The sequence below is a fragment of the Oncorhynchus clarkii genome, chromosome 3 (assembly GCF_045791955.1).
Source record: "Oncorhynchus clarkii lewisi isolate Uvic-CL-2024 chromosome 3, UVic_Ocla_1.0, whole genome shotgun sequence".
In the NCBI taxonomy this organism is placed as follows: domain Eukaryota; kingdom Metazoa; phylum Chordata; class Actinopteri; order Salmoniformes; family Salmonidae; genus Oncorhynchus; species Oncorhynchus clarkii.
The window spans coordinates 30,278,011-30,566,368 of NC_092149.1; the positions used below are offsets into that span (position 1 = coordinate 30,278,011).

At 42.3% G+C, this 288,358-nt stretch overlaps 13 protein-coding genes and 1 pseudogene across 24 annotated transcripts in view; 8 read left to right on the top strand and 6 right to left on the bottom strand.

Moving 5' to 3' along the window:
• Positions 1–1,462: 1,462 nt before the first annotated feature.
• Positions 1,463–32,724, top strand: LOC139405892 (ubiquitin-conjugating enzyme E2 E2-like). Its single transcript, XM_071148335.1, has 6 exons — positions 1,463–1,632; positions 3,625–3,810; positions 5,408–5,458; positions 29,879–30,011; positions 31,355–31,502; positions 31,967–32,724. The coding sequence occupies exons 2-6, from the start codon at positions 3,632–3,634 to the stop codon at positions 32,062–32,064; spliced, it is 609 nt and encodes a 202-aa protein (XP_071004436.1). The 5' UTR covers positions 1,463–1,632; positions 3,625–3,631; the 3' UTR covers positions 32,065–32,724.
• Positions 32,725–33,177: 453 nt separating this feature from the next.
• Positions 33,178–42,550, top strand: LOC139392813 (ubiquitin-conjugating enzyme E2 E1). Of its 2 annotated transcripts, none has more exons than XM_071141094.1 (6): positions 33,178–33,241; positions 34,620–34,794; positions 35,021–35,071; positions 39,034–39,166; positions 41,751–41,898; positions 42,320–42,550. In XM_071141094.1, exons 2-6 carry the CDS (start codon positions 34,649–34,651, stop codon positions 42,415–42,417), a joined length of 576 nt encoding a protein of 191 aa, XP_070997195.1. In that variant the 5' UTR covers positions 33,178–33,241; positions 34,620–34,648; the 3' UTR covers positions 42,418–42,550. The 2 variants fall into 2 exon arrangements, with proteins under 2 accessions (XP_070997195.1, XP_070997203.1); XM_071141102.1 differs by having other exon boundaries at positions 33,189–33,241; positions 34,661–34,794.
• Positions 42,551–45,812: 3,262 nt separating this feature from the next.
• On the top strand, positions 45,813–57,439 carry LOC139392827 (nuclear receptor subfamily 1 group D member 2-like). 2 transcript variants are annotated; one of them, XM_071141122.1, is made up of 8 exons: positions 45,813–46,297; positions 51,109–51,446; positions 51,559–51,647; positions 51,791–51,935; positions 52,120–52,844; positions 53,099–53,275; positions 53,567–53,768; positions 56,082–57,439. In XM_071141122.1, exons 2-8 carry the CDS (start codon positions 51,416–51,418, stop codon positions 56,276–56,278), a joined length of 1,566 nt encoding a protein of 521 aa, XP_070997223.1. In that variant the 5' UTR covers positions 45,813–46,297; positions 51,109–51,415; the 3' UTR covers positions 56,279–57,439. The 2 variants fall into 2 exon arrangements, with proteins under 2 accessions (XP_070997223.1, XP_070997214.1); XM_071141113.1 differs by having other exon boundaries at positions 45,853–46,297; positions 51,109–51,336.
• Positions 57,440–68,089: 10,650 nt separating this feature from the next.
• Positions 68,090–87,606, top strand: LOC139392838 (retinoic acid receptor beta-like). 2 transcript variants are annotated; one of them, XM_071141136.1, is made up of 9 exons: positions 68,396–68,685; positions 72,239–72,387; positions 77,834–77,975; positions 79,594–79,623; positions 79,732–79,898; positions 82,778–82,954; positions 84,900–85,104; positions 86,870–87,028; positions 87,387–87,606. In XM_071141136.1, exons 1-9 carry the CDS (start codon positions 68,535–68,537, stop codon positions 87,563–87,565), a joined length of 1,359 nt encoding a protein of 452 aa, XP_070997237.1. In that variant the 5' UTR covers positions 68,396–68,534; the 3' UTR covers positions 87,566–87,606. The 2 variants fall into 2 exon arrangements, with proteins under 2 accessions (XP_070997246.1, XP_070997237.1); XM_071141145.1 differs by lacking the exon at positions 79,594–79,623 and having other exon boundaries at positions 68,090–68,685.
• A 1,693-nt stretch (positions 87,607–89,299) lies between these two features.
• On the bottom strand, positions 89,300–98,933 carry LOC139385445 (serine/threonine-protein kinase Nek10-like; annotated as a pseudogene).
• A 2,704-nt stretch (positions 98,934–101,637) lies between these two features.
• On the top strand, positions 101,638–111,136 carry LOC139392848 (septin-7-like). Of its 2 annotated transcripts, XM_071141158.1 has the most exons (13): positions 101,638–101,734; positions 103,790–103,896; positions 105,814–105,914; positions 106,084–106,218; positions 106,374–106,491; positions 106,756–106,848; positions 107,332–107,428; positions 107,509–107,560; positions 107,704–107,832; positions 108,717–108,737; positions 109,354–109,489; positions 109,789–109,931; positions 110,157–111,136. In XM_071141158.1, the coding sequence occupies exons 1-13, from the start codon at positions 101,725–101,727 to the stop codon at positions 110,194–110,196; spliced, it is 1,182 nt and encodes a 393-aa protein (XP_070997259.1). In that variant the 5' UTR covers positions 101,638–101,724; the 3' UTR covers positions 110,197–111,136. The 2 variants fall into 2 exon arrangements, with proteins under 2 accessions (XP_070997259.1, XP_070997266.1); XM_071141165.1 differs by lacking the exon at positions 108,717–108,737.
• A 411-nt stretch (positions 111,137–111,547) lies between these two features.
• Positions 111,548–112,632, bottom strand: LOC139405893 (protachykinin-like). Its single transcript, XM_071148336.1, has 5 exons — positions 112,489–112,632; positions 112,167–112,269; positions 112,037–112,060; positions 111,700–111,756; positions 111,548–111,609 (listed from the first exon to the last, which is right to left on the bottom strand). The coding sequence occupies exons 1-5, from the start codon at positions 112,630–112,632 to the stop codon at positions 111,599–111,601; spliced, it is 339 nt and encodes a 112-aa protein (XP_071004437.1). The 3' UTR covers positions 111,548–111,598.
• Positions 112,633–113,211: 579 nt separating this feature from the next.
• LOC139392869 (uncharacterized) lies at positions 113,212–125,053 on the top strand. Of its 2 annotated transcripts, XM_071141187.1 has the most exons (12): positions 113,212–113,907; positions 114,010–114,149; positions 114,420–114,595; positions 114,772–114,932; positions 115,222–115,362; positions 115,561–115,682; positions 116,305–116,473; positions 119,357–119,502; positions 120,733–120,857; positions 121,055–121,181; positions 121,820–121,953; positions 124,420–125,053. In XM_071141187.1, the coding sequence occupies exons 1-12, from the start codon at positions 113,423–113,425 to the stop codon at positions 124,543–124,545; spliced, it is 2,052 nt and encodes a 683-aa protein (XP_070997288.1). In that variant the 5' UTR covers positions 113,212–113,422; the 3' UTR covers positions 124,546–125,053. The 2 variants fall into 2 exon arrangements, with proteins under 2 accessions (XP_070997288.1, XP_070997295.1); XM_071141194.1 differs by lacking the exon at positions 124,420–125,053 and having other exon boundaries at positions 113,235–113,907; positions 120,733–120,856; positions 121,053–121,181.
• Positions 125,054–125,401: 348 nt separating this feature from the next.
• Positions 125,402–139,988, bottom strand: LOC139392884 (collagen alpha-1(XXVIII) chain-like). The gene is made up of 36 exons (XM_071141205.1): positions 139,886–139,988; positions 139,341–139,474; positions 134,868–135,436; positions 134,195–134,215; positions 134,044–134,103; positions 133,819–133,872; positions 133,674–133,718; positions 133,507–133,533; positions 133,370–133,414; positions 133,230–133,274; positions 132,271–132,324; positions 131,645–131,713; positions 131,486–131,554; positions 131,208–131,276; positions 130,976–131,044; positions 130,760–130,828; positions 130,564–130,632; positions 130,359–130,427; positions 130,204–130,275; positions 130,018–130,086; positions 129,859–129,930; positions 129,705–129,773; positions 129,510–129,578; positions 129,334–129,402; positions 129,162–129,230; positions 128,953–129,021; positions 128,734–128,802; positions 128,551–128,619; positions 128,296–128,376; positions 128,176–128,211; positions 128,052–128,088; positions 127,736–127,956; positions 127,157–127,490; positions 126,726–126,910; positions 126,023–126,296; positions 125,402–125,894 (listed from the first exon to the last, which is right to left on the bottom strand). The coding sequence occupies exons 2-36, from the start codon at positions 139,465–139,467 to the stop codon at positions 125,722–125,724; spliced, it is 3,567 nt and encodes a 1,188-aa protein (XP_070997306.1). The 5' UTR covers positions 139,468–139,474; positions 139,886–139,988; the 3' UTR covers positions 125,402–125,721.
• Positions 139,989–140,952: 964 nt separating this feature from the next.
• On the top strand, positions 140,953–151,094 carry LOC139392861 (GATOR2 complex protein MIOS-like). Its single transcript, XM_071141176.1, has 12 exons — positions 140,953–141,220; positions 141,841–142,700; positions 142,884–143,373; positions 144,130–144,228; positions 144,442–144,696; positions 145,111–145,280; positions 145,588–145,653; positions 145,766–145,924; positions 146,302–146,454; positions 146,829–147,033; positions 147,529–147,658; positions 149,765–151,094. Exons 2-12 carry the CDS (start codon positions 141,882–141,884, stop codon positions 149,853–149,855), a joined length of 2,637 nt encoding a protein of 878 aa, XP_070997277.1. The 5' UTR covers positions 140,953–141,220; positions 141,841–141,881; the 3' UTR covers positions 149,856–151,094.
• A 646-nt stretch (positions 151,095–151,740) lies between these two features.
• LOC139392892 (glucocorticoid-induced transcript 1 protein-like) lies at positions 151,741–170,768 on the top strand. 2 transcript variants are annotated; one of them, XM_071141217.1, is made up of 9 exons: positions 151,751–151,899; positions 152,019–152,411; positions 155,342–155,490; positions 158,227–158,319; positions 164,574–164,684; positions 165,512–165,649; positions 166,137–166,320; positions 167,804–167,924; positions 168,201–170,768. In XM_071141217.1, the coding sequence occupies exons 2-9, from the start codon at positions 152,069–152,071 to the stop codon at positions 168,610–168,612; spliced, it is 1,551 nt and encodes a 516-aa protein (XP_070997318.1). In that variant the 5' UTR covers positions 151,751–151,899; positions 152,019–152,068; the 3' UTR covers positions 168,613–170,768. The 2 variants fall into 2 exon arrangements, with proteins under 2 accessions (XP_070997326.1, XP_070997318.1); XM_071141225.1 differs by having other exon boundaries at positions 151,741–152,411; positions 164,577–164,684.
• A 554-nt stretch (positions 170,769–171,322) lies between these two features.
• On the bottom strand, positions 171,323–182,087 carry LOC139392908 (islet cell autoantigen 1-like). 5 transcript variants are annotated; one of them, XM_071141243.1, is made up of 16 exons: positions 181,509–181,652; positions 180,140–180,424; positions 179,780–179,822; positions 179,363–179,392; positions 179,074–179,248; positions 178,773–178,845; positions 178,504–178,627; positions 176,478–176,676; positions 175,985–176,110; positions 175,775–175,873; positions 175,218–175,321; positions 175,065–175,105; positions 174,753–174,815; positions 174,304–174,582; positions 172,771–172,863; positions 171,328–172,546 (listed from the first exon to the last, which is right to left on the bottom strand). In XM_071141243.1, the coding sequence occupies exons 4-16, from the start codon at positions 179,377–179,379 to the stop codon at positions 172,425–172,427; spliced, it is 1,515 nt and encodes a 504-aa protein (XP_070997344.1). In that variant the 5' UTR covers positions 179,380–179,392; positions 179,780–179,822; positions 180,140–180,424; positions 181,509–181,652; the 3' UTR covers positions 171,328–172,424. The 5 variants fall into 5 exon arrangements, with proteins under 5 accessions (XP_070997350.1, XP_070997344.1, XP_070997352.1 ...); XM_071141249.1 differs by lacking the exon at positions 179,780–179,822 and having other exon boundaries at positions 171,323–172,546; positions 181,509–181,639; XM_071141251.1 differs by having other exon boundaries at positions 179,780–180,424; positions 181,509–181,635.
• Positions 182,088–204,096: 22,009 nt separating this feature from the next.
• Positions 204,097–209,736, bottom strand: LOC139392943 (neurexophilin-1-like). 2 transcript variants are annotated; one of them, XM_071141257.1, is made up of 2 exons: positions 209,662–209,736; positions 204,097–204,858 (listed from the first exon to the last, which is right to left on the bottom strand). In XM_071141257.1, exons 1-2 carry the CDS (start codon positions 209,734–209,736, stop codon positions 204,097–204,099), a joined length of 837 nt encoding a protein of 278 aa, XP_070997358.1. The 2 variants fall into 2 exon arrangements, with proteins under 2 accessions (XP_070997358.1, XP_070997364.1); XM_071141263.1 differs by having other exon boundaries at positions 204,097–204,886; positions 209,678–209,709.
• Positions 209,737–210,425: 689 nt separating this feature from the next.
• LOC139392960 (thrombospondin type-1 domain-containing protein 7A-like) overlaps positions 210,426–288,358 on the bottom strand; it is a 95,898-nt gene continuing 17,965 nt past the window's right edge. The window contains exons 2-29 of the mRNA XM_071141273.1: positions 273,444–274,275; positions 269,733–269,987; positions 268,586–268,767; positions 264,802–264,870; positions 262,458–262,613; positions 261,555–261,758; positions 256,449–256,643; positions 249,438–249,696; positions 245,070–245,185; positions 242,706–242,841; positions 242,347–242,450; positions 240,749–240,943; positions 240,066–240,332; positions 233,746–233,924; positions 233,140–233,145; positions 232,723–232,856; positions 232,335–232,488; positions 230,765–230,906; positions 226,705–226,820; positions 225,923–226,040; positions 223,332–223,477; positions 217,852–218,026; positions 217,233–217,406; positions 215,712–215,807; positions 215,492–215,577; positions 214,920–215,133; positions 214,201–214,288; positions 210,426–212,526 (exon numbers count right to left, since the gene is read on the bottom strand). Of these exons, the coding sequence (XP_070997374.1) occupies positions 212,436–212,526; positions 214,201–214,288; positions 214,920–215,133; positions 215,492–215,577; positions 215,712–215,807; positions 217,233–217,406; positions 217,852–218,026; positions 223,332–223,477; positions 225,923–226,040; positions 226,705–226,820; positions 230,765–230,906; positions 232,335–232,488; positions 232,723–232,856; positions 233,140–233,145; positions 233,746–233,924; positions 240,066–240,332; positions 240,749–240,943; positions 242,347–242,450; positions 242,706–242,841; positions 245,070–245,185; positions 249,438–249,696; positions 256,449–256,643; positions 261,555–261,758; positions 262,458–262,613; positions 264,802–264,870; positions 268,586–268,767; positions 269,733–269,987; positions 273,444–274,275 (4,889 nt within the window). The 3' untranslated portion in view covers positions 210,426–212,435. The remainder of the gene's footprint in view (positions 212,527–214,200; positions 214,289–214,919; positions 215,134–215,491; positions 215,578–215,711; positions 215,808–217,232; positions 217,407–217,851; positions 218,027–223,331; positions 223,478–225,922; positions 226,041–226,704; positions 226,821–230,764; positions 230,907–232,334; positions 232,489–232,722; positions 232,857–233,139; positions 233,146–233,745; positions 233,925–240,065; positions 240,333–240,748; positions 240,944–242,346; positions 242,451–242,705; positions 242,842–245,069; positions 245,186–249,437; positions 249,697–256,448; positions 256,644–261,554; positions 261,759–262,457; positions 262,614–264,801; positions 264,871–268,585; positions 268,768–269,732; positions 269,988–273,443; positions 274,276–288,358) is intronic.

Below are 288,358 nucleotides of genomic sequence, written 5' to 3' on the forward strand. Positions count from 1 at the left end.
TATTCGGAAGATAACAGCTCTATAAATATATAAATCAGGTAATATTAATTACGGAGAAATTATTTTATAGAATAGCATGTCATATCACTTAATCCGGCATAGCTAAAGACACGACACCGGATAAGATAGGAGAAGTACTCCAGATATAACAGACTGACCCTAGCCCCCCGACACATAAACTACTCCAGCATAAATACTGGAGGCTGAGACAGGATGGGTCAGGAGACACTGTGGCCCCATCCGATGATACCCCTAGACAGGGTCAAACAGGCAGGATATAACGATCATGCAGTACAGTGTACAGTCAGCAGCAAGCAGTTTAGCAGTTCCCCGGCGGGCCCTGGTGGCAATACATTTATAAAACCAAGAGCTTACCTTGACTTGGAAGAGTTCCAATGTTGGATAGCCATAGCTAACATAGGATCCCTTTCTGTTGGAGTCGGGTGTTTGAGTAGGCTAAACTAGTGAAAGTGATATACCACAAAATATAGTTAGCTCACTCTCTCTCTCTCTCTCTCTCTCTCTCTCTCTCTCTCTCTCTCTTGCTTTTGGAAGAAATGTATTTGTTCAAAACTGTTAAACTATTGTGATTTCTCTCTTTGAGTCAACTACTCAGCACATTTTTTGCACTGCAGTGCTAGCTAGCTGTAGCTTATGCTTTCAGCACTAGATTCATTCTCTGATCCTTTGATTAAGTGGAGAACATGTCAGTTCATGCTGCAGAAGCTCTGATAGGTTTGAGGACATTCTCCGGAAGTTGTCATAATTACTATGTAAATCTATGGAAGGGGGTGAGAACCATGAGCCTCCTAGGTTTTGTATTGTAGTCAATGCACCCAGAGGAGGATGGAAACTAGCTGTCCTCCGGTTACACAATGGTGCTACCCTACAGAGTGCTGCTGAAGCCACTGTAGACCATTGCAAAACAGTGTTTTAATAAATTATTTGGTGATGTGAATATATTTAGTATAGTTGTACTATTTATTTATTTTGAAATTCAATGAGGAGGATGGTCCTGCCCTTCCTCCCCTGAGTAGCCTCCACTGATATGCACATACACTATTCATCCCAATTACACTTAAGTTATGTTGCCCATGGACAACTATGTGTGGACAAAGTCTGGGTCTCCCAAAAGCATTATAGCACTAAGATCATCTTTCGTCCATTTAGTTTCAATAGAATTAAGATGATCTTAGTGCTAAGATGCTTTTGGGAAACCCAACCCAGGGTGTTATGCCATGCTTTGTTGAGTTTCTTGATGTACAAGCACGTTGTCATATCCTACCTTGCTCATTTGACCTACAGTGTCCATCATTTTCAGATCCAACATTGAGTAGTTTGACTTGTTAAATTCTATCTTTGCTGTTTTGAATATTACAACTGTTTTGTGATAAAGCATACAGATTTGTTTCATCTCCGGCCACTGGGACCATCACACGTGCACGAGCTGCGCGCGCAATATGAGAGCGCGCGTGGAGGCGGTCCGGCTTCTTCAGTTTTCTGTAATCGCTTTTCGGTTGCTACCTTCAGTTAAATAGCAAGGACACGAGTGCGAGTAGACGGCCGTGTGTGTGGATATACTTTTCACCTGGGATTGTAATACTAAGTACAGCATCGACAGTCAACTGCCAGGTAATATTTATGCACGCATGTTACTGTCCTTGGTATGTGTACAGAAAGTAAGTAAATGTCCCGTGAAAGTGGCATTTTCCGATGAGGGGGTGTGGGACGTGCCTCCCTTTGTGCCTGAGCAGCTCAACGCTTTTTGTGGACACTTGAGAAACGTTGGATTCACACATTTCCAAGCCGTTCATTTGGCCCTCGCGTCGACTGGCCTTGACGAGCCCTTGATGCCTTGTCGAAGAATCTCTAAAACGTGAGGTTCTCTGCATATTTTCCCGAGTTTTAAGCGCTCAGGCCTCTTCATTTTAAATTCCCCATAGCAGGACATAGCACAGCGGGTGCAACTTTTTCCCTGCAGTGTTATTGATGTTTGTTATGCATTGGGGTTTTTTGACAGCTCTATTTGTGTCGCGGGCACATGTTATTTGTTTTGTTTTTTTTCGAAAGGGGGAGGCTTTGAAATTGTGTTGACCTATTGCTCAGCTGGGTCCGAAACAACGACAGAAGAAAGTGATACATTGTTGTGTCCTATTTATTGAGGCCCCTATAGTCAACATGCGCGTCGTCTTTGAGAAATGTAACTAACAATTTTCAGAATTAATATAATTTCCCCAACTTTGCCCTCACTCACATGTTTCGCTAGTTGATACATGTCTGGCGAGTGGATACACAAGTAGCGTTGATGTCCTTATCATAACACCCCCGGGAAAGATAGTGGTTAAGCACTACTGACGGTTTGTATCTTTCACCGTGACGTTAGTCCTATTCCCCAGGCTTTTATTCGAAACAATATAAACGGATATCACTGACCGTGATAGATAAAAATGACCTCACCTCATTATTATGATCAAAGCCTAAGGCGATATCTCAGTCATCTGATGCCCTTTGTAGAGGCACATGCCTACTGTTCTAGGGTCTCTTTAGCCTACTGAACTCAACACCCTGATTAGTTGAGTTTAATCGGCTAGTGTCTCTTTCGATCTATGTTCCATCAATCGATGTGGTTAACTATTTAAAAGGTTCGTGAGTGGTGATATTGAATTCATTGTTTTAGATAAGACTATATTGTCAGTAGGCCTGTGACAAGTTGACTCTTCAAGTCCATGCTAGTCAAGACATCTTGACAGCATTGTTCTTTCATACTAGGCTATATTCCATTACATCTCACCGGGCATGTTTCTAATGCATTCCAAAAAATGTGTAGGTGGTTTGTTAACATGGTAATGTTGAATCTTCTTGAATGAGTTTGAGATCTTAGTAGTTTGTCATAATACTGTTGAACCGCTCGCAGCCTTTTATTTTACAACACACAAAATAGCTTCACCACCTTGCCTTCAACACATTAACCAGCAAAGTGAAACAGATGTACATAATTACCCTGTTGTGAAAATAATTTCATCCTGCTAGGACAATCAAGTATTCTGTTCTACTCAACCATGCAGTGGAGGCAGGTAGCCGTTGTTGTGTGGTTAGAGAGACGAGCCAGCAACACGAGGGTTGCCAGTTTGTGTCTGGGGTCCAGCGGGAAGTGAGCTGGCAACCAGAGTGTTGCTGGTATAAAATCCTAGATGCCATTGCCTGCTGTTGTGCCCTTGAGGTAGGTACTTAACCCCCCACAACAACAGCTCCCCCGGCGCCTAGTGTGGCAGCCCCACGCACCTCTCCCCCCAAAAACTGTATTTGTGTCTTTCGGAGGGGTTGGGTTAAAAGCGGAAGTCAAATTTCAGTTGGACCGTGTGTGCAATTGACCAATACAGTCAATTGACCAAAGTGCCTTGCTCAAGGGCAGAATGGCAGGTAATGGCATCTTAATCTTAACCTGCCAAACAGCACAATGACAAGTAAAATGATAGAATGTGCAACTTTGGAACCCCGGCAGTCCACACAAAGTCATTTTTTGAAAAGGCCTGGGAAGGCTAACATACCATTACACCACTCATTTATTTTGTATAGAAAACATAATGAAAGATTAAGCTGTGCTGTTTGGTGTCTGTTTGTCAGGGCCAGGATGTCCAGTGAGGTGCAGAGACCAGACGACAGCCCCAGCACCAGTGGGGGGAGCTCGGATATCGAACAAAGAGAATCATCAGTACCCCCAGAACAGGAGCGGGAACAAGCACAGCCCAAAAAGAAGGAGACCAAGATCTCCAGTAAAACAGCTGCCAAACTCTCAACCAGTGCCAAGAGGTAAACCTTGAATCTGTCTCAGTTTAGTGGTATTTAAGTGGGGCAGGTTTGAGCACCTTCCTATCCTCAGGGTGATGAGTTGCACTGAGTGTACAAAACATTAGGAACACCTTCCTAATACTGAGTTGCACCCCCAGAACAGCTGCAATTCAGAAGGGCATTGGCTGTACAAGGTGTCGAAAGCATTCTACAGGGATGCTGGCCCATGTTGACGCCAGTGCTTCCCACAGTTGTCAGGTTGGCTGCATGTCCTTTGGGTGATGGACCGTTCGTGATACACCTGGGAAACTGTTGCGTGTGGAAAAACCCAGCAATGTTGCAGTTCTTGATACACTCAAACCGGTGTGCCTGGCACCTACTACCATACCCCTTTGAAGGCACTTCAAATATTTTGTATTGCACATTCACCGTCTGAATGGCACACGTACACAAGGCTTAAAAATCCTTCTTTAACCTGTCTCCTCCCCTTCATCTACACCGATTTGAAGTGGATTTAACAAGTGACATCAATAAGGGATCATAGCTTTCACCTGGATTTACCTGTTCAGTCTATGTCATGGACAGAGCTAGTGTTCCTAATGTTTTGTACACTTAATGTATATAACGCTAACCGGTCCTATGGACATCATTATTTTAGTCACACTCATGCTATTAATATATCCATTAGATTTAATCCATACAAGATATGTAATGAAAGGTAACCTTGATCTATCCCATCATGACACTGTAATGCCCGTCATTCATCTGACAGGCAGATTACTATGATGACTATGCTCCCCGAGTCTTTCCTGGAGCTGACCAGAGCTGACCAGGAAACACTGGACCCGGCCTGGTTAACCTTGGTTCTAGCATTTTCATAGAGCTTTCGTTAGTTAGGTCCGGTGGCCTGAGCCCTAATGATGATGACCATACTTTCATTCATATCACATCTGTGTGGTTAGTGTTGTCACGAACAGCATTCCCACTGTCGCCCACCTAGCCTTGCCAGTGGAAACACAGATTGATGCGGGGTGATGATAGAATTATGCAACCAGCTGAGCCAGGGATTGGCTGAGGCTACAGTGCTTTTTATAACTACCCTCTGATATTTGGAACATCTTCCTGATGTGTAACGCACTTATAAGACAGTCCACTGTGCTCAAACCCAGGGTTTTAGTATTACGACCGCAACACTGGACACCACAGCTCTCTGTTGATTAAAGTGGTGCAGTTAGTGATGGTACAATGTGTTTCCATGCTGTTTTCCCCATGCCTGGTTCAACACAGATGGTTGTGACATAACATTATGACTGTTATGTCACAAGATACATTGCACTGTTGCGCGTTTAATCATTGCATGTCATTGTGATTTGTCATCCTTTTTATACAAAGATGTTTATATGATGTTATTAACCCTTCCCTCGCAGGTGACTGCTGCGTGGGTGAATTTGAAAGAGTTATTGAAAGATGTTGACATTTGTGCAGTTCTATTGTAGTAACACACACACTCTGAAAAATCATGACACTGGGGTCAAATGCATTCTGGGAGCTTTTTCAGTTATGTGATTAGAGATATTCATTGCCACAAAGATTAAAAGAGAGTATCATTGTTTTTCAGGATTCAGAAAGAACTTGCAGAAATTACACTCGACCCACCTCCAAACTGCAGGTAAGGAAAGATTGCTCTCTACCAGCATTTATGTTTATTCACCTTGCTCATGTTATGGGCTTGGGATTTCAGGATATACTGTATTTCTGTTCGGGATTCTTGGTTCTAAGAATGAAGGTTGGACTTCAGTCTTTCTGGTTTTACATAGGCGGTCAGGTATTACAGTGGTATTTATTGCCTTACCTCCCTAATCTTACTACATTTCCACACACTGTATATAGATTTTTCTATTGTGTTATTGACTGTACGTTTTGTTTATCCCATGCGTAACTCTGTTGTTTGTGTCGCACTGCCTTGCTTTATCTTGGCCAGGTCGCAGTTGTAAATGAGAACTTGTTCTCAAATTTGCCTTCCTGGTTAAATAAAGGTGAAAAAAAAAATATATATATATATATATATCCATATCCTTGTTATGATAAAGATGTTTATCATGCGCGTAAGAGTTATTACGCCAGCACTTTTCACAACATTTCTGTAGTTTGTTCTTCTACCTAACACAAGATGTAGGCATACTTATCTAACCGTATAGGAAACGTACCATTTTAGATCCTAGAATTTCAGTTGAAAGCCCATCTAAAAAGGGAAAAGAGAACGTGTGATTTAAGAAATAAGTTTCGATTCTCATGTGGTTCTGCTGGGGATTTTCCATAGACAGACAATGGTTATTGTGTTCTGCTGCCTGTCCTTTGAAGAAGATATATGGTGTTCAGTTAGCGAGTGGTAGACCGACCAAATGTGCATCAGCCGCTGAATGACAAAAGGCATCCCAGGGGGACGTTGTGCAGAGGCCTTATTAACTTAAAGAACACAAAGTGACGTTGTCATTGATTATCCCCCTGTTTATAACAGCACAGTAATTACCTCAGTCTCAGCATTCAAAGGCAAATTACCAGGGAAAATGGAGGCCAGGCACAAGGCAAGTTTAGGCATTTATCTGCAGGAGATGGAGTGCAATAGCAGATGCTGTTGCTTTTTGGACATTTTAGATTGGTTGTGTTAATTTTATATGCACCTGTTAAAACAACAAAGAGAAAAGGCCCCGAGTGACTCATCCAGCTCTGTGTGTAGTGCTGTGCAGGAACTCATCACTTTAACTGAGTTTCATGTAACACCCTTGCTGGAAGGGTATATATATATATATATATATATTAGGTAACCTTTTCATTCTAATTCAAAATGTAGTTACTGAAGGGTAAATTAGATATTGAGTATTGGCTCTTTACTCAAGGACTTCAAATACTCTGTTTCAATGGACTCTGAAAAATGAGGTTGTCGCGTTGGAAATAATTTCGCTTGAGGCTACACAGGCAGGGGGATTAAAGGCAGCATCATTTTTAAGTAAAATAATCACTAACAGAAATATACGCAGCCATAAAAATAACTAGTTGCCTGGAAAACAATTAGGTGTTTTAAAGATAATCCTCTCTGTGTATTCCCAGGCTGCATATTCATGCTAATCCCATAACAACTAGGGCTGGGACGATACCAGTATCGCAATATTTTTTTCTGTACACAAAAATGAAAACACGAAGCAGATCAGACTCTTTGGTCCTTTCTAAAAAAAAATCAGCTTTATGTAAAACAGTGTGTGCTATAGCTTGAAAATAAATACATGTGACTGGATGACAACGTAATGTTTGTTTCCAACAACAGGGCTATTTTCCTAAAGAAGTTAAATCCAATTTGTGTTTTGTTTCCTTCCCACGATACTGGTATCGTCTCGGCCTCAATAACAACTGAAATAATATGGATTTTATAACACATTCCAATTAATGTTCTTCCATTGTTATAATGGTCTGATTAGGATTATAGAATATGTATAACGGACAATTTCATTTATCCTTAAGAGTCTATTGATGCACCCGTGCGTCAATATAAGTAACAAAATACAAAAATCTGTCACTTTAAGCTAGAGAGATCTGCATTCGCCTATGTCGGTCTCTCGCATCTGCGGTAGAAGGTGGCCGAACTATAGCGTTGTTTGTCAGACCATGAGGCATCCTGAAAATCGGTCTTCTCACTAAGTGGTTTGGTTCTATCATGGAACATTTCTGAAGGTAACACATACAAATGAATAGAGGTAGTTTTGTGCCAACAAAAATAAGGAGTTAAATATGTGTCCAAAACTCAAATATTTCCTGAGCATTCTTATATCCTAGGACATATAGGACAGACACTAAAACCTTTTTCCATATAATTTTTTTTTACTGTCTTTTTTGCCATTTAAGAATGTGTTATACAATGTTATTTCTATGGTTTATAGTAGTTGAGGCCAAATTCAATATTTTATCAATTGTTTTGTATTTTTGATGCCTACAGGGTTCCTAAAATTCTAAATCCAATTGCTAAATGATCCATGGTAAGACCATCTTAAAACAATTCCATATGTTAGCTTAGTAGAATCCCCCCCCCCCCCCACACACACACACACACACACACACTTTAAAAAAAAAAGTGAATGTCAATAAGGGCAAAAACAATTATTTGCTTTGCATGAAAAATAGGCTTGTCAAAGTCGTCATTTATGCCTTACACACCGCTCACTACCGACCAGGTTAGTCCCAAAGGTTATTCATTTTTATTTCACACTGCAAATGGTGTCACTGTCTGTTGGCCCCTTCAGGAGACAGTGTGTGTTGTGTTGAAAAGATCACCTCGCTCGGCATATTACACACAGAGCCGGGGTGGCTGATTTATTTCCTCTCGTCGCTCACCCCACTGAGAGGCCTGCAGTCAGACATCCCCTTTGTTCAAGCAGGGGAGAGTCTCCCAGCCTTATCATCCTGTAATAAAACATCTCTGGAGATTCGGAGACTGGCCAGCAAATTTAATCATGAGGTGATTGTGGAAGGTTGAAAGTAATGGTTGATGTGTAGTTGGCTACTGTCTAATCACTTTATAGTACTCTGCTTTATAACAGTCCTAAGCATACATGATCTGACATTGTCTTTCATCAGCACTGTTATTAAATATTTGTTAGAAATTGTGTTTGTTTCAAGCAGTTTAGAGCCGGTTGGTGCTTTTTCAGCATGTGAACACGAGGGCAATAAGATGACATTTCCAGCACCAGTTTACTAACATTATTGTGACAGCTCTCACCTTGTCATATTCACTCATCAAATGAGTGAAACCAAATAGGCTTTGGGAATTGTGATTTTGCTAACTATCAGATATTTCAAGTATTGCTGTACAAGCAGCAATGTTTGTCATGAAACAATGAAAAGAGTCTGGAGCAGAGTAGCATTTATTCTGACTGAATGTTGCCATTGACGTATAGCCTACTGTAGCACTGGACACGTCTCTCATGAGACCAGATGCACTCTAATTAGGATGATTTACACTGTCAGTCTTCAGCACAAATAGCTTCTGCTGGCCTCTGAATCCAAATGGCATGATGTAATGCCCTTAAAGATGACCAAACCGTGTCACTTTCTGACAATGCCAGGCCCAATGGGAAATGTCCGCACTCAGCAGGATTTATAACATGACATTGTGTGTTGTTGACCGGTTGCTTGTTGCCATACTTATTGTCTACATGCATTCTCTGAGCCATGAGGCAAATAACCAATAATACCCACACAGATCTCCATCCCCCTTTACACGATGGAATCATGACTGAGTGACTGCTGCTTATTAGTGTTCTCTAGGGTTCTGTGGGAGTGATAAACTCGGAGCCATTTTTCACAGGCTTTACCAGGGGACTTCACATCTAAGAGGCCACAGCAGGGGAGTTATCAATATTCATGAGGGGGGGAGGAGATGTGCGCCACAGTTGCCTCTGGGAAATATACTTGATCATTGTCATTTGCAGCTCAACTTTCAAGAATTTCAGCACATATCTCCAAGATTCGTGAGATTAGGGTTTAATAACGGGAACCAGGTTACCAGGATATCCCGTCCAAACCCACTCCTGTTTCCCAGGATAAATATCTGCGAGAAACTGCTATATTATAATAAAATGTTTATATGAACAGTATGACGTGAAATGGAACTGTTCAATTATACAGAGTGGCTACGGATACCGAATTTCTGTATCCCAATTTGCCCAGGCTAAAAATACAGATATTTCTGTGCATGTGCCAGATTCTTTTTTCTACGTAACCGAGTGCCCACTCCGCTTCCTAGTAGCTACTGTGCTGAGTGCTCCGCTGCCGCTCCCCTTCCTTGATCGCCTTTGTCTGGTCAATGGTGTAGCTTACAAACTTCATGTTGTACACCACTGTTCGAACTATTGCCTTCCATGCATCAGTAAGAAAAAGCACGAGTTCATGTTATTTTTTTTCAGGAGTGGAGTAGGCTACATTCAGCTATTTATGTGTTTTATACATAATTGACATGTTTGTACAAACTTTGTCAGTATGGCAAACATAAGCACAACACAAACAGGCAGGCTAGCGAGTTACATGCAGCTAGTTAGTCTCGTCACGATATCAGTGTAAACAAACCCGCCCATTGTCAGACTATTTTCACTGGTCAGGATACATGCTCGGCTGCCTAGAATGTTCGGCTGCCCAAAGGTGGAACGCAGCAAGACACCAACATGCAGTCTAATTAGCAATTGAATGTTTGTTGTTTTCCATCATCATTGCGAATATTGGCTAAGCTGCAGTGTTTCCTCTGCAAGAATGTGTAGTGGGGGGGGAAAGGTCGCTGGGCGGTGTCCAAACTATCAGGTATGCTATTAGCAAAAAGCTATTAGCAAAATTAGCATCACCATTACAGCACTTAAGTCCCTCCCAAAACATTATTTTGAGGTAGGGTGTCGTTTTACCCCAAGTTACCCTACAATTGAGCCCAGTTACATTTAACTTTCATGTTTTGAAACCGTTTTAAATGGTGCAATTCCCGCATATTTAAAAGTTGAGAAATAAAGTAGGAATGGAAAGCTGGAATCCCCCTCTTTTTAACGAAGGCCATTAAAAGCTGCTTTTTTCCCCCAGCGATTGCAATAATTTTTGTGCATTGACTGCTTGTCAGAATGCATGTTTTGCCATGTTCCCCATAACTTGAATGTGTTTTGAGAGGAATATGTATTTTGCATAGAACACACAACTACAAGCTGACCTTGGTAAATAGAAACCATTCTACTATGGGGTTGTCGGCTGATTATTTTTTTTTCTTTATTCATTATTTTTTTTGTTTGCAGAGGACTGTTCTAGCATCTTCAAAGTGCACCTCGGTGCACATCTTTTTTCCCATGTTCCATATTTTTTTGCCGTGGGCTCAGCACCACAGCTTGCAGTAGAAAACAATGCTAAGCTCACCGAGAGGCAAACAGGAACTACAATATGGCAGCAGTTAAAGATTAGCCATCACACACAACGCTGATCATTTTTTCCCCAAGGTGTAGGGACTGCTTCCTGCTTGTGCAACTGCAATATCTGTTCTGACAGACAGAAGGTTGTAGCCTTCATAATATATATTTTCAAATGTTTGTTCAAATCGCTGTAGGGTTTTTATTTCAACTGTTCAGAAATAAGAGGTAGAGACGGGAGGGAGGGAGGGGTAGTGTGAGCAGCAGCTACGTTAGGAAAAACGAATGTCTGCGTAAAATAACACATGCGCAGGACATGATCGGGATCTTTAGCTTTGAGAAAGAGGATTTCCTGGTGCGGGGCATGGGCGAAAACTCACGCGTGATCTGAAAATGTGGTCGGAGGCGCCATATGGATGGTGTGACGCAATTGAATGGTGTGACGCAAGGCATGCAGAGGCCAAATTGAGCTCCTTACTGCATCGCCGTGCACCGCCCAATGCGGAGGGCTCCGTATAGCTCTGCATTGACATGGTTGGTTGGTTGGTTGGTTGGTTGGCGGGAGGTGGGGCTGGAAGGTCCTGTATTAACACAAACTAACTTCCTTGACTACTTCCTTCATAACAGGTCTATCCTGCTCCGCGAAGCGCAAAAAAGTATGATTGCCCTGACTTCTGCATAGGCCGTATCACCCTAAATGCTGCACGGCCAATGCAGACGTCAGATTGACCATGCAGCGCCTCTGTATTCTCTACAGCTTTCTCTGTTCTGCTATCTGCATGATCAATCATCAACACTCAGGGTAGGGGCAGGCAAGTGAGTGAGGTAGAGTTGCTGCAGCATAGCTTGTTCTACAGTAATGATTGGTAGAGTGCTGCAGAGATGGTTGTCCTTCTAGGAGGTTCTCTTATCCCCTACAGAGGAAGTCTGGAGCTCTGTCGGAGTGACTATTGGGTTCTTGGTCACCTCTCTGACAAAGGCCCTTCTCCCCCAATTGCTCAGGTTGGCCTGGCGGCCAGCTCTAGGAAGAGTCTTGGTGGTTCCAAACTTTTTCCATTTAAGAATGGTAGGGGCCACTGTGTTCTGAGGACCTTCAGTGCTGCAGACCTCTTTTGGTACCCTTCTCCAGATCTGTGCCTCGACACAATCCTGTCTCGGACCTCTACGGACAATTCCTTCGACCTCATGGCTTGGTTTTTGCTCTGACATGCACTATCAACTGTGGGACGTTATATAGATAGGTGTTTGCCTTTCCAAATCATGTCCAATCAATAGTATTTACCACAAGTGGACTCCAAGTTGTAGAAACATCTCAAGAATGATCAATGGAAACAGGATGCACCTGAGCTCAATTTCAAGTGTCATAGCAAAGGGTCTGAATACTAATGTAAATAAGGTATTTCTGTTTTTCATTTGTAATAAATGTACAAAAATGTCTAAACCCGTTTTCGCTTTGTCACTATAGGGTATTGTGTGCAGATTGAGGGGAAAACATTTTTTTCATCCATTTTAGTTTAAGGTGGTAACTTAACAATGTGGAAAAAGTGAAGGGGTCTGAATAGTTTCCGAATGCACTGTATAGCCTACATGGTGAGATTATTATGGACAAAGGGGCGAGATTATTTTGATTTGTCAAACTGCAGACAAGCATTGATCATCATGTCACCAGAATAAGACCCTAGATATTTATTGGAAAGGATCATCAAGCTCATCACTTTACACTTTCACCACCCTGTGAAGTTCATAACTTATTTCATCAAGCATCACTAGCCTAATAAATGACATGCTTTCCCAACGAGTCGTAATGGGAGGACCACACGTCATCGCGTTGCTCCAAGTTTACGTCGATATGATGGTTATTGTATCAATATTTGAGCATAAAAGCGTTTCCAATTACATTTGCCGCATAATTCATTTTACAGGCATAAAAAGATCTCACCTTGTCTAGCGTATTTGGTTTTTCTCTTAATGCCATGACATTTTTTTTCGGCATACAAAAAGTGCTGTAATTTCTAAATTGTTCACCCGATATGAATTAAAATACCCTCAAATTAAAGCTGACAGCGCACTTCATAGTCATTGTATAATTGTAATTCCAAATCGAAAGTGCTGGAGTAATGAGCCAAAGCAAAACAAAAATGTCACTGTTCCAATACTTTTTGAGGTCACTGTATATACAGCCCTGGAAAAAATTAAGATACCACTGCAAATTCTTCTTAAATCACCATCTCTACATGTGTGGCTTCCATTCCAGTGTCTGTTTAATTCCAACACAGGTCAAGCAGAAGACATCGGGGATAACAAAGCTACAAACCGGCAGAGTGCAAAACGACTCTCCGCTGACCGGGATGCCCGCCAACTCATTCGAATGTCACTCAACAACCATAGGAGGACATCAAGTGACCTACAAAATGAATGACAAACGGCAGCTGGAGTGAAGTGCACGGCGAGGGCGGTTCGAAACAGGCTCCTAGGGGCAGGGCTGAAGTCGTGCAAAGATAGAAAAAAGCCCTTCATCAATGAGAAGCAAAGAAGAGCCAGGGTGAGGTTTGCAAAAGACCATTAGGATTGGACCATAGAGGACTGGAGTACGGTCATCTTCTCTGATGAGTCCAATTTTCAGCTTTGCCCAACACCTGGTCGTCAACTGGTTAGACAGAGACCGGGACCTACAAGCCACAGTGTCCCACTGAAATTTGGTGGAGGATCGGTGATGATCTGGGGGTGCCTCAGCAAAGCTGGAATTGGCAGATTGGTGTGTGTGTGAAGGACGCATGAATCAAGCCACGTACAAGGTTGTCCTGGAAGAATACTTGCTTCTTTCTGCTCTTACAATGTTCCCCAACTCTGAGGATTGTTTTTTTCCAGCAGGACAATGCTCCATGCCAATGCTCCTTTGGAATGTGATCAAGAGGAAGATGGATGGTCACAAGCAATCAAACAAAGCCGAGCTGCTTGAATGTTTGTGCCAGGAGTGACATAAAGTCACCCAACATCTATGTGAAAGACTGGTGGAGAGCATGCCAAGACGCATGAAAGCTGTTATTGAAAATCAGGGTTATTCAACCAAATATTGATTTCTGAACTCTTCCTAAGTTAAAACATTAGTATTTTGTTTTAAAATTAATATTTTAAAACAACATTTTCTGCAAATAAATGCTCTAAATGACAATATTTTTACTTGGAATTTGGGAGAAATGTTGTCAGTAGTTTTTATAGAATAAAACAAAAATGTTAATTTTACCTAAACACATACCTATAAATAGCAAAACCAGTGAAACTGATAATTTTGCAGTGGTCACTTAATTTTTTCGTGGGCTGTATATGGATGTCCTAGCCAACTTCTTTTAGGTAATACATTCAATGCAGTATTAGCTCTCCAATGGCCTCCCTCCTTAGCTCTTATGCAGCCCCAGGAAAAGCTAGACTAGAATTGCTTGTTGGACATTTTTTTTGTGCAGTTCTTATACTAATAGACTATTCGAAGAGGGATGCAGCCTTGCTCTTTTTGGATGCAGCCTTGCTGAATGTTAAATACAGCAGCCAAAATAACTTGTGGGGAGTTTGAAAGGAGAATGGGAACTCGTTATGGCGATAGGCTATAGCAGTTATTTCTTCAGACCATAACCATTCTATGTTTGTGAAGAGAAGCGAACTCCGTCTGCATTTTAGACATTATTCAAGCATGTCTTTACAATGATGAAGATGAAAACAAAGCGCATTTCATTTAACTTTTGAGTGCGAGGAAGGAATAAAGCAACAGTTGAGAGCGAAAGAGAAAGTAATACGCACGTCTCACAACATTAGGAAATATTGAAAGGTAGGCAATGCGTCAGCCTACTAATTATCAGTGCTTGACTTGGGCTGTCCGTAGCGCCGCACCGGCACCTAGCATTTTTAGGGAATTACATACCAGCTCCTCTATAAAACAAAGTATCCTATCGCTGGCCCAGATTCACACATCGAGGCAAAAAAAGTTAATCAAAGTGGAATGAAGACAGGGTCTGCATTGAATAGCAATGGAGAGTGGGCATTCATTTCTGATTCTGCTTTGTTCAAGTTTATTTGCTGTTAGTCTGTGAATCTCTACGTGACAGTAGGCTATTTGAGATTGTGCAGATTGAAAATGCACATGCGCTGCTCCAAGTTGCCAAATGAGGTCATAAAATTTTGTTTAATAATTTTTGTTCATGTAATTCATCAAGGCACGCTTTTAAATTGTATCAATCACTCACTTAAACTACATATCAACAATCATCGGAATGACCCGTCAGTGCATGTGTGCGAGTGGGCCGTTGCCCAAGGGGGGAGAGTATGACATTTCAGCAGCAGGAATAAAATGACAGGCAACAGACTGACTAGATAACTTGTAGTCGTTATGTTCTGAATTGGCCATCTCGCTAGTTAACTAAGCTTTAATGTCATTGTTGCCTTTCCACCGGCACTTTGGAAAGCCTAAAATAAATATGCTGGAATTCCCCTCGATTAAATAAGATGATATTCCCCTCTATTAAACAATAGCCATGTAATTGCACAAATAATGTGCATCGATCTCCCATGAAACATGAATATTTTAGCTTTAAAGTAGCCTACCAAATCCATTTGATTAATTGAATTAGGGAATAATTTTATAAAGACAGGTATTGGTTTGCAATGTTGCAATTATGGCAACCATCCTCCAGGATAGCTACTGGGTGTGCAGGCTTTTGTTCAAGCCCTGTCCTAACCACGTTGTAGCTTAAACATCGACTGCTCAACATGATCTTGATAAGCAGACTTGGGTGTTGCAGGGCTGAATCAAAAGCCAAGCCTGCACACCTAGAAGCTCTCCAGATGAAAGGTTGACCACGTTGACAACGTGACTGACAGGTACCTTGATCAAGGGCACTATTGCAGGAGATGGTAGGTCTACATGGGATCAGACACAGCAGCCTTCCAGTCAATAATGCTTACTTTTCATGTAGGCTATAATAATGGACATTTGGTTAAAAGTGTATTAACCCTCAACAGAGAATAATCGGAGGTCTCAATAGCATAATGTCATTTGTGAAAATGGTCTAATGGACCGACTTGGGAAAAGACCGCTCCTTGCATTCTTTCATCCCAAGTCAAGCACGGCTAATTATACAAATTGTAAATGGACCCTAATTATATTTCAAAATCAAATTGGTGTTAGTGGTGGCGGAGTTGGTGTTAGTGGTGGTGACCAACCCTCCACCTGAACAGAGCGCTACTGGGTCTGGGTGTGCAGGGTTTTGATTGACATCTGATTCAACTAGGTTTTAGTGTAAAACTGGGATGTCCTGATGGCCAAACATCCATAGGATTACAACATAAACATCCATGATCAATTTCCCTATCATAATGTCTGGGATTGGTATTTACAATGTGGGTGGGTGGGTGTGTTTTGGGTGGTTTAGTGATCAACTGATGGCAAACATCCATGGCATTACAACAGAAACATATCGCTGATCAGTTTTACTATCGTAATCTATGTCTGGGATGGGATTTGTTTTATTTTGGGGTTTCTGCATGCATGTTTTCCACCAGCATTGCGTGTTCTCTCCCAGCTTCATGGTTTGAACGGGGTGTGTAATTCCAGTCCATATAGTACAGTAATACAATCCACACTCAAAAAGATTACTGGCGCTTGTTTAATTTATTTACCCAAGAGAGCATACATATATGGGCTTTTAGGTTTTTCTGTCGTGCGTAATGTGCGATAGCCTATCATATGTACTATTGGATAACGGCACAATCATTGGTGCTTTTTGGTGTTTGGGCTCCTAAAATGTGTTTAATGTAGTGCTCATAATCTGGCTCAGGTAGCATCAGGCTTGAATTTTCATCCCGATCAAAGCTTTAATCAAATCCAGACATATTTATATGCTTTAGAATGACACTTACAGTTTTGGCGAGAAATACCAGGTTACTCTGGAGGAAAGCGATTTATTATTGGGATGGAACATTTTGTAAAACACAGGGAAAATATTAAACCCTAGTACAAATACAGGATCTTAATTTTATCAGTCTTTTGTTGCTGAGAATTGATTTACATAAACAAACACATGGCTATATTAACAGTATTGCACTTTTCATGTAGCCTACTTTTGGCCAGTTAATAGCCTACCGCTGATCAAGCAACATTATGGACTAAATGTTCAAATCCTGTTGCAGCATTATTATTTTGCTGTGGCAATGTAGGTCAAACTGAGATCCTACACCTGTACAAGATTTCAAATGTTTCACCTCAAATGCTTTTGATAAAACTGAGCAAGTGTAGCATCTGTTGAACTAAGCATGTTCTAATGAACAGTCTGTCAGTTGTTTTGCAGAGTAAGTTGAGTGGAAAAGAAATTAGCTGTGAGTGACTGAAGTTAACATGCTTTGTTCCAGACCTCAGACATCATCTCACTTTAATTTATCCTTATTGCCCTCCACCAAGGCACTTGTTTGAAAGCTAACACAGCCTGTCTTGATTCATGCGTGTCATTGGATTCTCAATGTCCTCGTTTGTGCAGCACTTCCCATAAACATTTGTCCCAGATGTTAATGTGTTCTATGGGAATTCAAGTGTGACGCATCACGTGGCCACTTTATGGTGAAGTCTAGCCATTATACAATTGGTTTACAGAAGCTGTTTAGGTCATTGAGACTGACAGGATGGTAATCCACAGCTAACGTGTAAGCAAACAGTCAAATCTTGACAAAGGAACAAATAACTCCAAAGTAAACAGTTGCTCTTGATCGCATTACCATTTTGGCAGGGATACCATCTCAAAGCTTAATGGGTTTCTCCTAGTTACAAATAATAGACCGTCCCAAGAGGATTAGGTTTAATTTTACCATCTCAGTTATTTCTATTGTACAGACAAAAATGTACAATTTGTTCATCAAAATCAACTGAGATTTCTCGTGGTGACAACTTGTAAATGACGTGTCATTATCAGATGAGTAATAACCTGAGAGCCTATATGAATGAATAATAGCTTTTTTTTCTGCGATGTCGGCACAGATGTGGCCTAGGCCTAAAATATTTAATCAGCTGGACAAACTTTTTTTTATTTTTTATGAGGCAATACAGGATACCGATAGGGCTGTGACTGATGGACTTTTGGTTACCGGTAATTGGCCAGCCAAATGACTGCAATCTCCGTAATAACCGTTTGAATAGCAAAACAAATTAAATGTATATATTTGTTTTTTTGGTAGGGGGGGGCACATTTTCTGCTTTCCTCCATTTCGGACAGCATGTGCTGCCATAGAAATAGAATGTCAATGATCGCATAATGGGTGGACTGGCGGCCATTGCAAGTGTACCCATAGAGTAAAAGCAGGAAGTGTACACATTAGGGATATTAGTCGGTTAGTTGCCGAAAATACATTTGACCCGTCATGCTTATTGCGCTATAGGGTAATTTGCATAATTTTGTTGAATCCAATTGGTGCGTGTGTGTTTTCGTTAGTTGTCATGCATTTTGTTTATCACACGCGCACAGCATACAGAGCCTAGTTTGAGGAGCGGAATAGCCCACCACCTGTAAGACAGCGGGAGAGTTGCTCCTCAAAACGCCTGTAGGCTACTGGAGTGAAACCTGCTTTTGTAAGCTTAGTCATTGCGCAAAAAAATAACAATTCTAAATGAAATCGTGTGATAACTTTGGTGGCCACGATTTATTAAAAATAAGCTATTTTTTATTTGTCAATCTCAAATCGTAAAGCGCGTCCTCCCATTCGCCATTCTTATGCATAGGCTATAGCCTACCTATCAGAGCGCCACCCACCACTTTGCCGTGTGAGCTTGAAGCGGTATAATTGTTTGAATACTGAACGTTTTACTTTACGTCAAATAATGAGGCATGTCTTACCTTGCTTCAAAGTAGCTCTGCGAAAATCAAGCCATAGAAACGTGGAAGCAATTATGTTATAGACTTCCTCATGCCATTAACTAGCATTTATCTCTTGTTCTATTGGTTTTCATATCAACTCTATCGTTGTCTAGAAGCCAAAGGCACAATCTTAGTCATTTTAGCAACCCATCATAGTGGCTATTAGATTCCCCCTCTAAATTTCTAACTGCGATTTTAATCTCGGTCACATATGGAACTGCTCGCATTAGATGCACAGTTTTCTGCAAATGTTTGAAAATGTGTTTTATTAACTGCTTCATTACATGAGTTGCATGTTCAATAATAGTCTATAGCCTTTTGACTGTAGGACGATAGGCTTGCTATTGTTTCATTTTTCCATTCGCTTAATAAAAAATGTCCGGTCCTTGTATGTATACATAGTATCAGAGAGGAATAGGCGAAGTGAGAGGTTTTACTCTCACCCAGATCTGTCCAAAATAAATCCAATGCGTTTCTATGGGTTTATTTCTATGGGGCCTACATTTGTCGCCTGCCTTCCCGCCTTGGGACGACGGCCATCGTTAGTGCGGAAAGATAAGCATCTCGTCATTGTATACAGATCTCTGATAATATTTTCTGTTGGTCAAGTCATTTTACTGTTTATGAAAAAATGTACCCGTTTGTTGACCGGTTTAGGGTCAGTTAGTCGGCCGAAATTTGAATCCCAAGTACCCATCAATATGGGCTGTGATTTACTGATTTAACTCAGCTGAGAGAACAAAACACATTTATTTGCATGAGCCTCATCAGTTAACATAATTTGAATGAACATTCTACTTCACTATGTAAATTATTGCATCACAATACCAGACAGCCATTGCGATTGTACCCATGAGTTTACCAGTCAAATTGCCAGCCCATTCTATTCATGTTTGTATAGAACACGGTTTGATACACATCAAATAACACTATCTGACGTGTCAAATAAGCTTGTTGACCAATCGGGACCCGAATGAATATGACTGCACGTTTAACACGTTCATTCATTTGACGTAGTTATATTACACACTCATATTTCATATGTCACGTCACATCGATTCACCGATACGTATGCTATGATGCTGGTAAAGTTTTGTCTGGCGGCGTTGGTAAGAGCACAGAAACGCTTCCCCAAGCTCTGGACAGTGCTGGTCGTAAAAAGGCTAGCAATCTAATGGATGCAAACAATGGTCTTCCCCAAAAACATAGCAAAACGACATCTGTTTCAGTAGCTATAGTTAGCTAGCGTACTATTTAGCTAAGTGTCATCATCTAAAATACCCCTAATTTATAAGACAGTTCTTATTTGATTAATGGTGGTCGGACCCAGCTATGTGAAGCCAGCCACAATAGTGGAATTTGCAGTTAGCCTTCAAAATAAGTCTCAATGAAAGTCATGCAAATAATACAAATAGTGGAATCATGCCATAAATAGTGGAATCATGCCACTGAGTAGGCTGATGCCTAACAGTTGGGGATCAATTAAATGGGGTAAGATGGGGTTCGGCTGTACAATGCAATATGAATGTCAATACACACAATAGGCAGACTAGGGAGGTGATTTTCCATAGTCAAAGTCCCACAATAAGGGGGCCTCCCGGGTGGCGCAGTGGTTAAGGGCGCTGTACTGCAGCGCCAGCTGTGCCATCAGAGTCCTGGGTTCGCGCCCAGGCTCTGTCGTAACCGGCTGCGACCGGGAGGTCCGTGGGGCGACGCACAATTGGCCTAGCATCGCCCGGGTTAGGGAGGGCTTGGTCGGTAGGGGTGTCCTTGTCTCATCGCGCACCAGCGACTCCTGTGGCGGGCTGGGCGCAGTGTACGCTGTGTTAAAGAAGCAGCGGCTTGGTTGGTTGTGTATCGGAGGACGCATGACTTTCAACCTTCGTCTCTCCCGAGCCCGTACGGGAGTTGTAGCGATGAGACAAGATAGTAGCTACTACAACAATTGGATACTACGAAATTGGGGAGAAAGAAAGGGGTAAAATTCAAAAAAAATAAAAATAAATAATCAGTCCCACAATAAGAGCTACGACGCTAATATTCCCGTAAACTCTTCACAGTTGTGTTCTCTGGGTGTACGTTCAATACGTTCAACTGTGGAATCAGTGTAGTAAAATAATGTCAAACCTAGAAATTTCAATGGTTGTATGCAATTTGAGGCCAAGATATAGTCAGTCCAGAACACTTCACTATATAAACAATGACAGAATAAGTGTTCAATAGATTCAGTTTCTAGTTCACAAAAACTGCATTCACTGATAACATCAGGTATATATTTAGAAATCATTTAGAAATCCATCATTACATGGATAGAATCTATGGATAATCTGAAAGGAGATCTCCTTTACTTTATTGGTCAACATAAATTTGTGTGGAGTGAGCCAAGCACGGCGCCAGTTTACATCAAACGATGAAGCCCAACAAAATATCGCAGAGGGAATAGACTTCCTGTAGAAAATATCCCTTAATAAACGATTGTTGAATTTCGTATCGAGTAGACCTATGCCGTTTACCTGGATATCGCTTACAATCGTGGATATTCCAAAATATACATTATTCTGAAGTATAGTTTTTATCCCACTAGGTATAGCTTTAATAACAGTGTCATATTCCTTACTTGAAACCTCAAAGTAAATAGATTATCACTAATATTAACTAATTGGCTGACAAGGACAATGTTTTTCGAGAACCATTTATGGTAGAATAACATAATGTTTCTATGTAATATCGACCCATTGTTCCATATTAAACATTTATGAGGTGAAAAGTTGTGTTTATACAACAAAGCCCATCTTTACACCGAGGTAGGCTACAGTATCTTTTTCAGAGATGTTACAATCTGCTGGATTGTAACATCTGGATTGTCCCTACTTGCACGTGCAAATTCAGCACACACAACATTCTATAATAGAATTGTGTTATTTGACGTGTCAAATGAAAAGCTTATTTGATGCGTCAAATAGTGTTTTGACGTGTATATTTTTTGACACGCAAAGACCCAAACAGCATTCCATATGTTTGAGCAAAGGGCAACAAAGTTTTGTCACGTTGCCTAAATTCACTATAATAGGCAAGGCCTAATATGTAGACTAGCATTCGAATGGTGGATTAATGACCATTAGTGTAAAGTACTTAAGTAAAAATACTTTAAAGTACCCCAAAAAGTTACTTAAGTAGTATCTGTACTTTGCTTTATGATTTAAGTTTCTGTCAACTTTAACATTTACTTCATTGCATTCTTAAAGAAAATAATGTACTTTTTACTCCATACATTTTCCCTGACACCCAAATGCACTCGTTACATTTTTGAATGCTTAGCAGGACAGGGAAATTGTCAAATTCATGCACTTATCAAGAGAACATCCCTAGTCATCACTACTGCCTCTGATCTGACGGACGCACTGCACACACATGCTTTGTTTGTAAATGATGTCTGAGTGTTGAAGTGTGGCCCGACAACCAGTAAATAAAAAACAGAAAACGGTGGCGTCTGGTTTGCTTAAAATAAGGAATTTAAAATTATTAATACTTTTAATTTGGATACTTAAGTATATTTAACACCAAATACTTTTAGATTTGTACTCATGTAGTGTTTTACTTTGTGACTTTCACTTGAGTAATTTTCTATTACGGTATCTTTACTTTTACTCAAGTATGACAATTGGGTACTTTTTCCACCACTGTTAATCCCCCAGCCTATGAATTAACTTCTCTCTTCTCTGTCTTCACTGTTCACTTTTTGCGCAATTCATGCATCGCCACTGGCCTCTCTCTTCCATCCTCTCTGTATGTCTCTTATAACTCTTGAACCAGTAGCCTAGTCCAATGCGTGTCCCAGAAGTAGCAATATATTTTTGTGACATATTTTGAGCAATTAAAAAATATACTTCGCAAAAATACAAACGCAAGATGTAAAGTGTTGGTTTCATGAGCTGAAATGGTCCCAGAAATGTTCCATGCGCACAAAAAACATGTTTCTCCCAAATTTTGTGCACAAATTTGTTTACATCCCTGTTAGTGAGCATTTCTCCTTGCCAAGATAATCCATTGACCTGGCAGGTGTGGCATATCAAGAAGCTGATTAAACAAAGTTATCATTACACAGGTCCACCTTGTGCTGGGGACAATAAAAGGCCACTCTAAAATGTGCAGTTTTGTCACACAACACAATGCCACAGATGTCTCAAGTTTTGAAGGAGCGTGCAATTGGTATGCTGACTGCAGGAATGTCAACCAGAGCTGTTGCCAGATAATTGAATGTTCATTTATCTACCATAAAGTTGCCTCAATGTCATTTTCAAGAATTTGGCAGTATGTTAAACTGGCCTCACATCAACTGCAGATCACGTGTAACCACGCCAACCCAGGACCACCATATTCAGCTTCTTTACCTGCGGGATGGTCTGAGTCTAGCTACCCGGACAAACTGTAGGTTTGCACAAGCAAACAATTTCTGCACTAACTGTCAGAAACCTCCTCAGGGAAGCTCATCCGTGTGCTCGTCATCCTCACCAGGATCTCGACCTGACTGCAGTTTGGCATCGCAACCGACTTCAGTGGGCAAATGCTCACCTTCAATGGCCACTGGCACACTGAAAAAAGTGTGCTCTTCATGGATGAATCCCGGTTTCAACTGTACCGGGCAGATGTCGTGTGGCTGAGTGGTTTGTTGATGTCAACATTGTGAACAGAGTGCCTCATGGTGGCTGTGGGGTTATGATATAGACAGGCATAAGCTACCGACAACGAACACAATTGCATTTTATCGATGGCAATTTGAATGCGTAGAGATAGTGACGAGATCCTTTGAGCCCATTGTCGTGCCATTCATCCGCCTCCGTCACCTCATGTTTCAGCATAATAATGTATGACTCTATGTCACAAGGATCTGTACACAAATCCTGGAAGCTGAAAATGACCCAGTTCTTCCATAGCCTGCATACTCACCAGACATGGTGCCCGTTGAGCATGTTTGGGATGCTCTGGATCGACGTGTACGACAGCGTGTTCCAGTTACTGCAAAAATCCAGCAACTTCGCACAGCCATTGAAGAGGACTGGGACAACATTCCACAGACCACAATCAACAGCATGATCAAGTCTATGCGAAGGAGATGTCAAGCTGCATATGGGAAATGGTGGTCACACCAGATACTGACTGGTTTTCTGATCCACGCCCCTACCCTTTTAAAAGAAATTAAGGTATCTGTGATCAACATATGCAGATCTGTATTCCCAGTCATGTGAAATCCATAGGTTAGGGCCTAATGAATGTATTTCAATTTTCTGATTTCCTTATATGAACTGTAACTCAGTAAAATATTTGAAATTGTTGCATGTTGTGTTTTATATTGTGGTTCAGCTGCTCTGATCACATTGGCTGGTGGTAAAAATGCATTCAATGGGGAAACATCTGTTCTTCCAACACCAAATGTTTGTTTACAATGAAATGTATTACATCAGAATTCCCAATGTTTGAATATTTCCAATCAAATTTATGAAGTAAATTAGAACGTTTTGCTCTGTCTCATTTGCATAAACATTGTGATTGGATGATAGCTGTGCGGGTTATTGATTTGGGATCAAATCCTTTGATCTCCTCGAGCTCATTAATGATAGAATTGCCGAAAGGAGTGGAAGGTAATAGCTGAGTAGAGACGGAAACCAGGCTATAAATCATGTGCTTCACCAAAGAATAACACCACACCACTCATCTCTGCCAGTAACCTTCTGGTAACGAGTCCATTTCCTTGGCCACAAGGCCAAGCAACTGCCCCGGGAGCTGCAGCTTTGTGGGGGGGTTATGTGTACTGAAAAAACCTCTGGTCATGGCTGAATGGTTAAGGGTTTGGAGTGAGAGCAGCGTTGCTTTTCTGATGTAGCTACTTAAAGTATGGCCTCCTTTGTTTGTAACATAGTTCAGTTCAGTACACACAAACTTTGTGGGTTAAGTAATTTATTTTTTAATGACTCATCATTTTGAGTCATTCATGTATGCGAAGCCTGTGTATTATGATATATGCTATACATTATTTATGGAGAGTCCTGAGACACATTTGCAATGCATAAGAAAGCTTGCTTCAGGCACCAGCAATGCTGTGAGGAGAGCGATGTTTACCCACCAAAGTCCCTGTTTTTCAGAAACATCTTAGTAAATTAAAATGGAGGAATGGGAATAGAAAATATTTTATTACCTATTGATGTCATAAAAGTATCTGAAGTACCTTCCAAAGTACACATTCTCATCAATACCAAATGGAAGGTAGTTTAAATGGATTGAACCAGCATGTGAAATGGCCTGTTAGGGGTAAGTATTGGTATGTGGTTCACTTGGACTCGAAGAAACCGTGCACATATTCAACCATTTCTGCCAGAAATGCTTGTTTCAGGATAAATCACAGGCAAATAATTACAGTATTCATAGTAAGGATGAACAATAAAACGCTTGATTTAAAAACAAACCATGTCATTTGTGCAAATAAAGACGAAAGGCCGGGGAGGGAGGTGTCACCTCTGCTGCTGAGCTACATGGTAATTGGTCGTCGGCGCTTTGCTTTCACGGTCAGGGGAAACGAAGATTGCGTCATTAAGTTCCCTTTCTGATAACCGCCACAGCCGCCACGCCAATGGAACAGAAGATCTTAACTGAATGACTATGCCATTAGTAAAGAAAAGTGCCTAAGGGAAATTAACTGGAATGGTGCATAATTAAGATAATAGCTCTATTTGCACATGGCAGCATTAAAAAGCGCCAAAACCGACTGAATCACATTCAATTATGGGTTCCGTTACTCTTTTATACAACACCTTTTGCTGTGGCGGTCAATTGAGACCTTTTTATACAGCAACATACTGAACAGCTTGAGGTATAAAAGGTTATTGCTCAATTATTTTAAGGAACTGTGGTCCTGGAGGATTGGGCCACTTGCACCAAGCACATGTTCAGTTGGTACTGCAAAAGAAGGTACTTTCTCTAGTCTCCACATCCATACGGTTCCCTGGCCTTGTACGTTAACAATTCAACACATGAACGTACCCAAATGCCTTTTTAATTTGTTGATTTAGTATGGTTGTTGCTACTATGCCTTCTGGCAGCATATATGAATTATTATTATTTTGTACGCTTTGACAGCTTTTGACCTTGAACTGAACTACAAATTCTGGCATAGAACCAAGCTCACAGACAGAAACTGTCTGTCTTCTGCAGTTATTAGCTTGTTGTGTTAACAAGCTAATAAGTTGAAGAATAAATTGCACTGTCTTAACCTTTTTGTGCTCTCTTGTCTCTGGCTGCACAGCAGATGTCAAAGGTGGAATAGAGAGAACATTTTAGACATTATGCCGAACAGACACACTCCTACACACAGTGAGTGCTTGCCAGAAAATAACCCACAAAATTGAATAAATACTGTAAGTGAACAGCATGGGCCCTCCTAGAATGGTCTGAGTTGTGGATTTTTGTCTGTCTCATGCGCAATCAAGCAATGTTCCCTGTAACTGAGGTCAGCAGCGGTAGAACACTGTCATCGGCTTGTCTCTGTCATCATGAGTAGGATAAATGACACAGGCTGATCACCTGTCTGCATCTGCTCGTCAACTCAACTGCTTCCCTGATGTCAGGGAGAATTACCAGAGCTGGCGATAGCCCGGGGAGGGAAGGTCACCGATTTGCCAGAGATTACTGTAATCGCCATACAACAAGATAAAGGTTTTGGCATGTTGGCACAATCTCTAGATTGTCTGGAATCATGTAATATAAACCATGTTAAATGGGACACGGGGTGCACTAGTCTCTCATAGCCACTGCAAGGAAAGGTCATTCAATATATATGGAAATTATGTCTGGTCTCCGTTACTTATGGTTCACAGCTTGTTACATGGATAGTTTCCAGTAATGTTGGTGTGAAGTGGAACGGTGTATGAATGGAGAAGGCCTGCAGTACACCGCCTCCATAAAAACAACATTTTGTAAGGGTTCCTTTGTGTCAGCCAGCCTAGTATATTTTATATTGAAATGGTGTTATTTGTATTTATTATAGAGACCTCTTTCTGAGGTCCGGCAAAATGAAGGCAGTAATGAGATGTATTTCAGAATAGATTCTTTGTCCACTGTCTATGGGCATGTAAGAGCATGCATGAAATGAACATGGTTCATTATGATATGTATGTGGTTTGTCCATGTCGTCGTTCAACATCATGTAGACAATCTAGTCAGTGGTTTTGTGTCTGTGGTCATATGAATAGCCATCTTCCGTTAATTGAAAATGTCTATATGTATGCCAGATTTACCAGTGTATTATTCCATTTAGAATATGGCATGATAAAAGATGAGATACAACTTGTATCATGTTAAAAAGGAATCAACCATGCCTAGCTAACTGACAAGCATAACATGTTTTAACTTGGCATTCTGTTTTTTAACATTTGGATTCGAACAAGATGATAAGTGGTTTGAAAGCAGAGTAAATCGGGCCTGAGGGGTTTTATTTGGGGATTCTGTTGGGTTGCATTCTGTTGCGGAGGCAGCACTCCAGCTGTCGGAGCCATTCCCACATGAGTGTAATCGCAGAGGATGGCTAGTGGTAGATTCTCACGGACACCCGCACACTAATGCATCCCAGATTCTTGGAAGAAATGACCCAAATACTCTGTGACTCAAAGAAATCTACTGACGTCCTGTAGATTTATTATAACTCTCGAGTCGCACAGAGGATATTATTGTAAACCGTAGCGATTTCATGTTTTAATGTCATGTGTATTGAACTCATATGTCTGCATTAAAGGATGAGTGTTCCCATAGTAGAGCGAGGAGAGCTCTATTACTGTTGCGAAATCGCAATATTCGGCTATAGGCCTATATGCAGTCAAATTAGTCTCGGGTTAGATCTGGGGTTAAAGTCTAGCGACTTGACGTAAGATTTTGAGCAGGCACATTCATTCCCTATGAATGTTAAGCATCCAAAATTGCAATCCTTTGACTAGCATTAAAAATCATTGTGCATTTTTAAAGTGGTTTAGTAATGATTACTTATACCCCTTGCACAGTTTTGGGCTTGGTGAATAGGATCTGCTATAAAACATCTCTATTCATCCCATGACCAAAGCAGGATGTAAGGGTGTGCAGAATCTCCCTTGACACCTAAACCTGGCCATTCAGGATGCTGATTCAGTCGATATCCTTAACCTAGACAGCCTCTCTCTGTCTCAGTCCGATGCTGTGGCCTCGGCCCTGCTTTCCCATTCCACTGTTCTAATGAGACACTGTCAGTCAGGTCCTGAATGCTTAGGCAGCCTCCACAAAGCACCGCAATCCCTGCTGCTGGGGTGGGGTGGGGGGGGTGGTTGCCGGGCAACCTACAGTCGTGGCATGTACTTTAAACCATTGACTTAGCCTTTACCCAGAGGTCCGTGTGTTGTCAGATCTACACAGAGGTGGTGTAGAGTGGATCCTCTGCCATGCTGTCTCATCTATATCATCTGGGCTGGAAAGTGATCGGCCTCAAAGGACATGAAAGAGTCCCTGTATCTGTGCTGCTTTGAAAAGGATCACACATCTGGCACAGTGGGAGGTATTTATTTTTTATTATTGCATCAAGCTACAATGAGTTTTTCACCTTGAATCATGTTTTATGTAGGCGCTTGATTTAAATTTGATTTTTTTTCCGTGAGTATTGAAAAGGAAATTGCCTACAGCTAAAGTGTGCGTTCAAAATGGCACACTGTAACAAAACCCTTTACAACGGAAAATGAAAACCAGTAGTTCTCGTTGTATAATTTCACATACAACCTTCCCATTTTACTCATCTTTCTTCCGTTTCGGGCCTTGTGAATATGACCCATTAAATTTGCAGATTACCTTTGGTGCAGGGATGTGTAGATGAGTAAATAACTTCTTCCCCCACCCACATAAAAACAGTTCTCCCTGTGTCTGGTTGCAACTCATTTTCTCCATGAACAGTGCAGTGGTTACCTCACCCACCTAAGCAACATCAGAACATTTCTTCATTACAGATTCATTACAGCTAGCAATTAATAGGCCACATCTGCCCTGTTGCAATGCACTGACAATGAATATTTCCCAATATGGTCTCCAGATGATATGCTTAAGTCATTTCCAAATCATACCAGTATAAAACAGATTTCCTTTGTGCCTCATCAAGATAAGTCCATATTTGCATTGCTCTTATGGGCACAAAACAGCTTGTGAAAAATATTCAAGTCCCTTAACTAATTAAAGAAGGCTTCGAATAGTTGCTTTAGAAAAATAAATAGTATAAGATGAAATCTGAATGTGTTGACACTACAGGAAAGAGGAAGTGTCTCGTCCTTTCATTCTATTTGTGGAGACTTATCCATTCTCATGGGCATGCACTGAGTCAGACACTTGTTTGATACTCAAGTCGCGCTATTTGAGGTTATTATGTTGTGGAGAAAGCATAACTTGCTAGTCATTTCATTCTGACATGGCCACCTGGAAACGTCAGTCACAGATTATTGGTGCTTGTCAAGATGAACAAAGCGATTGGTGACTTTGCTAGTCATGCGTTTTCTGTGCTGCTGCAATCCTGCTCCCAATCTCTGTCTAAGTATGTGTGAGCATCTGTGTGAGCAGTCGTCGTCGTGTGTGTGTGTGCTCTTGTGTACCTGTGGGTTTGGTCGATGTTAAAGTTCATGTACAGTAATGACATGAAATCTGAGGAATTGCTCATTTGTCCTGGGATTTTTGATCTGGTCGGTGTTCAAGACAGTCTTCTGTTGGGGGAGGGTGGAGACTTAATATGGAAATCACATTAATTACCAGACTATCCAACAGATGTGACCCTCACCCCACTCAACATAACTACTCATCTAATAAAGGACCTTCAAGATACAATTACATTTTTGTGTATATATTGTATGAATTGACATAGCTAAATTGTTCTCTATTTGTGAAATGATAATCCTCAATCCAACTAACAAACTGTTTATTTCAATGGATGGATGATCATATTAGCCTTTGAATGTTGCACATTTTGGGGGGTTTAAGAATGTTTCAGATTTTCTTTGGTAGCACAACCTAGATAGCTTGAGTGATAATCATTGAACAGAACTAGAACTCAGGCTAAAAGTACAAACTGAGAATCTCAAATCTCTGCTTCATTAACTCGTCAGAAACTAGCATTTCCTCCTCTCTTGCTCACTTGGACTCAGACTGCCTACTCTAGGCTACTCTGTCAGTAGCCGGTTGTCAATCCCAATGCCCTGAGTTGCTTAACATATTGACATGTTTCTGTTTCAGCGCCGGCCCCAAAGGAGACAACATCTATGAGTGGAGGTCAACCATCCTGGGACCACCGGGCTCTGTTTACGAGGGAGGGGTCTTTTTCCTGGACATCGCCTTCACACCTGACTACCCCTTCAAACCACCCAAGGTCAGCACCCACCACCACACTGTGACCACAAATGGTTTATAGCTTTAGTGTCATTGTGCTGCTCTCTTCCTGTGTGGAAAACTCTTGCTTTAATGTCATTTCAACAGCTAACATGATTTTCTGGAAATCTGGTGTGCTCCGCCAAGCCTTTACCAGTTCACTGTTCATATTTTCAATTCATTCTTTATTAGTCTTTTCATGAAACGTACCCTGTGGAGTATTTTCGGTTGTTGAGTGGATGTCATTATCATTGTATGAAATGTGCTGTTGGATATCTCTTTGCTTCTTATAACCCAATTTCCCTCTCACTGGCTTTCATTTTGAGTTCTGACTCTCTCTGTTTCCTCCCCCTTCTTTCATTCTCTCTTTTTGTCTCTGTTTCTCTCTGAGCTGTGTAAGAACCGGCTCTGCTGTTTGACAGCAGACTCAAACAAATCCACAGGCTCTGCTCAGTGTAGCCAGAGGGCTCAAGTGTTTTGTCCCACTGTGATCTGTAGCCAGTCCTTCCGTCACTATAGCACATGATACATGCTCTGTTGGAGTTTTGCTGTATACTATAGACTCTTACCATAGCTTTTCTCAAGCCCCTAACTGAAACTCCAGTTTGACAAGCTTGTTGGACAAATTGAAAGTATAAGATTCAGTTGTTAGGGTTAGTGGGGCAGAGTGCACCATTGTGGGGTTATTTATAATGAATGTCCTGTTCTCTGTGTGTTCAGAATGCCAAGGCTCATTAGAAGTTTCCTCTGCAAGGTCAGGGTCAGTCTGTCCAGATGTTGGTGATTGGAGGACTGGGCTGGTGTCAGGTGTCAGGCCTAAACAGATGTCAAACTCACGGTCAATCAGAAACATGATAGTAAACTTAACAGGGATGTTTGTGTGGATGTTTCTTGTACAAAGGTTTGACGTCAGCACATTTGAAACCAAATAAAGTAATTTTGACCCCTCATTTGAATCCCTGTTAAAGTCTTATGGGAATTATTGTTTTCCTCTAAAACTAATATATGTAATGGTTATAGTGAGATTAGAGATGGGCATGGGTTTTTTCCTGGGGCATTTCATGACAATTATACATCTTTTCTGCATATTGGTAAATGCACCATGCTGCCCCCTGTTGGCTATATTAAAGCCTAAGGAAATTAGAAGGCATATGAAAATTCTGGTATTTTGTTATGGTATATCGAAGGTCTGCAGCCGTGTTATAAGGGTTGTCACCATCTGCTCAATGAAGAAATTACACATACTGCTACTTTATTTTGTCCAATTCAGACTATTCTACTGTCAGTATTGCTGCTGAACCAGGGTTCTAAACTATAAATGTTGTCTTTTCCTGTACTTACCAGGTAACGTTTCGGACAAGGATCTACCACTGTAACATCAACAGTCAGGGGGTGATCTGTCTGGACATCCTGAAGGACAACTGGAGCCCCGCCCTCACCATCTCCAAGGTGCTGCTGTCCATCTGCTCTCTGCTCACAGACTGTAACCCAGGTAAGAGACCCGTCAATGTCCACATCAGGATCTGCAGTGTTCTCATTTCAGCTGGTGATTCATGACTGATTTTAAATGACATTTGAGTTTACACTATCTACACACAGAGATAGCGATAGTGTAAACTCACTGCATGAAGCATTATCACCATCTCTGTGTGTAGATAATGTAAACTCACAGCATGAAACATCTATACACAGAGATGGTGATAATGTTTCATTTATAACTGTCTGCAGCTCTACTAGCAGAGTTCTAGCGTTCCCTTCCCCAGGGACAGTAGCTCTGTTGCTGTTGAACCTGTTGATGGATTTAAAATTATCTTTAAAAAAAAAGTCCTTATTCATATTTTAATACAATGTAATAATATGCTCTAAACTCTCTCTGGGTCCAAAAACCATACACCTGTGAAATGCTATTCATTAATGCATGCTCTGATCTGCATCCTTTTCCTTTTGTCATTGCAGCGGACCCTCTGGTGGGGAGCATTGCCACACAATACCTGACCAACAGAACGGAACATGACAGAATAGCCAAGCAGTGGACGAAGAGATACGCCACATAGATCCCCGTCTGACTTTTCCACTGCCCCCCCCACACACACCCCCTCCCCCCCACTGTACCTCTCTACCTCTCCCCCCAGCCTTTCAAAGCACACTCACTAAGTGCAACGGTATACCTGTAATCCTCCCCCCTAAACTTTGTATCTACCTTTTATTTGTAAAGAACTGTCCTTTGTTCCTTGTTGACTTGAAAGCTTCTTCTTTTTTTATACAAAGAGTAGATTGGGATTTTATTTTCCAATATCTGAATGTTGGAATTGTATTGAAAAAATACTATTATTCTGATGAGTATTGTCCCTCAACAATACAGTAGGTATCTTTGTTTTCATAGTGGCTCCAGGAACAAAATGCAGATTATATACTCTTTTTACTGTACCCTAGGTTCTTTTGTGTTTTTTAATTTCCTATTCCAGTCATCAATGTTATCTGCATGGAACAGGAGGAAGATTTGCATCAAATGACATGTCATGCTCTTCAGTGCTCTTTGGTTTTGTTTGTACTGTATGTATTTTTTCAAACGCTTTTGAGGCAGACCACAGAAATATAGGTCTGCTTGTGAAAGAAGCAGGACTTGTACATTTACTGGCTACTTTGGCATGGCAGGGTGGTTTGTTATGACTTGTATTAATGAAGCACCCAATAAAACACTGGTTGGCTTGTGACTATACTCTCTGTTCTGTAACTGTGAACCCTCTGTGGTCTGTGACAGGTGTTAAAATGATCATCTCTGGACCTATCAGTCTTCTACCTCATGACTGACTGACACACATTGCCACTGCCTGTGCATATAATGAACTCTGGGGAATCCAGGGAATCAGTGAAACCAGGGTAAAATAGACTACAGCAGAACAAACTGCATTACAGGTCTAGGTTAGAGGTGGGCATGAACCATAGATTAACCTCTCTCTCACCCTGACTTGGTAACACCATATTCAGTGATACTCCACATTTTATATTGGCCCTCATCCGACAAGTGCTTTTTCGTGCATATTTTTTAAATGTATGATATCAAAATGTCATATCAGTCTACCATGACCTAATATTGAATGATCCCTATGCGCCGATATACTGTCATCATAGTGAGTGCGCGATATGATTCCACTGCACCCGCGGCACTTCCGTTCCACAGAAGGCGATACGCACGAGCTCAGGCAGTGGGGAGATCCAGACACAAAGGAGGTAATTTGCTACTTGGCTAACGTTACTTTTAATATTGAATAGGTCTCATGATTTATAAAATACATTGACGTTCAATGAGTGTATTCAACTAGTTTTGTATTGGAAAAGACGGCTAGTTAACGACTCGACAGACACATTTGTGGTGACACTGCCTGGCTCAGGAAATAAATCTAACGTTAGCTAGCTCAAGCTAGTAATGTTAGTAGCTAAGCTAGCTTCACTGTATGGTGTAACGTTGTTTGCCGTATAGCTAGATAGCCAACTAACGTTTGCTAAGTTAAATATCTCAGAACGTTGAAAGGTTGAGGTGGGCGTCAACTTTCATGTAACTACAATATTTTGCGAACTTTGGCTACGGTCTGGGCAGTCAAACGGTCGGCTAATGGGGGGGGGGGGGGGGGGGGGGGGGGGGGCGAGGAAATCAGGTCGGAGGTTTGTGACTAGCGTTAACTAGCTAGCTAGATGGTTATGCTAGCCAGCTGTTAATGTCCACATAGTTAACCAAACCTAGTCCAACCAGCTTGACTTGGCACAAGCAGTTGCAAACATAAACTCCATTTGTTCCTCTGGGCGCTTGTATTATTAGCTGACGGTAAATTAGCCACATTTTTACACATCATCCATGATCTATTACATTTGGGGAATAATGGAGGCTTGCCATATCAGGGCTGGCCAACATTGTTTGCGCAACCATCCATAATCACAATATTATTGCCAGGGGGTGGCAGCTAGCCAGTTACTTCTATTTCAACGGAGCACTAGCCAAGCAGCAAGCAGTATGGGACTCCCTAACCCAGTGGTTCCCAACCAGGGGTACTTTGCCTATCCACAGAGGGTACTTGAAGACTCATGAGACCATAGGCCTGCTGGTAAAATGCACATGAGGGGGTACTCTGGGCAGAGCAAAATTCTGTTGGTGGTACAGTGACCGAAAAAGGTTGGAAACCACTGCCGTAACCTAACGTAGCAGGTGTAAAAGCTAAGTTGAATAAACTGTATCCCTGAAAAGCAGATGCATCAGGTTGTCCCTAAAAACATGCCACCTCAATACAGCTATGACCGGAAGTGACTTTTCCTAGCAGGTTAGGAAAGCATTTTCACAAAACCTTTTCCTAACCTTAACCTAATTCTCCTAACCTGCTGCGTACATTCTCCTAACCTGCTATGAAAAAGTCACTGGTCGTAGCTGTGTTGAAGTGGCTTGTTTTTAGGTAATCTCAGCAAGCTATTTTGAGGTAGCTGTTTTTTCCTAGAATGTCTAAGGTACTCTGTCAAAACTGTAACGTAACTTCATTTTGCAAATAGCTTGAAAGCAATTTCATTTGTCAAAGCTACTGCTTTTTTGTTCTTCAACTGCTGCATCACAATCGCATTGTAGGTTCCTGCTAATTTCTTGTCCAAACCGGTATGTCGGATGAGGAGTCGCGTGTCAGCACCAGCTCTTCATCTTCTTCCTCCAATCAAAACAAACCGAAGGACACACCTTGCAAGAAACGGGAGAGCAAAGCCAGTATGAGCAAGACCTCCAAGCTGCTATCCACCAGCGCGAAGAGGTAACACCCAATCCTCATGAAATATTGTCTGGTTGTCACACACAACACCAACAAAGGGACATTTAGTCAGAGGGGTGGGTTAATCTCCTAGATGATATTCTCTGTACTTTATTTGTGTTTCAAAATATTCTAGCCTTACTGTATTCGACCATCTTTACACACAAAGGTGTGTAAAGATACGGCTGGGCAATCAATGATTGATCTGAAGGCATGTTTGTTTCTGCAGGATTCAGAAAGAGCTGGCAGATATCACGCTGGACCCTCCGCCAAACTGCAGGTTGGTTTTATTTGAGCTCATCTTCTCTGTTCTAATCCGTCCACAGTCTTTCGTATTGCCATGGTCAATACCTACATACGACTCTCCAAACAATAATGATTTGACCACTTATTCATAAAGGCTTGCATTACTTTCAGATTTTTCTCATGTTGTCCCATATGCTGATAAAATAAAGCTGCACCTTCTATTTTGATCAAAATGTTTAGACTTGAAATGCAAGGCTGGATTAAGATGGTGGGAAAAAAGGTGTTTAGAAATCAACCGAGTATGATTTTTCGATACCGATTTATTGGAGGACCAAAAAAAGCTGATACCGATTAATCGGACAAATTTTCTATATATATTTGTAATAATGACAATTATACAATACTGAAAGGACAATAATTTAATATAATACATACAATCTATTTTATTAGTCTCAAATAAATAATGAAACATTCTCAATTTGGTTTAAATAATACAAAAACACAGTGTTGGAGAAGAAAGTAAAAGTGCAATGTAAAAAAGTAAAAATAAACATTGAAGTTTCTTGCTCAGAACATAAAACGTTTTTTATTTTTTACTTCAACTTCTTATGGCTGCAGGGGCAGTATTGAGTAGCTTGGATGAAACATGCCCAGAGGAAACTGCCTGCTCCTCAGTCCCAGTGGCTAATATATGCATAGTATTATTAGTATTGGATATAAAACACTGAAGTTTCTAAAACTGTTTGAATGATGTCTGTGAGTATAACAGAACTCAAATGGCAGGCAAAAACCTGAGAAGAAATCCAAACAGGAAGTGGGAAATCTGAGGTTGGTCAATTTTCAACCCAGCCCCTATTGAATACACAGTGGGATATTGGTTATTTTGCACTTCCTAAGGCTAGATGTCAACCATCTTTAGAAACTTGTTTGAGGATTCTACTGTGAAGTGGTACCGAATGAGAGAGGAATGAGTCAGAGGTCTGCCAGCAGTCACGCGCTGGTCACGCGCATTTCACATGAGAGGTAGCTGCGTTCCTTTGCTTTTCTGAAGACACAGGAATTCTCCGGTTGGAATATTATTGACGTTTTATGTTAAAAACATCCTAAAGATTGATTCCATACATCGTCTGACATGTTTCTACGGACAGTAACGGAACGTTTTGACATTTCGTCTGCAACTAGGGAATGCACTTCATGACTTTGGATTTGTTTACCAAACGTGCTAACAAAAGTAGCTCTTTGGACAAAAATGATGGACATTATCGAACAAATCAAACATTTAACGTTGAACTGGGATTCCTGGGAATGCATTCTGATGAAGATCATCAAAGGTAAGTGAATATTTATAATGCTATTTATGACTAATGTTGACTACCCAATATGGCGGATATCTTTTTGGCTGCTTTGTAGTCTGAAAGCTGTACTCAGATTATTGAATGGTTTGCTTTTTCTGTAAAGATTTTTTGAAATCTGACACAGCGGTTGCATTAAGGAGAAGTGTATCTATATTTCCATGTCTAACAATTGTATTTTCATCGACATTTATAATGAGTATTTCTGTAAAATTATGTGGCTCTCTGTAATATCACCGGATGTTTTTGGAACTAGTGAACATAACGCACCAATGTATACTGAGATTTTTTAAATATAAAAATGCACTTTATCGAACAAAACATACATGTATTGTGTAACATGAAGTCCTATGAGTGTCATCTGATGAAGATCATCAAAGGTTAGTGATTCATTTTTATCTCTTTTTGTGTGGCTTGCCTCTGACCTAACACAATAGTTTGTGGTGCTTTCGCTGTAAAGCCTATTTGAAATCTGACACTTTGGTGGGATTAACAGCAAGATTACCTTTAAAATGGTATAAGATGTATGTTTGAGGAATTTTAATTATGAGATTTCTGTTTGAATTTGGCGCTCTGCACTTTCACTGGCTGTTGTCATATCAATCCCGTTAACGGGATTGCAGCCCTAAGAAGTTTTAAGTTCCTTGCTCAGAACATATGAAAGCTGGTGGTTCAATACTCCCAGTTAAGAAGTTTTAGGTTGTAGTTATAGGAATTATGCCGTGTCGACTATTTCTCTCTATACCATTTTGTATTTCATATACCTTGGACTATTGAATGTTCTAATAAGCACTTTAGTATTGCCAGCCTAATCTCAGGAGTTGATAGGCTTGAAGTCATAAACAGCGCTATGAATCAAGCATTGCTAAGAGCTGTTGGCAAACGCAGTAAAGTTTGAATGAATGCTTACGAGCCTGTTGCTGCCTACCACCGCCCAGTCAGACTGCTCTATCAAATCATAGACTTAATTATAATATAATAAACACAGAAAGACAAGCTGTTTGTCATTAATATGGTCAAATCCAGAAACTATAATTTCGAAAACAAAAAGTTTATTCTTTCAGTGAAATACGGAATCGTTCCGTATTTTAATGAATGGGTGGCATCCATAAGTCTAAATATTGCTGTTACATTGCACAACCTTCAATGTTATGTCATACTTACTGGCAAATTAGTTCGCAACGAGCCAAGCGGCCCAAGCTGTTGCATATACCCTGACTCTGCATGCAATGAACGCAAGAGAAGTGACACAATTTCCCTAGTTAAAATTGCCTGCTAACATTAATTTATTTTAACTAAATATGCAGGTTAAAAAAATATATACTTCTGTGTGTTGATTTTAAGAAAGGCATTGATGTTAGGTTAAGTACATTCGTGCAACGATTGTGCTTTTTCATCGAATGCGCTTTTGTTAAATCACCCATTTGGCAAAGTAGGCTGCGATTCGATGATAAATTAACAGGCACCGCATTGATTATATGCAACGCAGGACAAGCTAGTTAACCTAGTAATATCATAAACCATGTGTAGTTAACTAGTGATTATGTGAAGATTGTTTTTTTTATAAGATAAGTTAGCAACTTACCGTGGCTGCTTGCTGCACTCACGTAACAAGTGGTCAGCCTGCCTCGCTGTCTCCTCGTGGAATGCAATGTAATCGGCCATAATTGGCGTCCAAAAATGCTGATTTACTGATTTGTTATGAAAAATTGAAATCGGCCATGCCAATTAATCGGTCGACCTCTATTATAAATCTACATGAAGCTGAATTTTTACATCTTCCACGTTATATTGGATCAGCCTTGTAGTCATCACTCCCTAGATAATTCCCACTACATGTTCAGCATGTACCAAGGATAAAGGCTGATCTGCTCTGAGGAAATCAATATGGGCCATGATACAGAGGCACGTCATCAGGGATTGGTTGTGAATGGAGGCTTCTTTGACGCTTGAGAGAAAATGTACTGTTCTCTCAAGCAATATAAAGCTGTGTGGTCACCAAGCGAGTGTAACCCCAAGGGATAATAGGCTCTAAACAGTTTGACACAGACGTTTTTTTGCAGGTGCAGTAGTTTAAAGGGACAATCGATTCATCCATTTTGGGACTTCTGAATTAATTACATGTACCCATAACTTATTCTATAACCTTATCAGCTTAGTTCAACTGTTGTACCCCATCAGAACCCAAAATATATACGTTTTTTTCACTCCAATGGTTGTAAACAAAGTAAATGTTAACAATGTTTTGAGGCTATATAGTGATTGTTAAAACTATCATTTTGAAATCTTGTATGGTCAGTCTCAGCATCCATTGCTCTGTCTATGAATTTGAGTGGTTACATTTCTCTAGCCCTTTTAGCTTTTTACATAAACGGGTGTGTAGAATGCTTTGTCATTTTTGCAACTGCTGATTTGCAGCTTTAAATGATCTGTCCCTTGTGGCAATGAGACAAAGTACACACACACATAAGTGACCTGAGCCATAACAATAACAAAGAACGTTGTCTGGTTTACACCAATTAGGGAGACTGTTCTCCTTTGGTTTACTTGGTGGGTAATAACAAAGGAGTGGGCTATAGCACTTACAGATCTGTGACCAGGCTAATAGTTTAAAATAATCTGTAACTTTCTCATTTAATACCAGCGCTGGTCCCAAAGGAGACAACATCTATGAGTGGAGGTCAACCATCCTGGGACCACCGGGCTCTGTTTACGAGGGAGGGGTCTTTTTCCTGGACATCGCCTTCACACCCGACTATCCCTTCAAACCACCCAAGGTACTAGGCAATCGTCAGCTTCCAGTCACTACTTATTCTCTACAAAACAGTCATCTTGGTTTAGTCCCGCGCAATGAATGGGACAGATTTACTTAGTATTAATTTGCTTGTTCTTCAGGGTATACACAGCAAAAAATGCGACCGGCGATGACGACAGTGTTTCTGTTATATTACGCTGCTGCTAAATTGTTGCCGCCACAGCAAAAAAAAGAAAACAAAAAACGAGACTCACTTTTCAGATGCTAGAGAGCTATTTACACGTGTGCCTCTGTTTGTGCGTATTGTGTGTGTGCGAGTCGGGTCATTTCCCGAGAAGGAGGAGGGACAGGTAGCCTATGCAATTTGATACACAACAGCAACACAAACTAAATAGACAATTTGAAACATAGCTTGTAGCTTGGCTAGTTAGCTCACTAGTTAACTTTTCCGTTCTAAGTTTAATTCCATGTGCTAAAAACAAATCCAAACGTTTCATAAAAATTTGCTGAAATTCTATTATATTTGGATTGTTTTGTCACATTTGATCATTTCATTACAATATGGAATTTCTCTTTAAGAATGGTGAAATGACTGAATTTCCTCCTGTTTCTAGAACACAGCAGGTAGCATATCTACAGTACTTACCATCCCTGCGGTTTGACAGGTTTTCCCTGTTAACATGTGGAAGTGCTCTCATTAACCAACAGAGAGCATTTGACACCTCCACTTGGGTGCCAGAACAGTCTATGGATGTGATTTTCTTTCACAGTTAGATATTTTCTGCCTTGTGTGTTTAAATGATTCTGTGAATATTGGTTAGTCCCATATTGCTCCTCAGTAGTTGACGCTTGAATTAAGTCCATGACGATACCAGTATCACAATTTTGAAAAAATGGCAAAAATGAAAACACGAAGTAGACCAAACTCTTTGGTCCTTTAAAGCCTGTTATATAGAGCCTCCCGAGTGGCGCAGCGGTCTAAGGCACTGCATCTCAGTGTTTGGTTCCCAGGCTGTGTCACAACTGGCCAGGACCAGGAGTCCCATAGGGCGGCGCACAATTGGCCCATCGTTGTCCGGGTTGGGGAGGGATTGGCAAGGGGGGGTTTTACTTGGCTCATCGTGCTCTAGTGACTCCTTGTGGTGGGCAGTGCGCCTCCAGGCTGACTTCGTTCGTAAGTTGAACTGTGTTTCCTTCCGACACATTGGTGCAGCTGGCTTCCCGGTTACGTAGGCGGGTGAAGCAAGGTTTGGTTGGTCATGTTTTGGAGGACGCATGATTTGACCTTCGCCTCTCCTGAGCCCGTTGGGGAGTAGCAGCGATGAGACAAGATCGTAATATCACGATTACAAACAAAAAAATTACGAATAAACCTGCTGTATGTAAAAAAATTGTGATGTAGCTTGGAAAATAAATGTGACTGGATAACAACGAAATTATGTTTGTTTCCAACATTAGAGCTGTTTTGCTAAAGAAGTAAGATCTGCTTTGTTTTGTGTCTTTGCCACAATACTAACAAGTATTGCGATACTGGTATCATTCCGGCTCTACATGTATTGTCTTTTGCCCCAATAAATGTTGATCCACTTTAATAAGTAACTATACTGAACAAAAATATAAACGCAGCATGCAACCACTTCAATGATTTTATTGAGTTACAGTTCATATAAGGAAATCAGTCAATTGAAATAAAATCATTAGGCCTTCATCTATGAATTTCACATGACTGGGCAGGGGCGCAGCCAATCAGAATAGGTTTTTCCCCACAAAGGGCTTTATTAGAGACAGAAATTATTCTGTTTCATCAGCTGTTCTGGTGGCTGGTCTCAAACAATCCCGCAGGGCTCCCGAGTGGCGCAGCGGTCTAAGGCACTGCGTCTCAGTGCTAGAGGCGTCCCTATAGACAGCCTGGTTCGAATCCGGGCTGTATCACAACCGGCCGTGATTGGGAGTCCCATAGGGTGGCGCACAATTGGCCCAGCGTCGTCTGGGTTTGGCCGGTGTAGGCTGTCATTGTAAATAAGAATTTGTTCTTAACTGACTTGCCTAGTTAAAAAAAATAAGAATTTAAGAGGCAGGATGTGGAGGCCCTGGGCTGGCATGGGCCTCTGTGGTCTGCGGTTGTGAGGCCAGTTGGACATACTGCCAAATTCTCTAAAATGACATTGGAGGCAGTTTATGGTAGAAAAATGAACATTTAATGCTCTGGTGGATATTCCTGCAGTCAGCAGGCTAATTGCACACTCCCTCAAAATGTATTTGTGGTGTTGTGTGACAAAACTGCACATTTTAGAGTGGTCCTTTAATGATCATGCTGTTCAATCAGCTTCTTGATATGCCACACCTGTCAGGTGGATTGATTATCTTGACAGGAGTAATGCTCACTAACAGGGATGAAATGCAATTTGTGCACAAAATAAGCTTTTTGCCCATATGGAAAAATGTGTGGGATATTTTATTTCACCTCATGAAACATGGGACCAACACTTTACATGTTGCGTTTTATATTTTTGTTCTGTATAGATTTTGATCTGGAGTCTCTAGCCTTGTTATTATGTTTAATATGCACATGGCATGTATGTTTTCTACTTTTGTTTTTCCTCAAGGTAACGTTTCGGACAAGGATCTACCACTGTAACATCAACAGTCAGGGGGTGATCTGTCTGGACATCCTGAAGGACAACTGGAGCCCCGCCCTCACCATTTCCAAGGTGCTGCTGTCCATCTGCTCTCTGCTCACAGACTGTAACCCAGGTAAGATATCCATCGGGGAGCCTAATTGGCTTCCTTGTCCCCTTTTACTTGTTTCTCTTCAGATCTGCATCTGTCCCAGGCTGGAAATATGATACCAGAACAAATATGAGTATTCCTGACTCTCGAGAAGGGTCAAATTTGAATCTGCAGGTAACATGGTAAATGGCAAATACCTGTCCATTTCTTTGGTGTCATTTTGTGCTCAGATATGGATTACTTTAAAAAAGGTTATGGGTATCACTTTGAGGCCCACACATAATGCCTTATATTGCATGTATGATTCCTTATGATGCCACTACAAGCTGGCATAACTCATAAGTAGTTATAAAATGCTTATAATTCATCACTTGGAGCATAGTAATTGTTTCAAAATTCACCACCCTCTAACTGTTATTTCCCTAATGTTGTTTTTCACTTTCAGCTGATCCCCTGGTTGGAAGCATAGCCACCCAGTACACGACAAACAGAGCCGAGCATGACAGAACAGCCAAACAGTGGACGAAGCGGTACGCCACATAGGCCCATAGAGCACAGCCGTGTGGGGGGGGATTTCTATTTCAGATTTTTAGTACTTTATTGTCTGGTATATTTTTTGGTTCCTGATTAAGTTATCTGTGCAGATATGGAAATAAAGAAAAACAATGAAACTATATGTAATGTCATATATTGTATTACTCTCCGTAGGATACTCCACTGCTTAGCCTATTGCTAATCTGAAATATAGTAGGCTGTCCCTCAAATGAAATGCAGAAACAGTGCCATTAAAAGCATGGATTTCACCTTTTAATATGGAACTACAGTACAGTTGTAACACAATAGCCACAAAATCTAAGTACTCCTTTACACAGTTCTGTTGTCCATGTCTTACTTTTAATAGTATTTAGTTATTGCAAAATAACATGGTAATCTCTCACTTGAAAAGCCAATGGAATTTGGTGCTAAAGGAACAGTGCAAGTTTATATACATACCGAGTGTGCTTGGTTATGGTCGGATGAAGGAATAGTGATAAATTGCCTCTACTGCAGTGTATTCAAGAAGTATTCAGACCCCTTAACTTTTCCCACATTTTTTTTACGTTACAGCCTTATTCTAAAAGGGATTACATTGTCCCCCCCCCCCCCCCCCCCCGTCAATCTACACGTAATACCCCATATTGTCAAAGCAAAAACTGTTTTATATAAAAAAATATTTAAACCTTATTAAAAAAAATAACTCACATTTATATCAGTATTCAGACCCTTTACTAGGTACTTTGTTGAAGCACCTTTGACAGTAATTACAGCCTTGAATCTTGGGTATGACGCTACAAGCTTGGCACATGTTTTGGGGGAGTTTCTCCCATCCTTCACTGCAGATCCTCTCAAGCTCTATCAGGTTGGATGGGGATCATCGCTACACAGCTATTTTCAGGTCTCTCTAGAGATGTTCTATCAGGTTCAAGTCCGGGCTCTGGCTAGGCAACTCAATGACATTCGGAGACTTGTCCAAAAGCCACTCCTGCATTGTCTTGACTGTTTGCTTAGGGTCGTTGTCCTGTTAGGGGAACCTTCACCCCAGTCTGAGGACCTGAGCAGGTTTTCATCAAGGATCTCTGTACTTTGCGCCGCTCATCTTTCCCTCATCCTGACTAGTCTCCCAGTTCTTGCCACTGAAAAACATCCCCACAGCATGATGCTACCACCACCATGCTTCACTGTAGGGATAGTGCCAGGTGTCCTCCAGACGTGACGCTTGGCATTCAGGCCAAAGAGTTAAATCTTGGTTTCATCAGACCAGAGAATCTTGTTTGTCATGGTCTGAGAGTCCTTTAGGGGCATTTTGGCATACTCCATGCGGGCTCCCATGTGCCTTTTACTGAGGAGTGGTTTCTGTCTGGCCACTCTACCACAAAGGCCTTATTGGTGGAATGCTGCAGAGATGGTTGTTCTTTTGGAAGGTTCTCCCATCTCCACAGAGGAACTCTGGAGCTCTGCCAGTGACCATCGGGTTATTGGTCACCTCCCTGACCAAGGCCCTTCTCCCCAGATTGCTCAGTTTGACTGGACGGACAGTTCTAGGAAGAGTCTTGGGGGTTCCAAACTTCTTCCATTTAAGAATGATGGAGGCCACTGTGTTCTTGGGGACCTTCAATGCTGCAGGCATTATTTGGTACCCTTCCCCAGATCTGTGCCTTGACACAATCGAGTCTCGGAGCTCTGCAGACAATTCCTTCGACCTCATGGCTTGGTTTTTGTTCTGACATGCACCATCATCTGTGGGACCTTTTATATAGACCGGTATGTGCCTTTCCAAATCATGTCCAATCAATTGAATTTACCACAGGTGGACTCCCAGGTTGTAGAAATATCTCAAGGATGATCAATGGAAACAGGATGCATTTTCTTTTGTATAAATTTGCAAAAATTTCAAACAACCTGCTTTCGCTTTGTCATTATGGGGTATTGTGTGTAGATGCATAAGGATAATAAGGCTTTAACGTAACATAATTTGGAAAAAGTGAAGGGGTCTGAATACTTTCCGAATGCACTGTATGTACAACATGCCAATGTGGCTTTGCAGCAGTCCAATAAGTGGCTGTTTTACCCTTCCTAAAGAACAGCTGTTCTATGGACGTGAAATGGACGTGAAATGATTTGAATGAAACTACAGTAACTTTGGGCCCTGAGGTTTAAACCATGAAATGAATAACCGGTATGGCAATATCTCTTGGTTTTGTATTTATTATTTTTGTTGAAAATGGACGTAAGCATTTTAGAAGCGCACTCTGTTGGACAATGTTTTAGATGCTCGGTTGAACAATGATTTTAAGCTGCATAAATATACATAAAAACAATACTTTTACCAAAATATTTACCACTTATGTAGGTCATACCAATAATAACAACAAATATCTATTTCCATCTCACATGGACCCTAGACAGTCATTTATAGTCCAAGTACACTCACTCGTCAGTAGTATTAGCCAGATGACTTTTAATCAAACTAACTCTTGCCTGTCAAAATACATCTGGCATTTGATGTTGACAGACTTTTACCTGCACTGTGTGACTTTACTAGAGCAGTAGGTACATGATAGGAATGATACAGGCTTTTGAATGTTGATGACATCAGTGCTCAAATTTGTACACACACAGATTGTGTAACTTTCCAGTAGGGAGACACAGCTTTCTAGCATATTCTTTATTATTGACATTAATAATAGTAGAACCCCTATGTACCATTAGGAGCTTGTAGTTTTTGAGTTCTATTTCTGAACTATACATATGTTGCATTCCTTCTGTACCACCTCGATGTTATCCAATGGAGGATGGATCATCACAATGCGCTGCCTATGGATTCACGTTACGTGAGGCAGTCAACGTGAGAGCAGTCCAGAGATTGGCTTGGAGCAGTCCCGATTATGTTTATCATTGTGTTAAAGGTCCAATGCAGCCATTATTTGGTTCTCTATCAAATCATTTCTTGGTAACAATTAAGTATCTTAGTGTGATTGTTTTTCCATTTTAATGGAAAAAACAACAATTAACTTCTCAGAAAACAGCAATTTCTCAAGCAGTAAATTTGCTAGGACTGTTTGGGAGTGGTCTGAGTGGGGAGATGAAAACGAGTTATTGGCAGAGAGGTTTGGAACTCTTATTTGTATATTAACTAATTTGCCGCCTGGTGTTGTCACCAGGCAGGCCAAAACTCCATCCCACCAAAACAGGCTGAAATGTCAGGTGGTCTTTTCAAACAGCTCTTACACTAAAGGGCATTTTTATAGTATTATTCTAAGCTCATAGTGTGGATATGTAGTGTTTGTGTATAACACAAGGAATTCACGTTTTTGTGTGCACTGAGCCTTTAACTCTGCCTCTGGTCTGTAAAAGTGTGTCACTGGGTTAAAGTGACTCTCAAGCGCCCAGGCAAGTGGGAGTGGCTGACAACTGGGTCACATGGTTAACGCACTATTTAGAACATTGAGTACAGAAGAATCGTTCAACAAGGGAGTTCGTCCAGCGTTTTTCATCTTGTTACATATCTTTAAATGTACAAAAACTATTCAGGTTGTATTAGATGCCGCATAAAAGTCTCGGGAATTTTGACTGAAAGAAGACCGGAACTTGTTTTGTTCAGGATACTGACATGAGAGTGCAGATAATTATATTCATTCTACCAATATTTACTACAGAAATGTAGTTGAGACTGAAATAAGATACAGTGTTGAGCTTTAGATGATCGACGCGTTTAATTTGAGTTTGTTACAGTGTAACCACTGTGCTATTAAGGGCAATAGAACTTTGCAATCCTTAAAGTCAAACTGGCGAGTTATTGACAAGACATTTAGTCAGCATAGGTTGCTTTCTCCAAATATTCACGGAATCGAGGCGCCTGCAGACATGGGATCAATCAAGACTGGTAAGACCGGCTTTATTATCTGTGCTATTACAATGTTACATATAATTGAAAGTGTCCACCTCTCGCTACATTGATCAGTTACTTTTTTGCAAATGTGTTACTTTGTTACAAATATAGTGTTACTGTTGCTGTCTAGAATCAATGTGTCGTACTAAGAATCTGTTCTAGAAAAAAGCTTGTGCAATCTGATTTATCTGTCCACATTTTATTTAGTTGTGTGCTTTGTATACGTTATATGTGGACCACAATTAGAAACCTTCTAATGGATTATTTAGCTTTTGTGGTCTGCTTATTGTCAAGCCATGTATATGGGTTAGGAATGCCACTGTGCTACGTTTTTTGTTTTGACACTACAATGTTCTACTTTGCTTCACCTCACATGGACCAAGCTGCCTAGCCATGTGCCGATGCTTCTCGACTCTCACTGCTCATTGGTCGAGAAGAGGCTGTGACGCAATCAGTGCATAAATCTTTCACTGAGTCCAAGCTTGCGGGCGGCATGCAGGTCCACGTGAGGCTAAAGGAGGCTGTTTTGGTGACCTAGATTTAATCTTTTAGACATGACAGCTTCACATGTGGGTGGGTTTTGGAAGAGAATAGTCGTAGCTGGTTAGGTAATCATGGCCAGGTCTTCGAGACCATTAACTACATTTAGGGCTACATATTATATAGTATAATATATATGTTGATTTTGTGACAGTACACCAAGCAACATGTGTATTATTTTCCTAGTTTGTCTTATTTAGCCCATATTTAAGCTTTTGGTTTAATGTCTACATTCTTATGTAATAATGTTATTTAACACCAATGACTACAAGAATAACTTTTATTTTGCCAGAAACTAAATACATATATTTTTGTGCCCTGTCAAGCAAAAGAGCAGTAACTGCTCATAAATGGAAACTTAGAAAAATTACTTCAGTGTTTTTTAATTGTGGAGCCAAATGAATTGTAGTCAGATCATTGGAGATGTTAACTGTTGTCTTTTTTTCCAGTTTATTTTGTATCCATATTGACCCTGACCTCTGGCATTATCTGGCAGTTACTGCCTTCTGGCATGGTACTTATTCACAATGCAAACTTGTGTTCATACATGTATTTGTATGTGGTTGTCAGTGTCATATGGTTTGATACTTGTTTCAACAAACAACAATAAATTGGTAAACCATAGTAACTACAGCCCAAAGCTTAGTGATTCAAGGTTAAAAAAGTAACTGAGGTGAGCGATTGCATTTACTGCTTTTTTCTTTGGTTTCACTAACTTTTACCAGCCACTGCAAACATGACATCCCATTTTATCTGAAACACATTTTGTCCACATGATAAATCATGTATTTAATGTATCATAAATGTCAACACATGTTTGACCGAATGTCCAGTTACTGCTCTTTTGCTTTGTAGAGGGCAGTGTTATTCAATATAATATTTTATAGAAGAACTGGGAAACCCAACCCCCAAATAAATGTTACAAATGATTACATTTGTAACATAAGTGCATACAAATCTTTACAGAAACGCATTCGTTTTCACATTACACTGTAGTGTCATGTTTTGATGGTACACCATTAACCCTCTATGGCATGGTGTTGCCCTAAGGCAACAAACTACCTTTTTGGGCCTCACACCACACTTTTTTGATAAAACAAATATTTATAATATCACCTGACATGTCTGTGTCCAATGAAATGAGGGACTGAAGTGAGTGTGGCCTTTTGTCTGGGGGTGTAGCAGTCTTTTCAGGAAGCAAAGCCGCATGGAACGCAGTGGCAACAATTGGTAAGATAAAGTCACTTTTTAACATGTTTAAATTGAAATAACTTTATATAAAAAAAATATGTGCATGAGTATGTAAAGAAGTATGTTTGATTGTTTAAATACTTATTTTGTTTTTATTTATATACTAAAACAGTTTTTTGGTTTGTTGCCTCAGGGCAACGTTGTGCAGTTAGACCACCTTTGTTGAGGCAATAACATGCTAAAGTGTGGAGATGTGCTCAGATGCATAATTATGACCATAGCCAATGTTTTTACTTTACTATCTACTGATATTTCCAGGAAATGGACACAGCAACATTTTATGGGTGGAAGGAACATCATCGAGAAGTTAGTCATTCCCTCCCACAGTGAGCTTGAGAGTCAGGAAGAGTGGACCCCCGAGACAGTTAGGAGGTCAGGGATCAGTTAGGGGTCAGTCAGCAAAGTAATGTGTGTGTGTGTGTGTGTTTGCATGTGTGTCAGTGGATGAAGAAGGGTATATGACACATTCAAATGTGTGCTTCCTGTTTTCTTTTTTAAAGGAGAATGCGGATGAAGAGTCTGAGGATGAAGATGTAGCAGAGGTTGATGTTCCACGCCTACCCCGGTGGAGAACACCCCACAATGCATACTTCAATGCTTACCCAGAATGGCAGGGCCTGCTTTCAAGATCTGATGATATCATGTAGTCATCCAGTACTTCATGCAGGTTTTCTCTGAAGACATTCTGGAAGTTATTGTAGGGCAATCAAATCTATATACGGTACAATGTAACGCAAACAAGCCCCTTAACCTCACAACAAAATAATTGGAGCAGTTCCTGGGTATTATGGTGTACATGTCGCTGTTTGGTTTACCAGGCACCCGCATGTTTTGGAACATAGCCTGCCGAGTGTCCCAAGTAGCTGACACCATGATACTGAATAGATGGGAGGCCATCAAAAAATCCCTGAGGTTGACAGGTGGGATCTCAAGCGAAGGATGATCACCTAAGTCCCCTGAATATGGGTGGGGTGGGATGGATCTGCTTGACTCACTGATTGCACTGTACCGGAACAAAATCAGATCAAGGAGGTGGTACGACAGGCTGGTGTTCCACTTCCTGGATATGATCATCGTGACCACCTGGCTGCTCTACTGAAGAGATTGTAAGGGCACTGGCATGAGAAAGAAGGAACAAATAAAGCTGTATACTTTCAAGTTATACATCGCTGAAGGCCTATGCAAAAGTGAAAATAGTCTGGAGCGCAAGAAAGGTCGTCCCAGTTCCACAATTGCTGGTGAGTAAGAGGAGAAGAGGAGAAAAGGGCCCGCTGCTCCAATTCCAGTCCCTGATGTGCACCTGGATGCCACGGCCCACTAGATGATTATGGCTGAAAAGAAGGGGAGACGCAAGGTACCAGGGTACACAGGTACACCAAAATCCAAGTGCCAGAATTGTGATGTCCACCTCTGTTTCACATCCACCAGCAACTGCTTCCTGAGGTTCCACACAGAATTGGAAATCAGAGTGTGCTTTGTCAAAAAGAGAAACACTGACTCAAACATTAACCCACACAAACACACATTCAGAAACACTCAAACACACACACACTCGCACATATAGGCTATACCCTCCAAACACACACATATACACCACACACACACAGTCATTTGGATATTGGTTTATATGTTTATATGAAATGTGAGAAACATTTATACGTGAGGTGTTAGTTGTAGTTTGTTTATTTGATTCTTGATGTTTTGACTTTAAAGCTTCTAATTGTGATTGGTTGGAACTATTTGTGGTTGATTTTTGTCTAAATAAAACCCGTTCCAATTCATATATTGCTTCTTTTCCTTATTCCGCTTATCATATGTGCTATAGAAAACTAGACACATTTTATGATGGATATGTTAATAGGGACCTCCAAGCTCCCAAAGAAATTGGGTGAAATATTTTTTCCCCCACAAAATAATTAAGGGTTAAGTAATTTAGGTCAAATGGAAGATATTTGCGATTTTGATTAGGTTTCTGTGTGTCATGTAACACACTTTGTCACCCTGTGCCCAAACATCTTTAAATAAAGTATTTTTGTGATTATTTGTGTTTTTGTTAAAAAAAAACTTAAATAATGGTGACATGCATGACCCTGGCTGGAACTGCAGGCTTTGCTGTACTATTTAGGATAAACACCCATAGAGCCAGCTTGTTATGTAACAGTGGTGTTATTGTATCGCCAGGCATGAGGTAGTAAAAAAAGGTCAAGCCTCCCGGGTGGCGCAGTGGTTAAGGGCGCTGTACTGCAGCGCCAGCTGTGCCACCAGAGACTCTGGGTTCGCGCCCAGGCTCTGTCGTAACCGGCCGCGACCGGGAGGTCCGTGGGGCGACGCACAATTGGCCTAGCATTGTCCGGGTTAGGGGGGGTTTGGCCGGTAGGGATATCCTTGTCTCATCGCGCACCAGCGACTCCTGTGGCGGGCCGGGCGCAGTGCATGCTGACCAGGTCGCTAGGTGTATGGTGTTTCCTCCGACACATTGGTGCGGCTGGCTTCTGGGTTGGATGCGCGCTGTGTTAAGAAGCAGTGCGGCTTGGTTGGGTTGTGCATCGGAGGACGCATGACTTTCAACCTTCGTCTCTCCCGAGCCCGTACGTACGGGAGTTGTAGCGATGAGACAAGATAGTAGCTACTAAACAATTGGATACCACGAAATTGGGGAGAAAAAGTTTTTTTTAAACACAACAACAAAAAAACAGGTCAAACAACAGGACGAATAATCGAAGGGGGGAAACGGTCTGACATAAGTCCTGCTCTATATTGGGAGTGGCAAAGGTAATCAGGCAGATGTTTTATGGTTTATATATGGTTTATTATTTACCTTTTGAAATAGTTGGTCGATTTCCATCACTATTATAACCTTACTCTGACATACAATGGGGTCAAAACTTAGAATAATAATTTGTGTCTCTCTTAGTTGTTACAAAATATTTTGACTTCAATATTATGTTTTTGATATGACATATATTTGATTTATATTCCAATAACCTTTTGTGTTTTTTTCCTTCTCCCCTCAGGTTGTGTAATAACTTACATCTCTTCTGGCTCCGCCTCCAGCCCAGAGTCCTGTTTGAGTGACAGCTGCAGCAGCAGCTACCGGTGCTCCTCTCCGCCTCATCCCTCACTGCCAAGCCGGGCAGTAGGAATCATGGTGGACATCGCCCGCACTACAACAGCCAAGCACCCACGTAGCCACGGCACAGAGAAGACTGGGCGATCTACCTCCGCCAAGAGCAGCATCACCAGTGAGTGTATTTCAGTCCTGGAAATACATTCAGTATGGCAAAGGATACTAGATATGTTCAGAATGGCAAAGGATAGGAAATGCATTGTATGAGTTGCCACACTAATCCAGGTAATAGGTGCATTTCGTATTCTCAAGTCTACATGAGTCATTATCATGTACAGGTGGATTTGTTAGAGAGGTGTGAATTAGTAGTAACATTGCTGTGTGCTTCTCCTTACAGAGATCAACGGCATGGTGTTGTTGTGTAAGGTGTGCGGTGACGTGGCCTCAGGGTTCCACTATGGCGTCCACGCCTGCGAGGGCTGCAAGGTAAGACTAGTCCTGACTGCTTCTCATGGAATGCCACACGGCCAGTCCAAGGTCTCATTCATGTTATTCAATGGCTCTGTGTCGTTCGTGTTTTAACTAGGTAATAACCGCGCACAAACAATGTTTTCTGTGATTGTTCTCAGGGTTTCTTCAGGAGGAGCATCCAGCATAGCATCCGGTATAAGAAGTGCCTGAAGATGGAGAACTGCACCGTCATAAGGATCAACAGGAACCGCTGTCAGCAGTGCCGCTTCAAGAAGTGTCTGGCTGTGGGCATGTCTAGAGACTGTGAGTCTCCACTTTTAAATGTACATGTAAATAATAACTGAGTTTTTCCCAAACGGAAATACAATGGTTCATGGGGGTGAGGGGTTTCCTTTTACAAGTTTGATGGATTGACTGACTGTAGGGATATTTCAGCCCTTATTAGTGATTTATGTACTAATGTGTGTTATTTGATTTCCTTCTCCAGCTGTTAGGTTTGGCCGCATCCCAAAGAGAGAGAAGCAGCGCATGCTGCTGGAGATGCAGAACGCCATGAACAACATGATGATGAACAACAACAGCCAGCTCCGCAGTATGCTCCATGGCACCCAGAGTCCACCCTGCCCCATGGAAGGGCTCCCCAATGACGGCAGCTCCTCTTCCTCTGCCTCTTCTTCCTCATCTATCTCGTCTTCATCAGGCTCCAACCCTTCCTCACCCCGTTCCGTTCAAGACTCCATGGAGACCAGCTCTAGCTCCGCCTCTTCCTGTTCGTCGGATAGCGGTGATGACGAGGTTCCTCCTTCCAGGGTGTGTCACCAGGGCACATTCACGTACCGCCGTGAGCAGCAACAGTCCATCAAAGAGGAAGCGGAGGAGTCACCTTCGCCGGTCGCCGGGGAAACTGTAAAAGACAGGAGAGACAGCCGCATGGAGGAACTGCAGGAGAGCTGGAACCGCTGCAACGACGATGCCAGGGGTTACCAGCCTAGTTGCAACAGCCATCAACACGTCACCAACGTTTCCTACCGGGAAGAGAGAGTTGTTTACCAGCAGCAGCCTGCGCAGCTAAACGGCGCCCCCAGTGGTGGCATGCCAGAAGACTCCTGCAGCCTCCATCACCGGAGCCACAACACAATGCACAACGTACAGACTGTCTCCAATGGTTACAGTGGACCATCATACAGCCTACAGGACCACAAGACAAACTTGGTGTGTGTCCTTTTATCATTTAATTAGCCGTTGAAACATTGAGGAGATTGAATGTCTCTTTACAAAATGTTACAGTAGAAATGCATTGAATACTGCACACCTGAAATGACCCCATAACCATGCCTAAAGCACACATGGAAAATACCTAAAAAGGCCTATCCTCTAAATCCCCCCATTTAGTTTCTTCTGCGTTATTGCTCCTGTGTCCTGCTTTCCACAACTGAGGGCCCTGTTCTCGATTCTTGTCACCCCAGGTCATTCCTAGTCTCTATGTGGACCCCAGCCAGCGCAGCCAGGAGATCTGGGAGGAGTTCTCCCTGAGTTTCATCCCGGCCGTGCGCGAGGTTGTGGGGTTTGCCAAGAGGATCCCGGGCTTCCGAGACCTCCCCGAGTACGACCAAGTCAGCCTGCTCAAAAACGGAACGTTTGAGGTAAGAATCCCTGGACTCTCTGACACCAAAAATAGATCTTTCCCAACTCTGGCTGTCGTGTTCCAACTGAACATTGCACTCTTATTAACTCTAAGTGTTGAATTGGCTAAATACATTACAGTCTGTAGATATGTTATGGTAGAGTATCAGTGTATTTTAACTCAACATTGAACTCTCTCTAACCGAGTTAGGTGGGCATTATCACTGTTAAATTCTGCCAGTATGTTGCCTAGTGCTAGTCACCATAAGCCCCATTCTAACACACCCTCTCTCCCACCTCTCTCTCTCCAGGTGCTTATGGTGCGCTTTGCTTCATTGTTCGATGTGTCCGAGCGCACCGTGACCTTCCTGACGGGGAAGTGTTACAGCTTGGAGCTGCTGCGGGCCGGGGAGCTGCTCACCTCCATGTGTGACTTCAGCGAGAAGCTGGCCGCTCTGCAGCTGGACAAGGATGAGATGAGCCTCTTCATTGCCGTCGTCCTCGTTTCCGCCGGTAAATAACACTGTCCCTGTAAACAGTGTCCTTGTAAACAGTGTCCTTGTAAAACACAGTGTCCCTGTAAACGGTGTCCTTGTAAACAGTGTCCTTGTAAAACACAGTGTCCCTGTAAACAGTGTCCTTGTAAAACACAGTGTCCCTGTAAACGGTGTCCTTGTAAACAGTGTCCTTGTAAACAGTGTCCTTGTAAAACACAGTGTCCCTGTAAAACACAGTGTCCCTGTAAAACACAGTGTCCCTGTAAAATACAGTGTCCCTGTAAAACACAGTGTCCCTGTAAACGGTGTCCTTGTAAACCGTGTCCTTGTAAAACACAGTGTCCCTGTAAACAGTGTCCCTGTAAACAGTGTCCTTGTAAAACACAGTGTCCCTGTAAACAGTGTCCTTGTAAAACACAGTGTCCCTGTAAACAGTGTCCTTGTAAACAGTGTCCCTGTAAACAGTGTCCTTGTAAACAGTGTCCTTGTAAACAGTGTCCCTGTAAACTGTCCCTGTAAACAGTGTGTAAAACACAGTGTCCTTTTATACACTGTAATTGTAAACACACTGTCCTCATATCACTGTACTCTGGCTGTACTCTGGCTGTATTCTGGCTGTACTCTGGCTGGCTGTACTCTGGTTGGCTGGCTGTCCTCTGGTTAGCTGGATGGCTGTTCTCTGACTGACTGGTTGGCTGGCTGTCCTCTGGCTGACTGGTTGTCTGGCTGTCCTCTAACTGGTTGGCTGGCTGTCCTCTAACTGGTTGGCTGGCTGTCCTCCGGCTGGCTGACTGTATTATTTACCTGTTTAAAATGACACCCTATTCCCTATATAGTGCACTACTTTGGTCAAAAGTGCCATTTAAAACGCAGTCCTGTACATACCATTCAGCCACTGGTGATAACACAAAATACTTACAGTGCCTTGCGAAAGTATTCGGCCCCCTTGAACTTTGCGACCTTTTGCCACATTTCAGGCTTCAAACATAAAGATATAAAACTGTATTTTTTTTGTGAAGAATCAACAACAAGTGGGACACAATCATGAAGTAGAACAACATTTATTGGATATTTCAAACTTTTTTAACAAATCAAAAACTGAAAAATTGGGCGTGCAAAATTATTCAGCTCCCTTAAGTTAATACTTTGTAGCGCCACCTTTTGCTGCGATTACAGCTGTAAGTCGCTTGGGGTATGTCTCTATATGTTTTGCACATCGAGAGACTGACATTTTTTCCCATTCCTCCTTGCAAAACAGCTCGAGCTCAGTGAGGTTGGATGGAGAGCATTTGTGAACAGCAGTTTTCAGTTCTTTCCACAGATTCTCGATTGGATTCAGGTCTGGACTTTGACTTGGCCATTCTAACACCTGGATATGTTTATTTTTGAACTATTCCATTGTAGATTTTGCTTTATGTTTTGGATCATTGTCTTGTTGGAAGACAAATCTCCGTCCCAGTCTCAGGTCTTTTGCAGACTCCATCAGGTTTTCTTCCAGAATGGTCCTGTATTTGGCTCCATCCATCTTCCCATCAATAAAGGCCAGATTTGTGCAATATACGACTGATTGTTGTCCTATGGACAGAGTCTCCCACCTCAGCTGTAGATCTCTGCAGTTCATCCAGAGTGATCATGGGCCTCTTGGTTGCATCTCTGATCAGTCTTCTCCTTGTATGAGCTGAAAGTTTAGAGGGACGGCCAGGTCTTGGTAGATTTGCAGTGGTCTGATACTCCTTCCATTTCAATATTATCGCTTGCACAGTGCTCCTTGGGATGTTTAAAGCTTGGGAAATCTTTTTGTATCCAAATCCGGCTTTAAACTTCTTCACAACAGTATCTCGGACCTGCCTGGTGTGTTCCTTGTTCTTCATGATGCTCTCTGCGCTTTTAACGGACCTCTGAGACTATCACAGTGCAGGTGCATTTATACGGAGACTTGATTACACACAGGTGGATTGTATTTATCATCATTAGTCATTTAGGTCAACATTGGATCATTCAGAGATCCTTACTGAACTTCTGGAGAGAGTTTGCTGCACTGAAAGTAAAGGGGCTGAATAATTTTGCACGCCCAATTTTTCAGTTTTTGATTTGTTAAAAAAGTTTGAAATATCCAATAAATGTCGTTCCACTTCATGATTGTGTCCCACTTGTTGTTGATTCTTCACAAAAAAATACAGTTTTATATCTTTATGTTTGAAGCCTGAAATGTGGCAAAAGGTCGCAAAGTTCAAGGGGGCCGAATACTTTTGCAAGGCACTGTATGTGTACGATGAAACCTAAAGCCTTGTTTGATACAGACTGTTCTTATGCTCTGTTCTGTGATCAGATCGTTCAGGGATCCAGGACTTAAAGTCAGTGGAGGCGCTGCAGGACACGCTGATCCGAGCGCTGCAGAGTCTGATCATGAAGAACCACGCCAACGAGACTACCACCTTCACCAAGCTGCTGCTGAAGCTGCCCGAGCTGCGCTCCCTCAACAACATACACTCTGAAGAACTGCTGGCCTTCAAAGTGCACTTGTAATGGGAAACTCAAAATAGGGCTCATCTGACTCCTAATACCCTCCTTCCTCACTTTGAAACCAGGCCTCGTCTGCCATTCCTATACCAGGGCCTAGGGGAGAACTACCGTTTGCAGTCAACCAACTCAGTGTATTTTTCCAGAATGTATTGAGAAGTTCTTCTTTTGAACTATGTTGATAGGGACAAAGGTCAAAGAAGAGAAGATACTGTACTCTAGTCATAGGAAAAGGCTTAAGAACTGAGCTATTGCTCGTGTGTGTGTGTGTGTGTGTGCGGGGCTTGTGGTTTTACCAAGTTAGAGGCACCTTTCTATTTTTAAAGAAAAAGATGAAGAAATGCTATACCGGCTTTTTGAAATGATGAAGTGCAGAACTACTTGGTTTGTTTGTTAAATCCATTTAACTCCAAAGTGTATTGCTCACGAGCAATGTGAATGTGATGATTATGCTACCTATTGGATGTTTCATTCAAAGCGCAATATCAAATGGTCACTGTTTTCGACCCAATATGTTTGATAAAAGCCCTCAAGACTCAATGTAAACATCTGTCTTTCAAAAAGAATGCTTGATGAATCTGATAATTGCCGCAATTGCATGGCTATCCTTAAGTGAACAACTTGACATTTTGCTCCCAACCCTCCGAGGAAGGAGTCATTTATTTATTTTTGAATTGTTCAACTGTATTGTTATGTTTACTGTCCTTTGTGTAGGGTATTTCATTTGTCTGAATATTTCATTTTTGCATGTCTTTGTTAGCTGCTACTGCCACGCCTCCTTCTGGGGAGTTGTTGATAGTACACTTTTTCAGCAACACAACTTTGCACATTGTGTTGTGGACCGTCAACCTCCAAAATCACACATGTCAGCACAGACCCACATCATGTGTGCATGATGTGAACACGATGACACTGAAGTGTTCCTTAACTGATTCCCCACCTTCCTCACAGTGAGGAGTTACTGGGTGGTTTTGACTTTGCCTCCTGACATTTCAGCACAGCACTGACTTTAAAACTGATATTGTTTCCCATCTGTTGTTGTTGTTGTTGTTGAACAGTCTGTATTTGTCTCCATTTACTGACAAGATTGCCGTTTGTGATGAATAGTTATGCTATGTCTATCATATAAATATATATAAATAGTATAAATAAATACAAGTGAAGTTATTCACGGTGTTGAGTTTTTTGTGTGCAATATGTTTGAACTGGTTTGGTGATCTAAGATGAGCATCTATGAGGGGTAAAGCATTAAGAACTGTAGGTATGTGGTTAGTTACGTTGTGATATCATTTGTAGAGGTACTGTTATTGTATAGTGATTTTCCATATTACAAACCAGGTTCAATTTATTGGCCTAAAGCACAGGTGTCAAACTCATTCCAAGGAAAGCCGAGTGTCTGCGGGTTTTCGCTCCTCCCTTGTACTTAAAGAAAAAGTACCTTCATTTAACTAGGCAAGTCAGTTAAGAACAAATTCTTATTTACAATGACAGCCAAACCCAGATGACACTGGGCCAAATGTGCACCCAATCAATTGTGCTCCAAATCACAGCCAGATGTGTTTCAGCCTCGATTCAAACCAGGGACTGTAGTGATGCCTCTTGCACTGAGATGCAGTGCCACTTGGGAGCCCTTGGTTGATGAATTAAGGTCACTAATTAGTAAGGAACTCCACACATCTGGTTGTCTAGGGCTTAATTGAAAGGAAGAACCAAAAACCTGCAGACACTAGGCCCTCCATAGAATGAGTTTCACAACCCTCACTTAAAGTGACCACCCAACTCTGAAACCACAATGTGGACCTGGAATGCAGTGACTAGGTTCCTCCACAAGGGCTCGCTGTCCACATTTATATGTCGTACCACTATTTCCATGTTGGAAACTGATATCAATACAGTAGCATAGAAATGTACAAATGTTTATTTCAGAAGAAGAATTTTGATATTTTTTTTGTAGTACAAAGTACAATGTCCAAAAACAACAGCAGAGGAACTGCCCAGAGACTGACAGAAGTGGAGTCTTTGTAGCCGGTTTATACAGGTAGTCTAGTGGTTAGAGCAACTAGTAACTGAAAGGTTGCAAGATTGAATCCCCGAGCTGACAAGGTAAAAATCTCTCATTCTGCCCCTGAACAAGGCAGTTAACCCACTGTTCCTAGGCTGTCATTGAAAATAAGAATTTGTTCTTAACTGACTTGCCTACTTAAATAAAGGTAAAATAAAAATCACACCAGCCAGTGTAACGGATGCTGCGTGAGTGTAAGGTACGTAGTGCAAAGTACACTCAATTCAACAAAATTCTGACTTATGAATAAGTTATAGCTTGTATTTGAATGGATGTAAGACTGCATTAAAATGCCCTGAAGAAGCAATAATGAGCATCAATTAGTTTTAAATATTGAATATTTGTATAGTTGCATGGACAGTGATAGTTAGAATGTATTAGCGAGACAGGAAGGGCTGAGATGGGATTCATACACACGTCGCCAGGGGTATATGTGGTCTAGGGGGCCAGACTGGCACAATGAGCATCAATTCTGTCCTAGAATAACACATTTCATTTCAGCGTGCTCAGATAATTGTTTTACACATAGTATTATCAGGGATTGTGCCCACCCCACACACACACACCGTCATTCAGGCTGTCATTGTAAGTATGAATGTGTACTTAATTGACCCGCCTAATAAAATAAAGATTAAACAAACACTGTCTGATCAAACAAAAGGCAAATGCTGAAGGACGCCATATCATTTTTAGGGTAAAAGTTTGAGTGTGAAGGTCTACCAAATTCTAGACCACTATTGGTTGACTTTTGTTTTTCATTTGTTTGGTGTCCTGAATAGTTGACCAGCACCAGCTAGGTAGATCATGGACATACAGGCTTTCCTAGAGTTTCCCATCACCACTGTTGAATTAAAGGGATACTTAAATCTAAAAAACAATACTAGCATTAGCATTATTGGTCTTAAACAATGTATGTTACAACCTCAAAGTATCTGGAAACATTGTAGTTGTATGGTCAAGTGCCCCAAAGAAGGACAAAGCTACATACAATTAGCCTAGAAAAGAGCAGCCCGGCTGGCCCTTAAATGTACACGGAGGGATAAATAACAGTAACATGCATGTCAGTCTCTCCTGGCTCAAAGTAGAGGAGAGATTGACTGCATCACTACTTGTCTTTGTGAGAGGCATGTTGAAGGCACATGTTCAAACAGCTAACACACAGCTCAGACACCCATACATACCCCACAAGACATGCCACCAGGGGTCTCTTCACAGCCCCCCAAGTCCAGAATAGACTCTGGGAAACACACAGTACTACATAATGCCGTGACTACATGGAACTCTCTTCCACATCAAGCAATTCAAGTGAGCAGTAAAAACAGATAAAACAACACCTCACGGCACAACGCGGACTGTGAAGAGACACACGCACTCACACTCTAACACACATTATTTTGTGGTATTATGGGTTTTATATTGTAAATGTATAATAATAGAGTAATAATGTGTGTAATGTATTGTTTTATTTATGGCGGTTGTTGTGTTTTGTGTTTTGTTAGCTGTTTTGACCCTGTTGGGACCTCAGGAAGGGTAGCTGCTGCCTTGGCGCCGGCTAATGGAGATCCTACTAAGTACTAAATGACCAAAGTTCTTCATAGAACCTTTAAAAAAAAAAGGTTATACATAGCACAAATAAGGGATCTGCTATGGTTGCAAGCCAAAAAAAACTTATTTGGCACTATATAGAATTCCAACTCTTCTAAGAACTTTGCGAAGAACTCTTCGAAGAACGCTTTTCCATAATATACCCCACCCACCCATCCTCATTCCTCACCTCACCTGACCGGTACCCAAACCGAAAACAGATTTAATGCCTCGCTCAGTTAAGTATAGAGTCATGTCATCATGGAATGCTCTGCAACCAGAGGCTACTGCAAAACATCTGATTAAAAAAAAAATATTGTATGACAGAAGCTCTCCTCTTTTTAAAGATCTAATTGAACTGTATTGTATATAAGAATATAAATATGTGTTTATATGAATAGTGTGTAAATAGTATTTTTGTTGTCTCTTGGTGTCTTAAAAAAAGTTATATCTTATGCTGTTCTTGTCTATAACAGTTCTGTACTTTTTCATGTATTTGTACATTTTATGTGGACCCCAGGAAATGTAGCTACTGCATGTCCGAATAACTAAACCAGGCTATTTTCTAGAGCTGGCTGGTGGACAGGACTACCCCTGACCTGATGTGACCTGCAATAACCTCACCTCACCTTCTACACACTAAAAACAAATGGTTCTATAATGTGCCTAAGAAGAGTTCTTTGGCTTGTAACCACAGCGGAACACTTTTTGGTTCTATATGGATTTTTAAAAAGGTTTTATAAAGTACCATGCTCATCAGATCTTCAATGGAACCTGTATGGTGCTATAAAGAACCCTTTCCTATGGTTCAATAAAGAAACATAAAAAATGTTCTATATATATAGCACCAAAAAAGGGTTCCGCTATGGTTCTAACCCATTTTGGGGCTATATAGAACCCTTTTTTTATGGTTATTTACATAACCTTTTTGGAGAATGGTTCTTTATAGAACCCATCTCAAATTCAAAGGTTCTTTGTAGAACCATATAGGGTTTTTTATTCTAGGTTAATAGTCATATTATATTGTAAAACATTCTGTAGGTTTTAATATTTGGTTAATTAACAAGTTGAGCCAGGTGTGCAAGCTCTGGAAAGGCTGCGGGTCCCTGAGGAGAGAATTGAGAACTACTGGCTTAGTCAATCGTTCTCAATTGACACAAGGCCATACGTGAGTCTTTCACAGGACACCGTCACTGGACATAGCCATAAATAACACATAACACATAATACAAAATAACACATAATACATAAGTACTAGCATAAAACAACAGATTGGATCAACTGGAATGACGCTCACTCACGATTGCACAAAAAGAGCTGTGAACAAACCACGCCCCAAAATATTTGAATGAGACACTTCTACATTTTAATTATCACTAAAAGAGGAAATGACCCTTTTCTGAAAAGCAAATAACCATTGAAGGGCTCAAAGAGTTATTTGAGTCAGTATGGTTCCACACAGAACCATCAACTGTTCCCAAAAACCCTTGAAGAACCCTAATTTATTGCTACACAGGAGGTTAATAATGGCTGGAATGGAATTTATGGAATGGTATCAACTCATCAAACAAATGGTTTCCATGTGTTTGATACCATTCCATTCACTCCATTCCAGTCATTGTAATGAGCTGTCCTCCCTCCTGTGGTTTGCAGCTTTCCTACAGGAAAACATACATCACAAACAAGTTCTCCCTTTTCAGGATTCATCCCAGCGCATGCCTTCCCTATGACTATTACTATGTGAACTTGCCCATGACCTGGGCCTAAGCACAGAGCTACTGCAGAGAGAAGTATATTGACCTGGCCACCATAGTCAAACATGGAGGATATGACTCCACTGAATGACATTACGGCTGATTATACTGACTTGGCCTGGATAGGACTGTATGATAACATTACCAACTGGACATGGTCATTGGCTAATAGCACTGATGAGGGTTTCAAAACGGATGGACCGGTCAGCCGAATAATAAGCATAGCGATCAGCACTGTGTAACGACAGAGAGGAAAATGGGGATGGCAGAGACTGGAATGATGTGGCCTGTAGTGATCGAAAATCCGTTGTCTGCTATGATGGTCAGAGCCATACACAAACGGTTCCATCAAATCAACAGCAACTGTGGAATGGTTTCCACTATGGAAATGATACATTGTATTGGGACAAAATGGGATTGTGGTTGGGATTGAATGTCCTAGTGTGTCATTCAAGTCATTTCATTTTATTGTTCATTTTACAGTAAGAGTATAATGTTTATCTCATTGTATGCATAAAACAAGCAAAATGTGTGCGGAGGTTTGGTAACAAAATCGAAATATTAAATTGATGTGCGCAGTGGTTTCTCAGTGTAATCTGCAAATTGTTGTTAACTTGTGTTCTGTTGCATTTAATCATTTGTTTATGTAATTATGTAGCTTGTACAGCTGCTTTGAAGATACTCAGTATTTTGAGTTATTTTTATATATATTTTTTTAATGTTTTTGGTTCATTACAATGTTGGACAATGATAATACAATTTAGCAATTTTCAATGAAACAATTGTGCCAGACACACTTTGTAAACATCCTTAGAATACTCTGCTCTGTGTCACATGACCCATGCTATAATCCATGCAACTCATCTATGTACTGGTGTAGGATCTTCATTTGATCACTCTTTTTCTTGGGCTTCATGATTTACATAAATTCACTGAAAACCTGCACTACCACACTGTTATATTAACAGTATTGCACTTTTCAGGTAGCTAATAGCCTAACCACCCTATCAACCAACATTATGGACTAAATGTTTAAATCCTGTTGCTGCAGGATTGTTTTACTGTGGCAATACTGGTCAAATTTAGATCCTACATCTGAATGAATTTTACTGTGTCTTTTTCAAATATGGGACAAGTGCAGATGAATGTCCTCTTCCAGTCTTAATTCCATATAGATTAGGGTTATGATCCCAAAACAGAGACCGTGTGGATGTCCTCAATCCCCATTGGCCACATATGCCCCATTTTGAATAACCATGGCAACCATACATCAATCAAGAAGATGGTTTTCCTTTGTTCGCTTCTTAATAGGCCTGACACTATCCCTTTAGAAAATCAAACACCCCTTTAAAAAGGGTTTGATTGAACGTCGGCAGCTTTAAAGCCACTTTGTCCCTCTCATCCTGTTTCTGCTTGTGTAACAGCCCATATAAAAGATATATGACTCCAATAAATAACTCTTTAAAGATGTGATGAGCTGAGTGAGGGCTAACAACAGGCTGTAAACAGCTAAAAAGCAACGCTAATATTAAAGAAAATGTTGCCTTTACTCATAGTATCTCTTTTCCAATTCTTGCCTTTTTAAGGGTGGGGAGAAGAGTGTCATTCCTTCCAGAACTAAACTATAAGGATATTCCCCAGGGTTTGGAATGGGATGGGTGTAATGTAGTCTGATGTTGAACAGCAATAACATGCCAATATTTAGTCAATCATACTAAACTCAGCAAAAAAATAAATGTCCCCTTTTCAGGACACTGTCTTTCAAAGATAATTCGTAAAAATCAAAATAACTTTGCAGATCTTCATTGTAAAGGGTTTAAAGACAGTTTCCCATGCTTGTTCAATGAACCATAAACAATTAATGAACATGCACCTGTGGAACAGTCGTTAAGACACTAACAGCTTACAGACGGTAGGCAATTAAGGTCACAGTTATGAAAACTTCGGACACTAAAGAGTCCTTTCTACTGACTCTGAAAAACATTTAAAAAAGATGCCCAGGGTCCCTGCTCATCTGCGTGAACGTGCCTTAGGCATGCTGCAAGGGGGCATGAGTAATGTAGATGTGGCCAGGGCAATAAATTGCAATGTCCATACTGTGAGATGTCTAAGACAGCACTACAGGGAGACAGGATGGGCAGCTGATCGTCCTCGCAGTGGCAGACCACGTGTAACAGCACCTGCACAGGATCGGTACATCCGAACATCACACCTGTGGGACAGTTACAGGATGGCAACAACAACTGCACGAGTTGCACCAGGAATGCACAATCCCCCCCATCAGTGCTCAGACTGTCCTCAATAGGCTGAGAGAGGCTGGACTGAAGGTTTGTAGGCCTGTTGTAAGACATCACTGGCAACAATGTCGCCTATGGGCACAAATCCACCATCGCTGGACCAGACAATACAGTCAAAAAGTGCTCTTCACTGACAAGTCGCGGTTTTGAGGTGGTGATGGTCGGATTCGCGTTTATCATCGAAGGAATGAGCTTTACACCAAGGCCTGTACTCTGGAGCGGGATACATTTGGAGGTGGAGGATCCGTCATGGCCTGGGGCGGTGTGTCACAGCATCATTGGACTGAGCTTGTTGTCATTGCAGGCGATCTCAACGCTGTGCGTTACAGGGAAGACATCCTCCTCCCTCATGTGGTACCCTTCCTGCAGGCTCATCCTGACATGACCCTCCAGCATGACAATGCCACCAACCATACTGCATGTTCTGTGCGTGATTTCATGCATGACAGGAATGTCAGTGTTCTACCATGGCCAGCGAAGAGCCCGAATCTCAATCCCATTGAGCACGTCTGGGACCTGTTGGATCGGAGGGTGAGAACTAGGGCCATTCTCCCCAGAAATGTCCGGGAACTTGCCTTGGTGGAAGAGTGGGGTAACATCTCACAGCAAGAATTGGCAAATCTGGTGCAGTCCATGAGGAGGAGATGCACTGCAGTACTTAATGCAGCTGGTGGCCACACCAGATACTGACTGTTACTTTTGATTTTGACCCCCCTTTTGTTCAGGGACACATTATTCCCATTTCTGTTAGTCACATGTCTGTGGAACTTGTTCAATTTATGTCTCAGTTGTTGAATCTTGTTATGTTCATACAAATATTTACACATGTTAAGTTTGCTGAAAATAAACGCAGTTGACAGTGAGAGGACGTTTCTTTTTTTGCTGAGTTGAGTTCACTGATGATGTAGTTTATGTGGATAATTGGAACAGATGTATTGGATAATGTGGGAAGAGAAAGAGGACAGGCACAGTTCATTTACAGGACCATATTTATTCACTAATAATAAATGATTCATCACAAATAAATCTACTGTGTTATCAACGTTTCACTGGGATCTGAGTAGCAATGGGGGAGGGTGCATTGTGACAATCTAACTATGGTCTTAAAGTTGGGAAAGCTGCTTCCCATATTAGGGCATCCTTATCTAATCAGTGCAGATTTGCTAGTAATTGGCACTACTGCACTCCTTTGAGATGAAATTTCACAGCTATTTCACATGCGTGGGAAGAGAGTGCTTATCTTGGTAGAAAGGAATGTTTTTTTTTTTTACGCTCATCCATTGGAAGGTAACATGCCACAGAAACATATGGCATTTTAATATATAAAGTGATGAACAGACAGGCAGACAGGCAGACGCAGACACAGACCGACAGGTAGACTGAATGACCACCAGACCAACAGACAGACAGCAGGTCCTGTACCATGTCCGTGGTACGGTGGCGCTGAAACATTTTTACAGAGGAAGAGAGTGAACGGGGATGTATCATGGAAATGTACCCATGGAAAGCGAGGGAGTACAGACCAGCAGCATACCAGCCTGCATCCCACTGCTGGTCTCTGAAGCTAAGCAGGTTCAGGCCTGAGTCTGTCTCTGGATGAGAGACGCTGCTGGACGTGGTGTTGGAGGTCCAGTAGGGGGGCCCTCTTACTTCTGGTCTAAGTAGATAATAAAAATGATCAATGTTTTCTGCCCTACAAAGCAAAAAGGCAGTAACTGCTCATTGCGTGGAACTGAGAAAAATGGCTTTTATTTACCTTGGTTAAACAGTAACCATTTTCTCCAAAACAGAATACAATATAGGCAGGATACTTGTCCACATGATTAAGCATGTAGCAAATGTAGAACGGGTGTCCCGACTCTCTGTTGTCACTACAGATCCCATGGCACTTATTGTAAGAATTGTGGTGTTAACCCCGGTGTCCTGGCTAAATTCCCAATCTGGTCCTCATACCAACATGGCCACTCAACCATCCCCAGCTTCCAATTAGCTAATTCATCCCCTCTCCTCCCACTGTAACTCTTCTCCAGCTTTTTTTTCTCTTTTCAATTGAACCTTTATTTAACTAGGCAAGTCAGTTAAGAACAAATTCTTATTTACAACGATGGCCTACCCCGGCCAAACCCGGATGACGCTATGCCAATTGTGCGCCGCCCTATGTGAATCCCAATCACAGCCGGATGTCTTACAGCCTGGATTCAAACCAGGGACTGTAGTGACACCATTTGCACTGAGATGCAGTGCCTTAGACTGCTGCGCCACTCGGGAGCCCAGTTGTTGCTGTAAAAGACAATATGTTCTCAGTCAATTTACCTGGTAAAATAAGGGGAAACTTGAAACTTCGAGAGAGAAAGAGAGAAAGGGAGATACTGTAAAGGGAGAGGGAGTGAGGCTGCCTGGGCTGGGTGGTGGGGGCCAGCAGGCTGCAGGAATGCTCTGCATGCCTGTCCTCTGAATGACCCCTCCTCCCTGGAGTGTGGGAGATACTGGGTAATTAGCCTCCTTTAACATTGAAGCTATGGTCCCGTGGCATTGAGGGAAACTATTAAGTGTATTTACAATGTAAAAAACCCACATTCTAATATTTTTTATATTTGTTCTCTCAGTTAACCCCCATCCTGTTTATATGAATTTCCAGTTGATATTTCTGAGTTAATCCCCCACTCCTATTTTCTTTGGTTTCGTTTCCAGTTGATGTACGCTGCAGTTGGTGCTGTTATGATGAAACTGCGCAGATTTTTTTCTCCCTTTTTCCCCCATCTTGATGGCCTACTTTATCTCTCCTGCACTAGATTTAATTATGATGCTCTCTCTCAGTGAATTTGTCTTCCTTATGGCAGGAATTAGAAATGGAAGAAGACATGGATTAAGAAAAATGGAAGCTAAAGAGTATTGATTTTCCAGAGACATGGTAGTTTAGATAACAAAATGCCAATACTGTGACATCCTCCATATTAGTTTTATTTTCGACTCTTGTCATTTTATTGAATTCTGAGTGTCCCTTCAAAAGAGACAACTGAGGTGTCCTTTTCTGACAGGTACAGGTTCTGAATTTGCCTTAACCACCTTTTCGCTTACAAAACCACACATTCTCAGGGAAAATATATTATTAAAATCAACAACACAAATCAGCTTTAAAGTCACACACTGTGAGATGCATAATATTGTAAAGGTGTGCCAAATGTGTGTAGTCTTTTTGCTAGGAAAGGCAGTTGTACTACTCATTGAAGTATTTAAATTGTCATATCTGTTCTTTAAAATCAAGGGGTATACTTCTTCAGTTAAAATTACCGTAAATCTTACAGACTGGGGCTTTAAGGTTCCTTATCTGAGATTGCCTTGTTATTTTAGGTTCAACTTAAAGACGAGGAATATGACATATTTCAAGTTAGAATCTACATACCTCTACTGACCTTTCCTTTCTATTTCATTCCATCGCTATCTTTAGCTCAAAGCTCTATCATTTTCTTATCATGTTTTCTGCTGATGTGAGAGCATAGAGAATAGCCTTTGAAATCTTTGTTATAACACGGTTCAATCTTTGAACTGCTTATCTATCTCACCCACCCAAGATGTACACTTACAGAAACATTTAGTTCAATTTTTAAGTATAGATTACGCAATTGGCTTTACTGTGGAACAAAAGAGTAGGGCCTAGTTCATTACTATTAGGCCTACTTTCCAGATATGAAAGACAGCCTAGCTTCCACTTACTCACAGGGTGAGACTTAGATGATTGCACATGGTTGCTAGATAGCCTACATTTTGAAAAGTGTGTTTTTCCAAGTATCTATTTTATATTATTCTGTTCAGTTGTATTTCATTATATTCTATCGTGTCAGACTTCCCAAAGACATGCCATTTCAATAATCAGTAAAACGTGTGAAATCAATGAAGAAAGTCAGAATCATACAACTTGCTCGCACACTGTATTTCTACTACCATTTACCTAACATTCTACCCAAGCGCACACAAAATATTGTCGTCTATCTCGTCTGGTGAGGGAATCGTTGTACTTGGTGATGTCAGACAGTGTTTGGGTCATTTGCAGGTTAGCGGCCGCCAAAAAGGTTCATGGAAAGTTCACCCGCATATATTAGGCAATTCAATCGGTCCCTGTGACATAACTAGTATGAAGTGGTTGTGTAGAGACAACATAACCCATTCGTCAATAAATGGGAGCTAAGAACTCCAAAACAAACTTTGTTATGTAAAATAGCCTACTATTCTGTTTTTGTCAGGTTTTCACAGGGACGGACTATTTTGCTGAGCCCCCTGCGCGCGATGGACGCAAATATTTTTTGAATGAATCCATCGATGGAAATCTTCTCTCGGCGCCCGCATACAACTGTAGATATTTTTGCATCGACTCAAATTAATAAAATATAATTTTGGTCAATTACAAACTTTGAACAAAAATGTCCATCATACGCTTGACTGAGAGGGAAAACAGAATCCTACTTGGGCGTGCGAATTAAGGACAGTTGCATTCCATTTGTTCCATTTCTTTAGATCCTGACGCATCTTGATAAGGACTCGGCCTTACACTAATGTTATAGAAAACCATGTTTGACTATATGGATTTTCTCGCAGTTGGTCCAGGGGAAACGCTGGACTTCTATACTGCAAGTCCTTGTATGCTCCAGGAACCATCTCAAACCGCATGCTTCACTGGACTAACAGAAACGGATTGGCAAATTCATCGGGTCGCGCAATGTAGGTGAAGCTTTATTTTTATTTAGTCTATTTAAGGGTTTAAGTAATAATCCCTCAGTTGCCAACTGTTTTACTCTTTACTAAATCGAAGTATTTGTTTGAAAGACTGAACGTGAGACTTGACATGATATATCCAGTTGTATCTTCTTCTCACACCTTTGATGCACTGTTTATAATATAGCCTATTCCTTGCGTCAATTGTTCGTACATTGTAGCCTAAACTGTTCCCTGTGCAGTCCTGTATCATTGCGTCTTTAATCCAAAAACAATGTAACATATTTATTTAGGTCATGTTGTATGCAGGCTACCATCTTTTTTTCCAGAGGCTGTAGTTCGATGGCATTTATTCATATATCTTTCTGAATATGTCATTGATGTCATATCTAGTTCAAATCAACACAAATGATACAATTATTTCAGATATAGGGCCTACATCAAATTCAATACAGAAGCCTGCACAGTAAAATCAAGCTTAAACAAAAAATAACACACAACAGCATTTATGTAGGCCTACACGTGAAAGTTAAAGGTGCGGTCTGCAATATTTACTGATTTTTATGGTCAGTTCAATTAATGATACCCATTGAATCTTGAAGAATAATTTATAAATGCCTAATGCGTTCAGTGCAAGTGTATTACTCTATAACCCAAAATATAAGGTTGCTTTTTTTTTTTACTCCATTTGTAAATAACGCCTTTGTAAACAATGTATAGTTCAAAATATGTTTCAAACTATAATGTTGATATAACTGTCAGTCCTTGCATCCATAGCTTCATTGATAATCAGAGAGTGGTTACATTTCTCCAGGCCAATCCCTCAGTTTTATAGCAAACCAAGTGACAGGGCTGCTATTTGGCTGGGGGGGAAGACAGATTGTGCCTTTATAGCAAAGGAATATGGTCGATATTGTTGTTATTTTACATATGCATATTGTTTGCTTTGTTGCAACTGATGATTGCATTAGTTTAATATTGGTAAGCCTACCTCCTAGTTTATGGAATGAATTCACCGTTGTGCAATCAATCAGTATACTTACTTGTTATCCTAAATCAATAATACATGGATTATTACAGTGAACCCATTGATAATGAATTGGCCATAAAATCTGCACTCTTATAAGACTTGTCACGCCTCTGTTGTCGCCTACTACATTCACTGTCCCTCTTTATTAAATGTTGTATTTAACCTTTATTTACCTAGGCAAGTCAGTTAAGAACAAATTCTTATTTACAATGACGGCCAACCCCCGCCAAACCCAAACCCGGACGACGCTGGGCCAATTGTGCGCCGCCCTATGGGACTCCCAATCACAGCCGGTTGTGATACAGCCTGGAATCAAACCAGGGTCTGTAGTGACTCCTCTAGCACTGAGAAGCAGTGCCTTAGACCGCTGCGCCACTCGGGAGACCATTTCCTCAACTAGTTGTTGATATTTACAGACCAGATTAGGAAGTCAAATTCCAATCAGATACCTTTGGTTTCCTCTATCTGATGGTTGATCTAGCTAGCTGTCTCTTCTGAGATTTTCATTTATCCAACACCGGTGTGCTTCTGACAGTCAGTCTCAAGGGCTTCCCACGACATTATGGTCCTTATATTTTCTGCGATATCAAAAGCATTTCGAAGGCAGCACCAAAGCCAGTTACAACATTAGACCTTCTCTGGCAGCGCTCAGTGTTTGCAGATGGAGGAGCATCTCAACCGAAGCACAGCCAATGTGGTCAGTGGTCAGGACGGTCACTGGAGGTCACCGAGGGTTCAGTGGACGGTCACCAACAGGAGGTCAGACGAGACCCAGACTGCTTGGCTTGTCTCACCCACAGCAAAGTAGTTGTTGGAAAACAATCATATATTTACCTCGTTCATCACTTTGGCTATTCTGCGAGTACATTCATGTTGTATGGCCAGTGCTGATATCCTAATGCCCATAATTATTGTTCCTGTTTACAAATGTAATGTTAAGGGTGTTTGGATTTCACTGAGGAATTGACCTACTCACAACACACAGACATTCCCTCACTACAGATTGCCTTTACTTTCAGCATCCAGCCCTAAAAGTCCCCCAAAAGACCTCAGTGAGAGTGTGATAGCATTGGGATAGCATTGTGATAGCATTGGGATAGCATTGGGATAGCACTGGGATAGCATTGGGATAGCATTGGGATAGCACTGGGATAGCATTGGGATAGCGCGCAGAGAAAGTGACTTTCCTTTGACATAGTGGAAGCAGATCGTGGCACACATCTTCAAACTTTACGCGTTACCAGTTTCTCTCTTAATAAATGTGGATGAGCACCCCCCTCCCCCTCCAAACCACTTAGTCTAGCTTAATATTCCACTGCTTCATCATCAGTCAGTTGATCTTGTGGCATGCGCCTCCATTGTTTCGCAGTGGAGAGAATACTTGCTAATGGGTGTGTTCTCTTGTTTGACCCGGCGAGGGTAGGTTCAACTGGAGGCCACGGGTTCAAGGGGATGGATATAAGGACATGTTCTATTTTTGTCCCCTCAATTTGCCTTTTTTTAGTGATCTGTCACTGATCTGGACACTATGTGCTTTTATGGCAGAGGTGATAAGAAGCCAGCAGGGATGCTTGCCCTGTCACAGTGGGGGCCCTCTATAAAACTGAAGAGATGTCTTAAGAGTGTCTGCTGTCGTCATTTTCCCACAAAGTATGGCATTGGAATAGTATGACTGTATCTGGCCTCTTCTTCACCCTTTTGCACTCTCTGTGAAAAGGACGACACAGAAGTCTGAAAAGAAAACCTGAACATTATCTCGGTCAGATATGCCTATCAACACAAGGCCTCAACATGTCCTCGGGAACACAAGTGGACTTGGCACTGTGGGCTGACATGATCTGTGTTATCAGCTCAGCTACAGTAAATTCGGGATTCGTTTTCCATAGAGATAGTTCTGTGGCTGAGTTCCTCAGTACAATGTTTACCGGCCGTAGAAATTAGTATTTGTATACTAATAAAAGATAAAAGATGCCTAAGCACTTTTCTGTTATTTGTTTGGTTGAAAAAACAAAAAAATGGCTTGAATGCTATGTTGCGTAGTCACTTTGCAGAATGTTTACTGACCATAGAAATAACTGTTGGTCCTCGAATATATAAGAGGAGGCCCAAAGACATAATCCAATTTATTTGATATTTCAACAGTTTTTAGGGATTAAATACTGTTTTACTTCAACGCGTTACTGTTTGAAGAACATTAAGCTACATAAATTCGATGTATGACCGCATTTTCAGCAGCTGCATTGGAATTTTCTCCTTCTCCCAGCTTTGTCCGAATATTACTCTTCTCTCCTCCTTGTCTCCACGGTAGAGATTTTTGTGAATTAAAGTGACAGAAAAATGATGAAAACTCAGTCACAGCTTATGATAGAAAGGCGACAAGGAAAGGAGGCCATTTTAGAGTTTATGCAGTGGCAGCCCTCATCTCACTCCCAACACTCAGTGCCTGTCATTCTTCCCAGCGCCTCATCATCCCTCTCTCCCTCTCTTCCTTTCTACCTCTCTCCCTCTATCCCTCCTGTGTGTCAGCAGCTGTGGAAACCCAGAGCTCCAGCTCAGAGGACCTGTTCGCCAGTCCTCTCTCACCTCTGCCCCCTCCTCGCACCTACAAACCCTGCTTCGTGTGCCAAGACAAGTCCTCAGGCTACCACTATGGCGTCAGTGCTTGTGAGGGCTGCAAGGTAAGGGACCAGACTGGCCATGTACATATCGTGAAAACCATCTGACTGCTCAAATGATGAATAAATTCCACTTTTATTTCTTCAGCGGTTTCAACGTATTCAGCATGTTCATTTCTACTTTGGAGTTCAATCCCAGACCTAATTCACCTGGGATGTGGATATGTAGTGCGAGAAACTGCAACAAACACCACACACACACACACGATTCCCACTATTCTCTGGGGTTCTCAAATGTCCCCCCCTCTATCACCCTTTGATGGTCCATGGCAGTGAGCTATAGTGAGTAGGTGTTAACACAATTGTTCATGAAAGCTAGGCCGATTGGCCCTCCGCGCGAGCTGAACGCTCGGGCAACAGAAGGCTCCACAGAGAGAAGGTAAATAATTGATGGGCAGCACTGTGAACAATACCAAGAGCATGGAGGAGACCATGACTACAGATGACATTCTCTCCTCAGTGTCTTTCAGAACAAGACGAAAGGCAATTATCCTAATTATAGATTAAGTGTGAGATCACATCTGTGTTAGAGATGAGAAGTGGCGTTAGTTACAGAGTTTTCCCGCTGACAGTTTAGTGGAGAAAGTGAGAATGGAGCTTATCTCTCCTGCCCTGGAGGGGGACCTCGTAGAAGGAGCTGCATGAAAGAGATTTGTCGATTGTTCGTTTTCTCAACTGTAGCAGGTCGAAAGTGGAAATGGCATGCTTTAGAAATATCAGTTGGTGTCTGTTGATACACGTATTGGTCTGACCTGGCAGATCTATTTAGGTGTTCAAATTAAAAATCAGATATTTTTTTACTCCAAAATAAATATAGCATATAGAGATGTATTTACATTTTTTTATTTAACCTTTATTAACTAGGCAAGTCAGTTTAGAACAAATTCTTATTTACAATGACGGCCTACCAAAAGGCAAAAGGCCTCCTGCGGGGACGGGGGCTTACAAATAAAAAATAAAGCTTCTGTTGCCCAGAAGTATCCCAACTTACAATACTACTATGTAACGTTACTCAACCTACTGTTTTAACCCTAAAGAGTAGACTCAAGGCCACTAGGGACTGTTTGACTGCCGTGTTGACCCAGAGCAAATACTAGTATCACTAAAGGGCCTGAATCTTGGCCCTGATAAACTGCTCATGTGCCGGGATACTATTGACTGACTATGAACAGGACAGTGCGTCAGACACAACACGTGTGGTGTTACCCTGCTACACCCTATACTATTGACGTGTTTCACAACATGTGTGGTGTTACCCTGCTACACCCTATACTATTGACGTGTTTCACAACATGTGTGGTGTTACCCTGCTACACCCTATACTATTGACGTGTTTCACAACATGTGTGGTGTTACCCTGCTACACCCTATACTATTGACGTGTTTCACAACATGTGTGGTGTTACCCTGCTACACCCTATACTATTGACGTGTTTCACAACATGTGTGGTGTTACCCCGCTACACCCTATACTATTGACGTGTTTCACAACATGTGTGGTGTTACCCCGCTACACCCTATACTATTGACGTGTTTCACAACATGTGTGGTGTTACCCTGCTACACCCTATACTATTGACGTGTGACGTGTTTCACAACATGTGTGGTGTTACCCCGCTACACCCTATACTATTGACGTGTTTCACAACATGTGTGGTGTTACCCTGCTACACCCTATACTATTGACGTGTTTCACAACATGTGTGGTGTTACCCTGCTACACCCTATACTATTGACGTGTTTCACAACATGTGTGGTGTTACCCTGCTACACCCTATACTATTGACGTGTTTCACAACATGTGTGGTGTTACCCTGCTACACCCTATACTATTGACGTGTTTCACAACATGTGTGGTGTTACCCTGCTACACCCTATACTATTGACGTGTTTCACAACATGTGTGGTGTTACCCTGCTACACCCTATACTATTGACGTGTTTCACAACATGTGTTGTGTTACCCTGCTACACCTTAAACTATTGACGTGTTTCACAACATGTGTGGTGTTACCCTGCTACGCCCTATACTATTGACGTGTTTCACAACACGTGTGGTGTTACCCTGCTACACCCTATACTATTGACGTGTTTCACAACATGTGTTGTGTTACCCTGCTACACCCTATACTATTGACGTGTTTCACAACATGTGTGGTGTTACCCTGCTACACCCTATACTATTGACGTGTTTCACAACATGTGTGGTGTTACCCTGCTACACCCTATACTATTGACGTGTTTCACAACATGTGTGGTGTTACCCTGCTACACCCTATACTATTGACGTGTTTCACAACATGTGTTGTGTTACCCTGCTACACCTTAAACTATTGACGTGTTTCACAACATGTGTTGTGTTACCCTGCTACACCTTAAACTATTGACGTGTTTCACAACATGTGTGGTGTTACCCCGCTACACCCTATACTATTGACGTGTTTCACAACATGTGTTGTGTTACCCTGCTACACCTTAAACTATTGACGTGTTTCACAACATGTGTGGTGTTACCCTGCTACACCCTATACTATTGACGTGTTTCACAACATGTGTGGTGTTACCCTGCTACACCCTATACTATTGACGTGTTTCACAACATGTGTGGTGTTACCCTGCTACACCCTATACTATTGACGTGTTTCACAACATGTGTGGTGTTACCCTGCTACACCCTATACTATTGACGTGTTTCACAACATGTGTTGTGTTACCCTGCTACACCTTAAACTATTGACGTGTTTCACAACATGTGTGGTGTTACCCTGCTACGCCCTATACTATTGACGTGTTTCACAACACGTGTGGTGTTACCCTGCTACACCCTATACTATTGACGTGTTTCACAACATGTGTTGTGTTACCCTGCTACACCCTATACTATTGACGTGTTTCACAACATGTGTTGTGTTACCCTGCTACACCTTAAACTATTGACGTGTTTCACAACATGTGTGGTGTTACCCTGCTACGCCCTATACTATTGACGTGTTTCACAACACGTGTGGTGTTACCCTGCTACACCCTATACTATTGACGTGTTTCACAACATGTGTTGTGTTACCCTGCTACACCCTATACTATTGACGTGTTTCACAACATGTGTGGTGTTACCCTGCTACACCCTATACTATTGACGTGTTTCACAACATGTGTGGTGTTACCCTGCTACACCCTATACTATTGACGTGTTTCACAACATGTGTGGTGTTACCCTGCTACACCCTATACTATTGACGTGTTTCACAACATGTGTTGTGTTACCCTGCTACACCTTAAACTATTGACGTGTTTCACAACATGTGTTGTGTTACCCTGCTACACCTTAAACTATTGACGTGTTTCACAACATGTGTGGTGTTACCCCGCTACACCCTATACTATTGACGTGTTTCACAACATGTGTTGTGTTACCCTGCTACACCTTAAACTATTGACGTGTTTCACAACATGTGTGGTGTTACCCTGCTACGCCCTATACTATTGACGTGTTTCACAACACGTGTGGTGTTACCCTGCTACACCCTATACTATTGACGTGTTTCACAACATGTGTTGTGTTACCCTGCTACACCCTATACTATTGACGTGTTTCACAACATGTGTGGTGTTACCCTGCTACACCCTATACTATTGACGTGTTTCACAACATGTGTGGTGTTACCCTGCTACACCCTATACTATTGACGTGTTTCACAACATGTGTGGTGTTACCCTGCTACACCCTATACTATTGACGTGTTTCACAACATGTGTTGTGTTACCCTGCTACACCTTAAACTATTGACGTGTTTCACAACATGTGTGGTGTTACCCTGCTACGCCCTATACTATTGACGTGTTTCACAACACGTGTGGTGTTACCCTGCTACACCCTATACTATTGACGTGTTTCACAACATGTGTTGTGTTACCCTGCTACACCCTATACTATTGACGTGTTTCACAACATGTGTGGTGTTACCCTGCTACACCCTATACTATTGACGTGTTTCACAACATGTGTGGTGTTACCCTGCTACACCCTATACTATTGACGTGTTTCACAACATGTGTGGTGTTACCCTGCTACACCCTATACTATTGACGTGTTTCACAACATGTGTTGTGTTACCCTGCTACACCTTAAACTATTGACGTGTTTCACAACATGTGTTGTGTTACCCTGCTACACCTTAAACTATTGACGTGTTTCACAACATGTGTGGTGTTACCCTGCTACACCCTATACTATTGACGTGTTTCACAACATGTGTGGTGTTACCCCGCTACACCCTATACTATTGACGTGTTTCACAACATGTGTGGTGTTACCCCGCTACACCCTATACTATTGACGTGTTTCACAACATGTGTGGTGTTACCCTGCTACACCCTATACTATTGACGTGTTTCACAACACGTGTGGTGTTACCCCGCTACACCCTATACTATTGACGTGTTTCACAACATGTGTGGTGTTACCCCGCTACACCCTATACTATTGACGTGTTTCACAACATGTGTGGTGTTACCCTGCTACACCCTATACTATTGACGTGTTTCACAACATGTGTGGTGTTACCCCGCTACACCCTATACTATTGACGTGTTTCACAACACGTGTGGTGTTACCCTGCTACACCCTATACTATTGACGTGTTTCACAACATGTGTGGTGTTACCCCGCTACACCCTATACTATTGACGTGTTTCACAACATGTGTTGTGTTACCCTGCTACACCTTAAACTATTGACATGTTTCACAACATGTGTTGTGTTACCCTGCTACACCCTATACTATTGACGTGTTTCACAACATGTGTGGTGTTACCCTGCTACACCCTATACTATTGACATGTTTCACAACATGTGTTGTGTTACCCTGCTACACCCTATACTATTGACATGTTTCACAACATGTGTTGTGTTACCCTGCTACACCCTATACTATTGACATGTTTCACAACATGTGTTGTGTTACCCTGCTACACCCTATACTATTGACGTGTTTCACAACATGTGTGGTGTTACCCTGCTACACCCTATACTATTGACGTGTTTCACAACATGATTCTGGTTGCATTTGGCCTGTTGTTTCATTGTGATTGTTTGATAACAGTCATTCATTATATATGAAGTATTTAAAAGTCGTTTTTTTCTTCTTTGCATATGGAAAGCACATGTTGATGTTGAAGGAATACTTGGGGATTTTGGCAATGAGGCCCTTTATCTACATCCCTGGAGTCAGATGAAATCGTAGATACCAAAATTCCCGAAGTGTGCCTTTAAGGTCCTCATTTTAGAAGGATACATGTATTCAGAGGGTGATGTAATAACACTACTACATCACCTACAAAGACATTCGAGCTCCTTTCAGACTGATAACTGCTGATAACTGCTGGAAGCTGAAAGTACAAGATGTCTTCTCTATTGAAAGCATATTATTCTTTCCGTTGGTGGCTCCCAGGGTTTCTTCCGTAGAAGTGTCCAGAAGAACATGGTTTACACGTGCCACCGGGACAGTAACTGCATCATCAATAAGATCACCAGGAACCGCTGTCAGTACTGCCGGCTACAGAGGTGCTTCGCCGCGGGCATGTCCAGGGAGTGTAAGTGTCAATAATATTTCAGAGTGTCTCCATTCAACCACTGAAGAGCAGCATTTCTAAACAACGCCCAACTCCTCTGTAATATACCCCAAAACTGCTAAACACTGCTATGCAATATTCCCAAACTTTTTCCTAAAACTCTTACCCAAAATACTCCTTCAGAACGTATTCACACCCCTTAATTTCCCCCCACATTTTGGTGTGTTACAAAGTGGAATTAAAATGGATTGTGACCATATGTAACTTTCTGCATAGTGCAACTTTAATTGTCATTTTTTTGTCAAGGATCTACACAAAATAATGTGAAATGTCAAAGTGTAAGAGAAATTATACGTTTTTTTTTACTTAATGGAAAATAAAATGCTCATATTTTTTGATTAGATAAGTATTCAACCCCCTGAGTAAATACATTTTAGAATCACCTTTGGCGGAGATTACAGTCTTTCTGGGTAATTTGACTTAAATCGTCTTGAAAATCTATGGCAAGACTTGAAAATGTCTGTCTTGCAATGATCAACATCCAATTTGACAGAACTTGAAGAATTTTTTAAAGAATAATGTGCAAATATTGTACAATCCAGGTTTGCAAAGCCCTTAGAGACTGTTTTGGAATATTTTTTATTCTGTACAGGTTTCCTTCTATTCACTCCGTCATTTAGGTTAGTAGTTTGGAGTAACTACAATGTTGTTGATCCATCCTCAGTTTTCTCCGATCACAGCCATTAAACTCTGTAACTGGTCTCAAATCCCCATTAGCCTCATGGTGAAATCCCTGAGCGGTTTCCATCCTCTCCATCAGCGCTGTCAAGGACGCCTGTATCTTGGCAGTGACTGGGTGTATTGATTCATCCAAAGTGTAATGATTATTGCACGCAGAGTTAGTTTTAACTCAACAAAATGTGGAAAACGTCAAAGGGTGTGAAAAGTTTCTGAAGGCCCCGTACCTAAAAACCTGTCTAATCATGTCAATGCTTCTGCTGTCCCAACGTTTTCCAAGAAAACTAATTCCACCTCCGCTGTCCAAACACATGACAGCACTTCAAACACCATTTCCCAGAAGGCGCACTGACCCAGATACAATCTCTGTTGTGGGTAGGGGGATGGTGTCATGGTGATGGATGCCTGCTATTCTGAATGTCATTCATCTCTTCTACCCAGCATGTCAGCAATACATAAATCCATCAGCACACGCATCAGCCTTGTGGCCTTGTGGCTGGAATGTAACGGCTACTAATATTACTGTGCCATTGTCTGCCGTTGTCACTGACTCGTATGTAATGCAGCCCAGAGGGAAGGTTTTACACAATGATTGCAGGAAGTAGGGCAGACTAGAGTACACTATCCATTTACTGAACAGATCTGTCTGAGGCATGTGCCTGTCTGAGGAGACCAGGTGCATAAGATGGATCTCTCCCTGAGATCCGGCTCAGTGAAACGAGTGGCCTGTGTTGAAAACCAATGGTTGAAATGTTGACGTGATTTATAGATCAGGTGGAAGGTATAACATGACTATTTTACATTACTTAAGACACTCATTGGTAAATGTGCATGGCTTGTTGAGAAAAATATGGTCTTTTAACAGACTCTTTACTGTTAACACCTACTATATATTCTGCAGGTGTTGCCCACAAGGGAAATCACACCAGAGGTATTGTGTTACAAGCACCATGATCCAACCAACTTAGCTATTGCAACAAATTCAATTTCAAATTTTTTCGGGAGTTATCTCCGTTCATATTTCAACCTCTCTTCCCAGCTGTCAGGAATGACCGGAGTAAGAGGAAGGAGAAGAAGGAGACTCCCAAGATGACCATCATCGAGACATATGAGCTGACAGCAGAACTGGGCTGTATAGTGGAGAAAATCTGTAGGGCTCATAGAGAGACCTTCCCTTCCCTCTGCCAGTTGGGCAAATACACTACAGTGAGTAACAGCCACTGCCATGTTGGCACCATATATACAGTTGAAGTCAGAAGTTTACATACAATTAGGTTGGAGTCATTCCAAACTCATTTTTCAACCACTCTACAAATTTCTTGTTAACAAACTATAGTTTTGGCAATTCGGTTATGACATCTACTTTGTACATGACACAAGTCATTTTTCCAACAATTGTTAACAGACAGATTATTTCACTTATAATTCACTGTATCACAATTCCAGTGGATTAGAAGTATACATACACTAAGTTGACTGTGCCTTTAAACGGCTTGGAAAATTCCAGAAAATAATGTCATGGCTTTTGAAGCTTCTGATAGGCTAATTGACATCATTTGAGTCAATTGGAGGTGTACCTGTGGATGTATTTCAATGCCCACCTTCAAACTCAGTGCCTCTTTGCTTGACATCATGGGAAAATCAAAAGAAATCAGCCAAGACCTCAGAAAAAATATTCTAGACCTCCACAAGTCTGGTTCATCCTTGGGAGCAATTTCCAAACACCTGAAGGTACCACGTTCATTTGTACAAACAATAGTACGCAAGTATAAACACCATGGGACCACGCAGCCATCATACCGCTCAGGAAGGAGACGCATTCTGTCTCCTAGAGATGAACGTACTTTGGTGCGAAAAGTGCAAATCAATCCCAAAACAACAGCAAAGGACCTTGGGAAGATGCTGGAGGAAACAGGTACAAAATTATCTATATCCACAGTAAAACGAGGCCTATATCGACATAACCTGAAAGGCCGCTCAGCAAGGAAGAAGCCACTGCTCCAAAACCGCCATAAAAAAAGCCAGACTATAGTTTGCAACTGCACATGGGGACAAAGATCGTACTTTTTGGAGAAATGTCCTCTGGTCTGATGAAACAAAAACATAACTGTTTGGTCATAATGACCATTGTTATGTTTGGAGGAAAAAGGGGGAGGCTTGCAAGCCGAAGGACACCAGCAGCATCATGTTGTGGGGGTGGTTTGCTGCAGGAGGTACTGGTGCACTTCACAAAATAGATGGCATCATGAGGAAGGAATATGTTGTGGATATATTGTACCAACATCTCAAGACATCAGTCAGGAAGTTAAAGCTTGGTCGCAAATGGGTCTTCCAAATGGACAATGACCTCAAGCATACTTCCAAAGTTGTGGCAAAATGGCTTAAGGACAACAATGTCAAGGTATTGGAGTGGCCACCACAAAGCCCTGACCTCAATCCTATAGAGAATTTGTAGGCAGAACTGAAGTGTGTGAGCGAGCAAGGAGGCCTACAAACCTGACTCAGTTACACCAGCTCTGTCAGGAAGAATGGGCCAAAATTCACCCAACTTATTGTGGGAAGCTTGTGGAAGGCTACCCAAAACGTTTGACCAAAGTTAAACAATTTAAAGCCAATGCTACCAAATACTAATTGAGTGTATGTAAACGTCTGACCCACTGGGAATGTGATGAAATAAATAAAATCTGAAATAAATCATTCTCTCTACTATTATCCTTTCATTTCACATTCTTAAAATAAAGTGGTGATCCTAACTGACCTAAAACAGGGAATTTTTACTTGGATCAAATGTCAGGAATTATGAAAATCTGAGTTTAAATGTATTTGGCTAAGGGATATGTAAACTTCAGACTTCAACTGTATATATTACATGTATCATGGATAGAACTCCATTTAATTCTGTGGGTAGGTCTGTCTCTGTTGAGGCTCAGAAGCACTATCCCTGTACCATAATCCAGTCATCTAAATGGATCATACTGGTTGTAATGTTGAGAATATACTTAGAACTAATTGCTCTCTCTCTCTCTCTCTCTCTCTCTGTCTCTCTACATCTCTCTCTCGCTCTCTCTCACTCTCTCTCTCTCTCTCTCTCTCTGTCTCTCTCTCTACATCTCTCTCTCTCTCGCTGTCTCTCTACCTCTCTCTCTCTCTCTCTCTCACTCTCTCTCTCTACATCTCTCTCCCTCTCTCTCTGTCTCCCTCTCTCTCTTTCTCACTATTTTTCTTTTCCTTGCTTTCTTTTCAATTAAATGTATTGGTTATGGGAAACATATGTTTACATTGCCAAAGCAAGTGAAATAGATAATAAACAAAAGTGAAATAAACAATTAAACAGTAATAGTAAACATTACATTCACAAAAGTTCCAAAATAATAACAACATTTCAAATGTCACATTATGTCTATATGCCATGATGTAATGATGTGCAAATAGTTTCCCGAAAGGGGAAATAAATAAACATAAATATAGGTTGTATTTACAATGGTGTTTGTTCTTCACTGGTTGCCCTTTTCTTGTGGCAACAGGTCACAAATGTTGCTGCTGTGATGGCACACTGTGGAATTTCACCCAGTGGATATGGGAGTTTATCAAAATTGGATTTGTTTTTGATTTATTTGTGGGTCTGTGTAATCTGAGGTAAATATGTGTCTCTAATATGTTCATACATTTGGCAGGAGGTTAGGAAGTGCAGCTCGGTTTCCACCTCATTTTGAGGGCAGTGAGCACATAGCCTGTCTTCTCTTGAGAGCCGGGTCTGCCTTTGGCAGCCTTTTTCAATAGCAAGGCTATGCTCACTGAGTCTGTACATAGTGAAAGATTTCCTTAATTTTTGGTCAGTCACAGTGGTCAGGTATTCTGCCACTGTGTACTCTCTGTTTAGGGCCAAATAGCATTCTAGTTTGCTCAGTTTTTTTGTAAATTTTTTCCAATTGTGTCAAGTAATTATCTTTTTTGTTTTCTCATGATTTTCTCTCTCTTCATCCCCATCCCTCTCGGTCTTCCTGCCCCTCTCTCTCCCTCCCTCTATCTCCCCTATTCTCTAATCTCTCCTTTACCCTCCCCGTCCCCCGTCCATGCATCTATAGAACTCAAGCTCAGACACTAGGATCCAGTTGGACCTGGGGCTGTGGGATAAGTTCAGTGAGCTGGCCACCAAATGTATCATCAGGGTTGTGGAGTTTGCCAAACGGGTTCCTGGTTTCACCGGCCTGACTATAACTGACCAGATCACCCTCCTCAAAGCGGCCTGTCTGGACATTCTGGTGAGTGGTGTGTGTGTGTGTACTGTACGTTTGTGTGTGTATACTGTATGCGTGAGGGGATGTATATGTGTGTGTACGGCCACATCATCATCTCCAAAGCACATCTGGCACCTCATCAACTGGCCTGTGTGGAGTTCAGGAACGTTTCAGGCACTATAGACCTGCTGTTACATTGTCTATCAGCCACAGTGTGCTGTTTGGGGCAGACACTATGGATCTGCTGTCACATTGTCTCAGCATACGTTTGTGCTGAAGACAGACACAGTGGTGGTGGGTTGTAACAGAGTGTTACCGCTGAAGGCATGTTTAATTCTCTTTCATCTCCCCATATCTTCTGGTTTTCATTGTCAACTCTGTGCTTCTCCAGCACCATCAAAGGTTAGAAGATTCTCACTAGCTGCACCATGGTGATTCACTCACGGCTCTATTTTCTCGACGGGAAATCTTTCATCTGAAATCAAAGCGTTATCATGTTTATTTGACATTACTGAGGTGGTTTCTAATGAGGCGTGCAGGGATAATTACTGTGCAGATTGATGGTGATTTAGGCCGTTTGTGAAACTTGACTCAGTGCCTTGCTATGATGTAGCGTTATTTAAGCTACAAATGTTTTTTTAAGGAGTTTTGGAGGAGTTTTTAAGGAGTCTTTCTCTATCTCTCTCTACCTGATCTATCTATCTATTTCTACCTGATCTATCTTTCTCTATCTCTCTCTACCTGATCTATCTATCTCTTTCTACCTGATCTATCTTTCTCTATCTCTCTCTACCTGATCTGTCTATCTCTCTCTCTACCTGATCTATCTATCTCTTTCTACCTGATCTATCTTTCTCTATCTCTCTCTACCTGATCTGTCTATCTCTTTCCCTATCTCTCTCTACCTGATCTGTCTATCTCTTTCTACCTGATCTATCTTTCTCTACCTCTCTCGACCTGATCTGTCTATCTCTTTCTACCTGATCTATCTTTCTCTATCTATCTCAACCTCATCTGTCTATCTCTTTTGACCTGATCTATCTATCTTTCTCTATCTCTCTCTACCTGATCTATCTCTTTCTCTCTTGTCCTGATCTATATATCTTTCTATATCTCTCTCTACCTGATCTGTCTATCTCTTTATCTACCTGATCTGTCTATCTCTATCTCTATCTCTCTCGACCTGATCTAACTATATTTCTCTATCTCTCTCTACCTGATCTGTCTATCGCTTTCTCTATCTCTCTCTACCTGATCTGTCTATCTCTTTCTCTATCTCTCTCGACCTGATCTATATATCTTTCTCTATCTCTCTCTACCTGATATGTCTATCGCTTTCTCTATCTCCCTCTCTACCTGATCTGTCTCTCTTTCTCTATCTCTCTACCTGATCTGTCTTTCTCTATCTCTCTCTACCTGGTATGTTTATCTCTCTCTACCTGATCTGTCTTTCTCTATCTCTCTCTACCTGATCTGTCTTTCTCTATCTCTCTCTACCTGATATGTTTATCTCGCTCTACCTGATCTGTCTTTCTCTATCTCTCTCTACCTGATATGTTTATCTCTCTCTACCTGATCTGTCGTTCTCTATCTCTCTCTACCTGATATGTTTATCTCTCTCTACCTGATCTGTCGTTCTCTATCTCTCTCTACCTGATATGTTTATCTCTCTCTACCTGATCTGTCTTTCTCTATCTCTCTCTACCTGATATGTTTATCTCTCTCTACCTGATCTGTCTTTCTCTATCTCTCGACGTGATCCCTCCATCTCTTTTTTCTTATGCAGACTCCATGTAGGTTTGTGTTTTACCTCTATACTTCTCTCGCTTTTTTTGCCTGAACTGTCTTTCATGTCTTTGTATTTTAATTTCCATCCCCCTCTTCTTGAACATGCATCCCACCATTACCCTTTCCTATACTGACTATACTGTCCCTTTCTGTACTCTCTATACCCTTATGTCTCCTGTAGATTCTGCGGATCTGTACAAGGTACACTCCTGACCAGGACACTATGACCTTCTCAGACGGGCTGACCTTGACCCGTACACAGATCCACAACGCTGGCTTTGGCCCGCTCACAGACCAGGTGTTCACCTTCGCTGGCCAGCTGCTGCCCTTGGAGATGGATGACACAGAAAGTGGCCTCCTCAGTGCCATCTGCCTGGTGTCTGGAGGTACTGCAACTATCCATAGCTTCAGTACAGTCAGAAAGTTTTAATAAAACAATATTTTTTTTGGTTTTATGAATGGATGTACTTTTAGTACATTTATTTGAAACTATTTACTCTAATAAATTAACCTCACTCTCGTTTTTGTGTATAGAAGTTTCTGTGGGTGTAGTTAAATTATACATATATCAAATCAAATCAACTTTTAATGGTCACATACACATGGTTAGCAGATGTTAATGTGAGTGTAGCGAAATGCTTGTGCTTCTAGTTCTGACTATGTAGTAATATCGAACAAGTAATCTAACAAATTCACAACCACTACCTAATACACACAAGTGTAAAGGAATGAATAAGAATATGTACATAAAAATATATGGATGAGCGATGGCCGTGCGGCATAGGCAAGATGCAGTAGATGGTATAGAGTACAGTATATACATATGAGATGAGTAATGTAGGGTATGTAAACATTATATAAAGTGGCATTGTTTAAAGTGACTAGTGATACCTTTATTAAATCCATTTATTTCAGTGGCCAGAGATTTCAGTCTGTATGTTGTCAGCAGCCACTCAATGTTAGTGATGGCTGTTTAACAGTCTGATGGCCTTGAGATAGAAGTTGTTTTTCAGTCTCTCGGTCCCTGCTTTGATGCACCTGTACTGACCTCGCCTTCTGGATGATAGCGGGGTGAACAGGCAGTGCCTCGGGTGGTGGTTGTCCTTGATGATCTTTATGGCCTTCCTGTGACATTGGGTGGTGTAGGTGTCCTGGAGGGCAGGCCCCCGGTGATGCGTTGTGCAGACCGCACTACCCTCTGGAGAGCCTTGCAGTTGAAGGCGGTGCAGTTGCCGTACCAGGCGGTGATGCAGCCCGACAGGATGCTCTCAATTGTGCATCTGTAAAAGTTTGTGAGTGTTTTAGGTGACAGGCCAAATTTCTTCTGCCTCCTGAGGTTGAAGAGGCACTGTTGTTCTGTGTGGTTGGACCATTTCAGTTTCAGCTTCACTACTGTGCCGTCAATGTGGATGGGGGGGGGGGCTCTGCTGTTTCCTGAAATCCATGATCTCCTTTGTTTTTTTGACGTTGAGTGAGAGGTTATTTTCCTGACACCACACTCTCCGAGCCCGCACCTCCTCCCTGTAGGTCGTCTTGTCGTTGTTGGTAATCAAGCCTACCACTGTAATGTTGTCTGCAAACTTGATGATTGAGTTGGAAGCGTGCATGGCCACACAGTCATGGGTGAACAGGGAGTACAGGAGGGGTCTGAGAATGCACCCTTGTGGGGCCCCAGTGTTGAGGATCAGCGGGATGGAGATGTTGTTACCTACCCTCACCACCTGGGGGCGCCACGTCAGATGTCCAGGTCCCAGTTGCACAGGGCGGGGTCGAGACCCAGGGGCTCAAGCTTAATGACAAGTTTGGATGGTACTATGGCGTTAAATTCTGAGCTATAGTCAATGAACAGCATTCTTACATAGGTATTCCTCTAGATGGGATAGGGCAGTGTGATGGCGATTGCATCGTCAATGGACCTATTGGGGAGGTAAGCAAATTGGAGTAGGTCTAGGGTATCAAGTAGGGTGGAGGTGATATGATCCTTGACTAGTCTCTCAAAGCGCTTCACGATGACAGAAGTGAGTGCAACGTCAATAGTCATTTAGTTCAGTTACCTTAGATTTCTTGTGTTGTCACACAAACTAGATATGAGCTGAATTAGCAGATGAATGATGTGTCGGTGTCACACTGACAATGTCTCTCCTGTGTCAGACCGCCAGGACCTGGAGGAGCCGTCTAAGGTGGAGGTCCTGCAAGAGCCCTTACTGGAGGCCTTGAAGATCTACTCCCGTAAACGGCGGCCCAGCATGCCCCTCATGTTCCCCAAGGTCCTCATGAAGATAACCGACCTGCGCAGCATCAGCGCCAAAGGTTAGAGGTCAACTCCCTATCGACCATGACACTTACTTTGACCTTAGTCTGTTGGCTTGGCTTCATGACTGTTATAACCAGGTGTTATGGCATATTGTGATTTTACAACACCAGTGCACATCCAACGCTAATTTAAGGATGTAGTGTAAAGAGAGAAGTAGAAAATCAGGGGTGACCTGTGGATGTCGGTGTGGGCAACAAGCCTAGTCTGTGTAAAAACCCTTTCAGACATGCTGGGTGGAGGTGGGTTAAATAGGAACAAATAAAGGAAATGCCCCTCTCATGAGAGTGAAAGAGTTAAGAAACACTTCTACTACTCTATAAAGTGTCATTTACATTTTCCATTCTAATTACACAGGAGCTGAGCGAGTGGTGACGTTGAAGATGGAGATCCCAGGTTCCATGCCTCCTCTTATCCAGGAGATGCTGGAGGAGATGGAGAACCTGGAGAAGCAGAAGCATTCTGAGGAGGAGCAGAGAGCAGACAAGAACATCACACCCACACACACACACTCTTCATGTCCACACAGTACATAGACACCAGCCTGTTTGCTTGAAAACCTTACTAAAATGAAAAATATACCTCCAATGGGATGTCCCGGAAAGGAAATGATGAGGATGGTGAAATGTGAACAATACCAGTGAAAACAGTGTATTCAGAGTTATATAAAGGGAATTGTAAATAGAATCATGCCACAGTACTTAGTTGTGACGTACATACAGAGAGCAAAGAGAATACTCATAACTGGACGTGACTGGAGATATAACAGGACCAGCCTGTGTGTTGGTCAGTATCATAAGGTGCTTAGAAGATGGTTTAAATATATACAGTGCATTGCAGTACTAGAGAGTAGCTTAACATATTAACCTCACACAGAGAGCCTTTCTATACGGATGAGAGTGGAATTCATGTGAATTGTGAATACATTCCATTGTGGTGCGACACAGGGGCAAGGCATGACAATATGCATGATATGGATTCAGTTTAACTCTCAAAAAGGGATGCATTTTTCGGAGGTTATTACTGGGTGTGTGTAGGTCACAAATGTATGAGAGATTTTAAAACAGGTACCTACTCTAAAGTAAAGGGGGTTCACGTTTCCATTATTTAAAGTCTTGCATGATTGGCTTTGTTAAGTAAGTGCTATTACTCTCACCATGGTAACATGTATTCTACATACCGTTGTATGGTTATGTTTATCTCTATGATGAACGGCATGGTGCTTTTTTGTGATATTGATTATAATCATATTTCAGATAGTTATTGGTCTATTAAAGTCTTGGAACTATATATACCCTGGGTGTGTCCGACTCATTTTGTTTTTAAAAATCTTGACAGGAGCCAATACTCCATACAAAGGTTGATACTGCCCCTTGTGGTCTTTGTAGAGAATTACACTCATTACTGTATAAACACAATAACGATATGAAATATTCAAGAGTGGCTCAATAATCTAAAGCCAGACATACAAAACAGGGTTCTCCACAGCAATCGATTTATTTCCCATGTAATAGAAATACATGCAAGAGTTTCTATTAACACACAGACCTGAGTACACGAATACCGGTCTGTTCAAAGTTAAACGTAGGTAGAAAGTGCATCGATCTTCATCTGAGATTTCCTCAAAGCATAGCTGTTGAGAAACAAATTAAAAATGTACAATTAATAACATTTAACATAGAATATCATCTGGAAGTAGACTACTTAACTGTGCAAAAGTCCTCAACAACAACAAACAAGTCATTGTATAGAGACATTAGGAACTGATGTGTGATTCTGCAATTTAATACTAGAAATAAAGCAGTAAAATCCTTATCCTGAGTCTACTTAGAGTTAAAGAAAGTGTAACCTGAGCGAGAGAGAGATCACAAAATAATCACACAACAGCACCCCACTGAGAAAGACCCTAGAAACGGTATAGATTTGTACATATGATCAATGCATGAGTACATTAGCTCAGTGCAAACACAAAGAGGAAAAACTCCAAGTAACCATACAGTTTCAACGTCTTAGGCCATAAATAGTCTAATATGCTTTCTTTGGCCCGAAATCAGTACTCTGACCCTATTTGTCTCTGTTTGAGCCTGTCGTGAAACACTTCCCCTTTATGCAGACTGTGTATCCAGGTTATCAGCCTCTCAAAGAAATGTAGTGCTAGCCCATTTCCACAGTGTGACTGGAAAACACTAGCATGCTAATAAAGATATGATATATAAGGATGGAGGTCACTTGTTTGTCCCCGTTGCACCCTGGTCATTCCTCATTGCGTTCTATCCATTCTCCTCCAGAACCTCCTCTATAATGGCCTGAAAGGAATTATCACTTATACCATCCATATTTCCAGTTTCTCCGTTTCAGCCAGACCTAGACATCCACATGTCCAGAAATATGTCAACTTCAACAGGCTAACTTACTGTATTTATTTCTATACATAAAAAAAAATCTCAGACACTAACCTGCATCTGCTCATAGCTGATTCCCATTTTCCATACCACCTGTAGCACAAAGCTAGACTTGTTAGCAGATAAATTTTAGGCTTGTAAACACATAGACAGAGTTATAGCAACCCCCATGGGAGACAATGTGAGCACACAACAATCATGTAGCAGTGGCTCTTGCCTCAGTACTGTTAGATTGCTATGTTAACCAGTTTGCACTAGCACTGAGGTTAGCGTACCTTGTTTGGCAGCACAAAAGACTGGACCAGAGACCACCAGTCTGAGCTGGCAGAGCCCGACTCCATTAGCTCTGGAGAACCCTGGAGTAGCTGGAAACAAAATGGAGATCAACACATACGGATTTAACCCGTTAGATGAACAAGACTGGTATATAGGCTTTACAATGCCACTCTAACTACCGCAGTGCAACTCCATAGTTGACGCAGACCGCTCTAACGTTGTTGTAAGTTTCTGGTGTCTTGTACTTTGTTAAGCTTGTTAACCTTGTTAAGCTCCACCTTGAGACTGTAGGGACTGCTTCCGTAGTGGAACAGGGACTTTTTGAATCTCTCAATCGCCCGACACTGAACATAAAATGGTCAAAAACAGTATGATTTTAAATATAATGGTTCAAATGTCTAGACATACTGTATACACCAACTAACTGGTACATAGTTCTCATTATATTACCAGAACTCTAAATCCAATGAAAATCTAAAGTACATATAGACTTACCTGAGTGATACCGGGGGTTTTGGATGGGATCACCGGTCTGCCGAACCTTCCTCTGAGATACACAGATTCCTGCTGACGCTATGAAACCCACATGTTTATCAGTTGAGTTGAAGCCATTTAACTAAAGAGTTAAAGGAGGAAAGCAGAACATCCTTCAAAATGACCCAATTTAGCTGGTCGAGGTCTTGGCTTCGGAACAGCAAACTCACCACTGAGGAAAACAGGATGGTTATTTTATCACTTGACTGACAACCTGTTGTCATGGCACAAACAGTATAGACACTCTTCAGATGAAATGATGATATGGGTCATATTCAACAACATATAATATATCAGAGTATGATCATCAGACTCACACAGCTAAGATTTGTTCATCTGCCACAGAAGCACTGATGCTGCTCTTTACAGGCCCTTTAACAATAACAAAGATCAATTGATTCCAATCCAAACAGTACACTTGGGAATACTCCTGGTAGTTGAAAGATCTAAATTCAAGTGAGCATTTTGAATTCAAGTGCTCACCAGCGTGTTTATACCCCGAGGCAGTGGAGATGTTGGTATGAGAGGGATCTAGAGCTCCATCGGAGCCACTATCTATATAAACACATGGATCATAATCAACATGGTAGAACATGTTTTATGAGAAACATCAATTATGGCCATATAATCCAGGGAAGATTTACCTTGGCGGTGTATTTTTTTCTTTGGTTTGAGCTGTGGCCTAAAAATAATTATGGTACCATGGACTCATCAGTCCTACTAGTGGTTTTCTCCTGGTCTTTAGAGGAGTGGCGGCAGTTGCCCCTGCCCCGATGGCTCTCCAGGAAGTACTTCTGTGCTGGCTTCCTGTCTCGCTCCGGCCCTCCTCTCCAAAGCATTCTGGGAGGTGTACAAGCTGTCCATGAACCTCATCATGATGTCAGAGATCTTGGAGCTGACTTCCACGATGTCTGGATGCAAGTCTGTGTCAGTTGTCAGGCACCTGAGGGGTATTATGGGAGTTATTTAGGAAGTAATCAGATAATGTACAGTGAGGGAAAAAAATATTTGATCCCCTGCTATAAAGTGATTAGCATTTTAATGAGGGAAATAAGTATTTGACCCCCTCTCAATCAGAAATATTTCTGGCTCCTAGGTGTATTTTATACAGGTAACGAGCTGAGATTAGGAGCACACTCTTAAAGGGAGTGCTCCTAATCTCAGCTTGTTACCTGTATAAAAGACACCTGTCCACAGAAGCAATCAATCAATCAGATTCCAAACTCTCCACCATGGCCAAGACCAAAGACCTCTCCAAGGATGTCAGGGACAAGATTGTAGACCTACACAAGGCTGGAATGGGCTAAAAGACCATCGCCAAGCAGCTTGGTGACAACAGTTGGTGCGATTATTCGCAAATGGAAAAAACACAAAAGAACTGTCAATCTCCCTCGGCCTGTGGCTCCATGCAAGATCTCACCTGTGCTCAAGAAAGCACATATACATGCCTGTCTGAGGTTTGCCAATGAACATCTGAATGATTCAGAGGACAACTGGGTGAAAGTGTTGTGGTCAGATGAGACCAAAATGGAGCTCTTTGGCATCAACTCAACTCGCTGTGTTTGGAGGAGGAGGAATGCTGCCTATGACCCCAAGAACACCATCCCCACAGTCAAACATGGAGGTGGAAACATTATGCTTTGGGGTTGTTTTTCTGCTAAGGGGACAGGACATCGTCACCGCATCAAAAGGACGATGGACGGGGCCATGTACCGTCAAATCTTGGGTGAGAACCTCCTTCATGGATGGGTATTACAGCATGACAATGACCCAAAACACAAAATCAGCAGGGGATCAAATACTTTTTTCCCTCACTGTAGCGTCTTTAAAAAAACGTGTCAATAATCAACTGACTGCCTCCCGGGTGGCGCAGTGGACAAGGGCGCTGTACTGCAGCGCCAGCTGTGCCATCAGAGTCCCTGGGTTCGCGCCCAGGCTCTGTCGTAACCGGCCGCGACCGGGAGGTCCGTGGGGCGACGCACAATTGGCCTAGCGTCGCCCGGGTTAGGGAGGGCTTGGTCGGTAGGGGTGTCCTTGTCTCATCGCGCACCAGCGACTCCTATGGCGGGCTGGGCGCAGTGTGCGCTAACCAAGGTGGCCAGGTGCACAGTGTTTCCTCCGACGCATTGGTGCGGCTGGCTTCCGGGTTGGATGCGCTCTGTGTTAAGAAGCAGTGCGGCTTGGTTGGGTTGTGTATCGGAGGACGCATGACTTTCAACCTTCGTCTCTCCCGAGCCCGTACGGGAGTTGTAGCGATGAGACAAGATAGTAGCTACTACAACAATTGGATACCACGAAATTGGGGAGAAAAAGGGGTAAAAAAAATGTATTAAAAAAAAGAATAATCAACTGACTGGCTTTCTTGATGTTTATAGTATTCTCTCTGGTATGCAATCTGGTTTCAGCTCAATGCAACCTTAAAGGTCCTCAATGATGTCACCACTGCTCTTGATTCTAAGCAATTGCTGCTATTTTTATTGACTTGGCCAAATCTTTTGATACGGAAGACCATTCCATTCTTGTGGGCCGGCTAAGGAGTATTGGAGCTAAGGAGTATTGGTGTCTCTGTGAGGTCTTTGGGCGGGTTTGCTAACTACCTCTCTCAAAGAGTGCAGTGTATAAAGTCAGACAATCTGCTGTCTCAGCCACCGCCTGTCACTAAGGAGTACCCCAAGGCTTGATCCTAGGCCCCACGCTCTTCTCAATTTACATCAACAATATAGCTTAGGCAGTAGGAAGCTCTCTCATCCATTTATATACAGATGATACAGTCTTATACTCAGCTGGCCCCTCCCTGGATTTTGTGTTAATTGCTCTACAACAAAGCTTTCTTGGTGTCCAACAAGCTTTCTCTACCCTTAACCTTGTTCTGTACACCTCCAAAACAAAGGTAATGTGGTTTGGTAGGAAGAATGCCAAACCTCCCACATGTGTTCTTACTAACTCTGAGGGTTTAGTGCTTGAGGTAGTCACCTCATACAAGTACTTGGGAGTATGGCTAGACAGTGCACTGTCCTTCTCTCAGCACATATCAAAGCTGCAGGCTAAAGTTAAATCTAGACTTGGTTTCCTCTATCGTAATTGCTCCTCTTTCACCCCACCTGTCAAACTAACCCTGATTCAGATGACCATCCTACCCATGCTAGATTACGAAGACATAATTTATAGATAGACAGGTAAGGGTGCTCACGAGCGGCTAGATGTTCTTTACCATTTGGCCATCAGATTTGCCACCAATGCTCCTTACAGGACACATCACTGCACTCTATACTCCTCTGTAAAATGGTCATCTCTGTACACCTGTCGCAAGACCCACTGGTTGATGCTTATTTATAAAACCCTCTTAGGCCTCATTCCCCCCTATCTGAGATATCTACTGCAGCCCTCATCCTCCACATATAACACCCGCTTTGCCAGTTACATTCTGTTAAAGGTCCCCAAAGCACACACATCCCTGAGTCGCTCCAATTTTCAGTTCGCTGCAGCTAGCGACTGGAACGAGCTGCAACAAACACTTAAACTGGACAGTTTTATCTCAATCTCTTCATTCAAAGACTCAATCAGACACTCTTACTGACAGTTGTGGCTGCTTTGTGTGATGTATTGTTGCCTCTACCTTCTTGCCATTTGTGCTGTTGTCTGTGCCCAATAATATTTGTACCATTGTTTTGTGTTGCTACCATGCTGTGTAGTCATGTGTTTCTGCCTTGCTATGTTGTTGTCTTAGGTTTCTCTTCAGGTAGTTTTGTGTTGTCTATCTTGCTGTGATGTGTGTTTTGTCCTACATTTATATTTTTAATCCCAGGCCCCCGTCCCCACAGGAGGCCTTTTGCCTTTTGGTAGGCCGTCCTTGTATATAATAATTTGTTCTTAACTGACTTGCCTAGTTAAATAAAGGTTAAACAAAAAAATCTGAAATAAAAATATATTAGTGCCAAAATACATTTCAGATTAAATTTCTTTGGGCACTAAAATCACTCCATAGTCATGCCAAATTGTACAAATTCAAACTCAAGCATGCAGAGGTAGCTAAATTCTAGTGATTGCAATTCATGATCATGAGTCCTTGAAATCCAAGCACAATCAGACATGCCACATCAATCACAACCACATTGTAATGGCTGTCATGTGTCCACTCTTACAGGCACGTTAAGGTTGGCACTGATAAATGGCTCAGTGGGAGGCTCTACCTTGAACACACTGCCGAAGGCCCCAGTGCCTAGAAGGTCCAGTATGGAGTAACCATTGATCACTCTCAGAGGAGGGCGGTTCTGGTCGAAAGTCTCAATACTCTCCCTCAGACTGTCTAATTCCTCCTGCTAAAGGCAAGCCAACACAAACCAGTAAACAATCCTCACAGAGTGGAGTAGGGTAGTAATGGCTGCAGAGAACAAGTAATGAAAATAGTAAATGTATCATTATTATACAGGGCTTTACATTACAATCTAAATGTATTTAACAGGTAAAAGGAGACAGGAGAGGGCCCTTGGATGTACAGCTAACTGCTAAAATAATGAAAAAGTAAATGAGGGATAAAAGTATATTGAAAGCAGGTGCTTCCACAATATTGTTCCAGACACTTGTAAAAATCTATGCCAAGACGCATTGAAGCGGTTTTGGTTTGTGGTGGCCCAACAACCTTTTAAGACACTATATGTTGGTGTTTACCTGTATGTTACGTATAGTCGTTTTTACAGTATAGTAGTTGTGTCACCGTGTGGAGAGAAACTTTTGCTTGAAGTGCATCATAGACAGGGATGTCTCTCACATAATGTCCAACATCAATGAACAGCTCAAATAAATCTGTAGGATAGAGCCTGAAACAGAAAATTATTTTCATACATTTTCTGAAAGGAAAGAATATGTACATTGACTTTAAGAAACAATGTCATATGTCATCACCTTAAAAACAGATGTCGGTTACATTCCATGCTGAAGAGGAAAGGTAGGTTCAGAAATGCATAGCACTGTCAACATCAACAATAACATAATTACTATCACTGCAGTATAAGGACAAACATGACATGATAATTGTAGTTACACCATTATCTAATGCGTGTTTAATACCTGTAGGGATATTGCTTTTGGTCCACTGAGAAAGCGTCGTGGCAGAATCAATTTCGCAATTACATAGACCCCATTCTCCTGACGAAGCAAAGAGAACGCATTTCAAAAATGTCCTTTACACTAACACTATTCTGAATTAATATCATAGTCCTAAATACTGCCCAGTTCATTGACCATTCTAATGGCAGCCAACACTCGGTTTCTTTTTGTGGGTAGGTGCCCTTACCTGAACCACCTGATGTGCAGTGGTGTCATCCAAAACGAGCTCAGTCAGAGCCACACAGCATGCAGCAATAAAGACAGACATTTACATAAGTTTATGTTCGACGTAGATCAATCTGTATGAGCTATAGTCAACATATCCAGTGTGTGTTCCTACCTGACTGTAGAGATATGGTGTCGTCCACATCCTCCTGTGGACTGAGCTCCTCACTGATGTGCTGTCTCTGGAATGCGTCCCGCTGCATTGGGCCTCGATAGAGGGGCGGTCCGAAACGTATGCCCGTTCACTAGAACAGACAACATACAGTACATTACATTACAGAAGTCTACTGATCTGGGTTGCATACTGCTTTCTTATCAACTGAATTTTCTCATGGTTATAATATGCACTAACCAATGTTTCAACTACTGTCTTTGACCTACTAAACTCTTAAGTAACTCTTGATTAATATATGTTCTAAAGTTTGAAATACTATTTTTATCAAGGCACAAGGCGAGACCCAGATGCAGACACAGGAGGCAAATGGTTGGAGTCTTACAATGTTTATTAATCCAAAGGGGTGGGCAAGAGAATGGTTGTGGACAGGCAAAAAGGTCAAAACTAGATCAGAGTCCAGGAGGTACAGAGTGGCAGACAGGCTCGTGGTCAAGGCAGGCAGAATGATCAGGCAGGCGGGTACAGAGTCCAGAAACAGGCAAGGGTCAAAACCAGGACTAGAAAAAGGAGAATAGCAAAAGGAGTATGGGAAAAACACGCTGGTTGACTTGACTAAACATAAAAGACAAACTGGCACAGAAAGACAGGAAACACAGAGATAAATACACTTGGGAAAATAAGCGACACCTGGAGGGGGTGGAGACAATCACAGGAATAGGTGAAACAGAGACATGGCGTGACATTTTTAGCCTAACCAGAGGTTGCATACAATTTTCTCATAATCACAATTTTCTCAGGGTCATTAAATGCACTAACCTAGGCCTCACCCAATATACTGCATTTGACCCAGTGAACTCCTGAGTAGTCTATGCTCTCCATGAACTTTTATGATACTTCTTTAGTCTATCCAGGGGTAGCCTCTCACCTGTCGAGAATGTGGAGCAGTTGTTGCACCCCTCCCCAGGTGAATGCAGAGTTGCTGGTGCTGGTGTCTGGCTCCTCACACAGCTGGACCAGGACCCACACTACGCTCCACATCAGCTTCAGGCTGAGCAGCACCGGCAGGCCCTCACACTCCCTCCCCTGCTCCCGCACCTGCCGCACCGGGGAAAGTAGCCGCAGCAACTCTGCATTCATCCTGAAAGGGACACAAAGAAAAATGGATATGCAAAACACACATCAAAGCAAGACATTGGAAGGTGCATGTTATTGCCAGTGATATAGTCATGCTGTTGATGGGGGGTGTAAGGCGAACTGTTTATTTTGAAGCAACTTTATTGCGCAAAGATGAACGCATAGTGTGTGACTGATTAGGGAGGTAGGCACTGTACCTTATGGACAGTAAGTCATAATCTTGTAGTATAACAAGAAGATTCTCCACGATTGACAACTCTCCTATCTTTTCCTTGCATTCTGAACAAGGAGATAGATCAAGTGATGTATTTAAGTATTAGTTACAGTGTATACTCTTACTAAAAGGTATGCATGATGTCCCAAGGTCCCTTTATAAGAGCAGTTACCTCTCAGCCAATGAGGTGAGTGCTAGGAGGGAACCTAGTAACACACTGCTGTCACGTGTTCATAGGAGCTTAACCAACCAGGGTCTGAGCATGAGCATGAAATCTTATGTCATTCATTATATGCTCATTAGTTACTACTTTCCCAGACAGAAAAAAACCTATCCACAGGTAATGGGGATAAGACATCGGACTAACAGTCGGTTAGGAGTACAGTTCTTTATTTAACACAATCCTACAGTATATTGTATGAGGCAGTGCAATTGTTACACTTGTTTACCTTATGAGCTCCACTCTCAATAACCCACTGCCTTTGGTCCTCCACTGCAAACAGTTTCTGAAACATATCTATTCAGGAATGAAGAGACAAGGAATGATAAGGAAGGACATTGAGGGAAATACAGGCTACTTTTTGGGGGGATATGATAACTCACATGTCATAGTGACCAACTTCTCCATGGCAAATGTCTGCTTTCCACACTCCAGGTAACTGCTGCACATCAACTCCATGTACTGGAGAGGGAGTGAACGGGACAGAAAGCGGCAACTGTAAAAAGCAATGCAAGCTGTCAGACTTTAAGGTTTTTTAAATAGATTTTAAGTAAATGTACCCTTGCAAGAAGATCAACAGCTTGGAGTTGATGAAAAACTCTCTGAAAAGAGAGGGTATAAAGAGAATAAAAAATACACCTGAATTCAGAGTGTTGAATTGTCCGGTTCTCTTGTCAGGTTTTTGTCAACAAGTCATAAAATAAAGGCAGCACAAGTCATATCTATTTTACATCATATAAAGTTGAAGGAAGAAAAGTACCATCATTCGTTTTACATGATAAAGGGGTTCTCTTATAAGCAATTGTAGACACGTGAGCACTCTAAGGACAGACTCAGGTGGTGCATGGTCGACCCAGTCACTACAAAGGAAGTGCACACACAACTGAGCAAGTTTCAAGACCTTCATCAACAACATCAGCTGCACAAAAATTGTTGAACGTGTATGAGACTACCTGCACAGTCTGTTCTTGACCAAAGAGGTAAGGATCTCCAAAAAGAGCGTATGTTGAGGATGACTGTTGAAACAATGTTGATTTCTGTATGTTGCACTGTTAGAAGGAAAGATGTGTAAGAAAAGTTAATTATGTGATCAATAATATTTAAGGAATCCTAAATGCATTATTTAGGGATATACCTGAATTTCCCCAGCTCAGGATCTTCAGAGATTATGTGAATCTGACTCCTATTTTTGCGTGCATTATTTAGCTGGAGAGTGGTCTGGGATGTTCCTCCACTGTTGCGGACCTTACATGACTGTCTCAATGCTGCCACCTGGAATGTCAGGCAGCAGCTGGAATATCAGGCAGACAAACCTGATCACATCATATTGTACACAAAATAGAGGGTTTGACATTCATTTGAATTGACATGTCCTTACCTGGTGTCTGTGAGCATTAGTTTCAAGCAGGGACAGACGTTTCCTGAGATTATGTGATTCCCTAAAAATGTTACCTTTTGGTGAATCATTTTATTCCAGTCACAACAGGATATCAGTTGTGTGTGAATATTTTAGTTGAAAATGTCCTTAAAAAAGTAGGCCTATTTTGACATTATGCATGTGCAGTATCTGAATTGACTGAAACTGAAATTACTTCAATACGACTTACTTGTTGTCTGGTCCTTTTACCTTCTGGAGTAGTTTGTCTGCTCTTCTCACCTTTTTAAATGGGTTGGGCATTACACAAACTCCCTTCTGCTTCAATGGGTCATACCTGAGGCTCAACTTCCGATAATTGACACAATATTATAATGCAATCAATATCATGGCATTTGGTACATTGCAACTGCTCTCAATATACAAATAAAAATGGTCTGTTTTAGAAACATTAGCTTAGCGGTAGCTAGTAACTGAACAACAACATGTGCGACATAGTTCGGGAATAATGCAGCCATCCACTACAAGGGAACACAAGACCCTCCTTCACCATGGCAAATATGTAGGATACACCTGTTATTTTATTATTATTTTTGAAGCTTGTTTTCTCTTTCAAGGATGCAGTTTATTCATGAGCATATTATGGGAAAGTATGTGCCCGAATTGGAAAAGGTCATACTGAATTTGATGATAGTTTTAATCAATAGGAGGAAGCAACATTATTATGTGGTAGTTTCTATGGATACAACTGACGCCTTTTCACATTCCGTCACCAGATAATTTTGTCTTTGGAATGTAGTTGTTAGTTGTTCCCCTGTTATTATAGCTCAGTTGTTGTTCCAGTTTCACCAAGTACATAAATAAACATATTAATACTAAATAACTGTATTTAACAAGTAGGTTTATAGCTCTTATTTTGATTAATATGTATTTTTCATAAACTACTAACCCGTGTGCATCTATCTATATGCAAAATAAACTTCCGATTTTGGAAAGTTAAGTAGATGCAGAGTTTCTGTCAGGTTTCTGTTGATAGAAAATAAATAAAATCAAAACAGAGATTCTCTTTAGCAAAAATGTAATATTGTTGTCGCGATAGCATGTGGATAACTCAGGAAATGAAAAACTACCGCGAGATGTTTGGTCCTTAATTTTGGTCCTATTCATAATCGCAGTACGCATTGTATCTGGCGTACTCTCCGTCGTTCAGGTGTGAAATTACGTCGGCCATAGTACGTAGGTATGCGCTAGTGGTAAAGAAGCGGAATGTCGGGTTGTGAATGATCGGTTTCTGAGCGGCAGCGAACGTCAACATTATGGGTGAGCCTACTTACTGTATCAAAAATGTCCTAAAACTGCTTTGGAAATTACATATATAGCTTGTTGTATCAGAATAGCTATTTTAAAGTAATGGTTGTTCGTGGCTTTCTAGTTGTCTGAGTAACCAACGCCCAGTCGTCCCCCCACCAGTTGTTGGATGAGTTGCTAGTTTAGCTAGCAGGTTAGCGTTAGCTAAGGCATTTCCTGTGTAGTTATTTTCTACCTCATCACTAATTCCTTTCCTAAATGTTTACCTACCTAGTGGTTCATTCCAAAAGCGAATGTCTAATTTTATGTATTTGGTGTTCGTTAAGGAAACTCCATCGAAGTAACGCTAGCTAGCTTTTTTTCCCCCTGTGTGTGGCGATAACGTCATGTTCACCACCTAACGTTAGCCAGCTGGCTTGTTAGCCTACGATTCAGAAAATGCTAACACCAAGTCCTTACCCTTAAATTATTGTCCCAGTATTCACCAAGCAAGCCATTGTTAATGGTTAGCTAGCAAAACAACGTCAAGCAATGTATTTACTTTCAGCTATTTCAAACACTTAATTTCCCCACGAGTTCGACACTGAAAAATAGATTGAAGTGTGTGTGACACCCTATAGTGTTAAACAGCAAACCAGCGTATGTTCTGATAATCTGAGGGAAGGGGACAGATGATGATAAACACTCGCTCAAGCCAACACAGTTAGATTCTCAGACCATGGATAGATCTAAGGACAAGTCAAGTGTGAAGATGGGGTATCTTTGGGTGTCTGCCTTTTCAAATTGGTTTGGGGTAGGACCAAGTGAAAGTGAGTCAGGTTTTTATTAAAGAAGGGCTATTTAAATTGTGATAAAGATACACATTTTTGTCATGCAGTCATGAGTGTACACCTCTCACCACTTCCTTCAGTTGACCCGCAAACTGAAACGGAAACCACACTAGCTAGCATGATCGTGAAGAAGGATTTGTTACATTTTCCATGTAGCTGTGGGAGGACGGGCTCATTGTGATGGCTGGAATGGAATATTTGGAACAGTATCAAACACATGAAAACAAGGTTTGACAGTTTATTTTATTCTATCCATTACAATGAGCCCGTCCTCCTATAGCTCCTCCCACCAGCCTCCACTGGTGTACAGATAGTGATCTCACTCATATGACGCATTGAACGTTTCTTGCATGGACATAAAGAAGACATACAATTTGAACGATAATTTCGCACCGACATAGGCTTTTAATTGAAAACATTTGAACAACAGTCCAAGGCTAAGGGAATCAACAGAGATTGGACTCTGTTATACCCCATGGTGAAGCCAACAACAGTGAATAACATTATCATAGTATCCAACTCTGTGATGTTATGCTTGCTAGCCTAAGCACATGTTATTTATCCCCAGATTTTCCAGTTTGTGAAATTTATTCTGTAAAAATAATTATTTGTTAGGATTATTGCTGATATTGACTGTTGTCGCATGTGTTCTCTCCTTTGGCTCTTACCTCACGTTGGACCACATCACATGATTATTTCCATAAAACAGCTGTAAGTATGGATGGATTGGTCAGTTAGGCTGATGTTGATTTGCCTGATTATCAGAATTACTTTATCCTAATTTTAAAGTAAACCTAGGCCTGTTACATAACATTGCAAAAGCTGTGGTGGTGATGATGTTGTGCTGGTATGTTACTTTCCAGCAACAAAAGAATCTGGAGGGGTATGTGGGCTTTGCTAGCCTTCCCAATCAAGTGTACAGAAAATCAGTGAAGAGAGGCTTTGAATTCACCCTGATGGTTGTGGGTAAGAAAATGCTATTCATATATTGAGGTCATGGTTCAACCGAGTCATGTTTTCAGTCATTTCAGTTTACACAATACAGTTGACCAGGTAAGGCTGTATATGGTAAGTTAAATTTGTAGACAGGAATGTGTGTGTGACCACAGTTATGTGCAAGCAAAGTGCGTGTGTGTGGTTAACCTCCTCTCAGTCAACCTCTCTCATTTGACTTTTTTTCACATCTGCCTGCCTATTAAAATAGCATTGATTTATTAAACATTGCGCAGTATTATCAAAAATACAAGAGTGCCGTTGAAGTACTTAGATGCGGTCGTTGAACTCGCCCAGGACCTTAATTTGCTAATCAGTCACTGTTTGGAGGGAAAATGTTTCTTTGGGTCAAACCATTTCCTGTGGTCGGCATAGCAGAATTTCTCCCTCACTGCTAAGAATAGTTCGTCTCGCATTTCAACAGCCTCTTTCTGAGCCATTCATGGGTTTATCATTGATCAATTTAAAGAAGTTAGGCTACACTTGTCATTCTATCTAAACATGCCTGCCTTGCCAGGCACTCACATGCAACGGGGTTCCTCTTAAACAAGTCACCATGATTTACCCTGCTGTATAAAATGTCCTTTAAAGGCAATGTGTTGGATGGTGCCCAAGTTGGCTGTTGGGGCCCAAAAATGCCTTGAAGATTTCGCCAGCCTGATTGCTGCAATGAGAATAATAATATGATTTTTAAAGTCCTATTTCTGTGAATGCGAACGCATCACAAACGATGCATACTTTGCATATGTGAAGCAGGCTAATTTTAATCAACACACCAGTGTTTTCCAGGTAATGGAACAGGTTGGCGTGCTGCGTTCAGCGAGGCATAGTGTGCTGTGCCAGTCACTGCTGATAACGCCAGCCCTTTCTCACACTACCAGTGACATGGGCTCAAAGCTCCTCAGGACTGGGTAGAGGAGCTAGCTCTGCCTACTGCTGAGGCAAAGTGTTTGTAACAGTATACAAGACTGATATTGCTGAATTAGCAAACAAACTATTAACCATTTCATTTTTTGCTGTGGATTTTGTATACATTTTTGTACATTTAATACAAAATCTATAGCAAAAAATAATGGTTGATAGTTTGACCGTTTGCAAATTCAGCAATATCAGTCTTGTATACTGTTACAAACACTCTGCCTCAGCAGTAGGCAGAGCTAGCTCCTCTACCCAGTCCTGAGGAGCTTTGAGCCCATGTCACTGATAGTGTGAGAAAGGGCTGGCGTTATCAGCAGTGACTGGCACAGCACACTATGCCTCGCTGAACGCAGCACGCCAACCTGTTCCGTTACCTGGGAAACACTGGTGTGTTGATATAAACTAGCCGTTCATACTCACAGGAGTATGAAGATGGGCATTGAAATGCACGTTGTCAAGTGCAATCACTCAACACAGAAATGGTAGCGCTCAACTCCCAATACTGTAGCCTGTAAACAGCAGCTCGTTGACGATTGAGGTCAGTGCCAGTGGTCATTTCCACTGCGTTAATGATTTCATTCACCAGGAGCATGGAAACCAGGCACACAATGGCTAGCCAAACTAGATAAACAAGACCACGCAGCCGGCATGATAAGGCATTCTCTAGCCATGTTCAGAATAGGAGCTGTTGTCCTAGCCCTACACAATCATTCAGATGGATGGTCGTCTTGGACAAATGTCAATAGCCCAATCAATGACCTTTGGGATTTATTGGCTGGGCTTTATTCGTTGCTTCTATAGTACCATTGGATGCCTCTAAAGTCTCATGAATAGCTATCACACAGTGGGATGTACCTGCTTTCAACATGTATGGTTAGATGTTTTATAATGTCAGTGTTCCCTTATATCTTTAAATGGTGTGTTCTTGCTGGTATAGATAGCTATGTGTTATACTGTGCACACTAGGCCAGTATGTTGATTTGAGTTGCATTGATTCTCTCATTTTAAAATGACACTGACCCTAATGTAGCAACACTGTCATTAGGCTTTACGATCAAAAATAAATAGATTCTGTTTTACTGCAACTGTTTTTATTCTCTTTTTTTCTAGGTGAATCGGGATTGGGCAAGTCCACGTTGATCAATTCTCTCTTCCTAACAGATTTGTACTCGTCAGAATACCCTGGGCCTTCGCACAGAGTCAAAAAGACTGTACAGGTAGTTTAAAACACTTCTGCTTAACAGTCCTGTATTCTCTTGTTGAATATTCTTCTTCCACTGATGACCATGTTAGTTTGCCTCCGTGTTGATGCCTTGGAATTTGAAACACATTCTGCGATAAAGAGCAGACTAAAGTATTCATACCCCTTGACTTATTCCACATTTTGTGTTACAGCCTGAATTCAAAATGAATGAAAGCAAAAACAATTCGCACACATCTACACACAATACCCCATAATGATGTTTTTTTTTTTGTTGTACATTTTTGCACGTGTATTGAAAATGAAATGCATGTTCATAAGTTTTCACACCCCTGTGTCTCAGTCGATACTTTGTAGAAGCACATTTGGCAGCGATTACAGCTGTGAGTCTTTCTGGGTAAGTCTCCAAGAGCTTTCCATACATGGATGGTGCAAAATTTGACTTTTTAAAATTATTTTAAATGTTTTTTTCAAGCTCTGTCAAATTGGTTGCTGATCATTACTAGACAACCATTTTCAGGTCTCGCCATAGATTTTCAGTAGATTTAACTCGGCCACTCGGGAACATTCACTGTCTTCTTGGTAAGCAACTCCAGTGTAGATTTGACCTTGTTTTAGGTTACTGCCCTGCTGAAAGATGAATTCATCTGTCTGGTGGAAAGCAGACTGAACCAGGTTTGCCTCTAGGATTTTGCCTTTGCTTAGCTTTATTCCGTTTCTTTTTTATCCTGAAACTTCCCAGTCCTTTAATTAATGATTACAAGCATACCCATAACATGATTCAGCCACCACTATGCTTAAAATATGGAGCGTGGAATTCAGTAATGTGTTTGGGGCAAATCCAACAACACTTTGTATTCAGGACAAAAAGTTAATTGCTTTGCCACATTTTTTTTAGCAATATTACTTTAGTGCCTTGTTGCAAACAGGATGCATGTTTTTGGATATTTGTATTCTGTACATGCTTCCTCTGTCATTTAGGTTAGTGTTGTGTAGTAACTACAATGTTGTTGATCCATCCTCCGTTTTCTCCGATCACAGCCATTTTAAATGCTGCAACTGTTTTAAGTCACCTCTCCGGCAACGGAGTTAGGTGTATCATTTTAGTGACTGGGTGTCATGATACAACATTCAAAGTGTAATTAACAACTTCACGATGCTCCAAGGGCTATTGAATGGCTGCTTTTTATTCTACCCATCTACCAATAGGTACCCTTTACTAGGCATTGGAAAACATCCCTGGTCTTTGTGGTTGAATCTGTATTTGAAATTCACTGCACGTTTCAAGACGTTTCAGCTTTTCGTTTTATTTAATCAGTTTGTTAAAAAAATGTGAATAACAATATTCAACTTTGAAGTTATGGGGTATTGTGTGTAGGCTTGTGACAAAAAAATCTCAATAATTAATTGTAACACAACAAAATGTGGAAAATGGCAAGGGGAAGGCACTGGATGTCATTTAGTAGAGAAACTTGGTCTCCAAAACCCAACGTTATCTCCACACAGAACCTCGTCTGTTTTTCTGGTTCCTCTGCATAGTTAGGTAATAACACAGTGTTAGACTGCATGTTGATACATGCAGCTAGAATGATAGTCACCCACTGTCCTCGATGTGTGCTACGCAATTGGGGACAAGGTGTCTTCCTGAGAGGATGTTTTGGTCCTCTTCTTTCCCTTCATTGGGATTGGCAGTATGCTCATTTCTTCTGTGTTGTTGCAAACACCCTCTTGTGGAGACAGCGTTTTGCTGAACGCATTGGGTCCTGCATTGTTAAACAGCCAGAGGTGTAGTGAGTGCTTTATATTCTTACGACAGTTCTTAGGAAAGTTGTATTGTTCACTATCTCACTGTCATACACCAAATATGAACAGTAACCAGTATGCATTTAGACAAGACAGCTATTGAATGCTAATATAACTCTGTATTTCCCAGGTGGAGCAATCCAAAGTGTTAGTAAAGGAAGGTGGTGTCCAGCTCCTGCTCACAATAGTCGACACCCCAGGATTCGGCGACGCTGTGGACAATAGCAACTGGTACGCAAAGTTTGACAACTCCATTTTGGCTCCAATCAATGCATTGATCTTGACCCATTTGACAGCCATTTCAGCTCATAGCTTGCGAACAGGTTTCCAGGAAGTTGTGACCGTTTTGGCTCAATGTGTGTGGGTTTATTTCCTCCCTGTGGCTGTATGTACCACGCAGCTGGCAGCCGGTCATCGACCACATAGACAGCAAGTTTGAGGATTTCCTCAACTGTGAGTCGCGGGTGAACAGACGACTGATGCCCGACAGCAGAGTGCAGTGCTGCCTCTACTTCATCGCCCCCTCGGGACACGGGTGAGTCTAGGTGGTAGGGAGAGAGGTCAGACAGTGTGAATGAAGGGGGAGGGCTTAAGATTTACTAAGATTTCAGAAGTGTAAAGTGCACTCTGTCCATCAGTACCCATACCCCACCATTTATGGTATTAATGTTATGTCATGTCTCCCTCCAGACTGAAGCCTCTGGATATTGAGTTTATGAAACGGTTGCATGAGAAGGTGAATGTCATCCCACTGATCGCAAAAGCAGACACTCTCACCCCAGAGGAGTGCCAACGGTTCAAGAAGCAGGTCAGTGGGCTCTGTCTGGGGGTGGGGCATCAAGGGTCCACACAGACGAAGACTTGATTGTTGCAGATAGAAATAGACTGTTTGGGCAGAATGGGCCTTTTCCTATTCCACATACTGCTCTGATGATGCCTTCGGAATTTCCTCTGGGTAGTACATTCATACAGTCTGAATGGAGTTGATACCACATGATAAAGAACTGTCCCACATGTCTTTTGGATTGTCATTGGGGTCCTTGTTAATAAAACATACTGAACGTTCCCTCAGATCATGCAGGAAATCCTGGAGCACAAAATCCAGATCTATGAGTTCCCAGAGACGGATGATGAGGAGGAGAACAAACTGGTGAAGAAGATCAAGGTATGACACACATGTACTGCGAGTAGATTTAAACACCATGCATGCACCAATAAACTTCAACTATTTATGAACCAATGAACTTAAGCCATTTAAACTGTGAGGCACTTAGCTACATCAGTCCCGCCTGGATATTGGAATGGGTGTCGCAATTCGTTTTTGCAAAATCAACAATTCCCCGCTTATTGTGCGAGGGCGTGCAAATTCCCAGTCACCGCACTATTACCACCTAAAACAGTAAAACACACAAAATAAAAGACTGCTGGACATTTTAACCAATAACTCACTTTTACAGCATAAAATGGTTAAATCAAGCAGCATGTCAAGCTTTTTTCCAAAATCATCACAAATTGCTGTGTAAAATATCTGAATTCCTGCAGCAAAACCAAATATTTTGGCCCACAATTAGCCTATCACAAAATTCTGGAAGGGCTGTTGCATATACACACACACGTCTCACACGTCATTGTGTTATTTTGCTTGCAGGACCGTCTGCCCCTGGCCGTGGTGGGCAGTAACACCATCATCGAGGTGAACGGGAAGAGGACCAGAGGACGACAGTACCCATGGGGAGTGGCAGAAGGTACCAGGCATGATGGGAGATTAGTAAGAGGCTCCTTCTGGAGAGCGGTTTGAATATGTGTTGATTGTCTTTCCTTGCAGTTGAGAACGGAGACCACTGTGATTTCACCATCCTACGAGACATGCTCATCAGGTACAGACTCGAAACATGAAGTTACAACAATTGATAGAAAATGGGGGAAATGACAATGCTGTTTTTTGTCAACCACATTGACCATAGTATCAACTTGCTAGGTTTCTAAGACTTGTTTTGTCTGTCTTTCTGTGTGCATACAGAACCCACATGCAGGACCTGAAGGACGTGACCAATAACGTCCACTATGAGAACTACCGCAGCAGGAAGCTGGCGGCTGTCACCTACAACGGACAGGACAACAACAGGGTCAAGGGTCAACAGTCGACCAAGTGAGTCCAACAGCTACCAACGGTTCTCTATTAGGCATAGCCTAACTCTCTTTGTCAATGATCAATGGCATATTTTACCTGACAGATAATCTACTAGACATCTGAAATGTTTTATCATATTGATGTGATATTTAGGCTGTATATAAATGGATGTTATTGTTGTAGTGTTCTTGGAGGTATTTTTTTCCAATATAGGGCCATTATTCCAAATGCAGGTATTACAGCCTAAATGGATACTTCAGAATTTTGGCAATGAGGCCCTTTATCTACTTCCTCAGAGTCAGATGAACTCTGGGGTACCATTTTTATGTCTCTTTGTGCAGTTTAAAGGAAGTTGCTATCTAGCGCAATGCTAACTAGCGTAAGCGCAATGGCTGGTAGTCTATACTTATAATCTTCCAGTCATTGCACTTACGCTAGTTAGCATTGCGCTAGATAGCAACTTCCTTCATACTGGACACAGATATATAAAAATGGTATCCACAAATTCATCTGACTCTGGGGAAGTAGAAAAGGGCATGATTGCCAAAATCCATAACTATCCCTTTTTAAATTCCACACTGTTGCTCTCACACCTAAGACCCTTTTATGTACACCAACCACCCTCAGCATCTTAGCTCTTTACTGAGAGACCCTCACACACTGCGATTCCTAACGCACAGCTACGCACCAAACACATGCTACTACTGCACACACCGTTTCATGCCTCTTGAAAAGTAGTTTTGTTTCTTTGAACTTTTCCTTGTTTACCGTGAGAAAGGAGATGTTTCGTTCTTAGTCCATGTTTTTTGTTAGTGCGGTCAGTCCGTTACTTTTTTTTCCGTTGTCGTAGTGCATGATTTCATCACAGCATGCTAAGTGTGTGTGTGTTTCTGTTTTTTTAGACATGACACAGGTGAAGGCATGTAAGTGGTCAATTTATGTTTCCTTAGATCATAAAAAAAAACAATTATATATTTTTCCTCCCCTGTTCGTGTTCCTTAGTCTGGGTTCTCTTTTTCCCAGTTCAGTTTTCTCTCCTTTCTTCCCCCTTATGTCGGACAATGTCTCAAGGAACTCTGTCGATGCCAACATTGAGAAGTCAACTGGGAATTGATAAATATGCCATTGCAAATACTTCAAATGTAATTAGCGTAGTTGGACTGGTGGCTTCTTCTCACATTCAATTGCGTTTACTAACATTTAGCTAAGCTAACATCTCAAAGCACCACTATTTCACTACAGTTACTCACTAGCCTATGCTAACAGCTTAGCTAACTCAGCTCCATGATTGCTTGGTGCTGGTCTTTGAGTCCCCTGCTCCAGAGCAAATTGGGTTTCTTCTTCCCTCTGCTTTTCCACACTTCAGTCGCCATATTGTTGGGTCCTACCGTTCCTTTCATGCATAGATCCTTGTATGTACCAATTCCCTGCAGGAAAATGGGGGTGGCATTACTGTGCGGATTATTCCAGTGTGATGGAGGGGGTCGGTGCACTGTAGGACTGGTCTGACTGTTTGCATGCGTGTGTGTGACCCTGCAGGAGCCCCCTGGCCCAGATGGAGGAGGAGCGGCGGGAGCACGTGGCCAAGATGAAGAAGATGGAGATGGAAATGGAACAGGTGTTTGAGATGAAGGTCAAGGAGAAGATCCAGAAGCTGAAAGATTCCGAGGCTGAGGTAACATCAGTCACATTGCCTTACTACACTACTGACCTCTACCGTATGGTTTGACTTCTTACTTCCTGATGCATGAACACTGTCACTTTTTGGTGGGTGTTGATGCACTGAAAGTCTTAGTGAGACAGTGAGTGTTTAATGACGTGTGTGGAACTTCACTGCCCCTCTCTCTGAAGTGCTACATTTCTAAATGCACACTTATTTAACCAGGATAGTCTTAGCAACAATTCACTTTTTCAGTGAGTCATACAGTTGTGATCATGCCTTTTCAATTTGTTTTCAAAATGTCTCTTCTGCAGCTCTCGAGGCGTCATGAGCAGATGAAGAAGAATCTGGAGGCCCAGCACAAGGAGCTGGAGGAGAAGAGACGCCAGTTTGAGGATGACCGGGCCAACTGGGAGACCAATCAGCGCCTGGAGCAACAGAGACTGGATGCCTCCAGGTAACACTGTCACGCACCTGAACTGTAGTGGTGACTTTGGTTGTTACTAAAGTAGCTCTATTTAGTGTTGTCTGTTGGATAGAGAAAACAACTAAACTAGACACAATGGTCTGTGCAGAACGTAATACCAGCGTATCCCACTAGATGTCACTGTATAGTCACCTCAACCACTGTTTGTAAATGTTTGCGTCATTTTATTGCCTTAAATACTATTCTCCTCTACAGGACTCTCGAAAAGAACAAAAAGAAGGGGAAGATATTTTAGAGACAGTCTGCAGAAACACCAAGTTGTACTTGTTGCCAATGTTGCCAGCTCGGACATCTGTGTGTGGCACCAAACCAACACCAAAGCTCATGTACAGCCCAGCTGGGTCTGCATGTACTGTCACAATGACCGGAAGAGAGCTGCCTGTGGACTTCTCCAAGGAATGTGTTTACCTTCATGAAACTTACTGTCTTAGACAGGCCAAACCCATATATAACTGAATACTGCCCCCCCCCCCCCTTCCCCCCCAAGGTTGCATTGTCTATTTAACAACTGATGTCTACTGTTTAATGCAGAGCAACAACAAAAAAATGAACTGTTATACAATCATGTTTCAGTGGTTTTATTTGTTTACATGCACAAAAGATCTTCAATGATGTGGAAAAGGAAATGGCATTTACGAAATCATTTTTGTTTAGTAAAGTGTAACAGATAAACCTCATACTGAACAGCTCCCCATGCAATGTAGCCTAACACGAAACGACTGTCTCAGTCTCTCAACAGGAGTAATGGGAAATCTGGAGGGTAAAATGCACCTTGGGTTTTGTTATGGCTGAAGCTTTTTCCAAAATGTAATGCTTTCTTCTGTTTTTAGCAAATTTCACTAGCCTTGGACCACCATTAACTTCATAAATGTTATATTTCAGTTAGTTTATTTTTTATATATACCGAGCCAGCTAAAGTAATGTTTATTTTTTTGTATGGAGAATTTTTCTGAAGCTTTGACCAGTTTCTGAAGAGGATTGACTGTTCAAAATACATTCAGTAGTCGTACAAAGAGCAAAAATAAATGAAAGGAATATTTCTGTAACTCCACGTGTCATCAGATTATGTGGGAAAGGAAAGTCAACACCATATTTTGCTTTGGCTATGTACTCATCTGTATTTTTTTTATTTGTATTGTACAAAGTCACTTAATAAACATGTAATAGACTTGTAATGTAATGAATTCTGATAAGAGATGCATGTTGATACTGCATTACTACGTTCAGTAGGCCTACTGAAATTTAAACAGTTTAATTGTGATACTCATTTTGCTCTGTAGTTTATTCATCTGCTTTGTCTGCACCATGTCTCCACCTTCATACAGCGTTTCTCAGTTTAGTGGTTTTACTTTTGATGTAAGTATTCTGCCACATTACATGCACAATATGTATGAATGTTTTCAGAGCACTAACAGGTTATTTGCCTGAAAAGATTTGACATTTCACACCACAGTAATATGCATCTTCCTTAATTGTCTAAAGCAATTTTTGCAAGTACTGTTTAATTTGATGCAAAATGTTTTCAAAATATTGGACATCACACGTGACTGAAACAATCATGCAAACACGTTCAGTGCATCCTGGTTCACACTTGATTCTTTTGATTCAAAGTTGTATGTAGCTGCTTTGAAGATCCATTAGAAGGAACCTGCAGGAATAACAGTAATCAACAGTATGTCCTAAGAGAAAGAAAAAATCATTCAGAATGAGTCAGATACACTAAATGCTGGTATTTTACCTTGTTCCTCTGAGCTCCTTTTACCCATCAGTCCAACAAAAGACTCAAATTTCTGCCCTGGAAAAGAGGTGAGAGTAGGGCTATTTCAGACTGAAAAAAGTATATCTCCCACAGTAATCCCATTTTGACATTACACACCAGAGAGTCTCTTGCAGGAATTGTATATGGCATGAGAACAGTTACACTTTAGTGGTGTTCATACCTTTATCATATATAATTATATCATTTAATAGGATATCTATGCCTTGTATCCCATTGATATCTTCATACTAGTAGCCTCAGTTAAATGCTATTGAAATTGTCATTGCCAACCATGTCTAATGCATGCAACACTTACTTCTTCTTGTTACCTGGGATTTTGCTGCAAAGAGTGGAAGGGAAAAAGCAAAAATACAGATGAGCTTTTATAGAAATAGAATACATGTCCTTTAAAATATTGAATTATAATTAGGAAGTAGTTAGCATACCAGAGCCTCTTTTCCCCATAAGACCAAAGAATTTGCGTGACTCAGGTTTTCGAGTCATTCTTTTCAGGATTTCTTTGTATTGCTCAGATTGTGGCCATTTGCTCTGAATAAATAAAATACACAATTTAGCTTATTCATTTGAATGTAGCCTAGGCTAATCATGAGAAGCAAATTATGAAGCCTATCACTGCCCGTGGCTGCTTCCTAAATAGTCCACATTTCCAAATGTAAGGGACAGTGCTGAAACATTTTTTTAAATCTTAATTTCGACAATGACACTATAGGCAAACATATTTTTGACAATTTGAGAGAAATGTCCTACCGTTTCATTGTCTTCTCTCCAACTGTCGTCAAAATAGATTTTTTGGCTGAGGACAGTTGCCAAAACGAGGGAAAATACCATGAGTAGAAGAATTATCTTCATTGTGTTAGCAGGTGTGCTGTGCGTAAAGTTGTTCCTCTTCATGCGTTTATTTTATTTGATGAGAGTAACTTCACTGATAAAACCAGACTAATGGCCTGAATAAATACAGAATACCTATAATATCAATAGTTCAAAGATGCAGCCTGCTGGAATACCCCATGGAGCAAATTTTAACAGAGAGAAAGAAGTGCGTCTATCCATTGGCGTGACATTACAATCGGCGCGCCGGCGTTTTTATGCAGAGACAGAGCTTAAGTGGATGTCAATGTCAAGCCGTTTTGTTGTAACATAATTAGGTCATATTATGAGTCAGTAGGTTTGTCTTTGTGTTTTATTTCTGAAGGGGTAAACCACTGTTGCCTCTGTTCAACTGAGAAAGAGTGCGATGTGTCAGAGTGAGCGAGAAAGCAGGTATGTGTGTGTGTGAGAGTCTGTTCAACTGAGAAAGAGTGCGATGTGTCAGAGTGAGCGAGAAAGCAGGTATGTGTGTGTGTGAGAGAGAGAGCAAGAAAGAGACAGAGCGTGCGTGTACAGTGAAATCCTTGAAACAAGCACACATACAGTAATAATCCTTGCGTCTAAGACTTTTTAGCATTTATGGGCCACCGTACAAGTAAACGCGCCCACTTCATACATCCCTTGGAATAAACAAGGAAGTACTCGTTATTGTACAATCTGTCAACTCCTGGCTTAATGCTATCAGTTTAATTAAAAAAAATAATAATAATAATAATACAGATTTTGCATTTAAACAGCAATGACCCAAGATACTGCTGTGTGCAAATTGATTTAGAAAATTATCGACATACCGCCACAGTTGTGGGAGGAACAAATGGCTTGGTTATCATCAACTTTGGTGCTGTGCTGCTTAACAGTAACGTTAGGCCTACATGTAATTCAAATTGATGCAACAGCGAAAATCAGAGAGATGAAGTCAACTCATAATTTAGACTACGACGAGCGTGAATTCTTACCATCTACATTTGCGCATAGCACCATCAACTTCAGATCCAAAATAACTCTTCAACAAGTCACGGTATTGGAGCCAGGTAACACAGCTCCAGCTTTCAAAGTGGTAACCCTTGATGGAGAATTCGTTTACCCGCCACTTGCAGGGTTGAAAGGGCCATTGATAATTCATGCTTTTACCAACAAGTCTGCCTTTTTGGAGTGCCTGTGGAACTCCGAGTCGTCATTAACCGACTTGGTCCAGAACCTACCCGATAGCACACAAGTCCTCTTCGTGTCTCTTGATGACAGCTCTGTCAACGATGCCTTATGGATGAGAGATCAAGTCCTTCGGGTAACATCGCATAGGTAGCAACACAAATGTTTACTGTTGCTTGTTAATATAGAGGAGACCGGTCATTGAACTGAACTGACATATTACAACTTTCCCTTTGTGTTTCTGTTCAACAGAAAGAAAGAGGTTTTGTCCAGATTGCACTTCTCCCCTGTTCCTGTATTTTGTTTGGGAAACTGGATTCCCAGTGTGCTGTACTCTTGGGGTTGTTCCGGACACAACTGTGGCCTTTCTCAGGCAGTTTTTACATCTACAGGTAGGGAATAGTCTCTATGCACTGTAGGACTGGTGCACTCATCAAAGCACCAGTGGAAGTTTCATTGTCCCTTGCATTTAGATCCCAACTGTTTGTGGTCCATTTAACTTTTGTTTTTGACTATTATTATTCTATCCTAGATAAACATATTATAGTTCAGAGTTCTCAGGGTGTCATCAGTTATTTAATGACAGATGGGCCATGCATTTATTGTTTTCTATGTCCATCTTCTGGAAGTGATGTATTTATTGAAATGTTAATTACATACAGGGTGGAATATGCCGGTGATTGTCAAGAGACTTGATGCGCGATACGATTGGCTGATGGGCTCCTGGAGCCAGATGAAACACCAGTTGATTGATGCAGGCAATGGATGTGAGCTCGCCCCCTCCGCTGCAGGTGCTGTTGCCTGGGTTTCCGAGGGCAACTGCTCCTTTTTCACCAAGGTCAGTTATGAGACAGGGAGAGGGATAGGTGGAGAGATGCGTGGAAACATTTAACTGCCATTTTCCAGGTTTAACAGAAGAGTTGTTATACAGTTGCCCATAGAGTTTGAGAGGCTTTCTATGTGCTTGAACTCGACATGAAGGAACACATTGACATTGTTTGTTTCCGTCCCCAGGTGAAGAACATGGCCAAGTCCAATGCCACGGGTGTCCTTGTCCATGCAGGTCCTGGAAACCCGATCCAGGATATGAACTGTGTGGGAGACGAATGTTCTACGCCACTAGGCATACCTGCTGCCATGGTGCATTGCGAGCCCTCGGTAGCCCAGGCCCTTAGGTAACTAACACTGACTGACTCATACAGTGTTAGGTCAAGTTGCTTTCCTCACTTAACTCACTGGAAGCCATGCTTCCTCTACGGATAATTTTGTTCTCTCAGTAGTCTTAGACAGATTACTCATGGAAATGATCTATCGACTCCTGACCTGATTAGATATGCGTGCAATGGTCAATAGAACGTACTGTGTATGTTATTTTACACTTGTTGATTGTCAAATTCTCAGCCATTAATGAATATTGGACCAAATAAAGTGAATAAATGTATGTTTATATTCTATGTTTTGTAGATATGGGCACATGGTGAACGTGTCCTTTCAGAGTACCCCCTCTCCAAACTTCTTCATTGGCATTGACCAGCAGGGGGCACTGTCTGAGATGGGCTGGTTTCTCTACCCCTCCTTTAAGTTTATCAACTGGCAGGCCCAGTGGTAAGCAGTAAGCACACTATGGATTCCCCAGTTTATTACAGCAAACTGAAGACATCCGGAATTCATATGTCAGTATACTGAATACATCAGGAATTCATATGTCAGTATACTGAAGACATCAGGAATTCATATGTCAGGAGTATGTGAAGAAGGATAAATATTTTAATCTATTTGGTAACTGTATCCGTTCCCTCCTAGGTTTGATTTCTATGAAGGGCTTCAGACTAGACTCCATGACCCAGCCTGGGTGGTCCCTGTGTTTGAGAAGGTCCAGATGCAAGGACAGAGTGGAGCAGTAGCCACTGTGAACCTGCCTTCTGGTAAAGAGACCTCATTGTATCTCCACCAGGTCATTTGCACATACACTGAGTGTACAAAACATTAGGAACACCTGCTCTTTCCATGACAAACTGACCATGTTAATCCAAGGGAAAGCAATGGTCTCTTATTGATGTCACTTTTTAAATTTGGATTGTGTATGTGTGCCATTGAGACGGTGAATGGGCAAGACAAAAGATTTAAGTGCCTTTGAGCAGGGTATGGTAGGTGCCAAGCACACCGGTTTGAGTGTGTCAAGAACTGCAACGCTGCTGGGTTTTTCACGCTCAACATTTTCCTGTGTTTATCAAAATGGTCCACCACCCAAAGGACATCCAGCCAACTTGACACAACTATGGGAAGCATTGTAGTCGACATGAGCCAGAACCCCTGTGGAACGCGTTCGATACTTTGTAGAGTCCAAGCCCCAACAAATTCAGGCTGTTCTGATGGCAAAAGGGGTGCAACTCAATATTAGGAAGGTGTTCTTAATGTTTTGTACACTCAGCATTTATGGTCGAGCCATACACTAAGTCAACAATAAATGCATCAGCCTTGAATATAATTTGATAGGTATTTAAAGGGGATCGGAATATTGACTTTTCCATTTCACTGTGTTGGTAGACATGTTGGATTTTGACATGCTGGAGCTGGACGCGTCTCTGTCCTGTCCCAGCGAGAGGGATGACTCCTGCGCCCACTGGGACCACACTGTGCAGCTGTTTGTGTGCTGTGACCATTTCAGTCCCCACTGCAACATGGAGATGGGGCGCTGGATAACAGCCTTCCGCAGGTATAGTCTGTGCATTTGTTGTCACTTGACATGGATACCATGTGACATGAGTCCCCAAAATGCATTTTGACATTTGTTAAGATCACTCAAGAAGGACAAAGCTGTTCCACTTCCATTGATGCAGACATTTAAAAAAAGAAATATCTCCATATCAAATCATTTATGGGTAACAATGAAGTATCTTACTGTGATTATTTTCAATTAAAATGGTCAAAAAGAAACACAAATAGCTTCTTATCAAGAGCATTTCTCCAAAAATAATTTTGCTAAAAGTGGTCTAAGTGAGGGGCCTAATTGGAGGAACCTAATGGGAGGGATATGTAACCTGAAAACTAGCTGTTATTGTCAGAGAGGTTTGAAACTCTTTATTGGTCTTAAAAACCATTTGTGACTAGGGGGCAGTATTTTCATCTTTGGAAAAATAACGTTCCGGTAGTAAACGGGATATTTTGTCAGGACAAGATGCTAGAATATGCATATAATTGACAGCTTAGGATAGAAAACACTCTAAAGTTTCCAAAACTGTAAAAATATTGTCTGTGAGTATAACAGAACTGATGTTGCAGGCGAAAGCCTGAGAGAAATCCAATCCGGAAGTGCCTCATGTTTTGAAAGCGCTGCGTTCCAATGCATCCCTATTGAGCAGTGAATGGGCTATCAACCAGATTACTTTTTCTCTGTATTCCCCAAGGTATCTACAGCATTGTGACGTAGTTTTACGCATTTATGTTGAAGAATACCCGTAAGCGGCTACATTGCGCAAGTGGTCACCTGATGCTCCCAGAGTGATTCTCGCGTAAAATACAGAGGTAGCCATTATTCCAATCGGTCCTACTGAAAAACTAATTGTCCCGGTGGATATATTATCGAATAGATATTTGAAAAACACCTTGAGGATTGATTATAAACAACGTTTGCAATGTTTCTGTCGATATTATGGAGCTAATTTGGAATATTTTTCGGCGTTTTTGTGACTGCAATTTCCGGGCGATTTCTCAGCCAAACGTGAAGAACAAACTGAGCTATTTCGCCTACAAAAATAATATTTTTGGAAAAAAGGAACATTGGCTATCTAACTGGGAGTCTCGTGAGTGAAAACATCCGAAGCTCATCAAAGGTAAACTATTTAATTTGATTGCTTTTCTGATATCCGTGACCAAGTTACCTGCTGCTAGCTGGACAAAATGCTATGCTAGGCTATCAATAAACTTACACAAATGCTTGTCTAGCTTTTGCTGTAAAGCATATTTTGAAAATCTGAGATGACAGGGTGATTAACAAAAGGCTAAGCTGTGTCTCAATATATTTCACTTGTGATTTTCATGAATAGGAATATTTTCTAGGAATATTTATGTCCGTTGCGTTACGCTAATTAGTGTCAGTCGATTATTACGCTCCCTCATGCGGGATGGGGAGTCACTAGAGGTTTTTAACTTACACCGCCTGGTGATGTCACCAGGCAGTATTTTCAAACAGCTCTCACACTAAAATGATATTATCATAATTTTCACAATTTTACAGTATTATTCCAACTTCATAGTGTGGAGGTATACAGTGGCAAGAAAAAGTATGTGAACCCTGGATTTCTGCATACAATTTGATCTTCATCTAGGTCACAACAATAGACTAACACAGTCTGCTTAAACTAATAACACACCAAAAATTATACATTTTCATGTCTTTATTGAAAACATAGTGTAAACCTTCACAGTGCAGGGTGGGAAAAGTATGTGAACCCTTGGATTTAATAACTGGTTGACCCTTCTTTGTCAGCAATAACCTCAATCAAACGTTTTCTGTAGATGCGGATCAGACCTGCACAACGGTCAGGAGGAATTCTGGACCATTCCTCTTTACAAAACTGTTCCAGTTCAGCAATATTCTTGGGATGTCTGGTGTGAACTGCTCTCTTGAGGTCATGCCACAGGATCTCAATCAAACTGAGGTCAGGACTCTGACTGGGCCACTCCAGAAGTCGTATTTTCTTCTGTTGAAGCCATTCTGTTGTTTTGGGTCATTGTCCTGTCCTCAACCTTCTGTTGAGCTTCAATTGGCAGACAGATAGCCTAACATTCTCCTACAAAATGTCTTGATAAACTTGGGGATTCGTTTTTCCGTCGATGATAGCAAGCTGTCCATGCCCTGATGCAGCAAAGCAGCCCCAAACCATGGTGCTCCCTCCACCATGATGAGGTTTTGATGTTGGTGTGCTGTGCCTTTTTTTCTCCACACATGGTGTTGTGTGTTCCTTCCAAACAACTCAACTTTAGTTTAATCTGTCCACAGAATATTTTGCAAGTAGCGCTGTGGAACATCCAGGTGCACTTTTGCAAACTTGCAGCAAGGTTTTTTTGGACAGCAGTGGCTTCTTCCGTGTTGTCCGTCCATGAACAACATTCTTGTTTAGTGTTTTATGTATCGTAGACTCGTTAGCAGAGGTGTTAGCATGCTCCAGAGATTTCTGTCTTTAGCTCACACTCTAGGATTCTTCTTAACCTCATTGAGCATTCTGCGCTGTGCTCTTGCAGTCATCCTTTTATTATTCCCAGCACAAGGTTATTGATATGCCACACCAGTCAGGTGGATGGATTATCTTGGCAAAGGAGAAATGTAAACAAATTTGTGAACAAAACTTTAGAGAAATACATTTTTGTGCGTATAGAACAATTCTGGGATCTTTTTATTTGAGCTCATGAAACATGGGACCAACACTGTTGCGTTTATATTTTTGTTTAGTATAAATAAAACAGGAAAATCCCGTTTTTGACTCCACTGGGCCTTTTACCTCTGTGCCTATGGCCTTTACCACTTCAAAGCGATCCCCTTTGGCTTAAAGAAACGTTCCTGCAAATTCTTTTAACAATGTTAATGTTCCTCCTCCAGAGGCATTGGGCGCTGGCTCACTGATGTTTCTCCTCTGGTGCCTCTGTTGGATAATGGGAGATGTACCTTCACCATGAAGACTGTGCCTTGGGCCATGCCCTGGGTGGTGTCTCTGAGTCTGAGATTCAGCCACACAAATCACTCAAGTAAGTTATAATGCCTTCATAACACGGTCACAGGTGTTAGACCGCTGCGCCACTCGGGAATCCTAAGGCATCTCAGTGCTAGAGGCGTCACTATAGACCCTGGTTTGATTCCAGGCTGTATCACAACCGGCTGTGATTGGGAGTCCCATAGGGCAGCGCACAATTGGCCCAGCGTCGTCTTTGTTAGGGTTTGGCCGGGGTAGGTCGTCATTGTAAATAACAATTTGTTCCTAACTGACTTGCCTAGTTAAAAAAATGTTTAAATACAAATAATAGCGCCTACATAACACTGTCATAAGACATTCATTCATACTTTTTTAATTTGTATTTTACTGTTCATTGTGTATCAGAATTCTTATCTGTATATTCTTTTACAGTATAAAAAAAATGCTAAGTGATGTTTAGGCAATAGGACTGACTCTTTTGCTTAAAAACCCCCAACATTAAACAGGTTTCCAATAGGTGGGTATGCCATCCTGTTGTGTACAGTTCTACTAGTGACAAAGCAATGGACAGAAATCACTCTTCTTGAGCAATTTAGACCATTTCATCCCTCTTTCATCATGTGTAGAACAAGATGTGCACTTCCATCCTAAGCAAAGTGGAGTGTTATAGAAAATAACAGGATGTTTGCAAATTGTTGCTGGAAAGTTGTCCTGGCAAAGGACAACCCCCCTATGAGTCTCGGTCACAACAGAGTAGTCATGGAAAAAAAGTACTCCAGTATCAGATTTTTCTCACTGCACGAATGCAATACTAAAGACAGTATCATTACAGTATCATGCTGTATTTGTAACGGCTTTCTTCCGTCGAAGGAGAGGAGGACCAAAATGCAGCGTGGTTAGAGTTCATGTTTTTTTAATAAGAAAACATGAACACAATAACAAAATGTGGCAAAACCGAAACAGTCCTATCTGGTGCAGAGAACACAAAGACGGGAAACAACCACCCACAAAACCCAACACAAAACAGGCTACCTAAATATGGTTCCCAATCAGAGACAATGACTAACACCTGCCTCTGATTGAGAATCATATCAAGCCAAACATAGAAATAGACAAACTAGACTCACAACATAGAATGCCCACCCAGCTCACGTCCTGACCAACACTAAAACAAGGAAAACACACAATAACTATGGTCAGAACGTGACAGTATTCTTATATGGTAATAAGTAACAGAATGAACTCTTCAAACAGATGTTAAACCTAGATTTTGCTCTTGTTACAGCCAATCACTCAGACAAGCTTTACCCCTTTAAGCTGATGTCATTGTACAGTGGAGGCACCTTTGACAAGGAATACAACAAGAGATACCAACCAATCAAATTCACTGTCCCAGACTCAACAAAAAAGGTATGATGCAGAATTGATATTACTTCTGTTTACATTCACTCATAATAAAGGGTAATTGTCATATACTGCATGTTCTTATTTTTTTTTAATATGCCTTTGTTTTAGTTAGTGCTTTGGCCATAATGTGGGTAGACAGCTGCTTTACAAATCATGTTATTATTGTAATCAGTCATCTTATGTACCATATTGTGTCTTAGGTGGAGTTGTATGCCGTAATCACAGGCCACGGGAGCGACGAGAACGGCTGCTGCGAGTTCTGTGTGACATCACACCACTTCCTCGTCAACGGAGCATTCAATAACACCCGTATTTTTGACTCGGCAGGTGCGAAAGGACTAACGTTAGAGTTTGGTCATGCAGATTCATATAATCTTCCCTTAGTCTGGGCCATAGTTACATTAGCATGAGGTTGTATTCCTCTGAGGGCAATTAAATTGAACCGTGGGATGATTTTTCTTCTAATTGGATGGGCTGGGGGAGGTGGAACATTATTGTTTTTACACCGTAAGTAAGCCCAAGTAGATACTGTATTTCACAATAGCATAATCATTTCATACCTTGATTACATTGAGACACGGTCACATAGGTCTCTATGTATTCGCAGGAATACTTGGGAACAGATTTCCTAAATTAAAGGAATTAGCTAAATTCCTGGAAATGTGTGTTTTTTGCCCAAGAACAAAAATTATAATTTGTACAAAAATTATTAGTAAAATTGTATTTTTGGGGGCCAAATTAAATCCCTTTCAGCTGAATTTTGCCTGCAAGCTGCCTGTTGCTGACCCCTGTCCAAGGGCATTTACCTGCTTGTGTCCCTATTCTTGTTTGAGTGATTCAAGTGTGGGTCTTTTGTCATGCATTCCGTTCCAAATGAATTATACTGCATTTACCATGTTTTTAATGCAGCGTTCTTTAACCATCCCATTGTCCTGACTGTTTTCTGGTGTGGTTTTACTCTCCAGGTTCAGCCCTGGGGTGTGCCATGCGGGTGGGAGAGGGGGCGGTGCCCAACGAGCATGGCACTTGGCTGTACGGCCGTGGAGGCTGGTGTGATGGGCTACAGGTCAACCCCTGGAGGTTTGACATCACCACACAGGTATAGAACTATCACCAGACCGCGTCATGAGTAATTGCCCTTGTGGTTCGTTATCAGAAACCTGTTTAGCTAGCGGTGGATACGATCGCATGCAACTTCAAATGCAGCTCATACAAGTTAACAAACACGTAATCGGATGGTTATCGTCTGCAACATCACAGATGTCATCAGAGGATTGATTAAATCACAAATAGAGCTAGTTAAAGCCGGACGAATAATGCACTTGTTGAACATAGCTATAGCCATCAGTCTTGCACGGTCATCACTCAGTTACTGTTAAGTTTGTCTGGGTCCTGACTAGAGGTCGACCGATTATGATTTTTCAACGCCGATACCTATTGGAGGACCAAAAAAAGCCAATACCGATTAATCAGACGATTTTTATATATATATTTGTAATAATTACAACAATACTGAAGGAACACTTTTATTTTAACTTAATATAATACATCAATAAAATCTATTTACTCTCAAATAAATAATGAAACATGTTCAATTTGGTTTAAATAATGCAAAAACAAAGTGTTGGAGAAGAAAGTAAAAGTGCAATATGTGCCATGTAAAAAAGCTAACGTTTAAGTTCCTTGCTCAGAACATAAGAACATATGAAAGCTGGTGGTTCCTTTTAACACGAGTCTTCAATATTCCCAGGCAAGAAGTTTTAGGTTGTAGTTATTATAGGAAATAGATGACTACATCTCTCTATACCATTTGTATTTAATTTACCTTTGACTATTGGATATTCTTATAGGCACTGTATTGCCAGCCTAATCTCGGGAGTTGATAGGCTTGAAGTCATAAACAGCGCAATGCTTGAAGCACAGCGAAGAGCTGCTGGAAAATGCAGGAAAGTTCTGTTTGAATGAATGCTTACGAGCCAGCTGCTGCCTACCACCACTCAGTCAGACTGCTCTATCAAATCATAGACTTAATTATAATATAATAACACACAGAAATACGTACCTTAGGTCATTAATATGGTCAAATCCGGAAACTATCATTTCGAAAACAAAATGTTTATTCTTTCAGTGAAATACGGAACCGTTCCGTATTTTATCTAACGGGTGGCATCCATAAGTCTAAATATTGCTGTTACATTGCACAACCTTCAATGTTATGTCATAATTATGTACAATTCTGGCAAATTAATTATGGTCTTTGTTAGGAAGAAATGGTCTTCACACAGTTCGCAATGAGCCAGGCCGCCCAAACTGCTGCATATACCCTGACTCTGCTTGCACAGAACGCAAGAGAAGTGACACAATTTCCCTAGATAAAATAAATTCATGTTAGCAGGCAATATTAATTAAATATGCAGATTTAAAAATATATACTTGTGTATTGATTTCAAGAAAGGCGTTGATGTTTATGGTTAGGTACACATTCGTGCAACGACAGTGCTTTTTTCGAGAATGCGCTTGTTAAATCATCACCCGTTTGGCGAAGTAGGCTGTGATTCGATGATAAATTTACAGCCTCCGCATTGATTATATGCAACGCAGGACAAGCTAGATAAACTAGTAATATCATCAACCATGTGTAGTTAACTAGTGATTATGTAAAGATAGGTTTAATGCTAGCTAGCAACTTACCTTGGCTCCTTGCTGCAGTCACGTAACAGGTAGTCAGCCTGCCACGCTGTCTCCTCGTGGAGTGCAATGTAATCGGCCATTGTAATTACCAATTGTTATGAACTTGAAATCGGCCCTAATTAATCGGCCATTCCTAATCGGTTGACCTCTAGTCCTGATTTTAGCGTTGGCTATCCTGCTACAGAGCTTTTTGGTGTGGGGATGCGTGTGCATCCCTCGAAGGCTTGTAAACGAAAAATGGCTTTATACGTCCTCATTAGATCTATCTAATTTAATCATTCTATTTCTATGGTTCTTTCATCCTCACCTCATACTGGAATGATATTGAACTATGAAATGATGATGTAACAATGTACAATGTTGCCACCTTCAAATTCATACTACAGAGGCATTCCTTCACCACGTAAACAAGACCATAACACATAGTCTTTGTAAATTTGCAAGCCTTTTTTTGGTGTTTTAGCTGCTATTTCTGACATTGAAAGAGATTCAAGACAACAGTTTTGCTCATCTTCTATCACATAAACTGCAGGGTTTTTGACAGAAAGGTTAAGCATTCAAATTATATATATTTTTGCTTACAGTAGGCATTTGTGTCCATTAGTTTGCAGTGAAGCACCCTTCATGAAACTAGCCTATTAGATGAGTACAGCACTTGGTCACTCATGAGTCCTTGGAAAGGCACACATGACCCTCTCTTTCCAAAGCTTCAGTTCCATTTTATTAATTTGATACACACACATCATGTTCATGACCACTTCATTTAATTACCACAGGCTTCATTTGTAATCCATAGATATTACAGTATTGGGGCTGTTTGATTTACTAGTGTTTCTCCTGAGGCCTTGAATTGTTATTTATTTGTCTTTCTCAGCTGGACATGAGTGGGATTGAAGCCAATACTCTGCTCTACTTTGGCCTTTACAGTGGTCAGGACCCCAATCCGTCTCACGACCCTGGCTACATTGTCATGTTCTCTTATCTGGTGTTCTACAAGTAGTCTCCCTGACAACCAGGTTGTCTTGAATGTGAATTGTAATGACTGTGATTAATGCGAATGAGAACCAATCATGCTAAAATATAAATATTTATCCAGTAATATTGTAGCCTATTCTATGTTTGGGTGTGTCACCAACTTGCACTGTTTTCCCACTCAAGAGTTTTCACTCAAGTTCGATACAAAGAAGACGTCATCTTGAATAGCTCATTTTGCTCTTCAGAAAAGTTGAAGGAGTTATTGCTATCTTGCTACTTAACCTGGTCAAGTATGTGTAATTACACAAACTTAGCTTTTAGTGTCAAACTTAAACTTTCAGGTGACGACAAGACGCTTTTCCCGACGCAAGATCAACCACTCTCTGATCCTTCAATTATTCAAGTATCTCTTTTTGAACGGTTTACCTGCAAAGGTTAGAGGAGTGGGGGTTGGTTTGCCACCACAGACACGTATGCATTAAACAGTGTAATATTTCTTAAAATGTGAAAATATATCTGGATGTTCAAATTAACAACATTCTCTTGGTTCATTTAATTAACTTTAATGAAGGTGTGCAGTATTATAAACTAGTATCCAGCAGTCAGTTTTCATACAAATGAGTTACTTATAGAAAAGTTAATCAGGGATAAAGGTTAGTGTAAAGACCTTCTGCCACGTTTGTAACATTACTATTTAGTGTTCAACAGTGTTTCTGGAAACCAATACGGTTCGCACTGCCCTTATTGCTCCATCTTGAAGATTAATAAATGGAATGGTTCCCTCACTGTATACTTCTTCCAAAAGCCCTAAGTCTCATTCACTTACAGTTAAGCTCCCTCATTTCTTGGAGGTATGTTAAACCAAGGACACACATATATACAGAGTTATGTGAATAGCTTATTTCCCCTGAGGGGATTCATTCGATTTAATTCAAGTTAAATTGAAATGGTGTCATGTTACCACCAACAGTTCCAAGACGAGAGAATACGAATCCAAAATAATTGTGATTGAACATTTGGTCCTAAAATGACCTAGTCCTCCTCTCTTTGACAAGTTTTCTATCCCCATGTCAAAGTATTGGTGAAGAGATAAGGCACTGATATTGAAATTGACCCACCTTTGACACAAATATATCATCTGTCTCATCAATACAATCAAGTAGATTTGTAAGCATTCAAAACAAGTCAACAAACGTGTTTGTTAGACCTTCACACAGGTTTTTTTGCAGCTCTTCTCCGACTCAAACTGGTTTTGGTTTCCCTGACAACCTCCAAACCAGAACTGGGCACAGGCGTTAGCCGTAGTGTCATAGTACCACTTCACAACATAATTCCTGCAAGGCCCGGGGTCCAGAATCTGTCCACAACTCTCATCTGGGAAAAGGGAAGAGAAATAGAGGATATTGATTTTACTTGTACTGTAGGAAATGGGGAAATATCAGTAAGGTGCTACACAGTAGTTTGAGCTTTGGAAAAGTGCTATATCCAATAAATCAAATTACCTGGTATTAAAGCATCCTGGGGCAGAGGTGGAGAGGTTGGGGGGAGCCTGGGTAGCTTTACTACGGGAAGGGGCATCTGGGTGGGGGCCTGAGGGCCAGTCATGACCACACCGTGGGTGGGGTTCTTCACCTCTGACGGAAGAAGGAACTCTGGTAGGCGCTTGAAGGGTTCCCTGTCAAAGGATGGGACCCTGTAGGTCTCCGAGTTATCTCGGTCCCCGGTCTCGGGGCCCGTTGGGGTAAAGACTCTGTCTGACTCTCCTGGTGGACCTGGCTGTTTAAACCAGGGTAAAGAAATGGTTAAATGGATAGATGTACTCTGTACATCTGCTATAGTATGTGATTGTACCTGCATAGGCTTGAAGTTATTGTCTATAATATGTGATTGCAATCAAAATCTTGACACACAGGTCCATGTATGAACACAGGTCCATGTATGAACGCATGCAAATGAACATGTGCACGTACACACACTCAATTCATGGCTGATTTTAGCGGAAATACAATTTTGGGCCTAAGTTCAGACACTATCCTTATGTGGGCCCTTTTTTAGCAATATTTTGGTTATGGTGAGTTCTCCTAATTTTCTTCACAATATTATATTTTACAATGACATGATATATTGTACTGCAAAGCTTAGTGAGCTCAGTAAAACTCAGTAAATGTGCAGCCCTATTCTGAGTGGGAGTGTTGTCATTCTCACCACCATCTGTGTTTTCTTGAAGTCTCCATTGAAAGTGGGCGTGTCGGTATCAGTCCTCTCTGGGGTTTCCCTGACAATCCCAGCTTGTCCAGGGGTTCCGGGGGAGTATCTGGAGCTGGGGATGGAGCTGAACTGGGCCCCACCATCACTCTCACAGATCCGACTCAGCAGCTTGCTCTCAAGGGCTGGATGATCCAAGACAAGACAGTACCCTGATATTATTGGGACTAGGCAATGAGACACAGCTATGTAAAACGTACAGATATTTAGGACTGTATTTTCTTTGGCTAGTTTTAACAGCACAGGTGTTTCTCTGGCTTTAGAAGTATTTAGTTAACTCTTCAGATATAACTGGCTTTACAAGATCTTCCTTTACAAGGAACATAAACTTCAGTAAGGATGGATATCAGTGAAAGGTACTTCCTGCTTACCAGGAAGTGTCCTGAAGTCATCAATCAGATACACGTGTTCCCTGTCTGGGTCAGAGGCCATGAGGTGGAGCTCTTTCTTAAACTCCTCGTACAGCGGATCACTCTGGTTCACCACCCCGATGACAAACGTCTCAATGTTACTGCCATTGGCCTCTTTCACCGCCTCCTCCAGCCTCACAGTGTCCCTCTCGTCCGCCTGTCCATCTGTGATCACTATGGCCACTTTCCTCACCCCGGGCCTGGCCGCCCGGAACACCTGGTTGGCCTGATGGATGGCGCTGCCCGTAAAGGTGCCTTCGCCCAGGTAGGTCATAGTGCGGACCGCCGCCTTCACCTGGTGGTGATAAATATTTATAAAATCTCTGATGTAGCCTGGTTGTGACAATGACCATAAGAGTTGGCAAGACAGCACAAACAGATCTGGGACCAGACTACTGTATTAGAGAGTAAAACTTTTCATTTTGGACACTTGAGAGAAAATCACCTTGCATTGAACAGTTACATGTATGTCATATGAATTGAATGTTATCATTACAGAGGCCTCAAAGTTTTGAGAAATGTAAAACTGAGAGTCTTGACCTGGTCCCGGCTGGCCTGCTGGTGCAGACTGACCACCACCATGTTGATGTGGCTGTAGAGGACCACCCCGACGTGAGTGGCCTCCCGGCTCACGGAGGCGCGGTCGACCAGAGCGTTCACAAAGTCCTTGACCACGTTGAAGTTGTCGGGGCCAACGCTTTCTGAGCTGTCAATCACAAAGACCACCTCCAGTGGGCTCTCACGGCACTTCACCCCACAACCTGGGGAAAGAGAAAAAATCATTGAAAGTCTGCAAACAGCCATTACAGGTATGGTATTGTACCTGATGTGTGAATTACCACAGTACCACACTAACCACATATAGATCTGACCAGTTTGATGACCTCCTCTCTCTGTAAAAGATGGTAAAACACTTTAGTGCCTAGTCATTGTAATACTACAGTACGGAGGTTACAGTGTACAAAACAGACTATACTCACTGTTAGGCCAGGTTCCCCTTTTTCTCCCAGTCTGCCCTGTAATTCAGGAGGTCACTCAATAACAAATATATACATCTGATAATGTCCATGCTTTTTCCAGATTTATAGTAAGACTAGTACCAAAGGTCCAGCAGCTCCTCTCTCTCCAGTCTCTCCCCTGTCCCCCTTTCTGCCTCGTTCACCCACGAACCCCCTGTCTCCCTGTAGGAACGGCAAAACTGCAGAACTTTTCTAGAACTTGGAAAGCATTAAAACTTTGTCAAGTTCAAGACCATTTATGAGACTTGATTTGGTTCTGGGTCCCGAGATTATAGATTGGATAACATTATGTATTTATTAAGCTACATTTTATGTTGCTTGTGTGGAGGTTCTTACCTTATCCCCTTGAATACCCTGTCCTGGGGGCCCCCTGGGGCCCGTGATCCCCTGGAATCCTGACTCCCCCTATCAGACAAAATCAATTCAGAAATTTGACCTGTGGAAACACAGCATTAGTATACTGTATGCCTGGCTGTACAATGACCTAACATGGCATACTAAATGGTCCTTTAACTGTACCTTTGGTCCTTGAATGCCCTCTCCAGGCACTCCCTGGGGACCCGGTGCTCCAATCTGACCTGCTGACCCCTGCAGAGAGAATCATGTCATCTTGATGCTCCGCCAGTCATACGGTTCCTATCAATCTTTCTCAATCCTGTGTACTCCAATCACGATGGCTCATTTCTCCTCCTACACATTGATAAAATGATTATTATTGGTCCGAATAGGATTCATGACCTTGGGACCCATTAGCCCGACTCCAGGTGCTCCAACTGGTCCTGTGGGGCCTGGAGTTCCCCGGTCTCCCTGAACAGAAAGATCCTCAGGTTAAATACTTATATATATATAGATCACAAAAACAAACACATTAAGTTGCCCCTATAATTGGGTTAAGGTTATTTTGTGTCCTAAATAGAGTTTATGCAATCATTATACTGGAAACTCACCTTAGGACCAGGTAAACCTTTTCCTTCTGGTCCAGTCTCACCTGTCAGTCCTGGTACTCCAGGGGCTCCCTAATAAACATGACAGAACATCCATTCATACAGTATTCAAACTGAATAGTCAGCATAGATCAATAAATATGATCATAATACTAGAGAAAATGGGGATAGTTACTGGAGTTCCAGGGAGGCCTTCCCCTTCAAGCCCAGGTGGACCAATGGGCCCTGGTAGCCCTCTCTCACCCTAAAAAGTGAGAGTGGTTTCACACCAATGGTCTTATGTGGTTCATTGGACATCTGAGAAATACTTGCACCTCTCAAATCAAACTGAAAGAAGCTGAATCAAATGACCTTCGGTCCAGTGATTCCTATTCCTGGTTCGCCAACATGTCCGGGTGGGCCGACCGCACCAGGGTCCCCCTGGAAACAAAACAACCCAACATAAAATAGAACACTGACATCATCCTTAAGATATGGTAACACTTTAATATCCTAATAAAGTGGTAACCAACAGTGTTGTTAATGTTCCTTCTCACCAGAACATACCTTGATACCGGGTAATCCCCGCCCAGGTGGTCCATTTGTACCTGCTCGTCCAGCACTTCCGGGTTCACCCTGAAACAGGAAACATTTTATAATAGCAGAACCAACCATGCTTTGGGTCAGTAGTGTTGAGCATGACTGTTGTGCATGTGCTTACCTTGGCCCCCATTGGCCCCACAGGCCCTACTGCCCCTAGCTGGCCCCTGGAGCCCCGCTCCCCTCGGTCCCCCTGAGAGAATAGTCACAGATTGATTTCAAACACTCTTCCATACATCCTTTGAAATAGTGAAAATGCTTTAAGACTGCTGATTTGTACCTTTTCTCCAGGGACACCTTTTCCGGGTGCCCCATCAGGTCCCCTGGGCCCCTGTAACCCAATGTCACCCTGATACCATGTGAAATAAATACACAATACTGTAAACAATAAACACTGAGTTGACAGACTGGCATTAATGTACTGTCCTAGTGATAATGACATTGCATCACAGCACACTGTGCCCACCTTCTGTCCTATGTCTCCATCCTCTCCAGAGAGGCCCGGAATACCAGGCAACCCCTCCGATCCTGGGTTTCCCTAGAGGAGCATTTACAAATCTCTATTAACACAGTTTTACTTGATCTGGTTTAAATACTGTCTTACTGAACCATCAGACTTACTTTAGATCCTGGCTCCCCGACTCCTCTCTCCCCTGGGATTCCAGGCTCACCTGAGAAGCCTTGGCTTCCCTGCAGAACAAACAGTATATGTGGCATCATATTTACTAAATGAATATACTGTACGTTTGAGTCTTGCATTCAGATCCAAGACTTTAGTTTTTGCCTGACATTAGACTCCCTTTGATCATGTGACATTCAACCTTACCTTTTGGCCCATAAGTCCCACACCTGGATTCCCTCTGGGGCCTGGAGGGCCAACTGGCCCTTGGCTCCCCTGGAAAGAAGGGGACATTTGAAGAAAAGGAATATGAGTATAAATATGTGTGAGTATACAGTATGTTTGAGAATAGACAAATGTACATTATACAAAAGGATCTGACTGCAGTTTAATCAGAATGTACCTTTTCTCCTTGAATTCCTGCCCCTGGCATTCCCACCGGTCCTTGTGATCCAAGCTGTCCAGGATTTCCCTGAAAAAAACACAAGACCTCTCGTCAAATGTCATTTCACTGAAGGAATATGGGATCATTCTCAATGGATCATTGATCATTTATCCTCATACGGAACAACATAAGACCTCAACATAGTAATGTCCAATAGTCTTAAACTTGCTTTACCTTATCACCTTTGACCCCAACACCAGTGAGACCACGCTCACCTCTGGGGCCCTCGTAGCCTCGATCCCCCTGAAAAATAGATACTTGAGTCCACATTGATATTTCTTAAAATGACATATTAATGGCCCATTGTACTTACACCAGACTTCATTCAGACTTAAGGATGTGCACAGTTATACCTAACGGTATACATGAAACAGGATAATGCTCGGACACTCAAATATTTGCCCACCTTTGGGCCAGGGAGCCCCTCCCCAACAGCTCCCTGGTTACCCTGTGCTCCAGCAAGTCCTGGGGGTCCCTGAAATAAACAAACAGTCTCATCATTTTTGACCCTCAAACAGTTTTCTAATTTTCTGTCCAGTAAATAGCAACATTTATTTTTATTTTTAGATTACCATTGTCCAATCTGCTCATATGGATCAGAGGTAGAAGGATAGGGTCATGTATAATGTTCCCATAGCGATCACTGTTTAGGTATCCAAAGCTGGCATCTACAGTAATACTTACTGGCTGTCCTGGCTCTCCAATTCCAATGGGACCAAGGGTTCCTGGTCTTCCCTGAATTCCTTTGGCCCCCTGAGAACAATGACACATTTCAGCATTTATGTTATTTACATAAACTGTAAATGTATAGCATAATCTCTGTTATGGTTATTATTAGGTTACCTTTGGACCTGGGAACCCAATGCCAATGTCACCTGCTGGTCCAGATGCACCGATGGGTCCTTGGTCCCCCTGTGTTAGAGGTGTACGATCACAGTGTGAATTTGTCAAAACGCCTACTACTTGAAACCCACACCACCAACAAGTTAGTCATAAAACACTTCTATTCCAAGCTCATACTATAAGAGAAAACCCTTCCCCAGTGCTTCTCCACAGAGGAACTCTATCCATTCCAACAGAAGTGTACGAGGATGGAAAAAAAAGACAGGATCTTCATGGGATTCAACAACGCATCTGTCACTTGTTCCTGCTATACTTTGTTCTTGATTACATCAGAACTTGAATTAAAAAAAATCTAAATAGCTAAATGGCTATAAATTACTTGATTCCAAGGCCTTCCTTGTTTGAGAGGTCTGGTCAATGTGTGAGAGAAAGTGAAGGATCAGTATTTAAATAGACATGGACAGAAAGATCAACTCAGCTCTCATGGCTTCTCTGGCCAAGCAACACACTTTGACAATAGAGATGCTGTGTGAAAATGTGTTTGCATGTAAGTAGCACCCATGAATGTAATTGGCTGATTTCCTAGCACCCCATGAATGTCATTGGCTGAGAATCAGCGTGCCTACTTTAGGTCCTGTTTGGCCCTCCGGACCCTGGTCCCCGGGTGGTCCGTTAACACCCTGTGGAAGAAACCAAAAAAAATCTCAAAATTACCTTCATGAATAAAAGCACAATGAAGTTGATTCATATAATGCACTGGTTCCATTGCAGTATCCTAACAGGTCCATGTGAAATGGTTTTGAAATGGCGTGTACAACAGCCTTTTTTTCTCACTGTACAGTATGTAGCTATTGTTAGTATAGAATTGATAGCCCAGAAAATCTAACTCATCCCTGATATCTGCCAAATCTATATTGTGAGGAGTATTTTACATTGTACCAGTTAGTAGTCAATTCTTACAGTTGAACTAATGCAATACAAATGCACAGAACTATAGAGATCAGAGCAGTAGTTTTGTTCCATTCTCAGGGCCTGGTGTCAAAACAACACAATTACTGATACCATGCCAGACGAGGGGCTGGTAGTGAGGAGGAACAGTGCCACTGCACTGGCAACCCTGTCCTAGCAGCTAATCCTACGACACAAAGTCTGCTCCTGGAAAAGAATAATATCCTGCAAGCCTGGATTCACTGCTTTAGATACTCACATTAGCATTGGGATTAGGCGTAATCCAAAATTCACATTCCATAAGTGCATGGGTGGGAAAATGACAAAACTCAACTTCCATTATCCATGTTTGAGAATGAAAGGGAATAAGGGATGTCTCTGACTGACTTATATGCAGTCTGTTCTCAATGTCTGTAATCAGGACTCAGGTATTTTCACCCTGTCATCAAACAACATCTTAGTGAAAAAAGTACTCAGCCCTTGCTCTAAAGTGCATCATTAATTGAGAATCAATTAACCTATTTCAGATGAACATACTGTATCATATGCAATCATGATTAGAACAAGGTCCTAAAAAGGTAGCGAAATATACCTGTTCATATATTGAAGGAGTAAAAACAACAATGATACATTGTACCTGGTCTCCTCTGGGTCCCCGTGGGCCAGGAGGTCCTCCAGGGCCCTGTAATATGACATCATGCTTCAGTTGGCACACATACTGTAGAATAGATCACAATGTTGATTGAACCAAAATGGCACATTAATCATTGTACTTACTTCATCTCCTTTTTCCCCAGGGGTGCCACAGTCTCCTATCTCCCCCTGAAATACAGCACAAGTTCAACCAATCATTGGCAAAACACTTTTAAGCAAGACAGTTGTATTCTGAAATGTCTTGAAAGCAGATGTCCCACCTTGTCACCTTTATAACCAGGACTGCCCTGTGAAGTAAGAACAACCGTGTTCAACACCCAGTGCTGAAGGTATCTCAGTCAACTATGGGAATATGGCGGTTAGATGGAAGTTAATTAGAATAGAATGCCTCAGAAAATAGTTACAGAATAAAGAAATATAAATATACCTCAAGACCGTCACTTCCTGGTCGGCCACTGACTCCAGGTTCTCCCTTGTAGAATTGAGACAGTGTTATAAATGTGAGATCAGGATTGTATGTAGATCACTGAGGTCATTAAAATAGTGAAAATCTCTATCGTTTTACGACTTACCCTTGATCCTTTTGAACCAGATGGTCCTTCATATCCTGGATCTCCTTTTTTACCCTTGACGAAACACAATACGTTAGTATATGGAGTCACTGTTGAATGAGAGTATTTGGTATTTCTTATAATGCTTTTATTTTGTTTTGTGTGATGTGTCAGTCATACTGGGTTACTGCATAATCCTCACTGTAGACCTAACATGTTCTGTTGAAAAACGTCTAGTGTACTCACTGGGTTTCCAGGAGGGCCTCTCTCCCCTCTTTCACACAAACACACTTTAGCCTGTGGACACTGATACAATGAAAAAAATACAAAATCAATCTTATCACTCCACCTGCTACTTCCTGTGCCAATGTAGTGTTTATTGTTTTGAAGTACTTACCACCTCAAGCGCTATTGCACCCTGGATGGAAACAAATACAAGATTGTGTGAGATTTTTACCTAGAAACAATTCCAACAGTACCACTATTGACTGAACATTGTATTGTACCTGAGCAAGCCTTGCTGTACATGAACAATGGTACAGATGGTCAAGACATTGTTCTAAGGAAGAATAAAACAACAGAGGGGACAGGCGATAGAAGGCTAGGTCACTTCATGTCGGTTTTGCTTAATAAAGCTGTTCTCTTTTAAACCTCTGCTAATGATGAATATGAATTAGAAAAACAATGATGGATTTTTGGTAAATGTATAATTCATGCTATTGTCTGTCCATAGACAGGTCTTGACCTCATTTAGACTATAGACAAATCTCTGTGCTTATGGAAAATGCATATTAGGGAATTCCCCACACAAGTTTATCTGAGGAGCTCAGAACTGTTGGACAGGGATGTTGTGTGCCAACTAACTTAGTTTCCCTCACTTTGTACCCTCACAAACCTCTGGAAAAAGCTGTGAAGTTCTCATACTCATATAGAAAAGACAGTGTGGAGGTACTATCATACCCATTTCACACTACAAACTAATGATTCCAAACCATACCGTGCTGGCGTGGTTCAGCATACCAATCATCTTCAACTTGAGTGTAGGGTGACTTTGATGACAGAACACTCACCAACTCTTTCAGTAACTTCTCCTCTAGCTGGGGGTCAGTGAGACTGTGGACGAACTGCTGGGCCGGTGTGCTGGCGATAGCCCGAAGTTTGGCACTTTTCTGGCTCTGGCGGGCCAGGTCCGACAACCCTATAGCAAAGAGCTTCACGCCACTAGCCTTAGCATCTGCCGCTGCTCCGATCACATCAGGGTTCCTCGGATGATCGGCACCGTCAGTCATGAGCACCTCCACCCTGACACTGTCCTCCTTGGTCTCCTGGGTGAAGAGCTGCGTGGCGTTGGTGATGGCGTAGGTGGAGTAGGTGCCATGGCCTATGTAGGCCATGGAGCTGACTCTGCTGTGGAACACATCCAGGTCCTGCCAGGCAGTGAAGCTGTGCTCTATAGACACGGAGCTGCTGTACTGCAGAGCAGCCATCCGCAGCTTCAGGGTCCATCCAGACACCTGGAGCATGGTGAGACGAGTGCTGAAATGCAGAACAAAGGACTTCTGCTTCTCGAACAGGAAGGTCTTGGCACTCTCCGAACTGTCCAGAATGAAGGCCACCTCCATGGAACATGTTGTCATGTCTGGGAGAGGGATACATACATGTGTTTCACATGGAGATCGAGTGGATAAACTTCAGGCCAATGTCAAACGCAAATGAGCATCTATACTGAACAAAAATATAAACGCAACATGCAACAATTTCAAATATTTTTGCTGAGTTACAGTTCATAAGGAAATCAGTCAATTAAAATAAATAAATTAGGCCCTAATCTATGGATTTCACACAGTGATGTAAAGTACTTAAGTAAAAATACTTTAAGGTACTACTTAAGTAGTTTTTTGGGGTATCTGTACTTTACTATTTATATTTTTTACTACTTTTACTTAACTACATTCCTAAAGAAAATAATGTACTTTTTACTCCATACATTTTCTCTGACACCCAAAAGTATTACATTTTGAATGCTTAGCAGGACGGGTGAAATTGTCCAATTCACGCACTTATCAATTCACGCACAATCCCTTCTGCCTCTGATCTGGCGGACTCACTAAATACAAATGCATCTTTTGTAAATAATGTCTGAGTCTTGGAGTGTGCCCCTGACTATCAATACATTTTTAAAACAAGAAAAAGGTGCTGCCTGCTTTGCGTAATAGAAGGAATTTGAAAGGATTTATACTTTTACTTTTGATACTTAAGTATATATTAGCAATTACATTTACTTTTGATACTTAAGAATATTTAGAACCAAATACTTTTAGACTTTTACTCAAGTAGTATTTTACTGGGTGACTTTTACTTCTACTTGAGTAACTTTCTATCCTTTAGTATAGTAACTTTTATGGAAGGTATCTATACTTTTACAAGTATGACAATTGGGTACTTTTTCACCACTGATTTCACATAACTGGGCAGGGGCGCAGTCATGGGTGGGCCTGGGAGGGGGCATAGGCCCACCCAATTGGGAGCCAGGCCCAGCCAATTAGAATTAGTGTTTCCGTACAAAAGGCTTTATTGCAGCACAAGGTGCACCTGTGTAATAATCATGCTGTTTAATCAGCTTCTTGATATGCCACACCTGTCAGGTGGAGGGATTTTCTTGGCAAAGGAGAAATTCTCACTAAAAGGGATGTAAACAAATGTTTGCACAAGATTTGAAAGAAATAAGCCTTTTGTGCATATGGAACATGTCTGGGATATTTTATTTCACCTCGTGAAACGACCAGCCACCTCCAATATAGGTTTAGGAATTTGGCAGTACATTCCTTTTTTTGGCAGCCTCACAACCACAGACAACGTGTATGGCGTTGTGTGGGCGAGCTGTTTGCTGATGTCAACATTGTAAACAGAGTGCCCCATGGGTGGTGATGGGGTTATGGTATGAGCAGGCATTAGCTACGGACAATGAACACAAATTATTTTATTGATGGCAATTTGAATGCACAGAGACACCGTGACGAGATCTTGAGGACCATTGTTGTGCAATTCATCCGCCGCCATCACCTCACATTTCAGCATGATAATGCATGGCCCTATGTTGCAAGGATCTGTACACAATTACTGGAAGGTGAAAATGTCCCAGTTCTTCCATGGCCTGCATACTCACCAGACATGTCACCCATTGAGCATGTTTGGGATGCTCTGGATTGACGTGTACAATAGCGTGTTCCAGTTCCCTCCAATATCCAACAATTTTGCACAGACATTGAAGAGACAACATTCCACAGGCCACAATCAACATCCTGATCAGCTCTATGTGAAGGAAATGTTTCGAGCTGCATGAGGCAAATGGTGGTCACACCAGATACTGACTGGTTTTCCGATCCACGCCCCTACTTTTTTTTAAAACATTTTTTTAGGTATATGTGACCAACAGATGCATATCTGTCAGTCATGTGCAATCCGTAGGTTAGGGCCTAATAATGTTTTTTCAATTGACTGATTTCCTTATCTTTGAAATTGTTGCATTTATATTTTTGTTCAGTGCATTCGGAAAGAATTCAGACCCCTTGAACTTTTTTTGCCTTTTGTTATGTCACAGCCTTAAATATAAAATGGATTTTAAAAATATATGTTTTCATCAATCTACACACAATACACCATAATGACAAAGCAAAAACAGAAAAAACGTATTTACATAAGTATTCAGGCCCTTTGCTATGAGAATCGAAATTGAGCTCAGGTGCATCCTGTTACCATTGATCATCCTTGAGATGTTTCTTCAAGTTGATTGGAGTCCACCTGTAGTAAATTCAAATGATTGGACATGATTTGGAAAGGCACACACCTGTCTATTTAAGGTCCCACAGTTGACAGTGCATGTCAGAGCAAAAACCAAGCTATGAGGTCGAAGGAATTGTCCATAGCGCTCCGAGACAGGATTGTGTCGAGGCACAGATCTGGGGAAGGGTACCTAAACATTTCTGCAGCGTTGAAGGTCCCCAAGAACACAGTGGCCACCATGACTCTTAAATGGAAGAAGTTTGGAACCACCAAGACTCTTCCTAGAGTTGGCGCCCAGTCAAACTGAGCAATCGGGGGAGAAGGGCCTTGGTCAGGGAGGTGACCAAGAACCCGATGGTCACTCTGACAGAGCTCCAGAGTTCCTCTGTGGAGATGGGAGAACCTTCCAGAAGGACAACCATATCTGCAGCATTCCACCAATCAGGCCTTTATGGTAGAGTGGCCAGATGGAAGCCACTCCTCAGTAAAAGGCACATGACATGCCACTTGGAGTTTGTCAAAAGGCACCTAAAGACTCTCAGACCATGAGAAGCAAGATTATCTGGTCTATTGAAACCAAGATTGAACCTTTTGGCCTGAATGCTAAGTGTCACGACTGGAGGAAACCTGGCACCATCCCTACAGTGAAGCATGGTGGTGGTAGCATCATGCTGTGGGGATGTTTTTCAGCGGCAGGGACTGAAAGACTACTCCGGATCGAGGGAAAGATGAACAGAGCGAAGTACAGAGAGATCCTTGATGAAAACCTGCTCCAGAACGCTCAGGACCTGACTGGGGCGAAGGTTCACCTTCCAACAGGACAACGACCATAAGCACACAGCCAAAACAATGCAGGAGTGGCTTCGGGACAAGTCTCTGAAAGTCCTTGAGTGGCCCTGCCAGAGCCCAGACTTGAACCCGATCGAACATCTCTGGAGAAACCTGAAAATAGCTGTGCAGCAATGCTCCACATCCAACCTGACAGAGCTTAAGAGGATCTGCAGAGAAGAATGGGAGAAACTCCCGAAATACAGGTGTGCCAAGCTTGTAGCATCAGACCCAAGAAGACTCAAGGCTGTAATCGTTGCCAAAGGTGCTTCAACATAGTACTGAGTAAAGGGTTTGAATAATTATGTAAATGTAATATTTCAGTTTTTTATTTTTTTTATTATACATTTGCAAAAAAATCTAAAAACCTGTTTTTGCTTTGGCATTATGGGGTATTGTGTGTAGATTGATTAGGGGGAAAACAACATTTGGAAAAAGTTAAGGGGTCTGAAAACTTTCCGCATGCACTGTACATCTTCTTAGAATAAATCACGGTTACAATGTCTTAGACATCAATAAATTAAAATGTTCTTGTTGGCTGAGAAAGTTATTTGACTTCTCCAGCAGATTGTGAACCCTTTTTACAAAAGACAGAAACACCTTAAAGAGCAACTGAACTTAATAAGCAACTTTTCCTTTTGAAAACGGCCTGTGTGGCATCGATATGAGAAACATGTATTCAAGTGTAAATAGGATAATTTTCGACATAAAGTCAGTCCAAAACTAAGATTTGCGAGATAATTAGGAAAAACACGGTATGTTACGGAACGCATATCCTAATGAGAATTGAAACCGAGGCTAAATCAGGAAGTTCAGCCCCCCTTTAACATGCCCGGGGTATTTTAGATGTAATGTAGCCATATAGATAAACAGTAATAAATGGATAAGCCACCGTGACTGACCATCCTCACTAACATGTGGACTTCATTTACCATTTCCTCCATCTCTGAGGACACTGTATTTTCCTTTTCTTCTTCTCTGACCTATAGCCTCGTGAAGAAGTGCCAACAGTAGAAGGAACAGAGCCACTCCTTTCCCCATGTTGTTCTTTCTCAACATTCACACCCTATGCATAAAGGGGAAAAAAACATGTCGTATTCAAGTGTGACATCATTCTATATGACAGGTGTGGATGCGATCTCGTCAATCACGATCATTGTTGATTCACACCCCAATTGTTGGTGCACAGAATCAATGTACAGTACATGGGCCATCTGCAGAGTCACTGTATCAACTATGGGCTGAAGCTGTACTTTATGATTTCCTGTAATGTTGTCAAATATTTATACAGGGCACTAAAAAAACGAAATATTCAACTAAAACAACATGCCACATAATTTATGCTAATTTGTTGTGCCTAGAAAACAAAGTCAGTGTAATCTATTTTTCATATTTTACATTCCACAAGACAAAATAATTGGCCAACTACTCAAAAAGTTGTCATTTGATTTGAAAATGTGGATTTTTATCATCTTACCTTAGTTATCATTTAAATACAGCCGCCGGTTTAGGTATAATCATCTGGAGTGGTTTAGGAAGCAGCATCTCGTCCTGATCACCAGTTAGGACTAGTGCACGACGTGAAGTGCGATGTCGCATAGGGATGGACAGCGCTCGGTTCCTCTGCAAGAATGTGTAGATTATTGGGCGCTACATGTCACTATGTATTCTCTTCATGTATCTTTATGAAATTTCAGTTTTACAAACTCACAGATACTGAATAAATTGTAGTCACCCATAGGACATGTATGTGACCAATACAATTTGATTTAGTAGCGCGCGTAATATTGTAGCTCTGGGCAGTACACATGACTGTCATGCATTCCTTATAACGTATTATGCTTCATTAAGCATTATAGAGGTGTAAAAAGCTGAGGATAAAAAGTTAAAACACGTTGTGGTTTCTTTAAAAATGTCTCTTTCTCCACAGTCTACGTTTGAATCCCGTTATTTGCTATTTAGAACTGTTTGTAACCTTTCTGCATGGTGATTATATGGATGTTGTACATAAAAGTCCCAACTGATACATGTTATGACGATTTTCCTCTTCTCCACTTACACGATAGATAGATAGAGCCAGAACACAAGCTCCCCTGCATGTTCAAGAATCATTTAACGCCCACGTGGAATGATACTTAATTTGATTTACAGTAGGATAAGGCCAACCTGCCAGTACTATGGTAAACTTGGGCTAACTTATGTCCCAACTTGTGTTCTGCATGTTCGATAAAACAAACGTATAATTTAGTGAAAAATAAGAGGGGTCAATTTGTTTCTCTTTCTCCAACTTTTCCGCGGACCCCCGGGGGTCTGGGGACTCCAGTTTGAAAACCCTTGATCATCTAACAGATGTAAAAGCCTATTAAACATGCATATCTACTATTACAATATAATACAAATGTAGTCGTATCCCAATATCATACATCTTTGTTTGTAGCGCCACCTTTGGGAATTGACAGTGCCGTGTTCCCCAAAATTCTAACGGGTTTGTGCGTAACCGGACCAATCGAATAGCAATATGTTTTTTCCGGGGAAATATTTTGGTGTAACATGAAAACAAGCACGGCTTTGGTTTGTGGTCGTCTAGTTACCGCAGCCACAAAATCCTAAAGCTCGCCTATTTCTACAATGTATCTTCTTAAACTGTGATTTTAAACCTAACCACACTGCTACCTTTATGCCTAACCTTAAATTAAGACCAAAAAGCTAATGTTTGTTTTCATGAAATTTTACGATATAGGCAACTTTGACTTTGTGGCTGTGGTAACTAGTGGGCACCCAGTTTTGTCCATGTTGACATGTCTAGCAATTTGTAAGTTTCTTTCAATAATTTGTTATCTTTATTATTAGAAACGCAATTTTCGAATGTTTATTTGCGGTTGATCTGTTGATACTGGTACTTCGGGAAGTTAATCTTGCGATGTCAAAACAATTGTAGCTAGCTAGCACTGCAGCTAGACAGAACGTTAGCTAACTACTGTAGCTCGCTAAGATAGCAGACTTTCACATTTTTTTGCTAACAAATCTGCTACAAAGTATCCTATATTTTCCTTCCTATCCTACATTTTGTTTAATTAACTATTTCGCTAGATACAATGTTGCATTAACTCTTGCAATTTTAATGCAATTTATGCCTATCGTTATTTTACGCCTTGGGATTGCTAACTAAATCGTCTGTTAGCTGTGCCACTTGTCACATGTCACTAGCCAGCGGTTAGCGACCTAATGTGTTGCTCCCGTGCTGCACATAATGGTAGCTAACTACATTGTGACAACATTTGTACAATAACTTCAGCTAAGTTTATAGAAAGTAGGTTCAACATATTCGTTTATATAAAGTAGGCTAAACACATTAGGTTGCTCACTACTAGACTACTTGCTAGATGTCAGTTGGTAACTTTCAGCTGTACTGTAAATGCTGTTTTCCCCCAGTATACCTAGTTGTAAAAAGCAAGAAGCGCTTCCTTTGAACAATGAGTGGCTCAAAGCCAGACATTCTGTGGTCTCCCCACCACGCCGACCGCTATGTCATCTGTGACTCAGAGCTTGGACTGTACCGCATCGGACCTGTGGGGAGCGGCGAGACCAAAGCCGGAGCTCTCCCCCTCTCTGAGGAGACCGCTGCTACCCTATTAGCGATCAACTCTGACACCCCCTACATGAAATGTGTGGCCTGGTACCCAAAGCACGAGCCTGAATGTCTGCTAGCAGTTGGACAGGCTAACGGTAGGGTCGTCCTCACTAGCCTAGGCCAGAGCCACAACTCCAAGTGCAAGGAGCTAATGGGGAAAGAGTTTGTGCCCAAGCATGCACGTCAATGCAACACCCTAGCCTGGAACCCTTTAGACAGCAACTGGCTAGCCGCCGGGCTGGACAAGCACAGAGCAGACTTCTCAGTGCTCATATGGGACATTAGCAGTAAGTTCTCCCCAGAGGCTAGTGTAGCCACCGAAAAGATCCGTCTCTCGTCAGGAGACACAGACTCTGGCCTAGTGGTGACCAAACCCCTGTATGAGCTAGGCCAGAACGATGCTTGCCTGTCCCTCTGCTGGCTGCCCCGTGACCAGAAGCTGCTCTTGGCTGGCATGCACCGCAACCTGGCCATCTTCGACCTGCGCAACACCAGCCAGAAGACCTTTGTCAATACCAAGGCCATCCAGGGTGTGACAGTGGACCCCCACTTCCCAGACCGTGTGGCCTCCTTCTTTGAGGGCCAGGTGGCCATCTGGGACCTGCGCAAGTTTGAGAAGCCAGTGCTCACGCTTACCGAGCAGCCCAAGCCGCTCACCAAGGTAACTTACTGGTATGCTTTTTTTGGTCTGTTGTGAAATTCTGTTGTCCCCTGCCATCCAGTGTACAATCGACTTGCACATATCAGGAGTATAATTTTTGTGTGATAGCGTAATGCATAATTGTGCTGTAGCCTACATGTTTTGGATGTAAGGATGTACAACTCACTTTCCTTTCATTCCCAGGTGGCCTGGTGCCCCACGCGTATGGGCCTGTTGGCCACGCTAACACGCGACAGCAACATCATCCGCCTTTACGACATGCAGCACACGCCCACGCCCATCGGCGACGAGACAGAGCCCACAATCATTGAGCGCAGCGTGCAGCCCAGCAACAGCCTCATTGGCAGCTTCGCCTGGCACCCCACTTCCCAGAACCGCATGGTGGTGGTTTCGGCAGCCAATCGCACCATGACCGACTTCACTGTGTTCGAACGCATCTCTTTAGCCTGGAGCTCCACCACTTCGCTCATGTGGGCCTGCGGCAGACACCTCTATGAGTGTGCTGAAGAGGGGGGCGTGGGAGGGGAGGGTACTGTAGAGAAGGACATAGCCACTAAGATGAGGCAGAGGGCCCAGTCCAGGTACGGTCATGATACAGTCCAGGTGTGGAAGAACCATTTGCTGGCCGGAGGGGATGACCCCCAGCTCAAGTCCCTGTGGTACACTCTGTTCTATATCCTTTATTATAAACTGGGTGGTTTCAGCCCTGAATTCTGATTGGCTGAAGGTCCATTGTATATCAGACCGTATACCACGTGTATGACAACATTTTGTTTTACTGCTCTAATTACATTGGTAACCAGTTTATAATAGCAATAAGGCTCCTCTGGTGTTTGTGGTATATGGCCAATATACCACGGCTAAGGGCTGTGTCCAGGCGTTGCGTCGTGCGTAAGAACAACCGTTAGCCGTGGTATATTGTCCATATACCACACCTCCTCCGGCCTTATTGCTTAATTACACTCAATCTTAACTGGACCTCGAAGCCAGCTCCACTGTCTTTTTTCATTGTTCCCCGCTAATCAAGGACTGATTTAGACCTGGGACACCATGTGGGTACAATTAATTATCAGGTAGAACAGAAAACCATCAGGCTCCGGACCTTGTAGGGTAAGAGTTGAATACCCCTGGTTTATTACATTACTGGTGCTTACTAATTTCTAAACATATCTACGTTTGCGTGATGATTCATGTGCTGTTTATTACATTTGTTGTTCTGTTTATTTTTAAGTAGACACTGTCCTTGTGTGAGAAACATGCCTGGCGTTCTGCTTGCACTGTAGTGCTTCTTTGAATTATCATTTGTCTTTGTTCTTACACCTGACATGCTGGATACAATGTACGTAGACTAAATTGCTATATTGTATGTCACTGTTTGCACTGTGGTTCTTATGATGTCTCAGCATTCCGTTTCCTATGTAAGTATCACTCATGAAGCAGTACACTGAAGACATGGAGCAGAAACAGCAGGGGAACAAACAGCCCCTGGTCTATTCAGGCATCAAGAACATAGTCAAGTCCAGCTCAGGTAAGCAACCTAAAGATCTAGATCATCTTTAGGTTTATATCTAGGCTAAATATACAGGCTGAACCCTTGACAGTATTATGTAACACTCTACATAGGTACTGTACTGTAAGTTATACAACTCTTTTTCAGTGTTTTCCCTAGATTTTTCTTCAAATTGGAGCAAAAAAGCCCCTGAAGTAACATCTGTATATCTGTTTGTCTCTACTCCACCAGGCACTACAGAGAACCGACGGTGCTGGAGCGGCTCAGACCGCCAGACGGACGTCCCCAGGTTCCACAGCGAGGAGCGCAGCCTTGCCCTGCGTCTGTGCGGCTGGATCAACCGAGGCCCTGACATCAACGTGGAGCCCTTCCTGCGCTCCCTGGAGGGGGAGGGGGAGTGGGAGCGTGCGGCCGCCGTGGCCCTCTTCAACCTGGACATCCGTAGAGCCATCCAGATCCTCAACAAGGGAGCCTCCGCTGAGAGAGGTACTGGCGTGGAGTCATCTGGGACAGGGCTATGTAATGCATTTTTGAAGATTCTTTGTAAGGTTTCAAGAACTTGTTTGCAATATGCACTTTATGTACTGTACACAGCACAAAGTATGCTACTAATTACTGCCTGGTCACAGACTGACAGGGAGACTAATTAGATATGGAGTGTTAACAGTACATGCATTGCCCTCCTCTGCTCTTGCTGCCTGAGGTGTCACTTCCATCACATCACAGCAAAAGTACTGTAACATACTGCTATGATTTCACCACTGTAAACAAAAGCAGTATACAGTCAAATTATACCCACCAATATTAGATTAGGATTTGGCTATAGTGTACAGTGGAAGCTCATAAACCAAGCTATCCAAGCGAAATAAACCAATCTTCCTCACCCTTCCTTCCTTGCAGGGGACCTGAACCTAAACGTGGTTGCTATGGCGTTGTCAGGTTACACGGACGAGAAGAGTTCCCTGTGGAGGGAGATGTGCAGCTCTCTAAGGCTGCAACTCAAGAACCCCTACCTGTGTGTCATGTTTGCCTTCCTCACCAGTGAGCCTGGCACATACGACGGAGTACTGGTACGCAGGGAAGGGGGTAAACCATTGATATAAACTGGGTTGCCAGATTTTTATATGCATTATCCAACCCTTTTATAACATTCATTATCATGTTAGGCTGAAGTACAAAGGGCTATAGTACCTGAATTGTCAAACGGGGCTAGGGACCACGAGGGGGCCTCAGTGAGTTTTCAGGGAAACTACAAATGAATCCTAAATATCAGCAGCAGCATGAAGAGGGCAGTGTTTGACATAGTAGTTTGAAGATTCCAACGTTAAAAAAAAGTACAACTTAGTCATTGAACCCCTGTTGTGTTTCCCTCCTTAGTATGAGAGTAGTGTGGCTGTAACGGACCGAGTGGCCTTCGCATGCATGTTCCTAAACGACACACAGGTAAGACCTCCTCCAGCAAACGCACGACAACATACACTAAATAGATTCACTGATTACCCCGTTTCTATCTATTGAAAGGACTGTTTCATTTTCTCTGTGTGTTGTTATGTAGCTGCCTCGCTACATGGAGAAGTTGACCAGTGAGATGAAGGAGGTGGGGAACCTGGAGGGGATCCTGCTGACGGGGCTGACCAAAGACGGAGTGGACCTGATGGAGAGCTACGTGGACCGGACCGGAGACGTCCAGACCGCCAGCTTCTGCATGCTCAAGGTATGGTCAGAGCAGGGGCTGAATAGTCTTGCACAGATCGACATCACGTCGACCTTGTGGTTCATACTACGATCACCTGTCCCATGTTGGCTAGAATTAGATACGTTTTGCTCAAGATCGATTGTTGGATCTTTTATCCAAGGTTTTTCCCCACATTCAGGCTTATAGATTTGTTGAATCTTTAAGATTTGCTGGAGTTCAAATGCGTAATGATAAAACGAAAAACAACTGTAAAAGTGACAATACAAATATCATAGAAGCTATGCTGATGATGTGAGACTGACACAGTAACAGGAGCCCACTTCCATTCTGTTTCAAACTCAAATACCTTTGTCACTATAAGGGGAGCTTCATGACCTAGTGTCCTTCCCTCCCAGGGTTCCCCAGGGGAGGTGGTGAAGGACCCGCGTGTCCAGTGCTGGATCGAGAACTACCGTAACCTGCTGGACGCATGGAGGTTCTGGCACAAACGGGCTGAGTTTGACATCCACAGGAGCAAGCTGGACCCCAGCTCCAAACCACTGGCACAGGCAAGGGAAAGGGTACACTGCACTAAGAGATGGACAGTTGTTCATAGTTATTAATGTCTCTGTCTTTTGGTTTATCTGTTCATAAATCTTCACATGGAGGATGTGACTGAGTGACTAACTTGCTTGCAGGTTTTACATAAACTTAAAACACAATAATTAATATGATTGTCCTGATTAATAAGTGATGCTAGTTGTTTATTTGTTATTGGTCAGCTAGATAATGATGCACTGCATTGGACGAGTACATTAATCTCTAGCTTCATAAGTTTAACAATGATCTCGATGCTATAACCTATTCATGTTGGCTTCTGCTAGCTCTAATTTAACCTGCCAGTCCTTATCACACTTGATCTTTGTGTTGTTGCCTGCTGCAGGTGTTTGTGAGTTGTAACTTCTGTGGGAAGTCCATATCGTACAGCTGCTCGGCCATGCCCCACCAGGGCCGCGGCTTCAGCCAGTACGGGGTCAGCGGCTCGCCCACCAAGTCAAAGGTCACCAGCTGCCCCGGCTGCAGGAAGCCCCTCCCCCGTTGTGCGCTCTGCCTCATGAACATGGGCACGCCTGTGTCCAACTGCCCAGGTACTGGACATGGTATACTCCAGATAGGCTCTGGGTGGAAGTTGCCTGTAGCCACAGATCTAGGATCTGTTTACCTTCCCCTAATCCTAACCATAAACAATAAGGGGAGAGAATGAAAAACTGGTCATGGATCAGTGTCAAAGTTCAACTTTACCCTACTGTCACAGTTCTGCAGCCAGTCTAACTTCCTCATTACACACCCTATAATGCAAATAGCAATGCAAGTGCATACACACACTTCAGGGTAATTGAGCGAGAGAAATGCATACATGCAGTATATTAGCTAGTGATACAATGTTGTTGTATCACTAACTAATACAAAGCAGATCATTAATGTGATAATGATTGTAGATATTGATCTGTACTTTAGTTGGCTTATAAAACATCAACCAGATTATTAATAGTAATTTAGTTAACCTGTATAGCTATTTTCATTACAGAAAATAATCTCTTTAGATTAGATGTGTGTAGTCATACCGCTGTTGTTTTTTCCAGGCACGGGGAAGTCAGACGAGAAGGTGGATCTGACCAGGGAGAACAAACTGGCCCAGTTCAACAACTGGTTCACCTGGTGCCACAACTGCCGCCATGGCGGCCATGCAGGTCACATACTCAGCTGGTTTAGGTAAGAACATTACTGGAACGTTCAGATAACATTTTCTGTATCAGAGTAGTTTTGTCAACAGAATGCATCGTAGGTCTTGTACGATATCCTGGCAGTGTGGTGCCTTGACCTCTCCTCAGTGTGAGAAAGACAAAGGAGCTGATCGTGGACTACAGGAAAAGGCGGACCGAACAGGCCCCTATTAACATCGACGGGGCTGTAGTGGAGTGGGTCGTGAGGTTCAAGTTCCTTGGTGTCCACATCACCAACAAACTATCATGGTCCAAACACACCAAGACAGTTCTGAAGAGGGTATGACAATACCTTTTCCCCCCCAGGAGACTGAAAAGATTTGGCATGGATCCCCAGATCCTCAAAAAGTTTTACAGCTGCACCATCGAGAGCATCCTGACCAGTTGCATCACTGCTTGGTATGGCAACTGCTCGGCATCTGACTGTAAGGCGCTACAGAGGGTAGTGCGTACGGCCCAGTACATGTTCTCTCTGCTACCGCACGGCAAGCGTTACCGGAGCGCTAAGTCTCGGTCCAAAAGGCTCCTTAACAGCTTCTACCCCCAAGCCATCAGACTGCTGAACAATTAATCAAATGGCCACCTGGACTACTTACATTTACCCAACCTTTGTGTTTACACTGCTGCTACTCGCTGTTTATTATCTATGCATAGTCACTTTACCCCTGTCTACATATACAAATTACCTCGACTAACCTGACTAACATTGGAGCTCCCCAGGGGTGTGTGCTCAGTCCTCTCCTGTACTCCCTGTTCACCCACGACTGCATGGCCAGGCACGACTCCAACACCATCATTAAGTTTGCTGACGACACAACAGTAGTAGGCCTGATCATCGACAACGACGAGACAGCCTATAGGGAGGAGGTCAGAGACCTGGCCAGGTGGTGCCAGAATAACAACCTATCCCTCAACGTAACCAAGACTAAGGAGATTATTGTGGACTACAGGAAAAGGAGCACAGAGCACGTCCCCATTCTCATCGACGGGGCTGTAGTGGGGCAGGTTGAGCGCTTCTAATTCCATGGTGTCCACATCAACAACAAACTAGATTGGTCCAAACACAGCAAGACAGTCGTGAAGAGGGCACGACAAAGCCTATTCCCCCTCCTCAAAAGGTTCTACAGCTGCAACATCGAGAGCATCCTGACCGGTTGCATCGCTGCCTGTTACGGCAATTGCTCGGCCTCTGACCGCAAGGCACTTCAGAGGGTAGTGCGTACGGCCCAGTACATCACTGGGGCAAAGCTGCCTGCCATCCAGGACCTCTACACCAGCCGGTGTCAGAGGAAGGCCCTAAAAATTGTCAAAGACCCCAGCCATAGACTGTTCTCTCTACTACCGCATGGCAAGAAGTACCGGAGTGCCATGTCTAGGACAAAAAGGCTTCTCAACAGTTTTTACCCACAAGCCATAAGACTCCTGAACAGGTAACCAAATGGTTACGCGGACTATTTGCATTGTGTGCCCCCCCCAACCGCTAATTTACGCTGCTGCTACTTTCTGTTTATCTTATATGCATAGTCACTTTAACTATACATTCATGTACATGCTACCTAAATGGCCTGACCAAACAGTGCTCCCACACATTGGCTAACTGGGCTATCTGCATTGTCCCACCACCCGCCAACCCCTCTTTTTACGCTTCTGCTACTCCCTGTTCATCATAAATGCATAGTCAATTTAACGATACCTACATGTATATACTACCTCAATAAGCCTGACTAACAGGTGTCTGTATATAGCCTTGCTACTCTTTTTTTCAAATGTCTTTTTACTGTTTTATTTCTTTACTTACCTACACACACACACACACACACCTTTTTTTCCCGCACCATTGGTTAGAGCCTGTAAGTAAGCATTTCACTGTAAGGTTTACACCTGTTGTATTCGGCGCATGTGACAAATAAACTTTGATTTGATTTGGTTAAGGGCTTGTAACTAAGCATTTGATGGTAAGGTCTACACCGGAGCATGTGACACATAACATTTGATTAGATTTGGTAGTGTTGTGAGATGTCACATTTTCGGTGGTTTGTGCATTTTAATGGTTGTTTATTGATTGACCTTTGGTTGTCCTCTCTGTTCCCCATAGGGACCATACAGAGTGTCCAGTGTCGACCTGCACCTGTAAGTGCATGCAGCTGGACACCACAGGAAACCTGGTGCCTTCAGACAGCCACTAGAGGGGCTTCTGGTAGGGTCCATAGCCTAACCACCAGCCTAAAGCCTGCCTGTGCACGCTGACTTCACTACGGCACCCACCAGCCGACACATACCAGACTAAGCCAGGTTGCTGGGTACTGTTCTGGACAGGCCGCTTGAATAGTGTTAACACTGGGTGATAGCTTGGGTTGAATAAAAACTTCACTTCTTTTCATAATCATATGGTAAGAGAGGCTAGATGTGTTACTGATGAATCAATGAATGTCTTGAAGGATTGTGGCTTGATGCTTGCTAATTATATTAAGGAGATCCTTAAAGGGATATATTATAAAAGTTGTGTTATAAACGGCCTCCTTTAACCAAACCTGAATCAGGATGATCCTTTAATTCCTATCATTAGCATATAGCCTTAATTTCCCCTATGCCTCAAATAAGCCAGCGGGTAAAGGATGTGATTGTGTGCCAATATATTGTAGCTATGTTTTAAGACTTACATTTTTTCAAGCTTTCTTTCTGGGTCACAATCAGACTGAGATATCTCGAAAAACATTGACAAAGTGATGAAATAAGGAAGTTAGTTACCCCAGGCAACAAACAGAAAGAGAACAAATTGTCGATGCTTTCTCTTCTGGTTACCACTCTTCATCTCACATTGTATGTCAGGGTTTACAGTGCAGGGGCAGGGTGGGGGAAAGTTGTCTGTGTATTCACCTCCCCACTCCAGGCCTGTGTCTTGTGAAAAGAGGCAGAGAAAAAAACAGCAGCTGCTCGGCACTCCGACAAGACCCTCCAGATTGTTCTCTTCATAAAGAACTTCAGCTGCCGGAACACCACTGAACACCATTGACTCAAAGAGGGCGAGAGCAGGAGCGCGAGAAGGCCCTCGGTTCTCTCTCCCCGGGACAAAATCGCGCACAAAATATGCACACACACATCAATCCGGGATGGGTGTCCAGACGTACTCCACAGGGACGGCGATGTGTAAGATGCATTGTCAATGTGTTTTTCTTTCTCTGCCGCCCCCCAATGGACTCTACTGCTTCGTCTCGGGGAACCATTGTAAACGTGAGGGGCCTGCACCCGAGCTGGCTAATTAACTTAGTCATGGAGTAGGGAGGGGGCATGCGAGCTACTGTATTCTGTTTTTCTCCACTGTCAGCGTCGGATATTTTCTGGCGTAACCTTTTGTGAACCATAATGGAGTGGGGTTCGCACATTTGGTAGGCGTGTACCGTTCTGAATAAAAAGTTACTTGAACTTAAGTCTCCAAAGGAGTTTTTGCATTTGCCTTTTGAAAACGGAATCATAGTAACGAATTGCTTCAATCTTTGGTGAAAATGTACGCCCTTTTAATGATAACTTTAGGCCTAAATCTTTGGTGTTCTCGATCATGTATGATGCAACCGTTACCGTTTTACCTCATTTAAATTAGTCTAAAGCAAATAAAATACACAATGACTATCCAGTAATTATATAGGGGGTATACTTAAAACTGTCTGGTTAAATAAATAAAAAATATATACGTATATACATATAGCTTAGTCCTGGGACTATGCAAATTTGGTTTAAAAACTGTGAGAATCATATTTCATCAAATCGTGTCTGTCCTAGAATCAGGTTTGTTCAACAACATTTCGTCCATATGAATTAATGTCATTACATCACACATTATGTATTTAATTGTACAGGTAATTACACAAATATTGTAAAGTACATTTTTATAACGAAGGTTTTGAGAAAGAATTTGGTCCAATCCTTATAATACATCGATGACGTTATTGGCTGAAAGTACAGTCGATAGACAACATTGGACCAATGAGTAATGTTACTGTATAATTTAGCTGTCCAACCACATGATCAGAATTAAAGATTGCAGCCCGCCCAGGTTTATCAGCCAGTAGTCTTGCGGATACAACTGTCATTTACAGTGGACATGGGGACGGTAGGGAATCGCCAAATATTAGGGAATATGTTTAGCTAACTACAAATTAAGTTTTTCAAACAACATATATTTAAAGTTATCGACAATCATGCCCAAAGAATACTTGTTTTAGTGTTCTTCAGGTAAGTAATTGCAGTAGAATTCGCCTTTTCAAGATGCAAGATAACTGCGAGATTGCTGCAAAATGAGCTCGAGCAGCATACGAGCTAAAATTAAAGGAAGTTTATCCTGTGTTTTCCAGAAGCGGATATATTGGCGATTTTTTTCCTGAAAGTGATACGAAGCAGCAGAATGTCAGTTCCCAACAACTCGCTTCAACAACAGTCCACAGTCAGACGTAGCAATGCAGTGTCCCCCAGTTTTTCCAACAGCTGCCGTTTGCACCCCATCCGTGCTACCGTGCCCTACCAGCTCATACGCGGGGGCCAGAGCAGCCCGACACACTCTCTGCCTCTCTCTGTTGGAGGCAACAATGGACAGACAAATAGCCGCGGGTCATCTCCCGGGTCATCTCCCCCAAGCGCGAATCTGAGTCTTGGAGTAAATTGCACTGGCGCCACGAGACAGAGACTGTCTCCTGAAAATAGGGTCTCGCACTCACCTGACCGGGGTCCAAACTCACCCGTTTGTAGAGGTAAAATCTTGTTATATTATCCACTTACCACATGCTACAATATCGATGCATTCAGGACAAATGCACCATTTTGCTTGCTCTTGGTGATGGTCAAGAGATTGTAGGCCTTTTGTATTCTTGTAATACAGTCTTTGCTATGCATTTTATAGCCTAATTCATTGTTACAATATTGATGGATTAGTGAGACTGACTGGGCCCTATTCAGTCACCTTGACAGGAATAGGGCCCTGGGTTTCTAAGGTAAATCAAACACATGATTTGTCTTGTGCTGATTAAGGAAGCATATTATGTTTTGATTGAATATATGGCCCCAGAGTTAGACAAAAGAGGAAGTAGGCCCATACTAAGGCCTACTACTACAGTACATCACATCACTAATAATGAAGCTTATCGTGTCCTCTCTTATACACTCCTGCTGCTTATGGACTATTGACAGAAAAAAGGAGGAGATAATTGGCAGCAAGACATGTTTAACGGTTATAAGGGGGCCGTAGACCGTGAGAATTATTGTTGGACAAACAGGCAGGTTACAGGCGTATGACCTACTCCCTTTCAACTGTACTGTATTGTACACATCGGGAACATATTGTGAGCCCTATGTTATGGAGAATGGAAGTGAGCGGTGTGACATTTCATGTCTCTTGGTTCAGCCTGAGCAGTTGTTCCTTTCAGGTGATAAGGAGATAGAGGGTGGACTGAAGGGGGAGATGGGAGACTAGAACACTCTAAATCCTGTTTCTGAGACAGGCTCTCCTGTCAAATATTGATGTTTCCGCTGGTATTGAGACTGATTATATTTATCTTCCCCAACAAAAAAAACTTCTGGAATAGGTGTATTTCACAGCAGTAAAATGCAAGAGAAACAAAGCATCCAGTAAATGTTTGCTTGCCTTTGTGAAGGTGAAATCTCTGAATACAGTTAGCTTTTTCTGTCACAGCTTGGAGACTGCATCGAACCTGCTGTGTGACTCCAAATCTGCATCCAGGACTATGTTGTACTCACTATGCAACAAGTTTTTTTTTACTACATTGACCTTCTGCACTTTACGAGGGCAGATCATGAATCACCATGGTTTAACCAGTGACAGCCATGACGCTCCAGCTGTCTTGACGCCCTCCTACATCAGTGGAGTATAATGGCGTCCGCCTTACCTTTCCCCAAGATGGCAGCCTCCTTGTCTTTGACCTGCATTGCGGTTATTGTGGGGTTGGTAACTCAATGTTCGGGAAAATGACATGACATGACATGCCTTGCATTCCCTGGTCCTCAGAATGAGATGACCTTCAACCCTGAGCAGTGTCCAGTCACATATGTCGTGATGGTGACCCGCTGTTGGATGGCAGTGACCTCCCAGTCGAAACAAGGCTAGTTTGTTTCATGTGATGTCATCTGCTAGCTAGGGGTAGGAGGTGCATTGCATTGCATTGCATTGCATTGCGACAAGTGGAATTGGGATACCACTGGGAAGTGCACAGTGATGGAAATGGAAATATGTAGATGTATTGTTCGTCTTTCATTGTCAAACGGAAATATGGAGCTATTTTTATTTGACCGTTTCCTCAGATTGCAGGCTATTTGCAGCAAACACACTGAAGGGAATTTGTGGTGAATTTGTGGTTTTATCTTTCGAAGCATCTGACAAATTAAGGTTAAACATTAAAGTTGACAATACATTGTGTCCTTGTCAGCCATGCAGCTTTGTGATTGGAACATTGGAGAAGTTAACTAGTGGACATCTTCCTTTCAGTCAGTCAGCGTGTTCATTCGCATCACCCATCTCATCTGAGCTAGGTGGTGGGGAAAGGGTCGCAAGGACAACGGGTCAGGGTGAAGGCATGGAAAAGGGTGACATTCCACCACATGATCTTTAGGTTCACACTATGACATCACCCCCACACCAGGCCTTCCCAATAGTCTCAACAAAGAAACTCCCCCTCCCTGTTAAAGTGCCAGCTGTGCTGAAATGGCCTGCCTCATTGTCGCACGTCCCCAAACTGCAGAGTAAGAGTAAAATGGAAAACAAGCTTGTTGTTAAACAAGAACCCAGCTCAAAATCTGTCAACTTTGGTAGAAAGTGCACTATCTTTGAAAAGGTTCATTAGAAAATTGTGAAAGGGACCGTATGCATACTAAAAGCCAGGAAATGATCTGACTTTATTTTGCTCTTGAGAGCCTAAATTTAGCAAAGTGGAGAGACAGTGGAAAATCACTCGGGCTACATTTTCATGCTGTGTTTGGAGAACTTTGGCTACAACAATATTGAAGGAAATCCACTCCCTTTTACTCAGATAGTTTACCCTAAGTCATTGGGTTTACTTACTTAGCCAACATATTTTGGTTGATATGCTCAGACTTGGCTGATCATCTAGGCCCTAGAGCCCAGGAGGTGTGCAGTGGTATCGAAAAGGAACACTGCATATGCACTTAGACAAGGAACAGATTGAATGAAGAATGTGTACCCTGGTCACCTCCTTCACCCCCTCAGAAGCTCTTTGATATGGAAAGCAAGGAGCCCTCATTGACTTTCAACAATCACAAAGCATAACACTGCTTACTAGCCTATGCTTTCACCCATTTCCTCCTTCATGTCTCCCTGCTTTAGAAAAACAGAGCATTTCTGTGTTTGGGTTACTGCAGGAGGAATGTTGAGTGAATGCAGGCCATATTGCTGTTAATTGTGGTGTGGTTGTTAATGAGTTCTTATGTGGGTGGTGTGTGTTTAACTACTTTGCCTGAGAGAAGGCAGCTCCCATAACATCAGACCTAGCTTCAACATATCCAGATTAGTTAGGCCTAGTATAGTGCACTAATAGTCTAAGGTTAGCAATAGAGACGTTTTATGGAAACAACAAGACGTTTCGGGCCAATTGTTCAGTATGACAGTGTGGGTGTTCCTATACTGACCCTGGCTCTCCCCTCGCTCCTGTAGGAGAGAGGTCCAAACTGCAGGTGCGTAGCTCCAGTGCTATCCGTCGGACATCTTCCCTGGATGCCATTATGGGCCCGTACCTCACAGGCCAGTGGCCTCGGGACTCCCACGGACCCTACCCTTCCTGCATGAAAGACAAAGCCACACAGGTAACTGTAGGCCAAAGGACCCATAAAAGCTAATGATGCACATAATCATTTATTTAAAAGCATATTATTTCTAAATCAAGTTTCCCTTGAAAAACACGTACTGGGTGTATTTTAACAAAACATTTCCTGGGTAGCAGCCCACACCTCAGCACTCACTATTCTGGTCAAAGTGATTGACCGTTCCATGCAGATTTTTGTGGTTATGAACCCATATTGAATATGTATGATGATGTCAGGGCCATTGACCATGGGCGCGCTGTCCGTCCTAATAGAATCCTTTCATGTGGCTGAATGAGCGCCGCCCAGCCTCATTTACATGGCTTCTTCCCTTTAACCGTTCATTCACCTTGGGGCTCTTTGTTTAGTCTTTGGAAGTGGTGAGTGGGCCTCCAGGTTCAAGTAGCTACATATAGAATCAACGTTCCCCTAATGATGGTGTGGACTGCTTCACTTAAACCACTTCGATTAGGAAAAGCACAAACTCCCCAAGTACAGTCACAGACTAGCTACTTCCTGTTAACAAGATCTCTTCCATTACCCCAAATCGCCTGTAACACTGCAACAGCAAAAAACCTGGGACAGAAAGTCTTTGTTGTAGCACACAATCTAGAGACGGGCTCTTTTCAGAGCTGGAATGTAGCTGTCTGTGGAGGTGAAGTTGTTTGCACCTGTCCCTCAGGCGATGGTTGGGGCGAGGAGAGGAATCCCACTGCTTACCACCTGGCCCTTGTGGCTGGCCCTTCTGCCTTTGTGTGGGAGTGAGGAGCGGAGGGCTATACATATGCTAATCACTGTTCCGGGATAGATCTGTCTGCCCCAGGCCCTGTGGTTACAGAACACAGAGAATGTCTGTATGAAGATTAAACAGACACACACACAGGCATACCCACAAGCACACACAGACAGACAGAATGCATTGATTTAGTCTGGTGTGTGTGCACTAAAGACTGTCTTAATCTTCTTTTTTAGAATTGTTTTACACAGGCAGGATGTGGACAGTCTATTATCGATGACTATCAACTCGGCATGATTTACTTATGAGTCGTTTAAAGTCAGCAGTTATGCACTATTGCTCTTTCCTTGTTCTTCAAGAAGCTTGAATCCATAATGAGCGTTTAGTCAAAGATATTTATCTATCCTCGAAAAAATTTTCCTCATGTTTTAGACGTGCAAGATATCTGTAGATGAGAAGACCTACAAGGTCACAGAACCAGAACGTAATGCCCTCATCAACTCAAATCAGACCAAATGATAGCAGTGGCATTCTATACTCTTAAACTAAACAAACTAACTTCAATTCCATTGTAAATCCATTGACGTTCAGTATCCCTGCTGGGAAATCAAATAGGATTTTAAGTGGGGTGAGAGTCATTTAACATGAGCTGTAGACTATGTGAAAGTAAAGTACCCTACCTTTATCTCACCAGAGCATTATCTGGCACGACACCTGGCAAACAACCCCACAAAACACACAAGGCAGGCCGGGAAGTGCAAAAACTAAGTCGATAAAAGAGGCTTGAGGGAAACAAAGCTGGGCGCTCTGTGAACAGACACTTCATTTGTTTCAAAAAAATAAACATTTAAATTGTTATTACAATGATGATGGAGATAAGTAGCCTATGGTGTAAGCATTGCTATGTTCTCGTACCCTTCAAACTATTTGCTGATGGGTAGGCTTTAGTAGTACTGGAGAACCAGGCTACAAGTTAATAATACCAATATTACTTAACATCTCAGTATAAGTGTTTGCAAAGTTTGCACTTAGCATTGGAAACGTTCCTTCTCACTATTCTTTCAGCCTTCAATGTTTGGCTCTCAAACACCACAGCAATACCATAGCCATGTTCAAAATGTTACTCTAAACGCTAGCACATCTGCCATCCAGCATAGTGGCCTCTTTATTGGCGCACAAGCACCCGTTTAAACCGGTTGTCCTTTCTGAAGAGCAGTGTGCCAGTAGCCATAATGCATCACTAGTTCATATTGCATATCATAGAGTGGGTCTTTTGTGTAACGTTGTGCGTTATAGGGGATGTTTTGTTTTTCGACAAGGGTCAAACGTAAGGCAGTACGAGGACACTGACATTTAAGATGCTTCACTCTACTGTACTGACCACGACTCCTTGGAGGACCAATGTCACTGTTGATATGCATAATCGAGGGGAAGTGCATCATGGTTGCAAACATGCTTTTGAAACATCCTGTTTCTTTTTTGCATGTATTTTACATAAGTTAACCGCTTCGTTATTTATGTAAAGGTTGCATTCTTGTAGACACTAGAGCACTTTTCTCTATCTGCTGTAGTGGAGAAAGAGCAGACATTTCCCACAGACTTACCAGCTAGTAGTTAGTATGTAGTATGTCAGTCACCAACCACAAAGTAGCCTTTGGCAATCTGTCCTAATGTGGATTGTCTGTAAAACTGTGAGGATACAACTTTAAGTAGTAGCTATCACACATATTATTACTCTTTTGTGCCTGCATCCATCTTTATCCCGCAAAGACAATTTTTGACTCGTTTGATTGATTCCAGATGTGTGCATCTCTGGCGAAGGCACAGGGGTGATGATTGATTTCACCCACCTCTCTCTCGTCTGTTCATCTCAGTGAATTCCGGAGTCTTGTCTCTCAGTCCTGAATTCCATACAAATGATGGGGATTGATGTGGGTGTATTTGTTTATCCCACTGCTTAGAGTATGCATATTTAAATGTGTGTGTGCGTGTGTGTGTTTCAGACTCCTGGTCTGTGGATAGAGGAGGGAGGAGGGGAGCAGGGAAGCCCACACCAGCGGTCAGCCTCCTGGGGTAGTGCAGACCATCTGAAAGAGGTAGGTGCCACACTCAACCTTCCTAGCATATATAGCCTAGCCTACACACTCTCTGCATGACCTATGTCCCTAGCCAAAACAACTGTAAGGAGCGCTATCCTATTATTTGTAATTCAATACTGTAACCGATGTCAACACCATAACTCTGAGGAGTTTAATGTTAGACCAAAATAGCTGGTCTGTCACAAACCAACCAGCGAGAGTTGTATTGTTGACATTATTGGATCTGCGCTGTATGTGCATAATCAAATATTGTTGTCAGGGCTTTGAGGTTCAGCCATTACTTGAGATGTGTTTTATTTGTCAGGATATGAGGTTCAGTTAAATATTATTCTCCTGAAGGTCGGTTTCCGTGCGCGTAGCCTGGCTGAGTTAGTGGCTAGTTGGAGACCACATTGAGCTATTAGTTGTCTAGCTCTTCCATACCACAGTCTTTATTTAACCTTCCTTTCCCCCTGTAGTCTAGTCCGTCACATCTCGTTGGGCCTGGTTGTTTTGAGAGGGGGAGCAGGCACCGAACTTGTCTGCAGGGTGTAACAACCATATCATTTCTCTCTCAGCTTGGCCCTGTTGATACTCTAGTGACAAGGATGAGCCTTATCTATCTCCATAAAGGCCTAGTCCTCCTGCAAACAACACATAAGTGTGTTAGTCTGCTGGCTTTTGCTCAAGAGCAATACAGCAAAACAATGGTTTTGAGGCTTTTGAAATGGGCTGACTTACATAAGATAGGCCTGTTGTTAGAGGAGCGATAAACACTAAATGGATGGAATGTTCTCTCACTATGTTGAGATGTTTGTTCTTGACATGATTATGATGATATGCTACTGTACTGTATGTACATGTGGTAACATATAGCAAGCAACATATAGTACAAGTTTATCCAAGTCGCCCGTTGTAGCATATAAAAGTAGCAATAGGTACATTTGGATTTGACATGTAGTCTTACATACATATTTTAGCTGACCCAGTCATGTATAGCCAAAGGACAAATCTTCCCACCCAACGGTGAGTGGTACAATACAGTAGAGATGGGGGACTCAATGCAGGAAGAAGGGGTATTAAAGTCTTACCCTACAAGGTCTGGATTTTTCTGTTCTACCTGATAATGAATTGCACCCATCTAATGTGACAGGTCTAAATAAGTCCCTGATTTGAGGGGGGGGGGGGGGGGGGGGGAACACAGTGGAGCTGTTTTCCAAGTGTTTCAAGGCAGTAGAGTATCGCAATATTGTTTTTGTCGATTTTATATCGATACCGTTGACTCGGAAGTATTGATAAAAAAAAATCTAAAATACAAGATAGCGTTAGCTAGCGCTAGTCAGGTGTTCCTGCGCCAAAACTCTGGTACTTATCATCCTATAGCTAGTTCTTCATCTTTTTAATTGTTTTTAATGGTGAGCCAACATGTTTTGAGCACTTTTACCTCCAAAACTCATTTTGTCATGGTTTTCTCTTATCTGTCTGCAGCAGACATACAGTGCCTTGCGAAAGTATTCGGCCCCCTTGAACTTTGCGACCTTCAAACATAAAGATATAAAACTGTATTTTTTTGTGAAGAATCAACAACAAGTGGGACACAATCATGAAGTGGAACGACATTTATTGGATATTTCAAACTTTTGTAACAAATCAAAAACTGAAAAATTGGGCGTGCAAAATTATTCAGCCCCCTTAAGTTAATACTTTGTAGCGCCACCTTTTGCTGCGATTACAGCTGTAAGTCGCTTGGGGTATGTCTCTATCAGTTTTGCACATCGAGAGACTGACATTTTTTCCCATTCCTCCTTGCAAAACAGCTCGAGCTCAGTGAGGTTGGATGGAGAGCATTTGTGAACAGCAGTTTTCAGTTCTTTCCACAGATTCTCGATTGGATTCAGGTCTGGACTTTGACTTGGCCATTCTAACACCTGGATATGTTTATTTTTGAACCATTCCATTGTAGATTTTGCTTTATGTTTTGGATCATTGTCTTGTTGGAAGACAAATCTCCGTCCCAGTCTCAGGTCTTTTGCAGACTCCATCAGGTTTTCTTCCAGAATGGTCCTGTATTTGGCTCCATCCATCTTCCCATCAATTTTAACCATCTTCCCTGTCCCTGCTGAAGAAAAGCAGGCCCAAACCATGATGCTGCCACCACCATGTTTGACAGTGGGGATGGTGTGTTCAGCTGTGTTGCTTTTACGCCAAACATAACGTTTTGCATTGTTGCCAAAAAGTTCAATTTTGGTTTCATCTGACCAGAGCACCTTCTTCCACATGTTTGGTGTGTCTCCCAGGTGGCTTGTGGCAAACTTTAAACAACACTTTTTATGGATATCTTTAAGAAATGGCTTTCTTCTTGCCACTCTTCCATAAAGGCCAGATTTGTGCAATATATGACTGATTGTTGTCCTATGGACAGAGTCTCCCACCTCAGCTGTAGATTTCTGCAGTTCATCCAGAGTGATCATGGGCCTCTTGGCTGCATCTCTGATCAGTCTTCTCCTTTATGAGCTGAAAGTTTAGAGGGACGGCCAGGTCTTGGTAGATTTGCAGTGGTCTGATACTCCTTCCATTTCAATATTATCGCTTGCACAGTGCTCCTTGGGATGTTTAAAGCTTGGGAAATCTTTTTGTATCCAAATCCGGCTTTAAACTTCTTCACAACAGTATCTCGGACCTGCCTGGTGTGTTCCTTGTTCTTCATGATGCTCTCTGCGCTTTTAACGGACCTCTGAGACTATCACAGTGCAGGTGAATTTATACGGAGACTTGATTACACACAGGTGGATTGTATTTATCATCATTAGTCATTTAGGTCAACATTGGATCATTCAGAGATCCTCACTGAACTTCTGGAGAAAGTTTGCTGCACTGAAAGTAAAGGGGCTGAATAATTTTGCACGCCCAATTTTTCAGTTTTTGATTTGTTAAAAAAGTTTGAAATATCCAATAAATGTTGTTCCACTTCATGATTGTGTCCCACTTGTTGTTGATTCTTCACAAAAAAATACAGTTTTATATCTTTATGTTTGAAGCCTGAAATGTGGCAAAAGGTCGCAAAGTTCAAGGGGGCCGAATACTTTCGCAAGGCACTGTATAGTGAGCAATATGTTTGGAATATGTTAATTTTTTTTTCATCGCAATAAAATCGCAGTATCCAATCATGATACATATAGAATTGCAATACATATCGTATCGCTCACCTAAGTATCGTGATAATATCATATTGTGAGGTGCAGCCCTTTAATACACTGAGCTTTACACTGCCCTGTTCGTTCTCATCTTCAGAAACCTGATATGGATTGCCTTGGCACTATTGCCTCCTATTATGTTGTAAAGGCATTCATTAGAAAAAGGTGAGGACCAAGGTGCAGCGTGGTACGTGTTCATGTTGTTTAATAGTAATAGAACACTGAAAATACAAAAAAACAACAAAGTGAACGAACGAAACCGAAACACTTCTGTCTGGTGCAGATACAAACACTCAACAGAAAACAACTACCCACAAACACCAGGTGGGAAAAGGCTACCTAAGTATGGTTCTCAATCAGAGACAACGATAGACATCTGCCTCTGATTGGGAACCATACCAGGCCAAACACATAGAACAACAACATAGAATGCCCACCCCAACTCACGCCCCGACCAAACCAAAATAGAGACATTATAGAAGGAACTAAGGTCAGGGCGTGACATATGTACTCTCAAAGCAAGTCAATCCAGACGAACCACACTGTACCCTTCTATAATAACCGCTGTGGATGACATGGTACTGTTGTAAAATAACCTATATGGGTGACATGGTGCTGTTGTAAAATAACCTCTATGGATGACATGGTGCTGTTGTAAAATAACCTCTATGGATGACATGGTACTGTTGTAAAATAACCTCTATGGATGACATGGTGCTGTTGTAAAATAACCTCTCTACTATAATAACCTCTATGATGACATGATACTGTACTATAATTACCTGTATGATGATATGGTACTGTACTCTAATAACCTGTATGGATGACATAGTACTGTACTATAATAACCTGTATGATGACATGGTACTGTACTATAATAACCTCTATGGATGACATGGTACTGTACTATAATAACCTGTATGGATGACATGGTACTGTACTCTAATAACCTGTATAGATGACATGGTACTGTACTATAATAACCTCTATGATGACATGATACTGTACTATAATAACCTCTATGGATGACATGGTACTGTACTATAATAACCTCTATGATGACATGGTACTGTACTATAATAACCTGTATGGATGACATGGTACTGTACTATAATAACCTGTATGGATGACATGGTACTGTACTATAATAACCTCTATGGATGACATGGTACTGTACTATAATAACCTGTATGGATGACATGGTACTGTACTATAATAACCTCTATGGATGACATGGTACTGTACTATAATAACCTCTATGATGACATGGTACTGTACTCTAATAACCTGTATGGATGACATGGTACTGTACTATAATAACCTCTATGGATGACATGGTACTGTACTATAATAACCTCTATGGATGACATGGTACTGTACTATAATAACCTGTATGATGACATGGTACTGTACTATAATAACATGTATGGATGACATGGTACTGTACTATAATAACCTGTATGGATGACATGGTACTGTACTATAATAACCTGTATGGATGACATGGTACTGTACTATAATAACCTCTATGGATGACATGGTACTGTACTATAATAACCTGTATGGATGACATGGTACTGTACTATAATAACCTCTATGGATGACATGGTACTGTACTATAATAACCTCTATGATGACATGGTACTGTACTCTAATAACCTGTATGGATGACATGGTACTGTACTATAATAACCTCTATGGATGACATGGTACTGTACTATAATAACCTCTATGATGACATGGTACTGTACTATAATAACCTGTATGGATGACATGGTACTGTACTATAATAACCTCTATGATGACATGATACTGTACTATAATAACCTCTATGATGACATGGTACTGTACTCTAATAACCTGTATGGATGACATGGTACTGTACTATAATAACCTGTATGATGACATGGTACTGTACTCTAATAACCTGTATGGATGACATGGTACTGTACTATAATAACCTCTATGGATGACATGGTACTGTACTATAATAACCTGTATAATGACATGGTACTGTACTCTAATAACCTGTATGGATGACATGGTACTGTACTATAATAACCTCTATGGATGACATGGTACTGTACTATAATAACCTCTATGATGACATGGTACTGTACTATAATAACCTGTATGGATGACATGGTACTGTACTCTAATAACCTGTATGGATGACATGGTACTGTACTATAATAACCTCTATGGATGACATGGTACTGTACTATAATAACCTCTATGATGACATGGTACAGTACTATAATAACCTCTATGGATGACATGGTACTGTACTCTAATAACCTGTATGGATGACCTGGTACTGTACTATAACAACCTCAATGATGACATGGTACTGTACTGTAATAACCTATATGGATGACATGGTACTGTACTGTAATAACCTATATGGATGACATGGTACTGTACTATAATAACCTCTATGATGACATGGTACTGTACTATAATAACCTATATGGATGACTTGCAGGGAAGTGCATCCTATAGAGTAGACATACTCTTTCTGTGTACTGTATAGCCAGGATTATAAGATCAGCATTAAAAGACCTCGCCTTAGTCTGCGTTATACAACAGATTATGTTATGATTATATAACCAGTACAGAAACATAATAAACATTTGACTTCACTTATGTTTGATCGTAGCTATATCCATAAAAGCCCTCTCTACAGATTTTTTTAGAATTCATTCTGAATCTGTGGACAAATCACTCTGAATGCTGAAGAAATGCTGTTCTGAGGAAAACAACAAAAAAACTATGGAAATCCGAGGAAGCTTAGTGCCACTCCGCTGTGCATCGTGGCGCAACTTCCACATCGTGCATTATTTTCCATTGAAAGCATTGCTCCTCGTTGATTATCCCTTATGTATTGCTTTGTACCTTTTCTAAATGCATATTCTATTGAATTATACCTCAAATATAGCTTGGTGGTCCAGTGTATTTGTGCTTTAGCTTTAGCTGTGTTGGCTACACAGCACATGCAGTATGTGACCACCAGGCTACCTTGAATGTCCATTGAGAACCATTCATTTTCTCTGAGGTAAACCCCCTGTCTTTCTCCAGCAGATGGCTAAACTCAGGCTGCAGCTCCAGCGCAGTAAACAGGTCAGCCGCCAGAGCAAAGACAGAGATCAGCAGCTGGGACTACACACCAGCACGACAGGCCATCCCCAGGTGAGTTATACCTTACTGCTGCCTCCCTGGGTCTGCCATCAAGATCACAGGTCATGGTAGCATGGAACTAATATGGTGTCTGCACCAATGCTATATTCACAGTGGGAGTGTCACTGTACCATGTACAACCTTAAATAAATGCAGTACTTATTATGGATAATACTTGATTGTAAATGTATAGACTAGGGTTTTGGTAGCCTGGGTGCCAGGCTATTTCGGCTTCAGGCAACATGTCCTTCCAAAACAACAACGTGGCTTTCCTGTAGTGCAGAATTGTTCAGGCATGTTTCCTGTCATATGAATGTGGTCAGACTACTTATATATATATATATATATATATATATATATATATATATATATATATATATATATATATATATATATATATATATATATATATATATATATATATATATATATGATTTAAAGAGCTGTAGTTCACTAGTCCCTATTCTGACCAGAGACAGATGAGGAAGAGGAGGAGACGTGTCTGGGCATGCCCAGTTCCCAGTACTCTTTGTGTTTGTGGTTCATTCATTAACGGATCCTGAGCAACTGTAAACAAAGCACTGGGGAAAAGAACATAAACTAACTTTGGCATGGTATGACTTTCACCTGTGGTAGATCAGTCACAGCCTGTATTATTTTTGACCTCACTTTAACGTAATTGAACTTCAAATTTACCCTCACATAAATCACATTCCATAGCGATATCATACACTGAAATACTGGGGAGAGCATACAATTGACGAGATGTCTGTTTAAAATGATCATAGAAAAGCTACAAAACATTTCTACCACCACCCTTGGTTTGCCATGTTTTCCAGAATAAGGTGGTTTCCAAAGCCCTGTCGAACATCCCAGTGCCAAAGTCCCTCATATCGAGAGTGCCTAGCAGCGTGGAGGGCATCAACCACGAGCTGGAGAATGTGTTCATCAGAGAGGACTGGAAGCAGGGAATACAGGTGGGAACACACACACTATATTCTCACTCGCACTGATTTAAATTGCTGAGAGTTGAGTAGAGCTGTAAATTGTGTGTGAAGTAGGGCAGTAAACCTTGACAGGTTAGTGAAATGGCTCTCCCTCAAGCGTGTGCATGAGTGCCCGCATGCACGCACACACACATATTTACGACCTGCAGCGCAGCAAGTCTTCTTCTGCTCAGAATCAGCTGTACTCTACAGCACAAGCAGAAGGGCTCTGAACATTTTCATACTGTATCATGTATTATCATCTGCACTGGTATTCGCTTTTCTGCTTGTCATTCAAATACGTCCACACATACTGGAGTTTACATGCAGTGTGATAATACTGAAATTAACTGAATGCATTGAATTGACTTATGTATGATGATCAATAACAACTGTGAATTATATAGTGCCCTGATGTGGTTCTTGCACTCCTCGCATCCCTTCATCCTTCCCTCCATCTCCACCTCTGACCTCTCAGGCTTTGGACGTGTTGGACGGCCGTCGCGCCCCGTTTCAGCCACATCGCTACGGCAATGGCGGTGACACACGTGACACGGACACCCAGGCCCCCTCTAGTGGTGGTTCCAGCCCCTGGCCCTTCACCCCTGACCCCCTCCACTCCCCAGAAGGCAGCCCCTGCTCTACAGAAGAGCTTGACAAAGGTACTCCATTCAGATGTATTTTCTGGCTTGCATGATCTATTACTATAGTTCAATGCACATATTCAACAGTCTCCAGCCATTGCATGTCTCAGGAACATAGTTGAGCAATTGGAAATCCCGCTCACCACTCCAATGCTCCATGTCCTTTCCTACTGCTCTGCAAAGAAAAACGCTCTACGCTCACAGGAGAAAAAAAGTCCTGCTCCAAATTCACCTCATTCATCAAAATCACAATTTAACCAACACCCATCTATTTTTGTGAATAACTGGACCTACCAATTGTTTTTTAAGTATTGAATAAGGATTTGAATGTTAAACAGCATAAACAGCCAACACTGTTAAACCGCAAACACTCTAAATAGACCAGGAGCCTAAGAAGGAACTAATTATTTACGCTATATTATTTCAAGGCTATAGCCTACATTGTGAAGCATTTGCGAATTCGACACAATAGGCTGGTAGGGACATAAAGCGAGCAGCATTTTAAACATCATTTAGTTGTATTCAATCATTATAGTCTATAAATTGCGCATTTAGGCTTTGAATTAAATACAAATTCAACGAAAAATGACTTGTTAGTGCCTTTGAATAGATTTTTAGCAGACGAGTTTGACACTTGCAGAGCCACTGGGGATGCTAAAAACCCTTTATGCCACTCTTGCCAGGCTGGGTAGAGATGCAGAGTTGTTTTTTAATTTATTTTTATAGGTAGGCCTAAAAGTTTTTAGGCAAAATAACCCAATCAAAACGGAAAGCTCCTTGGAAGTTGGAATATGCCAGGCCTATTGGGATAAAAATCAATGATGACCTATTGTATAGATAATAGAACAAAAATGAACAAAACGTTTAAGAGATCGGATTTTTAGTTTATAAATACTTTCTATAATGAAGCACTTACCCACCTCATTCCTTTCTTTTAGCATGTGCACGTAGTAAGTACACCATCATACTTTTGGGATAAGTGTCTTTTCAGATTCCACAATCATTGTAGACACTATATCACCACACTCCCTGTCTTGCTATTGGTCCTCATCTTTGTAAGTCACCTTGATTTAGCACCTGTGTGTTTTATCAGTTTCTTTATGAAAATATTTAGTGAACTCCATAACAGTAGCTAAAGCAAGTGGCTATTCGCAGCACACAAGTAGACTACAAATGCATGCTGGGGCGGGCATGCCAAGAGCTCCTGAAGTGATCTCTACTGGAGCGAAATTGGAGTGGGCGAGATGGCCGACACTCCAGCATTTGGGAATCTTGCCCCACGTTCCAATCAAATTGGGCAGGCTCCGCTCACATCCTCTGTTCAGGAGTCTAGTGATCAGGATTTGCTTAATGATAAATGGCTCACGCTGTATTAATACTGTGCCATATTATGTGAATCACCTCATTGTCTTCTACAGGCAACAGATCTCTAACACACGTTCCCTTATAGGAACATAAGATCACCACACTGACCTGCTTACATGTTTCATTCTGTTTTCAGACAGCGGCTGCAGCTCTCCCCTTCCCAAGTTTGCCACCTCTCCCAAACCCAACAACAGCTACATGTTCAAACGGGAGCCTCCGGAGGGGTGTGAGAGGGTCAAAGTGTTTGAAGAGATGGTGTAAGTCTTCTTCACTATGTTGAGGGGTGTTTCTAATTCGAATGCTTCTCAACTTCATACTGTTACATGTTTTAGTTTATTTTTTAAATTGGTCTGATAGTGTATGTCCTTGTGCCTCTGTACAGATGTAGGATCTTCATTTAGTTCTCCTGCAACGGCACGATCAAATTAAGATCCTACATCTGTAGGACTCTCTCACTGTAGGTGTTTCATATACACACTTTGGTATGTGATGAAAAAAAGATGAAGACATTCTCCCTCACTTTTCCTCCCCAGGTCTGGTGTCTCCAAAGGCTTCCCTCTTTTTTCATGCCCAGACAAAAACAAGGTGAACTTCATCCCCAGGGGCTCAGCCTTCTGTCCCGTCAAACTCGTCTGCTCCTCCCACTTCACCACAACCTCGTCCAGCCCTGGTCTCCATGGAAAAGGCAGCACATGGCCCGAGGACGCCATGACACCCAGTAGTTCCACTACTCTGGCCTCCACTAACTGGAGCTCGTCTATAGGCACAGACATGGTCAGTAGCTCAGACACAGGCGTAGACATTGACACAAGCACAGGTAACAGCACAGACAGTCTGAGCCCAGATACAGGCCCTAACACAAACGAACCGACAAGCACAGCTGTTGTCCCAGACGGCCTGTCTACAGATCCCTGCTCCACTACACACATCCTTCTTACCAGCTAGTTCTCAGGTACAGTCCAGCTACTGAGCATTAGCCTGGTCCCAGATCAGTTTGAGCTATCTTGCTAACTCCTAGGGTCGCAATGACCATAGGAGGTGGCAAAACAGCACAACAGATCTGGGACCAGGCTAGCTGAGAATGCCTCTAGCTGAGTATAGCTCTTTAACACAACATTAGCCAGCAAGGAGGGCATATCCTTACTAACCTAGCCTTCTCTTCTGAAAGGTGTGGCAGGCAACATCTTCCAGAAAGACTTGTTTTCTATTCCAAGGGTAGATTCAATTGTTTCATATATTGTGTTCTGTAGCAATCAGCTTTATCAAAATCTATTCAAGAAGTTGAGGAAAAAAATAAGGGAATTAAGCAATGGGCAAGAGAAAAACATGTATTTTATTGAATTTTGAAAATGTTCTAAATCTAACCAGCTTATTTAGCTGTTCTGTGTTGCTAGCCAATATTACAGCATGGATAATCTTTTTAATATAAAATAAAATATCATGTCTGTTTATATTGAAAACCCTATTGGGATGTCCTACAGTTATAATACAATGCTCCACCTTTCCCTGAATGTTTACACTTATTTCAGGTTTCAATCCAGTGTATGTAAACGCATGACAAAAATCTGAAGAAAGACAATCTGAAAGTGACCAAACAGCCAGCTACAAAGCACAGTGTCCCCACATAGCCTTGTTTCAGGTCCCCTGAATAGCCAATGAACTCAGGTCATTTGGAATGTACTACTACTCAAGCATGAACTTTGACGTTGCCTTTTATGGTTCATTCATGACATTACTCCAAAGACATTCCATAGTCTTTATACAAGTGCTGATTCTAATCTTTCAACACAACATATTAAAGGATTGCCATCGATAGAAATGATAACTTGGTGCACGGGAATCTGTCAAGTGCTTAAGAGACATTCCAGAGGTTATTATATTGTAGCTCCAAGATATCAGCAGTATTATCTTTCACAGCCTGTTCAACCTCCCTAGTGATGAAATTGATTAAAAATGAGCTATGACATTTAACCAATAAAATGTATCAAAATAAGACCTAGATTCAATCAGATTAAGTGTTAACCAGCGGTGCTTTGAGTTTTGGCGGTGTCCGTTGTTACTGCGTTGAAGTTGTCAAATCAGTGAACAGCTGCTTCTGTGATCATTGCCACACCTGTCCCTCTGGCGTTAGAAGTTCAGAAAGAGAAAGTGTAGGCTATATAGAAATAATGACGCTCTAATTGAAAATCATTCAATAAAATAATGAGGAATTCTATCAGCCTAATCGAGGTATAGATTACGTCTCACATTCCAGTGTTCGAACTTGTAAACAAGGCTACATGGGATTTCTCGTAATGCTTCTCCAAGAAGCCAATGGCAATGTCCACTTCAGGTATAATGCCACTGTGGGTGTTGGCCAGTGCGCATCTGATAGAATCTAGCCCAAAACATTTTTTTCAGCATCAACAAAAAAAGAAGTTAAGCAAAAAAACCAAAGCCGAAAGTTACTTTTTTTAATACAAAATAGATAAGCAATCAACAAACACTTATAATTCTGTCATATTCAGAATTAACATTGAGGCTAATGAGATTTTCAAAGCACTTAATTCCAGGCGTGATAATAATCACTATATAATATTACACAGTACTATATAAAATGTAAAGCAAATCAACTATGAGTATCCTAGTGTTTGATTTGACGTTCAATATGGAGTAAAATATTTCATGAAACTGTACAAGGGCTGCATTCAATCCTCGTCGCGGATGTACCGCGGGAATTATTGCCTTTAAATTTAAATCGAGCTATAACGTGGACCTCCCCCGATACTTCTACGATACGGATTGAATCCATTTCCTAATTGTATTATGTATCTTCAGTACATTATGTTAAAACCCCTTGGCAATAATATGAAAGTATTTTAAGTAAAAACAGTCAAGCATTTGCAAAACGAACACAAACATATGCAACACAATCCTCCCAAACATAATGTATATTTTGTCGGTAAAGATGACCGCTGCTCGATGACTAGTTTGAAATTATACTAACATTTTCAAAGTTCAGCAAGGCTTGCCATGTTCGGCACTAAAATTTCATGCCTGTGTATTTCATGTTTTATATGTAGACCTTGTGTTTTTACAATAAAGTAAGCAATAAAAAAAAACACTTGATGTTTGTCTATTTTTTAAAGCACTAGCTTCATATTATTTTAGATGTATTAGAACCCCTTTCGCTTACTAAGCCCAGGCTTCCAACAAGACAGGATTTTGGAAGGCTGGCCAAGCGAGACTAGGCGCTAGATTCAGTCCTTATTGCCAAAGTTCAGAGCTATAGCATAAATGTAATTTAACGGCAACGTTCCTGCGTTCGCGGAGACTGCATTCACGGTAAACGCTGCATATGTCGTCTCAATCTGACATTTTACTTCAAAGGGTGCTATAGCGCTGAACTTCGGCGATATGGATTTAATCGAGCCCTAGAACCCCTTAAAACCTGGCTTATTAGTTCAGTTTCATGGTTCAGAGGAAGCCTACAGTGACAGCATATGCCTCAGGGATTCATCGTGCAATAGAAGTTCTGTCAGTTGAGAGAATGCACACATCCCACTATCTATTCAAAGCTAATAAACCAAAGAGGAAATAGTCTTGCGGTAGTTGTAACCTGACAATAGAGGAACAATAGCATAGCTTTGCAGCATTCAAATAAAGCAACAATACATAAGATAACAGGAATAAACAAGGCTTTTAATGTAAACAATGGCAATAGTTTAATTCTAATAAGTTAGTCTCATTTAGCACATTTTTACAGACAATCAAAATGCACACTTTTCAGCACTCCACAATTAAAATATAATTCTAATCATTTTGATTACAAGCTTAAAACCAGTCACCAATTACAACATATGTATTTTATGCAGGTTAGAATGTGTGTTATGCACATTTCCCACTCTTCCATAGGTTGCTCTCCAAGCAATAGAATACAGATTGTGTACTTGAAAGTGCAGCTAGTTAATAAATGTACACCTAGGCTGGGATGCAATCTGAGGCGTGTTATAGAACAGACTAAGGTCCTTTACGCTGGAGCCGACATGTGCAGTGGTTACCATGAATAGGATTTCCACAAACGTCTGAGAAAATGCCTTTTAAAAAGGTGCATTGTCAGCTGTCTAGTGCGCTGCTCTATAACACACCTTGAATATATTCCAGGCCCTAAAGAGTGTATCTCAAACAAATCAAATGTTAGATATGTTATTGTCAACAGTAACATATCGTGAGTACAACCACACAACTAAATAAGGAATACACAAAACATGCAATAAATGTATGATCGATCAGACAAAACTGATACATATTTGACCCTTTCATACTGTATACTGATTTTCCTATTGTTGAGATGGGTGTAAAGGCCTCATCATTGTCACCACCAGAAAGCTTACAGGTATACCCAAATGACAAGGCAATAATTCTGAAAAAGCTAATCATGAATCCTTTGGTTGTTGAAAGCATCTACCCGCTCTGACAACTTAACTTATAAACATTAATAAATCATGTTAAACAGACACAAATAACATTTGTTTTCTTTTGGAATTCATGATTTCAAGCTCAATTGATTGATACCATTGAATACTTGTACAGTAAATGCCTCTAACAGCTGGTCCAGGGTAAAATTGTTGTTTAACTCAATGGTAAGGAGTAGGTCGGGGGTTGAGAAAGAGATGACCCTAGAACAGATGTTAACAGCAAAATAACCATGACCTTGTTGTGCATTATGCTAACTTATAGCGTAGGAGCTTGCCCTCGATGTGAATCAGGTCGCAGGTCTATGCGTTGTGAAGCTCATGCTCCTGCCCACTCCTGCCTACTGCATCTGGGTTCGACAGAGGGTCCAAGTCGGCGAACAGGTTGAACCAGGCTGAGAGGTCTTTGGCGGTCTCTGAAGTCTCTGCACAATCAGAACCAGAGGTAAAACATCTCACACAGTAAACTTGGATGTTGACTAGTAATGTCTTGTTTAATACGACTCAGACATTGTGCTATTTATACCCAACAAGTACTTCGAAAGCATTCAAACACAGGTTCTTGTTGGAAACACAGCTTCTTTTTTTTTTAATGAGCTAAACCCTTACAATTCTATTCATTGGTTTAACACATTTGGCCCAATCCTACCTCTCACTGCTGCTGGCCTAGAGGGGTTCTGATTGGCTCCAGATGATTGCGCTGTTGCCTGGGAGATGGGCTGTGGAATGCTCGTGGCCCAATCTGGAAGGGAGATGCAGATTTAGATCCATCTTGAGGGGATACACATCGTTGCTTGATCCAGGAGACAATAAATTAGTTTCACACAGAACTTTTGACTTTGTGCAATAGACAAGAATATTGCAATTATTGAACACTGCATGTCTTCACTAAATCTATGTTCTCCAAAATACAATTGTCAGTCCATAAACCATTTCAAAGTTCAAATAAGGGGTACTTATTTATATTTGTCCTGTTTCACACATGTACAAGTATGTATGTACCCTTCACAAGTGTGGTGTGAAATGGAAATGTGTTTAGTAATACATGTAGATCCACATGAGGTTAAAAGATTATATTTCAGTGTGACTGTTCACTTCACTAGCCCCCATGTGAATATAGACGAACACAAAAACAGATGAGGGACTACTGTAGTAGTCACTGCCCAGACCCAGAGAGAAATGGAATGGAAAGAGATGAGTAATTAGCTATGGGTAAGCGAATCAAATAGCCAGTGTCAAATAGCCAGTGCCTATTACTTACACAGCTGTAAAAAAAAAAAAAAAACATTTTAGTGCCACTTTCTCTGTGTGGAAATAGTTACGCATGGTGAAAAAAGTACTTATTCAGAGAGAAGGGAAAAAAAAAACTGGCCAACTGCACAGCCCTAATTATGTCATTTCTGGGCTCATTCATAAAATCTAACCAACCACAGGGTTGAATTTAATTACGCTACTAACACAAATTGATTATTCAATTGTTTCATGCTTCATACTCTGGTCAGGGATTTCTCCATTTAATCAAGGATGATATTTTACAGTGAGGGAAAAAGTATTTGATCCTCTGCTGATTTTGTACGTTTGCCCACTGACAAAGAAATGATCAGTCTATAATTTTAATGGTAGGTCTCCAGACCTTAATCCCATAGAAAATCTGGAGGGAGCTGAAGGTTCGAGTTGCCAAACGTCAGCCTCGAAACCTTTGACTTGGAGAAGATCTGCAAAGACGAGTGGGACAAAATCCCTCCTGAGATGTGTGCAAATCTGGTGGCCAACTACAAGAAAGGTCTGACCTCTTGATTGCCAACAAGGGTTTTGCCACCAAGTACTAAGTCATGTTTTGCAGAGGGGTCAAATACTTATTTCCCTCATTAAAATGCAAATCAATTTATAACATTTTTGACATGCGTTTTTCTGGATTTTGTTGTTGTTATTCTGTCTCTCACTGTTCAAATAAACCTACCATTAAAATTATAGATTGATCATTTCTTTGTCAGTGGGCAAACGTACAAAATCAGCAGGGGATCAAATAGTTTTCCCTCGCTGTACATGTTCTCTCTCCACAAAATCCTGTGTTTTTGAAGAACTACACAGTGATGCTTCACATGGTTTGTTTTTCAATAAAGAGCAATGCAATCTGACCAATGAATAAATATGCACAACAGTCTTGTATTTGACCTCTGACCTGAGAGAGAAGATTGGAGGTTGTTCCTGTTCTGGTCCAGGAGGTGAGATGGGAGGAAGATGGAGGAGTCTTCCTCCTGCTGGGGTTCCACTAGGCCCCCTCTACTAGTGGCTCCGCTCCCCTGGTCCCCCTTACCAAACACCTCCTGCCACTCCTGTGAGAACTCGCCCTCATCCAGAGACGTGCTGCCCAGAATCTCATTCAACAAGGCCATGCTGTCCCTCTCTCCACCCTCCTCCTGCTCCTGACGAGAGAAGGCTGAGAGAAGATCCTCAGGCCCTGGAATAACCAATCAAATACTGTGTTATTTAGAGGTGGGCAGTGGGCATAATAACGGGTAGTTGATGATATGTTTTTGAGGGTAAAATAAGAAATAATTTCACATGATCTGTTCATATATTTCTCTATTAATTTAGGACACATGTTGAGGTGGTGCTCCTGTACATTACCTGTCATTTGTCTATTAAGGTCGATGTCTTCAAAGAATTGTCCAGAAGGTGTCTTGGTTTGAGCTGCACAGGATGATAATGAAAAGTGCATGGCTTAGATTCAATCAAATTTAGCGTTAACCCAGACTCCATGCAGCCAATGTGATAGGTATAATGCCGGCAACCGCTTGTGGATTTGACAGCTCTAACACAGTTCCACCTCAGACACTGTCAACACAACAGCTATGTGGGTGTTGGGAATCTGATTTAATCTAGCCTTAAATCCATCATTATAGAACAAGTGTGCATTACAATGGCACTATGGTTCTTTACCTTCTTCATTGGACTCTTCATTGGGATCTATTGAGATAAGTCTAAGGACAACAACAAAAAAACATGTTACATGTAGTGTACAGTATAGGATCCTGTGTAGCCTAATGTAAGACTTTAAATTCACTCTGTCATGTTGTATGGATTTCCACTTACTGGCCATCTGCAGTGTCCTCAAGATCTGTCTTTGTTTTGACTTTCTTCTCCCTCTTTTTCTTCAATCCCTGAGATGACAGTTTATCCATGGGGTCTTGGAGGCTCTGGAAGTAGAAGAATGACATACTGACAACGTCACAAGACATGACGCTGACAACGACACCTTGTGCTGTCATCTAAGTGAGGCCCTGTGGTGAAACACACAGTTCCTTCTTAATGTAAAGTACAACACTGTATGGACACCTTTTGAGTATATCACAGACTATTCACCGATTCCAAAACCCTGACGAAGATGATACAGCTTAACAGAGGGAAATTGGCTCCAGAGTGGCGCAGCGGTCTAAGGCATTGCACCTCAGTGCCAGAGACGTCACTACAGACCCTGGTTCGATTCCAGGCTGTATCGCAACCGGACGTGATTGGGAGTCCCATAGGGCGGTGCACAATTGGCCCAGCATCGTCCGGGGTAGGCAGTAATTGTAAATAAGAATTTGTTCTTAACTGAATTGCCTAGTTATATAAAATGTGAAAAAATATATGATAGAGGCCTCCCTCACCTTGATTGTAGAGAACTCAAAATGCTGGCAGCCCTTAAAGCTCTCATGAATGGCAGCCATAGTGTGAGACGTCTTCTCCCAGAAGTGCAACAGGGTGGTCTGAAACACACAAATACATATTAGCACAAGGCTGTAGCCAACAATTACTATTATGCAATAATTATTATTTAACTTTCTGTGCATACACCACTCCTTGATATTCCGGTGTACCTGGTATGTGGTTAAAACATGAGAAAGCAGATTGCAGCGGCTGGCTCCTAATAAATCGACTTTTTGGCAGACATCATTCTTCAGTTTGTCAAAGCTTGTTTTAGTGGTTCGCACCTGCACTTGAACCTGAGGTGGAGAGAATAGATATTAAATATTGCCCAACTGAAGACAGGATCATAACTTAGGCACGTAACATTGCACAGAATAATGATCATCACACATGAGAAAACACAGATGTTGCAAGTGCAACCAACGTCTTTCTCACTCACTCACACACACACACTCACACACAATTTTACAGTAAATTGCACCATCTAGTGGTAAATATAACAATTCCATTTTCGGTTTGATTCTATGAAATTTAGATGTAATTCTTCATACAGAAACAGGTACAAATGCTTAATCAATCTGGCCCACAGACTTCTTTGATACGGTTTAAACAGTCCTTCATCCTGATATGATTGAGACCAATATCTAAAGAGAGTATCCAAACCTTGCGGAATTTCTCCATCTGTTTGTGTGTGTCTGGATCGAGCTCCTGGGATACATCCTTCATCCAGAGCAGTGCTCCACGGTATTCCGTCCTGGACTGTTCCATGCGGTTCACCGTCAGCCAGGTGTCAGAGATGGCCCGGTATCGGAAAGTCTCCACCTCCTGGTAGAGGCGAGACAAAGGACTACGCAGAGACAGCCTGAGGGGGGGCAAAAGACTCCTCAACAGAGAACAAATCCACTCATCCAAATTAAGTGCAGCTGACAACATGTAGATGAGTGAAGAGCAGCAGCTGGACAAAAATTTACATTTAGAAAGAAGATGATTGTCTGTTCACCCTTTTTTCTGCTCCTGAATCTCTTTGACTGGGTTATTGGTCACTAAAGCTTAAATATGGAACCGCAAAGAGTAAGTAAAAATGAACCTATGAACCATTACCGAAACAACGTGGATTACCATGGCACTCTCTCAATTATGAATCATCAATTTCTATTCAAACACTCTGGATACGGTGTTGATACAGTACAGGCCTATGTCTGTCATAATACAAAGCTCTCTCTGTATGCCGATTTCCTTCTTGCCTCTACACAGCAGACTCCTAGCCTGTCCCTTAGGAGCCAATGGACGCAATGTTCCACCTCATCTCTCTCTACACTGGTAGTCTATCTTCTCTGTAAGAGGGAGACTACCATCATAGGCAGCGTGAGTTTCAAGTTTGAGGAAGCTAATTCTCACCATAGAACTGTACCCTTTAGAAATATAGCATTCCATGCATCACCACATTTGCAGACTTATGCAAGATAACCTACTATTCATAATGTGATGAGTAGATTGGATAGTCATGATTTAGGCCAATGATATAACTCAATCACTGTTTGCAAAAAAGGACTGGCTGCCTGCGTAGTGACGTAGAGCTGTAGGCTAGATCAGATACGTTTCTTCTTTCTTTGCACGGGAAAAATGTGGCCTTTAATAAACACATTTCATGAAATTCTACTACACTTTATATGACCGGAGACATAAGCAGAATCTTTTTTTATAAATACGACAAAAATGACAAGGTAGCCTACTTTGCTGAGAACGACAAACAGATCAATGAAAATTGGTCTCCCCTTCTCCTATGCCTAATATACGAGAAGGAGAGACACAAATACTTACAGTATGACATCCATCTAACCCGGAAGAGGAAATTATTGTCCAAAAACAAACTTTCAAGTGGCACTGATCAGTGAACATGTGCACTCACTGGTGATATATAGCCGATGATCTCAGCTAGTGCTGATACGTTTGTTCTCTCAATTAAGTTGAGAATTTTGATAACTAAAAGACAGTCTTTTCATTGTCTTCTCTTTACAGCAATAGCCATTTGCTTTCAAAACTATGTTTTCCCGCGATTGTATTTTGAAATATTGCAATATGCCTGGCTGGGCCTCTACTTTTCACTGACAGTCGCAACTCAACAATCATCTATTTGGTATTTGCCGCGCACGCTGCAGAAATTCCGACTGAAGGCAATGCAATTTAAAACAATCCACAGCTAATATTTTTTATATTTAGAAGATGCTCTTATCCAAAGCGATTTACAGGTGCAATTAGGGTAAAGTGCCTTGCTCAAGGGTACTAAACACATTTTTCACCTAGTCGGCTCAAGGATTCAAACCAGCGACCTTTCAGTTACTGGCTCAACAATCTGCCACACATTTTAAAGAAGCTAATGATCCTCTGAGGCCAAATCATGCTCTCTGGTGTAGTAGCCTATGTTGAAGGAGTAGGCTAATTAGGCTAGATAATTTTGGCAATTTAATTCCCTTAGCCTTATGGACACACCGCCTATAACTACTATCCTACATGACCGTCTCGCTACCCTAGAAGTCTGTCTCGTCTCCTCTGGTAGAGGGAGAGAGACTACTATCCTGCATGTCTGTCTCTCTAACTTGTAACGTGAGCCCCCTATCCTGTCTGTCTCTCTATCTACACTGCAATATCCAGTCTGTCTGTCCTCTGGTAGTGTGGTCCAGGTACAAACCTCTGCTGGGAGGAGAAGCAGAGGGCCTTCCCGGTAGCCTGCATGATCTTCCCAGCCCTGGTCCGGTCCTGGGAGCCCTGTGAGCGCAGGAACCGCCCCAACTCATTCTCCTCCTGGGATAGAACTGAAGAGGAGGGATAGAGCCACATGGTAGAACTCAGAGGATTGCACAGGGCTTCAGAATCCGGGTCCAGAAGAACCTTGGGTACCCAGATGTAACTGGGTCCGACATGGAAGCGGGTGCCAGATGTGAGGGTGAAAAGACTCACAGCAGATTCTTCTCTGGTACTGCTCGATCACCTTCAATAGCTCCATGCACGTTCTCTGGACAGAGTGAAACACCTACAATGCCATGGAAAAATGACTTATGCCAGTCAACAAATATATGCATTTTATGCAAATCTTTAACAGTCATCTGCCTGTGTTATGTGAGATGAACAAAGGTTGATACTTGAGATCGTCAGCTCAGGTCTTTGGTAATTGGGAGCAACAGTTGTCTGTGTATCTATGACAATGTATTCATGACACAGTAACAAAACAGATTTGAAGCATTTGATCTGTGAAGCGAACCTCCAGTTTGCCATCCAGGTCTGCGTCTGACGCCACGACATGTTCGTCCTCTTTCTTTCCCGTGACCTTGATGATCTTCTGTTTGGTTTTCCAGTACTTTTGCTGGAACTTGTTCACAACAGATGAGTCTTGGCTTTCAATAAAGCGGTCAAAATACTCCCGGGAGTAGCCACCGCTGCAATGACATCCGAAACAGTCAAAGTCTTGTTACTTTATCAACCATATGGCAAAAGAACAAATACATTTGTGATGTTAATTCAAAGAATATGGTGAGTGTTTTTGTACTCACTAATTTCCCCTCTCCATTTTGTCAGGTTACCTGTAACATAGGTTACATGTTATGTCATGGCTTTGCAGGCCAACTTCAACTCCCTTCCCCAGGTAGGTTTAGACCAATGGTGTTGGCAATGGACTAAAACTGTATGAGTTTCTACCTGCCCATTGGTTGAGGTCAAATATTAAAACAGAGTTGACATCCAACACCAGTATGAAAAGTGCACCTGCCATATGATTGGGAGAATGGTCCATTTATTAGCCCAATCCTTATGTTATTTTCATGCATGAATGGATTTTTTTTTATATACACACAACCGTTCAAAAATGTAGGGTCACTTAGAAATGTCCTTGTTTTTGAAAGAAAAGCACATTTTTGTCCATTAAAATAACATCAAATTGATAATTTTCATTTATTTATCCGTTATTTTACCAGGTAAGTTGACCGAGAACACGTTCTCATTTGCAGCAACGACCTGGGGAATAGTTACAGGGGAGAGGAGGGGGGTTAATGAGCCAATTGTAAACTGAAAATCATAAATACAGTGTAGACGTGGTTCATTTAGTAAATGTCTATTGTAGCTGGAAAAGTCAGATTTTATCATGTAATATCTACATAGGTGTACAGAGACCCATTATCAGCAACCATCACTCCTGTGTTCCAATGGCACGTTGTGTTAGCTAATCCAAGTTTAGCATTTTAAAAGGCTAATTGATCAGTAGAAAACCCTTTTGCAATTATGTTAGCACATCTGAAAACTGTTCTGATTAAAGAAGCAATAAAAAAAATGGCCTTCTTTAGACTAGTTGAGTATCTGGGACTTCAGCATTTGTGGGTTCGATTACAGGATCAAAATGTCCAGAAACTGCCTAGAAGGCCAGCATCCTGGAGTCGCCTTTTCACTGTTGACGTTGAGACTGGTGTTTGGCAGGTACAATTTAATGAAGCTGCAAGTTGAGGACTTGTGAGGCGTCTTTTCTCCAATTGGACACTCTAATGTACTTGTCCTCTTGCTCAGTTGTGCACCGGGGCCTCCCACTTCTCTTTCTATTCTGGTTAGTGCCAGTTTGCGCTGTTCTGTGTAGGGAGTAGAACACAACGTTGTACGAGATCTTCAGTTTCTTGGTAATTTCTCACATGGAATAGCCTTCATTTCTCACAACAAGAATAAACTGATGCATTTCAGAAGAAAGTTATTTCCTTCTGGCCATTTTGAGCCTGTAATTGAACCCACAAATGCTGATGGTAAAGATATTCAACTAGTCTAAAGAAGGCCAGTTGTATTGCTTATTTAAATCAGAACAGTTTTCAGCTGTGCTAACATAATTGCAAAAGGGTTTTCTAATGATCAATTAGCCTTTTAAAATTATAAACTTGGATTAGCTAACACAATGTGCCATTGGAACACAGGAGATATGGTTGCTGATAATGGGCCTCTACGCCTATGTAGATATTCCATTTAAAAAAAAGTTTTTCTTTAAGCCGTTTCCAGCTACAATAGTCATTTACAACATAAACAATGTCTACACTGTATTTCTGATCAATTTGATGTTATTTTAATGGACAAAAAAATATTTTCTTTCAAAAACAAGGACCCCAAACTTTTGAAAGGTAGCGTACCTTAAACAAAAATGTATATAAAATGTATCATGTTTGGGGGCTCATTATCTTGGTCGATACAGTTGAAAACAAAAAATGAATTATTAATTGAGAAATAGGTAGGCTATATTTTTTATAGATATTCAATAACCTTTAACCAAATTAAACAAGGCTCAACCTATCATGCTAGACTAGTCTGTTGGCTAACAGTCCACACCCGAAAGGGCCTGGCAATACTCTGTCACGATTCAGCAGCCTCTGATAATAAGGTGCCTGGTTTTAGGCCTCTCGCTGAGAAGGCAAGCACGCACCTTGTTCAATACATTATCATCGGATAGCCAAGGATAATGCCATAGCATAAGACTTATAATACGATGATTCCTGCATGTGAGTGAATAAATGTAATGTCCGGCTTTATTCGGCCGCAGTACCAGAATAAACACAGAACGCTTCACATCATCAGCGTATGTTAACCAGACTGCCCTCTCCACATTCTTGTAGCCGCCAATAAACACCTATTGACCAAAGCAATTCATTTACATTGAAAATCAAGATCACATACCTTGCTGTGTTGATAGCCTACCATTCAGCTATAGACAACGTACATACATGTATTCTACTATTATTGACTGTAGGCTACACAGCGTAACCAGCTGCTCATTCTGTTGAATACAGTCCTTGCGCAGAATGGTCGATGACGTCATGTAACAACGCACCAAATTTGCTCCCATAAAAAAGGGTGCAGTCGCGTTTGTTCATCAAATATTTGCGATTAGCAAATAAAGCTGCAGAATATCCTCCCTGAGTTACATAAGTGTTCGTCGTGAAAAAAAACATGTTACAAATAATTTTTGGGGAAAAAAATTGTGTACATTTTTTATTGTAGGCCTCTGCGAACTGTAGTGGCCTTAATAAGGACTCGGTTGATAGTAAATATGAAAAATGACATTAAATGGGGATAGTAGGTAAAAATAGCGCATCTTGATGTCCACTGCAGAGGACATTTACTAACAAGCTTCTATTTAATGTGAAAAAATAATAATATTACACTGCTCTGAAAATTCACCTAACTATTCCTGAGATATGTACCTGTTAAGCTCTGTTTATACCTGGTTCTAACTTGCATCCTTTGTCTTGTCCACATTCTGATTGTGCCCTCATCTTCAGACAGGTGTAGACGACTACAAGATGCATTGTGATCTGATTGTGATCGGACCTTGCAGACCTCGGTTGTAGTCAGGCACGCATTGGTCGCGATCCCCTGCTCAGACTTTGCAAGGGCATCAACCAATGGTTGTGTGACACGTCATCGACTGACAGATTGCTATAACATATGATCTTATAGCATGTATTATAGCAGATACCTAAAATACATATTCTGTCGTTGTAAGATCTGGCAGCAGTCAGCAACGCCTGAGGATATGGACAGTGAAACCATTTAAATCATCATGATTGACTTATGACATCAATATATATCTTTTTATTTAACTAGGCAAGTCAGTTAAGAACACATTCTTATTTTCAATGACGGCCTAGGAACAGTGGGTTAACTGCCTGTTCAGGGGCAGAACGTCAGATTTGGAGTAGGGGCTCCCGAGTGACGCAAATACATCCCATATTTAACCACTAGGCTACCCTGCCGCCCATTATTAAAAGTTTTACTCAATAAATTACTGGGAGTTTATATATATATATAGAATGTGCGACTCGATTTTTATTTTGTTGCTTACAGTATATTCACCGTTAGCCAGCACCTCCCCTGCAAAATATATATTTATACAGGGAGGGACCAGGGAATCTGGTCACAATGTGGACACAGTGGACTGATATGAGACACATTTCAATACCACCTGTATACCACAGGAGGTTGGTGGAACCTTCATTTGGGAGGACAGCTCGTGGTAATGGCTTGAGCTGAGTAGGTGGAATGGTAGCAAATACATCAAACACATGGTTCCCATGTGTTTGATATCATTCCATTTGCTCTGTTCCACCCATTATTATGAGCCGTCCTCCCCTCAGTAGCCTCCACTTACGAAAAAACTTAAGAAGCTGCATAAGACAAAAAATTACTTCTTAAGATAGTTTGGAAATGCAATTCCTCAAAATGTTCTTAGGAATTCATAGTTTTCTTAGGATCTTGGTAAATATCTTTCTTAAGAATTTCGTAAATATCTTCTTATGTGGCATTTACATTTGTGACGTGCTTGAAACTAATAAATAAGCCTATGCGACAGGGATGATAGGATTTGGCCAACTATAATAAAGTGTTGATATTGTAACGAAACAGCAGGTAGCAGGCCTCGAACCCTCGACCTTCGAGCCCGAGGTCCGGGGCGCTATCGACTGTGCCGCAAAAGCATGCTCATGTGGCATGATCGATTTCCGCGCTTATAAACCCAGGGTCGTTACAATATTTACATTTTATAAAAAAAAATTGTTGTTGCTTTATGTCTCGTTGGCTCGCGAACCCTTTATACACACACACACACACACACACACACACACACACACACATTATTTTTCACATATTATAGCCAGACTAACGTTAGCTACTGTACATCAAAATAAAAAATGGATAATCAAGGAAAGCGCAATAAAAACTTCAGCAAACAATAGCTTGAATTGATGGTGGAGGAAATAGCAGCCAGGAAATGGTTGCTGTTGGAGAGACTTGATAACTGCGGGGTCACTGCAGACACCAAAAAGAGAGGATGGGCGAGAGTGGCCGAGTCTGTCTCTGCCATCGGGGGTATGGTAAAGGACAGTGACGCTGTAAAAAAGAAGTGGTCCGACATCAAGTCGGCTGCTAAGAAGGGAGCTGAGATACCGGGTTATATCCTTCCTGTTTGGCCCTGTCCGGGGGTGTCCTCGGATGGGGCCACAGTGTCTCCTGATCCCTCCTGTCTCAGCCTCCAGTATTTATGCTGCAGTAGTTTATGTGTCGGGGGGCTAGGGTCAGTTTGTTATATCTGGAGTACTTCTCCTGTCCTATTCGGTGTCCTGTGTGAATTTAAGTGTGCTCTCTCTAATTCTCTCTTTCTCTCTTTCTTTCTCTCTCTCGGAGAATCTGAGCCCTAGGACCATGCCTCAGGACTACCTGACATGATGACTCCTTGCTGTCCCCAGTCCACCTGGCCGTGCTGCTGCTCCAGTTTCAACTGTTCTACCTTATTATTATTGGACCATGCTGGTCATTTATGAACATTTGAACATCTTGGCCATGTTCTGTTATAATCTCCACCCGGCACAGCCAGAAGAGGACTGGCCACCCCACATAGCCTGGTTCCTCTCTAGGTTTCTTCCTAGGTTTTGGCCTTTCTAGGGAGTTTTTCCTAGCCACCGTGCTTCTACACCTGCATTGCTTGCTGTTTGGGGTTTTAGACTGGGTTTCTGTACAGCACTTTGAGATATCAGCTGATATACGAAGGGCTATATAAATACATTTGATTTGATTTGATTTAATGTGGACCAGCTGGAGGAGAAGGTGTCGTCCATGATAGGAGAGATGGTGGTAGAGGGACTGCGCAACCGGTAAGTTAGGTAATGTTAGCTGCCTTACAGGCTGACCACACCGCTTGCATTGCGTGCGCGAGCGTTGCAAAATGAATGTAGAAATGTATGTTATTCAATTATTTCACCCATACTGCTGGCGCGCTCCAACGAGCAATAGAAATCAGTTCTATTTCTGACGCAGATCGCGCTGCAAGTCCTGCCTCTCCCATCTCCTCATTGGTTTAAAGAAGCAGGTACCCACATGCCATCTCCTCATTGGTTTTACCCACGTGGGTGACTGAAAGAGAACGTGGCGGTAATCGCAATATAAAGAGAGATGACTAGAAACGATTGGGTTGACTGTTTTATGTGTGGATTAATTGGCGGAGTAGAGGACCTTGTGCATTTCAGGTAAAATAACAACTCAATGTTTATATCCCAGGACAACAGCAACATCAAGCTAGCTAAATAGGACAAATTAGCTAGTAAGTGCAAGCTAACTAGCTAAATTGCCATAAATGTTTAATGCTTTTCGACCTGTCCCCCAAATTAATATAATTGTTTCATTACAGCCAACGTTATCGTTAGCTAAGTTAGCCAAGTTCTTCTTCGCAAATTGACGAGATAACGCTAGCTATTTAACACTTCTAGAATATTGTAATATATTGTTAATTACTAGGTAGCTAGATAATGCACGTGTAATTTGTTTTCTTGCTGTATTTAAATATCCGGTAGCCAACTGTGTCTGTGGCGCAAGAAAACGTTAATGTTTACAAAAGTATCCATTCGTCTCAAGACAAGGGTTTAGCTGTCCTAAAGTGAAGTACATTTCCAAGAATAAATCCTAAAGCATTATTTTCAAGAATCGCATTTCTTAACTTTTTTCTTAGGAAGAAACTTAGGAAAAACCTTAAGAAAATTTCCAATGAGGAATAGCAACTTTGCTTAACTTTCTTCTTAAGTCTAGTTAAGGAAAAAACGGCAGTTAAGAAGACATTTCTTCTTAAGAAGGTTTTGTGAATCCAGCCCCAGGACAAATGATGCATTACAGCACCAGGTAATTACACAATTACAAACACTTACCACAAGGTGTGCTAATTGTGATGGTAGCCGTAATGATGAAAGAAATAAGAAATTATTAAGGTGACACCCCCACACGTGATATAATTGAAAAGCCTAAAATGTCCTCTCAAAGGTAAACCAGGACATAACACAATGGCATGTATGGCCTTAGAGTTATGGAACAAATATTAATGTCCATTAGAGAGGACAAAAATGAATTGTTGGGTCTCAGGAGGATATGACATTATGTTCTTATGATGAATTGATTAACAAATAAATACAAAATATAGTCAAGGGACAGCCCTTTGAAAGAGAGGGAGAGAGCGAGCGAGAGAGAGATATGAAGAATGCAAAAACCTTGGAAAGAAATTGAGAAACCTATCCAGCCAAAAACACAGAGACCCAGAAAACCTTAACTAATGCCTTTACTACTGGGAAACACTGAAACAGTACATAAGTACCCTAAGAAAAAATAAGGAACAACATGTCAGAAAACAGCTCAATGTGATTGAAGAATGCAGAGAATCAAATCACTTCTGGGAACACTAAACAAACAACACAAAGAGCTATCTATCCAAAACCACTTCTCTAACCTTTTCATCATATAACAAAGAACCAAGAACAAAAACATGATAGTTTAGAAAACTTCAGCTATTAAATACCACCAATTACATTGTATGAGCTACAGGACAAAATACAAACCCTCCATCACAAAAAGGCCTGTGGTGTTGATGGTATACTAAAGGAAATAATAAAATATGCAGACCATAAATTCAAATGGGCTATTCTTAAACTCTTCAAAATGATCCTCAGCTCTGGTATCTTCCCCACTATTTGGAACCAACATCTGGTCACCTCAATCCTGTTATGGTGAGTGAATGAGGACCCAAAAGCGAACTAACTTAAACAGAGCTTCTTTAATAACCAAACATAGGTAGGCTCAGATAGACCGGCAGATTCCGACAGGACAGGACAAGGTTACAGCAAACATGACGATAGTCTGGCTCAGGCATGAAACACAAACAAACAAGAATCCGACAAGGACAGGAGCAGAAACAGAGAGAGATATAGGGACCTAATCAGAGGGAAAAAAGGGAACAGGTGGGGAACGGGGTGAATGGGTAGTTAGAGGAGACAAGGGACAGCTGGGGGAAAGCGGGGGAGAAAAGGTAACCTAACACGACCAGCAGAGGGAGACAGGGTGAAGGGAAAGGACAGAGACAAGACAACATGACAGTACATGACAGTACCCCCCCACTCACCGAGCGCCTCCTGGCGCACTCGAGGAGGAAACCTGGCGGCAACGGAGGAAATCATCAATCAGCGCACGGTCCAGCACGTCCCGAGAGGGAACCCAACTCCTCTCCTCAGGACCGTACCCCTCCCAGTCAACTAGGTACTGATGACCACGGCCCCGAGGACGCATGTCCAAGATTTTACGGACCCTGTAGATAGGTGCGCCCTCGACAAGGATGGGGGGGGGGGGGGGGGGGAAGACGAGCGGGGGCGCGAAGAACGGGCTTAACACAGGAGACATGGAAGACCGGGTGGACGCGACGAAGATATCGCGGAAGAAGAAGTCGCACTGCGACAGGATTAATGACCTGAGAGATACGGAATGGACCAATGAACCGCGGGGTCAACTTGCGAGAAGCCGTCTTAAGGGGAAGGTTCTGAGTGGAGAGCCAAACTCTCTGACCGCGACAATATCTAGGGCTCTTAGTTCTACGCTTATTAGCAGCTCTCACAGTCTGCGCCCTATAACGGCAAAGTGCAGACCTGACCCTCTTCCAGGTGCGCTCGCAACGTTGGACAAAAGCCTGAGCGGAGGGGACGCTGGACTCGGCGAACTGAGATGAGAACAACGGAGGCTGGTACCCGAGGCTACTCTGAAAAGGAGATAGCCCGGTCGCAGACGAAGGAAGCGAGTTGTGGGCGTATTCTGCCCAGGGGAGCTGTTCTGACCAAGACGCAGGGTTGCGAAAAGAAAGACTGCGTAAGATGCGACCAATAGTCTGATTGGCCCGTTCTGCTTGACCGTTAGACTGGGGGTGAAAGCCGGAAGAGAGACTGACGGAAGCCCCAATCAAACGGCAAAACTCCCTCCAAAATTGAGACGTGAATTGCGGACCTCTGTCCGAAACGACGTCTGACGGAAGGCCATGAATTCTGAAAACATTCTCGATGATGATTTGTGCCGTCTCTTTAGCAGAAGGAAGCTTAGCAAGGGGAATGAAATGAGCCGCCTTAGAGAACCTATCGACAACCGTAAGAATAACAGTCTTCCCCGCTGACGAAGGCAGTCCGGTGACAAAATCTAAGGCGATGTGAGACCACGGTCGAGAGGGAATAGGAAGCGGCCTGAGACGGCCGGCAGGAGGAGAGTTACCGGACTTAGTCTGCGCGCAGACCGAACAAGCAGCCACGAAACGACGCGTGTCATGCTCCCGGGTGGGCCACCAGAAACGCTGGCGAATGGAAGCAAGCGTACCCCGAACGCCAGGGTGGCCGGCTAACTTGGCAGAGTGAGCCCACTGAAGAACGGCCAGACGAGTAGGAACGGGAACGAAAAGAAGGTTCCTAGGACAAGCGCGCGGCGACGGAGTTTGAGTGAGTGCTTGCTTTACCTGCCTCTCAATTCCCCAGACAGTCAACCCGACAACACGCCCCTCAGGGAGAATCCCCTCGGGGTCAGTGGAGGCTACTGAAGAACTGAAGAGACGAGACAAAGCATCAGGCTTGGTGTTCTTAGAGCCCGGACGATAAGAAATCACGAACTCGAAACGAGCGAAAAACAGCGCCCAACGCGCCTGACGTGCATTAAGTCGTTTGGCAGAACGGATGTACTCAAGGTTCCTATGGTCAGTCCAAACGACAAAAGGAACGGTCGCCCCCTCCAACCACTGTCGCCATTCGCCTAGGGCTAACCGGATGGCGAGCAGTTCGCGGTTACCCACATCATAGTTACGTTCCGACGGCGACAGGCGATGAGAAAAATACGCGCATGGGTGGACCTTGTCGTCAGAGAGGGAGCGCTGAGAAAGGATGGCTCCCACTCCCACCTCTGACGCGTCAACCTCGACAACGAACTGTCTAGAGACGTCAGGTGTAACAAGGATAGGAGCGGATGTAAAACGATTCTTGAGGAGATCAAAAGCTCCCTGGGCGGAAACGGACCACTTAAAGCACGTCTTGACAGAAGTAAGGGCTGTGAGAGGAGCTGCCACCTGACCGAAATTACGGATGAAACGACGATAGAAGTTCGCGAAGCCGAGAAAGCGCTGCAGCTCGACGCGTGACTTAGGGACGGGCCAATCAATGACAGCTTGGACCTTAGCGGGATCCATCTTAATGCCTTCAGCGGAAATAACAGAACCGAGAAATGTGACGGAGGAGGCATGAAAAGTGCACTTCTCAGCCTTCACAAAAAGACAATTCTCTAAAAGGCGCTGGAGGACACGTCGAACGTGCTGAACATGAATCTGGAGTGACGGTGAAAAAATCAGGATATCGTCAAGGTAAACGAAAACAAAGATGTTCAGCATGTCTCTCAGGACATCATTGACTAATGCCTGAAAGACAGCTGGAGCGTTAGCGAGGCCGAAAGGAAGAACCCGGTATTCAAAGTGCCCTAACGGAGTGTTAAACGCCGTCTTCCACTCGTCCCCCTCCCTGATGCGCACGAGATGGTAAGCGTTACGAAGGTCCAACTTAGTGAAAAACCTGGCTCCCTGCAGGATCTCGAAGGCTGAAGACATAAGAGGAAGCGGATAACGATTCTTCACTGTTATGTCATTCAGCCCTCGATAATCTATGCAGGGGCGCAGAGACCCGTCCTTCTTCTTGACAAAAAAAAACCCCGCTCCGGCGGGAGAGGAGGAGGGGACTATGGTACCGGCGTCAAGAGCTACAGACAAATAATCTTCGAGAGCCTTACGTTCGGGAGCCGACAGAGAGTATAGTCTACCCCGGGGGGGGGTGGTTCCCGGAAGGAGATCAATACTACAATCATACGACCGGTGTGGAGGAAGAGAGGTGGCCCTGGACCGACTGAACACCGTGCGCAGATCGTGATATTCCTCCGGCACCCCTGTCAAATCACCAGGCTCCTCCTGTGAAGAAGAGACAGAGGAAACAGGAGGGATAGCAGACATTAAACATTTCACATGACAAGAGACGTTCCAGGAGAGGATAGAATTACTAGACCAATTAATGGAAGGATTATGACAAACTAGCCAGGGATGGCCCAAAACAACAGGTGTAAAAGGTGAACGAAAAATTAAAAAAGAAATGGTTTCACTATGATTACCAGAAACAGTGAGGGTTAAAGGTAGCGTCTCACGCTGAATCCTGGGGAGAGGACTGCAGGAAGCTGACGAACCGGTCCAGCGTAGATGGACCGACAAGGTAGTGCAGGATCTTGAAGGAGAGACAGGAGTAGTAGCGCTCACCAGTAGCCCTCCGCTTACTGATGAGCTCTGGCTTTTACTGGACATGAAGTGACAAAATGACCAGCAGAACCGCAATAGAGACAGAGGCGGTTGGTGATTCTCCGTTCCCTCTCCTTAGTCGAGATGCGGATACCTCCCAGCTGCATATGCTCAGCACCCGAGCCGGCAGAGGAAGATGGTAGTGATGCGGAGAGGGGGGCAACGGAGAACGCGAGCTCCTTTCCACGAGCTCGGTGACGAAGATCAACCCGTCGCTCAATGCGAATAGCGAGTTCAATCAAGGAATCCACGCTGGAAGGAACCTCCCGGGAGAGAATCTCATCCTTTACCTCTGCGCGGAGACCCTCCAGAAAACGAGCGAGCAAAGCCGGCTCGTTCCAGCCACTGGAGGCAGCAAGAGTGCGAAACTCAATAGAGTAGTCTGTTATGGATCGATTACCTTGACATAGGGAAGACAGGGCCCTGGAAGCCTCCTCCCCAAAAACAGATCGATCAAAAACCCGTATCATCTCCTCCTTAAAGTCCTGATACTGGTTAGTACACTCAGCCCTTGCCTCCCAGATTGCCGTGCCCCACTCACGAGCCCGTCCAGTAAGGAGAGATATGACGTAGGCGACACGAGCAGTGCTCCTGGAGTAAGTGTTGGGCTGGAGAGAAAACACAATATCACACTGGGTGAGGAACGAGCGGCATTCAGTGGGCTCCCCAGAGTAACACGGCGGGTTATTGATTCTGGGCTCCGGAGATTCGAAAGCCCTGGAAGTGGCCGGTGGATCGAGGCGGAGATGGTGAACCTGTTCTGTGAGGTTGGAGACTTGGGTGGCCAGGGTCTCAACGGCATGTCGAGCAGCAGACAATTCCTGCTCGTGTCTGCCTAGCATCGCTCCCTGGATCTCGACGGCTGAGTGGAGAGGATCCGAAGTCGCTGGGTCCATTCTTGGTCGGATTCTTCTGTTAGGGGGGGGTGAATGAGGACCCAAAAGCGAACTAACTTAAACAGAGCTTCTTTAATAACCAAACATAGGTAGGCTCAGATAGACCGGCAGATTCCGACAGGACAGGACAAGGTTACAGCAAACATGACGATAGTCTGGCTCAGGCATGAAACACAAACAAACAAGAATCCGACAAGGACAGGAGCAGAAACAGAGAGAGATATAGGGACCTAATCAGAGGGAAAAAAGGGAACAGGTGGGGAACGGGGTGAATGGGTAGTTAGAGGAGACAAGGGACAGCTGGGGGAAAGCGGGGGAGAAAAGGTAACCTAACACGACCAGCAGAGGGAGACAGGGTGAAGGGAAAGGACAGAGACAAGACAACATGACAGTACATGACAAATCCACAGAAGTGGAGACAAATTTGACCCCAATAATTACTGTGGAATCTGTGTCAGGAAAAATCCTCAGCCGACTCCAACATTCAATGTTCTGAGCAAATGTCAAATTGGCTTCTTACCAAAATATCGTACAACCAATCACGCATACACTAATTGACAAACAAACAAAACAAAAGCCTTCTCATGCTTTGTTGATTTCAACAAAGCTTTTGACAAAATTTGGCATGATGGTCTGCTATACACATTGATGGAAAGCAGTGTTGGGGGAAAAACATATGACATTATAAAATCAATGTGCACAAACAACAAGCGTGCAGTTGAAATTGGCAATAAACACACATATTTCTTTCCTCTGGGCTGTGGGTGAGACAAAATTGCAGCTTGAGCTCCATTTTCTTCAACATACTATATACAGTATATCAACAAATTGGCGAAGGCACTAGAACCGTCTGCAGCACCCGGCCTCACCCTACTGAACTCGGAAATCAAATGTTTGCTGATGATCTGGTGCTTCTGTCCCCAACCAAGGAGGACTTACAGCAGCACCTAGATCTGCTGCACAGATTCTGTCAGACCAGGGCCCTGACAGTGAATGTCAGTAAGACAAAAATAATGGTGTTCCAAAAAAGATCCAGTTGCCAGGACAACAAATACATATTCAATCTAGACACCGTTGCCCTTGAGCACACAAATCATTTTACCTACTGTACCTTGGCCTATGTATCACCACCACAGGTAACTTCCACAAGGCTGTGAACGATCTGAGAGACAAGGCAAGAAGGGCCTTCTATGCCATCAAAAGGAACATAAAACTCAACATCCGTATTAGGATCAGGCAAAAAATACTTCAATCTCGACTTTGTTTCGGGTCTAACAAAACTTGTGCCATTACATCCTCCAAACACCGGCTTCTCGTGCATTATCACTTAAATAGAATGCCTCTATGGTTGTAAGTTCTGGGGTCCACTCATCAACCAATAATTCACAAAATGGGACAAACACCTAATTGAGACTGCCTGCAGAATTCTGCAAAAATATACTTTGTGTACAATTCAAAACCCCAACCAATGCATGCAGACTTAGGACTATACCTGCTACTTATCAAAATACAGAAAAGAGCTGTTCAATTCTACAACCACCTAAAAGGAAGCGATGCCCACACATTCCACCGCAAAGCACTCACCTACAGATAGATGAACCTAGAGAAGAGTACCCACAGCCAACAGGGGCTCTGTTCACAAACACAAACAGACCACAGAGCCCCAGGAAAGCAACACAATTAGACCCAACCAAATTGTGATAAAGGAAAAAGATAACTATTTGACACACTGGAAAGAATCAACCAAAAAACAGAGCAAAATGGAATGCTATCTGGCCTTAAACAGAGAGTACACAGTGGCACCTGACCACTGTGACTGACCCAAAATGAAGACAATCCTTGACTATGTACAGACTCAGTGAGCATAGCCTTGCTATTGAGAGAGGACACCATAGGCAGACCTCACTCTCAAGAGAAGACAGGATATGTGCCCACTGTCCAGAAAATTAGGTGGAAACTGAGCTGTACTTCCTAACCTCCTGCCAAAAGTATGACCATATTAGAGACACATTTCCCACAAAGAATTTGAAATCAAATCAAGCTTTGATCAACTCCCAATATCTATTAGGTGAACTATCGCAATGTGCAATCACAGCAGCAAGATTTGTGTCCAGTTGCCATAAGAAAAGAGAAACCAGTGGAGCACAAACAACATTGTAAATACTTATTTATCTCCGCCCCACTATTCGTACTACAACTATTTGCACATTGTTAAAAACTCTGTGCATAGCTGATAATGTAACACTTGAAATGTATTTGTCTTTTAGAAATGATTTTGAGTGCAATTTACTGTTCATTTCTAATTGTTTTTTGTTGATGTTGTTAAATTAGTTTCTTCTCACTTGTGTTTATTGTTTATTTCACTTGCTCTGGCAAGGTATACATAACCAATAAAGAAGCCCCATTGAATCGAGAGGGAGAGGAGAGAGAAGGGAGAGAGAGCATACAATTGTAACAGAATGTGTCTTTGAATTACTAGCGCATAATGTTTTCATAATAAAGACACATTTGTAAGAGGCAACATCTGTACTGCAATGACATGGTTTCCATCAGCATACATTGACCAACTATGGACTATCAAGGAAATGAATAGCACATATACTGCAGTAACAGTTACGACCATAGGATGGCAGCAAAACATCAAGGAAATGAGAAAGAATTGTCCCTCCCTTTCCATTGAAGCACTGACCTATAGATGTCTCATCATGACAGAAGTCCATTCAAGTATAGTTCCTTACATTGCATACTATTATGGAGATGATGCCTCATCAATTCAATGATAAAGATACAATGAATAAAAAGTTGTTGAATCATCATTGTGAGTTTCAACATCATAGGCCTACCAAAAGGCTGATGACTGAACCAAATAACCTTTATTCATGTCTATCTATACAATGTATCTTTGTGTCTATCTATATCTATGTAATGGATCTTTGTGTGTATCTATATCTATGCAATCAATCAATGTGTGTATCTATATCAATGCAATCTATCTTTGTGTGTATCTTGTGGTGGAATTATTGTAATCATAAGGATAAACTTTTAGATTTCTTCAAAACAATCAAACTTTATTATTTAATTAGTGCAGTAATGGAGTTGGTTGATAATCACCCCTGGAGGTGATCACTGAGAACTCAACCAGCTGGTTTGAGCCACAGTATTATTATAGCAAAGTCCATCCTCCTTCAGTCTACATGACAAACAACAGATGCATGGAATGGGTCACAAGGTTAATATTTGTGTGAAAGATACTTTTTGTTCACAGTAGACGGTATCTGCTGTAAAAACAGTTCTTATTGTGTAAAGACCAATGTCTGGCCCCCCAACTCCATACTGGAGCCATCTCCCCCTGGTACCCCAGTACAGAAACATTAACTCATGCTCTGGAATGCAGTATCACCCATCCTCAGTAGAACACACACAGATGAGCGTTCTAACAACCCCTTATTCTGTTGCATAAAACAACCATTTGATGCAATAACAGCATTGTAACATAATTTTTTAATTTCCACAATCTACACTACCTGTAATACGTTTTAGAACACCTACTCATTCAAGGGTCTTTCTTTATTTGTACTATTTTCAACGTTGTAGAATAATAGTGAAGACATCCAAACTATGAAATAACACATATGGAATCATGTAGTAATGAAAAAAGTGTTCTATATTGTTATATATTATACATTACATTATATTATACATTATATTATACATTTATATTTGAGATTTGAGATTTGAGATTCTTCAAATAGCCACACTTTGCCTTGATGACAGCTTTGCACACTCTTGGTATTCTCTCAACCAGCTTCATCTGGAATGCTTTTCCAACAGTCTTGAAGGAGTTCCCACATATGCTGAGCACTTGTTGGCTGCTTTTCCTTCACTCAGTGGTCCGACTCATCCCAAACCAGAGATCATCTGTCCACCCACACCGTCTCACAAAGACATTGCGTTTGGAACCAAAAATCTCCAATTTGGACTCCAGACCAAAGGACACATTTCCATCGGTCTAATGTCCATTGCTCGTGTTTCTTGGCCCAAGCAAGTCTCTTCTTATTATTGGTGTCCTTTAGTAGTGGTTTCTTTGCAGCAAATCAACCATGAAGGCCTGATTCACACAGTTTCCTCTGAACAGTTGACGTTGAGATGTGTCTGTTACTTAAACTCAGTGAAGCATTTTTTTGGGCTGGTAACTCTAATGAACTTATCCTCTGCAGCAGAGGTAAGTCTGGGTCTTCCTTTCCTGTAGCGGTCCTCATGAGAGACAGTTTCATCATAACGCTTGATGTTTTTTGCGATGCACTTGAAAAAACGTTCAAAGTTATGTAAACTTTCCGTATTGACTGACCTTCATGTCTTAAAGTAATGATGGACTGTCGTTTCTCTTTGCTTATTTGAGCTGTTCTTGCCATAATATGGACTTGATCGTTTACCTAATAGGGATATCTTCTGTATACCATCCCTACCTTGTCACAACACAACTGATTGGCTCAAACGCATTAAGAAGGAAAGAAATTCCACAAATTAACTTTTAGTTGAAATGCATTCCAGGTGACTCCCTCATGAAACTGGGTGAGAGAATGCCAAGAGTGTGCAAAGCTGTCATCAAGGCAAAGGGTGGCTATTTGAAGAGTCTCAAATATAAAATAATGTTTTGATTTGTGTAACACTCCTGGTGATTGGTGACTCCACATGATTCCATATGTGTTATTTCATAGTTTTTATGTCTTCACTATTATTCTACAACGTAGAAATAGTAAAAATAAAGAAAAACACTTGAATGAGTAGGTGTTCTAAAACTTATGACCGGTAGTGTATACTACTATCTAATGTATCTTTGTGTGTATCTATATCTACAGTGCCTTGCGAAAGTATTCGGCCCCCTTGAACTATGCGACCTTTTGCCACATTTCAGGCTTCAAACATAAAGATATAAAACTGTATTTTTTTGTGAAGAATCAACAACAAGTGGGACACAATCATGAAGTGGAACGACATTTATTGGATATTTCAAACTTTTTTAACAAATCAAAAACTGAAAAATTGGGCGTGCAAAATTATTCAGCCCCCTTAAGTTAATACTTTGTAGCGCCACCTTTTGCTGCGATTACAGCTGTAAGTCGCTTGGGGTATGTCTCTATCAGTTTTGCACATCGAGAGACTGAAATTTTTTCCCATTCCTCCTTGCAAAACAGCTCAAGCTCAGTGAGGTTGGATGGAGAGCATTTGTGAACAGCAGTTTTCAGTTCTTTCCACAGATTCTCGATTGGATTCAGGTCTGGACTTTGACTTGGCCATTCTAACACCTGGATATGTTTATTTTTGAACCATTCCATTGTAGATTTTGCTTTATGTTTTGGATCATTGTCTTGTTGGAAGACAAATCTCCGTCCCAGTCTCAGGTCTTTTGCAGACTCCATCAGGTTTTCTTCCAGAATGGTCCTGTATTTGGCTCCATCCATCTTCCCATCAATTTTAACCATCTTCCCTGTCCCTGCTGAAGAAAAGCAGGCCCAAACCATGATGCTGCCACCACCATGTTTGACAGTGGGGATGGTGTGTTCAGCTGTGTTGCTTTTACGCCAAACATAACGTTTTGCATTGCCAAAAAGTTCAATTTTGGTTTCATCTGACCAGAGCACCTTCTTCCACATGTTTGGTGTGTCTCCCAGGTGGCTTGTGGCAAACTTTAAACAACACTTTTTATGGATATCTTTAAGAAATGGCTTTCTTCTTGCCACTCTTCCATAAAGGCCAGATTTGTGCAATATACGACTGATTGTTGTCCTATGGACAGAGTCTCCCACCTCAGCTGTAGATTTCTGCAGTTCATCCAGAGTGATCATGGGCCTCTTGGCTGCATCTCTGATCAGTCTTCTCCTTGTATGAGCTGAAAGTTTAGAGGGACGGCCAGGTCTTGTTAGATTTGCAGTGGTCTGATACTCCTTCCATTTCAATATTATCGCTTGCACAGTGCTCCTTGGGATGTTTAAAGCTTGGGAAATCTTTTTGTATCCAAATCCGGCTTTAAACTTCTTCACAACAGTATCTCGGACCTGCCTGGTGTGTTCCTTGTTCTTCATGATGCTCTCTGCGCTTTTGACGTGCCTCTGAGACTATCACAGTGCAGGTGCATTTATACGGAGACTTGATCACACACAGGTGGATTGTATTTATCATCATTAGTCATTTAGGTCAACATTGGATCATTCAGAGATCCTCACTGAACTTCTGGAGAGAGTTTGCTGCACTGAAAGTAGAGGGGCTGAATAATTTTGCACGCCCAATTTTTCAGTTTTTGATTTGTTAAAAAAGTTTGAAATATCCAATAAATATCGTTCCATTTCATGATTGTGTCCCACTTGTTGTTGATTCTTCACAAACAAATACAGTTTTATATCTTTATGTTTGAAGCCTGAAATGTGGCAAAAGGTCGCAAAGTTCAAGGCACTGTATGTAATCTATCTTTGTGTGTATTGTTTTTTTAAACTGGGCAATAAAATCAATCAATCAATTATCCATGGATTTATAACAATTATATGTGTTTAATCACTTATTTGTATTTATGTAGAGGTCATTCTCATTAAATATGCAAAAACATTTTGTCATGTGAATCTGTGCAAAGTATAATCTACGAACACAGAACCAAATCTACCTAAAGCACTACTCTGTCATACTCTTCACACAAATCATAACATGTCTTCTTTCCACTTCATTTAAACTTGCCTTTTCTCTGAGAAGTTCATATCTTGACCTCTGACTTCACTGGAGGGCTCTACGCCAGGCTAGGGCTAATGTAGTAGTGTCTCATTTGAATCTTGATCTCCATCATTTCCATACTTACTGATGTCCTCCACCCTATCTGTTCCCCCAACTGGTCTTATCTCAACGTCCTGGATCTTATCAAACCAATTTGGTTCTACTTAAGCGACACAAGAAAATGGAACATCTTAAAATAGTTTTTTGTTGGCAATACAATTCAATCAGGATAGACTCACAGAGAAAGGTTATCAATTTATGAAGATCTCAATCAGACCGGAGGCTACCTAACTGATTGTTTCTTTCTGTCTGACAAGTGCCATTCTCCTACTGCAGCTTGTGTCCCCACACTTGAGGATAATCTCCATTAATATCTTGTCTTCCTTGTCACAGTCTTGTTCTTTGTTAAAATACTTCCCTCTACCCTCTCAGTCTCTGCTACATTAGCAAATGTCACAATTAACGACTAATTGAGCAAATTGGGTTGTGTCTGCAATCAACAAACGGCGTATTATTTCCCAGTACACTGGGTCAACATGAAAATGAAAAAAGATGTTTGTCACTATAGTGGTTTCCACTCCTCCAGATCCCCTGACCCCCAAATGGACTATTCCTGCCTTGATAGGTCACAAACAATTGCCCAATTGACTTTTCTCTCCAGTTAAGCTTGATGATAAGGAACCATGGCATTTACTGAGAACCATAATGCACTGCTCTTATCTCTGCATCTGCTGTACAGTAAAGCTATGTCTGGATTTGATGGGAAACAATTCTAGATTGTTCATGTAGATTGGTCGTTTTTATTAATCCATAGGTTGGGAGTCACAAATTCCACTCTCAATCCTTCTCATGATGGATCTAGGCTTTATACCAGGTTAAAATGATACAAATGAGATGTATAAAAACCTAGGTCCATATTTTACACAGCATACTTGACCACAAAACTCCTCCTGACCATTCTTATAAGGATTATGTACATTTTACCAGCCTTGTATCTCGACTCCTACAGATGGAGAGAGAAGACCTGATAAAGGCTTTATGCCAAAACCCAGTGCTTTCCCAACATGTCTTTCTCTCTAGAGTAATGACCAGTTAAACCCTTTTTTTTTTAACCTAAACGTCTCTGCCCGTCTCTGTTACAAAGTAGTGTCTGTTTCTCTCTACCTTTCCTCAGTTTGTCACTAGAGCATGATCCAGATTCCAAGCTGAACTCCTCGGTGCCCAGTCATGATTCATCACTTCTTCTGCTTGTGTTTGAAGATTAGTCTGTAGCACAGATACATCCTCACTGGGCATCCAGGCAGCTTAAAGGCCAAAATCCATAATCCCTTCCCCTTCATGGGAATTGTCCATGGACTTTACTACACTGCAATACGGTCCCATTTTCAGCAGGCTTTCAAGTCCCAGCCACACACAACCAGTGATGTGTATGTTGTGTGTTTCACCAAGTGTTGATTTTGAACGTTAGATTGAGATATTGTATTTTGGATCCCCTACTTATCAACAGTTAATGCTTGTCAGTTACTCTTGGAATAGATGTGACAAGCACTCTTAATGTTCAAACTACTCAAGAATATTTGCTTTTAATAGGTCGAATGACATTGAAATCAAGTCTTGTCATAGTTTCTCTGAATTTCACTGTACAACAAATAGCATAAGCCTTTGTCAGGGAAAGTAAAGCACTATCTGTTTATGCTAGTGCCTGGCTAGTTCCATCCCCACACTGTTTGACATGCTATGTGGCACTGAGGGCAGAATTCCCGTCACTGTGTTGGCACAGAGTTTGACTCATTCAAGGTTGAGCCTTGATTTAATGGTGATGCATTTTTTTAAGTGCATCATCTCTCTCTCTCTGCGTAGCACCTAGTTCATCTCTGTCACAAACATTGCCTTTCCATCTCACCTTTAGCGGTAGAGGTAGGAGGAGTGGTTCTAGAGATATAAATCAATTGAAAACTAACCCCCAGCTCAAAAACATGCCGACCCTGATTGTTTCATTGCCAGAATATCCAAGGCGGGGTAGCAGCAGAGTAGGCCAAAGTAAACATGGCACTTTATACATCAACTGGTCATGAATCATAAATACTTTTATTTACATGTCTGGATATGTTTTTTCAGTAAATGAATTGGGGCCAAACATATTCAGACAAGGGAGCTGGGTTCAGCCTCTTCTCCTCTCGCTGGCAATACATAACGGTAGCAGGGAAACACAGCTACATTGTCCCTGCTGATTGGAGGGCTTGATAACACAGATGATGGGTAGAGGAATGTGTGAGAGGCATGTAATCCCCTTAAGCCTCATGTAATTTGCGGAAGCCAATGGATCCTTAACGTAAAAACGTCAATACTTACTTAGGTGTCTGCTTTAGATCACCCAATTTCCCACTTACCATTGATGCTACATCAGAACGATTCAGCCCTACTTAGCGTAATGTGGTAATATAATATTGTATACCCAGCTGTGTAACTATTACGCTAAATTGAAAACGCTTCCTCAAGTCACCTTTAGATAGCCCTCTATGGATCATTTGATTCCTGGCTTGATTCTCTTTATTCTATTGAAACAATAGGTCGAGTAATAGTTGACCTGCTCTGAGTTACAGTGAAAGCTGTTGGAAATATCCATACAGAGTTTGAAAAGTGTACCAGCTGACAACATGAACATGTAAAAAAAATATCTTCAGAAACTGTCTTAATGAATATAATGTGAGAATGTGTAGGTGTGGAAGCCTTCTGTTCCAGAGAGGAACACAGACAGATGTTCATATGGTGGGCCGATTGCACTCAAATGATGTCAAATATGAATTCTCTTCGTACCGTTGAACGTTGAATAGAATTATGTCCTTCTCCAAATGGCAACAATTTGCCTGGAACTGAGTGGCAAAAGTTTAGCATGTCAAATATTGCTGCACGAGCAGTTTGACAAGGGTTAATAGAGCGTAAACTTAATTTCATGTTGCCACAATTCATTCTATTCAGATGGGCTAAATAGTAGTGTTCATTTTGCAGCATATTTAGGTGCGAAGTGTTCATACCTAGTTCTGCCCAGGGGCATTAATCCAGAGTAATGAAACGATCCTATCCTCTGTGGCTTTTTAATCTATTCACTGGGAAAGTAATTGACAAGCCACAGTATGTGCATTAGGATAGCTCCATCACCAAAGGACAGCTGTCACTAAAGCAATTAAAATGACAGAGTTTAATTAATTCTCTCTAGTTTTACCTGATATGAGACGTTCACAATGAGTGAGCTTTCATTTCCCGGATCGTAATAGCGTTTGGACGAGAGCAATTCATTTGTAATTCAAAAAACCACACGCCATTGTCTGCTAGAGCTTTAATTCGTCAGTATTTCACACAGAAATTAACACCACAGATTCAAAGCAAAACACCACATGAATTATGTAATAACATAAGATATGAAATGACAATAATGAATTATTCTGGAATTAGATGCTAATTGCACATACTCAAATAAGTAATTTGACATCCCATCTGATGATCTGTTTATGAGTGATGTGCTATTTGGTCACTAATATAGATGTCATATCAGATAAAGAGCTAGGCTAACCAAGTGTACCTAGCCCTACATACAGTACGTGAAGGACTGCAACAAGCATGATACTTAGCATGCTTTTAGCTTAGCTTCTTGAAAAAGGACCAAGACACAATTAATTACGGAGCCGACTACCTCCGACACCAGGAGAGCAGGATCCCAATAACTTTTTAATCCACCTAAATGTCAAGGCAACGTTTACAGGTCTCCTCCTCCTCCCAGTCTCCAATGGTTGCCAAAAGGCCAATGGTTAGTCATCTGTTTACTCCTGCAGCTGCTGGGTGTCGTTGGGAGTCTGAAGTGGAAATCCCCTGACTCTATCTGCCATTTGTGACAGTTCCCCAGACCACATTAATCAGGAAGTTCTCTGAGAGCAGGAGGAGACCAGAGGCTTGGTGTATGGCTATGGCCCAGGACAACTGCACCAACGGACTGGATCTGGGATGGGGGATCATTCACTCATTGAAAGCCTTGTGTTAATCATGCAGTAGTATATTATAGATGGAGGGTTTCATTCATAGAAATGGTACCAGATAGAGCTTAGACTCAGAAGCAAGTGCAACTATCGGACATGGCCCATCATAAAAGAGTGCAGTTGAATTCATATATGTATTTCAAAGAAATAATAATTAGCCATAAATCAAGTATAATGTATTACATAAAATGAAGACGAGTGTCCAGGTTGGCAACATATTTAACTGATCTTATACAGAAAATTACTCTTTATAAAAATGGAAGACCCACTCAAATAATATAATCTGAAACATTTGTCATCCAGTAGCCATGACAGATTGCTCTCAATTTACGAGTCAAATGTTAACGTTTATTTCTGTCAGCTTTGTTCATTCACATCATAAATCCCTGTTCACACTCTCTTATCAAATAGGCCCCTCTCTTCACAGGAAACAAACCCCTATTTCTTATAAAGTACCTTGTTGAATCTTCCATTCCATGTTTCAGTTGTGTCAACATCAAACGAGTCTGTGTGCACGTGTACAGTACTAAAGACCTTGTAATAGTTGACTAGTTAGATGTACAATGCAAACAGCATAAAAAAACGATACCTCAAGGTGCCGATCAACCTCCTAAAGAATTTCTATTCCCATTGTGTGTCAGTGTAATTCCCAGACATTATTCTCTCACACAGGGTTGACAATCACAGTGATGGTTCTCAGAGATGTTTCACAATCAGCTACAAGCATCACATTTGCATAATGAAAGCTCAACGGCCAAATCGAATATCCAGTATCATTATCGTATGGTGTTATTACATCATCATCATCCAGAATTTGCGTTATTGATGTCAGAAGTGGTTGTTATCATGTGTGGAGAGATGCTTCTGCAGTTTAATACATGTCCTCTGGCAAGCAGCAGATTTTATGCTGTAACTTCCTTTGATTTCCTTGATTTAATGTTTTATAGCGAACAGAGTGGGGACTCTTTACTGTGTTTTTTCCCTCACGGGGCAAACATAAATGGTTATTTTTTAAATATTGAAATACACTTAGATCCATAATGAATGAAAGTCCTCCGTTGATCTGATTTACTCTGCATTCACTTGTGTCGGACAGGATATAACTGAGGGCAAGAGATTGCTATCAACAGGGCATCAATGTCAGAGCTGAAAACCATTGCTAACATTTGTTTTCTTCGTTATCTACCAAAAACAATGTACACTAAGTATACAACACATTAAGAACACCTTCTCTCTCTATGATATAGACTAACTAGGTGAATCCAGGTGAACGCTATGATCGCTTATTGATGGAATTGGTTAAATCCACTTCAATCAGTGTAGATGAAGGGAAGGAGACAGGTTAAATAAGGATTTTTAAGCCTTAAGACAATTGAGACATGGATTGTGTATGTGTGCCATTCAGAGGTGGCAGGCACACCTGTTTGTGTCAAGAACTGCAACACTGCTAGCTTTTTCATGCTCAACAGTTTCCTGTGTGTATCAACAATGGTCCACCATCCAAAGGACACCCAGCCAACTTGACACAATTATGGGAAGCATTGGAGTCAACATGGGCCAGCATACCTGTGGAACGGGTTGACACCTTGTGGAGTCCACACCCTGAAGAATTGAGGCTGTTCTGAGCGCAAAAGGGGGCGCAAATCAATATTATGAAGGTGTTCCTAATGTTAGGTGTACTCAGTGTTAATCTGTAGGAAATGTGTTTTAATATAATTGTTCTTATTAAATGTAGCCTAGATTCTAGATGCCTGCTGTTTAGTGTGTGGTGTCCCCATGTTGATGTTTTAATAATTCACTGAGACTGAAAAAGAAACAATTCTGAAAGGATCTGTATTTCTGGCTGTCATTCAGATACAAACGCGTAACGAAATAGATGGCACGTCTTAATGCGTTCTGACACTTTCCTTCGCAGTAAGTCGGCATCTACCTACTTCATTTCCGCTTTGTAATCACCAGCGACAAACAGAAGTGGACAGTGAGAGAGAAGGAAAATTCAAAATGCTATTCCATCAACACACAATTAGAAGATCGAAACGGTTTCTAATAGAATAAAGTGGGCTTCATCAGTTATTATTTACATAAATGACAAATCTTCAGAGAAGGCTCCGGCTGAGCACTTTCTTATAGCTACTGCAGAGGGTCAAAATACATGAGTAAAAAGTATGCCAAGCCAGGAAATGTTGCATACTAATTGCTCTTACAATGGCCATAGGGAAGGTCTGCTCAGTGTTGCGATCTCACAAGCAGCAGGGATTCATTGGCTTTAATAATACCTTTTAACAGTTCCGTTCCGACAGTAAAGCATCCTCCCCTGTTCTATTGAGGGCCGTGCCAGCCTAGCTCAAATCGACTGACACCTCTCAGGAGCGAATGCCCTGTCTGTCTCTGTTCCTTTCCCTTAGCCGCTCAGCCAATCACCCGGTGGGGAGGTAGGGAGTATCGCTGTGGTAGTTGTAATCCGGACACACTTTCTGCACCAGCTTGTAGTCGGTGCTGTAGAAGGAGATGTAGATGCAGATGACTTTGAAGGGCTTGGAGCACAGCCAGGACACATGGCTCTGGGTCTGCTCCTGAGGGCAGCTCTGCGAGGGGTCGTGGGAACACAGCGACTTCCTGGTGCCCTTCTCCACCTTCTCGTACTCCACCCTGCAGTTGAACAGCTTGGTGTCTTTAGGTTCGAGGACCGTCGACTGCTGCAGCTGGAACTCCACGGCCTTGGTGGGCGGCACCAGCCCCACCGACACGTTGCCCTGGCCCGTAGCGTTGTGGCGGAAGTAGACGCTGAACGTGCCGTTGCCGTGGTCTACGATCTTCCCGGTGATCAGCAGGTTGAGCTTCACTGTCTTGATGTTGGAGTGGAAGTCGCCCCAGCCGAACATCTTCTTGAACTTTCCTGTCTTGACGATGGGTCTCCTCTTGGATCGGGAGCGGGGGTCATGAAGGCTAGAGGTGTTGTGGAGCCAGTCCCAGAGCTCCTGTTTAGAGTACGGTTCCAACTTGTCATAGTTCAGATCCAGGCCAGACAGATTCTTGTCATAAAAGGTCTGGGAGAGCAGATGACTGATGGATAAGTCCTTGCTGGTGTCTGTTGTCCAGAGGTCCTTAGCTCTTGACTTTGGTCTCTCTGACTTCAGAACGTCTGAACTTCCAGATGCAGATGAATGGGCACTTGTAACCTGTGGAAAACAAAGAGACATTGCAATCCTATTTCAATGATGAAACACAACAGGCACAAACCATTAAACAAATAAGCCTGATGTGGAGGATAAAAAGTGATATGTCCTTGATTATGCCATTGTTTTGTTTTATACCAATAGATCATACATGAACTGTCGGTCTGAAATGGCAATAAAGTCAGTTCCCATTTGAAATTCAGTGATGCTGAAGGTCGTGACTAATGGATATAGAAAGAATATGAGACAAATTCAGTGCATGACACAATTGCTTCATATGAACACAGTGCCCTTTATCAAGAGTAAGGCCATTCCAATCCTGCCATACATATAGATGACTGAAGCGTTTATTCAGTAGCCTACAGACGTGACGCAACACCAGACTATTACCCGCTGAATGTACCCTGAACGGTTGATTGATGATTCCTTTACTCCGGCCCTCATAATAATACAGATGACAGGGCTAAGATTCCCACTGCACTGGGAAGAATGGTGACAGTGATGGCCTAACCCCATCTGTGGAACGTGACAGCAGATCTATCTGGGCAAAGTCTTACATCTTGTACCTTTACCTCAGATCAATACTAGGAGAATAAGGTCTCTCTTTCAGAAAGTTCACTGGATGACATTGCGGTAGGGTAGTCTGTATATTGCAACAGTTATAGTGTGAATGCATGTTGGATTTGGATGTAGCATACTTCATTTGAAAAAGATAATTTGTGGTGCTCAAGCCTAATTTCAATCTCATCTTTGTTTTGGACCAAATATGACTTCATACATTGAACATGAAAACTATGAAAAAAAATAGTGCAAAACCTAATTATAATCTGCCATCTTGATTTAATTTGAAACTTTTCTTCAGTAATGTGAGTTATAAAGGGGACAGTTTACTCAACTCTGGTTAAATCATTTGTATTTTTTTGCACTTTGCACAATTATTTTGCACTAAGGAAATGTCGCTGCAATGTTCTTTAACTTATACATTTGCGTTCTCCATCTGAAAAGAAATAGGAAAGGTTGAGTGCTTCAGTTTCATTGAATAGGAAGTATGACCCATAATTCAAATAAGCCCCATTTATTTCCCAAGGCTTTCTCTTTCCTGATTCATTAGCAGTGGGGTCTCCAATGACCAAATGAAAAATAGCTTTCATAGAGCTGTAATTACCTGTGCTGCTAAATGACTGAAGCTCAATCTCAACGGATTCCCCCTACTTGGAAGGACAGACAACCATTCTTTTCTCTCTCTCATTTAACCTTTATTTAACCAGGAGAAAGACTCAAGGTTAAAAGCATTTTTTTTTTTGCGAGGGCGACCTGAAAAATAAAACATTTAGTTTTCCCTTTAAGGATCTCACAACCTATATCCCATTTAGTTGATTCAGACACGTTTCTCCTAAGCAATCATATGCACAATTACACTGTATAGGGTACATCTTAAATTCACAACATTTTCTTGAGAGTTAGCTTGGTCCTCACTGTCTTGTCATGAGGGTTATTATACTGGGTTCAACACTGACATCCAATTAGCTTTCATCTGAAGCACCTGACAGCCTGTGCAAACTGTTATGGTCGGGATTAGAGGGCTCCATGTCACATTCACAGAGACCCCAATTCACGGATTAGAACCAACCTGTAATCCACACGACAGAGATTAGGCAAATCGAGGCATTCCTGACTAAACCAACATTTACATCAAGGCAGCCTTGCCTGGGGAAACAGGGGGAAAAGGCCAAGCTTACCTCGCTCTGTTTGAGAGCATGTGAGACAGAGAAGACAGAATATTAAAAATGTTTTGCTGGTGTTAAATGGAGGTGGAGAAACAGGTTGTCACCAACAGCTGTACTGGGGTGAATTTGAAAAATGTGAGGCATTGCTCATCCGCCAGTTCTAAATCTCACTTTTTGTCAAACTTACCTGTGGCCTCAAACAAACCAGAATTCCTGCACATGATTACACAAATGCTGGGATGATTTTATCATGGAGGACACCCTGTTAAAACCTTATTGGAAATACCCTAGCGAGTCCTATTGAAAATAACCATAGACATCATGTGGTAAACACAGTAGATGGATGAACCTAAATGTTATCTCTTCCTGTTATTAAGGCATCCTTTCCCTAGAGAGAGGAAGATACAGTCTGGTACTGTACAGTAGCTTCCCTTAAGATAAGGAGGATATGCTATAGGTTAAAATCCCAATATAGCAACAATGTCTTGTTCTGATAAGACAACTTTGCTAGCTAAAAAACACCTAGGAGAGACTATTAAAAATGTGTGAGCTTTCATTCACTGAAATGGTACTGCAGCTGGAACTCTTAGGGGAGTTTCTGGGGAAGACTTGTCTCTTCTGACAGACTGTTACCATTTCAGCAACTAAATTAAATTAATTCTGGGTGCTGTGATTAGCTGACACTTCCTGTTTAAACAGTCATTAGAGCTGGAATGGTTGGAACCAGCTATCTCTATTCTTATTCAATTCTTGTCGTCCATCTTGTTTAGGTAGTTGGAGTGGTTTGTTTACCATAACTTGGCTCAGGATTGTTCTAGTGAAACACAATTGCACCATGTTGATGAATCAATATACATCCAAGAATCATGGCCAATCCACCCATTCTATTTAGCATATAAAGGATCTTCACTGACATGACATACTCGAGGTCCCTTTCAACTCTCAGCTACCATATGTGCCTAAATGAATCTCAGAGAGCACCTTACAGCACTGGTCAATCAGAACCATTCAGAATCTGTGAGTCCGCAGGGACATGATTCCATCGTTCAGTGAGCAGAATGGAATTGGATCTAAGCGCAGTAAACTGTACACATCTCCAGGGATATGTTTTAGGGCAGATGTGGCCTACTCTTCTCCTGGAGAGCTACTCCCCGCAGGGTTTTGCTCTAGCCCTAATCTAACACTTGATTCTACTAATCAGTAGCTCTCCTGGGGGAGCTGGCCATCACTCCTTTAGGGGATAGTTTGGTTGTGCTGATATCCAAATTGATCTAGGAAAATGTAGGATTTTCTTTCTCTGATGTTTTCATGGATCAGCTATAGCATTCTCAGGGATGAACAGAGATCAGCGTGAAATCACCAGAAAGCTCGGTCTCCATGTTACCCCAACTGTTACCTGAGGGGGTCAAAGATTATGGGCTTTAGAGTGAGGCATCTCAAGACATCTCAAATAGGTGTGAAATAGAATGGTAGACTATCAAACATAGCAAACATAGGGCGGTATTATCGCCATGAGGTCTGTAGAGGATCAAAACGGTCAGCAGTTGGACTGAGGGTATGATCGTGGCAGAAAAAAAAAAAAATTGCCACTAGTTTCTCCAACTCACCCAGAGGATAAATACATAATCATTTTATTTCACACACGAGTTGGTTCAAAGGCATCCAAAATAAGTTTGCGAGGTTCCCATGGGTCTGTCAATCTGTCGAAGGAGCTCGAGGCTAGAGTTTAGGATGCGCCGAGCACAAAACAATTATGAGCACCCCATTAAAGCATGGCGAAGCAATTTGGAGGCGAAGCCTGGGAAAACATCCACATCAAGTGGTACAATTGAGAGTAAACATTTTCTATACATCCAACACTTCATGTTTACAGTACTGTAATCACATTTTACAGTAATATAGTATTAGTTTAATATAATTGCATCATAATCAACTGAATAGAAGTGTTCCTTAAAAAAGAGAATGCTTCATTAGTTCAGGGGATAAAATGATTAGTGAGCCTAGTCAAGTGTGAAATTGAGTTCATCATTTTCAAGACTGCGAATTAAATTCGATAATGGGAGTTAAGTCGTAGAAACAATTATTATTAATTGACTTATTTCAATCACTATGCAAATTAAGTGCTGATAACCCAGTGTAACTATTGAAGATTAGTCAACTTTGTGGGATTAAGTTAAAATAATGTGTAAGAGGCAATTTGGGCCTGTTTCTCTTGCTTGCCTGTTGACAGATTTACCTCACGCAGGGTTACTATGTACCAGACGATTAACAAAATGGGGACATCAGAAACTGTGGCATAACAATAAAGATATTATGTCAAGCTTATCAAAAGGTGAAAGGTCAAGCGCGAGTACTTTTCAACGGAATTGAGTGACTCAAATGGGAGAGTAATCTGAGTTGATTGATTCAAATTAGATCTACAACCATCGCAATGGGAATGACAAAATGTTTCCCTCTGCACACAACACAATAACACATCTATTAAAACAATAGATGAGTCAAAGATGTAAAGGGAAATTTCACAGTTGTTCAACTTCATATTCATCATCTCCAGCACCATCCCAACATCAACATATGCGAAAATGGCGCGTTTCTATGTTTTGTAGTAAAAAAAGATAAAGGAAGATAAGTGTTTCCAATGACATCGTCGGTGTGCATTGTGTGATATTAACCAATTGTTAGTATGCATTGCCTACTAATTGTCTACTAATTGGTTGACGATGTCATTGGAAACACTTTTCTTCCTCTATCTTCTTTACTACAAAACATAGAAATGCGCCATTTTCACATATGTTGATGTTGGGGTTTGCTGGAGATGATGAATATGAAGTTGAATTACGGTGACATTTCCCTTTAAAAGTAAAATCACAGACTGGTGCTCTCCAAGGTGCTGAAAAGTACACTCAAAATATGTATGCAGCATATACATTTACCAAACACTTGTGAGTCAAAAGATATTTGGAAAAATGCTATGGCACAGACAACATCTGTACATTTAGCTGGTAGCTTTGAACTCAAGATTTCAAAAGACAGAAAAATATATTTTTACTAGAGAATTTACAACAAAAGCTCAACTTACCATAGAAATGAGTGACAGGAGAACAACGCACCAACATGTGGACTTCATTCCTCTTGGTAGTCCTTCACTTTTCATGCCAACCTATACGCAAAACCCTTTCTTGAAAAAAATCGAATTGACTAGGTAAAAATGCCACAACTAGAGATAAATGACAAAAGGAAACATGAAAAAGACCCTGGAGCAAATAGCAGGGATCAATCTTCAGATTGACTGAGGGCTGAAAATCAAATGCTCTGTCTATGTTTTGTCTATTGGAAGATATGAATGACACGTTCTTTGTGGTAGGATTAGTGGCGGTGTTGCGTGAATGGTAGTGCTTGTAGGTCTGATTGTCAGTGTGATGTGATGTTTTATAGAGCGAGAGAAAGAGAAGAGAGAAAGAGGCAAAGAGAGAGGGATAGAGAGAGGCAGGAAGAGGGAGAGGGAGAGAGGGAGAGGGGTAGAGAGAGAGAGAGAGGGTTAGAGAGAGAGAGAGAGAGAGAGGCAGGAAGAGGGAGAGACAGAGGCGAGGAAGAGGGGGAGAGAGAGGGAGGAAGAGGGAGAAACCGAGCTAGAGAAAGACAGAGAAAGGAGAGCGAAGGAGGGAGTGATAGAGGCAGGAAGAGGGAGAGAGAGGGGGTAGAAGAGAGAGTTGGAAAGGAGACTGCAAGAGAGCCTTGCAGTATAACTTTTCATTTGTGTCTAGAGAGACATCTAGTGGTACATCTAACATAATGACAGTACACACTAGAAAGGCATCAATCAACATTTTCACTGTAACTTAGTATGTTTACAACATTTTCTTCATTTATTTTTAGTAATACTTCCGATACATATATTAACAATCTTTACAAAACGACGGAGTCTTGTCTTTTTTTACAACACACACAACTTGCTTCAAGAGAACCCCCCATCAGTAATATCATACACCCACATTGCAATATTCAAACTAAACATTTCTGTGCAATACAAAATAAATGTTCACATAAGTTGACCTTTTTTTTTTTTTTTATTAAAAAATGTTATTATTTACAAGGAAAACTAACAACAAAGTAAACATTCTCCTCATCAGCTGTTCTTCTTGCTCTCAGGCAGACTGGTCGAATTCTGCCACTGTAGAACAGCGGCACCATATTTCCTCTGTATTCATATACTGTGATGACGGCTGCTTAGATGGACCTCGATATATACAGAATATATGATGTAATATTGTACGCCGAGAGAACGAACTGCATCATTATCATATGTCTAAGGGCACTATGATATGGGCCATTGTGAAAAAGGACATTTCTATAGTCTTAAGTCAGAACTGAAAACAACTGTAGTGTTGTCCAAGAAAATGGTACTGTGTAACTTCCGTCTAAATTCATCAATCACCAAATTCATCAATCATTCATCACATGAATCAATGACATACAGTTTAAACCTGTGCTGCACCCATTATTAAATATGTTGGTTTCATGAATGTATATGGTACTGTAGATAGCTGATCATTGACAATAAGGCAGAAGTTAGGTTTGCGTGACATTAGAAGTTAGATAAAAAAATACAATAGCAGTCACACACATCCTTTTAGCTTTAGAAGGGTTTTGTTTTTTTGCAAAACAAGTTATCTAAAAAATAAGAAAATCCATTTGCCCATTTATCTTCCATGTACATATGGGCTATGTTTCATATTTACAACATTTAAACCATTGGAAATATCTCATTGTAAGCAAGAACAGAATCAATGGTCCTCATTTAATGTAGTCTGTTCGATTTCATTCGGGCATAGAGAGGGACAATACCAAACAAACTAGTGTTTAGAACACAAAAGATACTGGACCAGAAACAAAACGAGTTGTGGCAAAATAAAATCTATACATATTTACTATTGATTCACACCCCCCCTGTGTTATAGAATGTGGACATCATCTCCAGTAATCATGTATCCATGGTCTTGAAAATGCCTATTATTTTCACATTTGATTTCCAACTGCATATGGTTGTGTCTTAAGAGAGGCAATGTTCTATGGCAATGCAACATATAAGTCATCATGTGCATATCATGCTGCACTAATGTAGTGCAACAATAGTGCCTGAAACAAAGCAAAAGAGAGACAGGCAACAGATCCAGTAACCAGGGATGGTTTCTCATCTTGTGTTCTCTGTCTGTATATGTTTATCCTCCAAGATAGTCCACTGCCTAGGAATCAACCGGAAACCAAAAGTATCTCTTTTGTTTGCCACCGAAGAAGGAGATTTCAGTCAAAACCCAGAAAGGAAAGGAATCCAAGCCTTTTTCATGGAGATTTTCCTCCCCTTCCCTGCGGTGACTTTCGGCAACGTGCGAACCGCCAGTGCATCCTAAGCCTCCAGCTACTCAACGTTTCAGGGACGAGCAAGAAAACGCAGCAAAGAAATGAGCTTGTGCTGTTTGTGTTCAAAGACAGAAAAGTTTGTCTCTTCGCAGCAGCTCTTCCATTTGAAAGCAAAAAGGGCAAACAAAAAAAGGCATTTTCCTCGTGGTGAGTGGAGGCCATGAAGGCGTTTGCTTAAGGATATATCACAAAAGAAATTGGGGGAAAAAGGAGAACTGCATGGACTAAACCCAAATATCTCTAAGTGGAGAAATTTCTCCTCAATTCCAATTTCCATTTAACTCATGAGGACCCAAAATGGATTCAAGATGGCCGTTGGTCTTCTTCTTCTGATCTGCAGATGAAAACATCCCTGTCCTTCCTATGATGGGATATGTCTCCTTGTTTTTACGGCAGGTGTGGCAGGTCTCTGGAGGACTAGGCTACCCCAGAGTCCTACATGTCAGCGTCCCCGTCATAGGCTAGGGTGAGAGGTTTCAGTCGGTTGTTCATCTGCCTCTGTCTCTTTGGTTTCTTTGGCTTTTTGCTAAGAGGAAGAGTAGACGCCATGTTACCCTGCCTTACAATCTGTACACTACAGTGCAAGTAAAACACCAGCAGCACTAGAAAGTGGCATACTATTATGTCAGTTATCACTGCGTTTGTTCCAAATGAACGATATCTCTATAAAACTGACATTTCGGGAAGACATGGGCATATTAAAACGATAAAAAGCTAGTTCAAGGTATTAGTATGTCCATTTGCATTAATGACTGTGGCCATGCTTCACTTGACTTCTATGGCTCGGAGCTATAAAGTACCTTTTCTATAGGTTATGGCTGTGCGAGAATATTACAGAGCTATTTAGCAAAGGCCACCATCCTAGGAAAAGAGAAGCACTATTGTTGTCCTGCCATCATTAAGGCCTCATAAAGATGCATGCATAAATGCTTACTTCTACTGCATGTGTCCATATTCCTTGATGGTAGTGTGAACTTGATCATCCTCAACAACTGGTGTTCCGTGCATAACAAACGTGAGCAACATAATACATGTGTGTGACAATGAATGGTAAATAGAGAATTAACAGGGATGAGATGGCAGAGGGGATTTGATAAAAGCAGGGGAATGTTGCTCCTGCTCTAAAATATAGTAGCTGTCTATCATGGCCACCAGAGGGCAGTATGGCACCATCATTGTGCCATTTTACAGTCAGGAAAACAAATTAGTCTACAGGAAAAGGCCTGAATGAGTCTTAATGGGGTTGAATTTTTTTTATTTTATTTAACCTTTATTTAACTAGGCAAGTCAGTTAAGAACAAATTCTTATTTACAATGGCGGCCTACACCGGCCAAATCCAGACGACGCTGGGCCAATTGTGCGCCGCCCTATGGAACTCCCAATTATGGCCGGATGTGATACAGCCTGGATGCGAACCAGGTACTATAGTGACGCCTCTTGCACTGAGATGCAGTGCCTTAGACTGCTTCGTCACTCTGGAGACCAAATCAGTCAACGGTAGTCACATTAGTAGTCACTTAACCCTGGTCACATATTTTGTTCCAGGCCAACACTAACACTTCTGAGTTAACTAATCTTCATCTTGAGTTGTTGATCAGTAATTGGGTGTGTTAGGGTCTGGAGACCACTGCCCTAATGGTTTAGGTTAATGATTTGGTGAAGGTAAGGTCATCCTAAAGTCGGAAGACTTCCTACGACCAGGGTCTATCTGGAGCCTACCACCTACAGTACGTGGGACCCCTAGAAGGTGATTTCCTGGGACCTCACCTGCACCAGCAACTTCACACAGCTGGTCAAGCGGGACATGCCATGTGACACTGGTGGAGGGGTCAGAGGTCAGGGGTCAACGATTGGCACTGCAGCTACTCTTTAGCTGCTGCCCTGGCTGCTGCTTTGGCCACTGCTTTGGCCACTGCTTTGGCTACTGCTTTGACCCAACTCTTGGCAATCGGGGCACGTATAAGTCAACTCATGTACATTTTGGCCCCTCCAGACCACCGTCCCATTGGCGTTGGACTCGGTGGCCTGAAGATGGCGGCGGAGGACGCTGTACCTGCTGCTGGCGACAGATGGCATGAAGAAAACAAAACAAACAACAACAAAACAATAAATACACTAAAAAGATGAGGGGGGGGGGGGGTTCTTAATGAATGATGAAGGGATGGTGAGTAAAAAAGGACAAGATCAGAGCGGACTCACCAAGCTAGGTATATCATAGACACTATGAACATGAGCAGTACCAGGGCTCCCGCTGCTACACCATATACCCACATCTTCAGCTTGCCATCTGTGGAGGAGGGAGAGCTGTCAGTTCAGCTGGCTACGCGGCTGACTGGGTCTAGTTTCCATTCCTTTCTGTCTTTGAAAATGTTGATCTGAATTGTGCTTTGTAGGACATGTCTAGACAGTCTCAACCTGTTGAAAATGGTAAGAGCCCAAGTGCCACTTACTGCCTCAGTGACATGCAGCACTCTAACCCGGAAATAACTATGGTGTTAACCAAGCAAATTCGCTAAGAGCGTACAGGACATTAGCCTAATACATAGTATCGCCTGTATTGGCTGCAATCCTGTTGCAGCATCTAACAAATCGTCGGCCACTTGCTTCCTTTTCATTTCATGCACATATTTAGCAATAATGAAAGAGTAGCAGAGAAACACTTTCCTCTGATCCAAAATGGTCCTCCCATCACTTCACATTCTTGCTATATTTGCTATTGTCAGAAGTGTGTGCAGAAATGTAGCTCTCATAAACCAAAAGCTTTAAAAGCTATTTACTGTGGTCGACGTAGCTGCGTCTGTAAGAAATAATGCCCCCCGCAGCATCTAACTTTCATGAGTTTACTTTTTGTACTCTGCATCTGCAAGTTACTGAATGTGTGTTCACTACTTCACAGACTAGTAACATAGCTGGTTCACCTGGTCCAAAGGGCTGCAGGTACCAGGTGCGCCCGGTGCGCCCAGGCTGTATGGTGGCAGGCAGGGTGGGGTTGATGGCACGGCTGGTCTTCACGTCAGTCTTCTTGTCCCCGGCTGTGGGGATCTCCAGGATGGGTATGGGGGAGCACCGGTTCAGCTGGCCACTGGAGGACATCACCTCGGTGTAGCCCTCCTCGCACATACACACACCAGCCTGAAGAGGGCAGTGTTACACAAATACTGTTCACTGCTGTGTCTGAATATGTCACTATCTGTCGAATCCTTGCTTCCTCTGTCCTTGTTTCCTCAATTCCTTTCAAAGCTAATTGGAGGAGGAGGTCAGAGGGAGGAACCGTGGATCCTCTCCTTTGATGCACTTTGAAAGGAATTGAGGAGACAAGGATGGAGGAAGCAAGGATTTGACAGGTATTAATGCTTTCAGACACAACCACGGTTGTCAGCTTGTCACTTTCTGGCCAAGCTAGAATGGACTGAAGTGCAACGCGTTCAGAGCACAAACCTAATCTGAACCACTCTCACTAAGCATAGAAGACTACCCGTGAACAGCTCACCTCAGTGCAGAAGGACAATGGCATTTGACACGGCGGGTCACAGGAGTTGTTGTCGTCCCCTGGAGGATTGATAGGGGGGCATCCCCCTGTAGGTCAAAGGTCACCAAAGAAGGATCAGATGACATGTGATTGGTCAGATCTTTAGTCTTTGATGTAATCTCTAATAAGGCATATGGAAAGAAGTGCATTAAGGCACCATTGAAGGTTTAGCAGTGCCTACCTGTGACGTTGAGTCCATCAGAGCGCTGACACCAGGTGACACGAGAGGAGCCTGACCACATGCTGCTCATCCACTTGTACTCAAAACACTCCCCATCTGTAAGAGCACAAGACATAATGATATCGATAAGCCATTAAGCCAGGTACAGAACGGAGCCAAATTGAATTCAGATCAGTTCTACTGAATTAAACAGAACTTAATTGAACAGAGGGGTGTGGTTCGATTTTTACATTCTGGATGAAAGGCTCAGGCTTTTGCTAGATGACTATGCATGAACGCTGTTAATGTTTCGTCAATATCTCCATCAGTGCTCCAAGTGACCCTTATTCTTTAGAGAGCCCTCTGTAACTAATCACCTGCAAAACCAGTTCAACTCTATCGTAAATGAGCAATCTAACCTTGACAAATTTTAGATTTTTCTCTCGGTGCTTGCTGGCTACAGTATCATCGCTACAATCAGTACAATAGATTTTTATAGTGTCATCTGTCAGAGTATAATGATCTGGGGTGTTTCTCTTTCTTCCTCTCCCTCTCTCTCTCTCTATTCCCCATATTGCTTCCTCTCCCTCTCTCTCTCTATTCCCCATATTGCTTCCTCTCCCTCTCTCTCTCTCTATTCCCCATATTTCTTCCTCTCCCCTCTCTCTCTATTCCCCATATTTCTTCCTCTCCCTCTCTCTCTCTATATTCCCCATATTGCTTCCTCTCCCTCTCTCTCTCTATTCCCCATATTGCTTCCTCTCTCCCTCTCTCTCTCTATTCCCCATATTGCTTCCTCTCCCTCTCGCTCTCTATTCCCCATATTGCTTCCTCTCCCTCTCTCTCTCTATTCCCCATATTGCTTCCTCTCCCTCTCTCTCTCTATTCCCCATATTGCTTCCTCTCCCTCTCTCTCTCTATTCCCCATATTGCTTCCTCTCCCTCTCTTTCTCTATTCCCCATATTGCTTCCTCTCCCTCTCTCTCTCTATTCCCCATATTGCTTCCTCTCCCTCTCTCTCTCTATTCCCCATATTTCTTCCTCTCCCTCTCTCTCTCTATTCCCCATATTGCTTCCTCGCCATCCAATGTCTCGCTCCTTCCCACTCTATCTCCCCCTGTCTCCCCTTCCTCTCCTTCTTAAAGAGCGCCGGGCCACCCCATCCCCTCTCCCTCATGGGCCCATAGTGATGCTTATAAACCAGGTCATCCCAGCGATGGCTGCGGTCACAGCAGTGGGTGAGGAAACGAGGAACTCCCCAACCAGAGCCCAGGGGAACGCAGTGGGGGGTTGGGGATTCACATAACACTGTATGCTGTAGTCTAGTCCAACATGAATAAGATGCCTGAGGGACCATGCTAGTACTGTATAGAAACATGAGGAATTTGTTTCGCTATATTTTGACCTGGTAAAATCAATTCCTCATTAGGCACCAAATGGAAGAAGACAGACTGAAGCGGGAAAGGACTACCTTAATTGTCCAATTTCAAAACATTTAGCTTGTGTGCCCTAATGAATACAACCTTGGTTTCCCATTCTCACCAATGCAGGGTCGGGACTCCCAGTCCTGGTCAGGACACAGCTGGACATTCTCAGGCTCCTGGGCCATGACGGCTCGCGAGCGCACCTGGACAGATCCAAAGTCCACGCCGGCCCCTTTGGCACACACACTCAGACACGGGCTCCAGTCAGACCACTCCATCAGGTAGCATTCACCTACAGAGAGGAGAGAGAGAAGAGAGAAGAGAGAAGAGAGAAGAGAGAAGAGAGAAGAAGAGAGAGAGAGAGAGAGAGAGGGAGAGAGAGAGAGAGAGACACACAGTTGTTAGCCTCTTTGTTCCATTTGGAGTGATATGCCTAGAGAAAAGACAACAAAGCAAGAAACACAACTAAAGCTAACCAAGTCAGGCTTATTAATCTCTCGGGGTTGAAGGACGTCTATTACAGCTCAAAGCAGATTGTTGTTGATGTAATGTATGTGTATATCTGCATAAAAAGGAGATGCTATGAATTCACAGTGTGTTTTTTCTCTATGCTGTTTTTGTACAGGAATAGGCTTCATCTAGATCTATGCTACCACCCACACTGTACGATGCACAATATAAGTAACAGCACACCTCCATAAGACAGGAGCGCTGTATACAGTTAGCTGGTTGGTTACCTGGACAGGGCAGAACACAGGTCTCCTTCAGTATGATCAGTTTATCTCTGTTGACAGCCAGCTCCAGACCCCCACACAGCTCCTCCTCCACCATGCTGCCCTCTCCCTCTCTGGAGCCGTCCGACACCACGCACGACAGGTTCCGGTAGTGAAGTCCCGCTCCACATACCACCTCCTGGGGGAGACAGACACACACATAGAAGCACGCACGCACACACACACACACGCACACACACATGGAAAAGTCAGATCATGTCCTCTGTATGTGTTAACTGAGTAAAAGGGTCAAAGGGAGAATAAGACAGTGTGGTGTAGCCTACCTCCACTCTGCACTCAGATCAGGGAGAATAAGACAGTGTGGTGTAGCCTACCTCCACTCTGCACTCAGATCAGGGAGAATAAGACAGTGTGTGGTGTAGCCTACCTCCACCCTGCACTCAGACCAGGGAGAATAAGACTGTGTGGTGTAGCCTACCTCCACTCTGCACTCAGATCAGGGAGAATAAGACAGTGTGGTGTAGCCTACCTCCACTCTGCACTCAGATCAGGGAGAATAAGACAGTGTGTGGTGTAGCCTACCTCCACCCTGCACTCAGACCAGGGAGAATAAGACTGTGTGGTGTAGCCTACCTCCACTCTGCACTCAGATCAGGGAGAATAAGACAGTGTGTGGTGTAGCCTACCTCCACTCTGCCCTCAGACCAGGGAGAATAAGACTGTGTGTGGTGTAGCCTACCTCCACCCTGCACTCAGACCAGGGAGAATAAGACTGTGTGGTGTAGCCTACCTCCACTCTGCACTCAGATCAGGGAGAATAAGACAGTGTGTGGTGTAGCCTACCTCCACTCTGCCCTCAGACCAGGGAGAATAAGACTGTGTGTGGTGTAGCCTACCTCCACTCTGCACTCAGATCAGGGAGAAAAAGACTGTGTGTGGTGTAGCCTACCTCCACTCTGCCCTCAGACCAGGGAGAATAAGACTGTGTGTGGTGTAGCCTACCTCCACTCTGCCCTCAGACCAGGGAGAATAAGACTGTGTGTGGTGTAGCCTACCTCCACTCTGCCCTCAGACCAGGGAGAATAAGACAGTGTGTGGTGTAGCCTACCTCCACTCTGCACTCAGACCAGGGAGAATAAGACAGTGTGGTGTAGCCTACCTCCACCCGGCACTCAGATCAGGGAGAATAAGACTGTGTGTGGTGTAGCCTACCTCCACTCGGCACTCAGACCAGGGAGAATAAGACTGTGTGGTGTAGCCTACCTCCACCCGGCACTCAGACCAGGGAGAATAAGACCGTGTGTGGTGTAGCCTACCTCCACTCGGCACTCAGACCAGGGAGAATAAGACTGTGTGGTGTAGCCTACCTCCGCTCTGCACTCAGACCAGGGAGAATAAGACTGTGTGGTGTAGCCTACCTCCGCTCTGCACTCAGACCAGGGAGAAAAAGACAGTGTGGTGTAGCCTACCTCCACCCTGCACTCAGATCAGGGAGAATAAGACTGTGTGGTGTAGCCTACCTCCACCCGGCACTCAGACCAGGGAGAATAAGACAGTGTGGTGTAGCCTACCTCCACCCGGCACTCAGACCAGGGAGAATAAGACTGTGTGGTGTAGCCTACCTCCACTCTGCACTCAGATCAGGGAGAATAAGACTGTGTGGTGTAGCCTACCTCCACCCTGCACTCAGATCAGGGATAATAAGACTGTGTGGTGTAGCCTACCTCCACCCGGCACTCAGACCAGGGAGAAAAAGACAGTGTGGTGTAGCCTACCTCCACCCGGCACTCAGACCAGGGAGAATAAGACTGTGTGGTGTAGCCTACCTCCACCCTGCACTCAGACCAGGGAGAATAAGACTGTGTGGTGTAGCCTACCTCCACCCGGCACTCAGACCAGGGAGAATAAGACTGTGTGGTGTAGCCTACCTCCACTCTGCCCTCAGACCAGGGAGAATAAGACTGTGTGGTGTAGCCTACCTCCACCCTGCACTCAGACCAGGGAGAATAAGACTGTGTGGTGTAGCCTACCTCCACCCTGCACTCAGACCAGGGAGAATAAGACTGTGTGGTGTAGCCTACCTCCACCCTGCACTCAGACCAGGGAGAATAAGACTGTGTGTGGTGTAGCCTACCTCCACCCGGCACTCAGACCAGGGAGAATAAGACTGTGTGGTGTAGCCTACCTCCACTCTGCCCTCAGACCAGGGAGAATAAGACTGTGTGGTGTAGCCTACCTCCACCCTGCACTCAGACCAGGGAGAATAAGACTGTGTGGTGTAGCCTACCTCCACCCGGCACTCAGACCAGGGAGAATAAGACCGTGTGTGGTGTAGCCTACCTCCACTCGGCACTCAGACCAGGGAGAATAAGACTGTGTGGTGTAGCCTACCTCCGCTCTGCACTCAGACCAGGGAGAATAAGACTGTGTGTGGTGTAGCCTACCTCCACCCTGCACTCAGACCAGGGAGAATAAGACTGTGTGGTGTAGCCTACCTCCACTCTGCACTCAGATCAGGGAGAATAAGACAGTGTGTGGTGTAGCCTACCTCCACTCTGCCCTCAGACCAGGGAGAATAAGACTGTGTGTGGTGTAGCCTACCTCCACTCTGCACTCAGATCAGGGAGAAAAAGACTGTGTGTGGTGTAGCCTACCTCCACTCTGCCCTCAGACCAGGGAGAATAAGACTGTGTGTGGTGTAGCCTACCTCCACTCTGCCCTCAGACCAGGGAGAATAAGACTGTGTGTGGTGTAGCCTACCTCCACTCTGCCCTCAGACCAGGGAGAATAAGACAGTGTGTGGTGTAGCCTACCTCCACTCTGCACTCAGACCAGGGAGAATAAGACAGTGTGGTGTAGCCTACCTCCACCCGGCACTCAGATCAGGGAGAATAAGACTGTGTGTGGTGTAGCCTACCTCCACTCGGCACTCAGACCAGGGAGAATAAGACTGTGTGGTGTAGCCTACCTCCACCCGGCACTCAGACCAGGGAGAATAAGACCGTGTGTGGTGTAGCCTACCTCCACTCGGCACTCAGACCAGGGAGAATAAGACTGTGTGGTGTAGCCTACCTCCGCTCTGCACTCAGACCAGGGAGAATAAGACTGTGTGGTGTAGCCTACCTCCGCTCTGCACTCAGACCAGGGAGAAAAAGACAGTGTGGTGTAGCCTACCTCCACCCTGCACTCAGATCAGGGAGAATAAGACTGTGTGGTGTAGCCTACCTCCACCCGGCACTCAGACCAGGGAGAATAAGACAGTGTGGTGTAGCCTACCTCCACCCGGCACTCAGACCAGGGAGAATAAGACTGTGTGGTGTAGCCTACCTCCACTCTGCACTCAGATCAGGGAGAATAAGACTGTGTGGTGTAGCCTACCTCCACCCTGCACTCAGATCAGGGATAATAAGACTGTGTGGTGTAGCCTACCTCCACCCGGCACTCAGACCAGGGAGAAAAAGACAGTGTGGTGTAGCCTACCTCCACCCGGCACTCAGACCAGGGAGAATAAGACTGTGTGGTGTAGCCTACCTCCACCCTGCACTCAGACCAGGGAGAATAAGACTGTGTGGTGTAGCCTACCTCCACCCGGCACTCAGACCAGGGAGAATAAGACTGTGTGGTGTAGCCTACCTCCACTCTGCCCTCAGACCAGGGAGAATAAGACTGTGTGGTGTAGCCTACCTCCACCCTGCACTCAGACCAGGGAGAATAAGACTGTGTGGTGTAGCCTACCTCCACCCTGCACTCAGACCAGGGAGAATAAGACTGTGTGGTGTAGCCTACCTCCACCCTGCACTCAGACCAGGGAGAATAAGACTGTGTGTGGTGTAGCCTACCTCCACCCGGCACTCAGACCAGGGAGAATAAGACTGTGTGGTGTAGCCTACCTCCACTCTGCCCTCAGACCAGGGAGAATAAGACTGTGTGGTGTAGCCTACCTCCACCCTGCACTCAGACCAGGGAGAATAAGACTGTGTGGTGTAGCCTACCTCCACCCGGCACTCAGACCAGGGAGAATAAGACCGTGTGTGGTGTAGCCTACCTCCACTCGGCACTCAGACCAGGGAGAATAAGACTGTGTGGTGTAGCCTACCTCCGCTCTGCACTCAGACCAGGGAGAATAAGACTGTGTGGTGTAGCCTACCTCCGCTCTGCACTCAGACCAGGGAGAAAAAGACAGTGTGGTGTAGCCTACCTCCACCCTGCACTCAGATCAGGGAGAATAAGACTGTGTGGTGTAGCCTACCTCCACCCGGCACTCAGACCAGGGAGAATAAGACTGTGTGGTGTAGCCTACCTCCACCCTGCACTCAGATCAGGGATAATAAGACTGTGTGGTGTAGCCTACCTCCACCCGGCACTCAGACCAGGGAGAAAAAGACAGTGTGGTGTAGCCTACCTCCACCCGGCACTCAGACCAGGGAGAATAAGACTGTGTGGTGTAGCCTACCTCCACCCTGCACTCAGACCAGGGAGAATAAGACTGTGTGGTGTAGCCTACCTCCACCCGGCACTCAGACCAGGGAGAATAAGACTGTGTGGTGTAGCCTACCTCCACTCTGCACTCAGACCAGGGAGAATAAGACTGTGTGGTGTAGCCTACCTCCACCCTGCACTCAGACCAGGGAGAATAAGACTGTGTGGTGTAGCCTACCTCCACCCTGCACTCAGACCAGGGAGAATAAGACTGTGTGGTGTAGCCTACCTCCACCCTGCACTCAGACCAGGGAGAATAAGACTGTGTGTGGTGTAGCCTACCTCCACCCGGCACTCAGACCAGGGAGAATAAGACTGTGTGGTGTAGCCTACCTCCACTCTGCCCTCAGACCAGGGAGAATAAGACTGTGTGGTGTAGCCTACCTCCACCCTGCACTCAGACCAGGGAGAATAAGACTGTGTGGTGTAGCCTACCTCCACCCGGCACTCAGACCAGGGAGAATAAGACCGTGTGTGGTGTAGCCTACCTCCACTCGGCACTCAGACCAGGGAGAATAAGACTGTGTGGTGTAGCCTACCTCCGCTCTGCACTCAGACCAGGGAGAATAAGACTGTGTGGTGTAGCCTACCTCCGCTCTGCACTCAGACCAGGGAGAAAAAGACAGTGTGGTGTAGCCTACCTCCACCCTGCACTCAGATCAGGGAGAATAAGACTGTGTGGTGTAGCCTACCTCCACCCGGCACTCAGACCAGGGAGAATAAGACTGTGTGGTGTAGCCTACCTCCACCCTGCACTCAGATCAGGGATAATAAGACTGTGTGGTGTAGCCTACCTCCACCCTGCACTCAGACCAGGGAGAATAAGACTGTGTGTGGTGTAGCCTACCTCCACCCGGCACTCAGACCAGGGAGAATAAGACTGTGTGGTGTAGCCTACCTCCACTCTGCCCTCAGATCAGGGAGAATAAGACTGTGTGTGGTGTAGCCTACCTCCACCCTGCACTCAGACCAGGGAGAATAAGACTGTGTGTGGTGTAGCCTACCTCCACCCGGCACTCAGACCAGGGGCTGTACTGCCACCTGTAACAGGGTCTGACAGGACAAGGTTTCCACTGCTCCAGCTGAGAGGGACAGGGACGCCCGTCTCCCTGGGACCCTTGCACCACCACCCTGCTACGCCACATCCGCCCTGGAACACAAAAATGCAGTGACATCATTAATGTGAAACACTCACCCGACAATTAGTCTTGCACAGATGTAGGATCTTAATTTGATCACCCTGTTGCAGGAGAACTTTCCTGCAATGCAGTGTAGTGCATTTGAGGTTTAAAAGGCTCCTGAAGTCAATTTCACTTTGAAAATTCAGACTTGATTTTCCCTTTATGAAACACTTTCAAAAATGTCCATGAATTATAATCCAGATAATAATTCACATTTCCTGTTTGTGAGGATTATTTTCCTGCTGTAGCTAAACTGACTCTAAATTCTGTAGTAGTCACAGTATCACATCTACCCAAAGACATGTAGAAAGTCTGCAGACATGGGGACTATTTGATTCAGAAAGAATGCTTTGACTGTGATTCACATGAACATATGACTGATGTCTGAATAGGGAGATGCAAGAGGTCGGGGCTACAAACCAAACACAGCAGGGATCTCCGTCTAGACAAACGCAAGTCAACGATGTGTTGTTCCCTCCTGTATTCTTTTCCTTTCTTTTGAATGGAGTCTGCTAAAGTTCATCCATTGTCTTAATGTCAGGCCATTCACCATTCAGTGCATTCAATTCAATTGGCAAGGAAATGTAATTACAGTATAGGCCTACAAACAGTTATTGTGTGTAGTTATGTACGTGTGTATTCGTGTGTACTCCTGTGCGTCTTTGCGTGTGTGTTACTGTGTATTTATAGGTTACTGTATCAGTCGTCCCTAACTGCTTGACAAAGGCAGCTCTTGAAAAAGCCTGCTACACTGTTCTGTCCTCCAGCCATATTGATTACCTCTCTACTTCCACTCTTCCACTTGAGCAAAAATACTTTTCCTTTCTGTTCGGCCAACTACTGCCATCCTTTTATATAACAGCAGTACAGGACCATATGAGGTGGTGAAGTCTCTCGTGGGTAATGGATCGGGTGTGCTGCAGTTTGAGCATTTCGTAAGCCTTCTTGATTCTAAAGGCTTTGCAATGTGATGTATACAGTAGTTGTACTAAGAATGCATCATCTCAGATAAAGTATAGGTATTAATAAGTGAGCTAACACACACACACACACACACACACACACACACACACACACACACACACACACACACACACACACACACACACACACACACACACACACACACACACACACACACACACACACACACACACACACACACACACACACACACGGATTGTGATTTGCTGTAACACACTGGTACTTCAAGTTTGCAGACTCAATGTCCACCCCGCATTCATTCCTCTCTTTCCTCCCCTCTCGTATAAATTCCTCTCACTGCTTCCATGCCACATAGTCTTTCAAACCCCTTTCTCCATCTCTGTTTTGCAATTGGTCACATATAACAGCTCATTTTCCAACACAGAGCCAGCAATCCTCTCTCTCAACCAAACAACAAAGAACACCTGCTACACTGATCAGACAGTAAATTACAACATTCTCCATCAGACATAATACTACCTCACATCCTGTTCTAGCCAACAGAACATCCTCTATAGATCAGGTGAGGATCCCCATTGCACCTTTAGCCACTCTTAAAACACTTATCTCTTGCCTGTGATTTAGCTGCAGGTGCTAGAGGCTACAGGCTGGCTGTTACTTCAAAGGGCTTCCCACAGGGCCGCTAGCAGACAGACATAATAGGACAGAATCAATTGTCTGATGCTGTACAACAACAAACAACAAAGGACAGAGCAGTCACTTTACAGGGCGACGATGTATGATGCAATCTCTCTCAGTCCAAAGAGCAATCCTGCGATTCTTGTGTGATTTTGCGCAGACGGAGATCCCCGTGATCGTTGCTAATCTGACAGTGTAGAGGAGCTGTTGATTTAACCATGGGTTGACAGCACAGCGAACGTAGGAAGGTGTGCATTCTATTGCGTAAGGTTGAAGGAAACAGAGTGAGATTTGAAGATACTGTATGGTCGTGCTTAATGCCGCTTGTCTCATTTGTAATCTTTGTTTTTTTTTTCCAAACCCTGGCTGCCTGAGATATTTTGTGATATGAGCTTGAAGAGAATATTTGTAGGAAACAAATCAAATGGTCCCTATGCAAACAATATTCATATAACCACCAAGATGAGTGTGGTTTTATGACCCTCGGGAGAAGTTAACCCATTAAGTGTCCTTCAATTCTTCTTGATCATCTCAGACGTTTACCTAGGAGCCATTGACAGTAAAAAGATATAGGAGTATATATCCAAAATTTTAAATTGAACCTTTATTTTACTAGGCAAGTCAGTTAAGAACAAATTCTCATTTACAATGACGGCCTACCGGGGAACAGTGGGTTAACTGCCTTGTTCAGGGGCAGAATGACAGATGTTTACCTTGTCAGCTCGGGGATTTGATCGAGGAAACCTTCGGTTGCTGGCTCAATGCTCTAACCACTAGGCTACCTGTCTTACCATCCAATCCACACGTGTGCGAGCATTCCGACCAGGCCGACCAATCAGACAGCTGGCAGTTGACGGGACACTCCACCACACAGGAAATGTTCATCTGCCACTTCCTCTCCAGGCTCAGCTACGAAAGAGCGGGATCATTATCACTCAGTTACAGTATCAGTCACAACACCTATCATAGTGGCGTTTTGCAACAGACTGCTACAGCCAGCCCAGACCCATTACTTCTTACTTCTGTCTGACCCCTAGGTAAATAGCCTATAATTCTCAGGAGCCGCTGGTTCTGTTCTGGCACAAGATGGGCACCCGGCTTGTATAAATCCCTGATTGAGCCGGACTGCAACTGGGCCATGGGTTCAATAGCAGTGAGTTTAGTTTCTCCCCTGCAGCCTGCAGGGTACAATTTGAGAGAGTCTGAATGGATTCTGAATAAACTGAGTTGAATCTGATGGGGCTACCGCAATCCTCATGTGTAAACCCTTCTGTATGTTTTATGGAGATGCTGTATATGCCTGTCATTTTATTTGCCTAGAATCACTTGTGGCTGATACTGATCCAAAGAGATAATATATTACGTTATTGCTGCTCTGCTGCGCTGAATTAGTAATACTCCAAGGACACACAACTTCAAACTATTGACAGTACAGATGGTTCAGTTACTCTGGAAATGGTCCAATTTCAGTATCACTAGCATTGACTCACTATTGACTTTCATCATAGTGGACCTGAATGAGAGCTAGGATTGTAATCGGGAGTTGGGGATAGAGCATTTAAGAGCATCTCACCTCCTTACAGAACTTGAGGTCGATAGACTTGCTGTCGCTGCGTACACAATCCAGCATCCGCGTCTTGATGCCATTCCCACACACAGCATTGGCACTTAGCTGACATGTGCTCCAGTCTGAGGGGAAAAGGCAGACCAGTATGAAAATCACACTCAAATTCAAGACAAACTCACAAACATACACTGAGTATACTAAACATTAGGAACACGTTCCTAATATTGAGTTGCACTCCCTTTTGCCCTCAGAACAGCCTCAATTCGTCAGGGCATGGATTCCACAAGGTGTCCAAACGTTTCACAGGGATGCTGGCCCATGTCGACTCCAATGCTTCCCACAGCTGTGCCAAGTTGGCTGGATGTCCTTTGGGTGGTTGACTGTTCTTGATACACACACCGGTGTGTTTGGCACCTACTACAGTACCCTGTTCAAAGGCATATTTTTTTTTTGGTCTTGCCCATTCACCCTCTGAATGGCACACATAAAACAATCAATTTCTCAATTGTCTCAAGGCTTGATAATCCTTCTTTAACCTGTCTACTCCCCTTCATCTACACTGCTTGAAGTGGAGTGAACAAGTGGAATCAATAAGGGATTATAGCTTTCACCTGGATTCACCTGGTCAGTCTATGTCATGGAAAGACCAGGTGTTCTAAAATGTTTTCTATTCTCAGTGTACCGTAGGGCCCGAACCAATGATTTATATATATACTAGATGGCTAACAGGGGGGCACTGATTTGAAGCCACCGCTGCTCCATTTTACTACTCCCCCACCATTGTAAAAAATAAGCTATAGAAATACATTTGATTCATTTTAATGCATACATTTGTTTTTACCAAGTTTATTCTATTACAGACACCTTAATTCATACTTTGAAGTGATATTATGTGAGCTAAACATAGAAATAATTATAAGTAAATATAAAATAACATTTTCCTTAACATATAACTTTTCGAAAGTAATAATGTTGCTGTCCCCACTACAATATTAAAATTCGTAAATACATGTAATTTTGTCCTTGAAACATTTAATTGAAATACTGTAAAGACTTCCATTTATTCCTATGGAAGACTCATTCTTCTGGGGAGTACCAATATGTCCGACCGGTGGCTTCAAAGCCTCTCATTGGCCAATACACAGCATTTGCAATCTAGTGTTTATATACATCATTGCCCCGAACTGGACAGGAGATACACTTGCAAAGCTTCAATCATTAGGCAAAGGGTACATTTGATGTCAAAGCCTGTTTTAGGCAGTTCCAACCCCAAGCCATTTTCTAAAGATAGGATATGTACTCAGTTGAGTTTGATGGCAGTTGATTAGTTTGGCAACAGACGCATTGGGAACACCTCTAACACTTGAGCTCATTAACTGAACAGAGTCATGACTGCTTGTAACACCTGCTCTGCCATGCTTTTGACAGCTAAACTAGGGCATATGACGGAGGAGCACATAAAAAGATCAAGAGACACGCCCACGCCTATTTCAAGAGAAGTGGTGGAATTGTCAGACTTGCGTAAAAGTAAAGATACCTTAATAGAATATGACTCAAGTAAAAAGTCACACAGTTAAATACTACTTGAGTGAAAGTTTAAAGGTATTTGGTTTTAAATATACTTAAGTATCAAAAGTAAAAGTAAAAGTATATTATATTAAGCAAACCAAATGGCACAATTTTTTATTTAAAAAAAATGTTATTTATGGATAGCCAGGGGCACACTCCAACACTCAGACGCCATTTACAAATAACGCATTTGTGTGTAATGAGTCTGCAAGATCAGAGGCAGTAGAGATGACCAGGGATGTTCTCTTGATAAGTGTGTGAATTGGACCATTTTCCTGTACTGCTAAGCATTCAAAATGTAAGGAGTACTTTTGGGTGTCAGGGAAATTGTATGGAGTAAAAAGTATATCATTTTCTTTAGGTATGTAGTGAAGTAAAAGTTATCAAAAATATAAATAGTAGGGCCTCCCAGGTGGCGCAGTGGTTAAGGGTGCTGTACTGCAGCGCCAGCTGTGCCATCAGAGACTCTGGGTTTGCGCCCAGGCTCTGTCGTAACCGGCCGCGACCGGGAGGTCCATGGGGCGACGCACAATTGGCCTAGCGTCGTCCGGGTTAGGGAGGGCTTGGTCGGTATGGATGCCCTTGCCTCATCGTGCACCAGCGACTCATGTGGCGGGCCGGGCGCAGTGTGCGCTAACCAAGGTTGCCAGGTGCACAGTGTTTCCTCCGACACATTGGTGCGGCTGGCTTCCGGGTTGGATGCGCGCTGTGTTAAGAAGCAGTGCGGCTAGGTTGGGTTGTGTATCGGAGGACGCATGACTTTCAACCTTCGTCTCTCCCGAGCCCGTATGGGAGTTGTAGCGATGAGACAAGATAGTAGCTACTACAACAATTGGACACCACGAAATTGGGGAGAAAAAGGGGTAAAACATTTTTTAATAATATATATATATATATATATATATATATATATATATATATATATATATATAAATAGTAAAGTATTTACATAAACAATCCTCTGAAGTGAAGCATATTGTAACGATTCTCGTCCTTCTCTTCTGAGGAGGAGTAGTAAGAAGGATCGGAGGACCAATGCGCAGCGTGGTAAGTGTCCATATTGTATTTATTATATGAACACAAAACAAAAACAGCGAGAACGAAACGAAATAGTCCTGACCGGTGAAATACAGAACAGAAAATAATCACCCACGAAACACAATAGAAAACAGGCTCCCTAAATATGGTTCTCAATCAGGGACAATGATTGACAGCTGCCTCCGATTGAGAACCATACCAGGCCAAACACAGAAATAGCAAATCATAGAAAAACTAACATAGACAACCCACCCAACTCACGCCCTGACCATACTAAAACAAAGACATAACAAAATAACTAAGGTCAGAACGTGACACATATCGTGTGAATCCAGAGAAGTTGGAATCCCAGAACCACAATCAAATAACCATGTGGCTCTAGTTAAGCCAGGAAGCATGTCTACCACTGAGGGGCCCGGGATCACTCAAACGCCTGCAACACTCTGACAAAGATGAGTGGCTGTTTTTAGCGGCTGTTTTAAGTGCTCAACTCCTGCTGCAAAGCTTTGTGGCACTCAGGGGAGTGGAAGAGGGAGATTGTGGAGAGAGAGAGAGAGAGAGAGAGAGAGAGAGAGAGAGAGAGAGAGAGAGAGAGAGAACAATTTAGACAAGCAAAGGCAAGATGGATCCTGGCAACATGAAATAGAGCATTTCCAGTAATGATCTCTACTGGTATTTTATTTACATAGTTACTGTGTGGCCCTGAAAGGCCTGGGTGACGCTGGGAGCAGAGCGCTACAGATTAGCAGTGAAGTGAGCAACAGACAGAGAGAGGAGAGAGAGGGAGAGAGAGCTACGATATTGAAGATAACACTACACATCTCTGGAATCACAGAGGAGCCACCAAAAAAGACTGCAGTTTAATTGGACCAAGTCGTTTTGGAGTAGCACTAGATAAGAGTATGCTGCACCAAGAGTGTGCAAAATGAATACATAACCTTATAGTGTGTATATAGTTTTTTTTAACTGCATTAGTTGGGTAAAGTTATTTCAGTATGAGTAAACACTTCAAAGGCCCAGTGAGGTCAATAACATGATTTCCCAGGGTTTTGTATATATTTCTACACTATGAACTTGGAATAATACTATAAAAATTTTGAAAATTATGATAATGCCCTTTTAGTGTAAGAGCTGTTAAAAATGGCCGCGTGAAATTTCTGCCTGTTTTGGTAGGATGCAGTCACCAGGCGGAAAATAAGTTAATAGATCAAGAAATTGCTCACGCTAAGAAGCTATTTTTGTTTCTTTTTGACCATTTTGATTGAAAACAGTCACAGTAAGGTACTTAATTGTTACCCAGAAATGATTTGATATTGAGGTAAAAACAGCAGCATTGGGCCTTTAAGTAACAGTGTAAGTAGATAGCCACTGATGAGGGAAAGTAGCTACTTATAGACAAACTAGATGGAAGATGTCAAAGTGAGATGTTCTGCGATTCATTTTTTTATATTTTTTTTACCTGTGATGTTGTAGAAATAGTGAAAGCAGTTCAGGTTCAGACTACATGGCTCCTTCTCTGTGGTGTCCGGACATTGTCTCCCTGCTCCAGGTGACCGGATGGCGTAGGCTGTCCGTTTCCTGCTGTTGTTGTAACTGCATGGCTGAAAAGTAGGCACAATTTCACATCAACATGGAGGGGTTGAGCAAAAAGGGGGAGGGTTGTGTATTTTTGTTATAGCGTAAATGATTTACAAATCCATATTGCAGCAAGTCATAAGAAGTTTACGTAGACAGATCACTGAACTGGAACTAAGCCCCTTTTCAATGGAGAGGCCTTGTCGCCATGATGTCCATATTTATTGAACATGAATGTCGATTCAACTGTGTGAATTTGAAGGCTTCTGGATTATTTCACAGCTTTTTCTCCACACTTAATTGTCTTAAATAAAAGTGGATTAACATTCCATGTTTTGATGTCATGCCATTCCCAATTCCCAGGGCTGCCAACATTTCCATATCCTCTCTACTGGCATTCCTGGAATATGGAATTCCTAGGAATTTTGCGGAAAAACGTTGAGGATGCTTCTCGAATAGATATTCCAACCCTACATTCCTTTTACACAGTGTGAGAGTGGGAAAAACACTGTCTCTGGAATAACATCGCTGGAATGTTTTATTCGTCATGAATTAAACATGGTACCGGCAAGACTCCATGTTGAGATTGGAATTGTGGGAAGTCAGCATGTCAAGCACTTCAAGAGAACGGGGTGTGATTAACAATGGCTGGTGCCTTTTCAAAAAAAACAGCAGGTGACGTTGAAACTGTTCAATCGCTCTTTTTTTTACAACCAATGAAATGTGTCAGAGGGGGAGGAGTGGACCCCTTACTGCGGTTAACTACTGGACTTTGATTATATTCAGTAATATTTCATACATGTGTCTATTTTACAGCTGTGAGACAACCATGGTCGGGCTGCCTTTACCGTGTTACAAAGGCTTCCTAGCAGTGTCAGGCTGGAGAGTGAGAGTGGTTCATGATCCGATCAGAGCAGGGGCAGCTGTTTCACCAGGGGATTTCTACATCCAGAAATACATTCACCTCCACTGAAGTCTCGATCAGGAAGTAGTTACATCGGTTTCTTTCTCTGTGTATTTTAATGGGTGAGAATTTGATCATGTGATTCACAGGCATTTGTTACCGTTCTGCAGCACACATTTCCATTGTTATTCTTGTTCTGCCTCCGTGGAGGAAGAAATATCATACTGTGAAGGATTCACAATCCATTTATCCTAAGACAAACAAACTCTTTATGTTAGGTTCCAGTCTCTTTCGAAAAGTCAGAAATGGGTATCAGTTTCAATCACAGGACTTCATATCACAGAATCAGTGGGTGAATTTAAAAAAAACTATCCTACAGATCCAGGGTCAGTTCCTACCACACACATGTACCAGTGGTTCTTAACAGGCTGCAGCAACTCCAGAGAGGCCAAAACTTTTGTACAGATCCAGGAAACCTCTTACCACACTCATCACATACACATAATACATACATGAATTGATTGATTGGTCTCCGACCAGTTATTCTTACCAGGCTGCAGCGGTTCCAACTGCTCCAGTCAGAGAGGACACAGTCCTCGGGGCAGGGCAACCGGCTTCCCCGTGTCCCCAAGGGCATGTCCTCCGGGTCACACAGGTAGTCCTCCACAGACTCAGATGGACCGTCAATAGTGTTCAGCATACACCTACGGGATTGGCCCAGAGATGTGTTCACATGACCTTACATAGTCAAAACATTTTCCATTAAAATCAGCTGTCAATCAAATGCAATATATACAACATATTTAGATGCATATGTTGAGGACCATGGATTTATACTGTGTGTGACACAACGGTCTTCGTATGAGGGAGTAGAACATCGCTTGGGATGGTTTTATTTAGTCTATAGTAGTGCGATGTAGTGAAAGGGTGTAGAGTACCTGACTTTGCGGGTCTGGACGCCCTCTCCACAGTTCTCCTTCAGGTCCAAGTTGCTGACCTTCCACACACTCCAGGGTTCAGCCACCCACACATACTGACTGCAGTCACTAATACAGGGCACAACCTCGTACACCTGGGGGAAGGCACCAGGCAAGAGGTTTGACACTTAATATGTATATGGTTATTACCTCCGTTTATCATTGAGTTTGGGTGACAAGAATAGCGTCAATGATAGTACTGTGTTGAGGTGATTAAGACATTACCAGAGGTGTTTTGTTGGTGCTTATGTCTATCCCTTTTAATCGTACCCCGCTACGTCTGTGAGTGTTCTGTACAGTACTATGCACAACAAGAGATATTTAGTATGTGGGAACATTGTTGACAATGTGAATTCATAATACTGAAAAGGGTCTTACCTGGGCCTATTGTGTTCATCCGTATCCAGTGTGCATTGTGGAATGAAAGTGACAAAGATTTGGTATAATTGACAAATGCAAATATTGAATTGCTTGGATCAAACATTTTGATTCATGTGACGTTGTAAATAAAGGCTGCCTCTGTGAAGACCCCTTTAGACACTGAGAAACAGATCAACATACCATGAATTTAATCCACTTCTCTGAATCTGTTGCTATTCATATTGAAGGTTAAAAAATAAAATCATTTCTCAAATCAGGGGCATTTCTGTTGGATGCATCCATTTATAGTATCCATTCCCCTGGCCCTCTATTCTACCCAGAAAAAGCAATTTGGCAATCATGAGAGAAAGTAACGGAAGGTAATTCAAACAGAATATTTTAATGAATATTTCATTTGTTTCTCTCTCCTATGTGTTTGTAATAATGTGTTTCTAACACAAAAACGGTGTTATTTATCACAAACAGTGCCTGAAAAAATCATTTATATTAGGAAAAACTGGCATCCATATTAGGAAGTCCCTCAGCTGTCAGACAAAATTATTACAAGTAAACATTAACTCATTTCTACATTAGACAGTCTTGTGAGTGTTTCTCATGCTGTACCTGGTTGATGTGATCCAGTTTGGGGCAGGGTCGCCCTCCGTTGTAGGGTTTCTCCCGGAGCCACTTGGAACGCACTTTGACCCCGCTACCACATGACTTGCTGCAGCGGGACCAGTTGGACCACTCGCTGAGCTTACAGTCTGACGGACAGGGGATGATGCATGCCTCCTCAATGTAGCCTGCATGGAGGAGAGAGAGAGTGGTGTGAGAAGGGCCAGGAAAAGACAGGGGCCCATAGAGGCCCCCAGGAGCCCTATGATGCATAGCCCTTCCTTTCCATGGTATAGCATCTATTCTAGTCTGATTGCGATAAGGACATGTTGTAAAACGTAATTGCATGTTCATGACATTTTCACGAAGGAGTTAAAGCATAATGTTACCCATTATATTTTTGTTTTCTGTAATGAACAATAACATCATAATAAACTCTTGTGAAAATGTTGCATGTGCAACTTGGAGAAAATCCAAGGTGTAACGATATCACATGACCAGAAAACCAATACTAGCACCAACAACATGAGCAAATAATGACTCAACTGTTGATTTACAGAGACGGCTGATGTTGCGCTATAACAATAGAGCTACACTCCAGGGTCTCATATGGAGCTGTTAAAATAAATAAAAAATACTCTTGAACAGTGGTTTGGGTCAACTGTAAGCTTTTTCATGTAATCTATGTTTCCTCAAGTGGCTGACAGGGTCATGACATGGCAACTGGGGCTGGCTGGCTTAAGCATCTCACTCTGCTTATTACTCCTGTTCATCTGGATCCCTACATCCCCAAGCCCTGATATCCTGTGTCTGTCTCGACAAACACACAGAGGTCCCAGGCTAATTCACTGGAAGAGGTTATCCATGTGAACCACTGGCTACATTTCAGTGGAGAACAACACGTTTCTTCTCGATGCTTTCACGAGACGGTTGCTAATGAACTGGAATGTACGGTGTATTGTATACGTTTGAGGGCTGGGTCTGAACTAAAGCTTCAGGGTTGAAGGCCTGAGGCTGTGTTATTGTGTAGCAGCGTTTCCCTGTGGTCCCATCCAGATTGAATTGGAAAACAGCTAAATCAATGAAGTGAACACGCAAGGAGACAAAATGAGGTGTTTGTGCATAAAATGCACTTTTTGACAACATTCTGTCTTCCTGAAGACTCTCTAGGTGCTGGGTGTGTGATTGATTGGAAGCCCTGGCTGTTAACTGCTACCATTGTCAGCAGTATTTGACCCTGGAATCCTGTTCAAACATAGGAGCTCCCTGAGTGATGGGACAGACCACATGGCAGGAAGACGGGGTGGCAGGGAAAGAAGACTCTCCGATCCCAACAGGGGTGACCCTAGTGGCACAGTGACACGCCTTACTGTCATGTGACATCACATACACCAGTGGAGGCTGGTGGGAGGAGCTATAGGAGGACAGACTCAGTGTAATGACTGGAATGGATGAATGGAACGGTATCAAACACATCAAACATATGGAAACCACATGTTTGACTCAGTTCCATTTATTCCATTTCACAATGTAAATGGGACAACATTTGTATATTTTAGTTGTCTCATTAAATGCTTTCAATATTTCTATATGAATTTGTATAATTTATAGTTGGTTAGAGATTTTTTAAGTTATATAAATTTGGAGCTACTGACATTTTAAATTATTGTCCCATATCCCTTAAGGATAATGAATGCCAAACCGAATTGACCATGGGCATGATGATTGTTCGCGTGCAGCTGCGCGTTCCTGAACTAATGATTACTTGGGTGCTGCCAGCTGTGGGCAGGATTGAAATAAACCCAACCCAAGGAAAACTTATACACTAACCTTCATTCCGTGACGTACCATTGTTTTCCTAATTATCTCTCAAATCTCAGTTTGGACGTGACTGACTTTATGAACAAAATGATCCTATTTACACTTTGTAACAGTAGAACAAATGTTTCTGACTAATATCGATGCCACATAGGCCATTTTCTACCAGAGAAGTTGTTAATTGCCTTCAATTGCTCTTTAAGCCAGCCCAACGATCTGAAATCATCCCTTATGCCATGTAGTTCATGGACCCTCACATATGTGTTCATCCCCTATAGATCTACATTAACCCCCTGCTACAGTTCTGTTCCTACAGTGCCAATTCCAATCAGAGGAATTAGAACCAGAGTTAAACATACAGAAAATGTCTATATATGTCTGATTAGTACTGCAGCTACAGTGTAAAGACAGTTTCAAACCAAAACACATTTTGATGTATAGTTATCCGCTGTGTGTCTGCAGGGGTGTGGTGGAATGAGAGGATACGGAGTGGGAGAAACACTGCATAATGTATCACATTTCTTGAGAGATCCATAGAAAGGATGTGTTGCTATTTAATCAGAACATTTCTGTTGCACAACACAGCTTAGATTTAGCACAACCCATTGCGTTCACCTGATTTGTTTTGCTGCGTCATTTCAGCAGTTTGGAAGTGGCCCAATCATCTCTTAATACCAGCCCCTCCTCCTCTCACTACATTTGCTAACCCTAATCCTCAACAGCACTCTCCTGCCCATGCAGAGTAGTTCACTAGCCCTTACTAATATGTCGGCTCCCAATCGCCTCCAACTAAACCACATCCCCACCACAACCTCACATACTGCTAGAGGTTACTGGTCCTTAACAACATGTCCGCCTTACTACAAGCCTTCACCTACAGCACAGATTCCCACAGTGACCTCATTCCTCATTCCTTCTCCGCTATGCAATCTGGTTTCAGAGCTGGTCATGGGTGCACCTCAGCCACGCTCAAGGTCCTAAACGATATCTTAACCGCCATTGATAAGAAACAATACTGTGCAGCCGTATTCATTGACCTTGCCAAGGCTTTCGACTCTGTCAATCACCACAGTAGTTGTTCACCAACTACTTCTCTGATAGAGTTCAGTGTGTCAAATCGGAGGGCCTGTTATCCGGGCCTCTGGCAGTCTCTATGGGGGTGCCACAGGGTTCAATTCTTGGACCAACTCTCTTCATCATCAATGATGTCGCTCTTGCTGCTGGTGAGTCTCTGATCCACCTCTACGCAGACGACACCATTCTGTATACTTCTGGCCCTTCTTTGGACACAGTGTTAACAACCCTCCAGACGAGCTTCAATGCCATACAACTCTCCTTCCGTGGCCTCAGAGCAATTGCTCTTAAATACAAGTAAAACTAAATGCATGCTCTTCAACCAATCGCTGCCTGCACCTGCCTGCCCGTCCAACATCACTACTCTGGATGGTTCTGACTTAGAATATGTGGACAACTACAAATACCTAGGTGTCAGGTTAGACTGCAAACTCTCCTTCCAGACTCATATCAAACATCTCCAATCCAAAGTTAAGTCTAGAATTGGCTTCCTATTTCGCAACAAAGCATCCTTCCCTCATGCTGCCAAACATACCCTTCTAAACTGACCATCCTAACGATCCTCGACTTCGGAGATGTCATTTACAAAATAGCCTCCAATACCCTACTCAATAAATTGGATGCAGTCTATCACAGTGCCATCTGTTTTGTCATCAAAGCCCCATATACTACCCATCACTGCGACCTGTACGCTCTCGTTGGCTGGCCCTCGCTTCATACTCGTCGCCAAACCCACTGGCTCCAGGTCATCTATAAGACCCTGCTAGGTAAAGTCCCCTCTTATCTCAGCTCGCTGGTCACCATAGCAGCACCCACCTGTAGCACACGCTCCAGCAGGTATATCTCTCTGGTCACCCCCAAAACCAATTCTTCCTTTGGCCACCTCTCCTTCCAGTTCTCTGCTGCCAATAACTGGAACGAACTACAAAAATATCTGAAACACTTATCTCCCTCACTAGCTTTAAGCACCAGCTGTCAGAGCAGCTCACAGATTACTGCACCTGTACATAGCCCATCTATAATTTAGCCCAAACAACTACCTCTTTATTTATTTTTCTCCTTTGCACCCCATCTCTACTTTGCACTTTCCTCCACTGCAAATCTATCATTCCAGTGTTTTACTTGCTATATTGTATTTACTTCGCCACCATGGCCTTTTTTTGCCTTTACCTCCCTTATCTCACCTCACTTGCTCACATTGTATATAGACTTATTTTTCTAGTGTATTATTGACTATGTTTGTTTTACTCCATGTGAAACTCTGTGTTGTTGTATGTGTTGTTGTATGTGCTTTATCTTGGCCAGGTAGCAATTGTAAATGAGAACTTGTTCTCAACTTGCCTACCTGGTTAAATAAAGGTGAAATAAAAAATAAAAAATAAATGTAAAAAAATTCCCTCTTAACCACCTGTCGAGCCAAGGCCAAGCCTCTCAGAGCCATCCCATAGTTTATAATCATAGAAAAGGGAATGGCTGAGTTACAAAGTACAGAATCCATACTAGGAACATTGTCAAGGTGAGGCGTGAAGGTCCAAGGAGGAGGAATGGCAAGGTTCCTAACATGGATTCTGTACACATGGTCACTGATCAGTACCCCAACCAACACCTTTTAACCCACCATGGAGACTTGAACAGTACACATGTGAAACGTTAACCCCATAAAATGGGGAAAACTCCATAGACTCCAACAAACCAGCGATAGATGAACTTATGTCAAATCATCACCGCTTGAGTCCAAGACTTTACAAAAAGGTGAACAGTAAAAGGAATGTCTGTGTATGTCGTCGCTGTGAGCAACACAGCCTTTCAGCGTTAATCCCCGCCTCTATTGATATCTGGGGGGGAATAACTACATTCGATGATCTCTATCACAGCCTGGGGAAATATGTCACCATACACACAGTGGTAGAGAGGACAATGTTTCCTCTTCTATTAATATTAACCCTGACGATGGGAGGAAGAGAGAGAGCAAGAAGAGAGGAAGAGAGAGGGCGAGAGAGAGAAAGAGAGAGGGCGAGAGAGAGTGAGAGATACGCAGAGAGAGAAAGAGAGAGGGCGAGAGAGAGTGAGAGATACGCAGAGAGAGAAAGAGAGAGGGCGAGAGAGAGTCAGAGAGAGAAACATGAGAGGGAGAGAGAGAGTCAGAGAGAGGAACATGAGAGGGAGAGAGAGAGTGAGAGATATGCAGAGAGAGAAAGAGAGAGGGAGAGAAGAGAGGGAGAGAGAGAGTCAGAGAGAGAAACATGAGAGGGAGAGAGAGAGTCAGAGAGAGAAACATGAGAGGGAGAGAGAGAGTCAGAGAGAGGAACATGAGAGGGAGAGAGAGAGTGAGAGATACGCAGAGAGAGAAAGAGAGGGAGAGAAGAGAGGGAGAGAGAGAGTCAGAGAGAGAAATATGAGAGGGAGAGAGAGAGTCAGAGAAAGAAACATGAGAGGGAGAGAGAGAGTCAGAGAGAGAAACATGAGAGGGAGAGAGAGAGTCAGAGAGAGAAACATGAGAGGGAGAGAGAGATAGGGAAGTGATATTGCATGTATTACGATGCATACCGTAACGAGACGATCATCTCAGTAACAAAAACACATTCTTCTAGAACACTATCAATAATTCCTTCCATAATCATATACAGTATACCTTGTCCCACAAACACACACATATTTTATTTCCTAATACGTCCCAGTGTCGGGCTCCAGTCATACCCACTCCCAGGCTTACTAATGTGCAACTGAATCTCTGAGTCATAGCTTGGGCTCTGTTCAGAAATGCATGACACTGATGTGTTCATTTCTACATCAGTACATGTCTTCAAAATTCAACAAGTCTAAAAGCAATTTGTCTGCATGTGTCAAATTAGAGAGGGCATCGAGTGTTCCTTTGCGCTTCATGTTTTAAGAACAAGAAGATAAGAGCGATTCAGATAAGAAAAGTTCAGACAAGAATATTCGAGAAAATAAATCATGTCAAATTCAGTTTAAAAGAAAATCCAGTTTTAAAAATAAACAGTTGTTTTAAAAATAGTAATATTGATGAGAGCCAGAGAACTTAGAAAGTGGTAAAACATCTTACATTGTAATACAGATATTGCAATGTTTTGTACATCGACCCACATCCCTGCCCTTGGCATCAAACCAAGCACTGTAGCTGTGATTTGGGGCAGATTTGGTGCTGGCAGGTCAGCAGTCATCATCAGAGATCAGGGGTCATAGTTAACGGAGCAATGCATGATGCCATTAGGAGCATACTCTCTCTGTGTCTGTATTAGTGTGTGTTAATTAGTGTGTGTATTGGTGTGTGTGTGTGTGTGTATTGGTGTGTGTGTGTATATTAGTGTGTGAGGGGCTCAGGGGGGGATTACGGCTAGTCAACTTCCCCCTGGGGGGTACACACACACACACACACACACACACACACACACACACACACAACAACTCCACCCCACCATGGCTGTTGCATCGTGAGGTCTCCACCAGTCTGTTGTCCTGGTCGTAACACACCATGGCCTGGTAGCGGTAGCCCTGGCCACACTCCTTGATGTTCCCCTGGACCTTCGCGCTCGGGAGACTCTCCACACGGTCTCCCCCGGCCAGGATGCAGTCGGACCAGTTACCCAAGGGCTGGGCGTTGTACTTGTCACACGGGCAGTACTGCGTCTCGCTCAGAGGGTACATCTGGGTGTTCTTACACTTGTCCTTCTTCTTGCTTCTCCCTGGGGTGGAGAGAGGATAGGGGTTAGTAGGTAGGACGTTTGTGTTTGTGTGTGTCTGCCTGCAGGTTTGTCATGTGCAATTTAAAAGCTAAACTCCATCCTGTCACTAGGCATTAATATGCATCATTATGTTCTCATTGAGTAACATGTAAATATTCCACATCCAGATTAATTGGACCAGACCTCATTAAAATTATTAGGCTGCTCCCCAAAACAAGAGACTTTATCTAATAGTTGCTAATAGCATCTATGCTGCACTCTAGCGGGCTACATGCTACCTCCCCTTCTCGCAAGGTCATAGAGCAAACTGAATCAGTCATGTGTTGCTTATAAGCTATAGAACTTCCTTAATGGACTGCCCCTGTGCAAAGGTGCCATTCTACCAAAAGTCCACACTTTTTGTTACTGTTCCTCACCTACAAGTAACCTCTTCCTGGTTCGGACCCCCACACAGTCAGCTGTGCAGGACGAGAACTTGGACCAGTTGGTGAGCTGGCAATCATCCTGGCATGGGAGCTGGCACCGCTGAGAGATGGGGGGCATGGTGTTGGCAAACTTCAGACACTCTCCAATGTCTGCCTGCGCTCCGTCCAGCTGTCGACAGGACACGGCTGTGGGGGGAAATCAAAGGCACAATGTCCCTTGGTGGCCATTTTGTCTGGGTCACAGAGATTTAGCAGGAATGGAGACATTGATTGGTTTGGTGGGTTGCAGAAAAGGTGTACTATGTAATACAGGGTGGTTGTCAATTGAACACAGCCTCAGGCAGACTGTTTTTTTTAATACAGTCAGTAACAACGTAGAAAGAAGGGTCAGAATAAAATATAAATGACGATCAATACAGGTTCAATGTTAATATGACAAATATGTTGAGTTTTGATTAAAAGGACATTACTGAAGATATTGCAATATGTGCTTTTCGTTATGCCGTAGACACTCAAGATCCAATTATTTTTCTACCCCAAAGTAACTTACAAGCAGAGTTCTGCTCAAACTCCCTTGGGCCTCTGTTGACTCTATACGTTTGGATTGCTGTAGCCTGTTGATATGTGTGGGGTTGTTTGTGGTAGCATGTGTGTTGACAGTGAGTGTGACTGGCGGTCAGGAGTGTTCCAGGTCCCTCCAGGTACACAACAGTGAGAAGCTGTGAGAAGCCGTGAGATGCCCCAGGGGTAAAGAGACACTGTGTCTCAGCATGTCTCAGAGAATGACAAGCAGTGACCTGGATTCTTTAAAGCCCAGGGATGTTAACGTCTACTATCACAGGCTATGAGAGTCAGCCCAACGCTACAGAAGGATTGTGGATGTCAGATCGTTTGTATGAAGAAAAGGAAATTGTAACGTGTCTCTTTCCATTTATGCATATTAGCACTTCACAAGTGGCAATTTACAACATTGCCACTGATTATAGTTCTATTTAAAGCTATACAACAATGGAATTATTATGTGACCTGAAAAAACACATGTACACTACTTTGTTGTACAGCTCCTTTTATCTACAGTAGGTGAGCCATTCCTGAATGCAAGTAAAACGTACGCTTCAATATGCTATCATATGGTGTTTCCTTACAATTGAAACATATTTACAGGTTGTAGTTAGCCAGGGGAGGAATGTAGCAGCTCTCCCAAGTGGAGCTGTGATTGAAGCTGCATGAAAAGAGCCCGAGGTACCTGGTACTTAGAAATGGTCTCAAACAAACAAGGTGGATGCCTAGTCATGAAGACATTGACATCCTAAATTCACTGAGGGATGACAAGCGGTGTCCTCAGTGCTGCGGGGAGTGTCAACCCCAGTTCACGTCTTCGCCTAAAGGAGAAGAATTTGACAAGTGGTTTAAGAAGCACAATTTGCCTCTCCTAACCTTGCCAAATCCATCTGTTTTCTCCTGGCTGAGATTCAGAGGCCACAAAGAATGTCAATTTCGTTGTGGATGTTTAAATTGGATAGAAGAGTAAGTAATAGAAGGGGATTTGTGAAGGAACAAAGAGAGATGGTTAAAGGATGTCATTTCACCTCTTGTTTGAAGACCTGGTCCACATGTCTCCTGAGCCCCTGGGCTGTCCTCCCTGATGTACCATGGTACCAATTGACACCTTCTCCATTTGTGTGACTTCCACCTGCAATAGAGGAAGTATTGTGACGATGCTGATTGTGATAATGATGTTGAACGTGATGATGATCATCAAGTCAATGTCATCATAATCATTCAAATCATCATATTCAACATGAACATTATCAGCAGACAGTAGAGGTAATTAGTGTATAATAACGATACACTTTATGAGTAAGAGTTGCTAACGACAGTAGCAATAGTATCATCATTGGTGTAATCATCTCCATGTACAGTGTCTTCAGAAAGTACTGTGCTGTACCTGTAACCAGGGCAGACTTTAGGAGCCTCACAGTCCTTTTCCTCCTCCAGCACCTCAGGACAGTCTTGGCCCCCGTTGGCTGGCAGCTGGAGGATGACGCGTTTTCTCGACTGCTTCTTCTTCTGAATGTTACCAGCTGACAAAGCAAACAGTACATTGAGTATTACTTTAATTCTATCTTATAATTCAAGTTTCAAACACCGGAAATTTGTCACAGTACCTAAACCTGTCTGGCTCAGTGTTGGATTGTCTGTCACAGTGTTGGACTGTCTGGCTCAGTGTTGGACTGTCTGTCACAGTGTTGGACTGTCTGTCACAGTGTTGGACTGTCTGTCACAGTGTGCAGCTCTCTCACTCATGGAGAGTGGAATAGAGCTAGAGCTAGGTCACAAGGTTAAGCGACCCTCTCCCTCATTGCAGCGCTAGATAGAACTTTGTGGAATAACGCAGATCTATGAAGAAAAACTATGTTCTGTCACAGCGAACAAGCTTTATTCGGGAAGCCCCTTTGATTGGGAGATATGGCATATACATTTTATGTGATACATTTGGGTTGTGGGTTCACAATTCTTACCTTTTATAAGATCTCTGCCAAGCTGGGAGGAAAAAATCTACCCAGGACTTACTGCACATGCAACAACACATGCACAAGGGAACTCCTCATAAACTCCTCATAAACTCCTCATAAACACTACACTGTCTCCTGCAGATTTCTAAATACATTAGGACATCCTTTTACTATATTGTCAGAAGCATCATCAGACCTTGGTGGTAGCCTATTTCATATCCCTCTTTCAATGCATTTCTCTGGAAACCAAGCAGAAAACTTTGGCGTTTGAGAAACATGGATGAACGTCTAATTTTGACGTGAGACTGTGAGAGCTGGTTGCTAGCTAGTTGACCTAGCTCTAGCTCTACTTCACTCTCCACTCTGAAATGTGCCGCTGTTCCCTTTTAAATGATGTCGAGACATTCCATGTCAAACTGATGTATTCAGGGTAGAGTGGGCGAATGTTGACTGCTTTATAGTTGCAGTAAAATCATCAACAAGATGGATGCTTTCTCCACGATCAGCGGTATTCCCAATAGACACACCCGTTGAATAAACACAATTAAGAACTATAACGTTCTGCCAGAGCTCTGACTATAGACCACTGGTCCTCAATCCTGGTCCTGGGGACCCAAAAGGGTGCACATTTTTGTTTGTGCCCTATCACTACACACCTGATTCAAATCATAATCAGGCTTTGATGACTTGAATCAGGTGTGTAGTGCTAGGGCAAAAACAAAAATGTGGGTCCCCAGGACCAGGATTGAGGACCACTGATCTATACTGATTAAGATGTTGTTTTATGGTCCAGGACTGGCCCAGGAGTGATGAATCATTTTATATGAGTGTATTACAGGCTCTGTGTATCCTTGACCTTCAGTTTCAACCAGTGAGGGTAGGAGGCAGGTCATCCTATACAGCAAGAGAACATCAGCACTACTCTCAAAATATACGACTGAGATTGTGTGTGGCGAGGGCCAAAGATTCATGCAGTCATGCCAAATATAGAAGTCATCAAAATCTGAACGATGATGATTTCATCCCATAAATCAATGTAATGTATTCAACAATGTTCTCCAGCTGTGGCCATGGCTGTCTGACAAAGGTGACGTGGTCTGAAGGTGTTTTTTATCACAGCATGAAAACAACAATAGCAACAACAACATGGCGTCTTGTCACTTGTAGCCACAGGCTAGTATGTTTACTGGTTTGCACTAAATTAGGTCATCTTAGGGTCATCCTACATGTCAATCTGTCAAATGAAATATCCGTAAAGAAACGAGAGTAATACAACTTAAGGAAACTGTAATGAGTCGTTTACATTGCATGCATCACCCAATTGGTGCCAGTTTCCTTATTCGTCCCAGTTTTCCATTGGTTTATAATATCAATGATTTCTATGCTTCATGATAAAAGCTGACATGCATAATATTCCTCTGAGCGGTTGGATAAGCAAGTAATTCCATTTAGGAGAGCATTTTTGCTCCATAGTACCTAGCTCCCAAGAGACTTACAATGAACAAGTACAGATGTATGATATTAATTTGAGCCAGTATGCTACAGCAGGAAAATAATCCTGCAACAACAGGAAATGTGAATTATTATTATGTGGATTATAAATAATATATTTTTTTTTGTAGGGGTTGATATATTTAAGGAAAAAAGTCAGAAATTTCTAAGTGGACATTTCAAACTATAGAAGCCTTTTTAAGACTCAAATACACTGCATAGCAGGTAAGTTGTCCTGCAACAGGGTGATCAAATTAAGATCCTACATCTGTATTTGCACAGTAGCTTGAATTCTTCTTTCATACCTGCATCACAGGTGGGAGAGCACTGGGACCAGTCGCTGAAGGGGGTTACGATGCAGTCCTTCTTACAGGGCATTCGACAGGGCCGCACTGTACCTGGACGAGGACTCTCAGGACATCTACATGATAAGCATACACACACACTACTGGTAACACATGCAAACACATAATAGCTGGTAACACACAGACACAGGCTTCTCACTTTGGCTGCAGGAATTCAAATGACTCATCGGATTGGCCAAGAGCCACGGAGCTATCGAGGAACAATGATAGATTTGTGGCTTAGAAGATACTCCTCTCAGGAAGTACTGTAACCTGCTTGGCTTTGTACTCTGTCAATTTTCTATGTAAAACCACTTGGCTTTTACTGAGAGAAATCCAGTGTTTTCTGAAGCACAAACTAGGACAACAAGAAGCAACTGTCTGATAAGAAGTCCTTTATCTATTATGTCCATGTCAATCTATGGTACCACTGACAGATAAGAAAAGAGGGGGCCTCCCGAGTGGTGCAGTGGTCTAAGGAATTGCATCGCAGTGCTAGCTTTGCTTCTAGAGATCCTGGTTTGATTCCAGGCTCTGTCGCAGTCGGACGTGACCGGGAGACTCATGGAGCGCGCACAATTAGCCCAGTGTCGTCCGAGTTAGGCGAGGGTTTGTCCGGCATGGATATTCTTGTCCCATCGTGCTCTAGCGACTCCTGTGGCAGGCCGAGCGCAATCCACGCTGACAAGGACGCCAGGTGTACGGTGTTTCCTCTGACACATTGGTGTAGCTGGCTTCTGGGATAAGCGAGCGTTGGGTTAAGAAGCAATGTGACATGGCTGGGTTGTGTTTCGGAGGACGCATGGCTCTCGACCTTCGCCTCTCCCGAGTCTGTACAGGAGTTGCAGCGATGGGACAAGACTGTAACTACCAATTAGATACCATGAAATTGGTGAGAAAAAGGGGTAAAAGTAAAAAAGGCAATTTAAACATGACCTACAGTATACGGCTTTAGCAGCTCAGCAGCGCCTTTGTTAATATTCATTCCTCTTAAATGGAGAATCTGCATTTAATTCCTCCAGGCTAGATTCAGTTCACTATAGATAAGACCCTCGATGGGAATCGTTCCCGTTTTAAATTGATTCTATTACTGGACGATAATCCGTTAGATCGCTGGGATTGTGGTTGGAGCCGGTCTTCATATTTAACGGACAAAGGGTTATATGTAATCTCCAGCCTATAGTTATAAGTACCTCTGATCCCCAGTGAAAGGCCACTGGATGAAGATAAACGGGGGAAAATTGTCCGTCTAAAAGACATCAAGTCATCTGATTTTTCGGAACATGGGCTCTCCTGGGGCTTTTTTAAGTGATGTTGCGGCTCTATTTCCTCATCCTATTGCTGAGATAGCATAGGTAGCCTAGCTAGCGCTGATCATCTGGCTCAGGTTTACACACTGGGAGCAAGAGCACTGTCTTCTTCTGGGGTTGCTCCACTCGTTGACACTGTGTCGTCAGGGGAGAAATAGGATCCCTGACACACGCACAATGTAATAACGCAGCAGGCAGCTATGCGAAGAGAGATTTACGTTTAATACCAATAGAGAGAGAGAGATAAATCCCTCTTTAGTGAGACAAATCCTCTGGCACGTCCGTACACTGTTTCTACACTCCAAAGCAGTGCTCGGGGATGGAGAATAGAGAGCTGTTGATGATGATGATGATAAATATGGGTCAGGCTTGGATCAAATCAGTTTCTTATTTCCTCTTTAGGTTTAAAGAGTTTACACGGATTAACTGCATCAACAACAGGCGCAAAGGTAATGGGAGCCTGTTTAAGGACCAGCTACTTCAGAAGACTTCAAAAGAGAAGCCTACAGGTAGCAATCTTCTAGGCAAAACAATAGAAGATGAGACGCATCAACATGATCCAGACTGAGCTTTTGAGCTGAGCCTTTAACTACCTCACTTCACCTCCCAGAACTAATGCCGAATTCCCTCCGGCAGACAGAAACATCCCTACTGTTCCCTTTCAGTTTTAACAACGTTCCAGACAAAACATAGTTAAATATGAGACACAACAACAGGACCCAGATTGAGTTGTTGTCCCGAGCACTTAACTGTCTCACATAACTAATGCTGAAACTAATGCTGAAACTAATGCTGAAACGAATGCTCCAGCAGACAGAAACATTCCTACTGTTCCCTGTTACTTTAATTGTATTTTAGGCCAAATGTAATTGATAGGTACTACGCGGATTTTGCATGATAAAAATAACATTCTCATGAAAAAAACAGGCCACGTTCATTGTCAGAACACAATACCGACGCCGCAGAAAACTCAGTCTTCGCGGCTATTGAAGTATGCAGACGTTTTGACTGGTCATTAGATTATCCAATTAAATCATCCTCTGGTTTTGGCCGACTTGTTTTCCCTGCTAGTGTTAGATCTTAACGATCTTTAAATGTAATGATTTGTAGTGAGGCAAGAAACACAACGTTTACTCTGAGTCTGTCCCACAGCACATCATTAAGAAGAGTTTGCTAGGGTAATGTTTTTTTGTTCTGCTATTTTCTATTATCGCTTCAATAATCTGTTCGGCAAGAGAGATTCTTCAAAATGAGCATACTGTGTGGTTGAACAGAGAGTGAGGAAACATTGCAACCCACATCGTTTTAAGAGACCACAAAAGCACACAAAGCCTGGCACAGAACGATAAGCACTAATTAAATGCATTATTAAAAAGTACAACAGCAAATAACACATCATTTGTTTAATATTCGGGGGGAAAACAGCTCCGGCTTTGCGTACGTTTCTTTGGCCACTATCTCGACAGCTTTCAACCATCTGTCATCCACAGTGACTAAACACAGTTGTCATTAGGACACATCCACGTGATTGACTATGACTGTTAAACACTATCACAATTATTCATCCCAACTCCTTTTCCGACTGTCCAAGTAAGAGTCAGTGCGATAATACAAACACATCGGACATCAATCCCCATGCAAATTGTCACAATCAATAAACCAAGATGTTTTAGTTCCAAATCCCCCTGCAGTACTCTGTATATAGATTGATAGAAGCGTATGCCTGAGGGAGTGACATATTTGTCTCTGAGAGACTCTCTTCTCTATTGGGCTTTGCCAGTGTGTGTGGTGACACTGTGTGAGGTTCACTGCCTCGAGGTGTGTGAAGACAGCTCTGCGCCCTCTGTGAGTGAGTTGGGGCACATCTGCATACACACCAGCGAGGCAGGCATGTGTTTGTTTGCTCTGCCAGGTTCCTGGGGGAGGGCTAATCAAACCTACCTGCCAAGAAGGATGGTGGGAAGAGAAGACACAGGTGGAAAAAGAACAACTAGAGACCATGTCAAGTCACAATGCAGCGCACCGAGTGCAGGTAGGGTGAAACCACCTCTACACTTAAGCTAGATAGCTACTGGCCTTAGTGGTTTCGTTTGGAGATGAGTCGACACCATCTCTCCAAGGAATGGAAAAGATTGGCGCCAATTGGACATGGACTCACCCTGACATTAGACCACTTTTGAAGTCTTACAATGACTGACAAATATTGATTTTAGAATGAACTATCCCTTCACAACAAAGGGCTTATAGACAAAGCACTGAGAGAAAGCACTTTTGGAGCTTTGCCAGCTTCAGCGGTCTTAACCTAATCCGCCATGACAGGGCAAAGCCTCTTTAAGAGCAACAGCGGCTTGAAAGAATGCAAAACATGCAGGAAAGTTATTTCATAACAAAGGCAAAATACAGTGGCCTTAAAAGGATATGGACTCTATAGCAAAGCCTATGATGGCCCAGCACCTTGGACAGATACCACTGGGAGGTTTTACTTCAGGACCATGGATAGCAACAAGATCCGTAAACTGTAGACTCAAGGTTAAGATTTCTGGATCTTACATACAGCAGGTTAATTAGTTAAATAAACATAACATCCCGACTAGTTAAGCCTAGCAAAGCAAATCAGCACCCATGCAAGAGCAGAACTTTAGGCAAACTGTAAAGGAAACTTATCGATGCATTTTGAGGCTGCGGTGTTATGTTCTGCATTGCAAACCATCGACATCCTGCAGCTCTCATCTTGTGGTGATTTAATTGCCTTAAAGTATCCAAGCCACTTAATTACTGTCATTATCATCAGTGGGAAATTACACAGGCCTAAATGAACAGGGTTAATTAGCCTGTTTGGGACGGCATATATATTTATTTATCTGGGTTTGCCTGTGGAGTAGAGATAGGGCTTGAAAGCGACTCTTCATACTGTATGACTGCTTGTCATACCTTTCTAAATAACTTTCTAGCTCTCTCTCTCTCACACAGACACACACACTCACGCACGCATACACACCTAGGGCCTAAATGTTCTTACTTCTTGGGCGGCACCTGTCCCACGTTGACCCGGACACAGATGACCTTGCGTGTCTGCATGCCCTGGGAGCAGGGGCCCTGCCCGTTGGTGTTTGGGCCAGCAGCAGACCTGGGGCCAGTGGTGGTGTTGAGGGCTGAGGCTGAGGGATCTTCAGTACAAGGGCCCCAGGGTCCAGTCTGCCAGTGATACACTGTACATGCATGCTCGTTGCAGTTACGCACCTCCTGCAGAGAACTGCTGTTGGGGCACATGCCGCCACCTAGGAACACTCACGCACACATGCACACGCGCACGCACAAACAAACGCACGCACACAGAAAGGGCCAGCTGATGAGTTATTTTATAGAGGTCCGGCATCGTGCACAATGACAGTGCAACATATGATAAGCAATACGTTCAAATTCTCTACCACACCACACACATATACAGGGTAGTCCCAATGTCATCAGTCAGGGAGACTCTGGCTTATACATGAAGCCCTTAAATAATGTCAGATTCTGTCAGAACAAAGTCTGAAAGATTCAGCCAATTATTGATAGTGATAGTCCATGATTGTGATGAAAGACCTCCCCCGGAGATTGACAATGCATTTTAATCCTCCAGCCCACTTTGAGGCTCAGACGATTCCTCTCCTCCTACTGCTAGTTGCAAGTCTGATTACCAACCCACTTCTCCACCTCTGTCAGATTTAAAACATCCAACACATCCAACATAACTCTGTCCCTTCCTCACCTCTCTCTCTCTCTCTCTCGCTCTCTCTCTCTCTTCTGTCTGTCGGTCTCTCGCTCTGTGTCTCTCTGTCTCTCTCATCTCTGCTCAGTGGAGGCAGGTGGGTCGATAAAGTGAGATTCAGAGCCCTTAGTGCTTCAGAGTAATTGCAGACACTTACAGGTTTGGGCAGTGATGAAGGGGCATTGTGGGACTGTAAGTCCTCCACACCTGCAACATTCTGAGATGAAAGCCAACCTGTTCCATAATGAGCAGCAGTGGTGTTGTTCACAGGCCGGTCAATGTGGAATGCCAACTCAGACTAATCTAAACCTGATGATAAACGAACAGACCTCCTCCTCCTTCCTTTCTGCTGACTGCTACCTGCTTGCATCGCTGACTAACCATGTCGGTTTGCTGGTTCTGCCAATAGCGTAAACTAACCAGACGAGTAAGCCACAGATGGTGTCCAGACTGACCTAGAAAAGTGGTTTGGGTTGGGAAGAGGTAATGTCTGTGTCGATACTACAGGGAGTTGTAGTGGATGATTTATGAATGGTGAAGCAAAATCAGTCCAGTCTTAATGTGACAAGATGAGCTGCTTTAATGCTACGCAAAGGCTGCGGCTCATGGAATATAGGTTCATTCATGTTTGCGGTATGAATTTCATCACTTTTCTGACTTATTCACAAAATTTACTTGGAAAGACATCCATAATGTATTGGGTGTCTGAGCTAGCGTGGTTACATTTAGTATGCGGCTTATGACACTGGAGCTTGGGATCACCTAACAGACGGCACACTTGACTGCTAAAATATCTATATTTTGAGAGGTATTCTTCAAACAGGAAAATTAAAAAAAAATATTGAAGCAGCATACATGATGATGTGAAGACTTTCCACATTGGTGCCTTTCCACATTGGTGGGGAAGAACACCAATCTGAAAAACTTTCTAGGCCCAATATGCAGTTTCTGTAACCATATTTTGACTTATTTGGACTAGAAGAATATAGCTTAAAAAATGCCTAATAAACTTTGTTAATCCTCTACAGGATCGGTGGGTCCCCCGTGGGACGGTTGAGCTAACGTAGGTTATTGTTATTAGCATGAGGTTGTAAGTAACAAGAACATTTCCCAGGACATATCTGACATATCTGATATGGCAGAAAGCTTAAATTCTTGTTAATCTAACTGTCCAATTTACAGTAGCTATTACAGTGAAAGAATACCATACTATTGTTTGAGGATAGTGCACAGTTATGAACTTGAACAGCACAGACTAGAATATGTTCTGGAATTCATCCAATGACATTGAGGAATATATCACCTCAGTCATCGGCTTCATCAATAAGTGCATCGATGATGCAGGGCTTGAAAACTATTTTGGACTACAAAGGGAAACCCAGACGCGAACTGCCCAGTGACGCAAGCCTACCAGATGAGCTAAATGCCTTTTATGCTCCCTTCGAGGCAAGCAACACTGAAGCATGCACGAGAGCACCAGCTGTTCTGGATGACTGTGTGATAACGCTCTCGGTAGCCGATGTGAACAAAATCTTTAAACAGGTCAACATTCACAAAGCCGCTGGGCCAGACGGATTACCAGGATGTGTACTCAAAGCATGCACGGACCAACTGTCAAGTGTCTTCACTGTCTTTTTCAACCTCTCCCTGACCGAGTCTGTAATACCTACATGTTTCAAGCAGACCACCATAGTCCCTGTGCCCAAGGAAGCGAAGGTAACCTGCCGCCCTGTGGCACTCACGTCGGTAGCCATGAAGTGCTTTGAAAGGCTGGTCATGGCTCACATCAACAGCATCCCCCTGGACACTCTAGACCCTCTCCAATTCGCATACCGCCCCAACAGATCCACAGGTGACGCAATCTCAATCACACTCCACGCTGCCCTTTCTCAAAGACAGTTGTGAAGAGGGCACGACATAACCTTTTCCCCTTCAGGAGATTGAAAAGATTTGGCATGGGTCCCCAGATCCTCAAAATGTTCTACAGCTGCACCGTCGAGAGCATCCTGACTAGTTGCATCACCGCCTGGTATGGCAATTGCTCGGCATCTGACCATAAGGTGCTACAGAGGGTAGTGCGAATGGCCCAGTACATTACTGGGGCCAAGCTTCCTGCCATCCAGGACCTATATAATAGGTGGTGTCAGAGGAAAGCCCGTAAAATAGTCAGAGACTCCAGTCACCCAAGACTGTTTTCTCTGCTACCGCATGGCAAGCGGTACCGGAGCGCCAAGTCTAGGACCAAAAGGCTACTGAACAGCTTCTACCCCCAAACCATAAGACTGCTGAACAATTCATAAAATAGTCAAAGGACAATTTACATTGACCCCCCACCCCCTCCCTTTAGTACACTACTGCTACTCGCTGTTTGTTTGTTACCTATGCAGAGTCACTTCACTCCCACCTACACGTACAGAATACCTCAACTAGCTTGTACCCCACACAGTGACTCAGTACCGGTGCCCCCTGTATATAGCCTTGTTATGTTATTCTTATTGTGTTACTTTTTATTATTACTTTTTATTTTAGTCTACTTGGTAAATATTTTCTTATTTTTGAACTGCACTGTTGGTTAAGGGCCTTACGGCTAGGGGGCAGTGTTCGGAAGTTCGGATAAATGACGTGCCCAAAGTAAACTGCCTGTTACTCAGGCCCAGAAGCTAGGATATGCATATTGGTAGCATTGGATAGAAAACACTCTGAAGTTTCTAAAACTGTTAACATAATGTTTGTGAGTATAACAGAACTGATATTGCAGGCGAAAACGCGAGGAAAGTCCATCCTGCTTCCACTAGATGTCAACAGTCTTTAGAAAGGGTGTCAGGCTTGTTTTTTGAAAAATGTTTTTCAAGGTGGCTCTCATTTGGACTGTAGTCTTGTGGTGTGTGTGGATGAGGGTACGCACTTCATTATTTATCTCTGGTATTGAACACACTATTCTCCGTCTTAAATTTGATAATTTATTTAAATATTAGGGTACCTGAAGATTGGTTAGAAACGGTTTTTGACTTGTTTGGACAAAGTTTATTGGTAACTTCTGGAATTCCTTTCTTTGCATGTTGAACTAGTGGAACGGGTGGATTACTGAATCAAACGCGCCAACTAAACTGACTTTTTTTGTATAGCTGGGACGCTTGGGATTGCAAACAGAGTGTCACGACTTCTACCGAAGGTAACTCCTCTCCCTGTTCGGGCGGCGCTCGGCGCTCGGTGTCGCCGGTTTACTAGCCGCTACCGATCCCTTTTTCTTTTTCTGGTTGTTTTGTCTGTGTTCCTTTTCACACCTGGTTTCAATTGCTTTGATTTCTGTGGGTATATAGGGCACCTGTTACCTGCCGTAATTCGTGCAGGATTAAGCTTGTGAGTATTAGCGTTCAGTATTCTATGCGGTTTATTATTTTCGCATTGACGTATGTGTATGTAGTGTCGGAACTGTGGTTGTTCCTCCGTGTACTGACACAAGTTTGTTTTCCTTCGAGCGCGTTGTTTGGACATTCATCTGGGCCAATTTTGTATTGGTGGACTATGTGTACAGATCTCTACATTAAACACGCTTCTCAAAGAAAATCCCTGCTCTCCTGCGCCTGACTCCTACACCTCTCACCGAGACGCACTTTATCACACAGAGGAAGATCTTCAAAGGTAAGTGATTTATTTTATCTCTATTTCTGATTTTTATGACGCCTCTGCTGGTTTGGAAAATGTTTTTTTAAGCTTTTGTGTGTGGGGCGCTGTCCTCAGATAATCGCATGGTATGCTTTCGCCGTAAAGCCTTTTTGAAATCTGACAAAGCGGCTGGATTAACAAGAAGTTACGTTTTTAAATGATGTAGGACACTTGTATGTTCATGAATGTTTATTATTAGGATTTTGTCATTTGAATTTGGCTCGCTCCAGCTTCACCGAATGTTGTCGATTTTGATAGCGCACGGATCCCGTTTCCGGTAAGAGGTTTTAAGGGCTTGTAAGTAAGCATTTCAAATCAAATGTATTTATATAGCCCTTCTTACATCAGCTGATATATCAAAGTGCTGTACTGAAACCCAGCCTAAAACCCCAAACTGCAAGCAATGCAGGTGTAGAAGCACGGTGGCTAGGAAAAACTCCCTAGAAAGGCCAAAACCTAGGAAGAAACCTAGAGAGGAACCAGGCTATTAGGGGCGGCCAGTCCTCTCTGGCTGTGCCGGGTGGAGATTATAACAGAACATGGCCAAGATGTTCAAATGTTCATAAATGACCACTATGGTCAAATAATAGTAATCACATTTTTCACGGTAAAGTCTACACTTGTTGTATTCGGCGCATGTGACAAATAAAGTTTGATTTGATTTCATTTATTATTAAACCAATTAGGCACATTTGGGCAGTCTTGATACAAAATCTTGAACAGAAATACAATGGTTCATTGGATCAGTCTAAAACTTTGCATATACTGCTGTCAACTAGTGGCCAAAATCTAAATTGTACCTGGGCTGGAATAATATATTATGGCCCTTCTCTTGCATTTCAAAAATCATGGTATCATTTAAACGCATGCTTGTTTCTTTGTATTACCTTTTCCAGATGTAATGTGTTATATTCCCCTACATTAATTTCAAATTTCCACAAACTTCAAAGTGTTTCCTTTCAAATGGTATCACAAATATGCATATCCTTGCTTCAGGTCCTGAGCTACAGTCAGTTAAACAAACACTGTACAGCCTCAAAACAGGTTTAAAACCATACTTTTGATATAATGGATAATCAATCCTTGCATCCATATCTCTGTCTATACATTTTAGAGTGGTTCCATTTCTCCAGCCCCACCCCTGAGCATTTTACTGAAACAGTGACACTTTTTTTACTGTTTCAACAATGATTTGTCCATTTAAATCATCTACCCAACACTCTACGCTAACAATATCCACTACTCATTACCTACTACTGCTACTACTACTATTACTGCTACTAATAGTACTACTACTACTACTACTGCCACTACTACTAGTACTATTACTAATTTTAAAGATAAAAATAGAATGTACCAAAAAGCTTTGGAATCTGTGGCACCCTTGAAAGACCTTTGGAAAACATCAATATAGAATGTTAAAATTCTCACATCAAGATATGAGAACGTGTAAATACATTTGAAGAATGAGTTATACTTACTTACTGTACAACAACAAAACCAAAAGCAACTACTTCTTTCACTACATCTATTGCTACTAGGATTTTACATCAAACCTATGGTGCCCAAAGGTTGTCGAGGTATAACTACAGTAAAGCCTATAAACATGGACAGAAATCCAATTATTTTGTAATTTGCCAAGATATCGCTAAGGTTAAATGTAGCGAACAGCTAGTTTCAATCACAAGTGTTACCCTCCATCACTGTGATCCATGCCACTACCATTGCAGTTACTGTGGGGAGGTTAACAACATGCAGATCAGCTTTTAGCCAAATGTTTCAATGAAAACAAAAAATCATAGTGACAGACAGAGGTACAGACAGACAGACAGACAAACAGACAGTGTGATAGAGAGACAGTGACAGTAACACGACAGACAGACAGACAGACAGACAGACAGACAGACAGACAGACAGACAGACAGACAGACAGACAGACAGTAACAGATGAAGGGACAGACAGTAACAGACAGTGTGATAGAGAGACAGTGACAGTAACACGACAGACAGACAGACAGACAGACAGACAGACAGACAGACAGACATACAGTAACAGATAAAGGGACAGACAGACAGACAGACAGACAGACAGACAGACAGACAGACAGACAGACAGACAGTAACAGATGAAGGGACAGACAGTAACAGACAGTGTGATAGAGAGACAGTGACAGTAACAGACAGACAGACAGTAACAGACAGTGTGATAGAGAGACAGTGACAGTGACAGTGACAGTGACAGTAACAGACAGACAGACAGACAGACAGACAGACAGACAGACAGACAGGCAGTAACAGACAGTAACATAGAGGGACAGTAAAAGACAGGCAGTAACATACAGTTACAGACAGAGGGACAGACAGACAGTAACAGACAGTAACATACAGTAACAGACGGAGGGACAGACAGACAGGCAGTAACAGACAGTTACAGACAGAGGGACAGTAAAAGACAGTAGCAGACAGAGGGACAGACACTTTAAAGGACAGTGTGACTTGAAAGCTATACAAAGAGAAAGACCCCTTTAACATGGTAAATTAACACTACAGTAGATATACAATACAGACCGTACAGAACGGCACACCATCTACAGTACATAGTCTCATAGTCACCTTCGCCAGCGTTGTAGGCCAGTACGGAGCGGGTCCTCAGCTGCTTGCCCTCGATGGTTTTGCTGGAACAGGTTTGGGAGCAGGAGGACCAGGAAGTCCAGTCGCTGAGGACACAGTCCTTAGGGCAAGGCACATCACAGGCGATGGGCTCAGGGGCAGGGGCTCCCCCACACAGCTCCTTGTCCACCATGTCACCTGGGTGGCACAATAGAAAAACAATAATCAATCATCAATTATTGATGGAACTGTTATATACTTTTTCAATACAGAAAAAAATCTCAAACAAAAACAGAATCTGTAGTTGTACTACACTTTATATAACTTAGCAGACTCTTATCCAGAGCAATTTACAGGAGCAATAAGGGTTAAGTGTCTTGCTCAAGGCACATTGGCAGATTTCTTAACCTGGTCGGCTCGGGATTCAAACCACGAGGCTAACTGCCACCCTCCATTATAATGTCTACAATATGATAAACCACACTACAATTTTCTGGTCCATTGGTGGGGTTGTTTATATAATGTTTCCTTAGTGTCATTGAATGCTAATCAATTTCAACCCATACAATTCATTAACACAGACGTTCAACTTGATCTGTTGTCTTCCTTCTGACATCACAGCTGGGTCAAATGTTTGGTAACTGTTTAATATCGTGTTGGGTTAAGGTTATCGAGGATAATCTGTACAACATATGAATAATGACGTCGCTATTCTCAACGCAACTCGATCTGAATACTGAATTAGCTTTGGACATAGTAAGTACAAACTCACATGGGACTTAAACATTTTTCACTTACATATTTAGGATTCATGACCACTTCAGTGGGTTATACTATGAAGCCACAAATTTGGTATGTGCTTTTAACAGGTTAACATTTTACTGTAGTGGGCTAAATCAGGGTCACACAAACACATCTACTTTGAAACAAAGTAGATGTGTTATGAGCTTATCTCTCATAACACATCTACTTTGTTTCAAAACCTGTACCGTGTCAGATATAGAGTCGAAATGTATAAGATTTTGAGTTTGCATCCCAATATTACATTTCATATACATCACAGAAGACTGAAATATAACAAAACCGTTTGACATAAAAACACCGGATTTTCTGTTATATTAATTAATTATGAAATTATGAAAAATATTAGGAAAGGGCTACCATGTTGCAAGGAACTGAATTCAAGACACTTCGAAAACCAAAATGAGCAACACAATGGCTCGACAGAGTAAATGTGGATCTTCCGACGGTTGGTTTTTGCAATTTCAGGCTGAGGATGAGTTGAGCTTCAAACCCTCCGATCGGCCCGCCTTTACATTAAGATGTCACTTTGAGGAGCATTCGGGGAACCAATTGTGACTGAACCCGAGACAGTGTGGAAATGCGAAGTGACAAGGAAACTCAGTGGCTCTCACGGTGGCAAAAACATGAACGAACAGAACACCCTTTATTAGAAAAACTCCAGGCTTAGTGAACTGAGAAAAACAGTTCCTTTTAAATGAGTCAGAACTGTTAATATCAGTGTAGATCAGATACGCTCAGTATCGACAGTGGAGTTTCAATGACATTTGTATAGACTTTTGTCTGCGGTGTGGCTGTTTGTTGTTGGTGTGGCAGTTTCATAAAATTCAGCCTCAGTACGGCAGACAGACATTGAGCCCAAAGTCTCTGGGGCAAAAAGTAGCACAAAATCACAACACAACAAACATCAGTGGAGACAGGGGGAATCAGTCAACGCCAGTCAAGATAATTAGAAAAACACAAAGAGGTTGTGCCTCTCACAAAGCTACTAGGAAGACATCACCTGACCTGGCAATAACCCTGAATTCCACTAGTGGATGTACATGTACAGTATGTGTCCTGGGTGAGGTGAGATGACAATGTAACGTCGGATGTTTCAGTTTTTCCGAATTTGGAGGATGATAAAGAGGTCATTGTCAAAGGAGCACCGTAGGAGTGTGATTTGGACTCAATCCATTACAGTGCCTGTATCTTTCTCGGTGTATCTCTTCGATATCTCTCCACATCTCGTTCATAACGCTCAAACTAGGAATGGCGACTATACCTGGGATTGATAACATAGCATCTTTGTCAATCACACACACATTCTGAAATCGGCTGAAAAACCCAGACAGCATCTCTCTGCACCGACTGCCATTGTCTTCAGTCAAACATTCTTCAGTAATAAAGTGGAGCAGTAAAACCACGAAGCTGCAAAGTTAAGGGAGTCCCCGAGACTCAGGGCCAGAGAGAATTGATTTGATTTAGTGCAAGCAGGGTTTAATTGCTCTGGCTGAGAGAGTGAAAAGGGGGAGGGCAATATGTGGCTATGCTGAGCTAGGGAAGTGTTAAAGGAGACGGGGAGGGGGATGTGATGTGGGGGAGGGCGTCTGGAGAGAACTCCATGATAAATGGCAGCCGTGATAAATGGCAGGGCGGCTAACCACCATTCTCTCTCTAGTCGTACCCAGCTCTTCACTCAGTTACAGTATAGCCATATGTTAGAGGGTTGATAGAGAGGTCACCTTGAGCAACATATGTTTTTTTTTATCCAGAGGGTGAGACCCTGATTTAAGGCATCAGCATGCTTCAGTTCAGCTGGTGCCTAGCTGAATTCGGTTAGACAAACTAAATGAGTGTGCTCGCATACTCCCTTAAAAGACCTTCGCTTGAAAAACAAGAAAAAGTGTCAATAGTACTGTTTGTCCATTTTGAGATGCCGTAGCCAGTTTTTCATTTCCTCAAAATAATCAGAATTAGTCTAAGTTAACTCTGTCATTAATTTTGACGTTTTTGACAAGGAGATCTTAGCCACTCAATTTTACATCTAACTAAGATGTTTGGTGCAGTGTTTCTCAATCAAAAAATGTGCTTGAAAATTAGTCGCCTTTATTGAAGACTCTCTTCTGTTGACCAATCACCGACAAGGGGGAATAGACTTCGGCTCCGCACGTGCCTCCATAAAAAATGGTATGTGCCCGAACAGCTGAAAAAACCCGCACTGAAGTAAAAAATAAACAAAAATGGCATAAAATGTCGTCATAATATACGGTGCAATCGGAAAGTATTCAGACTCTTTGGCTTTTTCCACATTTTGTTACGTTACAGCCTTATTCTGAAATGTATTCCATATTTTTTTTACTCATCAATCTACACACAATAACCCATAATGATAAAGCGAAAACAGGTTTTTCAAATTTTTTGCAAAAGTACATAGATTTTAAAAATTAAATATCACATTTACATAAGAATTTACATTTTGAAGCACCTTTGGCAGCGATTACAGCCTCGAGTCTTCTTGGGTATGACGCTACAAGCTTGGCACACCTGTATTTGGGAAGTTTCTCCCATTCTTCTCTGCAGATCTGCAGAAGCTCTATCCGGTTGGATGGGGAGCGTTGCTGCACAGCTGTTTTCAGGTCCTTCCAGATATGTTAGATCGGGTTCAAGTCTGGGCTCTGGCTGGACATTCAGAGACTTGTCCCGAAGCCACTCCTGCATTGTCTTGGCTGTGTGCTTAGGGTCATTGTCCTGTTTGAAAGTCAACCGTCGCCTCAGTCTGAGGTCCTGAGCACTCTGGAGCAGGTTTTCATCAAGGCTCTCTCTACTGGGCTGCAGGGTAGCCTAGTGGTTAGAGTGTTGGACTAGTAACCGTAAGGTTGTAAGTTCAAACCCCAGAGCTGACAAGGTACAAATCTATTGTTCTGCCCCTGAACAGGCAGTTAACCCACTGTTCCTAGGCTGTCATTGAAAATAAGAATTTGTTCTTAAAGTTAAATAAACTTTGCTCCGTTCATCTTTCCCTTGATTCTGACTAGTCTCCCAGTCACTACCACTGAAAAATTCCACCACCATGCTTCACCATAGGGATGGTGCCAGGTTTCTTCCAGACATGGCATTCAGGCCAAAGAGTTGGTTGGTTTCATCATGCAGCGAATCTTGTTCCTCATGGCTTGCGTGTCTTTAAGAGCTTTTTGGCAAACTACAAGTGGAGTAGCTTCCATTTGGCCACTCTACCATAAAGGCCTGGGGTGCTGCAGAGATGGTTGTCCTTTTGGAAGTTTCTCCCATCTCCACAGAGGAACTCTAGAACTCTCGATTGCTCAGTTTGGTTGGGCGGCCAGCTCTAGGAAGAGTCTTGGTGGTTCCAAACTTCTTCCATTTAAGAATGATGGAGGCAAATGTGTTCTTGGGGACCTTCAAAGCTGCAGACATCTTTTGGTACCCTTCCCCAGATCCAGATCTGTGCCTCGACACAATCCTGTCTCGGAGCTTTACGGACAATTCCTTCGACCTCATGGCTTGGTTTTTGCAACTGTGGGACCTTTATATAGACAGGTGTGTGCCTTTCCAAATCATGTCAATCAATTGAATTTTCCACAGGTGGACACAGGTGGACTCCAATCAAGTTGTAGAAACATCTCAAGGTTAATCAATGGAAACAGGACGCAATTGAGCTTGAATTCGAGTCTCATAGCAAAGGGTCTGAATACTTATGTAAATAAGTTATTTCTGTTTTTTATTTTTAAGAAATTTGCTAACTTCGATTTGTTATTATGGGGGTATTGTTGTAGATTGATGAGCGCAATTTTTTATTCGATCAATTTGAGAATAAGGTTGTAACGTAACAAAATGTGGAAAAAGTCAAGGGGTCTGAATACTTTCCGAACGCACTGTATGCACAAACTTTTCCGAACTGTTTCGGCTGGGAAGCATGCGGACACCTTTATTCATCACTAGATGTAAATAGTTCATCTGGAAGTGGTGGGCTACTCTACTCTACCATGCTAGCTTAGCAGGAAATACTGGTTGAAATAACTTCTTAATGACAACATTTCAACCATTTTCTGGTTGAAACAACGTCATTTCAGTCAGTTTTGTCCGTTGGCTGTGTTATACATGAATTAGTCAAGCAAACGTCCACTGAAAATAAAGGACTCTATAATGTGCATTAACCAAATCAATAAACCTATAGACTGCAATCACAGAGCTTTATCTACAATCACACAGCAACGATTACGGAGACTGAGTTTAACGGAATTAATGAAGGAAAAAAACAATTGAAATAATCTTTAGCCGATAATTAGTTATCTCCATGATTTTCCTCACCGGTGCTGTTGACACACTGAACCTGAGGTATCTGTGTCCCGGGGCCACACGGCAGCTCCCCGTCGGGGATACACTCATCCAGTCTGACGAGGCGCCAGGCCCAGCAGCTGGGTTCGTCACATGGGACAGCCTCCACCAGGTGAGGACAGTTCCCTGGTCCACCCGTTGGCTCATTGCTGATCTCCCGTTTCCTCAGTTTAAAACCTGCCGAAGGGAAAAATACACATAATTCAATTTAATATGAAAAATGTATAATGAAAAATACATAAAACCATGTGGAAAAAATATATAAAAACTCTGAGAAAATGCATAATATGCCTAATTGTCCTCCATTGGAATTGATCTCTTCAACAGCTCTCTCGAAATGGAATAATAGGATATGTTACTATGATAAGACTGGGATTAGTGTACAAGTGCAAGCAAGTAATTGCCTAGTTAATTGTTGGCACTTTAACACATAATGTGATCAAATTGACCATAAATTGATACAAACGAGAGGATTTCATTGCGAAGCGCCAGCGTGTCATTATCATGTGGGTGTTGAACCACCCACAGATGTTAGATACTACATTCATGCCAGAATATGTTTGTTTCAGAGGACTTCACAATGGCTACAATAACACCAACTACTATATATTCACTGATAATTACTGTATAACCTTCTGAAACAGTGCCATGTTAATAAATGGTTTATGTTCAATAACTGTCAACAGCATTTCAACTAACTATCCACTAAGCTTAACTCTTATGTAACCTCTATTCTAAACCTAACCCTAACCCTAACCTTAGCAAGCATTTGATTGTTTGTTGCTAGTGTGACCATCTGTAGATCGTTTATATGGGGCTATCCAAATAAAGTGTGATCGACATACAGTAGTCCCACTCGAAGCCTTATCCACACACCTTTCTTCCCTTCTTGGACGTCACAGTTCTCATAGGTGCAGGGTCCCCAGGCCCCCCATGGGGACACTTCACACTCGATGGGACAGGGGATGTGACACAGCTGGGACGTGTTGGGGATGGGACCCCCACACAGCTTGCTGTCCACAGGACGGGATGCTAGAGACATGGAAATAAGGGACAGGCATACAAATATACTTACAGTATAGTCTGTTTAAAAATGAAAGAACTTGATGTATGTCGTCCCCCCATTTGAGTGATAAAGTTACAGAAGGCACAAATATCATACCCCCCAAAATATGCTAATGGTGAGAGGTTAGCATGTCTTGGGGGTATGATATTTGTGCCTTCTGTAACTTTGTCACTCAAATGGGGGGACTACATACATCAAGTTCTTTGAGTTGACAAGGTAAAAAATATGTCGTTATGCCCCTGAACAAGGCAGTTAACCCACTATTCCCAGGCCGTCATTGTAAAATAAGAATTTCTTCTTAACTAACTTGCCTAGTTAAATCAAGGTTAAATAATAAAAACATTTTGTAAAAACAAGGTCCCAGAAGAGAGCACATGAAACCCACAGTAAAGGTCTACAGTCTGTGAAGTGCTGTCATTTCCCTTTCTTTATCGCCCCACTGTTAGCACACTGTTAGCATTTCAGGGTGATAAATGAACTCTGATTAACCTTTCAGCGCAATCTAACACTTGAAACAACATGAAGCACGGCCCACCGCTCTCACTGAAGACACATGAAGGCTGTACCGAAGGTGTGAGAGAGCTGCAGTGTCTCCTCTCATACATATTCTATGAAGAATAATCCAGTGCCATGATTCCCCTGTTGCAGCGCTTCAGATTTAGAAGCTGTGTACACGATGCGTATATTCCCGCAGAGGAACTTCACTTCACGCAAAGGAACAAAAGAGAGATTGTTTTTCTCGGCAGGAGGATAAGTGAAGCCGACTGTGAGACACCATTTTCTGGATGTTTCTTAAATGCACTTGAATAAATGGGTTTGTTTGAAAGTTGGAGTGGAAAGTTGGCGAGTGGTTTTGTGTGTCTGTCACATCAAAGCTGTTTTGGAACATAGCACAGTGCTGCTTGTTCTGGTTGATGCAACAAAGGCTCTTGATCTCCTAACAGATTGTCCAAGGCAAAATCCACTACCATTGGCTACATTGTCAAATTCACACCCCTCTGCCACAGCATATGAACACACACACTCACAGATGCAATGTGCAGAGGCACGTGGGCACCCACGTGGACGCGAACAAACGTACACGCACACACCTGCACACACCTGTATATGTGCACATACACGTTCAGACACTCAATCTATGATCCAAACATTGCATCAGCAGATGCAACACTTTCAATCATTTACACTTGTACACAAACACACTTTCTCACTAAGCAGGATCTGAAGATCAAGATGTCCTCACACGTCTCTCTCCCTACGTCTGACAGCTCCAACAACACATTCATCGCTTCGAGTCTTATCAAGTCAAAGAGAGCTGAAAAATATTTCTACCGAGCAGCGTACAGTGAAAAGCAAGCACGGCTTTGAAATTGATATGCAAAAGGAATTATTCCCTTACAAATAGTCCAATACTGCATTTGGTAAGCCTGATAATCCTTGTATTATTAGTGTGCAGAGCAGACTTAAATCTAAGTACATCAATCCATTCTGAATAGAAATTGTCGACCAACAGATTAGTGGTGTTTGTGATAAAGAAAAACCCAGCATCTTCATTACACGACTTATACAATGTACTTGTATTTCCTGCATTGTATTGAAACTACAATAACAAATGTCCCCTAGCGCAACTAATGTGAGTGTTGCTTGTTGGTGTGCCAGAGTAGAAGAACAGGGGGAAAAACATCTCACAGATGCTTTGCATATTCCATTTGGAAAAACAACCGTGTGTTATTTCACCATTCCCACAAAGGCTTAAAAACTTGTCCCGATGTGCCAGGCAAATACTTTAATGTCCTTTTTTCCGTACCACTTCTTGAAACCGTTTATTCTCAAACTTAGTTGAAAACACATGTTGGTGTTTCAGAAAACTACACCACTTGAGACGCAAAATCTGCGGAGAGGCCAACCTATCAAAACACCGTCATTCATCAAAACAGAAATGCATGCTAACAGTACATACTTCAACTGAGAAACATTATTAGGAATGGAAAGGAACAAAATAGAAGAGAAAGAGGAAGGAGGAGAAGAATGCAGAGAGAACAGGTACGGACGGATTGGTCTAAAGCACCTACAAGGCAGAGAGGGGAGGTTCGGATTGGTCTAAAGCACCTACAAGGCAGAGAGGGGAGGCTCGGATTGGTCTAAAGCACCTACCTGTAACTTCAAAGCTGATGGATAGAAGAGGGGGAACACTAGGCTTCTGCTGGTTTGAGGTCTGACCCTCTGCAGGCACAGGGAGATACAACTATTAGCAACACCCTCACTGGAAAGGGAGAGGGTTTTGGATGTTGAGGCATACGTTAAGTGCTGTTACAGGAGTCTAGCGGTTTTCCAATATGAGAATGAGACTTGTAGAAAGAATAAGGATGGGAAGCGCTGCAGGGATACACTTGTCGATCTTTAAAAATGTAGATTGAAGGTGCTCTAATAAGATCAGTCCAGTTACCCCTAGAACCTGATCAGCAGTCAGTTTTGGATTTTCCCCTCTAGAATGGTTAAGGTTTGGATTTAGGGAGGGTAAGGTGATCCTGGACCTGCTGCTAAAGATGTTTTCTTCTAGGAACGTGGTGATTTAGTTTATGCATGCAGTGGTGGTTGCTGCAGACTTCACTGAGGCACTGTCTGCCTGTGTCTGCCTCTATCTATGTACCAGCTGGGGAGATTTACCCCCCTGATGGGGAGGAAGAGGAATCCTGCGCAAGGAAGATAAGAACACTCTCCCTTCTAACTCCCACACACACGCATGCACACACACACACACACACGCATGCACACACACACACACACACACACGCGGGAACACAAACACACACATACATTTCAACAAAAATCATTAGTACATTCTCCTTTAATGTCAGTCAATCTTGAATTGCGTACCAAAGCAACGTGTGTTTCAACATGCGGGAGGAAATTACGTGGTTTCAGTATCTATGGTTAGATAGAGAGAGAGAGAGAGACTATTGTCAATGCAAAGAAGCCCAAATTGCGGTAGTGACGTAAAGACATACGACAGTTAGTGACACCGCGTACAGGCAAGCATTTACTCAGAAAATATTCACACCCCTTGACTTTTTCCAGATTTTGTTGTGTGACAGCCTGAATTTAATATTGATTAATTTGAGATGTTGTGTCACTGATCCACACACAATACCCCATAATGTCAAAGTGGAATTATGTTTTTTTAGAAATGTTAATATATTAATTCAAAATGAAAAGCTGAAATGTCTTGAGGTAATAAGTCTCCAGCCCTTTTGTTATGGAAAGCCTAAATAAGTTCAGGAGTAAAAGTTTGCTTAACAAGTCACATAATAAAATGCATGGACTGCAATAGTAGTGCTTAACACGATTTTTTAACGACTGTCTCATTTCTGTTCTCCATAAGGTCCCTCAGTTGAGCAGTGAATTTCAACCACAAAGACCAGGGAGGTTTTTCAATATGTCACAAAGAAGGGCACCTATTGGTAGATGGGTAAAAAAACAAGTAGACATTGAGTATGAGCATGGTGCAGTTATTAATTACACTTTATATGATAAATCAATACACCCAGTCTCTACAAAGATACAGGCACCCTTCCAAACTCAGTTGCCGGCGAGGAAGGAAACCACTTAGGGATTTCACCATGAGGCCAGTGGGGATTTTAAAACAGTTAAAGAGTTTAATAGCTGTGATAGGAAATAACTGACGAGGGATCAACAACATTGTAGTTACTCCAAACTACTAACATAAATGAGAGTGACGCCTGTACAAAATAAAATCATTCCAATAAACATGCATCCGGATTCCAATAAGGCACTAAAGTAATAACTTATTGTCCTGAATACAAAGTGTTATGTTTGGGTCAAATCCAACACAACAAATCACTGAGTACCACTCTTCATATTTTCAAGTATGGTGATGGGTGCATCATGTTATGGGTATACTTGGCATTGGCAAAGACTAGGGAGTTTTTGGGGGGGGCTAAAAATAAACAAAAACTCCTACAGGAAAACTTAGTTCAGTCTGCTGTCCAACAGACACTGGGAGACAAAGTCATCTATCAGCTGGACAACTACTTAAAACACAAGGCCAAATATACACTAGAGTTGCTTACCAAGACAACATTGGCTATCTACCCAGCTAGATTTCAAGACAATCAGTGGTCATTGGGTTAAAAGGCAGTCAAAGATGTCATGACTTGTTATCTTCAAATCGGTTTCTTTCCGTTAATACGTCCCGCGAAATAGCCCATCAGGTTTGATTGTGTTACAAACAAACCAGTTGATTGCAATGAAACCAAACATGACTGGAAAAGTCACGTTCTGTGTGGGTCATTTACCTGGAATGTGTCGTCAAAAATGGAATGAGACGGAATTCACGACACAGGCGGTTCACAAAATGTTTCATGTTAGGCTATAAAAACGTATTTTATCAAACGAAAAATAATTCATTGTGTAACAATGAGCATTGGAATTGCAAACAGACGAAGATCGTCAAAGGTAAACGATTTATTTTAATGCAGTTTATGAACATGTTACGCCTGTGCTGGTTAAAATTGTTGTTTTTTATGGGGCTCTATGCTCAGATAATCGCATCGTATTCTTTCACAGTAAATCCTTTTTTAAATCAGACAACGCAGTAGGATTAGCACGATTCTAGGCTTTCGATACATGTGAGACAATTGTATTTTCATGAATGTTTAATATGACTATTTATGTAGCGATCACCGTATGTTGTGGAATTTCAGCCCGCTAGCGGATTCCGTGCGCAGGGAGGTTAAGGACACGTAAGCAAGGCTCATTTGGCCAATATCCCGCGTTTATGGATGGAGCTGGAGGAGCCAGGTCGGATCTGAATGTATATGGATACCTGGTCGATGTCTTCAATGTCCGGTAAATCAACGTCTTCCCTGTCATGTTGTTTCCCAAAGAAAACTCTGAAATGGCATATTGTTTTTATGAAGATTTTGGAAGATCTGTCGCCGATTGGATGGAAACCAAGCTAGTGCGCTAATCCCATGTGGCTTTGATTATGCCTGCACATCATGGTTCACCAGCAGCCCTAATCATTTTAAGAATGCTCTACCCGCCAAACAAGCTGGTAGGAATTGGACTTAAACTCCCCCCCTCATACTCATCTGGAGGTTGAGCATTTTTTTGGTCTCTATCTCTGTAATTTGTCTGTATCTCTGTAATGCGTCTATCTTTGTAATGTGTCTGTATCTATGTAATGTAAGTATATGTGTTCATGTATAAAATAGTAGAAAGTAGGGACCACAATGGAAATAAGTCCCAGACTTATTTAAAAAATATTTGTGTATATATATGTTTTTTTTTTTTTTTACCTGCAAATAAAATCAATCAATCAATCCAAACTGAAAGAGCCATCTGTTACAAAACACTAAAAAGTTGAATGTCATTCAGAGATTGTCAAGCCTTCTATACTGGGTAGGCCTACAAAGGTAGGGAGGGAAGTATTTTCTGTTTGTCAAGATTGACATAGTCTATTTATTGTGGTGTTGAAAACACAAACCATGATATCGAAGTGCCCTAAATCGGTATGCTTTGTTTTTTGATTGTGTGGTGCATTGGCACAAAAACCTGTTGGTGGTAAACTCTTTGCATATATTTTATATAATTATAAATAAGGCTTGTCTGGGGTAGTCTGCAAACCCCTGACTTTTTGGCCGCTCGACTGTGAAACAAAAGTATGCTGAAGTCGATATCAACGTTTATAAACACAGGGTCGTAAACATGATTTAGAGTTAATTCTATGAGGGGGAAGGGTGTTCCATTTATTTTAATGTACAAGGGGAGGGTCATGTGAAAATATTTTTTACGTATATATTTTTATGACTCCTTGATTTGGACCAGCCCCTCCCCCAATACATTTTGATCAGTCCCTTATATATAGATAAGACTTTGTTATGGAAAAGTGTTATATATAGAAACGCCTCATTACCATCTTTGTCTTTGAGGTTGTTGAGGTAGGTCAGTAGTTCGGCGTTTGCCTGGACACAGTACACCTCTCGGTTCTGGAGCCCTCCCCCACACAGGCCGGTCTGGTTGCTACGCCGACGGTCCTGTTGACTTAGCAACGAGTCCACCCTACAGTCGCTCCACTCTGTAGTCCTCCAGGTGTAACTGTGACGGTGACAGAGATGGGTGTGTGGGGGTTATGCTGTCAAAACACATTTAAAATCTGACTGATGTTTCTTTAGCTAATCAAATCCCTGACATGTCTGTTCTATAAAAACACATTTGTGACTTGTGTGTTGATCTGTTCTACCTGCATCTGAGGCTGCAGCTGCCAAGCTTGAATTGCACTAATCCTTATCGTTCCACTACAACTTCAACAGCTATCAGCTCCATGTTTGGCTAATTGCTTCCAATCCGTGTAACACATGAGTAATATGAAAAGATACATTTTAGTAATGAAAAGAGTCCATTTTAAAGGCTATGTCACGACTGATAGTTTTATAGATGGTGTGGTTTTGAAGTATTTCGCAGAATCGGAACAGGAAAGCTCAAGTGTTATGTGAATGGTTGTGTAAAGACGGGATATGATCTGTGTGCGTGTTTACGTGGCAGGCTACAGGAGAGACAATATTGTCATAGACTCCACTTGACTGGAGTCGGTGTCTTGCAAAAGCTCAAACACTTGCACCAATCTTTCTCCACATGCTCTCTCCTCCACCACAGACACAGGCCCACGCAAACAAACTCCTACGGGCCACCCAGGAGAGAAAATTAGCTAGGTGAAGTAGCTAATGGGAAATCAACAGGATGAATGTATCACCTCTGTCAGTGAGAATCCAGTAGACTTTGGGATGTTAGTGCACTAAGTGGTTCCAATTTGTTGAAAACTTCCTGGAAGCCTATCAGGTTCCTGAACTATGTTCGGTAGTATCTTTCGACAGACTGGTACTACTGTGTAATACATTACATTTGGACAGGACATTTCATCATTTTAAATTCCACTAATACAACATTGACTTAACCCACGTTCAAGCTCTAGGCCTACCATAAATGTTAAGTATCTTTCTTACCATATATTTAGTGTAAAACTATAACTTCCACACATCCTCGTGACACTAAGTGACACTCACGTGGCGCAGGGCAGTACTCCATCCCCCTGAGGGTCACATGGCTCCGTCTCCTCCAGCGGTGGGCAGTCCTCCCCCTCCCCCACGGAGAACTGGTGCACGCGTCTGGTCCTGGAGCGTTGGCCCCGGGGGGACTCAGGGTCTGGGTCTAGACAGGCCTTGGAGCAGGGGCCCCAGTCTGCCCACTCGCTCAGCTTACAGTCCTTAGCAAGGATGCAGGACTGGACCGTCAGAGGGAGGTCCCTAGGCAGACACCGACTGGAACACAGAGGTGAGGCGAGAGCAGAGGAGTGGCATGGTCAGTAATCTGAGATCAGTCTGCGAGCTGCCTGTAATTTGCGACAGTGGATGTGGAAGCTGGTCCTGAGGGAGCCCTGTGTGTGTTGGTGGTCCTAGAACAAGTGGTCAGTGGGTTTCAAAGACAGTTGAGGTACATTTTGAGGTAGAATTTGGCGTATGTTGATTGAATTTGTGGAATATTGGTTTTCGTTCTGTCTATTGCAGTGTGTCATTCATCAAGGAAGCATTGTTTTACGACAGATAGACGGCTGTGTTGGGTGACGCCACCACCTGTCGGAAGACAATGGGAAGCCAGGGGCCATTCATCAATGAGCTGGATGGAAGTACATGATACTAATACTATCATATACTATAATGTACTAATACTTGTACTATAGTAGAATGTACATTATACTAAGCATGTTGTAATAAGCTGTATTCAAGAGTCCTTAGGGAACTGACTGGCATTGAACCATAGTACTCAACCCTTCATTCAGAATCATCACAACTTAATAAACAATAAACAATGCAGGAAAAAAAAGATGGAAAGGGTTTGTACAACAGCCCCCACATTTAGGTAGTGAAATGGTTGCTGGTTCAAATCCGGCTCAAAGGACCATGAGAAGAGGGGTTTTGTACATGTAATACAACACTTAAAGTTACTTATACTAGGTTCACATCTACATCAATTCTGAAGGGTAGTGCCTCAAAAGCTTCAGAGTAGTAACCACAACTGATCAATCACCAAAAGCAATCACTCTGTTAATCATTCAACTTGCAATTAGAGCTAATGAATAAACGCTGCCTCTCTAAGCTCCTTCAAATGATTAGCAATTAATGCCGACCATTTTCTGTTCCTTGCTCTGTTGCGTGCATCGCCTTTCCCCGAGGCGCTGCGGCTGACGAGCTTTTACTGCTAATTACAGCTCGGCTTCATTTAGAAACCTCTCATTTAGGCGACGCCGATGCCACACTTCACCTCTAGCTTCTCACACTTCTGCTAGAAACGAGTGAAACTGTTTTGAAAAAGAGCTTGACTTGTGTTTTTAACCCCTCTGTCTCCACAGATTAAGATACCTTTGAATTGGTTGATGTGGTGGGCCTGCCGGTGTGACGTCACGACGAAGCTCCGTTGTGCTGCCAGCAAGGCACGCTGGTGTTTCTTTCTCAGTGAACAACATTCAGGAATTAAAACAAAGGTTCTGTGACACAGTGAGGATAATGGCTCGCTTCCTGACTCAGATGAAACTTCACACATGCTTAAAAAGCCTTAAAGCGTCCATTGACCCTTTTCACGGCATCTCGATCTCTTTAAGTATTTTTATTACATTCTGCATTGTTGTAGGGGTTTAAAAGTCTTTAAAGTAGTCATACTTTTAAAAAATCTCCGTCAGTCAGACAGATCGGGGACATACAGACAATTTCACTTGAAATAAGAGAGTAATAATATTTCAAAAACACTCAAACCTCTCATTTTAAAACCAATAAAGGTTATATGACAAACAACAAGAAATGCCATGAAATTCCACAAAACAGAGTTTGGTTTCTGTTGAATATCCACATTGAACGCAAACGTGCTCATTACACAAGGCTTTGGCTAAGAAACATGTTGGACAATTGAAGCCTACAAAACCGGCTGTACTATGTGGGTCAGGGAATGTGAAACCCTGGGCGAAAACTTTTAACAATCTTTTTTAGCGCCTTGATGAAAACACAGTTTAGAAAACAGAGTGGAATGGTTGGAAGGCCAGTGTGGCCAGTGAAGAGAAACATAAGCATAAGCTAAAAGATGTAAAGTGATACTTTCTAGAAGTGCTTCTGGTGGTAAATGGAAACTTCAGAGGCCAACATGTAAGCTGGAACTCTACAGTAAATAGCCTACACATGCATTCTGTTTTCATATGATTACATGCAAAGCCAGCCACTATTCTACAACCAGGCGAAAACAAAGTCTAATGATTCAAGAGAAAGCTGTGGCCCAATGATGACAGATGTACATCAAACAGCATGGGAAATGAAGTCAGCAAGATGTTCGGAGGACGACTGCCTAGATTCACTGGGTATCGCTTCAGAGAGAACCCAGCAAACCGGGAACATTCCCAGAACATTAGCTAAGATTCTCATTAAGTTCTAGTTAGGGTTTTATCTAACATTAGGATGATAACATCCCAAAAACATACAAAGAATGTTTTTGTGCTATGAGAACATTGCCGCAACCTAACAAATGTTCTGGGAACTTTCACAGAAACAATGTTGGTTTGCTGGGAAGATTGTTCCACTTTTCTGAAGTGGCAAAAACAACAATAAATATTTCAGAACCAGAAATAAACAAGTCAAAGATTAATATTTACATTCCCAAGGGCTTAAGATTTGTTTTCACGGTTCTTTTGAAATATTTGATCCCAGCCACTGCTGAGAAATTGGCCCCAACAGCGCATTAATGAATATATTTAGTACATAATTGATCAAATCTGTAGCATGTGACACATACATAATGTGGATGTAAGGCTATATAACGGAGACTGTAGTTCTCCTTGCTAGAGATGAAAGGTACTGTACTGACATTTGAAGTTATTGTCACTCAGCATGAAACAAAGACATCATTCAACACAAAAGAAAGAGCTTCAAGGCAAGAAAGGGCACACATGCTGTCTTGTCTACTGTATATCGTATATAAGATATAGTATGTGAAGAACCTGAGTCATTGATAGCCTGAACCATACTCCTAATGTGAAAGATTTTCATAAAAAGTATTTGGTCAACAGCATTTAAAAATAAATGACTACTTTTTTTAAGTTGAACTGAAATTACTCTTAATAATCAAGCTTTTTGATTTGAAATGCTTTTATCTTTCCTCACCTGCACACGTAACAATACCAATACAATGATGTGCTTTGTGCAACTCACCCTGCTCTTTTACAGTCGAAGATCACAGAAGACTTTTCAAAGTGCTTTACAAAGTGCTGGCTAAGATTCAATCCCTGTCACTGAACGAGCACCAGTGAATATAGAGTTGTTATCTCAACCGTTGAAAGTAGACATCAGAAAGTGGGAGTGCTCCATTGCTTTGACAGCAAAGCAGAGACAAATAACCATTCCCTTACCTGTCATCCACTGTACATCAGTACAGTACATCACCTCACAACATAATACTGTGCTTACAGTTCTGAAGAAGATAAAAAACAACCCCTTACAAAGGCCTGTTTAGACATGTGGCAGGTTTGTGCCTATTTTAAGATTGCGTGTTATTTAAGGACAAGCCAAGAGATAACTCACTATGATGAATTACAGTTCTGAAAGGACAAAAACACATGGTTTCCTTTGACCAATGACATATCATGGTTTGCCCATTTAGACTAAAAGTACAATTTTAAAGGACAACCAGCACACAGGCACAAACTAAGGACCCTGAAATACTGATGCTGAGCCACTTACCTGAGTCCCACCGTGCTCCCGTTCCTGTGTGCACAGGACACCGTGCGACTCTGGTATCCCAGCTGGATGTCCCAGAAGGGGCTCTCCTGCCTGTTGAGCCGGTTCCTGGTCCGTTTCTTCTGGATCAGCTCCCTAGTATCAGGGTCTTTGACCCCAGGCCTCTCCCTGGCCTCCCCTTTACCCTTCCTACGCTTGGCCTGCCGCACCGGCCGGGAAATGGGGAGAGAACAGGGCATCCAGGGCCCCACCCTGAGGCTGTACACCCCCTCAGGCCCCTTACAAGGTCCTGGCTTACAGGTCTGGAACTCAGTCAGGTTGGGGCAGGCGGAACCCCCGAAGAGCGGAGGCACCAGGACACTGCGCACCCGGTTCTTTAGGCCGGTTCCACAGGTTTTTGAGCAGGACGTCCAGGGGGTGAACTCAGACACTACACAGTCATGAGGGCAGGGGATGAGGCAGGCCTGCTCTAGCCGAGGCTTGGGCTCAAAGTACTCACAGATGTTGTCGTCTCCGGGAGACTCGTCTGACTTTAGTACGCAGCCCACCTCCCGAGTCTGAATGCCCTCCTCACCCCCATTGCATACGTATGGCCGCATGCCCCCAAAGGTCCTTGCTGACACGGACACGCACTGGTTCCAGGCACCCAGTTTCCAGTCGTAAAGGTCCTTGTGCCAGTCGCACACACGGAAGCAGTTCTGCTGGTTGGAAGGCCGCTGGGACTGGTCACAGTTGGTGTGGAGGGTGGTCCAGCCGTCCACGTGGGCACACCACACAGCCCGACTCTGGCTGCCACCTGGACCACAGTCACTGCCCATACATCTGCCCCATGGCCCTTGGGAACACAACACAGACAGGGTTAAAATAACCTTTTTTTTTTTTTTTACATCAAATGGTAAAGTGGATACAGTGTACACTATACAGTATATCAATTGATGGGAAATTGATTATTATAGGGGCGGTAGTTTATGAATCATTTGGAAAAAGCAAACCATACAAATATCATCCACAGGCGCAGTGGACGGATCGATGGAGACCAGTAATGTCTACCAGTAATGTCATAGAGAACCCCGACCACGCCTTCATACCCGCTGACAGGGGCATATAGCACATTGACAATTCATGCACTAAAAGATTAGTACATCAGCTATTCTACTATAGCTCTCCTTTCAGTTCCACATTATTACTCTGAATGAAGTCTCCATTGCAGCCGTAACACAAGAGCTTTCTCTGACCTTTACCCCCACGCCAAACCTCATCACAGTCGAAAAGCTGCGGCTTAATAGTGGTCTTGTTCATTGAGTCATTCAGCTCAACCTAATCCGTGACAATGTTGTGCTCTGACGCTGTTATCCGCAGGCTAGTGACAGCACAGGACAACCGAGAAAGAAGAGGAGACTAATGTACAGCTTCACCTCAGACCAACCCCTTCCATCTACAGTGTACACATCACAGACAAACTGAAACGATCCACTCACACAGACAGTGTGGTGAAGAAGGAGAAACAGCACCACTTCAACCTCAGGAGGCTGAAGAAATTTGGCTTGTCACCCAAAACCCTGACAAACTTTTACAGAAGCTCAATCGAGAGCATCCTGTCGGGCTGTATCACAGCCTGGTACGGAAACTGCACCGCCCTCAACCGCAAGACTCTCCAGAGGGTGGCAAACTACCTGCCCTCCGTGACACCTACAGCACCCGATGTCACAGTAAGGCCAAAAAGATCATCAAGGACGTCAACCACCCGAGCCACTGCCTGTTTACACTGCTACCATCCAGAAGGCGAGGTCAGTACAGGTGCATCAAAGCTGGGACCGAGAGACTGAGAAACAGCTATTATCTCAAGGCCATCAGACTGCTAAACAGCAATCACTAACTCAGAGAGGCTGCTGCCTACATTGAGACCCAATCACTGGCCACTTTAATAAATGGATCACTAGTCACTTTATACAATGCACTCTGAATAATGCCACTTTATACAATGTTTACATATCTTGCATTACTCATATCACATGTATATACTGTATTTTATACCATCTATTGCACTTTGTCTATGCTGCTCGGCCATCGCTCATCCATGTACTTACATGTACATATTCTCATTCACCTCTTTAGATTTGTCTGTATTAGGTAGTTGTTGGGGAATTGTTAGATTACTTGTTAGATATTACTACACCGTCAGAACTAGAAGCACAAGCATTTTGCTACACTCACATTAACATCTGCTAACCATGTGTATGTGTCAAATAAAATGTCATTTGATTTGATTTGAATTGATTGTGTTAGATGATGGCCTCGTTCTGAGTGGTATCCGGGTGAGGGTGCCTTGTGTTTACCCACGTTGCACCCCTAAACCGAATACCCCCCCCCCCCCCCCCCCCCCCCCCCCCCCCCCCCGTGGAGAACGAAGAACCCTAGTCTGCCTGAAGCAGGCTGAAACATTTCCTGCAATTATCAGACCCAAATGCCTCAGATGACAGCCTATTAGTGGACTCATCTCATCGCTCAGTTGCTGATCTCGCAGGCAGGAACTGGCTTCAATCTGCGTATCAGCATGTCGACAGAAGCCTCAAGGCACATCACACATGGCTGTTCTTTTTCCCCCTATATCAACACAAGATCAATGCCCTGCTGTCATACTGCACATGTATCATATATAGTTGTGATTCAGGGGATGTCTGTGCATCTGTTAGCTACCGATCAGATTGGGGTTCATTTAATAGCCTTATGAAATGGGGTGTCTGGGGTATTCGGCACAAAAGAGGCAGGGGGTAAACTATCTGGAGCATTCCCAAGGCTTATCCCTATGTTCTGTTTGCCTGAGTAAATGAAACCCTAGCAAAATGATTTGCTGTGGTATATCAGGCCGTATACCACAGGTATGACTAAACATCTATTTTTACTGCTCTAATTGTGTTAGTAACCAGTTTATAATAGCAATAAGGCACCTCTGGGGCTTTGTGGTATATGGTCAATATACCATAGCTAAGGGCTGTATCCAGGCACTCCGCTTTGCGTCGTGTTTAAGAACAGCCCTTAGCCGTGATACATTGGCCATAAACCACACCCTCTCGGGCCTTATTGCTTGAATATATAACTCACGGGAGATTTTTCTTTCTTTTGTGATCCTAGTTAACATTTTTACATAATGTCCAAGGGCCTTAACAGATCTCCCATAGGCTCAAGTGTACATACTCCCAACTCTAAGCAGCAGATTAGGCTGGAGTAAGAAATGTTATATCCCCACTGTTGGAGAGGCAGTCGGATCTCTCTGTCCCCATGTGTTCATTAATGAACAGACATGTTTTGGCTCCCACAGGGTCATCCTCACTAAGGATGGAGTCACACAGAGCTGTTCACTTGGTTGTGTTTGCTTGTTATTGATCCTTCTACGACAGGAACTACTTACTGCCAAGGTCAGGGATTATTTTGAGCTGTCCTTGCTGTCTGACAGATACTAGTGGTGGTCCTATTGCCAAGAAATTCCTGTCGTTACTTCTGGTTTAGGTGTCTCATAGAGCACTCAAAACGTCTGTCATTCTACAGAATGTCAGGACCAGGTTGGACAGGTGTTATTATGAGCATATTAGGTTTGCTTTAGGAAAACCACTTAAAATAAAGTGCTATCACATCTCAGATGGCCAAAGCTATAAAAAATAACTGTAAAATGAAAGCGAGCCGAGGACCTTGTATCCCCAAACTACCATACCCAACTCCGAGTAAAGTTCAGTTGCAGCACAGAGTGAAATGGAATACAAAAAGCCCTCTTAAATACAATTGCACATAACCCTTGGCGGAGATGAACGTCAACATATTGAACATGTCAAGTTGAGCTCCTGTTAAACCCAGTAGAGCAATTAGTTAGTGAAAATGCCTACAAACAATCTAGTCAAAAAGCTTGAAAACAATCGGATGAGCATTACACAAGGCCAAACTATGTATCCCTTCAGAGAGACCATGGAAAGACAAAGGATGAAGAGACAATCTCCACGTATTCCTAAGGGGTAGTACAGAAGTCTGCATTTGAAGAGAGTAAGATCTTAAGTTACTAAAGTATGGTCAGACACTTCATTTCACTTCCAAATGAACATTGACTTTCTTTTTTCTTTCTGAACAACACCAAATTGTAAATCATGGGTTATAATGAAAAAGAGAAACATATGTCTGAGGAGAAGGAAGAGACCAGAGGCTACCACTTAATGTCTGCTGAAAAACTTTGAGCTGCTTAACATTCATGGATAATTACCGACCCTATGTTCAGTGTGATCTGGGCCCTTGGCCATGTTTCGCTAAGCTACAATCCATTGACTAAAGCTCTTCCTCTCACAATCGACCTGAATGTCATTAGCTGGAATACCACAATGACGCTTCCATGGTTTAAAGGGCTTTGGTGATTTTTGATTCATCAAGCACAACACACAGCACCGCACGTAACTCTGAGGCAGACTTTCGATTTAACCCATACAATGTTCAACAGTTTCTTCCATTTAATTATATTTTTCACAAATAGGAAACATTGTGCGGACTCCGTGTCATTATTGATGCCATGCCATCTTCATGAACAAGTGTCATGGTTACCATCTGCTAGTCATCTCATTGGATTCAGCGAATTAAATCATTCATTTCAGTGATCAATAACAAACCGGAGGTGGAATACTGCACTGCAGCTTGTGTAGGAGACAGACTCATTTGTCACTCCTGCAGTGACAAGATATTTTGGGCATTCTGCACAAACCGCCCATTCAAGTGTGTCTGTCAAAATCCGACTGTCAATGCATTCAACAGCAGACACATTTCAAAAGGTAAAACGCAATGGTCCATGCTCCACTTAGAAATGTGTCCAAGCTGTCAGTAACAGTAAGAACGCAATCAATAAACCTCATCATTTCACATGGATCTCTTCTGTGTGTTGTGGGAGTTTATGTTGTTGCCCAAACGTTCTCTTGCCCCAGTTTGAGGCAGGATGTTGTCAGTGGCAGCAGTGGCCTTTAAATAATGGGATAGGGATGGGAGTGTCCCTCTTGCTTTGCGGTGATATTCATCATGCAGCTCTGACAGGCGTGCTTTATGAGAACACAGGAAAGGTAAACCAGATAACCAACCGTAAATCCTACCGCAATTAGTCACAAGCCACTGAATCATGTTTCAATGAAAGGAAGAAAGCTGTTTTCAGATAACACGCGTATGATATCTATTGTAAGGTGGTCTGACACAGTAATTGGACCAAATCAACAATCTACCATTCATACAATTGGCATGTTGACATTTGAAGTTCAGAGGTTGGACATTTTGATTGATTACTTCCACAAATTCTAACTGATTCTGTCTCTTCATCTGGGAACAGACTGCAGTGTTTTTCTTAAACAACAGTTATATAAATGGCGGGAGGACATAATAAACACATTTCACAGCGGAATAGACTTCCATTATGCAAAGTAACAGAATGGAATGGATTTCGATGTCTATTTTGGACTTCCATCAACACAAGCGCTTATTGAACTGGGATACAAATAATCACACGTGCTGCAATGTCGCCTATATGCTGATCACTTTACGAGATTAAACCAGTTGTAAAAAATAAAAAAAAATATGGACTAACGTCATCTTTATTTATACCAAAACACAAAATGTAAACCATTGAAATATGAAATATAATCCAGAAAATAATGAAATAACATTGTCACAGGTTTTAGTTAAGATATCCTAATCCATGTAAAACATTTGAAAGCCACTGCAATACAAAAACAAAGCCCCCTGAAATTATGCCAACAAAACTGCATTTCAAGCGAAAAAAAATCCACCATATTGAAAAAAAGAGTAAGGATAAGACAAATGACAGAGAGAGAATGTGCCCCTTGGTGCTTGGCACTGCAGTTAAATATTAATATGATGCCAGTTAGGAGCACATTGTTGACTCCAATCTAAAGAGGCACTTCCATGGAGGACTTCCTTGGTGTGGTAGAGGATGAGGGGTGAAAGAGGGGTTTCATTGACTATAATCTGCCCTTAAAAAAAAGCCAGCCATTAGTCTGCGAGGAAGAGTTGCACTTTACAGGAAGTGAGCTGGGTTGTGAAAACAGTTACATGTACATGTGTTGCTAGGAAGCCTGCACGGATACCATGAAAAGAAGCATGGTATCTTGTTTCTCCTTTAGCAGGGAAAATCATACTGTCGCTGTTATTGCTATAAAACCTGGGGTCATAAACAGTCCATACATGCATATACAGAATATCATCTGTCTAATGTTACACTAATGCTTTATGTGACCAACTTTTCACTGCTATTGTTGTTAGTCAATTTCGTATCAATTTTGGGGTTAAAAGTGCTCTTGGCATGAATGTGTGTGCTAGTACAGTGTGTTTGTGTTGTATGTGTGCACGTGTGTGCATGTGTGTGGACGTGTGGGTGCATGCACAAGTGGGCGAGTCTGCATGTGCTGTGTTCCCGTCTGATTGGCTGCACGCGTGTGTGTGACTGTTGCTCCAGGGCCAGAGATTTGATAATGTACCTGCCACTTTATTGAGATAAATGCTCCAATCACACGGTGAGATCCCCCACCCTCTGGAGCGCCTCTGCCTAAGATTAGATTACTGCTGCCGACGATGCATCATTCTCTACATCTCAATTCAATAGTAAAGTAACACAACACTAGGAAACTTCATAGAATGAGGATTTACAACGGGCACTGAGGAGGTGTCTGCCAAACTAACACGCATGTTCTAAAAGGCAGCCAAATGCAGCACAATTAAGAGCAACATGAAGGTTTAACATTTGAATTGTATAGCTGACAGTCCACAGCAGGTCATGGATGAAATTAGAAATAGAAAGTGAAAAAACAAATGATTGTTTTGTGGGCCGGAAACTATTACTAAGCGTGTGTGACGTATGCTTTATCTGCTACAACAAAGCGCACGTGTAGAGAACAATACAATTAGGAAGTCACTGCTTACATTAATCCTATAATCTTATAATGCTCCCATTACAGAGCTCTGAAGACAAAATACTAGTAATTCTCAATAACACTTGGAGGTTATTCTCTATGATCCCAGCAACGGTTGGTAGTTCATATCAACTAAGTTACATTTGTTGATCATATGACAGGTAACTTCAAAGGGGACAAACCATCTGTAAAGGTGGTGGGAACATATACAGTACCATACTTCAGACTAAACATCGCTCTTCATAGGTCGTTTTGGCAGTCAATGGCCAGGGTGTCCTTTTCACCCCGGGCACTAATCATAGATTAGACAAAGCTTAGAGTTGCTAACATCGATCCTGATCAGAGAGAGATGTTGACATGTTAGTGTAAACAAGATCTTTGTTTCGATCAGGACACGAGAAAAGACAAGGACAGGAATAGGCTGAGCGGTCCTCAATTCACGACAATGTCGTGTGGGTCCACAAAATCATCATGTGACCTGTTACGATTGAGAAGGATCTAAGATGGATGTTAGTGGATGAAACATGTTTCTAATCAATTAATGCCTATATAATACAACATAAATGGTGAGAAATGGATGTGTTGGGCTGATAATTAAACTCCACAGCTGGGATGCTTGTGCTTCTAATTAGTGCAGGATGGGAAAATAACACTTCTAGGACGCTAGTGGCTAAACTTGGAACACGAGGTGTGGACTCTCTTTCCTAGGCCTATGGGGATCCCTCTTGGATTGTGATCCAGCAGCACTATTCTTTTGGACTGAGTAGGAGTGTGGGAGGTGTTGGTAGAGAGTGGATACCCCAGCCAAGCCAAGCCAAGCCAAGCCTAGCACAGTACACACACACACACACACACACACACACACACACACACACACACACACACACACACACACACACACACACACACACACACACACACACACACACACACACACACACGTTGGGCCAAAACAGACAGATTGCATTCACACTTAGGCCGGCACACAGCTTTCTGTCAACACTTTTCATGTTTCCTTTCATTTCATATCAGCTGTGAGATGTACGATGTAAACAGCAATAAAAATACACCTTCGGGGTGAAAGACATGAACTTTCTTTTGTATCATGTCTCCTAATCAAAACAAATTACAATTGATTTTTCTTAAATGCAATACTACTTAAAAGCTCCCCTGTTTACATGGCATGCAAGCCCTGACATCAAGAATAGAAACGTGTCACGCTATAATTCACCATCATTTAATTGAACCATCTAAAGCCAGAGGACCTAGATCTTATCACTCACAATACAGAGACAACATGCCAGATGACAGATGCAAAGGTCTTTGAGTGCAGGAAGTGTGTGCCAAAGAGAGTAGTTTCCTCTCACACCTGTTCTTTCTCCAGGCAAACTAATTCTACCTTTTCATTTCTTGATTCTAGCTAGTGGTCCCTTGGGAGATCCAGTTCTATTGATTGTTGGGGGAACGGTTTCAGAGAGCATGACAGTGAGGTTGGGGGAACGGTTTCAGAGAGCATGACAGTGAGGTTGGGGGAACGGTTTCAGAGAGCATGACGGTGAGGTTGGGGGAACGGTTTCAGAGAGCATGACGGTGAGGTTGGGGGAACGGTTTCAGAGTGCATGACGGTGAGGTTGGGGGAACGGTTTCAGAGTGCATGACGGTGAGGTTGGGGGAACGGTTTCAGAGAGCATGACGGTGAGGTTGAGGGAGGTTTCGCTGCAGTCTCAGCAAAGTGTTGAGACGTTTACCGAGATCTCAGTTCTCAAATTGAGAGAAGTCCACTGTGAGGTCTTTTTAGGATGTTGGCAAATAATGTTATATTATGTTTACAAGAGAAGCATATAGTGAAAGGGCAAAGTAGTAATGATAGATTTATCGTCCTCTGATTTCCCTGTCAATATTTCTGGATTCTTGTATTGAATGTTCTGTTCATTCTGTAGGTATTGATCTGGCTGGGCATTTGACTCAAAATATTTCAGTGTCTTGCTTGCCTGGATTGGTCGATCACTTGTTGAGTCCAATTCTTTCCAAATGAACACTTATCCTCCAATCCCGAAAACACTGCGATTGAAATGGTTAGTGAGTTTTCACCAAGCATCTGTACCACTGATTCATTGCAGTAGATAGAGCTTGTTAGCCATTCTCACCCATCCAGACATTGTTTCCGATGCTAAGAATAGAATTAATGATTGACAACTCCCGTTCCCAGAGGATCCGAGGTTCTCTCTCCCTCTAATTTGAGCCTTTTCATTGACACGTAGAGAAGAGAGCATGTCAACATCAGAGAGACTCATAAATTCTCACAAGCATTCACCCAGCTTCAAATATCACATCCTGGATCACGAGAAAGCACTTGCGTGCTTGTGGAAGAGCTCAACCACTTGAAAAGGCTTAAAACAAAGACTGAGATAACTGTTCAACAGTCTTATATTTATTACAAAACTGCAACTCCAGAACAAGTTAGAACCATAAAAACATTGGCAACTAAAACCGTGGCTCACCTAACTTAAAAGACATCCCCTGACCAACATTTGGGCACAGCTAAAATGGCAGGTGAACTTATCACCAGGGTCAAAACAACTGTGTCAATTAGCCACATCGTTCGCGTTCAGCCAATGGAAACAAAGAAACAATTAAGCACATAAACACAATTTGAAAGATTCAGATGGTGGATACGTTAACTTGGAACTGTTGAAGGTTTGTAAGTGAATGACTAAATACATACACAAAACACAACATGCTCTTAAATATATAACTTGATTTTAATAAATACTTTGAAAAATGATGATAAAATCAGAATATCTTCTTCACAGTGCCTATGTGTTGCATGAGCATACTGTGTATGTGCATGTTGCTTTAGATAATATTTTCTGCATGATGTGATATTTCCTGCATAGATGCGGAAGAAAGGACAAATACAGCGAGCGGGGGGATGAGGTAATCATCTCAATGTCAACTCTGTAACTAAGAACAAATCCTTTGAATTATGATTCAGGGACTCCGCTGCATGCTATGCCAGTGAACATGAATGCTGTTCAGGCTATGGCATCTTTGAGGATAAAATAGAGAGAAAATAAGTATTGGGTGTACTGCATTGACATTATAGCATACTCTCCAAAGAACTGCTGGAAACTGTCCAAGGATTTAAGAGAGATAATGGTATTTTTCACGACAGTGAACTTGATCCAGCGGCACATTGCCTAATGATCCTGCCATGAGTGGAAGACGAAAGAGAACATCATTCTCTACAAGAAACATCAACTTCCTCAGAAACTCTGTTCTCCCGAAACCAATGTGTTCACCACGTAAAGTTTCTGCTTCATCTCTTGGTTTAATTACACACCAGGGTTAAGCTCACGAAATGCAATTCTATAGCCTTTTTCCATCCTCGTGTCGCGATTACAGGAACACGAGCCCAGTTGGTCCCCGCGCTACACCGGAGTGACGAGTGGCGTTGCACCTAATGAAATCACGAGGCAGAAAAGGGCAGGGAGAAAAGTGTTAACCTGGAGCCACAGAAATAGCCACCGTGTCGACTGGAGGGGAGAGAACTGTGATCCCAATCTCCAGTATTTCCATCCACAGTGCTAATGCTCCAATCCCACTCGTTTCCCCCCTCCATGTTCCCCTGACAGCTCCTCCCTCTGTTAATTGGACAGATGGGGAGATTACGGAGCCTCTGGGACACGGTTGCTAGGCTATTAATGGTGGTCACGGGACAGACACAAATCTCGTCATTTCTCGCTTCTCTTTGGTGTAAAGGTCTCAAATACATGTTCTCAAAGGTTTTGGTTTTCAAACATTGCACACCAATTGCTGATTTTGTCCATATGGTTATTTACCAGCATAGCCGTACTGTATGTCCCATATTAAATAAAATACAATTTTATTGGTCGAGTACACAAATTCTGCAGATATTATTGCTGGTGCAGTGAAATGCTTATGTTCCTAGCTCCACAGTGCAGTAATACCTAACAATACAAAACAATACACGGTACTACAAAAAATAACAAATAAAGGAATTAATAAATATATAAATATAAATATACAGTGAGCTCCAAAAGTATTGGGGCAGTGACAGTGATTTTGTGTTGTGGCTCTGTACTCCAGCACTTTGGATTTGAAATGATACAATGACTGTGAGGTTAAAGTGCAAACTGTCAACTTTAATTTGAGGGTATTTTGATCCATATCGGCTGAGCTGTTTAGAAATTACAGCACTTTTTGTACATAATGTAGTCCGCCAATTTTAGGGGACCAAAAGTATGGGGACAAATTCACTTATACTGTACGTGTATTAAAGTAGTCAAACGTATAGTATTTGGTCCCATATTCCTAGTACACAATGTTTACATCAAACTTGTTGGATACATTTGCTGTTTGTTTTGGTTGTGTTTCAGATTATTTTGTGCCCAATAGAAATGAATGGTAAATAATGAATTGTGTCGTTTTGGAGTCACTTTTATTGTAGATAAGAATAGAATGTTCCAAAATACATCAATGTGGAAGCTACCATGATTACGGACAGTCCTGAGTGAATCGTGAATAATGATGAGTGAGAAAGTTACAGACACACAAATATCATATCAACCTCTCACTTTTACAATAGCAGGATACTTGTGCGTCTGTAAATTTCGCACATCATTACTCATGATTCATTCAATTAATTCAGTATTATCCAAAATCATGGTAGCATCTACATTAATGTAGAGGTGTTTACAATAAAAGTGTCTCCAAAATGACACAATACATGATTTACCATTCATTTTTATTGGGCTCAAAATAATCTGAAATCCTACTCAATCCATGTCTCAATTGTCTCAAGGCTTAAAAATCCTCCTTTAACCTGACTCCTCCCCTTCATCTACACTGATTGAAGTTGTTTTAAAAAAATGAGCTCAATAACCCATAGCTTCCACCTGGATTCACCTGGTCAGTCTATGTCATGGAAAAAGCAGATATTCTTAATATTTTGTACACTCATTGTACATACGAAGTGTGTTTAAAACAGTATTTAAATATTATTCAAGTGACCAGTGTTCAATGACTATGTCCATAGGGCGGCAGTCTCTAAGGCACAAGGTTGAGTATTGAGTGGTAGCTGGTTAGTAACAGTGACTAAAGTTCAGAGCAGGGTAATGGTCAAAGGCTGGCTAGTGGTGACTATTTAACAGTCTGATGGCCTGGAGATAGAAGCTGTTTTTCAGTCTCTCCATACCAGCTTAGATGCACCTGTACTGTCTTTGCCTTCTAGATGGTAGCAGTGTGAACAGATTGAACGATATTGATATCAATGTGTCAGTTTCGAATGACACAAGCTTGACAAAAGCCACACATATTTTACGTATGTTGGTGGATGTATGCAATACACTCTGTTTGCCCCTGCCAGCTGTGCAGCTCTCTACCCTGTCATTTCAAAGAGCCAATGTAAGGAATCAATATCAATAACTGATGCTAAACTGTACAAATCAAGGGGCCCCTGAAAGATTGGCCTGTGGCCAGTACATATTGCACAATCATATAGCTTGAGAGAGAAGGAGGTGCTATGAGAGATCCCCAAAGAATTCATTAGTTCCAGGAAAACGTACCGAATGGAGGGGGGGGGGGGGGTCTGTTTGTACACCAGAACAGTAGCATAAATCAGCATACACCAACACATGAGCCAATCTACTGAAGGATGTTCAGTGAACCATAGGAGTGATGAAACTGTATGAGGGCTGTGCCGGCTTGCCAGTAAATCCACATGGCTAAACCTGTAGTGTCCAGCACCTGGACCACAAACGTACAAAATGAGAAATACATCTGAATTAACGTTACTTTGAAAATGATTTGAGAACGTCTTTACAACTAACCTTTTGGATGAGATCCAGATTAGATCTAAAATAAACATAGGCTGGGTTGTATTTATAGACCATGAGCATCTTCCATATTCTTGATATTTATCGGAGCACTGAATCCTCTATGAAGTAACGGAAAGCTACATGAGAGAGAAACTCATTAGCCACAAATAAACCACCCACAGTTCCTCACATCTGTTCCAGCTCCACACATTAGAACACACCACCTTCAATGAGTCAGTGTAACAAGATGCACCATTCTCGGCTCTCTCTTTGGTGATGTCTTTGCAGGATTGCAGGTGGAGACTACAGCTTTTGCTGGTATTTCATTGTGGAGAGGGAGGCCTGAGGCCACACTCCTCGGAGGGGACACACACTCTTCGCTGTGATCACACCAGGGGTCGGGTGCAATAAAGGCTGCCACCCTCAATCTGCAGGCGAGGAGATGAATGAGCATACCTCTGTGTTTCTGCTCTTTGATTCCACCGCTGTGCTGAGGCAGGTAAACATGAGAGGAGAGGGGAGAGGGGGTAGGGGTTCTGTCTTAGAACACGCACACACACACACACACACACACACACACACACACACACACACACACACACACACACACAGAAACCCACCCATTCAGACATGTGCCCACATGTCCATAGTTGCTTATTTTGTTCATTCATCAACAGAAACAGTAAAGGGAGAAGCGAACGTCTGCTTTGAATCTCCAGCTTGATACGTCATCATCATCCTACTTACATACAAATCCCTCTTCCTCCAATTCACTCACAGTATTTCTCAGCTCAGTGACAACCCGCAAATAGCACATTTAAATTCCATGCGAGTTAACACAATCACACTAAACACACATAAACGAATAGCTTTCCTGTATCTGGGATAGAACACGAACCCCAAGGGCAATACATTCCAAACGCAGCCAGAAACGCCGGGACTCATCTCGTCAAACATACAGTAGACACCTTTCCCTGTCACAACATCTAGAAGTTTCCACAGTTGAAGGTTTAATCACGTCGCGGCGGCAGGGCATCAGGATGGGTGGTGAGAGAGTGGCGAATCCATTACAGTGGTAATCAACAGAGAATGGGACAGGAGGGCAGAGGGGGTGGAGAGCTGCCAGGTAGGCAGGCTGGTGGCACACATAGTGGGGAGCAACAACAGCATGGGCATGGTGGTACTGTACCCAGACAGACAGACAGACATACAGACACAGATCCCCCTCTACATGCTGCCTCATGGTTCCATCTGTTAGTGTTAGGGGGCATGGGTGGAAGAGAGGGGGAGAGCAAATATGACGACGGAAGCATTTCTGCCTCCAGTAAGTGTGTGTGTGTTCTAGGGGGATTGTGTGTGTGTGTGTGTGTGTGTGTGTGTGTGTGTGTGTGTGTGTGTGTGTGTGTGTGTGTGCTTCTGAGTGACACTGAAGACATTCAGTGTGACAACTGTGAGTGTGATTTGGGAATATTGTAGGGCAGATGTTCAAGGCTACATGGGATTTATTTAATCTCAAAACATGTTGTACTGGCCTAGTCCAGGGTTCCGCAACTGGCGGCCCTCGGGCCAAATTATTGTATTTTTATTTGATTATGTTTTCTGAGCAAAAAAATGTATGAAACGTAAATCTTTTTTTTATAATTGTTGGACATAAAAGACTAAAAACAACAGCAAAACAGCTCCAAGTGATTTACATTTTCTAAATCTGTTCCAAAATATTTCACACATAATAATGAGATATGTGATCATATACAAATGTAAGCAAGGTTTGAAATTATTATGTTTTAGTCAAATATTATATCTGTTTAGGCTTGCAGTCTTCAAATTATTTGTAATTATGTTCCAGCCCCCTGACCATCCACTCAAGATTTCTTTATCTACATTAGTTGATGATCCCTGCCCTACTTCATGATTTATTTGTGAGAGTATACGACTGAAGGATATAAGATCGTTTTAGGGCTCAGAAATGTAACAACTACAAGACAATCCAATAGATCGGATTGAAATTTGAGCAACTGAGTGGTTTCAACTAAAGTGAAGGCATTTTCTGATGGGCCGAAGTCGAGCTCTGTAAAAGAGGGTCTGGGGGAAGTCATCTGGAAAAGACGGTCTTACTTTGTAGCCGTGATCCTTAGCT

Bases quoted from the DNA above. Each gene is read 5' to 3' on its own strand.
- LOC139392884 (XM_071141205.1), bottom strand. From the start codon at position 139,467: ATGTTGAGAAAGAACAACATGGGGAAAGGAGTGGCTCTGTTCCTTCTA. The intron at 133,415-133,506 runs GTGGGACATCTG...GCTGTATTTCAG, and splicing joins CTGGTTATAAAGGTGACAAG to GGGGAGATAGGAGACTGTGG. The intron at 130,633-130,759 runs GTACATTCTGAT...CCTTCTTTCCAG, and splicing joins CAGGAATTCAAGGAGAAAAG to GGGAGCCAAGGGCCAGTTGG.
- LOC139392892 (XM_071141217.1), top strand. From the start codon at position 152,069: ATGTCAGTTCCCAACAACTCGCTTCAACAACAGTCCACAGTCAGACGT. The intron at 155,491-158,226 runs GTAACTGTAGGC...TGTGTGTTTCAG, and splicing joins TGAAAGACAAAGCCACACAG to ACTCCTGGTCTGTGGATAGA. The intron at 164,685-165,511 runs GTGAGTTATACC...CATGTTTTCCAG, and splicing joins GCACGACAGGCCATCCCCAG to AATAAGGTGGTTTCCAAAGC.
- LOC139392813 (XM_071141094.1), top strand. From the start codon at position 34,649: ATGTCGGATGAGGAGTCGCGTGTCAGCACCAGCTCTTCATCTTCTTCC. The intron at 35,072-39,033 runs GTTGGTTTTATT...ATTTAATACCAG, and splicing joins GACCCTCCGCCAAACTGCAG to CGCTGGTCCCAAAGGAGACA. The intron at 41,899-42,319 runs GTAAGATATCCA...TTTCACTTTCAG, and splicing joins GCTCACAGACTGTAACCCAG to CTGATCCCCTGGTTGGAAGC.
- LOC139392943 (XM_071141257.1), bottom strand. From the start codon at position 209,736: ATGAAAAGTGAAGGACTACCAAGAGGAATGAAGTCCACATGTTGGTGC. The intron at 204,859-209,661 runs GTAAGTTGAGCT...TGTTTTCCACAG, and splicing joins TCCTGTCACTCATTTCTATG to GTTACAAGTGCCCATTCATC.
- LOC139392827 (XM_071141113.1), top strand. From the start codon at position 46,114: ATGATCGACGCGTTTAATTTGAGTTTGTTACAGTGTAACCACTGTGCT. The intron at 46,298-51,108 runs GTAAGACCGGCT...TTCTCCCCTCAG, and splicing joins CATGGGATCAATCAAGACTG to GTTGTGTAATAACTTACATC. The intron at 51,936-52,119 runs GTGAGTCTCCAC...TTCCTTCTCCAG, and splicing joins TGTGGGCATGTCTAGAGACT to CTGTTAGGTTTGGCCGCATC.
- LOC139392861 (XM_071141176.1), top strand. From the start codon at position 141,882: ATGAGTGGCTCAAAGCCAGACATTCTGTGGTCTCCCCACCACGCCGAC. The intron at 145,654-145,765 runs GTAAGACCTCCT...GTTGTTATGTAG, and splicing joins TGTTCCTAAACGACACACAG to CTGCCTCGCTACATGGAGAA. The intron at 146,455-146,828 runs GCAAGGGAAAGG...TGCCTGCTGCAG, and splicing joins GCTCCAAACCACTGGCACAG to GTGTTTGTGAGTTGTAACTT.
- LOC139405892 (XM_071148335.1), top strand. From the start codon at position 3,632: ATGTCCAGTGAGGTGCAGAGACCAGACGACAGCCCCAGCACCAGTGGG. The intron at 5,459-29,878 runs GTAAGGAAAGAT...TTTCTGTTTCAG, and splicing joins GACCCACCTCCAAACTGCAG to CGCCGGCCCCAAAGGAGACA. The intron at 30,012-31,354 runs GTCAGCACCCAC...TGTACTTACCAG, and splicing joins ACCCCTTCAAACCACCCAAG to GTAACGTTTCGGACAAGGAT.
- LOC139392838 (XM_071141136.1), top strand. From the start codon at position 68,535: ATGTTTGACTATATGGATTTTCTCGCAGTTGGTCCAGGGGAAACGCTG. The intron at 68,686-72,238 runs GTAGGTGAAGCT...GTGTGTCAGCAG, and splicing joins AATTCATCGGGTCGCGCAAT to CTGTGGAAACCCAGAGCTCC. The intron at 72,388-77,833 runs GTAAGGGACCAG...GGTGGCTCCCAG, and splicing joins GTGCTTGTGAGGGCTGCAAG to GGTTTCTTCCGTAGAAGTGT.
- LOC139405893 (XM_071148336.1), bottom strand. From the start codon at position 112,632: ATGAAGAGGAACAACTTTACGCACAGCACACCTGCTAACACAATGAAG. The intron at 112,061-112,166 runs GTATGCTAACTA...CACTCTTTGCAG, and splicing joins TATGGGGAAAAGAGGCTCTG to CAAAATCCCAGGTAACAAGA. The intron at 111,757-112,036 runs GTAAGTGTTGCA...CCTCTTTTCCAG, and splicing joins ATCCCAGGTAACAAGAAGAA to GGCAGAAATTTGAGTCTTTT.
- LOC139392848 (XM_071141158.1), top strand. The intron at 105,915-106,083 runs GTACGCAAAGTT...TGTACCACGCAG, and splicing joins GCTGTGGACAATAGCAACTG to CTGGCAGCCGGTCATCGACC. The intron at 107,833-108,716 runs GTGAGTCCAACA...CTGTTTTTTTAG, and splicing joins AAGGGTCAACAGTCGACCAA to ACATGACACAGGTGAAGGCA.
- LOC139392869 (XM_071141187.1), top strand. From the start codon at position 113,423: ATGGCTTGGTTATCATCAACTTTGGTGCTGTGCTGCTTAACAGTAACG. The intron at 114,150-114,419 runs GTAGGGAATAGT...AATTACATACAG, and splicing joins GGCAGTTTTTACATCTACAG to GGTGGAATATGCCGGTGATT. The intron at 119,503-120,732 runs GTAAGTTATAAT...CTCTTGTTACAG, and splicing joins CAGCCACACAAATCACTCAA to CCAATCACTCAGACAAGCTT.
- LOC139392908 (XM_071141249.1), bottom strand. The intron at 178,846-179,073 runs GTTCGCTTCACA...ATGGCATTGTAG, and splicing joins ACCTGGATGGCAAACTGGAG to GTGTTTCACTCTGTCCAGAG. The intron at 176,111-176,477 runs GTTTGGATACTC...TCTCCACCTCAG, and splicing joins AGATGGAGAAATTCCGCAAG to GTTCAAGTGCAGGTGCGAAC.